The 288,358-nt window shown below is 38.3% G+C and overlaps 1 protein-coding gene across 3 annotated transcripts; it reads left to right on the plus strand.

Moving 5' to 3' along the window:
* The first annotated feature begins 9,924 nt into the window (after positions 1–9,924).
* negr1 (neuronal growth regulator 1) lies at positions 9,925–237,939 on the plus strand. Of its 3 annotated transcripts, none has more exons than XM_061239970.1 (8): positions 9,925–10,261; positions 86,174–86,412; positions 130,284–130,409; positions 140,141–140,272; positions 177,161–177,281; positions 184,806–184,954; positions 191,877–191,918; positions 234,493–237,939. In XM_061239970.1, exons 1-8 carry the CDS (start codon positions 10,086–10,088, stop codon positions 234,588–234,590), a joined length of 1,083 nt encoding a protein of 360 aa, XP_061095954.1. In that variant the 5' UTR covers positions 9,925–10,085; the 3' UTR covers positions 234,591–237,939. The 3 variants fall into 3 exon arrangements, with proteins under 3 accessions (XP_061095954.1, XP_061095956.1, XP_061095955.1); XM_061239972.1 differs by lacking the exon at positions 234,493–237,939 and adding an exon at positions 192,409–193,207; XM_061239971.1 differs by lacking the exon at positions 191,877–191,918.
* The last annotated feature ends 50,419 nt before the right edge of the window (positions 237,940–288,358 follow it).

Consider the following 288,358-nt stretch of genomic DNA (forward strand, 5'->3'; position numbering starts at 1 on the left):
GGCTGAGAAATAAACAGTCAGAGGAAGGCAAAATTTCTCAAGAATAATGGAAGAAAGCCCCCCATGAAGAAACTCCCCCAATCCCCTGTGTGCCAATCAGAAACACTCTTCAGGAGGCAGGCATGGACGCAGATTTACAAAGAGAAGTACAGAGTTCTGCAAAATAGCTTATTTGATTGGAAATCTCATGCTATGGAGTACAGAGACAAATCAGTAAAATATTTGTCCAAAACACGATAGACGCCTTTTTAAATGGTTAGCATTTATATGGCATTTATATTTATCCAAAGCGCTGTACAATTGATGCTTCTCATTCACCCATTCATACACACACTCACACACCAACGGCGATTGGCTGCCATGCAAGGCACCAACCAGCTCGTCAGGAGCATTTGGGGGTTAGGTGTCTTGCTCAGGGACACTTCGACACAGCCCGGGCGGGGGATCGAACCGGCAACCTGAGCCATTTCGCCCTGTCATATAGATGCCAGTGTGCTCACCACACATCAGCTGAGGAGGAGAGGGAGAGATTATTTTTTTTTGCCAATTAAATCATGGGAGGCAGGTTGAAAGAGCCAGGTTGGAAATTTAGCCAGGACACCAGGGAACCCCTTACTCTTTGAAAAGAGTGCCATGGGATTCATTAATGACCACAGTGAGTCAGGGCTTCAGTTTAATGTCTTATCCGAAAGACAGTGTCTCCTACAGCACAGTATCCCCATCACTGCCCTGGGGCATTGGCATTTATTTGACCGGAGGGAAGATTGGCGCCATTGATTGATGCAATTCTTAACACATCCTAATAGCTAAAACAACGATGAATGACAAAGAACGGAAACGTGCTGTATGTTTGGAAAATGTCATTGATTTTGAGGTATGCTTTAGATTTTTTTGCCAGACATATCTTGGTCTTTGCTGGAATTATTCATTTGTGAGTAAGTCAATTTAGAGAAATAAAATGTCCAGTAGACTACACTATACTTACACTATATACTGTATATACGCATGAATGCACGCCCACACACAATACAGTATGTATATAATGTGAAAATGATCACATTATGTGATATTATGTGATTGATATTAAGTGTGCGGTTAATATAATGTAACTAACATGAAGTAGTTATATAATCTGGTATTATTAGTCATGATATTAGAAATAAATGTAGGTCCTTAAGTCTTGTTATACATTTCTGTCTATTCCAGAAAGAGGAAAACGACAGAACGTAAAAACGCAATATCCAACAACAGCTATTAATTCTTGTCTTTGTTTTTGCTTCAGTACTAAAGAACGATAAAGGAAACACCAGCTGGATGCTTCACTCATTCATCATGTTTTCTGCCTTATCTCTTCCTGCAATTCCTTTACAAAGTTTAAATTAACTGCAGTCATTGTGTGTGTGCTGGGTTCACTCCAAATAGCCAACAAGCATCACACAAAAGTGAATGTTTAATTAAATGTAAGCACCTCTGTCTGTGTTATGGATAGGATGTTTTAACACTAAACCAAGTCTATATCTACAATGCAGGGAAATTAGTTTCAACATTTTTCTTCAACCATTCATTGTAAGTTAATGCCATTGAATGTAGCACATTTCCTTGAATATGATAATAAAATGAAGACGCAGCTTTTGGACAGACACAGATGTTGTACTCTTATTACAAACTGCAACGTTGGAATTAAACCATATATAAGTAGTAAAAAAAATGACGGAAATTATTACATTTTTGATGTTTTAAAATATCTAAGCAATCACAAATGTGAAAAATTCAATTGAATTTTGGGAACATATGACTTGTGTCCTGAACAGAATAAAAAGGATGTTCAGCTTCTCAAGATCACAACATGTATGTTGTTAGCCTCCTAACAATCCTATCTTGCACTTAAAAATTTTTTACCTTTACCATTTTGCAAAGCACTACATGGCTAAATTGTGATCTTAGGCCTGTGTGTGACTGCTCAGCCATGGAAATCCATCTCATGAAGCTCCTGACAAACAGTTCTGCTGCTGAAATTAGGCAGTTTGGAGCTCAGTAGCGAGGGTTGCAACTGCTGCTTGTGTGACCTAACACTTAGTGACTGAACATTTCAATTTCAATATATATGCACCAACAATTTGAAACATTTGAAAGCTTAGGGTCCTATCTGATTTTAACATTTTACTTTACATGTCATTCAAAAAGTAGTATCGGAGTGATGTAACTTTTTTCATCCACTTTTGTCCAAAACACATCCCTTACTGAATCTGCCCTGCTACTATTGGTCAGTCTGACACTAGCACCGCCAGCCTGACAGTAGTACAAGTTACGTTAAGGTATCCACTAGAAGCCTGAAGGTTTCAATGAATGAAAGGTGCTTAATAACCTCCTTAAAAGAGCTTTTGGGTTGAATTTTAAGCCTGTGTCAGCGACCAGAGAGGACACAATATAATCTTGTTTTCCCCCTTTAACACCATCCTGCTGATCAGCAGGGGCATTTCAGGCCTCATCTGCACTGCAGGCCTAGCGTATGTAATGCTGCTTTGCATGTACTCTGCCAATCAGTGAAGCATAAAGTAATGACAGTGGAAAATATAATCTACCTCCTAATTGAATGCAACCTGGTGCAGATTTGCCACGACACAGTGTTACAGTTCAGATCTGTTCTACATTTTTAGTTTCCTGGGTAATACAGAGACGTTTATAGAGGTTTTATGCACATAAATTATGCTGGATACAAAATGGAATTGGTGTCATTATCAGAAGAGCACTGGATAACTTCAAAATACATAACCAAAATGACCAAATGACAGCCTAGAAGTAAAGGTGAGAAGAGCCATCATGCATCGCTTATGAGAATGAAATACAGGAAGGCTAATTGATCATTTAACTTTTGTCTCCAACCTGTTTATTTTCTCAAGTGTTTCCATTCTCAGTGTTTGCAACATGAGCTTTTGGACATATTGTGCACAGAATTAACTCTCTGAGACTAGAGAATGCACTCATATAATTCTACTTATCAAACATTAATAAAAACTTCATGTCATAATGAAGCGGAGCAGATGGTTACACTTTTTTCACGTTTTTTCCTGTAAAGCATGCCAGTCCTTTAGGCATGTAAATGGGGGTGAGGTTTAACATACCGTCAATCTACCGATGCAATGTAAAGCTGCATCCATCTATAACTTTGATGGACAACATTGTAGAGCCAAACAGGGGGTTCAATTGAAAAATTAATCCTCGTAGCTTTCCGTAGATGCTCGTTCCGCAAGCAGGGTTCTAAACCAACCGGAGCTGGAGAATATAGGCAGTCCAGCTGCAAAGAGTATCCCATTTTGCCTCTGTCAAGAAAGGAGTTAACAGAGTGAGCGATGTCCTAGCAGTATATATTGCGTGTATAGTTCTATTGTGCATATATACGTAGTTACGCTAGTTGTATATAGTTTAATACTTGGCACAGTTTCATTTTCAACTTTTGCTTATGATTATATCAATGTGATGCTTTCTGTGATGTGTGATATTGTTTTTGGTTGGTTTCTCACACCAAGACCTTGGAGTGACAGAAATATGAATAAAAACCCTTGGAACAAACTATGTGTTGGCTGTGTGTTATAAAATACAAGACATTGACTTATGTTTTTTTCTTTTGTTTTTCTTTTTTTATTGCAGTTCACACACATAATACAATAAAACAAATGTGTTATGGTTTGTTCATGTAGGTGAGCCTGTTCTTAATGAAATTAACAATGGCTTGATGGTCAAGGTAAAGGCAGACTAAAGTTATGAGTTAAAAACTAAGAGTTGGGGGGGCGGGGATCAGCCAAAATATGCGTAGGACTCTGGCGGTTAAAACGATTTTGACTGCCAATGAAATTTTGACTGATTTTGTTAATTAAGTTGACAACTTGCCAAGATTGCTGTTCAAGCTTAGGTCATGTGTGAGGTTTGTTGAGGTTTGTTTTTCCTTTTTTTGTTGCCTTTCCTGGTTTGTTTTGCTTTGTGTGCTGCTGCATTTGTTTCTGTCTCCCCTACAGGTGTAGATAATTAAGTCTGGGTCCTGTTGTGGAGATTCTTGTCGGAAGATGCGCTGGAGAGTGGGTAAAAACTGAAAGTCTAATACCTATTAATAGCTCACTCTCCAGCATTGCATTTGAAAATATGCCATTCAAATTTATGCCATTTGATGAATACTTTTATTCAAAGCATCTTACAATACCATGAGCTCATACATTTTTCAGAATGGCTGGCACCAGTGGGAATTGAATGGGAATAGTGTTAGTGCCGTGTGTTACTAGTTGAGCTACAGGACTACAATATAGGCCCTTACTCTGTTTCAGCACATATAAACTATGAAACCAAGCCTTGGTATAATCGGTGCACTTAAAGAGAAATCTCCATAACTGAACCATCAGTAAGCACAACTACACATAGGCTAACGCATGCTATATCTGTTATCTCAGTTTGCATAGCCACAAATGTTGCCTTCAATATTCATCAGGCAGTTTGTTTCCATAAACAGTGAACATACAGTCAAGCAGCTCATTTTGACTTGTCTCTGATGTGTCCCTTAGTATGTTAAAGAAGTGATCAGCTAACTGGCGAATATAAAAAAAGAAAACTGGTCAAGAAAGTCTAGAAACATGTTGCTTGCTAGATCATCTGCTGTACATGCTACTTCTGATTACAGTACCATGAAAAATGATTTGCCCCCTTCCTAATTTCTTCTATTATTGCATAATTATCATGCTGAATGGTTTTAGATCTTTAGACAAAATGTAATATTTGACAAATGGAAAAGTAAACACATTTAGCATATCAAATGTCAAATGCTCTGCATTTATATAGCACCTTTATCAAAAGCACTGTACAATTAATGCTTCTCATATACCCATTCACACACAACAATGGCGATTGGCTGCCATGCAAGGCACCAACCAGCCTTGGGAGCAATTGCAGGTTAGGTGTCTTGCTCAGAGACACTACATACCCAGGGCGGGATCGAACCAACAACCCTGTGTACCAGACAACTGCTCTTACCTCCTTGCCTTGTTGAATCTAAACCTCATTCATATTAACACCATCAGAGTGGAGGAGTCACGATAAAGTTTCTTCAAGCACACTCTGTCACGATCAAAGCAAATTCCAGAAGAGAATAGAATGTAGTTGAATAAATATTTGGCATCAGCCCACAGTCAATGGAATATCTCCAATATTTTCAATCTCTATATCTTGGCCAGATCTCTCGGCTCTGCAACCTTGGAACAACTGGTTTTTTTTTTTGCATTAGTGTGTATACTCACTGATGTAGGGATGTTGTTAGCTGGGTCTGGCTAACAACATCCCTACCCTAACAGGCACGGACATTCTCCTACATTCTTCTACATTGCAAGTTGGTTTGACCATGAGCATCTACTAAACAAAAGTTTTGTAATGTATATTTTAAAATCTGATGTCAGTATTATTTTTCTTCTGAAGAATGAAAAGGAGTTACATATGCTAATAGGCAATGCCTCGAATGCTTCTGTCTAAAGCCCATGCTGTAATTTATAGGTTGGAAGAGACTGGCTGATAGATAGATTGAAAATAAATATAGCAATCTGAATGACCTGCAATATATAGACCAACATTATAATGCATTCTATGAGAGTCTTATGTACATCCACAGATTCAATGATTTTTTGTCGGAAACAAAATGCTGGTCCTATGCTGCTGTTGTTCTCACTTTTATAAACTTAAATGGATGCCAAGATATAGTGATATATTTATTTCATGTAAATATTCCTCAATAGGCAACATGTGTGTGAGCAAATAGAAGGTTGCTCAGGGCTGAGTAGGAAAATTCAAGAAGCTTGAGGGGATGGTAAAACACATTTTTACATTATGGTGAGAAAGTATGGCAAATAAAAATGATTACGGTTTTGTCAGTGATTTCAGTTTTTTATGGAAGACTACACACCCCCTCAATCGCCTTCTCTGAAAAAATACATGTTTTTACTCTAGAAAATACAAGCATATTTATTCAGACTACTGGAAAACACACCCTGAAGACAAAAGGTTCTTGAGAACAACAAAAAGCCATCTGCACAGTGAAGGTATCTCTTAATCCATTCCCTCTTGCAATGTTTGAAATTATATTTGACCAGTTACCAGACGTCAGTTTTTCTACACCAAGATGTTCCACACACTTTGTGTTTATTCAAGTAAGAAACTATAAAAGGAAACTCTTTGATTGGACCAGCATATTCAGTTAATATAAAGCCATTAGTTTGTCTCTGTAACTACAGTTTCAACATCATGAAAATAAACAGAGCGATTAGCTGCAAAGCAAAAGACAATGGTCTGGCCTTTAGTATACAATTTAACTCACCTGCAAGCTGTAAAAATAGCAGTATATGACTATGTAATGATGCTATATGCTTGTAACTTAATGGTGGCTCCTGATATAAAATTAAGTGAATTCAGTGATGTACACTCAGTAAGCACTTTATTGGGTATTTATTAGACTTATTTTTTAGTTTTATTATAGTCTTCTGCTGCTGTAGACTATCCACTTAGAGGTTTGATGCATTGTGTGTTCAGAGATGCTCTTATACATACCACTGTTTTAATGTGTGGTTGTTTGTGTTACTGTCACCTTCATGTCAGCTCTGACCAGTCTGCCCATTCTTCTTGGTCGTCTCTGATTAACTAGGCATTTCTGCCCACAGAACTTCTGTTCACTGGACGGTTTTTGTTTTTCATTCAACAATCATTCCACGGTCAAAGTTACTAAGATGAAAAAAATTCCCCATTCTGATGGTGGTTGATGTGAGCATTAACTGAAGCTCCTGACCCGTATCGGCATGATTTTATGCATTGCACTGCTGCCACATGATTGGCTGATTAGATAAACACACGAATAAGTAGGTGTCCAGGTGTTCCTAATAAAGTAGTTTTTTTTCAATGTTTGTAATGATTATGTAAACATTGACTTTCATCTCATTGAATATTATTCTACACACCTACAAAAGTAAGGAACTGCTAAAGAGTCATAATAATTATAGCTTTGCTATGCATGGGAATGTGGTGTTGGTCCTGTAATTTAAAGAGCTTATGAAGTCTAGCCTACTGCTTATTTCCCAGTATGAATGACATTTTTAAGGAATCAAAATATAATTTAAGCCTTAAACAATATATCTATAAGGACCTGTCCCCATGCCTACAAAGAAAGCACAGAAATTAAGCCTGCATGTAACGCCTTGTAGAAATGTTCTATTTCTGTATTTATTTATTTATACAATAGCAGGTGGGCTTAGTGATCACTTGTTGATATGTATCTTTTCCTAACTTTATACACTGTCATGTTACATAGTAATTCACAAATTACAATTAACGTACATGTGTCAGCACTTCATATCTAATAAACATGTTTTTCAATGTATTTGCTCTGCAGTTACTGTATAAACCAATCTTTAGATGATAGATTGACAAATATAATGTTTTGAAGGTGCAATTATAGAGGCAATCAGAAAAATATTACGAATAGCTTACTAACATGCAATTCTGTGCCTCTGAAGTAACCTGCATCTTGTAATGACTTCAAAAGCCTTTCAGGTTTGGTTGTTCATGATTTTCCAGTGATGTAGATAAAACATCTTCTACTATCAAGGCCCACAGTGAACCAGGAGTGTCTTCTTTGGAGCACTCAGTTGTCAGTAATCAGTATACACTCAGAACTGACATTTTCAAAAATGTGCTGCTATTTTACAGTCTCTGAAGACCTTCCTCTTTCCCCCTTTCTTTCTCACTTTGGTTTTAGATTTGTATCTTTACTTTTTACTGTATTATTCAATCATAATGCTCTTGCAAGTTTGCATCAGTAGAAATGTGAGTGTGTGTATATGTGTGTGTGTGTTGTTTTGTTATTTGTGCAGTGGAGCTTCCTGGCCCATAACAAAAACTAAAAGGCCCAAATAAATATAACATTGGTGTACATTGGTACAAAAATCATTGAGGAGACTTTTGATGTCTATTATAAAATTTGCATTATTGGTGTAATTACATTACTTTACTCATCACAATGTCATTTCATACCATTTATTATTCATCATCTAATGAGAAAAAGTATGTCATCACCAGGGTTACCACTGTGCCGACTCATGTGCCTAGTATGTTTATGTAATACAATGGGCCCCAAGGAAAACCTGTGACCTCATGCTGCACAAAGTTGCAGAGTACACACTTTAGTAAAGCTCTGTTGTGTTTTTTTGTTATATGTTCGGGGAATGGCACTGGGCTGATAAGTGGTACAAATGCAGGTACATTTATGGAATATTATAAAGCTGTGAAGGTGATTCTTCTGCCAGCTTTAAATAGCGTTTTAAACACAGTAGATGAGACTTGGAGTTATGCTGCAAAATCAGGACATGATGGGTGGGATGGGAGGACAGGGGGCGCCACAGTTTTGAACACCCCTACAGTGGGACATACCATTTCTTATCCATTGAGATTGCCGGAGCGAGCTTGGCTCACTCATTACATTACCACATTAATTGTTAAGAGAGAATGCAGCATGAGGTATATTATACATTCCTGTAAAATCCCAGGATTTAACTGTATACTGTTACACATACATTTGAGCAACATTTTTAAAAAATGCTGCGGAGATCTCTGTAGAATTGTCCTCTTCCACATTTAAGTGGATTTAAATACCATTTCTAGCATAGCAGTATCTATGCAGTCAGTACACATTTTGCTTTATACTGTAGATGTGAAAGCACATCACACTCATTATGTTACTGTAAGCTGTGTATTTCCTGGTTTCAGAATATGCCACTTACACTAACACTTTGACAAGCAGTGTAAGAGCAGATTTTGTAGTTCAGAAACATTCACAAGCATGCGCAATGTCTGAGACTCATGAATGAAGGACCAGTCTCTTGCTCATGTGTTCAGCCCACATATGTCACATGTCAATGAGATCCACTGTATTGGCAATGCCATACCTATGCCAATACCTAACTAGACACATCTTTTAACCCTTGAGTAGTCTTAACATTCCGTATACTCCCCTTGTCATAAGGGTAAAAAATTACCCGCCTTCACTAACCCCTAAAATAAAGCAGGTTAATTGAATTTTAAACCTCAAATCTATTTTGCATGAAGCAACAACCAGTCACTCATCATAAACTTTGTTATGAAATTTCAAGTTCAAAAAATCTCATTTAGAGGATTTTATCTGCTGTTAAACATAGCGGCGGGTCATTTTTGACCCTTAAGACAACACACAGGTTAAATGTGGTCACATATAGTACTACTAATTTTCAGTTGTTAAACATCTTTTCTAAGCAGGTAAGTTGGCATGTTACGTTCAATACAGCTAATCAATAGCCACCAAAATTCGACAAATTTGAATTGAGAAGTAGCTAGTTATGTATTTTTAAAACAGGGATCTGAGCTACTGTCACTTTCTAACTTTTTTCTGAGAGCTAAAATTGTGTATAAACAGTTGTTTTCCAAATAGACTAACATATACCAAGTACAGTTTACTATTCATTTAAGTACATTAAGTCACCCATGTTTTCATTAGAATGAATTCGTTTCAACTCTGTTTTATTTGGAATAAATAAGGTTGAATAATTTGTTTTGGTTTTGAAAATATCATTTTATGAGCATGTATGTGCTTTCACCAATCTGGCACAAATAGAGTTAATATTTGTCATTTTTCAGCCATGATGCCTGGTCCATAGGATAGGGTTAGGATCACTCTTTAATCGATTTTTTTAATTGCTCTTGTGTTGTATTGTTGTATCAATGCCTACCAGCTTCAACTGCTCCAACACCAGCTACTGGGAACAGGTTGCCTGGGAAACGGCCGCATGGCAACAGGATCAGAGCCTGGGGGTTGTCTGCTGCTCGGTCTGCTCTCATTTTACATCACATTTCCTCACTAGATGGTGTGCAAGCCACTGGAGAGTAGAGTTCTTCATACAGTGCTGCTCTGACAAAACAAACCTGGAAAACTCTCTGGAACGCCATTTATTGAGGTTTTCAGGGAGGCAAGAGCTGGAATAAGAGCTTCGCTGAAGGTGTTTGTTGTCGAAAGCGAGGGAAATATTGTAGCTGTGATGGACACAATGATTGCGGTGCAGGATGCGTCTGTCTCCGGTCAGTGGTTTACCGCTATAATTCTCAGTCTCTTCTGCTTTCTGCCGTCCTGTTTGCCTGCTGGACAAACTGTGGACTACCCCTGGCTGGGGATGGAAAATGTGGTCAGCAGACAAGGGGACACCGCTCTGCTCAGGTAGGAAAAACAAACCAAACTACAGCTAACTAGTTAACGTTAACGTCGTCTTCAGTCTCACGCGAAAAAAGTAGCCGATACATCACATACGTACATATACCTATAAAAAAATGCAGTTTGAAGTGCTGGTCCAATGCTAGCATATGAAAGTGATGATATGTGATAACGGTATTCTATTATATGTAACATATTTTGTTACATCTTTTGAACAGCTTCCCCGCTCTATGCTAGCTACTCTTAACTGGGTCATCTTATGCACGGTCCAGTCCAACGCTGCATTCTGACAGCCAGCTGAATACTTTTGTACTTTAGCTTTCTCAATCCTACTGTATCTCGGTTTAAAAGCTGCGTATGTAAGTTGCGCAGTGAATTGAAATTGCCATTATATCGCTTTAGGTTTCTGCATTTTCTCAAATTAGCAGATATACACATCGTTTATTGAAGTAGTTCAGCTATTCCAGTGGCGGGTTTGTTTTCTTCTGATGCCACACTCGTCATCGATATGGAAATTTTTTGAGAGGGTAAAATGTCCAAACAGGCCTATAGTTCAGTTACACATTTCCTTCTGCAACGTAGATTAGGTACTGTCCTCCAAGCGGGGAAAATATTTTTAAATGATAAATAAAGTTGTCTCCTAAGAAGTTGACGTTGCCTATTTCAATTTGTTCAGGCCAGCGGGACTAAAGAAACGTGACGTGGTGAAGAAACTAGCTATTCCTCTTTGCACCTTCCATACTTTTCAGTGAGATTTCTGTGTTTAAATATTGATTTAAAGCTGCAGAGGATCAACATTGCAGGCATAAACGGCAGGTCATTCTCCTTAATTTTGGCAGTGGCATGACCAGAATGCAGACTCTTCAAATAGAGTGCCAGAACTTGTACTTTTTTATTTGCACTTTCTTTTCAATTAGAAAAGGTGATTTTTAAGGACTGGTTTGATCATATTTTTATGTATTTTATTGCACTGTTATGTCATCCCCAAAATGTTTAGGACATTAGGAACAGCAATTGTATGTAGGTATGATTTAATGAGGTAGCCAACTGTACATTACCTTAATTCTTTCTTTATTTTTTTTTAACACATATTCAGCTGTCCTTAGACAAGGTGGTTCTACAGTAATTGGTAGAGGGGGGAAATGGTCAGTACTGGGATCGATCAGTTGTATATAAAGCTACCATGCAGTGTGGTAAAGGGAGGAGGCTTTAAAAAAAAACCTGAATTTCCTCGGATTCTCATTTTCATCCTGCTGGTTGCAGTGACGAGTTCTGTTTTATTGTGTCATTAATAGTTTATGGGGCTCCTCGAAATTACCTTAGCAACAGTGATGAGGAACATACTCTTATTTGCCATATTGCTTGTATGCCTGAAGGCAGTTTTGTCACACAGCCTTATGTTTCATATCATGTCTGAAAAGTTCCTTGGTATGATCCTTGGTTGTGTCTTATTACTGTTTCCGACAGCAGTGGTTCATTGGGATTATGCTTGACCTGAGACCTGCGATATCAAGCATCTGGATCTATAAATAAACTTAGAAAGGGCACCACCCCATGTTATGGTCTCAATTCATTCCTTTAGTACAGGGAATCAAGTAGCCTATAGGGGCAGCATGTACCATTTTAGTGTGTTACTTTAGTAATTGCTAGACCTCCAGATTATTGTATGATTCTGCAGTGGACATTTTTCATTTCTATGCTGTACCCTGTTTTATACTGAACAAAAATATTTTGAGCTGCATTGCATTGGATGACAATCTTTGTTTCTAACTGCTAGGCTGAAGAAGATTAATCTTACACATTTCTATTCATTTTATTTGATTTTATTTCTTAAAGAAAAAAAAAATCCATCACAATGAAGCCAACTCTTTAGTATCTGCCTTGTGCAGGGCACATAGTTGTCAAAATGTTGATTTCACTGGAGTGTATTGCAATTTTATAAATAAAGATTGATGAATGGAGTGCAGCATTTGCCATGAAATTAATGCCATTTCTCATTTTCCCTGGCATTTTCCTTTGGCAGTGCTGGTGAGGTTAAAGTCAATTTAAAGCCTTGAAAAGATGATTTGCAGACTATAGCCAACATATGTGCCACCTTGGTCGTGGTTTTCAACCTTTGTTTTTCAAATCCGTCATTGTTTTGAAATAAAAAATGCTAAAAAAAAGAGATGACAAGTACCAATACAGTGTAGTTTCCACAGTGATGATGAAACACAAACCTCAAATTTTGATGACTCCAGAAGCATGCAATTATCAACACCTGCCATGTAGATTACGAAGATCCTGATATGAAAAGTCACCCTGCCCTGTGCTAATTTTTTTTCACCCCTTTCTCCAAGTCTGTAATGTGCCATTGCTGTGGATTTGTTATCTCCAATCCAGAAGATTTATGCTCTACAACAGGTCAGAATCAATTAGACGGCTAATGGAAAACAAACGGAATTGTTAACATGTGCATCATCTTCATTTTAATCTTGTTTAATGATCTTAAGGCTTTCTCTTTTTTAATGGGGTCATTGTATTGCTAAAAACAAATTGCTTTCAATTTGAACGAGTGATGTTTACATACAGTATGAACAGCATGTTCAATGATAATTCTGGTTCATGACCTGTTTGGTATATAGGCTACAGAGGGTGATTGAACAATTAATAACGCTATAGCGGTAATAATAGATATATAACCCAGGACATCCCAGGCTTAAGAACATATTGGGTGTTTCGTTTTGGAATTTCATCCTTTTTCATACATAGCCAATTTTAGGAGACCAAACTTAATTGGACAGTTGGCTTCTTAGCTGTTTTTGATTTGTCACGTATATCAATCGCTTCCTGAGTGCCGGTTTAAGAATATGGTCATTTACGTAATTAGTCACAATTGTGAAGAGTGTAGACAAAAAAATTAAGGACAAAAGTCCCAAAACACCTAAATAATGAAGGATGAGTGAGCGAGAAAGCCTTTTTGACAATACGCTTTGATGTTGCAAGCAAGATGCCATCCTCCTTGCATTTTTCCATGCCTAACTTAGCTAGTATAGCCCAAGTTTGTTCAACTTGAACAGGACATTGCAACATAATGCATTGTAATGGATTTTCTTGGCCCTCAGCTATGCATTCTGCTATGCACAGCTCTGCTCTTTGAAGGTGTAATGCCTGTAGGTGAAAGTAGAATAAGCAATGTAGACAGCGTCTGACTAAATAATGGCACCCAGCTCCCATTATGATAGCTGTTAATCATCGTCGATGTCTTACACTATCGCTATATTGCCCAGCGCTAATGCACTTTGACTTGACTTGGGCCACAGGGAACAAGTCTCTTTCATATATTGCCTGTTAAGCTCATGGCCATACAGATATGGGAAATTGTATTTAGACCGTCCTGGGGTTTTAAAAGGCTTACAATTGCTGAATTGTTGTATCTGTTGCGAAACTTGCATTGCTCTAAGCCCACGCTACTGAACTCCACATCCTGCGGGCCACAGTGTAGGGATGGTATTTGCTCCTACCATGCGCTACAACATCTGATTCCGCTAATCAGCTTATTATCTGAACCAAGCAGGTAAAATAATTAGTGAAATCAGGTGGTGTAGCCCATGGTAGGAGCAAGTACCTGCAGACACTGCGGCCCGCAGGACGTGGAGTTGAGTAGCGCTGCTCTATGCCATGCAAACATATTTGAATCGGTATTGTTTTGTCTCACTGCAGGCTTTGAAGAAATTGTGCTCTTCCTAAATTAAAATGATTCATAGTTTTCTTAAAAGGTCACAAATTGGAGGTTAGGGAGCTTGTGTTAACAGTACACAGTAGCTAGCTTGCTCTCTGCTCTGTTCATCAGCGGTGTGCTCTGTCAGTGTATTGTGTTGTTCTTGTAGACCGGGGGGATCTGTAAGGCTGAGCCCCATGCTCTGCTGGTTTTCATTATTACTCTGCACTTAATTAATCTATTAGAGTAGTTGACCACGCAGTTAACTCGCTTCACCTGGTTACTTGGGTCTGAATTGGGTGCTGATTTTACAGTGAAATCCAGCAGAGCTGAGGGCTCTCCAGGGCCAGGTTTGCAGACAGTATTCATCTGTCTGGACTGCCCGCTGCATGTGAGAATTTTAGTCACACCCTGGCTGTTTCTTCCCTGATTGGTGACACTACTTAATACACTATGGTTCATTGATCATATTTGGATATCCTAAATTAATATGACTACTAAACCTACTAACAAGCTTTTGCTGTCTGATATAATTTTAGATTAATCAAATCTAGAAATAATACTTGATAATTGATAATTGATCAAACCTGCAAGCTAACTAACAAGTGATTGCTAGTTTGCTATCTACCCAGCTTGCTTGTTTGTTTGTTCTTTCTTTCTTTTTTCCCATAAAAGTAGGTACATCCCAGTTTGTACATTTGTCCAGATTCCTGGATGTTCATTGACCATTATTTTTTTTGTCCGGACAAAACAGGAATGGCTTTAATCCATTGGTTTTGAATTTTTTTTTTGTTTTGTTATTTTTTAAGTCTGTTATAATTTTTAACTGGACGACCATTTCAGCAGCACTCCATCAATCAGGCCTTTATGGTAGAATGGCTAGATGGAAGCCACTCTTGAGTAAAAGGTATATGACAGCCCGTTTGGAGTTAAACAGCATTTAAAGGACTCTGAGAGCATTAGGAAAAAGATTTTCTGGTCTGATGAGACAAAAATGTAACTCTCTGGGCAGAGCTCCAAGCACTATGTCTGGCAAACACCAGGCACTGCTCATTACCTAGCTAATACCATCCCTATGGTGAAGAATGGTGATGGCAGCATCATGCTATGGGGGTGCCTTTCAGTGGCAGGGACAGGGAGACTGATCAGAATTGAGGGAAGGATGAACGCAGCCAAAAACAGAGGTCATTTAAGAAAATCTGCTCCAGAGTGCAAGCAAAGTTGTACCTAGCAAACTATTTTAGGTTCTTGGAATGTTTTCTGAAGGTTCCTAGTTTTGGTTCCTTGAATGTTCAGTCTGTCAAGTTTTCTGGGAGTTCTTATGATGTTTTTGTGTAATGTTTCTTAACATTCTCACATCATTGCAGTAATATACCAAGGACCTTATTATAGGTTATCTGGATGTTTTCTGAATGTTATTTATTCATTCATAGAACATTCTCTGAATGTTATGTATATGAGTTACTTGAATATCAAACCAACATAATATTTCTAACTGTAATCTCAGGAGAGTAGATCCTCCTATGTGGTCTTGTAGAGAGTCACATATGCCAAGTCTTTTCTTTATTTTTTATTTTTTTTTAGCTCACCAATATTTAGTCCTGATTGCATCCTAAACAAAAAGCAAACCCTTCACCCAAGCACCCTAGGGGCCGTTCTGCCATTGTCCTAATATTTTTCAACTCAGACATTTGGTGCTCCTACAACCAAACTATGAGAGGAAGCTACAAACACTGTGTTCTAGCTTTATTAGGAGACAAATGTGTCATATATGTTTCACCACTGTTGTGTAGTTTGTCCGGTTAACAAGAACACCCTGCCCAGTCTCATCTGCAACAAGCATGACAAATTGGACAATAGTGTCTATCTGGGATTAATAAAAATATTATTTCACCACCACAGAAAAAAATATTCCATCATAGGAACTAGATACAGTCAACAATAGTTTGTTGGTTCCAGTACAGTGGTGAAAAATGCTGCTCATTGAATAGCAAAATAAACAGCATTCTTGTGTAATTCTTGTGTAATTATACCTTGTCGTTCTACTATCAATGTCTGATGAAAAATAAATTCTCACCATGCTGACATGGATTTAGAAAGTGAAGTCTAGGACACAGGAGCATGACAAAGATGTGTCTTATTTTTGATACTGTTATCCTGTATTCACATTGGCCATAATAGAAAGCCATTAGCACTTGCTAAGGTAGTTAGCTCTTAGTAGGCGTATAGGAGCACTGTCAGTGTACCCTGGGCAGTGTTAGCGTACTGGCTAATAATGGACTGATTTGTTAGAGTTCATACCTCTCACAGTGAAATTGAGTGGCTTTTAAGAGGTTTACGCTAGTAATGGTGTAGTCTAAGCATTCGCTCTGGTTTACCGAGAAGCTATAACATCGGCAACATTTTTCTGATGGTGGATTATTATTATTTTTAAATCCTATTATACATAATGTGGGGTATACTTGTATATATAATATGCAATACCATGAACACTTGATTACTAGCAGGGTAAGGCTTATTTTATGATTTACAGCAATGCACAATTCAGTCATTTGGATAGATTTGGGGACACTAAGGTAAACTGCTTACAGTTTGCTTCATGTATCCTTAGTAGTTCTTCGTATCACCCTGATATTTTGCACTGTTGTGGTTAAGGAGATGATCCAGAACATGTTGTCTTACTTTTTTTATATTTGCAATGCTCACAGTATTTCATCACAAACTAAAGCAGAAGAACTTCAGTTTTGCATTTTTTTTTCATAAGTGGCACTTATACATAAATAACAAAATAAACTGAAGAAGGTAGTATTGTATTGTAAATATGAAAGAGTGTCTTTGTTCATTTAACCCATTTTCCATTGGCCAGATTTGGCATCTGCACAAAGGGGTCGATATGATATTCAAAATTCTAGTTTAGATGATAAATGTTGTAAGTGGTACAACTGTTGACAGCAAAACTGTACATCAGGTCCAAGTGTGGTATTTACAATGTGAATTGTCTCCATAATGTTTGATAGTGTGAAATTTGAAGGAAATATGAAGTGTAACTATCTTGTAGTATCCTCTTGAACTGTATATCATGCATTTTTTCTAGAAGAGTTGATAGTTGTTATGACTTTCCACTTCATCAGTAAACATACTCTAGTGCAGAAAAGATGACATCAGTGCTGGCACGGGTGGTTGTTCCCCACAATGGCATCCAAACTGCTTGACAGCCAGAATAATGCCCGACTGTAGCTGTATCATATAAATACCAGCTGTTCCATGCAATTGCCTCACATTCACTTTGCATCTGCAATAATTCTAATGCAGTCTCAGTTCCACTATTATGGTATCTTCATTTAAAATGAGAGCGATGGAATTTGATACTTTGGCAAGGGCCTTTGGAGGTTTCCGCATGGCCAGTCTATGGGTAAGTGTATTAAACTGACACGTTTGCCACTATCATCAGCCCTGGAGGTCAAATATAGCTCAAAACCACATAATATTTCTCACGGTAATCTCAGGAGAGTAGATCCTCGACTTGGTGGTCTTGTAGAAAATCACATAACTCTTTTTTTCTTTCTTTCGTTTTTTTAGCTCACCAATATTTAGTCCTGATTGTACTGGTCATATATTTTTAGTATTGTTTAGCTTTCTGTAGGAAAAATGCCTTGGACCCCAGCATTCACCTGAAGTGTTTCAAATGATTGCATCTTTGTGCTATTTCAGCCAAAACCCAACAAGACACACCCACAGTAGAAGTTCTTTTTGATGTCTAAATTCTCTGACTTCCAAATTATATTACATTTATGTATTATGTCTATCTTCACTGCCTCTTATTTGTCAAGATGAAAACCATTTCTTTTTTAGCATGTTTTTTTCTCAATGCTGTACTCAGGAGAAGAAACCCATACATATTATGCATGTATACTATACTCCTTATATGCGGTATGTATATTGCTGGTTAAACAGACAGATGGGATTGTAACCGGATTTTTATTATTAGGGGAACATTTAAATTTAAGTAATTGACTCATTAACTGTATTAAGTTTGCTTTGTATTGTACCCGTTGCATTGGGAAAAGCCTGGCTTACAATCATAAATCACTGGCTTGAACCTAATAACTATGTTGTCTTGTTTTCTATTTTGCTCTAGTCTGACATTTCTTTTGGTTTAACTTTCATTCAAATTGTACAAACCTATATTTTCTTGACTTGATACTGATATCTGAAGGAAATATGGGTTTATTTATTTGGGAATCTGGTAGGATTTTATCTTCCATTTTCGGTAGCTGAGCGTGGCTCTCAGGGTACAGTATGTCCTGTGACCTGCCCTTGTGTGACACCTGGGAACTATCAGGATCCAGACATTGCTAGGAGGGAACCTGCTTTCTTTTAGCCAAAAGTCACACCTCATTCTGTCACTACTGATTAATTGGTGCAGTCCTCCTGCATGCTGTTGCCACTGGAGGATTAATGAGATTAGTATCTCTGTCAAAACATTGTACCCGTATTTAGAGATCTATTCTCCATATTGCATACCTTTGGACAGATTACAGAAAAGAGTATAGATATGTTGACTTGGCTTATGATGAATTTCATCCAATTTGTATTACCCTAAATTAGTCTGGGCTTCCAGGAAATCCACAAAGGAATAGACGGGGGCTGGAATTTGAAAAAGATAGTTTACTTTCTTAAAGCTTTGACAATATGAAATAAATGTGAATATCTGTACAGTTTAAACAGATTTTTTGGCATGAATACACTCACATTGCAACTGTAGCTGCTCTGCTGAAGAACACAGTACAGAGAAAGCCGAATGAACCCAATGTGGTTACAGTGCATGAAGTTGAGGTAGCAGCACTGCGTGTGAGTGTAGAAGGAACATCTGGGACCAGGGATGCATATACAGACCTAGAGTCCCAGAAGGGAAATATATCTTCACATACTGTGAATTGTGGCATTCTTCCAAATGAAACAAGCACATTGCGCAATTATTTACTCTCAGTTCAGTGTTATCCCATCAGATGTTTAAATTGACAATCAGATTATTTTATCAGCTTTCCAAATACATTTAACATAATGGTGTAGACAGTCATGAATATGCACTGCATATGTGCAGTTACTATGAAACAATACTGTTGACACTGTAGCAAAAATGACACTTACAAGGAAAATAAATCATCATGCAAGAATTACTTGTGATGTTGTAATAATCCTCATTCTCGTTTTTCTAACCCTTACCACTGTAATTTCATAGATACACATGAGAAACAACTCCCCTACTCCCTATATTTTTTTTCATTAAAATGATATGCATACAATACTGTGCAAAAGTCTTGTAAAATAATGTAAAATGATGCTTTCAAAAATAATGAAATACATAGTTTCTAAATCTAAAACAAAAATACTATTAAGTTCAGTGAGCTAAATTGAAGCAATATTTGTTGACCACACTTTAAAAGTCCACAAATTCCACAGGTACACTGTCCTGCAGTTTCATAAGAAAATCAGTTCTTCCAGGTATTTTGGAAACACTTCTGCCACCTTTGGCTGTTATGATCGCTTCTGGCTCTCCAGGTAATCCCAGACAGCCCTCCATAATGTTTGGGACCATATGTCTTGATTTGCCTCTGATTTGCCACAATTTTAGATTTCGAATCACACAATCAACATTCTCAGATTTTATTAAAGGGTATTTTTATAATTTCATTTATTTAATTGCAACTGTTCTCAAAAATGTACAGTGAGGTCTGTAATTATTTTTCCAATGGTACAAGTGTTGGCTCTGTACTCCTGCACATTGGATTTGAAATGAAATAATGAATATGAGGTTAAAGTGCTCACTGTCAGCTTTTATTTGTGTATTTACATCCATATTGGGTGATCCGTGTTGGAATTTCATCCCTTTTTGTACATAGACGTATACAAGTATCTAGTCTTTATTCTACACTTTTGGAGTCTGTTATTGCAGTTTGTCAACATGAGGATCAGAGCCATTGTGCCAATGACAATCAAGGAAGCCATTATGAGGCAGAGAAATAAGAGAAGAATTCTGTCGGTGACATAGCCCATACAATCGGCTTACTGTTTGTTATAAAATGTACTAGCGAGTACATTTTGATGGGTGCCATATTAACTGGGCTTGCTCTAACTCTGAACCTCTACAAACCTGCCAGGTTTGGTGAGTTTTTGTCAATTACTGTTGATATTGTAGCTCTTGGTGTCCAAAACTGTCAGTTTTATTCCTGTGAGTTACTGCTTACGGAAGGAATTGTTGACCATTCAGTAGCAAGTGACATACAGTAACATAACTCTGAAGTGAGACCCAATTCATTATTCTAAAAAATATGCATTGCTAAAATGTAATGCTATACAATAAGTATGTGAATTTGAAGTAATATGAAGCTTTGTGTGTATTATGCATTGGTATGTCCATGGTACATTCAATGAAACTGCACAAGAAAACAGGATTATCCACAAATATTTCACATGGAACAGTCTACCATTTTGATCCTTCTAACAATTAACATTTCAGCAAGAGCCTATTACTGATGTTACATTATCCCGAAATATCCTCCTTCATGGTTCTGTCCTAACAGGCAGTTAATGGTAAAAACAAAAATGTTTAAATTACAATGGACTAATCTGAAAAGTAGAAGCCTTAGTGGATTAGCAGAACCAATCTCAGTTGCATTTACTGCAATGCAGTTACAGTACTTAACTAAATATGCAAACCCTAGTCAATCCCAATAATGGCTGCACGTAAAACAGTTAGATTTAATTAATTCTCCATTAATGGACTTCCATTCCAAAGTCAGACAATAATAACAAACTCTCTACTACTAATGCTTAAATGCTGGCACAGAGAAATGATGAAATGGAACAATGCAATCCAAACTCATACTGGTGATCAAAATACTTTGTTATACAAAGTCCTAATGTTGTGTATTATATGTATTTGTCAGTAGCTGCAACTATAATCAAATATTAAACAAAAATAAAATATTTCCATACCTGCAGCCCTCCCAATTTAGCATTACTTACATGTGACTGCATGCAGGCAAGCTGAGAGAAATAAGGAAAGCCACTTCAGTGTATATATATATATAATATATTTTTTTTTTCCCCCATTTTGATTTTGGTCTATACACACATGGAGATACAGTGCTCCTGCTTAATTGCATGTGTAAAGGATCCCAGGCCGGTTACTGTTATCATGCTATATTGAGTCGGATCAATAGACCTGTAAATAGACTCCTTGAGTAAAAGTCTCTGTATATTTTGAAGCAGAAGAGTCTGCATTATCAGCAGCACCAGTGGCCATGTAAAGATCAAGACCAGGAAGATCATTACACAGACGGCAGAGAGGTGTGGAATGTGAATGAGACCCAAACAGCCCTTGTGATTTTGGTGGAAGATAATGTACATTAGGAATTGGAATGAAGACATAAATATACACATTTTGTTGGTTAATGTATGCATCCAAGGAGTTAGGACATTAATGATACCCCATCCGACAATTTAGCTTGCCAGTTTTAGTAAACACACACACCATCGTCGGTTTTTATGTACTGTAAGTGTATGTCACACAGTAAAATAGCTTTGGATCTGTTATTCTTATTGAAATAGACATGCTACTCAATGGTAATGTTTTTTTTTTCAACTCATGAATATTGTGAGGTGGGAATTCACACCTTAGCTTCACTTCAGAATATGACACTTCAAAATGGAACACATGGCTTTTCTCACCACCTTTTTTACAGGGTTTTCCTCGGGAAAGGAGTTTATCTTGGTGGTGGCTCACTCTTGCTGATTGTGTGTATGTGCCTGATGTTGCTACTGCATTTCTTATTTCCATTTAAATGTTAACATTCTGCTATAATTTTGACACATTGGCTACCGCACCGGAATTATATTTAAACCCCAATTGCCATATAATAATGGGAGAAGAATATAGTGAGCACACTTTGTGATTAGTTTAGTAAAATGAATAATATTCAGTGATGACAAGAAAACTTTACTTGGATGCCCAGTATAAGATGATCATGTTAACAGGTGTACATTATAAAACAAATACCCTTGATAGAACTTAGCATCTGGTCAGCCGTGGTTTTGACTGGAGGGGAATTTTAATTCATTTTGGTGGAAATTCTTGCTCTTGGCTTCAAAGCTATTTTCACTTGGTTATACCTTTCTGGAAAATCACCTTAAAACACCAGTATGGAATTGCAGATTGCAGCTTTTCAACTTTTACAGCTAAATTCCCATTACTAAGTCCCCCTGCATTCCATGAATGATGTAATCAGTACAGTGAATATCAACAGTGTCATTTTACACTGTCCTCATATTTTTTGACATAATGTGAGTCTGCATGGGAAAATGACAGGAAATCACAACTACCATATTTCAGGTCAGTTGACAATGCTCCCCTGAATTAGACTACTGTTAAATGTCATGCTGTGAGATTTGTAGTAGTACCTACTGATCAACCTACTGACCGGGGGCAACAGCACTATGGTAAATGGTTGGCATTAATATAACGCCTTTATTCAAAACGCTGCACAACTGATGCTTCTCATACACCCATTCTTACATAAACTCACGCACCAACGGCGATTGGCTGCCGTGCAAGGCACGAAACCAGCTCATCAGGAGGTTAGGTGTCTTGCTCAGGGACACTTTGACACACCCAGGACGGGATCGAACCGGTAACCCTCCGACTGCCAGACGACTGCTCTTACCGCCTGAGCCAATTTCGCCCACTACCTACTGATCGGTTGTGACATTGTGCAATGTCAAATCAGTCAGTGACATCACAATGATTTGGGTTTTTTTCTTCACAGCTATTCCAATGCTTCTGCTATCAACTGCTGTTGTTTTCCTTGGTCTACCTGTTTGACGTCTGTTGCTCAGTACACCAGCAGTTTCTTTCTTTTTCAGGACATTCCAAGTTGTTGTACAAGCTATCCCCAATGCTTGTGAAATAGCTCTGATCGATTTCCCCTCTTTTCTAAGCTGGAAAATGGCTTGCTTTTCTACCAAAGACAGCTCTTTGGTCTTTGGTGTATATTTTCCAACACAAATGCAGTCTTCACAGGCAAAACCCAAGGCTAAAATCAAGAGTCGACATTTAGAACTATTTATTGTTTAATCAATCAATCTAACAGGACACATCTGGGCAACAAGAAACATCTGTGAGTCACATGTTCCAATACTTTTGCTCACCTAAAAATTTGGTGGTATGATACAAAAGGTGATATGTTCTGTGATACAAGGTGAAACAAAAGTTGTTAAGAAATCTATTTAAAAATACCTGGAACGATGAAATTCGGATCTGTCATCTCGTATTTTCACCTCAAACTCAATTTTCTTCAGTGTATAGCAAAAAAGTTATTGACCTTGCTGTTCCAATACTTTTGGAGGGGACTGTATTATTAAATGCAAAAAACGATATTTGGTGCCAGGTTTCATATGTAGCCCTCATATGCAGCGATGCATAATTAGAGTATTAGTCATAGAGAAAGGGAGTCAATCATCAGGATATCTCTTGCATCATTACTCATGAGCTGCTCATGTTAATCTAGTGGAAACTGTATAATGTATGCAGTGGTCAACTGGTAGAATGCTGAATGGCAAAACTGCTGGCTGAAGGATGCAAGACACTTCAGAAATCAGAAACACTTGTTATTTTGCAGTCTAAATTGGGTAAAAATGAATAAATATATATGTATGTAATTTTTGTATTTACCTTGCCATTTTCAAAATTAAATATTTTTTTCCACTGGAAAAATGTATTTCATATTTACTCAAAAGTTGCAAGTCTATGAGCGAATGGCAACTTTGCCACCCATAGAGCAATAATGAATAATGACCTTTGGTAGGTAATAGTAAAGCCAGCATCTTGACGATTAACTGCTTCTTAGCTGAAAATGTACAGTCAGTGAGCACTTTATTAGGTAGACCTGTACACCAGCTTGTTAATGCAAATATTTAATCAGCCAATGATGTGCATAAAAGCATACAGAAATGGTCAAGAGATTGAGCTCTTTTCAGACCAAATGTCAGAATGTGGAAGAATGGTGCGAAAAAAAAAGCAAACACAAACATCTGATGGGCAGAAGTTCTCTGGGCAAAAATGCATTGTTAATGAGAGAGGTCAGAGGAGAAGGGCCAGACTGGTCAAAGCTGACAGGAAGGTGACAGTAATGCAAATAACCACACATTACAACAGTGGTATGCAGAAGAGCAGAAGTGGATAGGCTACAGCAGCAGAAGACCAACAAGGAAAAATACCTAATACCTAATAATGTGCTCAATGAGTTTATATCTTTTTCAATAATTGGAGTTGAAAGCATAATTTCTATGTTATAAACAGACCTGCCTTGGCTTTAGTGCCTTTCAAAAGAAATTATTTATTATTTCACCAAAATGCTTAGATGTACTGTTCTCTGGAATATTGACGTGCTCCAAAGCCCCTAAGACTGAGGGACTGTCTGGGAAGTTTTCTGTTGTTTTTCTGATGTCTTCACCACAAATCTGTAATTAAAGCAGAACAAAGTAGAAAAGGGGCATTTGCATTGAGTGACAGGATTCTGGAATCAATGCAACAGGAAAGAGGGAAATGGGGTGTGGGGGTGGCCCTCAACACCACAGCTAAACTTGACTTTTTAATATTTGTCGTTCTTTTCCCTTAAGGGCTGACACAGCTCCTGAGTCTCTCTCATGAAATATGTGATAGCCTTGTGTTTGCTCTTATCAAGAAAATCTCTTAACTAAAGGCTTACAAGACTTAAAAACTGATTTTTAAAGTGCTTTACTCTTGCTTCTGAGATAAAGATTCCTGGTTCATATCAGTGTGAGCCAGAATGAGTTCTGTTATCTTCTTCCCCATATGGAGCAATTCTTAGGTCAAATGTCTGTCCATAGGAAGAAGAAAAAAACCTCTTTATGGACATTCTGCACCACAGAATTAGATTATTCGCTGTTTGATTTAAACATCCTTTTTTCTATTTTTGGATATTTTATACCAACACTGAATGCAGTGAATGTGAATGTAATTAATATTGTAATAGCCTACACTGCTTACATAGAATACATACTTAATATTGATACACAAACCTGAATTGTACAGTGTTTGTGAATACTCTTTGAGTCTCCAAATACACAAACATTTGCATTTGCTGCAGTTTGATACAGTTTACCTTTCAGTGCCACCATTGGGAAATATCTGTGTCCTTGTACCATATTGGTTTGATTGGCACTCACCTGAAACCCATTAGATGTACCCTGCACCTTCATTATTAATTTGACAAGTTGTTGCAAAATCAAATTAACCAGCAACGATCAATGAGTCACTCTTAGCATAGACCTGAGCATGGACTGAAACAAGTCCTATCTTTATTTATTTTATTTTCTCGCAACAATCACTGTAGTGAGGCTTGTCAGCACTTGTCTTGCATGGCACAATTATCATCAGCATTATTTTATCACATAGGGACAAACAAGCCTTGACAGAGCTTATAATTGGATATTTCCTTGGTAGAGTGTAAATCAACAGGATGTTTACAGCAAGTGCACAACAGGATTATATCTGTGTAGGGTTTGTACTTTATGTCCCCAAATCCTGACCAGAAATACCCACAGGCATTAAAAACATCCCAAACTAAATCATGTACCAACCTCTCTGATCCAGGAGGCTGCCCAAGCTGGCAGTTAGTCTGAAGGCCACAAATTGTAATGGTGCTTTGTACTCACAACATGAGGGTCAATGACAAGATGTGTACCTTGTGTGTCCACATGCATTATTTTCCACAATGAACAAAACAAACACAAAATAATGTCCACTAAAACTTGTGGCTTCCACAATGTATGTTTTTTTTCCAGTTGATTTAGTGTCATATGTGGTCAGTAGTCACAAAAGCTTGTTTTCACATTCCATATACCATAGTTCCATTCCAAACAAAGATATTCGATTTTTCTTAGTTGATAATCTAGCGGTAGCGTATTTGGAGAAAGAAAACTGCCTAGAGACAACCAACAATGTCCTCTCATATGGTAATATTGAGCAACAAACTGAATCAAACCTTTTAGATGCTTTAGATGCTGTTCCACAACGTTCTGTGTGTGCGTCGGACCTCTGGCAAATCTCTTGCTCCCTGCTGTAGCTTGTTGCACATTATCAAAGTGCAATATGAGGCATGTCACACCTGACATGAACTAAATTAACGCAAACACATTTGAATCGAGATTGCCGCAAAAGGTTTCAAATATGTAGCAGTCTGGAAATGGGGCAGTCCCTAAATATCAATATTTGGACATGTGCAAAACAATTTAATTATAGTACCACAAGTAATTTTATGAATTTTACAAGATGTCTCTTATTTTTTAATGATCTTCACTTAAAAAAGTCTGTAGGGAAATGTAATAACCTTGAAAATAAGAGAACATGTTTTGTCTCTTGCATACAGACATTATTTTTGTACATCTCGGTCACTATTGTACTTTATAATTTAATATATTTGTTATTTGATGCTGTTAATTAAACAGCCTCTGCAACCTCTATCCAGGGAACTTCCTGCCATAACATTTAATTTGTATGACACCTGAAAAGCACTTGTTAGTTAACTCTGTTAGCTCTGTTAACTATACCCTGTTGAGAGCTTGGGGTGGGGTGAGGGATATTATGACTCCCACATGGACTTTCAAACTTGAAAACAAGAACAACAGACAAGTGACATACTCTGAGAGTGCTGTGGCTTTAGACCATGCCAGTGCCAGCTGTGACTGGCAGCCCCACAGGGTACTGCATAATTGCCTGTAACACCGTTGGGGACAGAAGGATCTTGGTTGCCAGGATACCCATGACTCATAATGAACCTCAGCCTCCAGCCAGATCAGCAGCAGTCACAGCCCAGAGCAGTGGCAGCATAATCATCACTGGATGGCTGGAAAAAACTTCACCTGGCCTGACGGGTCTTGATTTCTGCAGTAACATGCAAATGGAAGGGTCAGAATTTGGCATTAATGGCATGAATCCATGGATCTATCCTGCCTTGTGTCAATAGTGCAGGCTGCTCATGCTGGGGTGATGGCGTGGAGAATGTGAACTCATATTAGGCCCCTAAATACCAGTTCAGCAAGATCTGAATGCCACAGCATGCCTAAGCATTGTTGCCTTCCCTTTCTCAAATATATACTTCCAGTAGGATAATGTGCCAAGTGACAAAGCACACATCATCTCAAGCTGGTTCCACGGACATGTCAGTGACTTCAGATTACTCCACTGACCTACATAATCCCAAGATTATCAAAATAGATCACCTTTTGGAAGAGGTAGGGCAGGAGGTTTGCAGCATGAATGTTCGGCCAAAAGACCTGCAGGAAATTAGTGATGCTATCAAGTCGGACCAGACTCCCTAAGAAATGTTCTGACCCCTTGTTGAATCCATGCTGTGAAGAATTCAGGCTGTTCTGGTGGAAATAATGGCATCCTACCTGGTACTCGATAGGTACCGAACAAAGTAGATACACCTATCTAGTACACAGCTATTTGGAGAGATACTATACACTGATAATTACATCTTGTGACACATGTTTAGCTTCGCTTAGCACATGAATTGTCTTGTTGTCCCCGTCGTTTTTGCTTTTTACCTCCACAGGTAGTACATTCCATAGTAACTTGTATCATTGGCTTTTAAAAATGTTCTTTTATTTATAATTGGCACCCAACGTGGGGCTGATCATACCCAGTTCCCACCCTCATTTGGAAAAATCCAACCGACTATTCCTAGCTGCATTCGTGCGCGATCTTCACTTCCAGTTCAGAAGAGTGAAGATGTCCATGGTTCTCGGATGAAACACGTGGTGCCACCAGCCTGCTTCTTTTCACACCACAGCCCACAGCTAAGCTCGCACAGAGCTGGGTTGGAGGCAGACATTTCATATGCGGATTTGGCATGCCGTCCATGGGCACCCACTCGAGAGCTCAAACAATGTTGAAACAATGTTTTAAAACAATGGTGATACTGCAAACTGGCATGCTCTGGTTGAGACTTTGTGTCGATAGACAGAGTCAGTGTACTTTGGTAGAAAGTTGTTTTTCGATGAAACCGTGCATAACTAGATCTGGCTGTTTGTGAGACTCCATGGCATTATATTTGGAAAGATATGTTGCTGTTTTTTTAATATGGATTCAATGCCTCAAATGTTTGCCCATTGAGGTCCCTTGTATCAGGCTGAGCTGCAGTGGATGTTAAAAATGCGTCAAATCTCAGCAAAACTATCTGGATGGATATAGATAGCATTCTGGGTAGGTGCAAACATAGCTTTATTTTATTTATGAACTGCCTTTTGAATAGTATCGAGAATATGGGCTGGATACATTCAACCTTTTATTTTTCATTTTGACTTGTAAATAACTGGTGGTGTTACATATCAACAAGGCTGTAGGTCAGAAACACGTGGGTATCAATATTATGCATTCAGATACACTAAAAAAAACAGGAAATATTTGTGTGATCTTTATGAACATACATTTTTTTACGTTTATGCGATAATAGACATCTGTATTTGCAGATATTTAGACATATATCTAATGCCTGCGGCCACTCATGATTTCATTTTAATCAAGGCCAGGACACTTACTTATAATTGCATGCGATGCAGAATCCTTCAAGAAATGACTACATCAGTCAGTGAATTAAATCAATCCTATTTTGAGGATCGATGATGTTGAATCGCTTGTTTTTATTTCCCCAAATACATTTTAGCACAGATCTGTTCCTATCATTCAGCAGCTAGCATCTGGAGAGGCGTATTGATTTCTGATTCCTCTCATATGTAGCCCTTAATCAATGAGTGAGCCTTAATAATTGTTAATGCCAATGTATAATTACATCTAACAGAGGTGACTTCTTGCATGCTCAGCATGTTCTGAAACCCCAGTTACTGGCAAACCTTTCTGTCAGACATGCATAAATACAATTAGCAATGTCTGAAATCGGGGCTTTAATTGGCAAGTACATGCAAGTCCATACTGAGTGATATATAAAGTGGGCAGCCTGACCATTTCCGCCTCTTTGTCCATATTATTATAAAATCTGTTTTAAAATAGTTTAGCAGCAATCACCTTGAATAAAAAATGCCGAATCAATAATGTAACAAAACAGCCTGGTAGGACATAATCCATCTGAAAAGCCATCAGCTTACAGCACAAAACTTTAAATTGAATCTGAATTATATATTTCACCATAGCAACCATTGCTGTAGGTTTTTAAAACGAAATATACGTTGGACCAAATGTTTTATGAAATAAGAACAGATACATACTAGGTGATGGGATATATCTATAGCATTATTTGTAATGAACACATCATTCATGCACATTTGACAACAATTCCGTTCAGTTCAGTCCACAGAAGCAGAAATTCAGAAAAAGAAAATCTGGTCCTTGTCAGAGAGGCTATGATTTTATGATTTTAACGTTTAATGGTTGTTATTCCGGCTTTACTATTTCATTTTACAGCGACTATATTATTCAGAGATGATTAATGGCTTAAAATAAATTATGTGTAGATAAATAAAACTGGTGAACAAAACACTTCAAAGAAAATTGGAAAACCATATTGGAGTCACAGTGTATAATAAAGCAAGAGAAGAAACCCCTAAATTGAGTCTATCAAAACATAAATAAATAAATACATAAATAAATAAAAGAAAAAAGAGAAAAGAAGAAGATTGAATATCATAAATGATCAAGCTGAAGGAATTCTCTACATTATATTATCAACTGTTCTCTGGCACATTTGAAATGGGTAAATACATAAAGTTATTTTTATTACATTTTATAAATGATGCATAAATAAATACATAATACATAAATGTACGTGTATATGCCATAGTGCCAGAACACTTTGTAGACAAGTGAATGTGTATGTCTCCTCATACACATGCTGGAGGACAGCTGAAGCAGTCAGCTTGTTACGTATTAGTTTAGTTTAGTGTTAGTTTTCTTTTTTCAAGTTCAATGAGTACCTGAAGTCTGCAACCCATATATATATATATATCTTCTCTGCTGATGCCAGGACTGTACTAAAGCCATTTTCAGTTCTTGTTTGTCTCTGGGACATTTTGCCTTCAGTCCTGTCTTCAGCAAGTGAAGCAACAGCTCAGTTGGATGTAGGACTGCTGATTGACTTGGGCAGTCAAGAACTTTCCAAGAACTTTTCCCAGAAAAAAGCAGTAAGACTATTCTCATTGTTCTATTGCAAAGTGAAGCACCGGCAAATTAATTTTGAGGTATCTGAGCAGATAAGATGTTTCTGTACACTTCAGAAATCATGCTACTGCTATCATCAGCTGTCATAAGTATGTTACAGAGGAGGGGGGGTTGCCTGGTATCATTAGCAGTTCTTGTCTTGTTATTTTTCTTGCCATAAAAACACCACTGTGAATTTTAAGGTTTATTCAATACATGAATAGTATCAGTCTTCTACCAAAAAATGTTTTTGCTTCACTAGAACTATATACTTCAGTGAGAGACCTTAGGCATAAAATATGTTGATTGGAACCTATTGCTGCTGCAGAAAAATGTGTGTATTTTCAGGTTTGGGAAATAAAGGCAATGCCAATTCTGGTCAAAAATTTGTCTTTGTTCTATAAAATACAATTAAAAAGAATCAATGAAATATCTAATCTATAAGCAGAATCAATAATGGCATATACATAATGCATAAAGTTGTAATGCTCTCCATCCCTACAGGTCAGTGGTGAGTCAGATGTTACCATTTGTAACAGGATGACACCATACGTCTCCTTATAATCCTTATAATACAGGTAGGAACAGGTTAGATAAGCAATCCCAGGGACTTTATTTTATAGGAACATCAATACATTGCTAATTGATGCCAACCAAATTTGCCATGTTCATTGAGTAGGATTCAGATAAAATTCTGTCAATATTGTTTCCAATATCCGATGTGTAGAACATTTCCCAGGTCATCCAAAAAAATGACCTTACTATGTAATTTGGATGCAGACATTTTACCTCAATATCCATGCGTTCTTCATCTGTTGTATTAGCCAATCCAAAATAGAAAAAATCATCAGCAGCTAACTAAGAAATTTGATGGTTTAACGTGTTCATGTAACAACATGCCCAAGAAAGATGACATATATCTGGTACTTCATATCAGTAGTCTCTGTACCATTAAAGTACCAAGAACTTTAAGCATAAAAATCTGTGACGTATGGTGTCATGCTGTTACAAATGGTAAGAAGTCCATCTCAACCATCTTCTCTCAATTGTATCACACAATTATGTGCAATATGCACCCCCTCAGTTGTGTTTGTCTTTTACAATATAACACCTGTTTACAATGTTACATTATTGTGTTTATCTATTGAATATTCATATGTAATGTATAGTGAGATGATGATATCTGTCTGTGTGATGTGGTCAGTGTGTATCACCTCAAAATGGCCACGGTAAAACATGGCACTAACGGGTTTGATTTTCACCAGGGGTGATGGTGGGTTTTCTTCACCAAAAAATCTGGCCAACAGCCGCCACTGATTGACACATACTTGTCTTCATATATTTCGTATTTATATTCTGTAAACAGGTGGTTCAATTCCGGGTGTAGCCACGATAATCTATTAGGTGTTGGGCCCTTGAGCAAGGCCCTTAATCCTGCTTTGCTCCAGGGGGGATTGTACCCTGCTTAGTCTAATCAACTGGAAGTCACTTTGGATAAAAGTGTCAGCTAAATAACATGTAATACTAACATCCCTCCCCATACCTTTCCTTGGCAGGTTAGGAAATAGGAAGCCTAATATTGTCCTTGAATAGGCTGTTTAGGACCTATTGGTGACTGGCTTATTTGAAAGGGAAGACAGATGTGTTGCCTCTTGCCTTTTCTGTTGTAATTGATTTACACATAAGTTAGCCTATTAGTATTTGCATCTGTGGAATTAAATCGGACTACATTAGTAAGCTGCCTGACCCGCACTGGCGCTGTTCCTTTCAGTAACATGGACAGACTGGGCTACTTTATGTATAAAACCAAGAGTATTGTTTTGAATTAATGTACAAACTGCGAACAATGTATATATCCAATGAATATTAATGAGTGTATTTTATTACTGAAATGATGTCGACATGCTCCTCGCATATTATGCGCATACACATGTGTGAGCCTGGTCCTCAGCAAGTTCTTCTGTAGCATATAGAAGATATGATTACTTTCCCGGATAATTGTGTTTATAATTAAGGTTTGGGTTTTGAATAAACCTGAATTTCATATGAACCGGTGCCTACCCTGCCACTGCTCTGTGGGTGTGGTGATCAGGATAATCAGGAGAGACACAGTCTCTGAAAAGGTGTGCTGAAGATTATTGTCCATGGATAACTAGAAGAGGGCCACAGCATGATGGCAAGCTTTGAAATCATCATTGCTGTAGATGAGATTGAGCTCTGTCCTTGCTTTTGTTAAGCACTGGGTGCTTTTGACTCCATGCATATGCTTGGTCTCTTCGGAAAGGAAATCCTTGGGAGTTTGCATTACAAGAGCTAGAATTACTCTTAATATTACTGTAATAAAGAAGATATGAGAAACAGTGGAAGTGGACGTTTTTTCTCACCGGTGATTTTGGCTGTGCCTAGTGGGCTTAGAAACTCAATGGAGCCACAGGCCATGCTGTAGCCACAGCCACAACAAATGTTGTTCCAAACTGCATGACAATAGTTGACAATAGATAAGGTGGTTTTCCGAAAAGACACTTAGTTCAGAATGGCTGACTCATTCACTCTCTCCCTATACACTACACAGGGAAATCTGAGCAGGTTACTTAGCAATGTGCAATGCTTGGGTGTGGCTTGGTGAGCAAGTAAGAAACGGTCATGTTCTTTTTGTTTAGTTTCAAGGGTTTTACAAAAAATCTCTCTGGTGATAAAGTAGTGTACATCATTTGTACCCTACATTTTGCAGTGCATTATGGGGAATGTTGAGTGAACAATTTAGGGTGTCAAATTTAATACCAAAAATGATACCAAAAATAATGATACCAAAAATCTGGTCATGATACGAAATGATCGATCCTCTAAATAGTGCCCTCTATAGTGTATAGGGAGAACACAGCCCAGGTAACCAAATGATATAAAGGATCTTATGAGGTGTAAAATACTATGCACTCAGTGATCACTTTATTAGGTAGGCAAGCTTGTTCATGCAAATATCAGCCAATCATGTGGTAGCAAGTAAATGTATAAAAGAATGCAGATGTGGTCAAGAGGGTCAGCTGTTTTTCAGACCAAATGTCAGAATGGGGAAGAAATATCATCTAGGTGACTTGAAGCGTGGAATCATTGTTGGTACCAGACGGTTGAGTATCTCAGAAACAGCTCATATCCTGGGATTTTCCCACACAACAGTCTCAAGGGTTTGCCGAGATGAGAGAGGTCAGAGGAGAAGGGCCAGACTGGTCAAAGCTGACAGGGAGGTGACAGTCATGTAAATAAGCACACAGTGGTATGAAGAAGAGCATCTCTGAACACACAACACATCAAACCACAAAGTGGATAGGCTACAGCAGCAGAAAACCTAATAAGTCTAAGTAAGTAATACATACATAATACAGTGTGCACTGAGTGTATATTGTATAGTAAATGTGCCAGGAAGAAGAATGCTGATATTCCCATGAAAAAAATTCTCACTTCCCCCCTGCCTGTCACACTCCCCTTCCCTCTTCCTCTCTACCTTCCTCTCCCTACTCTTCCTTTGCCTCTGGCAGCTGCAGGGAGAGGGAAGTGGACGGCTAACAAACTATACACCGCTAAAAACATTATTTAGACACAATACTCCTTAGTCGTCACTATAATAGCATCTTACTGGCCAGCTGTATACTGAGCAGATGTTTTACTGTAGCAGCTTGCACACAGTGGGGGGCAGTGCCTATACTGAGGGAATGCTTCTACAGTACTGGTCAGAGAACGTGTGGCGGTCACATCTTGTGCAAGAGAGCCTGTCGATAATAGTAAACTGCAGATAATGACTAGGAGCGAGGATCACGGGTGTTAAACTACTAAGTATGTTTAATTGCTCTTCAGAAAATTGGTTTTTGATGTAGTATAATGTATAATTTTTAGTGAATCAGCCTACATATGTAGAAGCATGCAGCACATTTACTGTGCCCTACAGTGGGGAGCAACAATTTGGGGGACCCCAGGTTTAAATGAATCTGTGTGTGATCAAAAGCAAACCTGAACTCTAAATGGTACAGAGTTAAGGCACATCACTGCAAAAGAGCTGCAGAAAAGAGTAGCAAACACAGGTCTAGCTGTTCAGAGGACAACGATAAAACATACTTTAAACAACAAAGACCTACATGGCCGAGTTGCCAGAAAGAACAATCTCAACAAAAAATGTAGTGTCTGAATTATACAAAAGAAAACATTGAGAAGCCTGAAGGAACAATCTGCTTTGGACTGACAAAATCAAAATGGCACTTTATAGCCACCACCAAAGAAGGTCTTTTTGGGGAAAAGAGGGTGAAGTCTTTGTAGAGAAGAACACCTTCCCAACTGTGAGGCATTGTGTGCTTTGTGGTTGTATGGCAGCTGGAGGTACAGGAAGTGTTGTGTGAGTGGAAGGAAGAATGGATTCCACCAAATATCAAAAAATTTAAAGAGGCTAATGTTCAAAGGTCAGTCCAGACGTTGAAGTTGAAGAGATGTTACAGGAAGCATGTACAAGGTAGTACAAAGTACTAACTGACAGGGTTCCCAAACTTTAGCACAGGGCCTTTTTCCTTTTTGTATTATTTTGAAACTGTAATCTTTAAAATTTGAAGAAATGTGTCATGTTTAACGCTGTACCATTTAGAGGTCAGGTGCGCTTGTGTTCACTTAGATATTCATTGTAAAAGGCTTTTTGACCAGGGCTGCCCAAATATTTGCACACAACTGTATATGCCATCTTGAAGTAACAACAATTTACGTGGAAATGACAAGATTGAAATACCCCTATTTACGAAATGTATTGATTAAACTGCCAGACATGCAACAATAACAACAATAGCTGTTGTTGTTATAAAAAAAGTAATGATGGCAATTTTGCTGTGTTAAGCCTAGAACTGAAGTCAACAATTCAGTTTATTTATTTTTTCAATGTTCAAGTCTCCAAATCTACGACATGCAATTTGCATGGCCACTTCTGGACACTTGTTTGTCTGCCTCTGAAAGATGAAGTATATTTATTATTTTTGTGTCAATGACATCACACCAAGCCTTCACATCAGTGCTACTGGCTTGCTATTTTAACACGCATGTTCTAACTTTAACCCTTTCACAGAAGGTTTGCCTGTTCTGCCTTGCATATTTCCAAGTGGGTTTCTTTTTGTCTCTCTCCAGAGAAACCACGAAAGAAGCGTCATAATTCTTTCTTTTTTTTTGCTGTCTAGTCCTTGGCCAAAAGATTTTAATTGGAGCCAGTGTATTCAAGTCTTGAAATGGTCTATCATCTGCATAATGAATGTGAGTCCTGTAGTCTGCTGGTAGTGTTTAGGCGGGTTGAGTAATTGGAGGGACCCCACATTGGTAATTATTAGTAAGTAGAGGAAGAAGCAATGGAGTGAATCAGTATTGTGGAGCAGAGGCAGGTTTTTCCAGTGGGAACAGAGGTGTAATGCAGCAAAGAGATTAGTGACTGCTTGATTTGCAGTGGCAATTTATCATGTTGATAATGCATAATGAAACAAACTATATAGTGTGCCCTCCAAAAAGATTGTTATTTTTTCTGTATTAAAGACATTTAAATTTGAGAGCAGCTTTTAAACATGTGTATATGTTTCACAGAAGCATTTTACAGAAAACAGCTGTTCTTGTGTTGTATGAAATGCCTTTCCAGGCCTCTTTCAGTTGATATTTGTTTTAGAGGCCCCTCCTTTTTTCAAATTACATGTTGCAATCATTAATCCATTGATGAAGTTGGTCAAGATTTAGTGTGGGATGGGTAACTGTGGACGCTGTACTTGAAGTGACAGGTTTACTCTGCAGAGATAGCGGAGATATATTTTCAGGTTTTTAAACTGAAATGGAGACTTTGAGTAAACTGAATAGACTATGACATGACAACTGCATGAAATGTAGCTGATTTCAGAGTGGTCTCTGCTCACACATACAATTGGAGCTGTGCATTCCCTGTGGAATTGATATTCAAGAGCAGATAGAGACAGTGCATGTGGAAAAGCTCACTGCTGAATGGAGAAGCATGAGGAATGGAGAATGGCTGAATTCATTGTGAGTGAAGAAGAAGATCACTTTCTGTTTCTTTTAACTGCATTCTTCATTTTGTGTTTTCTATTGTTTTGCTTATTGTTGCACTTTTCTCAGTGTGCCTGTAGTTGATTATGCCTTGACACACCCTTAGCCAATATGACAATACAAAACAATATAATTTAGAAATACAATTGTTGCAATTGATTTAGTTGTGTCCTGTGACCAGCGTTTCTGAAACAGTCTGCCGTGACACACTGGTGTGTCGTAAGGCAAGCACAGCTGTGCAGTGTGAAAAATCCCTCTTAAAAAGTTCACATGAAAGAATAAAAACTTAATGAACAAATCCCAGTGTTTCCCATTAATTAACTCAATTGTGGCAGCCCACCAGTTTAATTTGTCCTGCGACAGTTTCAGAATGAAGGCAAAATATTTTCTCCTCTCATAATAAACATAAAATATTACTATGTGCTTTGCATCGTCCCTCGTGCTGTACGTGCAGATGAGATGAGAGTGGGCCTTCGACACTGACTGGAGTCTATTTTGAATGCTCAAGTGCTGCATCTCAACTCCGGCAAGCCATCGGACCAGAACTTATTTCGAGGAGACAAAATAGTCTGAGTTAATTATCCATTCTCTGGCTACATTGTCTTGAATGTGGTTACAATGGCTTAAACATTAGTTCCAGCAATAAGTTAATGAAGATGCCTGTATCCCGAATGTGAGGCCTACTATTATGTCAATTACGCGAAGGAGTGATAATGTGGATATTGGCACTGTATTATGAATTATTAGTTGCTGGCCAAGATGGATACAGTAGCCTATTTCCTGAGGTAGGTCTATATCTACTTGCTACATTTATGTGTATATGAAGCACATGGTTACAATGCTCTACCAAGTTAAGACAGCTAACCCTTCCTTGGTGACCCCAAGACACAACCGATTTTCTACAACTTGGTTAGACTAAGCAGGAGACAGTGTGGGGTTAAGGGCCTAGCTCAAAGGGCCCAAAGCTGTGCGGATCTTATCGTGGCTACACCGGAGATTGAACCACTGACCTTGCGGGTCATGTACCTTACCTACTAGGCTACAGGTTGCCCAAGGGATAATATGCACTTCCATCTTCTTCCTGGCAAGTTTGCAACCATTCCATATGTTTTACGCCATTTTATTATTGCACTTACAGTGCTACGTGGTATGTTTAAAGTTTATGCCTGTTTTTGTACCCATTGTTAGGGGTGCCAATAATTTTGGCACCTGTGGTGTTCATAAAATAGGAGATTACTAAAGAAAACATTGAAACTTGACAGTAAATTAAATTATTGAAATAAAAATATAGTTTACCTGTATGTTTGAACAGAAAAGATACATCATTGTCCATGTTGTTTATTATATGCAGCCTTTTTATCCATTTTTATTAAGTGTGCCAGTAATTCTGGAGCAGTATATCCTGATATTTAACGTCAAATTAAATCTTGTCATGCCCCTGGACCCTTTTATATAGTTCAGAGTCCCGACAGCATAGTTTCCTGAAAGTTCTGTGGGAAACACTGAATCCAAAATAATTGTAACTAAAATGCATTATTGCTGAACTAATCCCCCAAAGAGCATTCAGGCCTACTGTTCACATGTTACATCAATGTATTTCACTAGGTTTGAATAGTGGTTTGCCCTGAAATTCTGTAAACTTGGAAAGTGGGCCACGGAAAGAAAAGGGTTCGGAAACGCTTCGGAAAGATTTCATGAAAATGATTTCGCAAAATTTGTTTTAATAATTTCATGTATGGAATTAGGCTGGTGTGGGTGCAGAAATTGATGCTGTAGGTAAAACAAAATGCCAGCCTTTCTAGTGAGAAGTCAGGTGACTGACTTGCTAGTCAAAAATGTTCCACTTTTTCTTCATTGATGAATTCTTTGGTTTTCATCAACAATAAAGATGAGTGAGCCTGCTCCAGAAGCAACCAAACATACCCAAGCCATGACACCACTCCTTCATATTTCACATTCTTTGGATCGTGGGCTGTTTCTCCCTTTCTCCACATGCTCTTCTTTCCATCACTTTGGTAAAGGTTTACTTTGTTCCAGATCTCTCCTGGCTCTCATCTCTGTATTTCTGGTGAATTCTCATCTGGCCATTCTCCTCTGATCTCTCTCATTAACAACGCATTTACACCCACATAACTGCTCCATGTGAAAATCCCTGGAGATAAGCAGTTTCTGAGATACTCCACCACTTCTGGCACGAACAATCTAAAACATGGACACAACCATGTGATTTTGTCAAAACAAAGATAATAATGTGAGTAAGATGACTTGTTTCTTTTGGCCAATCTTCCTGGAAGACTTGATGGGGAATTGAGTGAGGTTGTGTTGGGAGCAAATGAAGCATCTCTATTATGCATTATTTTTAGTTGAATGTGGAAAAACAAGATGGCAGCGCCCATTGTAGTAAGTAGTTGTAACCACCCTCAGAATATTTTCAATGTTCGTAGAGTCTTTAGTGAATTGTTTTGATCACCGTTGGGTTTACCATGATATGACACATTTCAACTTGTTACTGCCATTATATTGTTTACATTCTGCTTTCTGTCACTGCTTAGTTAGGTCATTATGACAACCAGCAGTCTAAAGTTATTTGGACTAGTTAGTATATTTTTTTCCTGTTGAGCAAGTGTGAACAGCCACATAAACAAATTTGTGCTCACATCAAGGACATAAATACCAGCCTTGTAAAGAGTTTATTCGGTGCACTGTTTTTTGAAAAATGTCAAACAGTAAATTTGCAAATATAGTTTTGCACTATAGCTACTTCATTGTCACTTCTCAATAGCCTGTCTGGGAAGAGCAAGTGATGGCAAAAGCAAACCAGTCGCTAGGTACCTACAAGGTTACCTGACCAGTACCGGGAAAACAGTCGCTCAGTCTAGGCAATGCCCCCCTCTGTGTTCAAGCAGCTGCAGTATAGTAACTTCTGCTCAGCGTATATTTTGCAAGTGTCGACTGTACAGCCTTTTAGATAATGCAATTATGTTTCCAATGGGGTCAAGTTTGTTAGGCTTGCATAAAACAACACACATTTTTTTCACCAGCATAAATAAAGTAACCTTTTCAGTACACATGCTGAGGCTGTTATGCACTGGCAAAAACAGTTCTTGTGACTTTATACCTAAAAAGACCAATGTTTTACAACAGAAAATGTATTGAGTGAATATGCCTGCTGCTACCAGATGGGAGATCAATGAGAGAGAGGTTGACAAGGAGAGGTATTGTTTTCAGCACTGCTTTCAGCAGCATTTCAGTACATAGTATTTTACACCTCGTAAGACCCATAATAACATTTGGTTACCATGTGTCCTTTTGGAATCTCCAAATGGCCTTTTTGGAAACCCGCCTAGACATAGCTAAGAAAAAGCAAGAGTGTTAATTTCTGATGATATTGTCATCAAATTTGAAAATTGATTTATCCGGTCTCGCAGCTGCAGCCCCATTGCTTTTCTACTTCCGCCAGAAGCATCTATATTCACTCAAGGACAAAAAAATATTTTTTTGGTGTGATATTTAGAGTAATTCTGACTGTTGGAAAACGTACTAAGGGGGTGATTCTTAAGGGGTTAAACCCCAAACCAAAAAAAATAGTATGTATAGTGCATTATACAGTTGTTCTTTAAGTGTATTAACACCAGAAAGCAGAGTCTTTTACTACGTAGAACTGCCAAGCCTGACATCCAGAGGCCTCAGGCTTGTCCAGCATTACAGCATTGATTTCTGCACCCACAGCAAACTCATTTCATAGATTCTAAAACCACATTTTGCAACACTATTTTCATGAAAGAAAGGACACAACTGACTTGATTTCTACATTGTATGACACAATTATAGGGGAAAATATGTCAAGTCATATTGCAGCATGCTTCTTCCTTCCCATGCTGTGCTTTTACATTCAAACTCCTTTTACTCATCAATTCCACAGAGAACACAGATTCTAACTTGCTGCATGTCTTTATGTAATGCCGCCATATAGTCTATTCAGCGTATATTCAATCTCCGTTTCACTGAAAAACGTAAAGTATGTTGGAGGCATTATATCTGTGGGGTTTTTCTTTTCTAGTTTCTATAACTACAGTGCCCGCAAATTTTCTATCCCACCTACAATCTTTATCATGTTCATAAAATTATTAAACGGAATTAATCTTGTTTCATTCTATGTACAAGATTTGCCTGACTCTATTGGGCAATTTTCATCAAAGCATCAGTCATTCAGTTTCTGAATAGCATATTTCAGAAGTGTGACCCATTCACACCTAGGTATCAGTAGGCTTACCTTCTTCCTACTGGCTGGCAATTTTGTGATGAATAATGACACAGACTGCCTGTATTTCTTTACTGGGTTGATTTCCAAAACACAATTGCTTCAAGCCTAAACATGAAAAGTCATGGAAGGAGGAGAGCATTGCAGTTACAGTGTTGGAATAATTTAAAGTCCAAACGCCTGGTAACATTGGCTTTGGCCTTTCTAGTGTTAATTAGTAGTTACATTTTAAATGATAGCATGGCACTTTGACGTGTGCCAAGTGGCTAGTCCTGCTAAGGCACCTGGTCAGTGTAGAGATGTGCCCTTGAATCTGAGCTTACGCTGCCAGCACCTCCCCAGGGCAGCACTTAAACAACAGATGTGTTTTCAGTTGGTGGAATTGTACCTCTCCTAGTAAACAAGCGCTGCTCTATTCAATTGGCAAAAACATTGTTCTCTCCCTCTCCACCTCAGCTGGCGTGTGGTGAGAGTTCTGGTGCAAAATGGCCGCCGTGCACCATCCAGGTGGGTGCTACACATTGGTGGCGGTTGAGGCGAGTTTGAGCAGTGATTGAGAGGAGAAGGAGTAGCAAGAGACTGTGTCTGAAGTGGACGAGGCTTCATATACTGCTGTAAACACTTTGATTGTCTAGAAAAGTGCTATATAAATGTAATGATCTATCTCTATCCGATTGGTTGGCTGTAGTTTTCCTGTGCCAGCTGTGATGGACAGACAGCCCTACCTGCTGAACCGCAGTATGAAATGACACACCTGACAGCATGTGCTTTGCAGTATATTGTGTTCACACATATGATTGGATGAGACGGGTTTCAAATATTATTGAGAATTTCATATTAGGAGAAATTATAATTGTGGATTAGAATGGTTGACAAAATATAGTGTCAACACATAGTCTATATGCTGTATAAACATTGGTTTATGTGATCGAAGTTGTTATTGGAGTTGTAATTTCATTGAAGTTAAAACTGTCTACACATAAGCCTACACATAAACGTACTTATTATCTTTCCCAGTTTGAGAGCTTTACAATGCTGCTGCTTGGAAGAAAATGCCAGTTGACTACTACTAATGTAAGAATAGTAAGTAAAGCTTCAGCAATAAATCATTGTACTTGGCCATTTGTCTCTACCATGTAGCTGTATGGTTTCTGTGCCCACAACTTTGAAAATACTGTATGTTCTGCGGATATTCTTTTTGTCTCCAGAGAAGAAATCTGCAGTTGAGAAATATTACTTTTCAAGTGAAGCTGCTACTGAAAAGTTCTGGAAAACTTTATTTTGTGATCTTATAGATATTTTTTTGTATATATATTTTTGAGAATAATGGAAAATATTTTCTGAAATAACATTTCCATTAACCACAATAACAAATGAATGATTTGCACAACATACCTAAACCTGAAACCTAGACTCAGTGAGCACTTTATTAGGTATTTCTGACTTATTTTTTAGACTTATTATGCCATATGCAGCTGTAGCCTATCCACTTAAAGGTTTGACGCGTTATGTGCTCAGAGATGTTCTTCTGCATACGACTGTTGTAATGTGTGGTTATTTGCGTTACTGTCACCTTCCTGTCAGCTTTGACCAGTCTGACCAGTCTCCTCTGATCTCTCTCATTAACAACGCATCGCTGCATACTGGATGTTTTCCAAGATATCAGCAATTTCTGAGATACTCAAACCACACTGTTTGGCACCAACAGTTATTCCAAGATCACATTTCTTCCCAATTCTGACATTTAGTCTGAAAAACAGCCAAATCTCTTGTCCACATCTGCATGCTTTTATGCATTTAGTTGGTGCCACATGATTGGCTGATTAAATATTTGCATTAGCAAGCTGGTTGGTGTACAGTCTGCCTAATAAAGTGCTCACTGAGTGTATGTATGTAAAGGGAAAAAAACGTATGCAATCAGGCTATGCTGTTTCAAACCTTTCACATATACGCTGTGTTTCAGCTGAAAATCTCAATAAGACCAGAGTGACATGAGGCCTGAAGGCCTTTACTGTAGCAGATGGCATAATACGCATAAGCTAAGCATGCCGAAGAAATAAAACTTCAGGACACATAGATCTAAAATTGATTTATTTGAATGCATAAACTGTAAAACCAAAAATTGATACATATGAGGTTCAGCTGCTTAGAATCTGTCCTTTACTCTCAACTAGTAAAGCTTGCATTTACAAATAATTGTTGCAGAATGCTGAGGGTAAACCTGACAACAGGTGCTGTTCAATGTTACTTAATTGGCATGTGCTGTCTCATTTTGGGGGAACATTTGCAGCAGCTGTTTCATTATGTTGTACTAATGGTAATAGCAGCACAGTACGTTGCAAAAAGTAAATAATCTGACTACCCTCTGTGTCGTTTCTCTAAGTGAGTGTCTTCATAACCAAAATGGCCGATGCCCAAATAACACACATACAGTAAGGAGCATCCAGTTGTAAACGAAACACTGATTTGGACCAGTATATATTTGTATGTGTCAATTAGATTGTGGAAAGGAGGCCATAAATGAAAACAATATGTTGCTCTCTCATTCTGTCCTCACAGAATTGCTCAGCTGCAAGAAACAGTGGACTCACAGTGCAATTAAATGCAATATTTTGTGAAGCAATGAACGATAGTTGCAATCTAAACAGTAAATATAATTTTTATTGATACTACCAGCTGCAAAGTGAATGAAAAGCTGCCACTGCTGCCTTTGCTGTATTGTTTTTTGGGCGGACAAGCACAGAAAACTGATACTACCTGCAACCTAAGAATTATTGGCACTCCAAAAATGAAGAAAAAAGGCTACATATGATAAACAACACAGATAATAATGTATAGTTTATAGCACTTTATTAGGTAGACCTTTACAACAGGTAATTAATGCAAATATTGAATCAGCTAGTCATGTGGCAGCAACTGACAGGAAGGTGACAGTAACACAAATAATCACACATTACAACATGGTATGCAGAAGAGCATCTCTGAACTCAACGTAGCAGAAGACCAATAAGTCTAAAAAATAAGTCTAATAAATACATAATAAAGTGCTTACTGAGTGTAGCTACTTTTATTTCAATGTATTTACTCTCATAATTCAATGTTTTTTATCAGGTGATATTTTTTAAAATGAAAAACACAACTACGGAAAAAAAGGAGAGTAAAAAAAAAGGAACTATACGGTGTCATTTATTTGCTTCTTGTTGCATGCAAACTGCCTTTGTCATCCATCAGCTAGGGAAAAGCCAAAGAATAAGGAATCAGAAGAGAGGTAATTAACCATCACAAGTCTGTTAATGGTACAACCAATACATTAAAAACGGTTAATTATACCACTTAACACTCTAAGGCCAATGATACAACAAATAAAAGATAGGGAATGGTTACAAACTTGCCAGGAGCAAGTGCATGTTGCCCACATGGACGGTGAGGAAGATGGTGAGGGAGGCCAGAAAGAACGGTGGTGGAATTGCAGATAAATAGTGTTTGGACAAACTATTAAACCTGGGGTGCCAATAATTGTGAAACCAGATTTTGGGGAATGTTTTTATGTATTTGAAAAATATAAGACTTTGGCTGAATCTATTGAAGCATTAATAAAGCACATTACACATGTAAGTTTATTTCAATAATGGTATTATTTATTTCTTATTTATTGTGCATTTTTATCAAGGGTGCCATTCTGGACTGTACTCTCATACTTATTTTCACTATTCCAACAGTTACTTCCAATATCCATTTAGATTAGGTCAGGCTGAAGTTAGTTTTAGTAGCAGGTTTATTTGGAAAAGAGTGCATTGAGGGCAAATGTTTAAATGCAGTGTGCTTATTTTCAGCAAGGACAATGGTCTTGCTGCTTGGACCCCCTGCTGAATTTGTATTATTCTTGAAAGTTGCAGTTAATCACTGATACAATGTACGCTAATGAAATCAAGTAATCATTGTTTACAACAATTACATTCTCAAAGTTGCATGCTGTTCTAAAATGTTTTTAATGTTGGCATGCCAGCATGGATGACATTGCTTTTATGATTTTGCGGGTCAAAGCTTGATTTTGCTTTAATATCCTGACTGATACATTGAATTTGAAAAACACAGTTCTTTTAAACCCAACTATTTAGGAAAGGTTATGACAGGAGGAGTGTATTGCATTTACAGTGTTGGAGTAATTTGCATTTAAAAGTCCAAACGCCCGGTGGAATCGGCTCTGACCTTTCTAGTGTTAAAATATTCTCCGCAGAAATCATCAGTTTAGGATAATGCATAAATGTCAGCTTGCGCTTTGCAGCCAGTCATTGTTTTATTCCATTTGATTTGACAGTGAAAAATATTAACAGATACTCTGAGCATAATTGTCTAGGTTATTACATTACCAGTGATTTAAAAAAAACAGTTTATTCTCAGAATGCCAGGGCCAGATGGGAGCTATTGCTACTTTTCATAATTCACCAGCATTTTCTTCCTATACTCATTATTTCAGAGGATGATAGAAATGAGGGTAGCGCAGTCATCAGGTGTTAACAATTGGAAGCAATCAGTCTCCAGCTGATCTCAGCTGGAAAACCACCATGCAGAGGTCTAACACTCTTCATACTTAATGCAGAAAAACTCACAATTTGGCAAATCCCCCTTTCTTTCCAGCTCAGGCATGGCATTTTATCAATGCTGCTGTTTGCCAGCAGTATGTCACATGATAGCCTTGCAATTGCTCTGCCATTTTGGTTCACAGGAGCCATTATTTAAATACTTAAACCGCTGAAAATTCACTAAAAGGCATTTGAACCAACAATTCATCAGAAGAGTTTGTAATATGTGGTCAATTGTACTTATTTAATTCTTGAATTGATATTTTGGGATTTTGGATTCATGTTCATATTCTTTTTTTAGAGCACATCCGCAGTTTATCTGAAATTCCACCAATATGAGATTGTTTGCAAAAATGAATATGATTGAATAAAATAAGATGACTGTGTGCAGTGTGCCCAAAGCTAACTTGGAAGGCTTGGATTGATTTACATTCAACTTTATGTGATTTCTTCTGGCAACAAGCCTGAGAAGTTCATTGACTGATGTCCTTGTGCTTGAAAAGCTTGAATGTTTCCTATGATACTGGTACCATAATATACAGTAGAGAAAAAATATGTCACAGTGCACATCCTGAGTAAAATTGTCTTGGAAAGCAAAGACTTTACTGACAATCTAAAATGTAAAACATACGTTTTGATATCCCAGTTCAATATCTTTACGAAGGGGGGGAAATGACACATGCAGATGTAATTATTATTATTTTTAATCTGATGATGGCAGAATAACCAACAAAATGTGAATCCACAATGGCTTTTCAGAGGAATACAATGTGGAAATGATCGGGTTTTCTATTCCATATGACTTTGTCAAAGATAAGTTCGGATAAAAAGAGATAAGGAAAAATAAATGGTGATATTCTGTTTTTATCAGCCATTTTTCTTCCATCCTCTTGGACAGTTTAGAATATCCAATGTTCTCTGTCAGTTTACGGGGGTGAACTCTACCGTACGTTCTCTTCTTAAAACACATTCTTTTTCTCTGCAGTCCACCCCCTAAACTGTGAGAGGAAAATAAATCTGTGACATATGATGATACTTAGAGACTGTTATCTGAAGGAGGATCATATCCCGTCATAACAGCACCAGCACCTTCTTTATACTTGCTGCAGACCTAGTTCCCTGTGAGTAAGTAGTGATTAAATGCCCTCCCCCACTTTGCTCTCATTTGAGTACAACCATTTCTGTATTCAGCACTTCATTCTTCACCATATTATGTGATTTCACAAAACATGAGGAAAACATTAGAACAGATCATGCGGTGATTTGGTTGCTATGTGAAGTACAGTGGTTTAGCATTTCATTTGGCGGTTTGCTTCTGCGGGAAGAATTTTGCCGACCGGGAAAAAATGATTGCGAGGTTCCGACAGTAGGGGGAGTCACGTTGCATTTCGGCCTGTAACAGGCAGATAAGTCATTTGTAGCAAGATTACCCATAATCCATATAGGGTTAGGGTCTGCTTTTCACACAAGCACCAGGTGACAAATGTGGGTGTATAGGGTTTATCTGCTGTTTATTCCGCTGCAGCACTTAACCTTGTTAGGCATCTCGTTTAGAACTTTTCAAGATTTGAAGATAAGAGGTAGCAAGCAGCACGGTGGTTAGCCAAGGGGTGTGTCTAAAAGGCAGCTGTTTACACCAATCCGAGGTATTTATTCGGCCTTACTCCATTTCATGAATGTAAACTCGGAACCTACAAGTACGTCAGACTGCTGTGGATTACTGTACTAAGATATGCCACCTGGTGGTGGTTGTGTGAACAGCAAGTAATTACTATGGGAAAAAAAACTGAAAATCTCCCGCTGCCTGGCAGATATCGAAAAGCAGAAGCAAAAATGAAACACAAAACCACTGTAGCTGTACTGTACCAGTTAGTCAGTAAGAAATATATGCCCTCACATTAAAGATGGCAGTCTGCACTTGATATTAATTGTTTCATTTCAAATCCACCCAATGTCATGGAGTACAGAGCAATAAAAATTGTGTCACTGTTCAAATACATAAGCACTGCTTTTTCGGTGCCAATCAGTGCATAGTGTGGCACAGTAAATTGACCAGGGATTATGCATTTCCTCAATGATTATGTTTAAACTGTACATAATGGAAGAAAAGAAATTAGACATAAATTAATTGCCATAATTAGCTAATCTAAATTGGCTCAATGTATACAGTTGGAAAATAAATTGACATAATCAATGATATGTCATGGCAAGAGAAGCCTTTTTCGTATCCAGCAGTTAAAGTCTGAAAATTTATTTAACATATTCCAAATAAACATTGATTTACCTCCAGGGGCTGTTGTTCTTTTTCAAGCTTTCTTGCACATTTCAATAACAGACTATATGTATGCAACAGTGATTTATCTCCATCAACATGTAAGGTGAATTAAGTAAGTAAAGAAATAAATATTCACTTACACAGGATAATTTGTAGAAATTAAAACAGGATATATTCAATTTAACAATTAATGAAATGTACAATTTGAATTACAATTTTAAACCATTAAAGATGCAATGGATACAAATTCAGCCTTGAAGGTATAGTATTAGGGATCAGGATATAGGAGTGGAAGTGGTTTTCCTTTTAAATGCATTTACAAAGTAGTACCCCCGCCCACCCACCCACCCAATGCTAATGATTAGGTAACTGATATGCTGTGCTACACCCTTAGATTTAACTGCACCAATAGATTCCATCTATCCATCCATTATCTTAACCCGCTTATCCTGAACAGGGTCGCAGGGGGGCTGGAGCCTATCCCAGCATACATTGAGCGAAAGGCAGGAATACACCCTGGACAGGTCGCCAGTCCATTGCAGGGCACACACACCATTCACTCACACACTCATACCCACGGGCAGTTTAGACTCTCCAATCAGCCTAACATGCATGTCTTTGGACTGTGGGAGGAAACCGGAGAACCCACGCAAACACAGGGAGAACATGCAAACTCCACACAGAGAGGCCCCAGCCAACCGGGATTCGAACCCAGGACCTCCTTGCTGTGAGGCAGCAGTGCTACCCACTGCAACATCTGATTCCCGCGACATGGCTCAGGCAGTAAGAGCAGTTGTCTGGCAGTCGGAGGGTTGCCGGTTCGATCCCCCGCCCGGGCTGTTTCGAAGTGTCCCTGAGCAAGACACCTAACCCCCATTTGCTCCTGACGAGCTGGTCGGTGCCTTGCATGGCAGCCAATCGCCGTTGGTGTGTGAGTGTGTGTATGAATGGGTGAATGAGAAGCATCAATTGTACAGTGCTTTGGACAAAGGCGCTATATAAATGCCAACCATTTACCATTTTCCCCCAATGTCAAATGTAGGGAATATACATGCGCTCACTGAGTACTTTATTAAGTAGACCTGTACACCAGCTTTTAATGGAAATATTTAAACAGCCAATCATGTGGCAGCAACTAAATGCATAAAAGCATGCAGACATGGTCAAGAGGTTCAGCTGTTTTTCAGACTTAGTGCTGCACAATGTTACCCCCTTTCCCTCATGGCGTCAGAGTGTGGGAGTAACTGTGATCTAAGTGACTTTGACCAGATTGTTGGTGCCAGATAGGGTGGTTTAAATATCTCAGAAACTGCTGATCTCCTGGGATATTCATGCCAAACAGTCTCTAGAGTTTGCAGAAAATGGAGCGAAAAACAAAAAACACCATCCATTGAGCAGCAGTTTGGCGGGCAAAAACGCCTTATGTATGTCATGTTAAATTCAAAAAGTTACATTTCAGCAGAAAAAAAGCAGAGCAGAGTGTGCTGCAAATGGATTTGCAGTTACAGCAGTCTTTTTTTTTTTCACAAAAAGACTAAAGTATCATGACATACAGTTCTGATTCCCAAAAGAAAAAAGAACGGCACTATAATTTCAAAATGGATATGAAATTATATGAAAGGGAAAGCAGAAATTCAGCTAGATAATTGGAAGTGTAAGTACCGACTGCATTCTTGTGGCTGTACCATTATGGACCTAACACCTCACCTGGCAAATGTAATCATGTGCAGAACTCAATCTCACAGAAAATGAGAATGCTTTGAGACAATGTAATTATCATCAGGAGATGTAGAAAATACAAAAGGCATAAAAAAGAAAACTGTCATTCAGGGCCCACCCAACAGCTGTCTCAGCTAGTGTGGCAGTCACTGTAGGCAGAACAGACAGCGGATGGGAGGGGATGATATAGGCACAGAAGATAATATTTCATAATTTCTTATTCAGAACCATGGAAAGGCAAAGCTGTTTTCAAACACATCCTTTATTCTTCGCATGATTTGTTTATCATTTCTGTCAACTGCTTGCAGCCATATGAAGAACCCTGACTTCCCTCCATTTTCAATGTTAGATAGACTGAGCCACTACCTCGGCAAAGAATTAATGGCGGCTTTTTTCCTCCCCTTTTTGTCCATATTCTTTTCTCATAAGTAACACATTGAAGTTTGTTTTGGCCGTAGAATATGAAGTAAACCTTTTTCACAGTTTTCTTGGAATTCAGAGACATATGGAACAATACACATGTGCTGTTACCGAGAAAAATGAAAATAAAAAAAACTCTGAGACGGAGCTATCGGGAGGGCTGTGAATCCCACCAACCCATTGTGTGGTTGCAAAGCAATTGTTTGATAGAATTATTTAAGATGGTGGGCAGGGCAGAGCTGAATCTTGGAGTTAGGATTGTTGTATCAGTCTCTCTCAGGGGCCATGGCCCCATTACTTCTCATGGCTGGCAGTGGTCACCTTTACTAAGTTAATGGGAATATTGAACATTTACACATTTATGTATTGCATGGTATTTATTACATGCAATTGCTGAATCGACATTGAACATGTTTATTACATTCACTGAATTCATGGCTGCGAGGATGTCGTAAGTTTTCAGTTGGCAGTCACAACTGCATTTACATTGCCACTGTATACTTGAGCCACATGCGACATGGCTCAGGCAGCAGGAGCAGTTGTCTGGAGCAGTTGTCTGGCAGTCGGAGGGTTGCCGGTTCGATCCCCCGCCCGGGCTGTGTCGAGGTGTCCCTGAGCAAGACACCTAACCCCCAGATGCTCCTGACGAGCTGGTCGGGGCCTTGCATGGCAGCCAATCGCCTGCCATTTACCATTTTATCTAGTTAACTCCAGAAAACTCTGATGCATTCCTTATACTGTAGCACAATTATTTCTCAGTGTATATGTAAATATTTTCAGGTAAGCTGATTTGGTTTTCAGCATAATAATGCAACATGTCTTTAAAATGCTACAAAACACATGTTTGATGAAAATGTAAGCAGTTGTATAAAGATTGAAGATCTCAAATTGGGCTCAAATACTGCTTCATGGTCTCAAAAGGCTTTGCCACATTTGACTAACCAAAGCCCAGACCCATTCTTTCCATGCACTGCCACCCAAAAACCTGCTGTTATAAACAACTGTAATTGGATGCTCTCAAATTGCCAATTAAACACAGATTCCCTTTATAAATCTAACAGTGAAAGCATTTCACTGGTGAAATATACATGGAACTTTAGAGAATACTTTTAGTCAGTTTGGAGCTTGATTGTACCCAGTGGAGGTATAGATTTATGTCCACATTCCATCATACAGCCTTAGTCCTTAATTATAAGACAGCAGTGTACACCACAAGTCCTAATGATACACTTTGTACATGAGCATTTTTTCAATTTCAGAAAGCACTGCTGACAACCAATAAATATGCATGCAATATTTTATAATAGCTCACTCAAATGTGGTCATCTACAGTAAAACATATTGGCGTAGTGACACACTTTTATTGCTTTGGCTCTCTACTCTAGCACATTGGATTTGAAATAAAACAATGAATATTAGGTTAAAATGCAGATCAGTTTTACGTTGAGGGTATTGCTTGCCACTTATGTATGCTAATAGCCAAATAAAAAATCATAAAGAGTGACTGAATTTATCTTACAGCCAAGCTTTTTGTTTTGTAATGCGCTTATCACTGGCGGTGCTAAAATAATGACACGACTGTGTAGCGGCGCCAAGCCAGTTCATTTTAGACGTTTGTTTTTTTGATGTGCCCCTGACCAGGCTACATCCTAGTCGGCTAAAAGACTATCATTCTTCAACCAAATGTAGCTGGGTTTTCACCTGAATCACCAGTGGTCCCACGTAGCTACACATGGCTGTGTGTATGCAGGTATTCATTCAAATCAATTAACGTTGCCTTAATTGATTCTAATTACTCATTCATCAATATATATTAAACTGCATTAAATCACAGAGTATACACGTATTGTTGTTGTTTAGACAGCACAAATAACACGTGTTACTTTATATACATTATTGGCAAACCTACAGCCCTAGTTCAGCAAATAATTGAAGAAATTATATAATCAAGACCTTTGACTGGAGTAAAACCAGCATGTACTAGGCACTAAGTTTGAGACTGCTACAGACTGTGTTTCACTGTCTTTTCACAGTCACTGATATATGAAAATACATTTTACAGCATTTCTAACATTGAAATGTTACAAGGGCTGGTGTAACATTCACATGTGAAAATAAATAAATATTAAAACTGTTTAGCTATAATAACCTGCTGCATATCCACAATAAATGTGCTAAGTGAAGTTAATCTCTTGCACTTGATGGTGATAAGCTGACAGTCTGCACTTGAACCTCATATTCATCATTTCAAATCCAGTGCAGAGGCAAAACAACAACAATTGTGTCTCTGTCCCAATATGTTTGCATTTTCATTTACATTTAACTGCGTTAGCAGGTGTAATTGCCTGCAAAAGTGAGCATGAGGCTTCTGTGTCATGATTTATTCATTGGAAATCACTATATTTCCTTCTCAAACATATATAAATTGCTGGCTCACGACAACAGCCCTAGAACAAAAGTGCACTGTCTCCATTGCATACATTGGGAAGTGAAAATGCTATTTATCACATACAATTGCATAACTATTTTAGAAACAACCGATCGATATCAAAAACATATCGATGGCTTCTTCTCTCTGCTTTTGTAATGTGCTTAAGTTTGAAGGCGTAGAATGTATTTTAAAGCGGTTGTAGGGGCAGTCTTCCCCATTTGTATTCCGGTGATGCTCTCCTGGAAGTGCGACACGCTGAATCTCCTCACACTGTTCCCTCTGTCAGTGAATAAGCGACAGCACCCAATTATACAATCTTAAGGCTGCGAGGCTCTTCAGCATTAGGAATTACTTAAAAGGAAAGACGAAAGATAGGGTGAAGGCAGGAAAGGACAGAAGAATAGGCCCAGGTACAATGGGCTGCAAAAGACTGTACAGTGCATACAGTCAGGAAAGCAAGGATTAAAAAATAAAGACTGGTAAAGGTTTAGGGAAGGGATTATCTGTGTTGCATTAAAAAATATGCAAATGATCAATCTGCATGGTTGTCTGTTGTAATGGGTGTTGGCTGAGGCTTTGGTTACATTGAACAGAATTCCTATTTCTATTTGAAATTAAATTTGAAATGCTGAACACTATCTGCATGATTGTATGCATTGCACTGCTGCCAAACAAATGGCTGATTAGATAATCACATGAATAAGTAGGTGTACAGGTGTTCCTAATAAAGTGTTCAGTGAGTGTATTTTGAGTAAACACATAAAAAAGTTCCACCCCAGCTGACCGTTTACCTGCAAGATGAAGCAGAATTACCTGGTGAGTCACTCATTTACCAATAATTTACTAGTTATCCTAGATATTTTTCCGACTCTGACGCTTTATAAAATGACTAGCTAACTTGTATTAATTAATTTATGTGAGAAAACAGACTATTTTACATAACAGAGGTCTTTGATTAATACGAATGTAGTTCCTGTGCGTGGACCAACAACGTGGTACAAATCCAGGCAATGCCTCAGAAAGACAAGTCTTGTCTATTAACAATGTCATTACTTTTGTTTTGTATATTGTTTCCCCAAATGTCTGCAATATGACTTCAGTTACAAAGCTGACTTATTTGTCTAACCTTGTTTGGCATTGATTTTTTTTATTATTCCCATCCCTATGTGTCAGAGGTAGTGAATCATTCAAATGTATCTAAGAACCTGGAAGCCAATTTATCTTTCTTACGTAAGTTTTAGATTGTTAACCAACGCAGGAAAAAGGATTGGAACCCTGTCGCAGATATCTTACCGTCACATGTTGGCCCTTATTTGTTCTGTGCCGTCGGTGCAAATGAGCAGGGTAACAAGCAGATTCCTCCCTTGATGAATGGGCTGCATGGATGATACAGACACAGCATGACTGGCTTCAAATGTCATGTTTTGAAATATACTGGGTGCAACTTATCACTTTCTAAATTATGAAAACTTGAAAAAGCAGCCTTTTCTTTGCCATTAATTTTTTAGGCATTTTAAAAGTGGGGTGCACAGCGGAAGCTAACGTAGCACCTCATGAGCAAATCTGTTCAATAAGATAGGATTCCATTGTTACAGGAAATGCAAGACCCATTTGTTTGCAAGAAGTTTCTGCTTTAAAAAATGAGATTGAAAAAGGAGCCAAAAACAGCTGTTTTAAAGTGTTGTTCCATATTTTTGCTGTTAGTATATGCACTTTAAATAAACTCTAAATAGAACAATGTCAATCCTCTTAATAGCTGAGCAAAATTTAGAGTTAGATACAAATTATTATATATTCGACATGTTTTCAATTAAAGTGTTTGCCACGATGTATGTCCACATCAAATAACTGCATATATTTTTAGTCTTTAATTGATTTCTACTGCACTTGGTGCATATAATGAGTATCTGTGATTTGTAGTGTATTTTCTGTTCACCATGAAAAAGGTCTCTCATTAATGTTCACTTGTGCTTTAGGTTCTCGCCGCCATTCAGAGGTGTTATTCTTATCATCAATCACTTATGTATTTTCCAAATAATGATTTCCCCTGAGAGATTTTGATGGGCATAATTAAATTTTAACAGGTAAAAAAGGCTGTGCACAGGTGATGCCAGAAAGAATTAAGCTATGCAGTTTGATTTTGGAGGAGTGAGGGGGTAGAGTGATAGGACAGTCCTTTGTTGATACAAAGTGTAAAGGTATGGCAACCAAATGTTGTCTTTTCTGCATGCCACCAACCAGTTGGTGTAGTGTATATACTGTATATCATTTAATCTTACATTTGGCAGACATTTTAAACATGTTCTCATATCTGCTTATGGTCCCTGGATTTTGAACACTTGTAGTTCATAGATGTACATAAAGTACTGTAGATGTGTACAAACAGTAGTTCCTAGTCCACACACAGTAAGGGCATGCACATACTTTTGATAAATTATACCAGTAACATCTTAACTAAAAGACCTAACACAGTAATTGATCCAAGAGATGTCCAGCCTCAAATATTGGGATGCTAGTGTCTCATTTTAGGCAAGGGTTGCCTACCTTAGTCTTTTTTGGAAGACTGCGCTATATACCATTGAAGGTCCCAACAGCATGACAGCCTGCAGGCATTCTTAATCACTGCAAATAACCTGTTCATATCAGCCTCCCAGGCTCCATCGGGGAACTTGTAGGGCTGTCCAATTAGCAGTGGAAAGTGTGTGTCTGTGAGCGTTAGTCAGCAGGGAAGTCCGAGCCAGTGGAGGCGTGTCATCAATCATCACCAAGGCACTGGTTCTGGCTGCTTCTTGGCTGAGCGGTGAGCCTTCCTGTCTGTCCAAATGGCACTGGCCAGATTAGCAGTGTGATCACGAAGCATCAGTAAGGCAGGTGTTTGCAATAGGGCATGTGCGCAATGAATTTATAACAAATCGGCATCAGCTCTTATTAGGGTTCCTGACATGAAAGGTCTCCAGGAAGAATGTTTTGTCTTTGTGGTTTAATGTCTTCCTTTTATTATCATTATTATCATTATTATTATTTCAATTGTTTTCATTCTGTGCTGTTCTGTGCTGTGCTTTAATGGAATGTTCAGTGCATATAATTTACGCTTAGTTTTGTGGAACTTTACAATAGAGAGCGGTTCATAAACACTATGATGATCATTTCACCAATATGAGCATTTATGTGGTATTGTAAATATTCAAAATGTTTTGTTAAATATTTTTATTGTACACTATTTGAGCACTTTATTAGGAACACTATACTCATACTGGGTAGGTCCTCCCTTTGCTCTCAAAACAGCCTGAAGATGCTAAAAACATTCCTTTGATATTCTGTTCCATGTTGACATGATTGCATCATGAAATTTCTGCAGATTTGTAAGCTGCACATTCATGCTGTGAATCTCCTGTTCTACCACATCCCAAAGGTGTTCTATTGGATTCAGATCTGGTGACTGGGAAGGCCACTGAAGAACATTGAACTCTTGTCATGTTCATGAAACCAGTTTGAGACGACTTTTGCTTTGTGACATGGTGCATTATCATACTGGAAGTAGCCATTAGAAGATGGGTACATTGTGGCCATGAAGGGATGTACATGTTCAGCAACAATACTCATATAGGCTGTGGCATTCAAGCGATGATTGATTGGTATTAATGTGCCCAAAGTATGCCAAGAAAACATTCCCCACACCATTACACCACTGCTACCAGCCTGAATTATTGACACAGAGCAGGTTGGGTCCATGGATTCATGCTGTTGGCACCAAATTCTAGCCATAGCATCTGTATGCCTCAGTAGGAATCGAGATTCATAAGACCAGGCTACGTTTTCAACTGTCCGACGTGGTCTTCTGCTGTCGTATCCCATCCGCCTCAAGGTTAGACGTGTTGTGCATTCTGAAATGCTTTTCTGCTCACCACAATTGTGCAGAGTAGTGCAGAGCAGAGTTCCCGTAGCCTTGTTGTCAGCTCAAACCAGTCTGGCCATTCTCCGTTGACCTCTCCCATCAACAAAGTGTTTCCATCTGCCAACTGCCAGATCAGCAGTTACAGAAGACTCTAACCATCACAGAGATCACATCACTCCTCATTCTAATGCTTGATGTTAACATTAACTGAAGCTACTGACCCATATCTGCATGATTTTATGCATTGCACTGCTGCCACATGATTGGCTGATTAGATAATCACATGAATAAGTAGGTGTACAGGACTTCCTAATAAAGTGCTCAGTGAGTGTATATACTGTATGCAAGTTATCAATATACATTCATGTCATGTAAATTGTCAAAATATATAATTATAAAATATAATAAAATATTTCATTGTTATGACATAAAAAGAAGGCATAGATAGAAAGCAGAACCATGAATGAAGGAAAGCAAAGAAGGAGAATGTGTTTGATGTAAGAATATGTATAATTAATGCAAAATTACAGATTGGAAGACATGTTGTACCTCTGCCTCTAAAAATTATTGGCATAATTTGTGGATGCCAATTTTAAGTTAATTAAAAACAATGAATAACTACTCACTATTATATATAGAGTAATCGTAATGAGGAAGAACACACAATTTATTAGTTAATAATTTTAATAGAAAGTGTGACTGGATGTTCCAAGCAATTGTGTTTATTATTCGGACACATCATAATGTTATTAGATAACAGAAACGAGTTAAAACTACCAATGATGAAACTACAAATGAAATGCGTACATGGTTGAATCTGATTTGCTTAAAGTTGTTTGTGCACACTTTTTATAGAGTACACATGATTAGGCATAACAGGTGTACAAGACAAACGGGCCATCAGGGAAAAGAATGTGAAGTTCAGTCGTCACATAAAGCTGGGATGACCTACATACTGTAGCTGTTTTCCTCTTGGGAGCGTGTCCTGGTAGGAATTGAAGGCCTTTCTGCTGAGGCGTGATTTGCAGAATCTCTGAAAGCCCTGTGAAATATCGAGCACCTCAAAGAAGAGCCCAGGTGGCTTCAGCTAACATTACCGGGAGAAAAATATCTCATGCTGTATAAATGGTTGGATATTTCGGTGAATAATGCACTGCTTAACGAAATAAAGGGATATTGTGTACAAGTGAAGTACTGGGATTTACTGAATATATTGTTCATCATGTCATCATATTTTTCAGCCGTTGTTTTTTCCATCCTTCAATTATTTAAGGAGATTTGATTGTTCATATCTGCATTTTGTTGGGTAAAGTATGTCATTTTGAGGTTGCAATACATCTGAATTGTTATTGATAGATGTAAGTAATGCATCAACATTCATGGATATAAAAGAATACATGGGCAATTGCTCATAATTGATGGATTTGTAACCTCTGGGAGAAGTAAAACATTTTTTCTGAATCTAAGGAGGATAATTACTATCTCTGTTTCAAGTACCTTGTTGGGGTTTTATTTAATTTAGTTGAAATGGTTTTATTTCATTCGTATTCAGGATTTTGATTGGAATTTCAGTGTTAATAATATACAGTATATGACATATTCAGCATCACGTTATTTGAACACTTAGCTAGCACTACTGTAAATGTTTATTCTGAGGGTGTTGCCATGGAAACATTGTGGTAATATGATACTGTGTTATAAGGTACTGTACAAATAAAAAATAAAAATGAAATAAAAAACACAACAAGCCATGCAGTTTTCCAGATATGTGTCATGTTGTCCATAGTATACATTCTTGAAGATGTGTCAGTGGTTGTTATTGATCTTCATAATACTATTAGTCTATGTGATTGATTAGAATGTTTTATTGTTCTGAATTAAGTGTGACTTTATGGCAAAGCAGCAGTGGTACACTGGACAGTGGAGATGCAGGGGATGCAGTGGAGATGAGAGTCAAATGAATGTTTGAATGGTCCTGCCACTAGTGAGCCACTTGGCGATTCTGCAAAACACTGGCATGCTAACATTAGTCAACGAAAATATTATGTCCTGGCCTTCTGGCAATCTATCAGTGCACACTGATCTTTACAAGTTGTAGGGACAGTTTTCCTCTATTATTAAAAAATAATGCAATATTATCAATATGATGAAAAATGTAAACAAAATTATATTGTGGTTCCCTTGATCATTTATAATAGAATAACTATTCTCGTGCTAAAAATTGAGGTCCCAGGTTCAGTTCCAATTCATATCGCTATACTTTAGATTTTGAAGGGAAGCCAAATGAGCTCACAATTAATAGCTGGCCAACTCTTAAATTTGTCATGTAATAGACTCCACAGTGTGTAGTAATTACTTCAAATGTGTATCAGAAACCACTGCCTATTGCATGGATTGGGACTTGTCCTATCACCAGTGTGTTTGTTTCAAGTACATGATAATGACTTTCATTATCTTCTTTTGATAAAATTGTCCTCACAATGGCATCAGGATGCCTGGTGCAATTCATCAGTTAAATAATGAAACAGAAACTATTACATAAAAAAATGCAGCCAGGACCAATTTATTTGCACTGAATAATATTCAGATTTTTTTGTACTTTAGAACTGAATGAGGACTTGGCATGACCATATAAAACTGCAATGAAAATGATTGAAAGTAATCTAAATTAGTGCATATTTTTTTGCCTTATTTCCAACTTGTTTCTTAGTAGAATGGTCTCGCTCTTCAGTAATTTGTACGGTTCTTAAAACATTTTATGAAGTGTTAAGAAAATGGTAAGAATAAAACAAAAAATTAGATCATGAAGAATAGCAGTGGGACTAACACGTTTTTATTGGTTCATGCAAGTTATTGAAGACATACTGTATTCATCCCATAATTGGATTTAGGAGGCCTTGCTGATTTCATTCCCAGCAGCATACATTTTTGTAGTTGTTTTGTATTTTTATTCAGTCTGAAATACTGAAAAGAAAATGTCACAGTCATGCTTGCTGGCTTAGAAATGTGTATTTGCGACTAATTTGGCAGGTTGTGACTAAATGGCCGGGTTGGTCTTTATCAGAAAACCAGAGTTTTGCATTAGCTTACCATTTTAAATGCACTTTTATAAGTCACTTTGGCTAAAAATGTCTTGCAAATGACTCAATTGTACATTCTGTACTAAGGAGAACAAAGATCCATTTTACATGCTTTTGAATGCACTAGGTTCTTTAATGGAGCCAAAGATGTTACACAATTGTGGGAATTTGAGTCTATTAAAACATAAAGATTGTTTTTGACATCTGATGTAGTAGTCCTTGGACTGAAATTATTGCAATTGCAATGACAGGAGAGAGATTATGTTTCAGCTGTGCCCATAAACACCATCTGGGTGAATTATAAACAGTGGCCATAGAATCCCTGCATCTCAAAAAGTCACTTTTTATTTACTTGTTTATTTATTTATTTATTTATTATTTTTTTAACACATTCAGAAAGGTATCACCAAAAGATACAGAAACCAGGGAAACAATATATATGTTCATTCGAATGTTGTACTATGACTGTACATGAATACTACATGATAAGATACTGAACTGTTTCTGATCATCACAAAAGGAATGAATTTTATCATACGTATCCATATCTGAACCAAGCCAAACTGAAACAATAAGCAGTTCATGTGGCCAATGGCTCAAGGTCAGGAATGTGGTATGACCATAAGCAGCACTACTGGCCCAGATTGGCCTCTGATTTACTCATCCAAGTGAATGGACACTAAGTAATGTCCAAAGTAAACCATCAGTTTTTATCTGACAACATGTGGGCCAAATTATTCTAACCTCATTATCATTGGCTGTGTATCTCCTGTATAAAACCAATAAAGCCAAGCGTTGGAGTGAAGCACACATTTGAAATAATTGAAATTATTTAATTTGTTATTTTTTGAGGAGACAAGACAAGATTACCAATATGTGGCGAGTGTCCATATGTGGTATAGCTTACCTTCAGCTTACCTTCTTTAGTAAAGGAAAAATGTTCCCTATAATGCATGAACAAAATGAATATCTTCTTTACTGACTACATTAAATATTATACAAGCATCATTTTTTTGTTTTTAGGTGATGCAAATATTGGCACCAACAATTGGACAAACAAAGGGTCGTGACGGGAAACATTTTATTATCCACATGCGGAAAAAGTATGCATTTCACTGCATTTATTATTAGGCATCAGTATTGAAATTAGGGGTCCAATCAGCAAAGCTGCTAGGTCCCAATTGCAATTTATTGTATTTTATTATTTGTCTTATTATTCTGCCTATTGAAAAATGGCTATAAAATGAACAAAATTAACTGCTAATGTGGCCCAAATTGGTCACATAATGGCCTCTTAAACTTAGAACTTAGAACACAAAATGCGGTCCATAGACATATAACATATAACATTTTTAACAAAAAAAAAAAGTTAGTGTCATAAATATGTTGACCCATCTCCATATTTGACAGTATGAGGTGATTCTCCTTGTAAGTATTCATTTTTTGCCACCGAACTTGTCAATTGTGTGTATGTACTGTATAGCCTAATTGTTCAGTTTGGTGCTCAGTAAGGGCTGTCTTTGTGCCACCCTTCCAAAGTTTGTCTCTGCATTTCCTAAATTCTTCAACTTTTTAATTTAATTAATTTAAATCTTAAGTTTTTTATTTGTTATTGTTTATCCAGAAAGACTTCTTTATGTTAATGATGACCATTTTAGAGGAAAACAGAAAGCTGGCAGTTGATCGATTTTGTTTACCAATGATTTCCCCACTAAGTTGATATTGGCCTTTGGGGGCAGTTAAAAGGTGCAATCTAGAGCTTCACAGGAAGGTATTTTAATGACCACTTGTCTCCAGGGTATTTTTTAGTGCGCAAATAATGGCATTCAACTCAGGAAGCCAGCCTGGCCACTGACACAGAACAAGCCTTTTCAGATGTTAAATATAAACCCAGCCTTTTTGACAGTGTTCTGGCAAGCCCTTGGCTCCGGGTTTCGGCTTCCAGTGGTACAACACTGAAGGGTGTTTATTTTGTCTTACCATAGTCTTTTTCATTATGTTACATTAAACTGTGTTTGTTTTCAAGCCTGCTTTCTCTTTCTTCATCCTGCAACCCTCAACTTTGGCACCAAAACATTTGTATGTGTAGGAAATGGGATAATTAAGATCTAAGTTTCAATAATTGAGCATGAACTGGTTTCCTGTTATTTTAAAACTTTAATTAATTTACAAATGATGGTACAGTCTTCTTCTAAAGGAAGGTTCTAGATGTTGTACTTTCTGATCATTTTTAAATGTAAGACATACACTCATTGAGCACATTATTAGGAACACTATACTATACTGCTCTCAAAACAGCTCAAGCCACTCTGGCCATTGAACAAGGCGCTTCAGTCCGCTGAACTTTTCACACCATTCCAAGTAAACTTTAGGGAATGCTATGCGTGAAAACCCCAGGAGATCAGCAGTTACAGAAATACTCCAGCCCGTCTGGCACCAACAATCATGCCACAGTCGAAATCACTGAGACCACATTTGTTCCCCATTCTGGTGGTTGATGTGAACATTAACTGAAGCCCCTGACCCATGGCTGCATGATTTTATGCATTGCACTGCTGCCACACAATTGGCTGATTAGATAACCGCATGGAAAAATAGGTATACATGTGTTCCTAATAAAGTGAGTGTATATGTAATTTGAAGGGCAGTTCTGAAGTTCCACTTTAAATTTTCCCAGGTCCATTATTCTAAGAGTAGCAGTTTACCTGAGCCACACAGTAAAGTGTTTTGTAAGGAAAAGGAATTGACAGGGATGTAAATTGGATTTTCACTTTGCAGGCCAGAACAGACATGAACCATAGCATAGGATCTCCAGATCGGATAGTTCCCTCACAAGCATTTCCACTGTATTTCCACTCGCAAAAGCATAACTTTAAGCCGTGATGTCACACGAGAACCCTCGTACAAATAGTATGGATGTAGAACCTTGTTGTAATGATAAGCTAGTAGCAGACACTGAACTGCTTAATAGTTAACATAGTAAACATCTTTAACATTTTTACGGCTAGAATGCACTATCCCTATGGGTCTCAGTACGGTACCTACTGTAGTTATAAGGGGAAAAACTCAAACAATATTAATTCCTTGATGCCAGTCCAGTATTGAGTGCATGAATGTTTCTGCTTTGTTACTTTTTTAATGACCCCCCCCCCATTTTTCCCTCTATCTCAATTTCAACACTCAGAGGGACAATACTTATATAGGAATACAGTATATAGAAAATGATAGCGCCTTATTTGTTTCCAAGCAAACACATTTCTCACCTAACAAGGTGGGAGGTGCATTAGCGTTACCAGATGCGTCTGTTTTCAGACAGTAGACGGACATGGAGCAGTTGTATGTACCGATTGTAAACAATCAAGGGTGATTTATTTCTGATGCTCTGCTACTTCCATTGTGCTATTGTATTATAAAATTGCTTTTGGAGCAAACCGCTCTTAGCAGTGAACATGCGACATAAAATTCCTGATATACGGTACTTACGATCACTGAAATGGTCATTTAAAAGTTATCTCTGTATAGATGCCTATTTCTCAATTAATTTTTATTTTAACATTAGTCTGAAAACATCACTGTTTCTTAATTTGAGAGAAGTCCCTCAACCATTTGTACACACTCTGCAAGGCCAATTTTAATATTTATCTATGCCAAGCAAACATACTTTAAATCACATTGTAACATAATTGATAGCCTCTTCTATCCTTGTGCTTCTGATTGTATATCTATCATTTTATTTCACTCAGGTATTAAGACATGCATAACCAAAGCCACATTTATGTATCAACATTATTTGCTGTACTACTGTCTATGGGTATGCCTGATACAAAACCTGATGGCATGAATATTTATTTTCAATTATTACAAGTAGCATGGTAAAGGGGCTGTTGGGCCCTATCAGTTGTCTAAACTGGGCCTTCCCTCACATCCTGTACCTACATTTGCTATTGTACCCAACAGTAGTGTACATTGAAACGCACCATGCAGCGCTTGACTCCCCATCCCTTCTTATATAGCACACAGAGTCATTAGGTGTGTTGCCATGACTACCGTTGGTGGACTGGAGTATCTGTCCCTGAGGAACAAGACAGCATGTTTACAGAGAGAGAGAAGCAGGGGCACTACTAGTTCCACTGATAAAAACCAGTGCACAACTTACTGCTTACCAAATGTGTTTATAACTGAAGTAGTACGTTCTCAGCCGTACTTCTCAGAGGAGATCAGAGTTAGCATGCACTGTTTTATTAGCATGTGTGCTTCATATTCAAAGACATGTTGGATGGTGTAACTCTGAAAATAGAGAAAAAGGAAGAGAAAATATATACAACACTTAGCACAAGATATAGCTCAGCTGAACTTAGAATGCAAATGAGGAGGGACATTTTAAAACATGAAATGAATTCTCACCAGCTGTCATTCCATTTTGAGCTGAAAATAAATCAAATCCTGGAAAGATGTAAAATGCCATGACCCTTACACAGAGAAAAAAAATGCTGTGGTCACATACACTCGAACCTCTGCTTGGTGCAGAAATGCAATTAACCTTAAACCTGCTGGTAATGTGCTTAGTGTTTTATTGCATCACAGATTTTAATGAATTCTGGTGTCATTTTTTATGGATTTTTTGGCAAATGACCCAGTATCAGTAGAAGTCTCTTTCAGTCAATCTTTGCATGGTCTAAAGTTACACAATGACTAGAACATGAATGGTAGACTTCACCATTGAGGAATGCGTCCGACTTATTATTAAATCCTTAATATATTCATAAAATGAAAATTATATTAAAAGGAAGGTAATCCCTTCCCAACCACTGGGGACAATAGTGTTTTCCCTAAGCATTATACAAGGTGTCCATGCATTGATCTGACGTGTGAGAATTAAGTTGCAAAAATCAAACCAACGTCTAGCTGTATGTGCTTCATGTATTTATGCCATGAAAAGAATGCATGTACCATTCTTCTATGTACGTTCTTATTGCTTTACTGCTTCCAGACCTTGAGTAATAGCCTGTTTAAATCCTGCAGTATCAACCCCCAACACTCAATACCCAGGGGAATAGTGATACCCTGTCGTCAATTTAGTTTTTCTGAAACGTAACACTAAACTGTTTGGATGGCCTATCCCTCCACTGTCCCTCACTGGGTAAAGTGTGTGGTGCTGAGGCAGAAGATATCCATACTGATATTTGTAGTGGATGTGCTCTGACATATATCCAGAAGTTCCATATTTCCCGGTCGGAGCAGAACCTACTGTAGATATGTGCAGGAAGGCTTTCAGCCTGCCATTTACATTTCCCATGTCTTCTATGAGGAGCATTGCATTATTTTCATATAGATTTTTTCTCTCCGCATTATTGTCCCTCCTGTTGGTTTTCATCAGGAAAGTGAATTCCTGGTTCTTGCCGGCCTCCATTTGAATCCCAGCGTGACAGACATGTAAGAGCTCCCTTGCCGCAGTATTGTACACCACTCCTGGGACCTTCTGTCAGACTGTCCCTGCATTTTAATGTATTAATCATTCTAATCACTTTAATTACATTTTAGCATTGCTAATTTCTGCCTGTACAGTCCCCAGTGATTAAGGCAATCTCAGACGGAGTGCATGCTCCATCAATAAAATCACTTATTGAAATCACTGTTATGATTCCAAGGCCACCTTCATGGAACAAACCCTGTTCTGAGCATTGTTGTGCAGATTAGCTTAACTGAGCGGGTTTTACTCCCTGCCTCTGCTCAGGATGCATTTGGAATGGAAGGGATTTTTGCTGAGTTTCCCTCATGCACCCCTACTCTGTCTCACTCATACTGCTGATAAAAGCCTTCAAACAAGCCGGATTTCAATACAGTGCAATGTGTTCATCACACTGCATTTAGAAAAAGGGATTTACACTTTGCCTAATAATAATAATAATAATAATAATAATAATAATAATAATAATAATAATAATAATAATGGCGGCACGGATGGTGCAGTGGGTAGCACTGCCGCCTCACAGCAAGGAGGTCCTGGGTTCGAATCCCCGTCAGCCGGGGCCTCTCTGTGCGGAGTTTGCATGTTCTCCCCGTGTCTGCGTGGGTTTCCTCCGGGTACTCCGGTTTCCTCCCACAGTCCAAAGACATGCGCGTTAGGCTGATTGGAGAGTCTAGACTGGCGACCTGTCCAGGGTGTATTCCTGCCTTTCGCCCAATGTATGCTGGGATAGGCTCCAGCACCCTGCGACCCTGATCAGGATAAGCGGGTTCAGATAATGGATGGATGGATGGATAATAATAATACTAATAATAATAGGCGGCACGGATGATGCTGGGTTCGAATGCGGATCGGCCGGGGCCTCCCTGTGTTGAGTTTGCATGTTCTCCCCGTGTCTGCGTGGGTTTCCTCTGGGTACTCCGGTTTCCTCCCACAGTCCAAAGACATGCAGGTTAGGCTGATTGGAGAGTCTAAATTGCCCATAGGTATGAGTGTATGAGTGTGTGAGTGAATGGTGTGTGTGCCCTGCAATGGACTGGCGACCTGTCCAGGGTGTATTCCTGCCTTTCACCCAATGTATGCTGGGATAGGCTCATTATAATGATTATGATTATTCATTCATTCATTCATTATCCTAACCCGCTTATCCTGAACAGGGTCGCAGGGGGGCTGGAGCCTATCCCAGCATACATTGGGCGAAAGGCAGGAATACACCCTGGACAGGTCACCAGTCCATCGCAGGGCACACACACCATTCACTCACACACTCATACCTATGGGCAATTTAGACTCTCCAATCAGCCTAACCTGCATGTCTTTGGACTGTGGGAGGAAACCGGAGTACCCGGAGGAAACCCACGCAGACACGGGGAGAACATGCAAACTCTGCACAGAGAGGCCCCGGCCGACAGGGATTTGATCCCAGGACCTCCTTGCCGTGCCACCATTATGATTATTATTATTAATTCTAATCATAATTCTGACCAATTCCCCAAAATATGAGCTGTCGACAGAATGACATTCACATTTTACTTTGTTCTCAGAATTAATGCTGCTGTGAACATTAGTCTGCAAAATGCTTGAAAGACATGGGGCAATGCAACACTGTTCATTTGGGAAATATGTTTTACTTCCATGTAGTTAGATCCTGGAGAACACATTCTGCTGACAGACATTTCCCTTCCGCAATCAGTTTTGCCAAGTATAGAATAGGTTGGAGTAATAATACTGACACAAATATTACATTATGTAAATCCATGGCATTGTCCTGTAAATATCAACGGGTCACCATGGCAATGCCACAGTAGCCAAAGCTAAGTCTTTCACAGTTTCAGATAAAATATTCTGTACAGAATATCCCCAGTCACGCAAAGTTATACACACACTCTTTGGTGGTTACTGAAAAGGCAGTTGCTTCTTCAGCCACACAAAATGCATACTTCATTTAATTCATTCGATAAATAAAGCATTCAAGCAAGAGACTGAAAATCTGTATGGTTTGTTTTAGTAACAGCAACCACATAAATTCTCCATAACATTTACACCTCATCAAAAATAAAGTAGATTCACCCAATGCTTTATTTATTTAAACCTTAGCTATCAAATTGTACTTGGAATACTATGCCAAAATGTTCTGAGGGGATTTTACAGGATTTTTGAAAGCAAGGAGAAAGATGGGCAAGCACTTAGAATTATAATGAGGCTATGTGCTATAACTTGGAAAGGTTTAAATAATCATAAAATGGAGAAAATGCATAAAAGCAGAATGTCATGGCAAAGAAAATGGTTTTCATGCAAAATTGCCGGGCTAGTTAAAGGGTGTTCCTCAGTCTAATGCTGTGTAAAGTCATATTGTGTGACACTTTAGTTGTGGGCATACTAATGTAAACGATTGTAGACCTAGGAAGCAGGTGTATCAGTGTCTACAAAAATGCAGCTGGAATGACTGCTCCCAAAGACAACGATGGGAAACAACAAGTGGGAGAAACTTTTCATAAATTGTAAAGCCCTTATTATTTATCTAGTTAATAAAACGTGATAAAACACTATAACGGCTAGCTTGGCTCACTATAAGACTCTATAAGCAATGGTTCAGCTGCTCTCCTGCCTAGTTCCCAGAGTTGGTGGTAGTCGATGCAGAAAAATAATTGGTTTGGACTCATACTTGAGCTGGATTTTTGTAACCTGGGTCAAGCAGTCTTGAGTGAAACGAGGTAAAGCTTGCTTCTATAATTGCAGCCTTCAGCTTGCACAAACTGTAGCATGGGGTTTGAATTTATTGGAAAATAATGATATGTGACTGTTTCCTATTGCAGGTACAGAGCTTTACCAGTGAAATGTGTGGCAGGCAATCTTTTAGCATGTTCTAGTTAAAACATTTTTTTAACTAATTTCAAATTAATATTATCCCTTTTGTTTTATGTTGGCGCAGCCTGATGTGGGAAACTCAGGGTTATATTGCATGGGTTTATAAAATACCATACCCTCATTGCTTTATTGTTAGCCAAAGCTAACATAATTACAAACAAGAGTTTGTTTCCAGAATTAGTTTCCAGAATTTTCCAAGGTTACCATTTGAAATGTAGTTCATTGTTCTTTTATCTCAAAATACTGATTTAGCAGTGTCAGAAAGTGTTTTGCTGCTTTGACTTAATCCATATCTATGCCTTCTTAATCCATATCTATGCTATTTATTCTATTAAGTTCAGTATTAAACATTTCCAGAAGAACACTAGGCCTCAGTCTCTTGCTTTTGTTAATGTTCAGCCTTAACAATGTTTTTTTATTTATTTTTATTATAGATGTATTTTAAGTAAAAAGCGTGGATTTATCAGTATTTGTACACTAATTGCTATAATAATCGCTTTTTGATTACTTAAATATGGATCCAGATGGTTGAGAGAAATACATCCCTGATGTGTTCAGGTTACTCAAGCTGAAATTTATTTTCAGGTGAAAATACCATGTAAGGCCTCTTCTTTATCTGTGAATGTCCTGTACATTTGAAATACCCCAAATTTGTGCTGTGTGTTCAGGCATACATATTCAAAGCCAACCTGTATGAAGCAAATAATGAAATATTTCAGTATCACATTTCTATTTGCAAATTGCAGCCCAGGGGAAATCAAACAAAGCTTAAATAATGGCCTCCCAGGGTTTATGATGCAGTGCTGTGCCCTGTCGCTCTCTGGAGTCTATCAACACCAAAGACAGTCCAGCCCCACTGTCTGCCCACCTCCCTAGGCCACTGCAAGGGGCTAAACTGCAATAATCTCAGGCCATTTCCTCCACACACCCTCACATGTCCACACCTGCATCCATGTGGAACAGGAGTGCCCGTATTGCAGCCTCACTTTCACACAACAGGTAGATAAATCATTCAATCCGCAGCTCTTGACTCCTATCCCTTTTAATCTGTGAACACATCCCATTAGACTCATTTTAAACCCACAGGGTCAGGGGCAGGAGGTTTACATCTAGGAAGAGCTTACATCTGTTTTTTAGAGTTTCAATTCATATTATAGCAATTGGGGCCACATCTTACACATAGAGCGTGTTCACAGGCATTAACAGGCCTGGTTAAGTGGAGGCTGTTTTCCATCGACGGTATATTTTGAGATTCTAAAACTAAAAATGGAGATAAGTGGGGGAGTGGTGGCAAGATTTTTTTTTAAATGCTGAGAAAGGCTTTTTTACCAGTTTATTAAAAGCTTGCTCACCTTATGAGTTATAAGTAGGGTCACCAGCAATTCCAAAGTAATTTTCTCACCTGCATTTTAGTAATTCATCAGCATGTGTTCTTTGATCATAGAAACAGTATTACATTACACCAGGCATCCGTGTTGAAGTCAATTGCTGCTTAATGATGATTGACAGGGATGTTCTCCTGTAGTCACATACTGCATTCAAGTGTGCATATTAGAAATACAGATATGTGGCAGTAGCATATTTCTTTCTGTGGTAATATATATACATTTTAACCTGTGGGGAGTAACACATAAAAGTATTGTTTTATTGCTTACACAAAAAACACAGTGAACCATTATTTGTATGATTAGCCAGGTGATTATGCTAAACCACTGATTAAGGGGGTCCAAAAAAAGCATCTAGATGTACTGTGGGTTCAAATGTGTAGCTTTTCCACAGACGTTCAGCCATTTTGTGCAAAAACTCTTGCCAACAAGAGCTGCGCTGTAGACGCAAAGATTTGTATAATCCGATTAGGGCATGGAATGAGAAGATCACCCGATTGATAGAAAGTGATTGGAAATTTGGCCATGACACTGAAACGAAAACACCTTTACTCTTTGAGACAGATCATATGCCATCTGATATTCACTGACCTTATCTTGATCAGGGCCCAGGTTTAAGGTCACACCAGGAAGACAGCATCACTGCTACCCCTGAGTCTGGACACGTGCATTGGCTCCTACTTCTTAAACCAAAGAATGACAATTTTGAGGAATAAGACTTTGCCGAGCTATATCATGTTCAACATCCAGGGAAAAAGAACTTGGATACTCACAAAGACTACTGAATGAAAACAATGTCAGTGAACTTCCGAATAACAAATGAGACAGTGCTATACAAATGTTCCCTTTTCAAGTGTAAATTTCAAGCTGCCTTATATGCATTTACAATTTTAATGAGCTCTCCAGTCATGCCATTTGAAGTGATAGTTCATAGCACTGTTCACTGGCAGCAACTGGACAATTCAGTTTTCAAAATGAACATTCACAGACCAGACAGGAAAAAAGGCAGTCGTTCCTACAACTTCAGCAAGATAGCATGCTACGGTACAGCAGTATATTGCAATCACATAAAATGAACACAAGCTGGAACACAAAATGATAAAACAAAGTACAATATGGCAAGATCTTGCCTTGAGCCAAATGACAGCTACATAGAGATTAAAAAAGAATAAAGATTGCATCACAATTGACCAAGTCAATAGTGCAGAGAAAAGCTTTTGGACTAAATTAGGTCAGACTGGGTGATTTTAAAACCAGCACTTTCAATTAAAATCAGTATATCCTAACAATTTTAGGGAGACATTTGGTTGGTGTCCATCCAAACTTGCACTGTCTGCGGTGTTACACATGGCTGCATGAATGCATTTCTGGAATTAGACCACACACCATTCAAAACATTCAAACCCAATGCATTACTGAAGAGACTCTCATACCTTTTCTCACTGTTGCCCCTTCAGCATTTGTTTGGGAAGTAATATTCAAATGAAACTATTATCACAGTTGAAATGACGTAGTATTGTTATTATTGTTTTTATGAGTGTTGCTGTTATTTTATATTTATTTTTAAGTTGTCAGTCTGCATAAGAGATAGTAATTTTACATAACTGAGCCCACTGTTGTCTTTGTACTAGTGTCCACCTCTTCTGCAAGGCCATTGATCCTTCCCTGCAGAGGACCCTGAATTTCTCAGGTCATATACTCTATCTGAATACAAACCAGCAGTAGCCATTCTTGGTTTCACACATTTGGGAAGAGGAGGGATAACAGGGTGCTATAGCTGTTGAATGACATGCAGTGGGCTCCAGAATTATTGGCACCCTTGATAAAAATGAAAAAAGGCTGCATATGAATAAAACAAAGATGATGATGATAATAATAATGCTGGCTATTATTATTATTATTATTATTATTATTACTACGGGTTTTTGCAATAATATACATGATACATATTTCAATATGGTTATTCTTATGGTTCTAATAGTGGAATCAGTAGAATGTATATAGTTTTTATAATTTTTATAAGAACAAGCATTTAACTTTTTAAGAACTTTTCACACAGTTAGCAGAAGAGCACTGTACTTGGACCATACTGTGAATTATTTTTTCATGTTAAAAAAAGCAAAAAATGAATTTCTCGGTCAGGCTGACCCACCGAAAACAATGCATTTCTACAGTCCAATTTGCAAATGACTGACATAAAATGGTGCATCTACTGCAATGCGACTGGTGTTCTATGACTGACAAAAAATTCTAGTGCTGGTGCTTTGATGGAAGGATTTTATTTGGGATTTTATTATGTTTGCCTGTGTTTTGGTACTTTTGTTGTATTTTGTGCATGAAATGAATTGTTCTACCAAACTGCAGGTTGGTGCAGAAGAGTATGAAGGGTTGTGAAAAAGTGCATTTTTAGCAATTGTAAGAAACTGTTATCATAGCAACAAAATTATAGGTACAAAGTGGGAAAAAACTCAACTGCTGTGAAAGACACTGTCCTCTACCATGTATCCCCCCCTTCCCCCAGCGCCTCTTCCTCCTACTCTCACTACTTGATCTCTATTCTAACATGGATCATCTGCCAACTCCATGTTGTCACTATGTTGTTGGAGGTGGATACACATCCTTACTCCTACTCTACCACGATGTGTCAGTGATATTTATCCTGAAACATTCATGATCTAAACATGGAATGGTGTTACAATGAATGAGTTTCCATAAAACTTAAACATAAAACATTTGGAGTGAGGTTACAGTTACTTATCATTTTGAGTAGTTGGATTAATTGATAGTTAGATGCATCGTAATGAATGAAAAGAGTCGTATCAAATGTAATGTGTGTATTTAATTTTGAAAGGCTAATACTTTGAAAGTGAACTTATGTCATTGTGAACAAGTGATTTGGTTCAGCTAATAAATTATTTTTGGTTTATGTGTATTGTATTCAAGCAATTGAAAAATTGTTGAATAAATAACCTCAAGGTTCTGAAATGAGTGTCGAAGTGATTGTAAAAAACAGATTATTAAGTAATCCATTTTTTTTCTGAAAACCATTGGTGTCAAAATTATTGGCACCCCTAAAAATGACTGTAAAAAAAAAAATTTTTACCCTGAAGTCACACTAGGCCACTGCGTTTTTTATTTATTTTATTCATTACTTTGCAATTTTCAGGCACTTTGGCAACAGACTATACAGCTTGAAAGCATTAAAACTCTTGGTTCTATCTCTATAAACTATTTTACGATGCCGTTGCTTTAGGGACAGCAGTTCCTTATTTTGTAACTTATGAAGTGGGTGGAAAAGAAGCATGGGGAGACCTTACCTTCTCTGGATTGTGGGCATCCACAGACTGAATGAATCAAGGTAATATCAGTGTCCTGTTCACAGCAATGGTCCAGCAAAATATATACATAATAGTTTTTCATTCTAAAAACATGCTAACTCGGACAAGCGTTGACAGAATGTCTATTGCTGAATTAGCTTTTCTCAGGAGTAATTATCATTGTTGCCATTGCACATTTCTACAAAAGTACTTGTACATATATATGCTATTTAGTTTTGTATAGGCTCTCAGGAAGATGGTGAGCTCAAGTACGAGGTTCTCTGATCAGTAACCGTAATGCAGTTGCTAAATATAGGTGTTCCTCCCATCCGTGAGCAAAGAAATACAGTATGATTTCTGCTCATCATACAGCCAGCTAGGAATATGGTATTGAAGTGACAACCCGGAAGCATTTTCGTGAATGTATTTCCAACGGCGTGTAGTTTGTTAGGCTTGCCTAAAACAACACAGCATTTCTTTGCCTGCATTACGAAATTGTAGTATGTTCAATGTGCACATGTTTTTTAGATTTTATCCCAAAAAAGTTTGACGTTTTACACAAAAAACAGTTTGGGAAACCTATGTCTAAATAATGAACTTCCATTGGGGGATTTCCAAGGAATCTCTCATCTGGGTGAATATTTCTGAAGCCTTTCATCTGAATGCATTCTCAAAATAGTATTATTCAGTACGCTTATAAATACAGAGCAAGCCTACTTTTAAATAATAAATTGCATGTGAAATTGTGGAATGGGTATTTGACAAAAAGTTCAATCAATAATGGCTCAGGTGGTAAGAACTGTCGTCTGGCAGTTGGAGGGTTGCTGGTATGAATCCCACCCTGGGTGTGTCAAAGTGTTCTTGAGCAAGATACCTAACCCCCAAATGCTCCTGACGAGCTGGTTGGTACCTCACATGGCAGCCAATTGCCGTTGGTGTATGAATGGGTGAATGAGAAGCATCAATTGTACAGCGCTTTGAATAAAGACGCAATATAAATGCCAACCATTTACCATGAGGTGAGTGCAAGGAGAGGGAGGTTGGGAGACAAAAGAATGCAGAATGCTCATTTTTTGTGATATTGTCAAATTTGAAAGGGGATTCGTCCAGCATTGTGGCTGTGGCTCCATTGTGCAGCAGATACAGCCACAATAATCTGTATCCCCTGAAAAACTGAAAATATTTTCAATGAGAAAAGAAACTTCCACTTCCTCTGTGGAAAACACACCCCAAAGGGTTACCTTTCAAGAGGCCAGAATTATGCCTGTAGTCAAACGGGTTCAAAGGGGGCGATACTTAAGGGGTTAAATGGGTAATAGAATGTGACTTAATTTAGTTAATCTCAGTCTAAAGGAAATTGATTGTGTCATTCCATCACTTTCTGTTTCACTAGAGTATAAAAATGAGGTAATAGGCATGCAAAATCCCTTCGTCATTCATAAGCATGGGAAAAGCCAAAGAACTGTCAATTCAAAAGAGACAGAGGGTAATTGACTGTCAAGTGTGGTAATCAGAACAAAAAGTTTGCCAAACGTTTTGAAATTATGACTGGAAGGGAATGCTTTGGCATTATGAGAACGAAATGAAAAAATGTCCAAGCTCATCATCAACATTGCTGGTGGCAAAAGAGGAATGCATACAAGGATATCAAGAAGCACCTCATACTGACTGTCAAATATGGAGGTGGGTCATTGATGTTTTGGGGATGTTTGGGGATGGCCATACATTCTGAGCATTCTGACACAGAGCAGCACGGATGGTGCAGTGGGTAGCACTGCCGCCTCACAGCAAGGAGGTCCTGGGTTCGAATCCCTGTCGGCCGGGGCCTCTCTGTGCGGAGTTTGCATGTTCTTCCCGTGTCTGTGTGGGTTTCCTCCGGGTACTCCGGTTTCCTCCCACAGTCCAAAGACATGCATGTTAGGCTGATTGGAGAGTCTAAATTGCCCATAGGTATGAGTGTGTGAGTGAATGGTGTGTGTGCCCTGCGTTGGACTGGCGACCTGTCCAGGGTGTATTCCTGCCTTTCGCCCAATGTATGCTAGGACAGGCTCCAGCCCCCCTGCGACCCTGTTCAGGATAAGCGGGTTAGGATAATGAATGAATGAATGAACATTGACACAGTCACCTGGCGAGGGCGTGGTTACTGCATCTTGCCATTTTCCAAAATGAAGCGAGGGCCACACCCAGCACGCCACACACCTCGCCAGGTGACTGCACCAATGAGCCGTGGAAATGGGCTGGATTATGCCTCATTATATTATCAGTGAGTGTAGTGAGGAATGGTGAATATGGAGGCAGAAATAACACTGAAAATGTTGGGTGGTCAGTGAGCCAGGCATGAACAAGCACACTGGAAGCAGACGCTGTCCCAAAAGACAAGATAGCGGGACTGCTCTGGCCGCCCTGGCTCCCCATCTTCCTGTTGATGTAAATTGTTTTCCATGTTATATAGGAATGCAATTAGTTGTACCATGTTGTAAGGCGGAGGACACCTCACTGGCTGATGGAGGCAAATTGGCTCACATCGGCTCCTCGTTGTTCTGGCACCTCAACAATGGCATGCTGGTCAATGATATTGCTTCGACTTTTCTGCCTTTCCGTCCTGATGGTGACTGATGTGTTAACAATTTTGCTGCCAAGCGTTTGTATCTGGAGAAAGGTCTGTTACCTGAGTTTAGGTTGTGATGACTTGAGTTAACTGTTTTGACTGTTAGTGTTTGTTGTATGAGCGCAGCGTGTACTGATTCACTACACAGAACATCATTTGTAGAGATTTGCATAAAACGTTTGACCATTTGTAGCATGTGTTAAAACAAGGGAAAAGTGTTTTTAGTTTTGAGAGATGTGTTGGTCCTCTGAGAGCTGAAGTAATTACTTTTGCTAAAAGAACCAGTTTTAGTGTGTTAGCAAAGACAAACTGAACAGCATACTATCAACGGAAACTGTTAATTACTGAAACTTGTGCCTTAGACCTGGGAAATGTGGACCTGTGTGACCAGAAAATTGCTACATCAAAAAAATAAAAATTAAAAAAAATCATGCAAGACGCTGGCTGGAAAATATGGCCCAATGAATTCAACCAGGTACCAGAACATTTTGGTTGTCTCTGGTAGGAAGCTGAGACTTAAGGCGGGTCTTCCAGCAGGACAATGACTCCATACAGATCTTCACAGAAATGAATAAGTGAAAAAATAAGTTCAGCGATGGTCATCTGACTTGGACTTAAATCCCATCCAAAACCTGTGGTGTGAACTAAAGAGGACAGCTCAAAAGCGCAAACCCAAGGATATCAATGATTCTGAAAAATTCCTCCAAATGTGCTCTTTAACCTTATCAGAAATTATTGAATTTTTTCAAATAAATGTACAGTTGAGACACACCTTGCCTTTTTTTGCTTTTTCCCATGAATGTTCTATTTTCACTGTTTCTAATCAAACATCATACTTGGTCAAAGTGCAGATTCTCAGCTTTTTTTAAAGGGTATTTTTGTACATATTGGTTTTTCGCCATGTATTAATTGCAGTAATTTTTATACATAGCCCAGCATTTCAATTTCTGAGACAAATGAGCATAATGTCAAATACAATAGTCATGTTTTGTGAGTGGTTGCATATTGTTTGCATGCCATGACAATAAGTCTGTGACCTATCAACATCACCAGAGTCTGGATATCATATTTTCAGGTTGTCGTACAACTAATAGAAAAATCTTTTGCATTTGAATGGCTCTCTATGGGAACTGGGGAGTGGGACTAGATTCAGCTGTAAATTACGGCAAAATAGTACAGTTGTTGGCTAAATGGCTTTATGTCATCAAGGGTCCAAGGTATTAGATGAGCCTCAAACCATCATGCTGCTGCCAGATATGCTGTAGATACTACAAGGGACATTTCTCCTGACTCATTTCCCTGTTGAACTCTATTTAAGAATTATTCAGGAGAATCCATTTTTTGCTGCCACATGATTGGCTGATTAAATATTTGCATTAACAACCTATTGTACAGGTCCTAATACCTAATAAATTGCTCACTGAGTGTATATTATAGTGTATCTCCAGTTCAACAGAGTGTCATTGACAGATAATCGTATGCCACACTTGATACAGTATTATGGATCTAGTGGCTGCTTTTATTTGTGACATTTACACAGCGAATCTCTGCAGAGTTGAAATAAGCTAAGCGGAGATGAGGGGTCTGTTGGTTGTTATGGCAATAGTCCTCTGATTTATGAAAGGCATGTCTGTGTGCATAATAAATAGAACTGTATAACATATTAACAATATTTCCACTAAGCATTCCAGCATTAAAGCTATTTCTTAGCCATATCAGCACACTTGATGTTGAGAGAAACCTTCGTATGTGATTTGATCTATTCTTTATTGAAGTTACTACAGGTCCAGCCATGGTACACTGATAAGCCTGATCCCAGGTTAAATACCTTCTTAAAGCTATTAGTGCAGTTATAAAATTAACATTAGCCTATGCTCTAAAATGTTACAGCAGATGTTTCAAAATGAATGGTTTGGCATGATACAATTTCAAGAGAGTTCTTTTGATGACCACAATTCATCTCACACAAACAGCAAGGGCAACATTTTCAATCCAAGGATTTTTTTCTTACCGTAAACTGCTACTCAAGAGGGTAGAAGGGGGAAATGGAAGTTAAGAGGTCGTTGGCAATCTGATTTGAACCCCACGTGACCCTTTCCAAGCTTTCTTCGTGATTTAGAAATGCATTAAGAGAAAAGTTTCTGCATATCACATTTCGGAGCTCGACTCAGCACAACAATCAAGCAAATAGAATTATGCTGTTTTTCCCCCTTATTTTTAATAATCTTTTATTGGTTTCTTCACGGCTCATCAGTAAGGATGGTGCTAGAGGATACTCATCAGGTAAAAAAAAATTCCCCCTAAAGATTGCAGGTTTGATTCTAGTTGGTTCTGTTTACTGTGTGGATTATGGCTGTGAAGCTGCTGATATCGCCCACATGCCTCAGCAGACAGGATTACTGGGAGATTATGTTCCTTGTGTTCCACACCTGCACTGTAAGGCGTCATGTCCTCCACCTTTCTGTTTCTGCTTTCTGTTGTTGCAGGAACACACACACGCACACGCACATACACACTCGCACGAGCACAGGCACACGCACTCATAAACACATACACACACAAATTAGGTGTATATTTTGGAAGGCCAGTAATGATACGATTCTTCAAGTTTGTGTGCTAAAGAGAAACAAGTAATTATTTCACTGAAAAAAACATTACAGCCTTGGTTCTATGGAAATCAGAATGACCGTGCAAGATAAGGCGATTTCCAAAAGTATGTAAATTAGGCAGACTTCAATAGACTATGTGCAGGTCCAACTTTTAAGTGTAGTCTTTTCAAATATTTCACTGTGGCTTATTTCTGAATGCAGGGCAGTTTAGCACAACTTTGGTGCAGTGTGCAAAAAGTGTAATGTGCAAAATATTTTGTGGTTGTAGCCGTTACATAAGTACTTTTTAAGTACAGTCACCTCCAGGAACTACCTATTACTTTTGGCCCTAAAATGGCCCTTTTGGCCCTAATTTTTTTTCCAGGCTCCTTTGACCAAATACCGCCTCCTCTCTCTTTCCCTCTAACCCTGATTTGTGAGATGCACACTGTTCCACCATGGTCAGCTGCTAATTGCCATATATTGCTAGTGCTCCCCACTAACTGGGGTGAGTTTCTTGCAGCATGTTGTTGTAACAGTAAGAATGTCTGAAAGTATCTCTTCAAGAGATTTGCTCCCGAAACATGTTGCTACTCAAGTAGTGAGTGAAATTTATATTCCCACAACATCCTGGGACTAGTCATGAGATTGCAAGTATTGCATATGCCATGCCCTTTGTCCTGACAGGTAGCAAATCAGTTACCTATAAAACCCTATCTAAACATACCTAATTTCCTACACAATATAACATAATACCTAATTTCCTAAACATACCTAAACATACAAGCCAATTTCTGCTACCTAAATCTTCAGACATGACTAGTTTTGGGAAATTAATCTTACTAATAGCCTATTGTCTCGTTACAATAATGTTTGCACTAACTTCTAAATGTCATTTTTATTCTGTATTGCAAACACACCTGAATTGAAGTGAAGACTGTCTTCAAGTAACACTTAGACTTATTGTTGAAAAATTATCCTCACGGTATCCGTGGGAAACACGTGAAATTTTCAAGATCTTGAAATTGTGCAAGTATGCCATGCATTTTCAAGTCGGAAACTCACCCCTGTATTGTGGTTCTCCCCATGCGCAAAAGGCATTGCTCACATGCATGTCTGGGGAGCATAATTATCTTTTAAAACAGTTTTTACATAGTGTAGATAGTCATTGAACTAAATTTCTCATTAGAGTGGCTTTGCTGTAGTTCAGATACTTGTCTGAAATAGTTGGTAGTTTATAATTAGTATTACCTTGCAGATTAATTTCCTCAACACTGTTCTATTTCATTGCCATTAGTTATGTGTTTATATGGAATAGTGTGATATTTATTTATTTATTTATTTATTTTATGTTCTGCATGTTTGCATGCATCACTGTGTAATCATGTTAAATGCCCTGTTAGGAGATCTTTTCAGATAAAATTGGGTGCTACTGAAAATCTGAACTGACTAGAAGAAAATCAAACATTACACAGACATTTCCAAAGTGTCTCTGAAAAGGACAATGAAGTTATGTTTTGAAAGCATACAATATGTTGAAAACATTTGCACTGGTTTCTGCTGTTCATTTCAATAAAGGTTTATGGCCGGACAATGAGAGGCAAAAATATGTGAATACAGTCACATCCACCAACCAGTCCTGTGTGCCCTTATGTTATATAACAATCAAATGCCATACAGTAGTAAAGCCACCAACATAGCACAAACAGCCTGCATTTCAAAGCTGGTCTGGGTGGTTTAACATGCAAAACACAATGAAACCAGGCAGAGGTTAAAAAAATCTATTTGAAAAATAGCATTTCCACTAACATTCAGGCAGTTTTACACTGCTGTTTTCAGATATATAAAGTCCATTGGAATATTTGACTCCAAAAAAAAGCTAAAAGTATATGCTAAAAGTGAATCATTAAACTTGTGTGATCAAAACACCATTTTCTGCTCATTCTAGATTTTAAAGTTAAAGTTAAATTACACTGAAGGAAAATGACATTAAATAAACAGTGTATTATGTAAATGATATTGTAATGTGCTCTCAATATAATGGCAAACACTGCTGTTCTTGTCCATCAGGAGTATGCTCAATTCCTATTTTCTAACTGCTCATTAATACTGCAGTTGCCTCCTTTACTGAAGATTGCATCATTACAAACTTCCTAGAATGTCTAAACATTGCATATTGGTCAAATGGTTCAATGAAAAAAATATTCCACTAAAAACTTTAATGGGGGATTTTTTTAAGCAGATGTAAATGGCAAATGGTAAATGGTTTAGATTAGTGAATTTAAAGGTTATCTTTGACCCTAGAATGATAAGCTCAGGGGTACGGATGTATTCACTCTCACCACTATAGTGTTGGGGATTTTTACTTACATTTGAGGCTCTATATTCCAGAATTGATGTCACACAGTGCATGTGGCAGTCAATGGCGAACTGCATGGATATGGGTAGTGAATGTTGGTATTTTCATGACCACTAGCATGGAGTGGACAACTCACACCATGTGATTATGCTGAATTATCAGTGGGTCTGCTGCAGATGGATTTATTCATAGCCAATCAAATTGCATATTTTCATTCCCTTTAAAGGTACAATAGGTAATTTTGGACTCCTAACGGTCAACAAACACCCTCAAGCCACAGCACTGTTTATCCTTTCCACAGTCTATCAATGTAACGCGTAATATAAAGTGTAATATGAACTGTATAAGGGAAATTATACAGTTCAGTGTTCTTATGTACTGTTTTGGAAAGTTGACTGTGACAAATGCAACAGAGCCTTCTGTCTTTTCTTAGAGTTCTCGTAAGAAAATGTTCGCCGAACAGTTGACTTCATGAAATGTTGACTTCAGTGTGCTACACAACACTATTTCTATTTTTAGTCTTTTTGAAGTTTTCGCATTAGCTAACCAACTATATTATGAGCAAGCAACTTATTTGGCTATGTAACTAGCTGGCGATATAGCTAAAATATGATAGTCTACCACAAACAATGCAACTGTAACTTACACTCAACTGAACTTTGGCTGAACATGCATGATTGAACATGTAAAGAGATGAAAGGTACGTGTTGCTGCCCAAATTGCACTTCAGACAAGCGATCACTGATCCAAGCGAAGAATACATATCTAGTTTTAAAATGATACCAGTGCGTTTTTTGTCAACCTAACTATGGCTAATTTGCTTATTGCTACCGATAGCAAACTGGTATTGTTTTATAACTAGATATGTAGTCTTTGCTTGGATAATAAGCAATAGTATACAGAGTTTCAGAGATCGCTTGTCTGGAGTGCAATTTGGGCAGCTACCCACGAACAATCAGAATAAGCCCCCCAATTTTCAACCAATGAGCTTGAATTATTGTACAGCTGTGCAATGTTTGACAGTCCATCAACTGTATATTTTGAAACCCGAATTTAAGGAGTATAAGCGAAGGCAGAGGGTCAACATGTCAGTGAGCCTTTTTCAACAATAGGAAGGGATTTACAATGGTCTTGTAACAGTGTTTTAACACGAAAATCTTACCAATTGTACCTTTAAAGGCACTATTCTATGACTAAAACATAATGACACCCTATTAAAGATGCAATAGGTAAGATTTTTGTGTTAAAACATTGTTACAAGACCATTGTAAATCCCTTCCTAGTTTGTTGTTGCAATTCCTCTCTTGGCCGTTAGGAGTCCAAAATTACCTATTGTACCTTTAAAGAAAATAAAACCAGGTCATACATGCCAGTGATCCCGTTCACACCAGTAAAATAACTTGGAGTTGCTCAAACAAAATAAAAAAGTATATAATGCTTGCAAGGCTCACAACTCGCCATGTGCCGGCCAGAAAATAGAGCCCTTCATCTCATTTTGTGGTATTTAAGTACTTCACATCATTACTTGATTTGCAATCTCAGAGATAATTAAAAGGAATATGAAAAGTCAAGAGTGTCATGCTTACTTAAATTCATTACAGCAACATAAGTAATGTAGAATGATGAGACTGACTGTTGTGTCAGCAACAGCAAAGTTTCAGCAACATTGTAATATAATGCAATTTGGAGTCATTAAAATCCCATTATACATAAAGTGCAGTCTGTAAGTATTTGGACAGTAGCAAACAACCAGTTGAAATAAAACAATCACATACCATATTAGGTGAACCGTCTTGGAATTATAGCCCTTCTTATACATGGGATGAAATGTAACAAATTAACTGATATCAAGTTATCATATTCCATATTTTGCTGCAAATCCTTACATCGCCACATGTTGGATATGTTCAGCTCCTGCTTATTTCAGAACTTATTTGCCTTCAGTCTGGTTTTCAGCAAGTGAAATGCATGCTCAATTGGATTGAGTGCAGGTGACTTGGCCAGTCAAGAACATTGACTTGGCCAGTCAAGAAAATCCCACTTTTTGGCCCAAAAAAGTCCTTGGTTGCTTTGGCTGTTTGTTTTGGATCATTGTCCTGCTGCATGATGAAGCGTTGTTCAATCAGTTTGCTTGCTTGGATCTGAGCTGACAAGATGTTTCTGTTTACTTCATCTTGCTGCTGCAGTGGCATCATCAGTGAACACAAGTGAGCCAGTTCCAGTGGTAGCCATACACGCCCAAGCCATAACACTATCTCCACAATGTTTGACAGATGAGGTGGTATGGTTTGGATCATGAGCTGTTCCTTTTTTTTTCTCTACACTTTTCTCTTTCCATCACTCTGGTACAGGTTCATCTTTGTCTTATCTGTTCATTATACGTTCTTCCAGAACACTACAGGTTTTTTAATGTATGTTTTTGCAAACTGTAACTGAAATAGGCCATTCTATTCTTGAGGCTTGCCAAGGGTTCGCATCTCTGGCATAGTCTTCTCTTTATGGTTATCTTTGACACATCTGGGCTTGTTCGAACTGCACTTCGTTGTATGTCACTCTGGATAAGTGTTGATCATCCTGGAGTGTTCTTGTTCTTGTCCTGTTGACATTTTACTGTGTAGTGTGGAACACTGTATTTTACAATGTGTTTTCAATGTACTGTACTGTACTGTACTGTACAGTATATGACACTGTTCCAGTTTGTTAAAAAACTTATGAATTTTGCATTTCTGGACAGATATCCATGGATTGACTTTATATTATGTGTTTCATGGTTTGTTTCTCCATTTTGTTGTTTCAGGAGTCTGAACCTATTTGAGTGTGAAATAAAGTCACAAATTTCAAAGGATTTTGCAAATATTAAAAATGTATGTATCCTCTACAGAGGGTTTTAATTTATCAAGGGTCTTAATGTAGTGTCAAGTATATGCAAATCTCATTTGCCCTTAATCTCCAACAGTATAGAATTTCTTCTCAATCTGAATTTTAATACACACTCAATTTATAATCTGAAAGCATCTGTTCTTCTCTCCATGAGGACTCTTCTACACTACAAAATCCTACAGTTGACCCAGCTTTGTTAATTTGAACTTCAAATTATGTTGACTCTGTGATGCAAAAATGCACTAGATTAATGTTGAGCACATCCAATGAAAGATGTAAAACATTGTGCATAACTAAGTCAGGTGAAATATGCAACTTAGGCCTTGCAATAAATACATGTTTTAGAAATATAATATAAGGTGACATTTGTTTTAAAATTCCATATTTTATCATGAAATTAGCTCTGTTACTGAAGTATTGTCTAAGGCAAATGTCTAATAGCATATCTGCTTCAGAAGGTAAAGTGTCCCATTTGATGGTGGAATACTTTAAGCCCATTAGCAGGAATTCCTGGTACAAGTTCATGCCATTACTTAATATATTAATCTCTGCCTCTGCCTCTTGTAGACGAGTGAGTGGAACTCTAAACCATGTTTCTGGGATAAAATATTTCAAATACCTATGCCAGGAAACATTTGGTTTGTATGAACCATTCAACCGAAAATATGTTTTCAAAAGAAAATACAAATCTGGGTCAAACCCGTGCTCCAACTATAATTATGGTTCACTCATGTAGTGCCTAAATGAGTTTGGATAAAAGGATTAGAGCCTGCTTTGCTTAATGACTGTCATACTGTAATTAACGGTGGCATTTAATCATTTTTGATTCATAAGAAGGTGCTCAGCAAGCTCACACTTTTTTGTTTAAAAATTATTATATCTAAAATGAATAAAAAATATTAAATGATCACACCACTGACATTTTGAAGAAATGAAAATAAATGGATGGAAACAAATGGAAAAAAACTGAATATAAAATGAATACATCAGATTCAATAAGAGAAGTGGACTACAAGTTGCAGGCAGTAAAATACTTAATTATATTCCTAATGGTACAACAGGAAGCATAATATTCAGGGAATATCAAATAAGAAGCAAAGCTGAACATAGTGATTATTTTTGGATGCACATACTGGGGATCTCTTTTGAATCAATGCTACAAAGATGAACTTGAAATTGACCTGCATACCCTTCTAAATGTTATAAATTAAAGCAAAGCGTAGAAGTCATCTTTGTTAGTTATGGGTACATATGTGAAATTATTCCAGAAGTGCATTGTAACTAAACATTGATCGTAACCTCATGGAGATTTTGAATTGCTTGTTCAATTGCAATGAGTAAAAAAGAAACCTGTTCTATTTTTCAGTTTTTTGGAGGGAGAAGTTCTTGCAGTAACTATCGCTACACATTTTATGTTGACAATACATTCTCTGATCCTTTGTGGAGCTACAGACTATGGAACACTTTGGTAATGTTGTGGGATGGTCTGTTCTTCCTTTGTGTTGCGGTTTGCACTGTATGAGTAGTAGTTCACTTTGTAAGAGCCTAGTAATTGTCCATTTTCTTCTATTGATAAAGGTGTTCATATTGTGCCTAAAGCCACGTGTGTCCACTGAAACGGTGAATTTTACAGAGGCCTTTGTGCTCTGTATGTCTGATAGCAATTTTCTTGGCAAGAACAGAGCTTGGCAGATGCTGCCAAACTGATTTCCTATGTGGCAGCATTGCTTGAGCTGGCACCATGTATGATGTAGTCACAATTATTAGACAATGACTGGATTGCACTTTTAGCCCTTCTCAATAGTATTTTTTATTTTCTTTGGGGGGGGGGGGGGGGGGGTTGGACATACTGTGCTGTAACTTGCAGCTTCCTCTGAAAATTCTAGTTTTCAAGTTTTCCATCAGGCATTCTAATAGAAGTAGAATTGCGGATGGGAACAGTCCAGGTTGTGCTGGAAAAGTTAAGTTAAACATGTTTCTAGTTTATCTCTTAACAACAGATTTATGTATGTAAGTATTAACAATGGTGGCAAGTGAAATATGGGAGAAACATTTGAGTCACTAATAAATGAGAGGCCACAGCAGCAGTAAAAATAAGAATGTGGTGCTTTCTGAAAGGTGGAAATTTTTTTTCAAATTATGAACCGATAAACTTATGAGGAGTGACGAGAATCTTATGATTACCTAAGTTCCCCAATGTATAACTATTTCAGCATTTTTTAAAATCATAGTTATAATATAGTTAAGCAGTATCACACTTGAGGTTATGCTGTTACTGTATATCAGCACAAATATGATTATCTATGACCCATTATCAATGGCTATCTATTGATATACAAAATAACAGCACTCCCTCTTGTGTGAATTGCTTAAATATATTATAATTTATTTAGAAAAATATATGAATGCAACAAGCAAGCTGGGGCAAGGAAGCCTGAGTGTGCTTATCTGTTTGTAAGACTCATTCAAATACCTCAGATTTAAATGTATTCATTTTATTGTATAAAAGTGGAATTATACCATGTTAAAAGGGAACCTAATAATAAGATCTTAACGAAAATGCTCTAAAAGTACCCAAAAGAAGATTTTTTGCATAGAAAAATGTCATTTTGCCCAAGTTGTTTTCGCCTACAAGACGGGTTCAAACTTACCACATCCGCCATTTTGATCGGCACACAAGGCTCTCTGGGGTAAGTAAGATGGTTGCTCACTTTGGTTGCCAGGACGTATTTCTGGTAATTTTCTGACCTGAAGCGATAACTATTGAGCCATATCAGCTTGAACCTGAATATTCTTCCAGTGAAGAAGGTGAAGAAAACTAATTGATTCCGGGGAGGAAGAAGTGGCTTCTTTAGAGTAGAGCTCATGGATTAAATGGGAGCGCATTCTGGCTTACTGCTCCAGCACTGTTGCATCCACCGTCATGTGTAACACCTCGCTGTACTCAGGGCAGGCCCAGGCAGATAGCTGGGTAGTTGTTGGAGCTCCGCAACACGTGCTGGCCGGCGGAATGTGAAATGCCCGTTTCCCATTGGTTTCAATGGGAGCAGAGAGGCTGAAGCACTCTTTCGCTTACTGCTCCAGCACTGTTGCACCCACCGTCATGTGTCACACCTCGCTATACTCAGGGCAGGCCCAGGCAGATAGCTGGGTAGTTGGTCTGCAGAGGTCTGCAACACTCGCTGGTCGCGGGAGTGCGAAATGCACATTTCCAATTGGTTTCAATGCTCTTTGAAATGCTTTGAACACAGACACCGATCTTCGGACAAGGATGTCTTTCCAATAGCATGGACCCAAGCCCGTTGTCTTTTCTCATCATCCAGAAACTTATGAAAGCAAATTCTGGGATCTTTTTTCTTGTTTTTAGACTGAGTAATACACTCGGAAGCAAAGCAATGCAGCATTTTGCTGCAAATATACAGAGAGCATGGGAATCGAGCAACTGTCTCACTTCATCACCGCAGAGAGCCTTGCACGCCGATCAAAATGGCAGACACGGGAATTTCGAACCCATCTTGTAGACCTCTTTTGAGTGGCGGGAAAAAAAACTAACTTGGGTGAAATAAAAGTTTTCTAGGCAAACAAAATCTTCTATTGGGTACTTTTAGAGCATTAATTAGAGCAATATTTTCTTTAAGAGTGGAGGTTCCCTTTAACACCAGTGTAATACATTATTTTAGCAGTTTGAGAGAATGGAACTTCACTTTTGTGGCTATGAAATTTGTGCAATAATTATTTTTTACAAGTGTTACATGGAATTGTATTCTTTCTTCTTTCAGGTGTTATCTGTTGGATGGTTTCTCAAAAGGAGCATGGTTGAACCGCTCAAGCATCATTTTTGCCGGGGATGATAAATGGTCAGTGGACCCTCGAGTTTCCATTGTATCAGGCGTTGGAGATAAACACGAATACAGCCTGCAAATACAGAAAGTGGATGTTACTGATGATGGCCAATACACCTGTTCTGTACAAAGTGAACACAATCCACGATCCAAGCATATTCACTTAACAGTAAAAGGTATGTGCATCTTCTCTGAAATATGTGATGTGGTCTCAGAGTTTGTGTGCATTTGAATCAGGACTATTACAATTTAAGAAGGGTATGTATATTTGTATTTATTTATTCATTTCTAAAATATATTTATTCCCCAGGGATAATACACATTGATCAACATCACTGTTCTGTGAAGTAAATGTGTCAAATGGCCGATTTCCATCTGCTATTCTTGGGCAGGCTGTTGTTAACGCATTGATAACACAGGCCAGACACGATGCCACAATGTAACATTAAAAGCACATAAAAACAAGCACAGATAGCTTGTAAGCAGGCATGTGCAATACAAAATCAGGCACAGGTAAAACAAATGGAGCACGTAAGGTAAGCATAAGGCACACAAGCAGGAATATGTAGAAGGCATTACAGCATGAAACTTTAAAGCAGTACGAGACTATGCATCACACAGTTTAGCATAATACATGCACAATTTAATCCTGACTTAACGGGATAAGACATAAAGGGCAATTCTGACAGCAAATGTAGATGTCATGTTTACATTGTTGATTATCCTATCGCCTATACATACAGCAGTGCTACCTCTAGATATGTTGCGCACTTTCTGGAAGTACAGTAGCTGTCGCTGTGCGGATACTTTCATTATCAGTAAAAGATGATGATTTCTTTATCCACACTTTTCTCTTTCCATTACTTTGGTACATGTTAACACTCACCTCATGTTTCCATAACAGTTTGTTCCAGAGCTCTACAGTTTTTAAATGTACTCTAACCTGGCCATTCTGTTCTTGAGGCATACTAGTGGATTTCATCCTGCTGTGAAACCTCTGGTGTATGCAGGTGTAGTCTTCTCTTAATGGTAGCCAATTGCACATCTATCCCTACATCCTGGAGAGTGTTCTTGATCTATTTAACAGTGGAAGGGGTGGTCTTCTTCACAATTGAAATAATTCATTCGTTACTCACTTCAGTGGTCTGCTGTAGTCTACTCAGTTGTTAACAGACAACGAAAACAGATTCTAAATGCAAGTTCCATGCCTAGAATCAACTCTAGACATTTTGTTAGCTTTCTTGTGCATGAACTAATGATGCAGCAAGACACAGCTAGCCAAGAAACAGCTGAGCAGTCAATTGTCCAATTACATTTGGTCCCCTGAATTGTATGTAATTCCAAATTCAATGTGCTGGACTACAGAGTCAGTACAGCAAAAACTGTGTCAATGTCCCAAGACTTCTGCATTTAACTGTACATAGCACATAAGTGCTCAGTTACTCCAATCCCCATAATAATCAGCATCTTAGTACTGCTAGGGAGAGTGCAGACAAGCAAGTCAGCACTGCAGTGTGCAAGTAGGCCTTGCACAGATACTGTATTTCATCTGCAATTCAATGTGTGGACCTGTGGGGGCCCCGTCAACCAACTGGGATTGCTAGGGAGTGATGAGATGCTCAAACCGTCCCAGGGTGATGTTAGAACCAATTTTATATCGCCCTGCATGGCTGCCGGCCCCATACGGCACTGGCATGGCCCAGACAGAACATTGAACGGACCGAGAAGAGCCACCCGCATCCCTAGTGCTCTTGCATACTGTTTTCAAGACCAATTTGAAAATAAAAACAACAAGCATGTTTAACCAATAACTATAGCAAAGGCCCAGAAACTGATTTAAAAAATTGTTTTATAAGATCCAAAATTTGACTTTGTGTATTGCAATTGTCTGTGATTGCTGGTTTATAATTATGGACCAGGCATAGTAACAAAAAGCAGGGCGACATCAATTAATTCTCACGCCCAGGACAAAATATTTAATGTGTTATAACAAATTAAAAATAGTTACACATAGATGCACATAAAAAAACCCAGTTATGCATAGTTTCACCAAAAGCAGATATATTTTTAAAAAATAAAAATAAAATGTTTTAGCTTGTCTCTTTGAGGGTGAGCTCATCGGTGTTCATTGTCAGGTATTGTTTTCTTCTTTCAGGACATGTTGTAGGGCAAGGTCTTTCATTCAAGGTAAATTGATTTACCAAGCACTTACGGTGCCGGATAAAGGTTAATACTGTTTGGCCAATTAGTGCTGAAATGGTGCCCCGGCCCCCAGTGATCTTGATTTGATGTAAAGTATTTTAAACAACATTTCAGGTGGTGAAGCTCACTGATGAATAGATTTGAGCCATTTGTTATGTCCTAAGCACGCATCACATTCCCTAACACTTCTGTTACTAAGCTGTGAATTGGGATCGTGCTGTAGTCATTCCCCTCAGGTATTTCAGCTCTACAGACCAGAATATGTATATTTCCCTGTGGTGCAGTCGATGCACTCATGGGGCTGATATTCTGCTATTGCCATTACTAAGCGATTCAAGTTATCTGAGCACATTCTACAGTTCAGTGTGACAGGAAGAGAAAGCTTATTCACCCAGCTGTGTCAATGAATTAAACAACTCGCAAACTGTGCTGTCAATTAAGTTTGGCCCTGTCATTCTAGTCATGTGAAATTGGAATATGCACATGTGAAAAGGACACTTCACAATATTAAAATGTGACATGAAATCTCATGAAACTCCACATTTTCACCTGTGACTGACTTTTTCACATGTGAACTGTAATTTGAATTGCAGACAGCAGACTGGGCAATGGCTGGGGAAAGGGGTTATTTTCTCGTTAAGGAATAATAGCGAATGTGGAAGTGCTAGAAAACAATGATAAAGAGAGAAGAGTGGGCAAACTAAACCCCCATTAGGAGTGTCCATAGGACAGAGACAAAGAACCCACACACGAACGAGAAAAACAAGAAACCCCAAGAGCCTGCTTTTGAAAATAGGGTCACAGCTGTTGAGAGGTGTAAGTCACGTTGGTCACTCCATGATACGATATCCCTGCTCACGTCTCCAGTGCTGTGTCAAGATTATAACTGATGCTTCACTGTAAAAGTACATTTTTAATCGCGACTTAAATATTGAGACTGAAAAAGGCTGTGCTACCTGTCAAATTCTTTGAAAATCTTAGGGCAATTAGATAATCTTGAGAACAAAGCAACCATGTCGGCTTGTAAGGTAGAAACATATCTGACAAATATTCCTGTCCATGTAACACTTTAAAAGCAGGAAGCAGAACCTCAAAGTCAGCGCAGTACTTAATTGGTAGCCAGTGCAATGATGTTACCAATTAAGTATATGAAGCTGTTTTTTGTTCTAGTAAAAACACAAGCTGCTGAATTTTGAACCAGCTGGAGGTTCAGAATAATGTAATAATAAAGTATTCGAGCAGCCAGATAGCAGGGCATTGCATCAATAGAGCCTGGACATGACAAAAGTATGCATATATTTCTCTGCATAGTCCTGGACTTCAGCAATGTCCCACATGTGAAAGAAAGCCACTCTAAATGTTCTTCATATGACAATCAAAAGTGAGACCAGGGTCAATGGATAAACAGAGATCTTTCTTGGGCACATTTGGCACGATGGAAAATGTATTTTGTATTTTTTGGTGTGTGTGTGGGGGGGGGTGGGGTGTACCTAAAACCAACATGTACTTTTTTCTGACCCTATGGATTTCACTTTTGGGAAATCAGAAAATCCTTAATATAGTTGAACAAACTAGGTCCTACTGCATAAATATGATTTTAAAAAAGGAGAGTGCCTTTCCAAGAAGTCAAATACAGCTCTGGAGTCCAATAGAATCTCTTGTTCAGCTTTATGAAAAGCTGCACTTTGGTCAAGAAGCACTTGTATACTGTACGGAGTTTCAGTCTGATGACACTAGTAGATGAATTAGAACCTTGTAATGTAGAGTTTCAGTATTACGGTTTATCAAAATCCAGAATGGAATATTTCAAGGATATCGTTTGACCTAAGATTCAACTCAGTAGTATTTTTGAAACTAGATAGAGGTTTGAGATAGATATTTATTTATCTATTTTAGATTTCTCTTAGGTTCACTGGCCTAATAACACCCTCTTTCAAAGACTCTAGCACACACCCAGTTAAAAATAGAAAGATTTCAGTCATGTCCAGCATTACCGCATTGATTTCTGCACGCAGTGACCTATCACGAATGAATGTTCTCAGTATTTATTTATCTATTTATTTGTTTGCTGTTTGTTTGTTCCTCAATGTAATAACACTGGAAATGCTCATCATTAATGTATTAACCCTAGGAATTTGTCAGATGAAGTGTACTTTTGAGCTTTCTTATAATTGCTCAGTTTTTGTTTTTCTTTCTGTGTTTCGAAGCGCTCTTTACACAGTCAGTTAATGCCATGCATTTGTGTACAAGGACACACTTTATGTTGTGTAGACAACCGAGAAGTATAGACCATGCAGTTCTAACTAAACTAAAAAGCACACTGGAGACATGCAAGATACTACATATTTTCTGGCCAAACATTACCTGAAAAAAAACTCAAAACAGATCATCTTTGACAATCTGAAATCACCTTTCTCAGCAAGCTTTTTATGCCTTCATGGCAGTGTAGGCAGTGTCAAAGCACTTACACTGTAAGACAGGCATTTGGCATGATACTAACAAAAGAAACACATTTCTCTCAGAATACAAAAATATGAAATGGCCAACAGTTATAATGCTGTAAAGTTTATACCAGTGTTTTGTTTATGTGCACATTGTAATACTAAAAACTGCACTTCAGATTTACTAGTGTGAAATACCATTCACAACCATTGCCTCAATGACAATGGCCAATGCAGTAGTACTGAGTTGTCTGTGTTATTTTAGAAGTCCTGCAATTGGTGACATATTAAATATGTGCCACCCCCCACACCACTATGTTGGCATAGGACTGCTTCAGCTGTCTGTTTTCTGTTAGGCAAACGCAATGGTACAAGCACATACTCTTTAGAAATAATATGTAGACATATTATATGTACATTTTTATATCTCACACATTCAACATTGCCCCCTTTCTCTGCTGTGCACCCCCTGCTGTGAAATCCAGCTATGCCAGCTTGACCATCTTCAAAATTGAGCTGGTCTAGCTGGGTATGAGCTAAAATGCTCAACCAGCTAAACTATGTTGAGCTGGGAGCTAGTCTGAACTGGTCAACCAGCTACCAGCTGATTCAAAACCTAGCTTGAGCTGTTTTTTTCAGCAGGGCCTGCAGCTGCTTGCCCCAGCTATGCGTAAGCTAATGCAAATGAGTGAGAGTAGCTCCAGCAATATCAGTGTCATATTGCTGAGGACATTAGAAGACACTGTAAAAGAGATTGAATGTTAACCCATATTTGGATAACCAAGCTCAATAACTATTTTTATTTTCTTAGTGTCATCCCCTTCAAAACTGCAAAGATTTGCTTTGACAGGCTTTTCCAGTACTAATTGACAAGGTAGAGCACATTATCATTGTTTGTTGTGAAGGTAATTGGCCAGTGGCTGAATAAGAATGTAAATGCATGAATGCCTCCTCATTTTGTGCTTCAATTCTAGGTAGTGACCTTCATGCAAATGCCCCTTCCAAATGCCATCTCTCTCTCTCTCTTTCTCTTTCTCTCTCTCTCTTTCTCTTTCTCTCTCTATATCTCCTTCTCTCTCTCCCCCTCACTTATGGAAAATGCTGAATCTGATCAATTTGAACCACAATATTGGTTAAAGACAACCTGTAAACAACAGAATTTTATGAAATGGTGCGAATGGATTAAAATAATACAAAACTATGCAGTATAGCATGCTTCCTGTTTACCTATTTGTGTGTAAGCAACAGACCTCTACCTAAATATACCTAGACCCAAGCTAAACATTCTATATACTTTTAATTTATTATATAGTTCACTAGTAGTTTTGATGTATTAGAAACATCCATGTAAAAGGAACATTAGCAAATGACTCTTGCATCAAACATGCATTATTTCTCACTAGTATATTTTATATGCCACAGCAGGAAACAAGTTCTCTGCAAGATTAATTTTCAAGACTCAGTCCATAACATCCATCCATCCATCCATCCATTATCTGAACCCACTTATCCTGAACAGGGTCGCAGGGGGGCTGGAGCCTATCCCAGCATACATTGGGCGAAAGGCAGGAATACACCCTGGACAGGTCGCCAGTCCATCGCAGGGCACACACACCATTCACTCACACACTCATACCTACGGGCAATTTAGACTCTCCAATCAGCCTAACCTGCATGTCTTTGGACTGTGGGAGGAAACCGGAGTACCCGGAGGAAACCCACGCAGACACGGGGAGAACATGCAAACTCCACACAGAGAGGCCCTGGTCGACGGGGATTCGAACCCAGGACCTCCTTGCTGTGAGGCGGCAGTGCTACCCACTGCGCCATCCGTGCCGCCCAGTCCATAACATTATGAGCTAAATTAGATGAAGCAATATTTTAGCACAAGCAATAATGTCACAAGCATTAGTTTCACTATCTGGTCAAAATTCCAAAATCCCATTAATAGCAAAGAATTTCATATTTAATTTATTTATTCAGTTTATTTTTTATTTAACAGACACATTCCAATTTGCATAAACTATCCAGAGAAGATACACCTTAATATTTGTATTTGCCATTGGAACTCATAGGAACTTAAGGAAGGAAGGAAGGAAATTCATCTTCACAGCATTGCTGAATGAATAAAGATGTAAAAGTTGAAAGTGACATTTCTTGTTGCTATGGTAGGCTCCGTTTTGTCTTGCCATTTCTGGAAGGTTCCAGGTAGGGTAAAAATACATATTCTAAGTTCTTATACAAAGGTAAGTCCAGGCCTTTGTGTGTGTGGAGAGGGTTTCAGATGCATCATAAGATGACTTATGATCTGGAGAAGATTCATTTCAGTTGATAAATGTCTATGGTCAAATCAGTGACAAGCTGTTCAGGGTGGTAAAGAAAATTGTTCATTATAATGGCAGCCACTTGTTCATGTCTGTCTGTAAGTGGGTCTACAAAACAGGCTTTACCACCTCCTCAACTTTTTGCCGAGTTAGTTTTTTTCTTTGTTCCTGGAAGGCTTTGTCAAACAATTTCATTATGAATTATTGCTTGCCATGATCCATCACTCCGTAAATGCAACGTTCACTTGGCAAGCAATGTTTTTTCACTCAGACTGTCATTGAATGTAGGGAACATTTTTTTTCTGTCTGTTTTTCTTTTTTTCTATCTTTTTTCTTTTTTTGCTACCAGGTTTATTCATATCGCCAGCTTGTAAGGAGGCCTATAATATAGAATGCAAATAGTAAATAGCTTTTATTATGATGCATGCAATATGAATACAGTATGAGATGTACGGATGAGATACAGTGGGCTCCAGAATTATTGGTATCTTTACAAAAAGTGCTTTAAACTAAGGGAGAATACAATTATTGACTTTATTTAATACTTTATTTTCCAACATGTGTAAAGTAGTGCGCTTTATTAATGATTCAATCAAATCCCAACCACCTTCTTATGACATGCATATGATGACATGGCCTTTGGTTTAGCTTATCAAAAATTTAGATTTGCATCCATAAACTGATAAATAACATAATGTAGAAAAATACAGGTATTTCCTACTTACTATACTATACTATTACTGAGATACATTTTCAGCATGCAAATTGAAATGTCAATGGATGAAATCAGCAGAGATATTTCAGCAGTTAATTTGTTTTGTTATCACTCTCTGGTTTATGCAGATGAATGAACACCATTTACATTGATTGCTCTCATTCTTATTTTTTACATAGACCACCACCATTATAGCCTAATATAATTGCAGTAATATGTTTAGTTGATTATTCAATTCATATTAATACAATACAAGAGGAGGGGCATTAAAGCACGTGCACACACAAACATGCATGCACACACACACACACACACACACACACACACAAACACACACTCACACACATACACACACACAGAAATGCCTATAAGGCCTCCTTGCCCTTTCAAAATCCTTTAATCCCAGTGTGACATTTATCTTCCTTAGGCACCCTATGCCACCTCAACAAATTATAGTTTTGCATCTGCGCTTTTCTCCTTAAGGTTTATTGCCATGAAGTGGTACCCATGAGACTGCGAAAATTATTTAATTTGAGAAGCTTTACCACTCATGCATTGCAGCTCAGAGGGCTGCCTTGGCTTAAAGGGCACATCTGACTGCCTCATTTTCCATAGTCTCATGACTGTCAGAGAAAGTGATCCATCACACTGAGTTTTCCATCATAATTTGTGAACTGTTTTCAGGTGAGGTTTGACATGTAGTGTCTTATACTGTTTTTGCCTGGATATCTGCCATTTTCCAGATATCATGCTTTTCACTAAACAGATTCAGCTAATAAGCATACATTCTAATGGTAAACAGAAGAACGCATACAATTAGTGGTTGAGAATCATACTATGGGCATACTACTAATATTGTATATACATCTGTATTGCTTAGTAAAGGCCTATGACTCAATTGTATGATGTATTTTCACACAGTTAGGTGATATACCATATGTACATTCCACATAAAATGCCTTACCTTGCTTAGTTGCATGGGGAAATTAAGAATTACAAAAGATACCTTTTAGTGGTGTCATAATGCTGTTCCTCTTTCAACTCACATAAACAATAGCAGTAATGCTTATATTATCAATGTCAAATCTGAATTAAATCAGTGTGCATTGTATATTAAATTCAATACATACTTTTAAATATGGGGGACAAAGAACAGGATGTTTCTATTTGGACATGGGAGTGGACAAAATAAAATGTTCACTGTTGCTAAAATAAGAAAACATATTTCATTATTGCTTTGCTTGTGCTGTATAGGCTCTGGGGGAATTATTTGTTTGCCATAAAATGGCTCTAAATGGTGAGGCAAGGTCAATTTTGTTGCAAGACAGAAAGCAAACTTCCAAGTTTAGCAATGTATAGGGGTAGAATTCCAGCTGATCCATATACTTCATACTATATTTCAGAGATTCAGAGATTCTCAGTTTCTCTTTTATCAGTAGAGTAATGTTCAAAAATGTGAATCAGATGCACCCTTGTTTGCATTATTTGCCAAATCAGGGAATAAACATCTTGTAAATTCCAGTGACTTACCATTGTAGATATTGCTAACAGTATAGTCTCCCAGCTTTCTTTTGAATGAATTGCAAACTAGATTATAATGCCTTGCATTGGCAGAATGCAAAGTGCAAAAACCTGACAGCTGTATTGGGTAGACCTATCTTCTGTATTGCAATAAATCTTCATCAGTTCTGGAAAATGAAATGAGTCTTGGGTTAACAACCTTTGAATAGTGAAAGTATACAGTCATTCTGGCAGGTACGATAGGAAGTATGAGTTCTCTTTGTATACAGGTCATACTGGCAAATTGACTTATGCAAATGGACTGTGTCTATAATTGCATTGTATTGTTTAGCTGATTGAAATGTATCATGTGCACTTGAAGCATGAGCATTTAATTTTTCCTACTACAAAATAGTTCATATTAGCAGACAAAAAAATCTTGTCTACTCATCAAGCAGAGGAAAATGCTGTTTTCGTATTACTGTACCTAACGAGCTGTGTGGCTGAAATGGATGAGCAAATACTCTGCATAGAATCCCCCTACCTCTACCGAGAGAGCCACCAATTTAAAAAGTGTGTTCAACAGTGACCATATAATGGAATTACATTTGAATATGTTCATGTTTTAATATTTTAATACCATTCTAAATGTCAGTATGATGAGCATTCGGATAATGAATCTGTGGGGACACAGGAGCAACCCTCGTGAATTGTTCCATTATTCCAGTTAGAGTAGAGTTTCCACTGAAAATATGTTTCAATTCTGAATAAAGTGTATGTTTGCTGGTGCCACCACACACCCAACATAAGCTTTTTAAAGGATAGTTCAGTGGTATATGGGTATGTGTGCTGCTAAAGGCATACTGTTGCTATTGTGGATTTCATGTATTATGCTTTACCAGAAGTTTGAATTCTGTCTGCTTTAAACTATTTGAATATGCTTCGGAATTCAGTGGCTATACACGTACAGGGGGTATTAATATTTTGGGAAGGTCTGGCTGAGGCTTAAGGTCTATTTTTGTACTGCAGTAAATATACTGTATGAAAAAGGCTGTGTTTTAGTTTGTTAATCCTATTTTGGCTAGATTGCTCTGGGGCAAGAACATTCTAAGCTGTTGGGTATAAAAACACAATATGAATAATGTACAGCACGTACTAATGCTGAGTATACTTTGAATCATTTCCGCTTTTTGTCTCTATTGCCTTTAAGGCTAAACGCCATTTTTTCCCTGTTAGGTTTGGGTTGGTGGTCATTAGGAGGGCACATACATTGTGGATTTACTTTATAAAACTAGTGTTGAATTAAGAAGGATCTAAAAATGTATCTTCTGGTTAGATATAAGCTTTGAAGCTGATAGTGGCAGAAATGTCAGTGTTGCCCCAATTAAAGCAAGCCTGAACAATTTTCATAATTTACAGCAATTCACAATAGTGTGCCTTCAAGCAGCTCTGCAGCATGTACATTACTGGTCTTGTTTTCTTCCCTTCTAATGCCGTTTAGCTGGGATTACTCTATACCACTAATTCACAATAACTTCCTTCAGCTTTCCAGGCTAAGCTCTCCGTGTCCTGTATGTCCTTCTGTGCATTAAATATGTAGGACTGTGAGGGATGGCGACTCCTGGCAGCAGAAAATATGTTATAAAATTATCACTCTTTTGTAAGATGGCTACCCATCTCAAAGAGCCATCATTCCTAATTAGGCAGAGAAGAATATCACAGGAACCACCACAGGCCCCACGGCCCGATATATCACACTTAATGCAGACAGGCAGGAGCAGCAGGACAGTGCCTTGAAACCTCCTCTGTGAAATCCTTCTGCACGGCTCGGAAAATAAATGAAAGGATGCAACACAGAGAACTATTTCCCACTCGTTAAGAGTTTTCCACCCATAATCATCAGAATACATCACATTCAATTATTCAGCTTTGGTTTTTAGTTTCTGGGTAGGGGTTGCCTCCTCAACAGGGAATGTACAGGTCTAGGTAAATAAGGCACGTGCAAATTGCCTTTGAATTTGACATTGATCAAGAATTGATGTGATTTGGAATTAGCATGCGCATGAACTGAAATTAATTATTAAATTAAATGTGTAGTTATTTCATAAAAGTATTACAGCATACCTCTTTTACAATGCAAAATAAAGAAAAAGGAGGTGATAGTAGTATAGTTTATTTTACTTCATTTTATAGAAATGGAGGCCCTTGGGGGTACTGTAGGACAGGGCTGCACAATATAGGTTGTCTTTAAAAAAAATTGGTTTCAGATTTTCCCCATTTTCTCCAAATTTACTAGCCAATTGTACCCTATCTATTCCAATTGCCCGTTTGTTAGCTACGGATACACCGCCTATACCCTGTCCCTCAGCGGCCCGGATGGATCAGGTGATCCTGAGAAGGAAACACCATCTCTGAGCCGCATCGTCCCGCCCGCGACCGCAATTCCGAGGCACCCTCTTGGCCGACCCGCTGGTTTTCATTTAAACCTTAATGCGGCACACCTGATTCCAGTAATTAGCAGCTGGATGAGATCTCTAGCTGCTGAATGAGGGGTGCCTTGTTGGGGTTGGAATGAAAACCTACAGGATGGGAGATCTCCAGGAGCAGGGTTGGATAGTCCCTGGCCAACTGGCACAGATAGTACCTCACTACCCCCCCACCAACAATGTTGCTTATTTTCATTACACTTGAGAACCACGTTAGGGTTTATAACGTATGGTGCTATATTGCCTGTCCAACATTTCGCTCCTTGGGCCATTCCTTATCTGGCATCTAATCAATGGTGGGGATTATCAGAGAATGAGTGTGCTTGCTTTGCTGCGTTCTGTCCTGACCAGCCCACACAGTTTTTTTCTGAGAATAATCGCCCATCCAACCTCTGAAATCCCTCTTTGTTTGGAGGGCAGTGCCAGTTATCATTGTTGTGGGTGAATCACCAGTAAAGGGAACAGACTGAGGAACAAAACTACAGAACCTACTTTGGACTGTGAGTCATGCTGTGAATAATGAACCCACCTTTCCAAAACAATTTTTCACCAAAAGGGAAAGGTGATATCTTTATTTTTTTTAAATTGCTGTTTTATCGCAGATTAATAAACTCCCTTGCAGTATAATAGAATGTTTCATCTTGTTTGGCTTCTCATTCATGTTTTTTGCATGCATACACATACAGTATATTACATATTTGTACAAATCTGCATTGTATAGTACATACTGTATACTGCGTGTTTTATTTTACTTCATGGAGTGTTATAGTTACTTTTAAAGATGCATGTACAAAAATGAGAACTAATGAGAAAGGACAGAGTTAAAAATAGAGTAAAAGATAGAGTTAAAAATGGCAAAACTCTTTTGGCAACACTATAACTTAATCCATTGTCTGCAGAAGCCTTAAGCAAAATGAAGTGTCAAATGTTTTTTAAAGCAAGATCAGATTAAATTGGATGTTTTCCAGATCATAATTTTTTTTAATGGTCTCTCAGTTATTGTGCGCTTACATGTAAAACCTGCAATATGTAATTCAGGTACTTTTTTAATTATACCTCAAGGTTTGTAATTACACTTCACTTTGAAAACGAAAAATCTCAAAAAATGATTTAGAAACCATGCATATGAACCAAACGTCAGTGTGGTCTCAAGTGGTACAATGTAGCTAACATCTGCCTCCAACAGTGTGTCCCATTAAACATAATCTTGCTGCGCTGACCTCTGATGCTCCACTCAGCTATGTCATAAGGCAATGCGACAGATGGTGACATAATGCAAAGCTGAATCCCTCTACATGAACATTTTCCAAGGGTTCAGAGCCAGAGCCAGTCACTCTTACTCCCAGGTTCCAAGCTAGGCTTCCCCACATTATCTAAATCCCTTTCTGCAAAATCTGATCTGAAGTGCTGTGCACTGTATTTTACAGCTTTCTTAACACTTTTATTGTTATTAGTACTACTGGTATGTCTGCACAACAGCACAATCAGTGTCCTTTTATTATGTATATAATGCCTTTCAGCTCTGAATTGCTTGTAGTTGCAGTAAATTGATCTTGGTGAATAATTGTGCTAATACATTATCAGAAGTGCATGCAATGTCATCTTTTACTGTTGATATACATTGTCTATTTGTCTGTTTGGTGTTTGGGTGTGGCTATTTGGTCTCATTTTGGGGAAATTATAAAATTTGCCTCAAAAATGGATTGTTTTTGGCATTCCTGAGTAAACAGGGGAAGAATCTGATACATATTTTCAAACACTGACCGATCAATTGTGCTTCTTCACTCCAATGGCAAAAGTCTTAAGATAAACGTAAGTTGCTCATCCACATGGTTCAAAACCTTTAATTCTACTTCCTGGGGTATAGGAAGAGATGCTAGGTTAGAGTTATTAATTAACTTATTTTTGCATTTTCTCTCATTTTCCATATTTTGTTTATTTATTTTTTTATTGTATTTTTTTACAAATGAAAATGCCTTTGGCTTAGCCTGCTGGCAACATTGGTGCCGGCTGTGTTCAACCACTTTTCTTCTGTGAAAGAAGCTTTGTTGCCTAGTCAGTGTTGAAACTTAGGAGATGTTTATTGCCGTCATGGGTACAGTTGATAAGAGGTTGTTTATCGAAATATGAATAAAATAAGAAAAATAAGATATGTATGGAGTCTGTTGTTTCAGGAAATGTTTTGCCTTGGGCTGCACAGGCAGTTGTGTTGATCTGGGCAGCTGCCAGCATTCAATAACAGTTAGAATAAAATCTGTCTAATGAGCACATGGAGGACTGACTTAATTTCTAAAAATATACAAGCATTGTTAAAGAAGTAACCAATAGATTTAAAGGCACCAGCTGTTTCAGTTAAGCTATTTGAGACTTGGGCTTGAGAGCAAGGTGTGTGGATTATTTAGCCAATCATCAATTTGAATGAATCACTGGTATTGAAACACACTGAAAATGAGCAGACACTGCAGCCCTCTGGGACTGGAATCTGACATCTGTGCAGAGGATTCATTTTCATCCAAAGTTGTTCGTTTATCCACTGCCTGAAATATGATATTCAGTGGTGACTTAGGATAATTTAAAAACTGTTTAATGATCACAAATGTTGCTTGCTGGAACAATTATCGGTGCTTGTCTTCACTTGTTTTCGCTGTAATTCATCTCTGTACTAACAAGAAGTTGATAACATTTTTGTCAAGCCATACATCAAAATATTATGATGGCACCACATCAATCCTCTACCTTGATAATCGAATTACCACTAATTAAGCACAGATGATTATTGACCCTCACTTGTTAAATTCAGTCTGATTATCTAAGATTCTGGATATGTTGCAGTTTTTTAATGTTGGTCAGATGCACATTGCTTGTTTCATTGTTGATAGTTCAAGCTAAGGTCAAAGTTATAAAGGGCTGGACTTAATTAATGGCTTAGTGGCTTAATTAGGAGTGTCTTGGGCATAACATCTGATAAAAAAATCTGAATGTCATCTTCCATTCTGTTAAAAGCCAGGCCATGGATATAATACTGACCCCTTGACATGTATATGCACAGCGAACTGTATTTGAAATCATTTCAATGTATTAAGTTTTAATATCCAAATAAAAAAATATTTGCTGGAGCTTTGGCCTTTTATTCAATTAAATAAGCAATTCCATCTACTTACCTGGCAAAAGATGCAGACCTCTTTTGCCAGTATTTCAGTTCATTAGCCTCCTTGTGTAACCCCCCCCCCCAGTGGCAGGTGGCAGTGCCGGTCTCATCTGCAATCAGCAAGGCACATTGAACAATAGCATGTCTGGAAATTTGTATTCCATCATGGCCACATGTAAAGCCGAAAATAGCCTGAAGGTATTCCAATACAGAGGTGAAAAGCACTGTCCACTGAATTACAGAATAAGATCAATTCTTGTGTAATTATGCCACGCCATCCTACTATCAATATCTGTGACTAAATATTGAATCTACAGTTGGTACAATTTCTGTTCTTTTGGCAGCTCGGTAGTCCAGCACATAGGATTTGAAATAAAACAATGAATGTGAGGTTAAAGTGCAGACTGTGCCCTTTAATTTGAGGCTATTTACATCCGTATCGGATGGTGCATGTAGGAATCACATCCCTTTTCACGCATAGGCCCTGCATTTTAGGGGACCAAAAGTAATTGGATGATTGGCTTCTCAGCTACTTCTGAATAGTCAGGTGTATTCAATCACTTCCTATCAGAAAGTGTTCAGTATCTAGTCTTGATTCTAGGCTTTTGATTGCCTTTGGAATCTCTTATTGGCATCTGTCAACATGAGGCCCAGAGTTGTGCCAATGACAGTCAAGGAAGACATTATGAGGCTGAGAAAAAAGATTGTTTTGCCTTTCGAGTAATATTTGGAAATATTCCCTTTGCGGTATCCCAGAATTAACCTGGTAACATTGCAATCAAATTTTCTTGAGCAAATTAGTTATAATTGTCCGGCATGAATAGTTGACAAATACTTTTGGTGAAAACTTGGATTGTGTCTGCACAAATGCTGGGGATCAAATATCTTGACAGCCTGGAGAAACTCTGGTCTACAGAAATGTGACTTCTTTTTTACATGATCGGGTTGTAATATGTCAACAGGTATTTCACTGCAGTCGATCAACAAGGAAAACATTTAAATCAGTAGTGATGGATTTTCTCTGATAAACAAATGAAATATGTAAAACATAATTGTCAACTCCTTTTGTATATGACCACAGATGCAGTATGTTTGATCAGTGTTTGTCTGAAGGAATTGCCCTGCCATTTAGGCGTGCTTGTTTGTAATGCAATTTTAGAATTAAAAAGTAAGAAAAGTTTAATTTGCACTTTAGAATGCATTTGTTAAATCTTGAATGACATCCAGCTGCTGCTCAAGGCAGTCTTTTCCCCCACTGACAGATGATTCCCCCCTCAGTGCTTATCAGACCTTGAATTGATGTTTGTTTGCTTTTTAATTGTCGGTCTGTTGTTATCTTCATTGCTTGATTTATTCTTAGATTGCAAGTTGTGCAAAATACATTAAATCGGAGTGCACTTCCAGGTGGAACCTCCTCAATTAAAGACGCGCTTTTTCTGGTATGCACATTTGACACTCCATCCATGTTCACTTTCCTTCCCTTCTATGAGGGTCAAATAGTTGGTTGAATAATGTTTTTTAGAAAAATCACAATTAGCTACTATTAGCTATTATATATATTATGAGTTGTAAAATGAGCCACTTGACTGTACTGTACAGTCAAGTGACTGCAGGCTGAGTGACTGTAGTACCTGGCAGAAATAGGTTTGAATCCTTGCGGCTCAATCCATGAGCCAAAATAACTGGTGGCCCGACTAATGAGGTAGGGAACGCAGCAAAACGTCATAATTTGGCACACTTTCAGCAAACATGCATGGAGATATATAAAGAGTGTTGTGTCAAATTCCAGAGAGTAACTAAAACACTGGAATGATACAGTGCATCATGTGCACTTGGTAACTAATGCTTCTTATCCTCACAACACACCCGTGCCTTGTTAAGGCACAGTTCTAGTGGATGGGCCTCACAGTTGAGTATCATGTCTGAAGTGTGCCAGTGCTGACTGTGGCTGGCAGCCCCACAGGGCGACACACAGTGTATTGTCGCCCAAGAGACAGGGAGGGTTTCTCGGCTGAGACGACACCACACACCAGTGACCCATGCTGGCTGATCAGATGGCCAAAGTTCAGCCTGTTAAACAACACATTATGCGCCATTGTGTGGGAATTGCATGGGCTTGATTACTCCAGGGTAATAAGATGCAGTGATTGCCATTGTGTTTTACAGCGTAGAGAACATTCTTGTTTGCTAGTGGTGATTGTGGCAATAAGCTAAATATACAGTGGTCTCCAGAATTATTGGCAACCTTGATAAATATGTGCAAAGAATGCTGTATACTAAAAAAATAATACAGTAATTGAAATAAGTTTTATTTTCATTTGTAAAGCAATGTGCTTTGTTAATGATCCAATGGAATCAAACAAAAGTTAAATAAAAATAATAATATTTCCCATAAATACATTGTTACGTCCCTCAGGTGTCTAGGGGTAGGAGGGAGTGCGTAACATATATTTTGATGGGTTCCATAATTATTGGCACCCCTGTTTTAATACTGATTTATCACCCTTGCCAAATATGACAGCCATGAGTCTTTTCTAATAATTTGTGATAAGTTTAGATAAAACATTTGGAAGGATGACCATTTCTCCATACAGAACGTTTCCTTCAGATATCCCCCTCATCTGTTCAAACCTCAGGTTTTTCATGGGATCTAAGTCTGGAGACTGAGATGGCCATTGCAGAACATGGTGGTTGTTTTTGCTTAACCTCCTAGTAAACCAACTTAAGATGCTTGGTTTTGTTTTTTATGCTCATGAAGGGCTGTCTTTTTGCCACCCTACCAAAGAGTTTGTGGGTATGGAGGTGTAATTTCATGCCATTTTAGATTTGGAGACACAACCAATCTCTAGAATTCTTAAACTGTGATTCTTGAGTTACTTGTGGCCTCCCTCATCATCATCTTCCATGGGTATAATATGCACTCGGGTCCTCTTCCCGTCTAGTTTCTGACAATTCCATATCTTTTTTTTAAGCCTTTTTATTATTGCCCTTACAGTGCTAAGTGGTATGTTTAACCCTTTCTACTTGCCCCCCCTCCCGCCCCAGAGGGCAATTTCCACCTATTTTGTACTTGCCCTATAAAAGTGTCAATATCTCAATATTTACTGTACACACACATGGCTGAAGACTGAAATTAAATAAGTGGCTTGTACCATTCAGAAATTTGAGACAGAACAAATGTGTGTTAGATCATGCACATATAGTGTAGACATGAAAATTACAAAACACCTTATGCTTTTGTAGTTTAGCACTGAACATCTCAATTTCTGAATGAAGGATCAACCCAAAATGACTTTATATCTCTGCACAAACTTGATGTGAACTTGTGTACAACATATGGTAAAGCTATCGACAAGCATTCAAATTGAACATGAGTTTTCCTAAAACAGCACCTCCAAATGTCTCCAAATCTCCTCAAATACAGAACATCTGCATATCTTTTTGTCCAGATACATGAATGATCAGAAGCTTATTTTTCTATTAAAGCAGATTTTGAATTTAGAAAGATTAGAATACATTTAATACAAAAAATTTTATATCTCATCTGACCAATTTTTATATATCTTTTATTCACATTTATGTATGTTTTTATAAAGCATGCCCAAAGTGTCCAAAAAGCTCTCAAAAAAGGATTACTCACCCTAATGCTTTCTAAACAACCTACATCACATCAATTTTACTTTCTTTCAAAATTATGTTTACCAGAGCCTCTTTAGGCCTATTAGCCAGTACAATTACAGGTTTACCTATGGCAAATCCAAATCCTGTAATTATACACGTCTGTATATTCATTCTGCTATACAAACGCAGCGATATTTATAAACTGTCCATCATGTGAATATGACACATGCTAGAAAGGGTAGGAAACCCCATACAAGATGCTTGCCATGTTTTAATTAGTTTGGTACTGAAGTGACCTAGTATTTAAGCAATAAGGAGTAGTTCACACCAACATTCACTTGGGTATAGTCCCGCCAAAAATATTGTTCTCAAAACTTCCAATGTTAGTCAACGTTAATTGTGGTTAAGGTACGTGACTGGGACACACAAGGCGGTTCGATCGCCGGTGTAGCCACAATAAGATCCACACAGCCGTTGGGCCCTTGAGCAAAGCCCTTAACCCTGCATTGATCCAGGGGAGGATTGTCTCCTGCTTAGTCTAATCAACTGTTCATCGCTCTGGATAAGAGCGTCTGCCAAATACCATTAATGTAATGTATCAAATAATTTGTAAAACAAACTTCTATATTCATATTTCTACCAAACTGGAAATATGTCAGCCGGACATGGAATAAAAGTGAGCTAAGACACTTCTGTGGCGAAGTGAGGTTTTGCGGCCTTTTCATAGTTTTTGTATGATATAAATATGAATGCAACAATAATTTCAGATGTCTATGACTCAACCACAAAGGGGAAAAGTGGATAGGTTTTTTTTGTACCTCATTTTTGCAATCTAGTGAAGCAGGAAGTGAAGGAATCTCAGACTGAGATTAATTGAATGAAGTAAAATGGTATTACAAATTTCACTTAGTTAGATTTTTTACAATAATTGTTAGGGGTCCCATTAATTTTGGTATTTGTGGTTTTCAGAAAAAAATATATTACTAAATAAAAGCAATTGAAACATGAAAGTAATTGTATTGGGATAAAAGTTTCAATTTTAAATTATGTTTGAACATAATATAGATCATTATGCATGTTGTTTATTACATACAGCCTTTTTTAATCCATTTTTAGAAAGGGTGCCAATAATTCTGATGCCCACTATATATCCTAAACTTCTTCTTCTTCTTCTTCTTCTTCCCCAGATTGCATTAAATGATTGTGTGCATTTGAGGAGGAAACCTGATTATCGTAATAAATTGGAACTCATTTCATAAGAGGATGATAGATTGTATACTTTATGCAGTGCTCTGTGTTCATGTAATTTATGAATCAGGCTTTCCCTTCTGCATATAATGGTGTTGAAAATGGATATAATCATGTGCATAGCATGGAGACTGCTTCTATTTCATTGAATGATTATATCCTAACACTGAATAGGATGTGAGGACTAGCAGGATGACATGATTTCAAATGCAAAAGTGATATTTTCAGTCATTGTTGTCTCTTTAGCCGGTGACTTTCAGGAATTTCAGAAGATGTACACTTTATACCATAGCTCTTCTTGGTTATTGAGGGTTAAGGAAAAACATATTTCATAATTAATAGAATGAGGAAACAAGTATGAAAGAAAAATATTTGCCACAATTCTGCTTCTGGGCTTGGGCTTTCTGTGTCTTTGAGGAGATAATGTCAGACAGCAAAAAAATGAGAAGATCTATACAGATCTTTAAAGGCTTTCAAAGGATTGTTCTTTAACACACTTTCAGCTTGATCAAGCAAGTTTTCTGAAAAGGGGTGCTTGCTGCCCTAATGGATAACATGTTATAGGATTGTTGCACCTTAATAGAAAGGCTTTTTCTTGCCCCTAAGCTTATTTTTGAAACCCAGCCTCATCTTTTTGTTGGAATTCTGACCATGAAGAAAATAAATTACATTACATTACGTTGCATTATTGGCATTTGGCAGATGCTCTTATCCAGAGCAACGTACAACAAAGTGCATACCCATCACCAGGAACAAGTGCGCATATTGACAAATTGGAGGCTCTTACCCTAAAGACTTTAATTGTCAATAGTTTGTTTCATGCTATTATCATCTTTCTATTAGGATTTAAAAATATATATATACTCAGGATTATTTATTGTACACTAAAAAGTGAGGGACTTACAATCTGTATATTCTGATACTGTCGAAAAACAAACGTGAAAGAAAAGCCTTTTGTAAACTGTGTGTCAGAATGGTAGTAAAGGTTCATCTCTCATACGATGTGTAATATTTTTCAAAGCTGAAACTGCAGGCATTTTTCTGCTTTCACATGGGGAACTTGCAACAGGATTTGAAGTCTTTGTGACCTTAAGTAAGTACCCTTAACATGACAGATCTTCAGAACAGTACAATGAAGTGGAGGTCAAAACACAATAGTGAGGGGAATCGAACACCTTTCTATACATGTTTTTAATTCATGTCTGTTGGTTTGTGCGTCGGTACACAGGAAAAAAAACAAGAACTTAAGGATACATTCTTTTGGTAACAATTAATTAGACAATGAATACTAAAAATACTGAAATAGCTAACTTTCAGATTTTTTATTAGCAGTAATCTGCTAATAATAATTTTAAATGCCTTGGTAATGACCCCTTATTTAAAGGGGGGTAATAAAACTACTTAATGGGGTGTACGCATGAAAGTTTAATGCGACACTAAACCCAGTGGAAATTCAGATACCATTTTTAGCTGTGCGGATTTCCTTCTTTTTAGCAGGCCCCATCAAAGACAGCAGGAACAACATTGTGCTGATTGCCATGTCCTGACCAGAGCCTTTTTATTTTGCTGCCAAACATGTGTATAGCTGGAGTGTATAGCCAAAACATTACATTTTGGTCTCATCTGACCATAGCACTCTCTTCCAATGACATTTGGCAAATTCCTGATGCTTGGTTTTGTTTATGTATTGTGCTCAGTAAGGGCTGCCTTTGTGCAACCCTTCCAGAGTTTGTTGGTGTGGAAGTGGCATTTTATGGTTATTTTTGAGACTTTGTGACCCTAACTACAACACCAACCCTCACCATCTTCCTCACCATCTGTGTTGAAAATGTGCACTTGTATCCTCTTCCAGGCAAGTTTGCAACATTCCATACTGTATGTTTTACATTTATTTATTATTGCCAAATCCAGAATTTTACATCCATATTGTGTGATTCATGTAGAAATTGCTGCCCTTTTTATGCATAGTACCCCCATTTTAGGGGAGCAAAAGTAATTGGACAATTGGCTGCTCAACTGTTTTTTTGGCCAGCTGTGTGTTTTTGCCTCAGTTGTTCATGCACAAAAGAGCTAACAAAAGGTGTGGGATTTACACCCTCTAATTATATTTGACAGTCTGCACTTTAACCTCATATTCATTGTTTTATTTCGCATTGTGCTGGAGTACACAGGCAAAACAACAAAAATTGTGCCAATGCCCCAATTCTTTTCACTTAACTGCATTTCACTGGGTGTGTGTGTGTGTGTGTGTGTGTGTGTGTGCCTTTTCTAGATAATCGGTCATTTGAAATAGCATTATGAAAAAACTGCAAATAAACACAGAAAGGATGTTGCTGTTGCTGAGTTCTGCTGTGGTAACGGCTCGCATTTCCACTGTAGCAGCCCAGGGAGCTCCAGTGGCCCAGTGAGCTGCATTGTTCTTCTAGTTACTTCCCTTACAGCCAATTTTGGCATTTTCACACTCCATCTCATTGCATGAAATGCCCATATCTTTTATTGTTTCTGCTGTAATGCTCTTCTGTTCATAGAGTAATATACTTTTACATTGAAATGATTCAATTATTCAAGGCTGTCTACATTGGTGCTCATTATTATCAATGTGCACGTCATTGAATATACTAACACTGCATTTCTGAAGACTCAGACAAGCTCTAAATGGTTATGATATGAATGAAGGGAATGATATCACAATGTGCTTTTCACCCATAATAGTGTTATCAATAGCCTACCCCATTAGCTCTGTGGCCAATGCATGCATATATTCAATATCAGAATCAAAATAAATATTCTCTTTATTTAAGTTAGAAAAAGTTAGAAAATGAATATTATGTGAGACAACTTTGAAAGAACAAACAGTACTAAAGAAAAATCTTACAGTACATTGAACTTTTTCAAATAAGCGAATTGTGGCACCATTTTGGTGTGTCTGCTGTTGTGGTTAACCCCCCAGTCATGCCCAAACTTGGTTAATATGCTCAGAAAACAGGAAGTTTGCATATCATTTCAGAGCCTGACCTAATTTCACACATTTCGCCTTGTGCATAGTGTCAAATTGTGGATAGCATTTTTCATTGCCTTTGGTCATAAGCCCCAATCAGCATGCAGGCCAAATGCATGTCCCATCCCTGCAAATGTGTATCACTGATTTGCTGTGTCAAAGGTTTGCCTGAAGTTGACTACTTTTCCTTGTTTTATTTTGTTGGGTTTTAATAGTATATCTCTGTTTTTAAACACTGTATAATGGTTCATATATTTAGATACAGCACAAGGCATCTCCTATGTTGAAGTTTCAACCTCCTGCTTCCTCTGTCTATGAGAGTCATGCAGAATCATTGTTTCCTTGCTGAAGAGCTCTTATTTGTGTCATGCCTTGTCAGTTGTTGGGGAGGGGGACGTTTCTCTTAAAATCATGGGAGGGAGGTTCCCCATTGTAATGTTTGACAACCCCTGCTCTAGACTATACAATAGCTCCTACTCACCAGACTTTCCGCATGGAAACTTACGTTCAAAATTGTGTAACTTGTACAGCATAGTTACAAAATAAAAGTTCAGTTCAGTTAACATGACAGCACTTCTCTCACTTCCTATGGCTACCTGGATATACTGTACACTCAGTGACAACTTTATTAGGTAGACCTGTACACCAGCTTGTTGATCAAAATATATAATCAGTCAATCAAGTTGCAGCAAAATCAATGCATAAAAGCTTGCAGACATCGTCAAGAGGTTCAATTGTTGTTCAGACCAAACAACAGAATGGGTAGAAAATGAGGTCTAAGTGACTTTGAACGTGGAATGCTTGTTGGTGCCAGATGGTGTGGTTTGAGTATCTCAGAGACAGCTGATCTCAAGGAATTTTCATGTGCAACATTCTCTAGAGTTTACAGTGAATGGTGCAAAAAAACAAAAAAAACATCCAGTGAGAGGCAGTTGTGTGAGTGAAAATGCCTTGTTCATGAGAGAGATCAAAGGAGAATGATCATACTTGTTGAAGCTAATAGTAACTAAGATAACCATGCATTACAGCAGTGGTATGCAGAAGACCATCTCTGAACACACAACACGTCGAACCTTAAAGTGGATGGGTTTCAGCAGCAGAAGATCAATACAACCAAAGAAATACGTCTAATAAATACCTAATAAAGTGGTGACTGACTGTATAAACCAGTTGAAAGATAATTGGCTGTAGCATCACTCAACCTGCACTGGTTTATCAGCTGCCTGAAAGTCCACCAGCCAACCCAGTGGGACCTACTGGTGCTTTGTATATGGGGCTTTGCCATCTTGAAAGACACTCTTCTCTGCAGGAAAGAAAAGTTTTAACATGCAATTTGTATAAACTGCTCCGGATAAATGTCAATGCAATATAGTGTAACATGGAGATCCTTGCCATTAAAATTGACATCGACCGTGCCTTCTAAGCGTACAAATGCACACAAATCATACTCGGTAATTGTGCCCCACACCACTATAGAAGCACTTCTTCTCTATTGAAACTGTTGTTTCTATGGTTTTGCTCACAACATGGTCTGCATTATAGGGGGAAACATACAACTGCACTTCAACAAAGTGAACTGAATGTAATGACATGTTTATCCTCTTGCTGGCAGAATACATTGGCTCTAAAGGTGTGGCCACCTCCTGCGAAACGACTTGCAAGATATAATCCAGTTACCAAAGTGGCAGAGCTGGCAGAGAGTTAAAATGTCTAAATGTTTTAGTTCATTAATATTAAGTTGACTCTGCTATTCAAAGTCTTATATCCTAAGATATTTGGGGAATTTTGAGGGATGGAAATTTGTTCATAAATGATGCAAGTAAAAGCTTTAATTTGCAAATAAAATGTCAAATAGAAGCCTTCTGGCAGTAGGCAGTTTTCTTCGAAGGGATGGAAATTACAGTGGTGCAAAAACATATCATTTAATAACATGTGCACATTACTTTAAACCATTTGCAACTGCAAAGAATGATAAGTGTGTACCAGTGTTAGTGCAGGGAAGCCTTTGGCTCACACTGGCCTCTTGTGAGGGACATGCTCTTTCACAGTGCAGTATAGCTGGTTTGAAAATGTCACACCTGTCTAAGTGTATTAAATTAATTCAGAACACTGGATTATCACCATTTATCACTTTAAAAACGAGAGCAAGTATAGCAGCACACCAGTATTTCTTACAACTTGCTTCAAAGGCTTTCATTTAAGACTAGAAAGCATGGACAGTAAAATTGAATGAATGCATTGAATCACATTACTTTATTCATTAGCATATGAACAGTAGATGGTCAGCATAAATAAGTCCAGGGTGATAGAGTTGTGAGTTACCCATACGACATCCAACCATAAGTATCCATCATGATTATGATTGATCTCTAAATAGAAACCCATCTGAAATACAAGAAGGCAAATTCCCATTTGGCAAGCAGAAGTGGGTCAAAAGAGAGGGAAGTGGCACATGCACATAATTGAAGGGCCTTGCTCAGAGACAAAAGTGTGGCACAGTGCTCACCAGAGATTAATGATGAGAGCTGATTATTACCTGATAGCGAAAAATACAGTTACAGAAAAGCAATGGTAAATTGGAAAAAGGAATCTTTCTTTTGGTTGTTCATGTAAATCCCCGAGGCTGAATGATCTGACTGAATGAACATGTTAATAACTTGAGATGATTAGGTAAAAGACCCTGTAATTCATCCAGATCAGAGGAGAAATATGAACAAACCACATCTGACAAGATGAAGCGGTGAATATATTTACTGAAAGAGTGAGCATTGTCTCAATGGAGTGAGTACATGTTAGCCAGATTGACAGATATTATTACACATGTAATTTACCCTGGTGCTGTAGCAATCATTGCTATTGTGGTTTCCCACCATTAAAATGGGATCTTCAGGCTTTCTTATTCACTCGCTCTTGAATCTGATTTGGAGCAAAGGATATAAATATGCAACGACTGTTCTGTGCCTGATAGCTGAAATATTTGTCTTGATGTGTGTTTGTACTGATTTGTGTAAATTGTCCAACTATTCCAGCAGTTTACACAATTCTGCTGTGGAACATAATATCAAATTGTCCGGTCGCGGTAAACAATGCAATATTGGAAATATTGCCATACCAAATGGGGTATAAAAATACCCATAGCCTCTTATTTGCTTGCACTGCCCACTTTCTGAAGCAGACGGACATTGTCTCTGAGATGGAAATTGGCTATATGCCATAGAAGTATTGAATAAAAATCTATTCAATGAGCACTTTATTAGGCAGACCTGTACATCAGCTTGTTAATGCATATATTTAATAAGCCAGTTATGTGGCAGCAAATAAATGCATAAAAGCATGCATGGTCAAGAGGTTCAGCAGTTTTTCAGACCAAATGTCAGAATGGAAGAAATGTGATCAAAGTGACATTTACCGTGGAATGATTGTTGGTGCCAGACACCCTGTCTGGTTTGAGTATCTCAGAAACTGCTGATCTCATGGGATTTTCAACAGTCTCTAGAGTTTGCAGAGAATAGTGCGACAAAAAAAATCCAGTGTGCAGCAGTTCTGTGGGGAAAACCGTCTTAATTAATGAGAGAGGTCAGAGGAGAAGGGACAGACTGGTCAAAGCTGACAGGAAGGTGACAGTAATGCAAATAACCACACATTACAACAGTGGTATGCAGAAGAGCATCTCTGAACACACAGTGTGTCAAACCTCTAAGTGGATAGGCCACAGCAGTAGAAGACCAATAAGTGAAGTCTAATAAATTCCTAATAAACTGCTCAGTGAGTGTAATAAAGTGCTCAGTGAGTGTATGTGTACAGACGTTGTGTATTAAATGTCAGCTGCGGAAACGGTTTTGTAAAGCCGCGTCGTTGCTTTGCCTCCGATGGTTCCGTGGGTCCCCTGGAGGTGGGGATATTCCTGAAAGTGATATGAACTGATGGGATTGTCTGACGCAATGTGTTGCAAAGCTTGTTTCAGAAAGGTTGATGATGTTGCCTTTTAACTGTGTGGCCCTGCCTTTCATGTCTCTACCATTTACAAAAAGAGCTTGTAAGAAAAATCTATATTGTGGCATGACCCTCACATCATACAGCCTATACTCAGTAAAATAAATGGCTCCTTCGTAAACAGCGTATCCATTTGCTGCAGAACAGATTATACAGCATTCATTTATCATACCCGCAGTGTGCACTCATAAGTGAAGAATGATCTTGCTTTCAGACAGTAATTAACAGCAAACTAAATTGGAAAGTATATGCATGTTGCATGTTATAAGAATCCCTCCTAATTTGCAAACAAGTTGAGATTTATTTTGAAACAGAAATCTCCTCACTGGTGCTAATGCAAGATAAAATGATGAATTGTCCCTTTCATTATGGTACTACAGCAGAATGGCAATTACTCCGTATTTCTGTCATTCATCCCCAAGAGTAAAGTGATGCCAAACTTCAGTCATAGGTATGAGAACACAGCGATCATTTATAAGTGCTGAAATATTTAAACTATATTTTAACATCTCAATAATTTGAGGTAGAAATGAAGGGTCTGATGAGGAACAGAAAATTATAGGTTGTATATTTTGTATGCAGTGCTCTTTTCACAATTTTCTTTATTATTGCAGATTTGTCACACTGAATGGTTTCAGATCTTTAGACAAAATGTAATATTAGACAAAGGGAACCTGAGAAACACAAAACACATATTTTTTCAATTACTATTTCATTTAGTGAATGGGAAAAGTATCAGAAACCAAAAACCACCTCTGTGCCAAATTAACGGGGCCCCTCACATTTAATAACTGGTTGCACCACCTTTAGCTGCAATAAATGCAAGACCCTTCCTATAATTTGATTTCAGTCTTATATATCATAATTCAGAGAACTTGGTAGGTTTTAAAGCATCAACTGCTGGTTACAGTCCTGTCACAATGTATCTATTGGGTTCAAGTAAAGACATTCACAAGGCCACTCCAAAGAGTTTTCTAAGACTCTGGGACCACAGTGAGAGACATTTTTTCCAAATGGAGAACGTACAGTAGTGAATCTTCCTAGAGTGGCTGGCCTGCCAAAATGTCTCCAAGGGAACATTGACAACCCATCCAGGAAGTCATAAAAGATCCCAGAAGAACATCCAAATAACTGCAGGGGCCTCTCTAGCCTTAGCAAAGGTTAGTCTCCAAAGGTTTGACTCCACAATACGACAGAGGTTGGGCAAACCTTACTGGAGTGTAGCTAGGCAAAAACCGCTGCTTGCCAAGAGAAACATCAGTGCTCATCTCAAATCGGCAAAAACACACTTGGATGATCCCCAAGCCTTTTGGGATAACAGGCTTGGGGATCAAACGGACCCATCACACGGACCATTTTGGGCAACACGGGTCCCATCATGTCTGGCGTAAAGCAAATATAACATATGACATTAAGAACATCATAAGTGCCTCGGGACCTGGACGACATGCCAGTACTGAAGGAACCATGAACTCTGCTCTGCACCAGAAGATTCTTAAGGAGAATGTCCAATCATCTGTCTGTGAGCCGAAGCATAATTGGTTCATGACAAAGATCCATAACACAATTGGATGACCAAGTCCACATCTGAATCGTTAAAAATAAATAAATTAAATGGTTGGAGAGCCCCTGTCAAATTCCTGGCTTGAACCCAATAGATATCTGTGGCAGGATCTGAAACCTGCTTGAAATTCGACTAATTTGTCTGAATTAAATCAGTTCTGCAAAGAAGAGTGGGTTAAAATTCCTCCACAGCAATGGGAAGCACTGATATGACATTATAGGAAGTGTTTGGTTACCATTATTGCTGCTAAAGATGGTGCAACTAATTATTCAATTTAAGGGGGGCAATTGCTTTTTCAGAGTGATTTTGGTGGTTTTTCATGACTCAACATGCATATCAATGGATTCAGCCTAGTCAACTTTTTTACTAGCGGCAAACCATTTTTTGAAACTTCAAACACTTGTTACTGTCATTGTGGTTGAGCATGTTATTTCAATCACTTCCCACAGCTTTGCATGAGGCTGCAATCATTAATTAATATGTAATATATCTGTTTGATGATTTATTGGAGTTGAAATAGAATAATCTTTGCAACAAATATCACACTAAGTTATTTCTAGATTCTGAGCCTGTGCCTCAATTTATGCCTGCTATTTAGAGGCGGATATATTTCACACACAAATCGACCCTTGTTAATCATGTGAAATTTAGTCAATTCAACGGAATACATAATAAGCCATATTTATAATATCTCTGACCTTTATTTGCACGATCCACCCTTAAATACATATGCATTAAGGAGAGGAGAGCAGCTTGCCTAGCTCACACGCACACTGTGGTTCCAGCCGCGTGAGCCAGTTTGATTAATAGGAAACTGAATGTGTCATATGTGTGCCTGAAAATCATCACAAAAGCCTGAGTAAATCTAAATCTAAAAAGTTTTCCCTCTAACTTTCAACTGCATAAAAATGATCTTGATTAATAAAATTGGCATTATATCTGTCGTTCAAACTTATTGGTTGAATTACTCTGTTACGCTGTTTGCTAACTTCCTTCACTTCAATTGCCCTCTGGGAGTGATACCACAAAATTCAAATAAATATAAAGCATTTTAAATGCAGTGGTTTCTAGTTAATGTATCAGCTCACAGATTATTCAGATTCATGACATTGGGCTAACCATAATGCCTGCTTGACAAGTGCACTCACCACTGACAAATTATCGCAGGTGATGATAGGCAAAAATGTATTCATTTGTACCATAGTCATGTCTCTTCTTCTCTGCGCCCACAAGATTGCCTGTCAGTCCAAGAATGCCACAATTGAATTGAAATGTGGGTAATGCATTTTATCTGAATGGAGTATACATTATTTAGAAAGGCAATGGTTAAATATGAAGGAACTGGTCACTTCAGATAAATTCCTAAAAAAATATGTATTTTGTCTGGGGCTTTCAGGGTCTTTCTGTAATGGAGTTTTAATTGCTTCCTCACATTTGTGGAAAGGCAGGGCAGCTTAATAATGGCCATGGTTAATTGGATAATACAGGGCTTCGGAGGGGGAAAAAACATCCAGCACTTAAATGATACCTTTCAGCCTCAAATCCATTTTCAGATGCTATTTATTTTTCTATTATTTATTTATTTATTTATTTATTACGCCGCAATCATTCTCCACCATTGTATAACGCAGCGCGCCTAAGCCCTTTAAAATGCTGTACGTGAGTATGTATGTATGTGCTTCAGTAGTGCCCATCTGCATTTAGTATTTTATCTAAATGAGAAAAGAATTGTAAAGAATGTGTTCCTTGCCTTCCTCAGCCCTCTGCCCAAGGCTGTCTGCATTATGACAGGAAAGCGCGCTACTCCGGGTCTGTAATTGGAATGTGGGCTGGCAGTAGGTGTAAAGTAATAGGGTCCTGCAATTTGGTGGCAGCAGTCAGCCCCGGAGAACCTGTCAGAATTTATATAAAGGCAAGCCATGTATTACACTGTATGTGGAGACCCCCTGCATTTTAATAGTGCAGCTGTAAGCGTTTCTGTAATTCAAGGTGGCGTCATTAGAGGTTTATTTATGCGTTCTGGGACCGGGAAGAAGATAATGCCTCCCGGATCAGCTGTGCCGGCTCCATCTCACTGGCTCCTGCAGTGTGAGGGAAGGGAAATTAGTGTAAAATGGGTAAACATGACAATCATACCGCAGTTAACGAATCAGCACGTGAGGAAAACACAAGCAACCTTGGAGGAGGCTGGGGAAAAGGGTTACAGTGCTGCCGGGGTGGTGTCTGTCATTAATATTTCCTGTCGTTGTACAACTGAACAAAAGGGTCAACTTGCATGAGCTGGAAGATGCGAGCACATCCGTTTCATGTGTTTGACGGAATCAAGACACTGTTTAATTAACAAAATACATTTCGCCTTGATTTGTGTTTCTGGCATATGGTTGGATTTGGAAGAAATCAAAGCAATTCTAGTAGCAACCAAATAAGTGGATAATGGCGAATCAGGTGGGTTAGAGATTAAATAGCGTTTGCTATCAGTATGTGCTCAATAGACGGTAAAGTGGTGGGCTCTGCATCAGCATTGACCTTTCCTGCTGTTCACCGATGTCTGCTGAGCAGAGAGGCCCTCCCAGCCATGGTGTTTTCACTCCCACAGACCGGCCTCCATTTTAGTGTGGATGGGCTGTCTGCTAGCTCCTTCCCCGCACATTTTACACAGCACCATGTCAAGGGAATGAAAACTGCGTTTGCAGCACTTTATAGTGGCATATTATTTCAGAATAATGCAAATAGCATATTGTGGAAAACTTTCATCTATTTTTAGAGCCGTCAAACAGTTTTGTAATGTGCAGAATCATTACACAGGCAGAAATAGTTGCTGAAGATGGCTGATCCCTGCCTTTCATTGTGCATGCTCAGTTTTTTCAAGGCTGTATGCATATGATGTTTGCACTTATATTTGCATTAGTGCTTTCTCATTAACCACCATATGGTTAGGAACTTCCCATTTACACCGATGGAGTCTCCGAAATGTGTGGATTATGCATGTATTATTATGGCACATGTTTGGATGTAGAGTTTATTAAAGCTTAATATGGAATTATTGATTAAAAAATATATTAAAATGGGATTGACTGTATTATTCCTACCTTTCTCTCCCCAGTGGTGCACTATTACAATTTCCTGTTATATTCTGTTTGACCTATATCCGTCCAGCAGTTGTCACACTCGTAGTTTTTTTTATCATTTAAAACAGACAGTCCATGTGCTTAAAGTGAATAGGCAATTAATGGTATAACATTGTATTGAATGGTAGATGTCATAGTATCTGGCATGTACTATTACCTTCAGTTGAGACAGGGTCCAATGACCCATTCACTACTTTTTTAGCAATCATATTCCAACATAGAAGATTTCTTCCCCAGCGTGAGGAAAATCAAAATGACTATTAATGGCTTAATGTGTGCTTTAATTCATTTAAAATGTATATTATATACACCCTTGTATTAGAAAGGGTGATATGGCCCTAGATATTATGATAAATTCTATGACAGCCTTGGAATATTTCCATGTTAGCAGAGAGCTGTAATGTGAGGTTCCTGCAGCTGCAGTCTGTCTGCCAACCCTCACCCAGATCCGTTTCCAAGGTAATATACCACCTTTGCCCAAATACTTAGAAAAGGTAACCATCCCTTTCAAAAAGTAGACATTTTAATTGACTGTACCACCTTTTTGTGAAATCTTTCTGTACATGGAATTGGAATATTTGAAATTATCATCCTGTGTCCTGGTGTTAATTATAACTAAATGGTAAGTGGTAAATGGAATTTTTCACTTAAGATTCACAATGGAAGATGTACAAATTGTGCTCAGATACATTGTACTGTAAATAAACATAGACTATAAACTGCACCACTCTCTGTGTGGCACTGTAAATATTCAGAAGCATAATTTGGATCCAGTATCATATTGGAATGAGAGTATAGCAGTTGGAAGTCAAAAATCTCAAAAATGAGATTACAGAGTTCAGTACCCGGTCAGTCTAAAGAACATGGTGTATAATGCATGGCTATGCAGTAGTCCCATGTGTCCTTATCACCAATCCTAATTAAAACACAAGCAGCCACACATTCTGAACATTCTGTTTACAACTGACTATAATGCCAAATGGTGTAGGCAAGCAGCCAAGAGAAGTAGATATCGGTTCTGTCTCACAACTGTTTATAGCTGTTTAAAGTTTTTTCCGTACATTGCAAACAAAATCTCTGAGATATGAATGTGGTTTTATGGAATGCCCTAATTATCACTGTTGAGAAACTTGTTTTTAAGAGCAGCAAACAAACTTGAACTTAGGGGGGGAAACATATGCAGAAAAGTGAAGAAAGCCCAGAAGGTCTTGTACAAGATACTTTCCCGTAAAAAACATTACTTATATTGCAATTTTCACATACATAACGACAGAAGAAAACATAACTAAGAAAAGAAAAGTAAACAAGAGATCAGTATATAGTAATTATGGTCATTGTATAGTAAAACGTATTTAAAGAAGGAAAGACGTAGATTGAATTTGGTCAGTTGTGACAGGAATCTTGTTACTCAAACTTTTATGTAACAAGCTTCCATACTTTCACTAAAAATATGTATCTTGAGGATGTACTGCAGACATTTACAGTTCTTTCCGACACCTTCCTGACACACTCTCTATGTGGTGGTGCAGCATTCAATCTGTTATTTTTATTAGGTTGAACAATAGAGACATGAGCTTCGGCATTCTGATCACGTGACTTAAAGGCTACATACCAATGCAAATCTAAGACCCAATCAGCCTCTTTGGCACTATAATTAAAGAACCAAATGTTTTTAAGCAAATGTTTGACCTAGGAATACCTCCCACGTAGTATGTCAACCTTTGTGATGTTTAGCCATTAGCCAGGTGACATTGTGGGTTATGTCACATTTTGCATAACATGTTGCATAACAAAGAGTTATGTCACCCTTTCGGAAGCATGACAATGGCTTTAGTGTGCTTTGTGAAGCCATTGTGTTATGTTTATGGAGGCAGTACTGTATACGTATACTGCTTGCTTTATAATGTATGAATGAAGTTTGAAATCGTATAGTATGTTTCAACACCCTTTCCTTTATCATTATCATCATGTGAAATTATTATTTTCAGAAAAAGCATTTCAGTTTTGTTTCTTTTGAACACAGCCTTGATTGTCAATAAATGAGTGCAGTGGTGCTTAGATATTGATCCATCCAGTTTGACCCATGAAGGGTAGGATTAATTAGCATTGTGTTTGTTTTAAACTTTTAAGCATTTTATAAATCAAAAGAAATCAATAAAAAGATGTCAGATGCTGTGCCTATTGAAGCAATGCAATTAATTAAAAAGATAAATGTCTATTAACTATTTTACTTTGTTATTCAAAGAAAAAACATTTAATCCAACCTTCTGCTTTTCCACACCGTACACATTTGAATTCTGTGTTGACAGATTGTGTCCTGGAACTAAAATAGCGTGTTTCATTTATCAAATATCACATATTCTCATGCTTAACACAGCAGCAATAACCAATGCAGGGCATTGCAATCCAATCAGCTTCAACTTTGAAATGTCAGTGAAAAAAGTAGCATGTCAGGGGATCCACAAGGATGTATCTGAATTTCACTGGAAATAAAACTTTTACTTCAAGTCAAATGGCTGTTTGTATTATGCAGAGGGCTTGACAATTGGTGAAATCAATGAAAAATATACTCAAACATCCCCTGCAGAAATGTCCGTGATGATTCATGTGTTTTCAACTGCAATTTTAAGTGAGGAAGCAAAGTAAAGATCAGTGTTTGATGAGCTCAAAAAGAAAAGACGCTGGCATTCCTAGAGTGTCTATGTTGCCATACATTTACAGTTTACAAGTTCATTAGTTGAACAGACATTATGATTGTTCTTATTTTGCTTGTGAAAAAAAACTCTAAAATCTCCAGACACTGATCCAGGAGACACATTGTGTATTTCATTTGATGTTCCAGACATTGTATTGTGCTTGCTCTTCCAGCCATTCTCTTGAAGAATTAGTCCTGAGTGAATTGTAAACTGCATAATGCATTTCCAGCTGCTTCAGTTACTGAAGTTATCAAAGGGACAAAACTTATTTTGCAGGGCTGTCTGATTTTCTAAAAAGATACATTCTCATGTAGCTTTAATTAGCCTCCCCCCCCCACTAAGTTCTGGAATTGGCAAACCCCATCATATTTCTGCAATGTCCTCAATTCATAGGACTGCAGACTAGCGCACACGCTCACTGAAGCAAGCTCTGCCTACTGCTGTTCTTCTGACTTTGTACATCAGCAGCTGTGCCATGCAGTCATTGACCACACCCCATATACTGGCTGCACACCCTAGGCAGTGGAGTTGTGTTCCACTGAGGGTCAGTACGCACCTGATGTGTCACGTAACAGCCCCTTGTTTTGTTTGTATGGGCAATAGGAGAATATTGATCTCTGGAATTAGGGAGTTTCCTTTGGAACATTGCATTTATCGTGAGTTTACGATATACTTTTCTGAACAATATGTTTGTGCCATTTTTAATTTATTTTGATGAAAACTAGTCATATCTACAAACCTACTATATTATCCGTTCCATTCATGTATTGTTAATTTTGCTTACTGATACATGTCAAGGCGTCTGAATGATAAGACCTCTTGTATGCAATCAGTACTGAAAGACATGGGTTGGATATTTACCTATGTCTCTCCATGAAATGTTTTCATTGTGTCGAAGGAAGGGGACATGTTCCCTATGTATTTGTTCTGCTCAGAAGATGGGTCGTTCATGTTAGTTTGGAGTTTGTTCTCGGGTTTAGTATGTGTACAAGGCTGCCCATTATCTTGTTAATAATGGAATCTCTACTCTTCTGTGCTATGACTAAAGTGTCCCTGGGAGCACTATGTGTGTGCACCATAGGACAAAGACTGAGTATGTGAATGGAAATGTTTTGTTTTTTTGCTGTCTTGTTTTGCTGTGATTACGTATGGGTACTTGTCAAATCGCCAAGCCTTCTTGGCAGTCTTGATGGCCAAGTCTTGAAGCTTGTCTGAACACAGCAAAGCTGTATCTCAAAATACTGATTGACATGCTTAAATGGAAACAATGCAGCAGAAATAAAGAGGAAAGAGAACACACTGTACATCTGTAATAAGACCATGGCCAATCTGTGATAAGTATGAAACATGTTTGTCAGAAAGGTCTATTTACATGTCTTAAAATGTCTTTGCTCGGTTACTTCTTGTTTTACTGCTCTCAAGTGGGCAGGGGATTTATTATGTTGCCATCTGTGTCCAGCCAAACCAATTGTTTCCCTGCTTGATTCACATGCACGGACATTAATAAAGTTACACCTATTTCAATTCATAAGTAGCTTACGAGCCCATTATTGAGAGATTGCGCATTTGGTGTAGGCCCCTAGCTGCTGGCCAAACTGTTATGACTTTTGAGGAACTGCAAATTGGAATTATTGGATCATAATTATCCTTATTTAAACATAAAGTAACAGCCACCTGTATGTTCATATATTTTGTATCTACTGGTACAGTGGAAATGGCACAAATATTATTCAGTTCTACTGAAATACAGCAACCATATCATTGAGCTATGAGTCCATTTGCTGTTATCCGGCATGGCTTTATTATGTACTTGTATACATGCACGACTCGCATATTACAATTTGCTCATTATTCATAATTATTCAAGAATACATTCTTGAATAATTTATTCACAACTGTAATCACTGCAGAATCTCATGAATATTCAATGTGCTGATGTACAGTACTGCTATACAATTTAAAGGAATATTTTTAAATTCTACCCATCTGTGGATAGCTCATTTCTCACCTGAGAATTTAGTTTTCATTCATGTATACACTCAGTGAGTACTGTATTAGGTATTTTTTAGACTTATTAAGTCTTCTGCTGCTGTAGCCTATCCACTTAGAGGTTTGACATGTTGTGTGTTCAGAAATGCTCTTCTGCATACCACTGTTGCAATGTGTATTTGCGTTACTTTCACCTTCCTGTCAGCTTCAACCAGTCTGGCCCTTCTCCACTGACCTCTCTCATTAACAACGCATTTCCGCCCGCAGAACTGCTGCTCATTTGATCCATTCTGACATTTGGTCTGAAAACCAGCTGAATCTAATTGAGCATGTCTGCATGCTTTTATTAATTTAGTTTCTGCAACATAATTGCCTGATAAAATGTTTGCATTAACAAGCTGGTGTACAGGTCTACCTAATAAAGTGTTCACTGAGTGTATATAATGAGAAAATTATGGTATTTCTAAATTGTATTCAACTATTGTATTCAATTAGTCTAGAAACAAATAATATTTTTGACTGATTTGATTTACCTGTACTAGCAAGTGATTGTGTAATATATTGACTCTGTGATCTTCAGTGGCCAGTAACAGTGTTCATATTGAGACATTTTTAGCTTCTTATCAGGTTGTGTTTTATTTTAAATGTGAATATCAACAGCAGAGAAGTTCAGCATTTTCCATTTTTGCTATCAGACACTAAGAAGATTTGCCAGCAGCGAGAGCAAGCACAAGTAAACAATGGAAGGCAGACAAGCAAGAAATTCAGCATGGCTTCTGCGGCTAATGAAAGACAGGAACACTTACTTTATTTCCATTAAGATGAGAATCTGTTTGACTTACTGAAATAAAAAAGCTATTTCATAGAACAGTCAGAGTAGGAGAGATTAAAGCAAAGTAAGAAGTAGGCCAACATTTTAATGGATGTTGGAAAACATTTTTTTTTCTGTGTACAGAAGCTTAAATATGCTTAAAGTGGTACCAATATACAGTCAGGTCCAGAATTACCAGGTCAACATATCTTTTTGGGATAGAAAATTATTGCATGTTAAAAACTTCACGTTTTAAAGAAAGTCATTTTCCATTTCTACAGAATAAAATATAGCTTGTTAGCCATTTTATTAAGCCTTTTCTGACCATCTTTATCAAGGTTACCATTAAGTCAGTATACAATATATCAGAGTGGCGGCACGGATGGTGCAGTGGGTAGCACTGCTGCCTCACAGCAAGGAGGTGCTGGGTTCGAATCCCCGTCGGCCGGGGCCTCTCTGTGTGGAGTTTGCATGTTCTCCCTGTGTCTGAGTGGGTTTTCTCTGGGTACTCCGGTTTCCTCCCACAGTCCAAAGACATGCATGTTAGGCTGATTGGAGAGTCTAAATTGCCCGTAGGTATGAGTGTGTGAGTGAATGGTGTGTGCCCTGTCATGGACTGGCGACCTGTCCAGGGTGTATTCCTGCCTTTCGCCCAGTGTATGCTGGGATAGGCTCCAGCCCCCTGCGACCCTGTTCAGGATAAGCGGGTTCAGATAATGGATGGATGGATGGACAATATATCAGTAAGAAAATCAAAATAAGAGACATATCTGCTATGATAAGGTGTTACCTTTATGAACAGTACTTGAATGTTTCTGTCCTACTTTGATCATTTCATACATACAGTTAATGCCATTGGTAAGTTTTTCAACAGTGCTAAACTTAACTATGAAAGCAGCTGTCTTTCAAAGGTAGAGCTGTCATTAAAAAGTCATTGGGCTACCTTAATAATTCTATTTCCATTTCAAATGTGTAATTATGTGCTGCCCACACAATGTTGTGACTTATACTGGTCTGTGGGTGGGTTACTGAGGCTCTATTTGGGTCAGGTAATGCACCCATGTCAAATTATTTCCTTCTACTAAATAATGTCCAAAACACATCAAAATAACACAATATTACATCGGTTTCATAGATGATGCTACAAGTTAAATTTTCAGCATGAACCCCTATTCCTGCTCCCTGCTCATTCCCAGAGCGTAGTAAATTTGTCACACAGTTGCAACAATTGGGCTGGCTCCTTTGGGACCCCAGGCTACCAGTCCCACTGCAAATTGAAGGCTCCATTACTGCTGCTGTATTTCACATTCTTTGAATGAAAATCAACCAAAAAGGCAGTGAAGTGACTTGAATTACATTTTAAAAGCACACTGCCTGACACATATCCATTTTGCACGTGCAATATTATTTGTACATGGTAGCACGAGAGCTTATTTCGGTACCTGACTAAGAGCTGTGCTGCTATGGAAGTGGATATGAGTAGCTTTTCTTTCTTAGAAAGGGTACACTAGTAATTATTTGTCCTATGAAGCAGACCTGGGTTAAATACATGATTATTTTGGATTCAAATACTTTTTAATTGTTTTGGTGCAAATGAGGCGACCATGAAAGGATTTACTGGAACACTTAGTTCAATATCATACATACATTATCTGTCAGTTTACTGGCAAAATATATATTTCAAACTGTGGGTGCAAGACCAGGTTATGGTTTTCATAGCCTACATAATAAATTGTCAGTTGTATGGTATGCTTCGCCATGCATTTATCACATTGTTCTCACACCCATAGGGGGGAAATATCACTTGTCAGGTGTCATTCACAATTAAGGGGAAAAGGCAGGGTTTTCCAAAAGGCAGGGTTTGCACTTTCTGAAAATATCCCATTGATTCCACTGCACCAGACAAGTTCAGTAAAGTGCAGAAAAGTATTTGATTCCAAAACAATTACATTTTGTACCCAGATCTGTTACCAAAATCAGAAAAATGTACAAAAAGATACACATTCTTGCATAGAGCAGTCTTTTCCCCCAGTAACAGGTTGTGATTCCTCTACAGTTACATGTCCAGTAAAAAGAAAATGTGAAATATCATTGCAGTTTTATATGCGATCAATCTTGAGGACAGACTATGCATAGTCTCTAAAATGTGCTTAAACCCCGTACTGAAATATGCATTGAAATGCTTTGTGGTGGAACCATTATCCCCAAACCCCATAGAGTGATCACACAGATAAGACTTGAACCCTTGAAGAGTACATCAACTCTCAAAGTAGCATTCCCCCCCAAATACTAAAATAATTATACACAAGTGCCGCACCCAATGCCCCCATACGTGAGGGAAAGATCAGAAATCAGCCTACCTACTGCTTGTCATTTCCTGCCTCTTTAACACCAACAGGAAGCGTGACAAGAGAAAATGCACCACAGCAACTCACAATTACTAATTAACTGCCAATTTCCAAGACACCGACAGCTGACCCACATGGGCCTATAATCAAGTGCTGAGCCAAAGGAATCTTGAATTAAGTGAGTTACAGAATTAACATTATAAAATCAAGAAGAAATAATTGAACGCAGCGAAAACAAAAAGATGCATTGAACGAAACCAGCAAGCATCAGGGTACTCAATCTAACCAGAGAGGGCCAGTATGGGTGCAGGGCTTTGTTCCAACCAGGTAGTTACACACCTGATTCTACTTATCAACCATTAAAGTATTTGCTAAGGATGGTGATTAGTAGAATCAGGTGTGTAACTGCTGGGTTGGACTGCTACAGCTTGGCACTGCGAAGTCAATATATCCCATCAGACGAGGTAATTTGAACAGAAGTTGAATGAATCCAAGAAGAAAGCATTCTCAACAAAATTAGGAAGCCTCAGCCCCTTTAATTATCTCTTGGATCAGAATCCAAGAGCTATGGTGGAATCCAGTTCTGTGCCTCCCACAGTGATCAAAACAAAGTGAATTCTTAACATAAATAACACTTATCTCCTACTCCTCAAACTCCTTCCTTTCCTCGTTGTCTGAGGGAGCAGCTCTTAAAAAGGCCCTGGTGTAGACAGCGATGATTTGATGACTGTCAACTTTGCCTCAGTGTTGAGTTAGATTGAAGAGCCCTGGAGACTGTGGTTTTCACTGTGTGGGGACTTATCTGAATACAGTGTCGTAGAAAAGGATATTCAGTGAAGTACACTGGTCCTCGCGTACAACTCCAGAATGTTAGCCCACATACATTGTTAAAATTTTAACATTCATGAGATTGTGTTAGATCATGAGATCTGTTTTTATTCTGATGTAAATACATTTATTTAAATCACCTGTATAGAGATTCACAGTAAGTTAATTGCCATGGCCTGTTATAGTTAGTAGTATAGTTATACTTTCCTTAACATGCTGTTGGATGACGGTTACTTAATTTATCTATCTTCATGCCTATAATTATTTTCAACATATGTTCACTCTTGGACATGTTTTATATGTGAATTGCCAGTATCCCATAATCCCTTCTCTGTGCTCTCCATCCTTGTTGTTTGCATTGGACTTTCTCACCAGGCAGTTGGCCAAAAATAGAATAGATGAGTCACTCATTTTTCTGCATGCATTTTCACAATATGCTTATTGAAAGTTGTAAACTTTATAAAGCAGATTTATTTGTGTGCTCAATTCTAAGACATAATATTTAACATTACTAAACTAAGCCATGCTCGGATTTAGTGGAATACTTCATTGGATGGAAAAAAAATTGTTTTTTCGTTTTGATTTTGGACACATGGACACATGTGTCTTACTTACCTACATACCTACTCCAAAACCACCAGGTTCAGGGATAATGTCATCCTCCAGGGACCTATATCACATACTTAGTGAAGCAAAATCCAAGACTGCTGAGATAACAGGTATTACCATTCTGATTAGAAATTTGCTATGCCAACCCTGTTCACATAAAATCACTGCAATTGTGAAATGGAGAGAGTACCATAGGCCCACGTATACATTTGCTTTTGTTGTTTTGAGTTTTGTAAATTGATAAGCACATTTTGAGTGATGGAAGGGGGATTAAGAATTGATCATTTAACTGTCATATCCTTTAGCCTATACATTTTCATGTTTTTGAGTGATATTCTCATAAGAAAATCCTCACGAGGCACCAGCGACAGTATTGTTATAAGATTGTCTGATGTATTTTCATTACTCAAGATAAGTTAGTAAGGTTGTTATTCATGAACCTGATCCTTCGAAAATCTGTAAAATCCATTTTACTACATCAATGGTTAAGGAATACTTATCCGATCGTATTTAAAAATTGTATGCAATTGCATTTTGTTTTGGTTTCTTTATATGGGTCTGAACATAGCCCGAACAGTTGAGCTGTGTAGCAAAAGTAAAGTTCATCATTGTCAGTTTTAACCGATTACCCCCTGAAAAAGTCCCAATTTGTTTCAAAAGGGCTGTTCGGGTAAAAACCAAATTTCACCCAGATTTTTTGTTTTTCTTATTGATGTTTATTCATATTTTGAATGTTTTTGGAATTAAAATGTATGATGGATTTGGTTGTCTGGACCCTTTCCGTGAAAACAATACCGATTTTAGCTTGATTTGTGTTGTCTTTGAAGTTCTAAAATGCATAAAGTAGACTCACCATATTCCGAACACCAAGTTAGCTCCGTACAGTGTAACTTCTGTACGAATAAATAAATGGTAAATGGTTGGTATTTATATAGCGCCTTTATCCAAAGCACTGTACAATTGATGCTTCTCATTCACCCATTCATATACACACTCACACTCACACTCACACACCAACGGCGATTGGCTGCCATGCAAGGCGCCGACCAGCTCGTTAGGAGCATTTGGGGGTTAGGTGTCTTGCACAGGGACACTTCGACACAGACGGTTGAAGGGGGGGGGATCGAACCGGCAACCCTCCAACTGCCAGACGACTGCTCCTGCTGCCTCAGCCATGTCGCCTTAAATCTAAATAATAAATTACTTCCAGATCAGTTTAGATTTTTGTGAGTGTGTAAAGTCTAATTCCTTCCGTTTTCAGAAAAACTTGGTAGCCTACGAGTCAAGTAGCTAGACGATCCATTTCAACATACAATGACAAGGTCTTGGTGTGGTGGGGAAGCTGTTACTAGCGAGAGACTACGAACCTTGCAGGCTCATGTAGCTCAGCCAAAATTATTCTATCATGTAAAACTGTTCACGCATGTACATGCATCGATTTATGTAGATGGTATCACTTGATGTAAAGATTAACCAGAAAAAGATTTTATAGAGATTTGCCTGCATAGCAGAGTGCAAAACTGTTGTAGTTGTGCTATATCCTATATCCTGTGACCTGATTGATTGAACATTTCACTGTGAACAAAGGATTAAATACAAATAAACCCACTCTGGCCGTGCGACTTAAAAGAGTAACATGGTGGTTGAATGTGACGGAATGTGAAAAACAAAACAAATGTGCATATTTTTTTTATTATTCAGTCATTTAAATGTATTTTAAAACTTTTTCTAAGCCTAAATTTCCCACAATAAAAGTAAAACTGTCTGGGCGTGGTAATGAGAACTGTCAATTACCTATGATTGACAGACCGTGCTCCCACTTTCTTCACATTGCTGTTACCATAGTTACCTTCATGATATGCACTCGAGCATAAGTCACCATGGTGGCTTAGTCTGATCAAAAAAGTGTGACTTTCGTAATACCAGAAACTCTGCACGAAGCACAAAGTTAGCTGGCTACCCTACTTAGTCTGTTTGGCATATAGGCCCCAGGCCATAAGGCTGTTAAATGCATAACTCCTATACCACTCCCCTCTATTACCTGCACTAGAGTTTTTTTTTTACTGCTTGCACTGTCTGGTGCTGTTTTATGTTTCATTCTGTCTGCAAAGCACTGACACAATTGTCTGGAGTTATTTGGTATGATTTGCATTGTTCTTTCCATTGCCTTGTACTGTCATATATGGTCTGCTCTGTCTTTTGTGTCAGATGGTATAATATTTACATTTACAGTATGTAAGTTGCTGTAGAGTTCTCTGATTAATCTACTTTGTACTGTTCTTGTGCATATGACAAAGAAAGTTGCTACTTGGAACCCTTACTTTTCTGAAAATAAATATGTGTGACAGGGAAAAGATGAGGACACATAGAAAGTACAGTGTGTACTCTTCATTTCATTGTTCCTTTGGAAAGTGCAGTGTGACATATTCAACCTGTTTGAAATATAATTAAAGTAATATGGTGTGGTCAATTGAAAAAAATGCAATGTACAATATGGCTACCACATGACCAAGCCTGTGGCTTAGATAATTGCACTGTTATTTATACAGCAAATAAATGTGATATTAATGTGGTCTGGGCTTTATCCAAAGCTTTTCAATATCAGTTTGGCTGGCTGTGCACCAGGCATCTGTGTTGACATAATGGTTCAATTAATTTAATTATTGGTTGCATTTGTTATACTAATGATACAAAATGTACATACAGTATACTAAGGAATACACTTGTTAATTTAGACTAAATCAACCTTTTCCCCTAACTTGCAAATTAATATACACTCAATGAGTAGTGGTTAAGGTACATGATTGGGACCCGCAAGGTTGGTGGTTCGATTCCCCGTATAGCCACAATAAGATCCGCACAGCCATTGGGCCCTTGAGCAAGGCCCTTAACCCTGCATTTCTCCAGGGGAGGATTGTCTCCTGCTTAGCCTATCCACTTAGAGGTTTGGCACATTGTGTATTCAGAGATGCTCTTCTGCATACCACTGTAATGTGTGGTTATTTGCATTACTGTCACCTTCCTGCCAGCTTCAACCAGTCTGGCCATTCTCCTCTGACCTCTCAAACCACTCTTTCTGGTACCAACAATCATTCCATAGTCAAAGTCACACATTTCTTCCCCATTCTGACATTTGGTCTGAAAAACAGCTGAACCTCTTCAACATGTCTGCATGCTTTTACGTATTTAGTTGCTGCCACACGTTTGGCTGATTAAATATTTGCATAGACAAGCTGGTGTATAGGTCTACCTAATAAAGTACTCACTGAGTGTATATGTAATCATCTTTTACAAGTACAAGAATAAGGATTATCTAGTTTGGCATGTATTTCTAAACTGTAAAAACGATGCATTGTTTGAAATGTATCATAACTCTATTCTTGTATTTCTCCTAACAGTTCCTCCTAAGATATATGACATTTCATCTGACACCACTGTAAATGAAGGCAGCAATGTCTCACTGATCTGCATGGCCAGCGGGAAGCCAGAGCCCACAATCTCTTGGAGGCATATAACCCCATTAGGTGAGTATGAAGTTCACCGTAAGCTATCCAGGCACACCATATTGCATGTATGAAGGAATGTACATGCCTCACATTTCCTATAGTGTGTACATGTCTGCATTTCATGAACTCTTGAGTGCATTTATAATTCCATCGTAATGACATTGACCTCTTAAGGGTTTTATTAATGTTAATTAAGGATACCGAAAAGGAAATTGCTTGTCTGAAAACAATGAAAATGTTTGGATTTCTTACAGAAATCCTCTGCTCTGGTGTTTTATCCCCATTTCACTGATCAAAAGAAGCAGAGCACTTACAATTAACCATACTTTTATGTCATTAATATGACATGATGAAGCCCTTAAGCAGTCTACACAATTTCACATCAAAACCGTCACATATGCCGTGTCAGAAAATCTATGTTTATGGTGTCCCTGTATTTAACTGGCATTCTGAATTCTTTGTCAAATAATCATGGATATGCACATACTAGAAGAATTGTATGAAAGTTGATGTTAATAATTGGCCATTCAGATGCTTTGTTCAAGTCCAAGCAACAACCATCTGGCAAAAAATGTCATTATTAATCAAATTAGCTGTTACAGAAGCATTGTTCTAATTGTATGCAAAACCTTACCATTCATGACAGTTTTAGACAAACTATAAAACATATAAAGGTTGTGTAAAGAATCCAGTGTGCTAATTACATATGTAGATTCAGTTCTCTTTCAACTTCTTATTTACATAGAATTAAATCAAATATGATATGCACGGTACGTGCTAGTGCCTCAATATGGTTCAGCATACTAAGGAAAGTCCCAGGTACACACATCAAGATTACTGTTCATTAAACTTGAGTGATAGATTATGTTGAGCTAATATTAATAATGCTGCTGTGTTTTATGAGGTCATTCTATCTACCTCTAAAAAATGTAAGCCAGGAAATAAACTGAGCAAAAGCAACAAACAAGACTGCTTGTGGGACAAGATCATTCAAATGTGTTTACCGTTTTAAACAAGAGCAGAACAATAGAAAAAGCACAGCAAATCTGACTAAGTTTTTGTCACAAACAACTAGATTAAATGCACTCAAATATCATTTCTGTTTGCAGTACATTGGGGTAGTATAATTGTTCATTTGTTTCTGAAGGTGAAATAAACTCTTTTTTTTCCTCAAATTCATGATTGTTACTTAGCATTTAAAATACACATGCATGTATTCCAGGGAATGTGTACAAATGAATTTGACCACAGTAATAGGAATAATCTCAAATGTTGTGCAGATACAGTTATGTAATATTTTGCTTTGAGTCTACCGGTTTCTTTTGAGTAGTGCATAAATCAGTTAAGTAACATGAATACATGTTAATCCAGAGACATGTGACAGTCTTTAAAATAAAGGCATAGTCCCAGTTGAACAGAAAACGTTTTAATAAGCTTTTCTTCCAGATATGCAATTGGGCTTTGAAATACCTGACTAAAATACCTCATATTTGATTGTTACATGTTGTATATTAATGGAAGTGTGCTAGAACCTATGGCTTTCTTATCAAAGAAGCCTCATTCAGCTCATTCAGAATGTAATTATATGCTAAGCTGCTAGAATTCAAGTGTATAGAGCAGACATTTTAACAAGGTATTTTCAGGACTCTGAAGTCAATTGTCATCAGTTGTAATTACAATGCATTTTCAAAGTAGACCATTCGATAAAGGTCTCTACTGAATGTAGGTGTAGCAATTCAGGTGAAGCAGTCAGTCTGAAACAGTTTTGCAAATCAAATAGGAAGATAAGTGAAGACAAGTGATTTTTGATTTACAGGTTTTATTTCACTCCCAAAGTGAAAGGAAAAGCTCAAAGTCCAAGTTTCAAAAGGTGAAGAATGTCATTGGTATAACAGAATGATTGCTCTGTTATCGTATAATGCATGAAGGTCTTCCATTTTCATATTTGATCTGTTCACATTTAAATGTTACCCATTAGCATACTAACAATATGCCACTTGTCTACTTATGAGTGTATCAGTACGTTACATCAGCAGAATTCACTATAATACCATTAGATCACAGTATGAGTTGAATTTTACAGAAGTGAAGGGTCAATGGAACCATAAAATAAAGTGCCAGTATGTATATTCTGGCTGTTCCTTTAGAAGTCCTAGGGAAACTTGGGGTTTGGTATGTGCATCATGTTCCAATCTTACAGCCTTTATGATAACTTAAATGAATACTGTCTTTTAAAAATGGTACATTATACTGTGTCAAATTAGTTCAGTGTCAGCCTGGGTATATTTGAACCTTTTTTGATTCTTAAACACTAAAACATTCACTGTGTAAACAGATTATCTCAACAGAGCAATATTCACATTCACATTAATGTGTACAAAATGTGAACACACAATGTGTTTCAATGTGAATAGTTATTATATACCCAGTTATTGATATCAAAATAGCATGAATTTATAATAAAGGTTTCACAAATATGTACACACATACATCACCAAGCATGACTACGGACACTCACCAATCATGGAGCTAAAAAAGAACTGGGTGAAAACCTGGCTCACACTCTCTTCTAAAAGTCTTCAGTAAGGCTCATCCTATCTCTGAATGACAGCCCTGAAGGAAATGTATTCTGTCCATAACCATATGGGAAATTGCTTACTGTGACTTCACTTAGCAGAAACTAAGGCTAACAGAATACTAAATGAACCTTGCTGTGATTTCCCTCTCTCTTTGTTGTTTTGGAGAGACTTGTCTCTTCAAAGTGCAGAGCACTGGCTTTGCTTTAACTTCCCACATCAACAAAATCACATGTGAAATTTGCCTTATCACAATGTGAATTTAAAATGTATATATGTGAATTCAATATTTTCACATGCACATGGGTATTTTCACATGATTTGAATTGACACACAGAAATGATACGGTGCAGCAAAATTAATTTTAGACCATACCATATCCGCCATCGAGTGTTTTGCCAATAATCTAAAATTCTAGAAAGGAAAATGCGATCGTTTCTTTCTTATTTGCCATCAACTTTAAGCATCTGTGAATGCCTGGAATCTTTGTCAGATGCTTGTTTACTTCATAAATGTAATGGCCTATTTCATCCCCTCCTTAGTGTTTGAAAAGGTGTCCATTTCAGGGACATTCTCTGTTAATGCTGGTAGCTACGGGGTGTCACAATGCATCAAATCAAATCAATGCAACTCACTAAGGTATCTTCTAGTACTCCCATTCACCTTTTTATTGTTATCATTTGGATTTCCTTGTTACCTGTACACTGTACAAATCAATTGAAAAGATTATCATTGAACATATTTTAAATTATTAAAGCTGGAGTTGACAATTTTCTTTTGGTTATATTTGGTGAAATCCTCTTCACATTCCAACAGCTGGCAATAAGCCAACTGTTCTGGGAAAAAAATCTGATATGTGTAAGTGCCTCAGGACAGTTTTTCAGGGACTTCAATTTTTCATCGCTCCCAGTAGCTAACATCCAATGAGGGCAGCTCTCATCCAGGAGGCGGGCTTGCCTGCCTATCAAAATTGTGGCGCACATCCCTGAGAGGCTGACTGGAGAGAAGGGGGTGGGTTTTTTCACTGCTGCATTCAAAAACATGTTTTGTACATTCAGAATCTTTTATCTTTTGCCCAGATTCTGATAACGCCCAAAGATCACCTACCCCGGCTTTAATCTAGCATCAAATTTCATGTCCATAGATGAAAGTTCTGTGTGAAAATATGGAAAGAAATTATGCTATGACCTTGCAACAATTCTGAAATATACATTGGTCTTGTATTAAACAAGAGAACGATTTTGTGCCATCAGTACTACATACCACAAATCCTCATAAACAATTCGGAGACCACTGAATAAATGTGGCTGATGCGAACTGCGCACATCACTTAAGACAACGCGCAACATAAATTATAGATGGCCACACTGAAGCATAGCTGGAAGAAATGTGCCACATCTGTGACAAATGTGGGGTCCTGAAGACACTATAATATACTTTAGTTCAAGTAGTTTAAAAGTTCCCATTTGTACAAAAGGCATTGGAATTCTTAGCTGCAGTGCAGGCCCCTTATCATTTCAAAGACAGTAGACACATTGAGAACACATGAACAACATACACAACCGTGATATTGTGATCAACTGCATAACGGAGAATGAGAAGAGGGACCAAAGGTAAAAATAATACCAAACAAGTACACCCCCATAAGTGTTTGTCATGTCATCCAGCGAACACAACAAAAAAGCCTCAAAAACGCTCATCCTAAAAATAGGAGATCTCCGTTCTTTATCTGCTGTATATTCAAATTTTATGAGGCTTTTCAAAATGAGGAGCTTGAAGGCCTTTGATATTACTGCAAGCATGTATGTTTTTGCACTTCTATTAAATACTCACCCCTCCCACCATTTCGCCATAATTCAGTGTCAGGGCTGTTATATATCTGGACTGAAGATGCCACCAGAAAGCATAATGGTTCCTCAAAGTTAAATGTTTCATCTGGGAGTTTGACACGTTTAGAAGATTGAGGAGGCAAGCTGGCATTTCCTCAGAGGGAAGCAAAAAGATTTTTTGCAAAATGTTCAAATTGTGTCACTTTACTTTCCAACTGGGCTTTCTTGTGGTCTATTCATCACATAACAAACATCATGTACATACTGCACTCATTATTTATGACACTGTTTTAGCTGACTCAATATATAGATGGGCATATTCTTGGGTGTACCTGAACAGACACTTTATTTGCTGTGACATGCTACTTCTTTGAAATTCTATATAAATACTTGCCAAAGAGCAATAATGTTGACTATTAATTCTAATCTAGATACTGGGTGGTGTTGCATTAATGCAACTGTCTGAAGGGAAATGTGCTATGCCTCTGCTTATTGTATGAGGCCTTTTTACTGTTTATATGTATATAATCTAATTTTTGATGCATGGCATATTTGCGGTAACCATTAATGATAATGAGTTCAGCCTATAGTGGACTGTTCTGTGTGTTTGTTTTTATTTAATAGGCAAATAAATGTTGCCCCATTGGACATGCTAATTTAGAAACTCATAGAAATAAAAATACTCCTTCCTAATGCTCCAATAATAATATTTTTTATAGAAAGTGGTATTGGACAGATGCAATTTGAAAATATTCTTCCACAGTGAAGGAATATATGAAATGAAAAATGGAATACACTCCTGCTCCTGATTTACCCAAATGATGACTTCAAAGCATGGTATTTCATTTGGTGTGCAGATTGTTCTTCACAACATGTACTAAAATAGAAAATTGCCTTTATTTAAATCATGACAAGAATGATAAGACTGAGGATACAATTGTTGGATCAATGCATACCCAATATCTGTGAATATTTTACAGGGACTGTTATATCAGTGGCTTATAAAGAAAATCAGTCCATAGTGTCATACAATCCCACATTGGTAACCAGGCATCTAAATTATTTGACAGGATCCTTTCTTCTTAACCCTTTAAGTATCACCCATTTTCTTAACACAAGCTTCAAAATGACATACCCAAAATAGAATGCATACTATTCTTCAACCCTTTTGACTACAGGCATAATCCTGGTGTCTTCTGAAAGGGAACCCTTTGGGGTTTGTTTTCCAAGAGTCAGAATTACTCAATCAAAGTATTACTAAATCAAAGTTACAGAAGCTGAAACACCGGCTGTCACCCTCCCCCTACCTCTCCCTCTCCTTCTGCTCTCCTCAGATTGCAACAGGTCGGGAAGATTGTAAGAAATAAGTACAATAATCACAATAACAATGTCTTGTATGCTAATATATTCATTGAGGTCCACTGAATGAAAATCTCAGTTTTTGCCAAAGCGTATCACTCTCAGTGTGCATATTGAAAATACTCCTGTTTCGTTGCGCAGGCAACAGAAATTCTGTTGTTTTATGAAAGCCTAACAAACTATACACCCTTGGAAACGTAATGTCATCAACTAAAATGCTCCTCAGTCATTACTTCAATACCATACCACTAGCCGGTTCTGGGTTCAGCTGAAGTTATGCTGTATTTTTTGCTCACGGATGGGGAGCAAACCTTTACTGTGCAAGAGGATTACCAATACTGGTCCTAGAAGTTTGTACGTGGGCTCTTCTTGTTCCAGAGAGCCTATACAAAACGTCAGTAATAGGATTCATATGTATAAGTACTTTTGTAGAAGGATACGATGGCCAAACTGAGACGGTTGCGTGGGGATTGGACCCAAAATGCACGACTCAGAAACAATGGGTAGATAAAGTCCCGTCAGGGCTTTATTCGGGACGAATCCCAGGAGAGTGGTCAAAACAAGCAAAGTCCATACATGTAGATCCAGCCAAACAAACAGTAAACAAAAAAAAAGCACGGTGCCGAGGGAAGAGGCAAACTCGTAGTCGGTAGACATGCAGGGAGGTCCAGTAGCAGGAGAGCTGTCAGCGAGGCAGAAGTACAGGCGGACGGCAGGCAGGGTCGTAGTCGAAGGCGAAGCAGAAGTCGAAACCATAAAACAAACAGTGAGGCAAAGGTACAAAATCGGTTGGCGAGGACGTGGTCGAAAACAAACGATGGTCAACAAAACAGAAATCAATAATCAATGGTCGGTAAAACAGGCTTGGATCGTAACGTGTAATCAATAACAGTAAATGCTCAAGAGTTGCGTTGATGAACAAGAGGCAGACAATTTCGCGAAGAACCATAGTGTGACTGGGCTATAAATGCGGGTGTAGACAGGTGTAGACAATTAGTTTAGAGAGCAGAAAGGAAATGAAAAACAGGTGTGATGGAAGACGAGTTTAACAAGGTAATTAGTAATTGTTAGTAATAAACCTATCCTGCCCTAGCATTAGTAAATTAGTAAATGACATGCACGAGAAACGTAAGGTAACATGAACACATAATTAGTTTGTTAGTTCTACCCAATCCTGATCTAGCGTTAGTAGTTTTAGTAAATAGACAAATGGAAACAATTAGGGTGTGAATGACAGAAAGAGAGAGAGAGAAAAGGCGGAACGCAAGGTTTGCGGAAAGACATGTAAAAGTGTATGTTTAAACAGTAACCAGTCTACGTAACAATAAACATAAATCAAAACATAACACAAAACGAAACTAAGACGATAACCACTCAACATAACAAGGTAATATAATCGTAACGAAACATAACTAGACATGACGAGAAAATAAATCGTAACAAGAAATAAACTAAACAACATGACGAACCTAGACTAACATAATACATGATAAGACAATACGTGATTAAGACAAAATGAATGAATAAACATAAAACATGGCAAGACAGACCTGAAACGTGCCACAAACGGACAACAATCATAATTCCTCCCCAGAAACTTTAAGTTAACAATGGACATTCTATCAAGGTTTTTTTGAGTTGTCACATAGAGTTGCATTCTTATGCATTTGGTTTGCTGGACTGTTGCCGTGAAAAGGACACTGACACTTATTTTTTGTCATATGTGGATTTACAAAATGCAGAAAAGACAAGGTCCTCCCATGCTTGTTCTGCCACCACCATGTCACAAAATAAGGAACTGTTGTCGCTAAAGGTATGGCATCTCAAAATAGGTTATACAGATAGAACCGTGAGTTTTAACGCTTTCTATACACAACTATACCCTGTTACCATAGTGATTGAAAATTGCACTGTCAAAAAAGGAATGAAAAACCCACAAGTTAGACTTAAGGTGTCAATAGGCCAAAATAACTATGTGGGATTTGTTAATTGTGAATAACTTTGATTTAGAAATAAATATTTAAAGTGGAAACAACAGTTTGTATTATCACCAATGTTTGATAACAATAAATATTTAAGAATGATATCAAGGCAATTCATCATTGGAGTTTAGCAAGCAGCAATTAAACATTCAACATATCAACACTGAAAATAAGTATTTCTCTCCAGATTTTGTTTTTGACATTTGTAAGCACCTTAACAAACTTTGCAGCAATATATTGCTTACTGTATGTCTTCAAACAATACATTTTCATTTACCATCGTAAACCTTTACACATCTTAATGCATGAACTCATTTTACATTTACTATCGTAAACCATTACACATCTCAATGCATGAACACATTGTCCAGGCTCATGCCAGATCTACATATTCATCTTTTTATAACATGAAATGTCATTTGGGAGACAATCTTCCCCTGGAGCAATGCAGACCGCCCTGTATAGTTATAAAAACTACTAAATAAGTGTTGGCCATCAGCCAAGCAGAAAAACAAGGCAAATAAAAACAGCTGTTCAATCGGCACTCAGTAGAACTTGCATCTTTGGACTGATCCAGAAAAGATGAACCAACTGCTGTGTGAGAAAGTCCGTTTTCAGAAGGCAGAATTAATGAGTGTACAGCCCCAGTCAGAAAAGTTCAGACCCAGGCTGAAAAAGACACGGTTCTCATTTAGGCAACCATTTAGTATGGCGACAGACCCATGGCCAATGGTGCAGAGGTGCAGCCATAGTTTTTATTGCTAGATAGATACTGTCTGTACTTTAGTATCTCAGGATTAATTAGTTGGCCCAAGTGGAGATGGGGAGAGAAGATGACTGAAGCTGCAAATGTCTGGATGAATTCAAGTGGTCAGATGGAACTGGGAGGTAGGCCAGATGGCAGGGATTTGCTGTAGACCAGGGAACACTGAGCTGTGTTTAGTATGTGCAGAGAAATTAGCACATTCTTCTCATCTTGTGCATGAAGACGTCACAATATTTAGAGATGATATCTGGGGCTATTGGATAGCTTATTAAGGTAAAGCATGTCTAAATAGGGTTCCATTTTATTTTATGAGTGATCGTCTGTAGGACACTTAGGTGTTGGTGGAGATTGGTGATTCAAAGGGAGAAAAGTTATGAGTTCCATCTGCCCTGAAAGTTATGAACCCATCTCTTAAGAAACCTAAATATCCTCCAGACTATGTATGGTATAATGGAAAAAAAAGCATTAGCAAAAAGGATGATGTGAAAATGTATAGTTTCTTGTATATATGTTTTGTTAAAGCTAGTGTTACCTATTTTGTTACTATATTGTCAGTTCATATATAATGTCAGGCTACTTCAATACATACAAAGAAAAGAGATAACACGGTAAGATTTTAAAATCTTAGACATTAAGTAATTTTTTAAGATAATGTCCCTGCTAAAAAACACCTTATCTTCTTTTGAGGCAAAATGGTGGTCGTGAAAGTGCTTACAGAAAATGTATTAAACTGGGCTGATTATAGTGTTGAAAGATAATGTACTATTAAAGTCAAGAAGAAGAAATTAGATGATTAATTTATGGATGTATTGATTTAAATTGCCTATGTGAATGGCATGTTCTTCAGACTGTGTATTCAGACATCCCTCAAATGAAATATGATGCAATTTATTGAATTATATATTGCTCATTTAATATAACGTTACTATTTTAAACTCTGCCTTTTCAATATCTTATTCATTATGTAAATGTGCAGTTGGTTTCTCTTGCAACAAGGCCTTTGGAAGAAAGTGGCATTTCAAAATGTCTTTTAACATGATAGGTTTTCTTGACTTGCAACATTTTTTTTGCGTTAATTAAACCTGCAGTTGGGTAGCTCTGGAAAAAAAAATCAGTATTAATGTCTATAAATATTCTGCCTTCCCTTGACTTTTCTCACAGGTAAGAAGATGAGATTTTGTGATGAAAGACTGCTGTGAAATCCACCACAATGATTTTTTTTCCCCCTTACTTGCAGCCAAGAAGTACGAAAGTGGAGAGTATTTAATGATCAATGGAATCAACAGGGATCAAGCGGGGGACTACGAATGCAGCGCCCAGAATGACATCTCCTACCCCGACACGAAGACAGTCAAAGTCACAGTCAACTGTAAGTACCACACTGTCCCTTTGTGTTACACTGGCAGGGCTTCAGAACAGTGCAACGTCCAGCAAGGACACTGTCACTTCCATCTCATTAGTAATCTGCCTTAATTCACAGGCAACTTGCCCACAGGACAAAAGTTTTTAATATAACTTCTTGATTGAAGTTTCTGAATATTTTACAGGAGAATTCCCTTTTTGTCTGTGCAGAGATGATTAATTTTCAGTAAGGAAAGTTTTCTATGTTATATGGAGTCTTCCATTATGCAGGTAATGAGTCTTTCAAAAGTGTGAAAAGGCAGTAATGAGCACTCAAAGCATTAATGAATTATACTGGCTTTGCTCACCATGGTCACAAGAAGAGCTGCCTTTTTAGGGATGACGGGGATGGGTACTTGGCAGGTTTTTTTTCTCCCCCGCTTGTTACACAGCATTGGCATTTATGTCATTTCTAAAAGTGTATATAATTTGTTTGTCTTTATTAATACCCTATGCTAAACGGTATCACTGCAGACGCCCATCAGTCAGGTGTTTTAGCTTTGTGAGCGTTGGTACTGTAAGCTGAGGCTGTTCGCGGATGCTTAATTTATTTCACGCACAAGTTCACTGAACATATGGAAAAGCCTGGTACAAACTTCTTCAATGTCTAGGAGAAGATTTGAGTCCCGAAGTAAACAACTTTGTGATTTCTGCAGTATCCCACAGATGTACGGCATTGATATGAGCAAAAGCATTATGGCATTCTCCCCTTTACAATGTTATTTATAGAACATAGGTTTTTTTTTTATAGTGAGTGCTTGAATTCATTGTTGTGTCTCAGTAATAAACAAACCAATGACCAAAGGTAAATATGTGTTTATTAGAATAAACCTACATTCACTTAAGCATTAATCGTACAGTACAGTACAGTGTGTTGGAATCTAGTAATTTTCTGTTCTGTTCCTCCTCATTGTGATGCTTTGTATGTGTGTTGCTTATAATAATGAAATCTTTTATTTTCTTGAAAATTTTTATTTGTTTTGACTTTTAGTTTCTGAAATTCAAAAAGAGCTTTTGAATTAATGGCTCCTAGTGTAAATGGGAAAAGTAGCCTTTTGTCAAACATTGAAAGAGGCAATAATTAATGCTCCTCACAACTAAAAAATCTCATTTTTGCAAGGTAATCACACTGGCCATGTGTGCAGTTCTGAAGTTGTGAATTCTTTATTTGAATTAGAAGCCATGAAGTCTACATAATGCTCTTTTAACCATGATAAAACATCTGTCATTATCAGCCATAACATAGTAATACAGCGTATTATAATTGTAGCACCGCCATGATATATGCAGTAAACTTAGCAAATTGACAGTTAGAAAATCATGACTGCATACATTACGACAGTGCTGTGACAATTATCACAAGCTTTAATGCACTGTCACGATTGGTTATGGTAGATATTATTCCATTCTTCTGACAAAGTAATGTATGCTTTATAGCATCTAGTTTAGTTTTACCCTGAAATGCATATTATTTTGTGAAATGTATAGACATAATGTTGATTTATGGAGGAGGATATAAGGATAACATGAGCTATAAAGGATGCCAACAGCTTGGAACATTCTGAGGTATTCAAATAGAAAGAATATAACCACGACAAGCTCTATCAAAATTCTCCATGTTATGGTAATATGGTGCTATTTGTTTAGACTTTCAGTGTGGAAATTTGTCTAAATCAAGTGGTGTTAATTTGTTTTTCACTTTGCTGTCATATACATTATTGACGAGGTTTGAGTCAGCATCATCAGTCCGTTAATGCTCCGGTTCACCTAGCCTATTTCATGTTGACATGCACTTATATAAATTCCATCTACTATAATTAGTTCAAGCAGGATGGATGAGCGTGCTGTGTCTAAATGAAGTGTAAATCCTGGGGCAGCGATGAGCTTTGGCGAAGAAAAAAAATTATTCCTTTCGCTTAAGCTGTGTTATTGAAGGAATCGTAAATGTTTGAAAAGTTCTAAATCTTGATTTCCCCTTGGAATCGCGCCAGGCACGCGGCTCACTGGAGTCAAAAAGATGAAATGTAATGCGTCTTCAAAATGAGCAACCACAAGGCCTTAACACACTTTCATCTTTTGTATGTTATTACTGCCACTAAGGGACATACATTTTGTGGCCAATGAATCCAACTTAAAAAACCAAATCCAGAGAATAGCAGAGAGGGGGGAGAAAGGCTCATCGCGTCTCAACAGATAGAATGGATGTGTCAATTTTACTTCCCTGTCAAGGGTGAGGATGTGCGGTCCCATTACTCAACGCCTTTTTGTGTCGACCTAAATTCGGTAAAGGAATGAATGTCATCCTTCCACATCAGTGCCGTTCTGTCTGTACTGCCATAAAGATAGTTAAAGATAGAACAAAATAACTCTAATCCCAGGACACAAGTAAAAGAGAAATGCTTTGAATGTGTCAGGCCTGAGCATGGGGCTGACTGTGAGCTCATGCTGCCCCTGGGCTCCTCGCTCTCATCACTCCGAGACAGACAACTCGACACTCGTGGCAATCTTACTGACAGCCGGGCTGGGTGAGTATACAGTAGACTGCTTTATTCAGGCAAGGACACCCACATACTGCGAGAACAGTAGGGCTTAGCCAACAGACTGGCAAAAGAATCAATGTGCACATCAGTGCTGGATATCTTGAGTGTTCGTGGGGTGTGCTTGTGTGTTTGTGTGTGTGTGTGTGTGTGTGGGGGGTTTATTTATCCACCTTTCTTCCCTCAGTTTAAAAACACTTGAGAGACAGTCTGGCCAATTTGTCACCAATCATAAGCCCTTGATCAGCAACCTCCAACATAATGTTTCATATTCAGTTGTCACTTTCACAGTAAACATTACAGACAAATCCACAATAATGAATTATGAGATTATTTGACTCTGGGTATTCCTGAATGCTCAATCCAATCCTCTGCATTAATACAACCAGAGTGTAATTAGAAATAAGCATAGTGGTTACAATTTATTGTTCAATTTGGCATTGTCTCCAGTGAATTATGAAGGGAAGAGATGCCAAGTTTGGGACGTACAACCTGAGAATTTGGTCAAGAAATGAAGAAAAAGGAAGAGGAAAGCAGAAGGGAAATCCTGCTATACCAGAGGAAATGTCTCTACCCGTGTTTGGCTGTCAGCAATTTTGGATGTCGATGTTTTATTCCAGCAATTCTTTTGCGGGAAGAAAACATCCACATCACTTAGCCTCATAAGAGTCCTCAGGGGAATGAAGAGACATATCAGCTGCTTTCAGCCCTAGAAGAACACAGTTCAGATTCAATTAGGAATTAGAAAATATTTGTGGTTTAAGTCTTTGAGTTAATTTTTAATCTTCCTCAGGCTTTTTCTAAGCATACAGTGAGCTCCATAATGCATGGGGCATGGGATATTGTATATTTGGCTCTGTACTCTAGATTTGTAATGTGGTTAAGTGCACGTTCTGAGCTTTTATGTAACGACCCCCTAGTAAAATAAAAAAATAACCCAATTTTTTGGGTTAGACAAGATGGATATCGGAGGGGGGGGGGATCAGGAGGGAGAACTGAGGTACATTTTGAAAAGGTGTGTTTTTAGTCTGCGTCGAAATAGGGGGAGGGATTCTGCTGTCCTGACAGTGGTAGGCAAGTCATTCCACCACTGAGGAACCAGAACGGAAAACAGGTGTGAACGTGCAGGTCGACCACCAGGTGCTAGTGAGGGAACCATAAGGCGACCAGAGCTGGCAGACTGGAGTGGTCTAGCTGGGGAGTAGGGAGTAATTAAGGATTGGATGTAAGGTGGGGCCGTCCCCTTAGCAGCCTTAAATGCCAACACTAGGGCCTTGAAGCGGATGCATGCGGCAACAGGAAGCCAGTGGAGGCCAATGAGGAGTGGGGTGACATGAGCCGACCTGGACTGACTGGTGATCAGGCGGGCTGCAGCATTCTGGACCAGCTGGAGGGGCTTGATGGCACAAGCTGGGAGACTGGCTAGGAGGGAGTTGCAGTAATCCATTTGAGACAAATGGCTTCAAATGTGTTTCTGATTAGTCAGGTGTGACTGAGGCTGAGAAATACAAAGAAAACAGTCAGAGACATAGGCCAAAGCTAAAATCAACTGTTTGGAACCTCATTAGGAAGAAAGAGAGCTCAGTAATCACAAAGTGCCTTTTAGGCCAAGGAAGTTGATGATGAGCCAAGTCATTTAGCCAATCTGAATTCAACTGATAATGCATTTCCTCCAATGGAAGGAAAGCTTAAGGCAACTTGCCCCCAATACAAGCTGAAGATGGTTGCTGTACAGGCCAGGCAGAGCCTCACCAGTGAATATATTGTGGTAATGTCTATGTGTCACTGACTTAAAGCAGTTATTGCATGTAAATGCTACGAGCATACTAAACATGGCTACTTTCATTTACATAACATTAATATGTCCCAAATATTATGGTGCCCTGAAATGGGGGGCTATGTATAAAATGTGCCTCTCTGTGTGGAGTTTCCATGTTCTCCCCGTGTGTGTGCCCTGCGATGGACTGGCGACCTGTCCAGGGTGTATTCCTGCCTTTTGCCCAATGTATGCTGGGATAGGCTCCAGCCACCCTGTAACCCTGTTCAGGATAAGCGAGTTAAGTTAATGGATGGATGGATGTGCATGTGAATTGATTACAAATCTAAAATTGTGGAGTACAGAGCCACATAAAGAAGAAATGTGTCTTTGTCCCAAATGTAGCTCACTGTAAGCCCATCCGCATGTAGGAGAAAGAGAATAAGACTCCTCAGACCATATTATATTTCTCAGGGGCCCAGGTTTTGCGCTCTTCACACAGGTTATCTGTCTTTCTGCTTTAGCCTTTGAATGCAGCTGGTTCCAGAATGGTGGATCTGCCATGAACACCCACACAGAGGCCACAGAGGTGTTGATTCAAATCTGTTGTAATTTTTCAGGCCATAGTTTTGAGGGGTTTAGCAGATATTTTGTTAAATATCCATCTGTCCCTATTGATGTGCTTTGACTTGCAACTACTGTTGCTTTGCAAACTCACATATCAAAGTGCTTACTGGTTGTCAGCACTCTTTTATAGCTCACACATCACCTTTTTCCAGTGAATGTTGTGGAAAGTATTATGTATGGAAATGAATGGTAATTTGTGTTCATGGACATGTAATGACTACTCCCACCGAGGCTCATCTTGCATACTGTCTGCTGTACAGTGAATCAAGCTCCTGTCTCAACATGAGAGTTTATGTAGTGTTTATGTCTTGGGGGCAGTTCATAATGAAACCAATATGGTGTCCAGTCCACCGTAACTCTCAATTTCCCCATAGGCTATGATGGATTCTACCAAACTAAGGGGGTTACAGTCACGTTTCTGACCCACTTATACCCAAAATACATATAAGAATCAAGATGCATTGTACTGTTTGGAATATCATTTACAATGTGCATTCCCTATACATATCTATGGGTTTTGAACGAGGTAGCAAACGTCTGTAAACCTCATAATCGATCCAACTCCTTCTACAAGCCAGCTAGCATTAGCTGGATTAATAAATACTGGTGGCAAATTAGCTAATGCTATTCCCCTGTACATTACACCATTTGTATACGGTCCCCCCATTTTAAGGTACTACAAGTATTTGCTGAATTGGTTTCACAGATGAGTTCCGTTAGGCAGGTGTATTCATTTGTGTCATTAGTGAATGCAGAAGAGAACCGTTGATGTCTAGTCTTGATTGTACACTCTGCCATTGCCTTTGGAGATTGTTGTTGGGGTGTGACAACATGGGGAAGACAGCGGTGTCCATGCAAATTAAGCTGTCCGACACAAGGCTCAGAAATGAAACAAATGGACGAGTGGAGTCCCTCAGCATGCTGCTGTTTCGTCACATGTGGGCTTTTTAGGTGACGTAGTTAATGATATATTCCAAATAAACCTCCAGCGTGGAATTACTGACCTCTGTAAAGAAATGTGTGGTTATATTCTGAGCCTATTATAGTAGTTATATTTAACATGCTTGGTCAGAACTCCTTTGGGCTTCTTTCTCTGGGCTTCTTTCAGTACAAACAACTCTCCAGTCCCCAAAAAACTACAAAATCTATTGTGTCTGTTAATTGTGCAGCAGCCAATCAGTGTGGCACGAATACGTCACCCGAATGAGAAAACGCCCCTCCATTTCAACACCCATACGGGCACAGAGCCAGTGCACCCCAGGGCCAGAAGCAAGAGGCATTGACTTTAAATATCATGTATTTACACCATTTTATGTCTGGTAAATCGAAATTTAGCAGACAGAAAAGCCAGTGTTAGATATTACAAATATTACAAATATTTTAGATAAAAAAATATATATTGTTATGATATATTTTTTTGTACTGACAGATCGGGGGTGGGGCGGCACCCTATGCACCCCTATTGACCGCCGCCTCTGGTTTAAAGACTGCTGAAGGGCCAAAAGTCAAAATAAAAAAGCGGTTCTGACCCAGCCAATTTTAAGTTTTACAAACTTAGGGAAACGCATTGGAGGTTGTGGTGAAGCGGCTCTTGCGCTGGCCTTCTCTCGTTCAGTTGAAAGATAATAATATTCAGCTGACGCTGCTGCCTGAAAAGAGACAGCAGAAATGCAATTATTGTACCTAATACACAACGCTTATTTGTAGATGTATGAGAAACGTGTATTGTGTAGCTGCACAAGATCATTCTGTGCATGTCAAAATGTCTTATTCTGATTAAATGCTTGGCATGTAAACACACTCCTTAATCGGATCAAATTTATTCATTGTGCATGTAAACGGTTCATTTGGAATCTTCAATCGGAACAAATTATTAGGAATGAATAAATATTCTGCATGTAAACACGGCTAATGTGCTTTCACCGATGATACATCCAATGCAGGCCATAACAAACAATTGATATAAAACGATCGCAATGACTTCAGGCAGCCATTGATTGCAAGCGATTTGCAATGGAATATTGAATATGATGACTGAATTTTTTTTTACTTTGTGTGAATTTGTCCGATTACTTTTGGTCCCCTGCAATTGTCTACAATTCTTACACTATTCACCCAATATGAATAGTGAAAAGTTTAGAAAAAATATTTCTTTCAAATTCAATGCACTAGAGAACAGAGCCAAAACAATGTGTCACTGTCAAATATTCACAAACTGCACTATATGTACATTTCTATATTCGTGTGAATTTAGGGATGTTTGCACAAAATGAAGAGAATGTGAAATTGGGGTTCATTATGTATTGAGATAAATCCACAGTTGTCTGCTAATTACGCAGAACTACAAAACAAAGAAGAAAAAAGGCTCGCCAGAACTTCAGTACAATGTTGGTGAGAGTAATGCGATGCAATGTCTTACACCATTGACTGTGGCAGCTGTAATTTCTGCAAAACAAAGTCATTATCAGTAAATCAGGCCAAGAAGGAATATAGCTTCACTTCCAACTGACTGAAGAGCAGATTAGTAAACATTGCAGGCTCGCCCCATTGTTTGCCAGCCACTGCTCTGACTGTGGCCTTCCCTCTGGTGTTGCCCTCCCAGTTTGTGATATTTACATGCCATTGACAGTTTGTTTAGATATTGGCGTCATATAATTATTTTTATCTGGTCATACATGTAACGTATATTTTCAAAGCTTATTCATTGAAGTTTAGCATTCGCTTCTGTGCACTGTCTTCAGTTCAAATTTTCCTTGTCAGGTAGTTTCTGTTTGACATTGGACTGTGGGGAAATGATGCTTTGATTACGTTTTTATGAAGTAGTCTCTTCACTCATTTTTACCTGCACTAAAAACCTTTGGCTCCTTCAAAGGTTATAACATAACATTTGTGAATTGGACACGCACACAGATAAGCCACAATAAGTCAAGCCAATAATGGGATTTTGATCATCTGTCGTCCCACAGTGACACATAACAAGATCACAATGATCATATACAATTGCTATATTTTTGGCATTATTAAAATGATAGTAGCAAATAATATTGGTAGATACTATTTAGTTCTCCTTAGCAAATACAGTGAATGGGTGTAAATCAGGCTGTGGTGTCTGTACCAGTATTTTATTTGCTTCAGTTTTATTTTAATGATTTTAATATATCGGGAAAGGGTGGAGTCATGGCAAATGCAATGTAATACCAGACCACTTTTTATGAGAAAGGTTTAAACACTAGTGCTACATTGCTGCATTTAAAGAATGAAAAAACTACATGGTGCAGGTTGTGTGTGTGTGTGTATGTGTGTACTATCTTGATTGTACTGTCCATAGAGTCGATGTGCCTCACAGACTAGACTTTTTTCCATCAGAAAACATCTGTAAAGGGAAAGTTCCATTACATTTTACGATGTCTCTACCAGTAGGTTATGGTTAGTGTTGTGTTTGGTGAGCCTGTGTGCTGGGGAGAAAATGTCATAAAGGGAGACATTAACAAAATCAACAAATTAATTAAGAAGGCTGACTCCACAGTATGCAGGCAACCTACAGTCTCTTGGGGGAAATGTTGAATGGTGTACAGCAATGAGAATGTGCCATTATGCAGAACAAGCTGTATCCACTCCATTCAACACTGACACAGGAACAGTTTTTCCACTGGACATTTTATAATACCCAAATGCTCCACCGCACAATTTAGGTACTCGATCCGGCCTGCGGCAACTACAGATTTTAATGACTTGATGTCAAGTTAGATTTTTAATCATTCTGGTGTGTTAAGGTTGTTCTTGCCAAAGAAGCTGCTGATTGCAGTCATCCAGTGTATTGTGTTGAATCTGTGGTTGGATTTTACTTGTGTATGGTACAAAATCTGCTCATATTAATCTGCTTTAAAAATGACTCAGTGTGTGTGCTTATGCTCATGACTGTTTTCTCCTTAATAAAGTTTAAAAGTATATTATCTTATATATCTTATATATCTTAAAGATCCTATTCTTGTATATCTTATATATACAGTGGGCTCCTGAATTATTGGCACCTTTAATAAAAACGGAGTAAATAAACAACTTGGATAATGATCTAATGTATATTTTATGTTCAAACCTATGGGAAAACCGTATTATTAAAAAATATATATATTTCAGTGTTTTTTATTTAGTAATCTATTTCTTTCTGAAAACCACGGGTGCCCAAATGATTGGCACCTCTAGAAATTATTGTAAATAAAATGAAAAAAAGTGAAATTGGCAATTAAATTAACTTTAATTGAGTTAATCTCAGTCGAAAGGAACTGCATATACTGTAGGGTGCAAAAATGTGGGCACCCATGGTTTAAATGTCTGTTACAATGAATCTGTATGTGATCAAAAGCAAACCTGAACTGTCAATTCAGACATAGATGGTAATTGAACATCAAGTCGGGTGAAGGGTACAAAAGAATACATAAACGTCCAAATATACCACTATACGTGTAATAAGAAAAAGGCATAAAACATATGGAATTGTTGCAAACTTGCCAGGAAGAGGATGCAAGTGCATATTATCCCCACGGACGGTGGATGGTGAAGGAGGCCATACATAACCCAACGATCACAGTTAAAAAATTGGAGAGATTGGCTCATGTGGTCACCAAGTAAAAAACATAAAATGGCACCTACATACCAGCAAACTCTTTGGAAGGGTAGCAAAAAGACAGCTCTTGCTGAGAACAATAAACAAAGCCAACCATCTTGTGTTTACCAAATTATGACTGGAAGAGAGTGCTATGGTGAGAAGAAATATTTAACATTGTGGCTATACACACCATCAACATGTTTGGCAGCAAAATGGAATGCATACAAGAAGAACCTCATACCTACTGTCAAATATGGTGTGGATCATTGGAGATGTTTTGCTGCCAATTGTCTAGGGGATCAATGGCACAATTAATTCATTTCCAGGAAGTACCAGGAAATCTTGGCAGAAAATCTGGTTGCTATGCTAGGAAGCTGAGTCTTGGTCGAAGGTAGATTGTCCAGCAGGACAATTACTCCAAGCATACATCAAAATCCACACAGAAATGATTAAGTTAGAACAACGACCATGTTCTACAATGGCCATCTCTTGTAATAAATCCCTTGAAAAACATATGGCCTGAATTGAAGAAGGGGGTATCCCAAGGATATCAATGATTCTGAAAAGTTCTGCATGGTGAAATGGTCAAAAAGCCCTCCACATGTGTTCTCTAACCTTATTAGTATTAAACCTACTAAGTAATACTACTAAGTATTAAATTAGTATTAGGGGTGCCAATAATTGTGGAACCTATTTTTGGGGGACATTTTTAAAATGTAAGACTTTAGTTGATTCCATTGAATCATTAATCAAGGTGTTTTTAGTTTACAGCACTTGTGCATATTTATCAAATATTTAATTATATCTTATGCTCTCTTTGGGTGCAAAATGATGTCTTTACAAGTGGCATTCTATCTTATCTAGCCTCCAAAATGAGTTTATGAAGTGCAGCATTGTTTTGGTATTTTTCTGTTTTTCCCATACATACAGGCAGTAGCACTGCATCACAACTGCTGAATTTCTGCTAAGAGGCAAATGGGTCCATTGGCTCAGAATAACTTTGTTGAAACAAACTAGTATAGCTTTGGCCTATATTATCTTGCAAAACATTTTTTTCCACAACAGTATCAGTCAGGAGAACATTCATATTTTATGATCTTGTTCATATTTAGCCATGAGACCTCAGCAAATGGTTGCACACACTTACACTGGATTTTGAGTCAACGTTTAATATTTAACTTGTTAATTGTTTCAGGGATCATTACGGGACTCTCTTGTTGTTTGTTATTACAACTCGTATGTACCAAGTGGTAAACCAACATGAATCACTTTATATGAATGGAGATACCCTCAGATTATAGCTGATAGTCTATACTCATATTCATTGTTTTATTTCAAATCCACTGTGCTGCAGTGCACGGCCAAAACAACAATTGTGTGTCCCAATACTTTTTAATTTAACTGTATAATAGCCTTAGTTTATACTTTTCCCTCTCACTATGACCTTCATTAAGACCACAGATAAAACAACTGACACTTCAATTTCATGGGTAAACAGAGCAATTAAAGGACCCCAAAATAATCATCTTCCCCTCTAAAAAAATAATTACAGCTTTTAGGTAAGGGCACAGTTGACCTACAGGGTAATTGCAGATTAGGAATGCAAATTAAAATAAGCAATAGAAAGTAATGAAAACAAAATAAAGCTTATGCATGTTTAGATTTTTTTTAATAGTTTTGGATGCAATTTAGTTTTACATTTTTCATTGTTATCAAAGTTTTGCCCGGTCAACAAAATACTCCAGAAAATACATTCTTAATCTCGTGACCATAATCGTTAAAACTCCCTTTGCTTTAAATCCTCAGAAAACCAAATGTTTCCCCTGTGATGTGTGTGTGTGTGTGTGTGTGTGTGTGTGTTTATCTGTACAGTATAGTGCATTTTTACTCATTTGGGGAAAAATGTCTACGGTCACTGTATTGTGTATGTTCTCAGTGTGTGAATGGTTGAACGTGACCAAAACAGAGTTGTACTCGTTCCTCTATCCCTCCACTTGCTATCAGAGTCCCCTCTCTCGTTGGCTGTGTAGTCGTTGTAGAAGGGGAGGAAGTCCCCCACCAATTTGAAAGATCTTTTGGATAGCAAACACTATCACAGTGGAGACCCAACTCAATGTATCAATTTCATTCTTATGTGTCATCCCAATTATAGTACCAAGGAGCTGTTGCAAACTATATATTAACCATATTACCTGCATTTCCTAGAGCTGCAAGCAGATAAGACGCCCATTGTTATGTTATACCTTTGAATGATACTCTAAAATATATTTTTTTCATGTTAGGTTGAGCTGAATTATTGAGCTATTGAGCTGAACACGAAGGGGAAATACACTCGCTGAGTACTTTATTAGGAACACCTGTACACCTGCTTATTCATGTGATTATCTAATCAGCCAATAGTGTGGCAGCAGTGCAATGCATACAATCATGTAGATACGGGTCAGGAGCTTCAGTTAGTGTTCACATCAACGATCAGAATGGGGAAAAAATGTGATTTAAGTGAATATTTAACCGTGGAATGATTGTTGGTGCCAGATAGGGTGGTTTGAGTATTTCAGAAACTGCTGATCTCCTGGGATTTTCACGCAAAACCGTCTCTAGAGTTTGCAGAGAATAGTGTGAAAAACAAAAGAAACATCCATTGAGCAGCAGTTCTGCAGGCAGAAACGCGTTGTTAATGAGAGAGGTCCGAGGAGAATGGGCAGACTGGTCAAAGCTGACAGGAGGGAGACAGTAATGCAAATAACCACACATTACAACAGTGGTATGCAGAAGAGCATCTCTGAACACACAGTGTGTCAAATATCTAAGTGGATAGGCTACACCAGCAGAAGATTTATAAGTCTAAAAAATCCCAAATAAAGTGCTCACTGAGTGTATATGGCTTGATTTTGGCTTGAGGAATTTAAGCACAGGTATGCTTGACTTAAGCACATCAGATATATAAATATTTGACCTATACATCTGAAATATCATCTGCACTTTCCTGGCTTCCACTGAATATAATTAACTAGCTGGATGCATGCCCACAGATATTAAAACATGTTTTGTCTGGACTTCTTATTGAAGGAAGGGACTTATGAAGCATGCAAGGTATAAATGCGAATGCGTACCAGAACGTGCAGCTCATAAAACGCTGAATCCATGCACACACGAACGCACACGCACACACGCACACACGCACACACGCACACACGCACACACACACACTCATGCGATATGTCTAAAATCAGCAGAAACTTGTTATTTAAAAAGAGAGTCTGGGTCCACTATTGTGCTTCAAGCTCCAAGTGTGTAATTAGCCATGAGTTTAACCTCTAAGTTCAAAGTGGTGGCTGTGTTATAATTACATTGATTTTACGGAATTCAAGTGAAAAGGTTTTGTATGACTGAACAAGAGAACACAGGAGCCAGAAATTAATTTTCTTGTGTGCCAATGGGCACCAACTTTCCAAAAGTCCATTTGCTAATCAAGGATTAGATGCATAAATGGATACATAAGGATTAGGTACATAAATAGAACCAAAGCCAAGTAGATACAGTGCATCCTGATAATATTTTACTCAGACTTTTTTACAAATTTTCAGGCCATACTATTTAATTATTTGCAAATCAAAATGTTCAAGAAGCGTCAATACAGCATATTTACTTCATTAATTGAAGTTGTTTGAACAAGTAATTAAGAGTCTTTCATCATTGCTGACAGTATATGCAGTGCACGCTGAATGCTCCATGAATACCCATCGTAGGAAATGGTGAGTATGGCTTCATTCTAGGAATAGTGCTGGTTTGTGTTTCTTTTCACCAGAAGGCAAGAAGACAAAATATATGGCTCAAGCTATTTATAATGAAATAAAGCACATCGTGTGAAAATGTTCAAATGTGCATTTACCCCGTTCACTCGCCCTTTTATTTAAATGCTGGTGGTATGTTCATATTAAGTACTTTGATTGGCACTAATAGAAATATTTAATTTTGCATGCTAATTCAGGGTGTGCAGTATAAGTTTAAAGTTACAAAATATATAGCCTTTTTGTAGCTCTGGCTATACATTTTATTAATATTCATATGAATAACTTTTTATTGATTAGATGTTTCTAAGCAACATTGTGTTGGCATATGTCATAACCATTGAAATGGCAAATGGACTGCATTTATATAGCGCTTTTATCCAAAGTGCTTTACCATTTATCCCTCTCATTCACCCATTCACACACACACACTCACAAAAATAAATATGCAAAGACAAAGTTGCACATGCTGATGTTTAACAAGATTTTCCAAAGGGTTTTTTCCCCTGTTGGAGTGTCACAACATGTTGAAAATCATGTTTGGTTTAGTGGTAAAACTGACAGAGCACCTCCCGTGCATTTTCTTCAAACTGAATTACATTTGCCAGTGAGATCAGCATAATTAGCATTCGTTGTGTATCTGCTGTCTTTGAAAGGTCAACCACAAAGCTTAAAAGCTGTGGGAGAAATAAAGCCTACTTATTAATTTATTTTATGTGTGAAGGCAAATGTGTCATTGGAGGTCTCGTGGTGTTACATTTTCCCTGCGCGATTCAATCCATATGCTTCACTGGAGACAGTTATAGCATGCAACGTAACAACATCTCATACAGTAAATAGGGATACTGGAATATGAAATAACATTATGGAGTTCTATAAAGCTGGTATGTGATTATATTTGCCGGTTTAGTCTCAATTCTATGCTGTCATACTAAGTAACACAGCCAAATGAAATGACCTCCTGGACAGTGCAGAGAACTGGAGTAAGCTATGGCTATAAAGCTAATAGTCGAAAACGGAAAAACATGATGAAACTGGAACCTCATATCAGAGAACAGCTGCTATCTCCAATTGCCCTTTTCAGTGGCATTCTTGCTCCATGAATCAGCAGGATCAAACTGCAGGGATGAAGAGAATTCATAATCTTCCATTGAATTAATTATAAGTTCAATTTTATATATAGAGGAGGAGGAGAGCTCTGGTATGTTCCTTTATACTGGCTCCGTTTCCGGGCTGACTGGAGCCACACCGCATTTTGCAGCCTGTCATTTCTCACCAAAAGGCAATGATTCAATCACAGCCCTGTTTAACGGACACCAGCTCCACAGCTGATTGGGAAGTAGGCCTACCATTGCTGGAGAGTGAACTTACAGTAGCAAAGCTTGGATTGAAAGGCATGCACATTTTTTATGTTTTATGCTTTTCTTGCTTTATTTCTAATGTTTTTGAAAAATGTAATATGCTACATAAGCTACAGTTTACAGATTTCATTGAACTACTGAATTTCACACCATTGATAAAGATGAGCAAAGATGGCTGTATAAAATAAGCAATGCATAATGCACTATATGCTCAAAAAAACATATCCCATATTTTTAGGTCCCATATTTATGGAAGCATATTCAAATTCAAATTAATTTGGCATGGATATGAAAATTGGCAATTACATTTTGTTTTCATTATATGTGCGTTAAAACCATGTCATAATTAAAATCATAATTCAAAAGCCTGCTTTTGTCCCAAAAATCCAAGGGCCACAATTACAAATTTTCTTTTTTGCATTTTAGGGGTACAAAATCTCCAAACCCACCTTTGAGTTACACCTCCATGGCAGTCTTTTTGGAAGATTTCCTGGAAAAAAATCCTCTTTCGAGGGTATTAAATAACACAAATCTCTGGAGTTTGTTCAATGGCATTGCATGGACATTAGATTGGGACCGGATTTATGGTTAGATGACACACAGAATTAATGTAATGCTCACCAGCGGAATGCTTGTGTTGAATAAAATGTCAAACCTACAGTGCAAAATGTTGGTGAGTCTTAGATGTATTTATTTTATTTTTTTTGGATGACTTTCAGTCAGTGAAGTTCTGTGTAAATTTATTTGTTTCTGTCTAAACAGGCTTCACATGGGGCACTGTATTGTAATATTAAACTATTAAATATTGTTCCACCCTTCTCCGTTATATAACTCATATGTTTATGACCAGTAGAACCCACTTATTAGAATAATGGGACAACATAGTATGTGACATGCAACATTTATGCTTACAAACATGAACATGTTCTTCATAAACATTTTGCCATTCATATTTCTTATCTTTTTTTATCTGAATGTGTTATTTCGTATGATGGAATGTGATGATGTGGGTTTTGAAACTTGTGTAAAGGCATAAGCAGATGTTTCTATTCAGAATGCTATATTGTTTATGCAAAGTCAATGAAAGTAGTTATAACAACAAAAGTGGGTAAATGTTTTTTTCAGTAAACATGGTAAAAACAAAAACGTGTTTTTCAAACCTAGTTTTCATCTTTAGTTTATGATAATAATATTGTTGAGAACACAATTTAATTCATTTTCTCTTTAATGATGATGATCGACAGTGATATATAAAGACATACAAGCGCACAGCCAAAACCCATGCTTAGCAATGGCATACTTGCTGCTTTGGATTACTTGGCTAATTGTGCCTTTTGGGACTGTGGTGATGCATTTGCGGAGGGCGTTGAATTGCCGATGGCTGCACATGACCCGGAAGTCAGCATGCTTTTTAAGGGGTTGCTATGGTGTTTCTTTATTCAGATAAACATGAACAGGAGCACCCAACCAATTTACAAACAAACTGCCATTCGTCCTCTTGACACATCTGAATGCCTGAAATCTAAATTCTGTGCATGCTTCACGAATCCCACATTGGTTTTTCAAGATACATTTTATTAAGAACAGAGATAAGACACATTTAAGGACAGCTTTGTGAATGATGTTATGTGGTGAAAAGGTGATTAACCTTTCCTCTCAAATTTTCCTGAGGATGCTTGCTACAGTATACTCAATACACTGGCCGCTGGGTCCCTCTGGTCCACTGTGAGTGCAGCATCCCCAGTCCTATGTGGAATAGCTGGCCACTTGCCGAGGTGTTGTTTTGTTTGCTGTGAGCTGACATTGAGGGAACTCTGGTCATTCTTTCTGGCAGATGCTGGCTGCTTTAGATTTTTCACTAAAACCAATGTCTTGACCTCAGACAATGTATTGACCTCACTTGAAATTTTCCCATCGTGAGTAATGGAGTGAAGGGAAGCTTGCCTTGTTGCAAAGGTGAGTGCCAGTCTGCTGGATTAAGACTCTTATGTTGCTAGGTTCATCACAAGGGCAAGCCCTGGCCTTTTCTGGGGCCTAGTCTGTTATTGTCAGGGACGGACAATCTCACAGCTATCTCACACAACATACACGCACCCACCCACTAGCACACACACACACACACACACACACACACCCACAAGCACCCACCCACAAGCACACACACACACACACAGAAGCACACACACACACACACCCACCCACAAGCACACACACACACACACACATCCACCCACCCACAAGCACCCACACGCACACACACACATACACACACACACACACACACACGCACACACACACACGCACATACAATACACGCAGGGTACAGGTTCTCATTGGCTTTGTGTGAACAGGACATGTTGTTGTGAACAGCACAGAGCTGTTGTCTGTCTATTAGCCTATATTATCCTGTAGATTACTAATAGAACATATTCCCTTTAAACTGGAGATAGATATCTAACAAAACATTTATTCTATTTAAGCAGTTCAAATATCTTAAATTGTCAAAAGTACTTTAGCTGCTGTACATTTTAGTTTGTATATATTTCTGATTCAAGGCACAGTTATCCACTGAATAATGCAAAGTTACACTGCCACTCTCCAGCATTCTAAAAACAATGCATCACATAATTTGACCTGCTTTTTCAATTCAAGCACAAAATTAGATATCATCAATCCCAAGGATATGCACGAATGTGGCATGTACGGATGGCCTTTGTCATTTCGGGACAGTAAGAACCTGGAGAAGTGATAAGTATGGGGTAGCTTGACGTGCCGGCCATCCTTCTCCGGAGCATTCTGAGGGCGTTCTGCGTGACGTTCCCTGGTAGCTCTGCTTAAAACGGTTACGGAGCCCGAGGCTCTGCTGGCCCACCAGTGCTCACATTCTGCTGAATTTATATCAATTACATTTATGCAAATGTGCTGCGTTGAGGCTACAGATCAGCCTCTCTTTCCGTGAGCATCGGTGTTGCCCCAGAGCATCGACACAGTGTGATCATGAGATGCCTGGTTGTGATAGCGCTGCCACACACACACACACACACACACACACACACATGCACACACTCGCACACAGGCACACATACATACAGAGAGAGAGAGAGAGAGAGAGAGAGAGAGAGAGAGAGAGAGAGACATACTTGCACAGTCAATTAAGCTTAGATAGCTGTCTAGGTCCTTATGGTATTTTTATGTATCTTTTTGCAGGGCTGTGGGTAATGAGATTAGGAGCTCCTTTTTAGTATTCACTGTGTGTAGATTAATGCTGAATCTAGTTTCATTTTATTCTGTTATATTGCTCTTCACAACTGAGTGTAAATGCAGAAAACATGCAAAATCAAGAAATTAGCAGATACCACAAAAATCTAACTCCGACTAGATCACTGTTTAGAGCAGAATCCTGGTTAGACGACTCTGGCAGCGGCCCTGTGCTCTGGCTCTCATGACCTTTGAGCTGCGTGGGAGGATCTGTCATTCTTCTGCAGGATGAAACCACAAGGAAACAAGGAACAGCATTTTGGGACAGTAATAACTGACAGGCAAGGAAGACGAGGGCAAACAGTTAGACTATTCCGCTTTTTATTTTTTATTTTTTTCCACCCGACATGGGACTGTTTACACTCAGGGATCACTATATTAGGTATTTTTTTGAATGATTTTTTAGACTTATTAAGTCTTCTGCTGCTGTATCTACTTAGAGGTTTGATGAGTTGTGTGTTCAGAGATGCTGTTCTGTATACCACTGTTGTACTGTGTGGTTATTTGTGTCCGCTTTGACCAGTCTGGCCCTTCTCCTCTGACCTCTCTCATTAACAACGCATTTCTGCCTGCAGAACTGCTGCTCACTTGATGTTTTTCGTACCATTGTCTGCAAACTCTACTGTTCTGCATGAAAATCCCAGGAGATCAGCAGTTTCTGAGATACTCAAACCACCTTGTCTGGCACCAACAATCATTCCACGGTCACTTAAATCACATTTCTTCCCCACATGTCTTTACTTGTTGAGTGTTGTTGCGTTTTCTGTATAGTTTTGCATATATTTGTCATTACCCCTTGCATCACTGCACATGAGGCATTTAGACGACGTGCATATAATGTGTTAGCCATTCCTATATGCGGTTATGAAGAGTGAAGTACCGTTAGTCTCTAAATCTAGAGAATGGTGCGTAATACTCCATTGCACAAAATGCAGTCATATAAGTTATGGGGCTATCGACCACAGTCAGCACTGGCAAGGTCAAGACTCACCCACGGACCACAGTGTGGTGTCTCAACCGAATGAGCCGTTCAGCAGCCAACAATATTCGCTTTTAGATTCATTATTATGGTGGTTCAGAACTATCACAGTAGTTTTCATGAAAGCGAACACCACTTGTGTCAAGCGAAGATGCCAAATTGCTAAGTTGACTCTGGTTTAGTATGCCGTGTGATCTTGAAATGAAATATGTGGTATGAATAATAATAAGGATATTCTGAAGCTGAAAATGTGGGAATAAATATTTGCAGTTACACATTTTGAAAAGTTTTTTTTTTAAATGTGTGTTTCTAAATATCGCAGGGTGCCTACCTAAATTATTTAGAGCAGATTTCCTGATATGTTAGTTCTCTTTCTTCCTTCTAAGCGTCAATTTTGCCAGGGAAAACTGACACCTCTGAGTCTCTGTGACATCTGTGAGAGGTATACAGTGGGGAAAGTCTGGCTCTGAAGTGTACAGTAAAAGCCTGCAATGTCAGGAAGCATGTATTATCCAACGTGTCTTCCCATATCTCCACTCTGAGATCCATCTTCCAGAGCTGAGAACTCCCTTTACAGCCAGATGATAGGACCAGAAAACACATCGCCTCCTAAAGGAATAAGAGCCCTCCATTAACTGGGGGCTTTATCTGTTCGCACGCATTAACAATGCCACCGGTGGGAAAACAAAGGCTTTACGTGCTGCTGTTGTGATCTGTCTTGACCATCAAATATCATGACTCCTCCATAAAACAAAATCAGGGGTAATTTCAGAACCTTGGCATTCCTGCCCCATTGAAAGGGACACAAATGTAATGTCAATAACTCATTTGCAAGATTATTTTGACCTGCCTTTAAAAACAAATTGAAGTCGGTGGCAATATAATATGCACGCAAAATCTGTACTCATATTCATACAAATTGTTTTTAGCACATAATCATATTATTTCATAAAAACATACTGTCAAAATTATTATCACTGCTGCTTTCAGGACTCCCTCTGCAGAGATAATAGAACTGATTAGTCTAGTATACTGTATTATGGGATTATGGAGTAATTATTGATCTTTGACCATTCTTCCATTCATAATCTTTCAAAATCCTTCAGATAATTCCATGGGTAGGCAAGTCTTTTGACCAAAATGTTCCAAGATTCCATAGTCGTGATTCCATTGCACTTAACAAGGGTCACAGGACTCCTAGAGGCAAAACTGTCAGATAATATCAAAGATCCACCACCATTCACAGTAGGCATGAAGTTCTTTTCAACTACAGTATGTGTCCTTCTAAGACTAGTTCCTTATTCTGTGTTACTTTCTTACTCCAGCTATGATTGACCAAGTGGGAAAGTGGCATGCATTTTAATAGAACAATTTATGCTTGTGGTAGTAATCATCATCATAGTAATCATAGAAGTAGTACAGTGTATGATATATAGCGAGTAAGCAATCAGCGAAACATGAGATACATGAACTATGAAAGGAAGAGACAAGCAATACTTACTTAGGAGGTATGGAAATGTCGCGATATGAGCATATAGCCAAATGATTATTTAGCCATTATTATACCATGGCAAGGTGGATTCTGAGATTAATCGATGAGACAAGCAGTACAAGAATAGGTACAGTCATAGTACATACAAATAGCTAAATGATTATTAATCCATTATTATACTCTATAAGGATGTGAGTTTGAAGGCAAGATTGGAATGTTTCAGCAGAGGAACAGAATGCCCAGGAATTGCGAACGGACTCCACAGCTGTAGGCCAGCACTGAAAGGAGTTTGTTCACCATGTAATCCTCCGAATTCCTTTTGTAGTTTTACTTTGTGTTCTCTTCAGGTCAAAATGTCCAAATTTGTGTTTGCAGCTTGTAAGGTCCACTTTTGATTGATCTAACGATTACGGCTTAAATTCCACCGCTGGAAACTGGCGGAGGCATAAATTCCACAGGTTGTAAACTGCACCGGGAAAGACAATATAGCAGCAGCCCTGAGGCCAGTCTCAGAACCTTTGTACCCCTACAACCGCTTGGATGGCACACAAGCTAGAACCCAGGACATGTCATGGGATAAACAGATGGCCAGGGCATGGACTTTTCTCTTGTTGTAAAAAGCTCTCACTGGCACCCCAGGCCTCACAGCTAAAACCTGCCTACGCTCTAGACTGAAAGAAAGCATTATATCTATGCACATGTAAATAACTTGGGATGATATGATACATGTGGTGGACTGTGAATAATATTTACTGAAATGCAGAAGACATGGTTTGTTATACAAAGACAAGTATGAGATGGTAACAGATCACAGGTTATGATCACAAGTACTGTATGCATGGGTTGGAAAGCAATCTAGAGATGCCTATAGCCTACATAAATATTTGGATTATAGCTGACCACCATATTGAATCCCCAAAAGTATCTGGAGAATGGATAGGTACAATCATAACATTGTGCGCTGTCGTACAAGGCATGTTATTACTATCTGGGCGGCCTGTAGCGTATTGGTTAAGGTATATGACTGGGACACTCAAGGTCAGTGGTTTGATCCCCCGTGTAACCACAATAAGATGCACACAGCCGTTGGGCCCTTGAGCAAGGCCCTTAACCCTGCATTGCTCCAGGGGAGGATTGTCTCCTGCTTAGTCTAATCAACTGTACGTCTCTCTGGATAAGAGCGTCTGCCCAATGCCATGAATGTAATGTAATGTATCAGTAGTTATGGGGGAGTTTACTATGCAGCTTCTCTCCTCCTGGATGAGTCGGTGATATTTTGGTGGTAAGGCAGGGTGTTACAGACCTGTTCCTGTCCACACCTTAGTTGGGCAAACAAAGGGAACTGTGAGTGTGGAGGGTTTTTTTCAGGATGGCATTTAAGGGAAGTCAAAAGAAACATTCAGTGAAAACCTGCTTAACAGGGCTCCAGGTACCCTAGTCATATCTGGACTTAATCATTTGGTTATCTACTTTGTTAAGCACATTCACGTTTATTTGCCTCAACCAGCATGTTATCCTGTGTCCAGCTGTAGGTATTGAATGTGTTCGTATTTACTCTCCCACTGGTGACCCATGCCTATTAATAAGACATCATATTTTCATCTGCATTTCCTATGCAACTGTTTTGCAGCTTAAAAAAAGACTTGTTACCCGGCTTATAGGAACTCATTACAACCAGTGGTCCTGGGCTCTGTGGTGTGTAGAGAACTGTGTACTTAAAACTCAGAGTGAGTACAGAACCCATCTAGAACCCCCCCCCACACACACACACACACACACAGACACACACACAAAGTCATTAGTCTTTGACATGCAAATTCATTACAAACCACCAGTAAATGTATCCCATCAATTACTCAGACCAGAAATTATAAACCCAGTTTGCTCACTAAACTTGCATAGATAAAAAGCAAACTGAACGTAGCTTTTCAGCGTAGGGATTATTTCCACGGGGATGTGTCCCTCAGTAACTGAGAGAGCCATATCCTTCCTCTGCATGCCTGGCCCCTGCATTAAAACTAGGTGTACAGCACCCTGCCCCTTCTCCCCCAATCTACAGAAATATTAGTATAAGTATAAGGCATTTTACTTGGGCCCACTGCCGCTGTGTGTGTGGTGTGTTAGATTTGGGCAGCAAAACCACCACGCTAAAAAGTAATCCCTGTCGAATACATTTTGATTTAAGATAACATAATCCACATCCAGTTAAAGAACCAGATAATGTTCAAGCTTCATGATTGGCCTATGAATAAGATGGGTGAGGGTGTGTAGCATAAATCTTTCTGATCTTGAAAATTGCTGTGGCCTACTACCGAAATGGGAAGAAAACATATTTTTATGATCCCCTCATTATAGCAAGCTTGGGGATTATAGTGTCATATATTTTGAGTGTTTTTGGCTGTAGCAATAGGGTACTTGATACCTAGCTACCCAGCTGATGAACTCTGTAGCCCAGTATTAGAGTTGGGAAATATGTAAATTATACACATTGTATAAACTATAATACATTGATTTTCCATAAGATTGTTATTGCCTAGTTTACCTCTAAGAAATCACCACAGTGCTGTTGCATATACAATAAAACACATTTCCATGCCCTAGCAATCGCTAACATATATTAGTTTTATGTATAATAAAATTAAGGCTGTAATTCCTACACGTATTACCCAATATACTGTAGATGTCAATACCCTCAAATAAGAGCTAACAGCCTGCGCTGTAACCTTGTATTCATTGCTTTGTTTCAAATCCAATGTGCTGGAGTACAGAGCCAAAGCGCACAGTGCCCTGCAAGAGTTGCCCCCCTAAAATCTGTGACTGCCAGAGCAGTCTAGAACCAGGGCTGACAGGACCCAGTAACAAGTCGCAAGATTGAGTTTCAGGTAACAGATTCCAAGTCTTAAAGGGACCTCTGAGTACTGAATTAGGTAACAAGTCTCAGGATTAAGTTTCTGAAAACAGATTCCAAATCTTAAGGGACCTCTGAGTTTCTAGCAGCAGATGCCGGGGCCAGGTGTGGGCTCTGAGATTCAGGTATGCTGCGTAGCACCAAAGCGTACAGCACGCCCTTGGTTATCTCTGGGCATCTCCTGTTTCCACCGCACCATTTCCTAAACATTCCAGTTACAGCTTTTGAAAATCAATGAGTCAGATAAATTAGTCTTTTTCTTCCTTTGACAAAATCTTAATCCTTATAAGTTCAAGTCATGCAAAGTTAAGGAAATATATCTTAATTGTATACATTCTAATATTAATTGACATCCAAAGCTCTTTAATAATTTTCAATTAATGAAATAAAAAGAAAAGTATGTTGTAATTTTTAGAAGTAATGAGACCCATCATACTGATATGCTTTAAACTCCCTTGACTAATTAAATATTGAATGGGGAAATGGTTGCTCTGACCTGTGTGACATTTTCTTACAAAAATGAAATGAAATGAGTTTCCTCCTGAATGTGTTTTTTATCATAAAAAAAAGAAATTTCTATCAGTTTAACTTTATCTGTCCTAGATTAAATGTATTTCTTAAGAAATAAGTGTAGCTTAATAACCATCTGAATTACTGTCAGTGATATTTCTTTTGGAAATTAAACTGCAGGAAAATATAATAATGAAATAATAAAATAAAAACTGTGTGCTTGTAGTCATGGTAACACCAGCATTCATTAATATTTCTTCACTAAAATAACGTATAATTACATAGAAGATTTTGGACGATAACTCATTTTCTACATCTTTATTAACCTTCCTTTTACACAAGGATCATAAGAAAAGATTGCAAAATAAGTGGAAAATTCTAAAATTTAAATATCAAAATATTTGGCAGAAATCATCTGAATCGACAGTTAAACACAATTTAATATAATTCATAATTCAGAGTGATGTCTGATCACATTCTTCTTACATTTAGTGTGATCATACCATGTGTTGACCATAGCATCACATACTGTAATGTTCTTTATGCCATTATTTATACAAATAATGCCACATAGGTATTATTCAGCATAATGGTGAATAATACCTACACTATAGCAGCCTACATCCTTTGTCAGATCATCTAGGATGTCTCGTTATTGTGCGTGCTGGAGCTGTAAGTCAAATGTGACACCACAGTTTATAAAGCATGCACTAAAAAATGAATATTTGCAGTAACATACTTGTATTGATGGAACATTCTATGCCAACCTTAATAATTTTGCATTCTGTACATGATTTAAGTTATGGTCATTAATCCACTATTTGTGTTTTATGAAGAATTCATGACAGCAACCTAAAGAATTACCCCAATTTAACAACATCTTCTTGATTGAATGGACTTTGCTAAGCCTGTCACAAGGATATTTTGAGGGAATCATGAAGTTTCCTCCACCGTGTTTAGAAATACCCACATTTATGAATTTTACAATCTCCTAACTGTCCTCTTTATTCATATGCACTCATCAAGGTGAAAATCAACCCTCCAGTTAATGGACATGGATTTCAAACCAAACAGAGTAAATCCCAAACACTAATATTTGTTTGTTGGCTTAAACATTTGCTACCCAAAACTATGTTTCCACACTAATTGAGTGAATCTCCATCAAGCCAAATAAATAATATTTTGGTCCCTTTCAGAAATTAATTATTTTCTGTGACCTATTTTCTGGAGGCTGCATTTTTGTTTTAACATTGCATTAAAGACTGCCCGGTAATATTGCAATAATGCTGAAAATCCAACTTTTATTATTAAACTGTAGGCAGACTTAGCATAATAGCCAGAAGAGAATAAAGTCAAGCTCTTAACAATCTCAGGATTTTCTCCAGGCAATGGTACAGATATTGCACAGGTGTGAGTGTTGTACAAATGCTATTTAATTACTGTGCTGGCATTGCTAGGTCCGCCTGGTAAATAAATGACTTGGTCATACAGTATATCCTTGAGCCTGGGTGTTGTAAAATGGTTTATTTTCTCAGATAATTCTGTTTACTGGGGAATGGCAATGCAGTCAATGACTTTATTCAGTGTTACTATGCTTTGTATTTACATTTATGTATTTCCCTATTTTACAGTTTTATTGATAGGACAGGCAGTCCCAAAATTTCTATAGAAAAACTGTTATATATTATAAGGATCACGTTAAAGGGAGAAATGTTATGCTTGAAATTTTAAGTAGAAATGTAATGAATGAATAAATCTTGGCTGAAAACCTGCTACTGAAGGACAGAAAAGACAATGAACCCCAGCGAGCGTTTTGAACAGCCTTTCTGTTTATAAACTGATAAGTCATGGACTGATGAGTCCACTTCTTAATTGCAGAGAACTAATTTTAAAATGTGGCTGAAGAGGTAGATTATTCATTGATCTTTTAATTAAAAGATCTCCAGCGCCAGTAGTTGTGAACTAAATAAATCAACCAAATTAGTTAAATATATTATATCGATATTTTCTGTATGATCTATATGCCATCAATTATTATATATTATTATTACATGGGTGGAACATACAGTACCTGTTCTACCTTTACTTAACAGTCCTCCCTATGCAATGTGTCTGATGCTATGCCTTCATTGCATATCTGTAGGACAAGAATAGAGGGCTAATTTAAAATCTTATGAACTCACTGAAATCTGGGACTGATTTACAATTGTAATATATCATTATACAGCCTGCAAATTACAAGCCTCATTGTGTTTCCTCATCTTTTTTGTGGACTGTACATTACTTGCTGTGTTGACATTATATTGCACCAGCCCAGACAGACCTAAATTGCAAGTAATAGATTTTGTGACAGGAAATATTGTGTTTCAAAGATGTATAAAGAGATAATTTTTTTGAGTGCCAAAAATAATTTAGCCTGACGGGGTTTTTTCTTTATTTTTAAAATACTGCTTAGCCTTATTTCAATCAACAATTAATTGCTGTAGAGGAACAAGGTAAGATCCTCTCACTGAAACCATTTTTGAATCATGCAAGTATAGTTTGTTAATGTAGAAATGTCAAATGAAATTTCAGTTCTATGTCATAGGTAAAATAATGGCCTGTAGTAATTAAAGGTTCTAGGCTGTCTTGAACTACATATCTTCAAAATATAAAGATATGCATAGTTAAATTATTATTTATTGCCTATTGAGACTGTGCACTCACACTTTACCAACTCCTGGTAATTTGTCCGTAAGTAAGGCACACTATTATCTATTAGGGATACATTGTAGCTAAGAAAGCCACTATACGCTTGGTAGAGAGGCAAACTGGGTTTGTGGAATAAATATAAGAGTGAATGAACATATTGAGTCTTAGACCTCAAGAAAAAATGAAGACAAGGTAGGATGTGCTAGACGCATGAGTCTATTATGATTACTACATTACATTACGTTACATTACGTGGCATTTAGCAGACGCTTTTATCCAGAGCGACGTACAACAAAGTGCAAATAAAACACAAGAACAAGTGCAAAAGTGGACCTGAGAGGACAGTACAGTTCCGAGTCCTAGTGTAAACATACAGAAATGCAGAACCCTTGAAGAGTACAATCAACTTTCAAACTAGCATACCACAGTTGGCAGCTAGAATACAACAATACACCAGCATACAATACTACATGAGCATATACATACCTGTCAATAGAAAAGACTTCATGCCATCAAACAACAGTGAGACTGATTTTCTAAAAACTGGATACAATAAAAGTATGCCTAAACTTTGACTCACACTTGCTTGCACTTCTTTTATTCACAAATACATTACATTACTGGCATTTGGCAGACGCTCTTATCCAGAGTGATGTACAGTTGATTAGACTAAGCAGGAGACAATCCTCCCCAGCTGTGCGGATCTTACTGTGGCTACACTGGGATTACAACCAGCGACCTTGCGTGTCCCAGTCATTTACCTTAACCACTATGCTACATTGTATTCTTAGCTAGTCTATTAATAGAATATGTATTAATATTAGATTTAATATGTGATTTGAGAGGCATACTTTTAACAAAGCTGCTTGCACCTGTTTGTAATTAGTGAGGTGATTAGTAGCTGAAATGTGTGTTGTTTGGGGATGTAAAGACAGTCACATGATACTTTCGAGAATAAAGCAAAGAAGTGTGAAATGCCTGTATCTCCTAGTCTGAAGTTCCTATCCCTGGTGAGCGAGCCATAGGCAACAGTGAGAGAAGCATTCCCTTTAGGAGAGAGAGAGAGCCTCAGGGGGATACACACATCCATAAGGCCAGGAGCTGATCCAGTCTGGTCTGTCCTTCATGGGAGGTCAGCTGAGTGCTGGCTTTTGCAGATTCAGAGTTAAGCAGGTCCTTTGTGCTGACTGCTTTTTGAAGTTGAGATGGTATATTGATGGCATGGGACCGTGAGAGACTTTGGAAAGAAGAATTGAGAAAAAGGGCCTCCCCCCAAGCTGTAGGTGTCTGAAAATAAAGACTTTTGTGTTCTGAATCCGATTTTATTTTTCAGCCCCACATATAACTGACTGTAGTTGCCTTGGCAGCAGCTGAACTATGTCTGCATAGCTATAGGTGAGTAGAGTGTACTCCATGGGGAAGAGAGGTTATGAACGGCAAGAATGCTTTTTTATCGGTCTGGATTTGAATAAATGAGACTCTGATTTGGATAAATGGTGATGTCAAATGATAAAATTGTTGTAACCAAAAGCCCTGCCACCTATTTTAACTTTGACATTTTTTGGACGGACAAAGTGGCCAGCTGCCTGAAACCTTAAGAGACCAACAGGATTATATGAAATAATGAGCTCTTTCAGGTACAAGCCAGCACATACAGGACTTCTTCTGTTCCGTAGGTAGGATTTTCACTGGATGTGTGGCATGGGATACGTTCATGTTATTGTTTGTTTTGCTTTAATTAAAATACTTGAGCCAGTAGGGTTGTGGAGAATAAATAAAAAATGTTTGGACTGCCAATAAGTAAGGTTTTCCTTTAATCTGCACTTGAGGAATCAGAAACACCAATTAGTTTTTTATGCATCCTTGAGCATTTGAGATTTCACTGATAGTATCTCTACTTCAGCAAAGATAAAGTGAGTGTCTACCACTCAAGACATACTGCAGAGAAACCAGACCATACCCTCTGGATGCAGATATGGAGTATTTTGGTTAGAAGTATTATTTTTATTTATCTATTTAAAAAGTAGGCGGCACGGATGGTGCAGTGGGTAGCACTGCCGCCTCACAGCAAGGAGGTCCCGTGTCTGCGTGGGTTTCCTCCGGGTACTCCGGTTTCCTCCCACAGTCCAAAGACATGCAGGTTAGGCCGATTGGAGAGTCTAAATTGCCCGTAGGCATGAGTGTGTGTGTGTGCCCTGCGATGGACTGGCGACCTGTCCAGGGTGTATTCCTGCCTTTCGCCCAATGTATGCTGGGATAGGCTCCAGCCCCCCTGCGACCCTGATCAGGATAAGCGGGTTCAGATAATGGATGGATGGATGGATATTTATAAAGTATAACTTTATCAAGTATTTTATGATATTTATACACTGTATGAGCCCCATTGTTTGCTTTTGTTACTTTTTGCTTTGCTGAGTTGTGTAGGGTGGTGTAAGGGGACTATTTTTAAAACACTGACAATTGTTTTTACATGCAAATGTATACATTTGGCTTCTTTTTTAAATTACCTTTTTTGATGCAGATCCATCTGCAGAAATATGATTGTGCAGTTAATGGCATATACAGTAGGCTAATGGAGTTAGAGTAAACTTGTACCGCAGTGTCAACAAATGTTAGTAGCAGCACGCTTGTAATTGCTGGTTCAAGTGGTCATTGAAGGTACAATAGGTATGTTTTTTGTGTTTAAACATTGTTACAAAACCATTGTAAATCCCTTCCTATCATTTACTGGCTATTCAACTGCTGGTTAGCAGTCATGTGTACCCTGAGCTGCAGGGTTCACATCTGTAACTCTGTTCACAATGAGGCAAGCCTCTCCACTTTCACCAAGACTTTTACCACCCACCAGTGGCCAAGCAGACCATGGCAGTGGTAGGAAGCAACAAAGAGCCAGTCTAGGAACGGCCAGGTCACTCAATCTATTACCGAAAACCTACCCTACAGAATATCAGGTCCACTGTGCTGTGACAGTATTGACCTCAGTGTGGAAACAGTCACAGGCCAGTTGTCAGTGATGTGATGATGCCATTGATGACTTGTCAGCTGGACAGTAAAGCATGAGTTTTGTTCAGGCCAACATACAAGACCACTGCATCATGGCCCTTCATGGCGTCTGCCACAGGGGCCTGCATCAATGCCATGTCATACGCATTACTAATCAGGTCCAGAAAAATGGAACCTAACTCCCATCATTAAGAGTCCTTGGCACTTGGTAAATGCTTAGTACCTTCAGTATCTATAGTATCACACGTTCCCTGTATTTAGCTATTCCAATGAGCAACCCTCGCCCTTGAACAGTGAAAGAATTACCAGATTACCTAGAAGCTCTGTAATCAGATACTTGAAATACTCAACTGTAAACAACATTTCAAGGAATGAAAGATTGTGCTAAGTTGACACTCTAGCAGTCTATAAAGACCTAGGTAATGCAGAAATGTCCATGGAAGGAGAATATACAGCTGCTGTGCTACCCCGGGGTATGCATTGCTGTAAAGCAGCTTATTAATGCACATGCCTGAACCCTTCACAGGCAGGAGAACCGTGTTGGGTAAATGATCAAACATGCACTACTCTGCCATCCTAATCTATTTACCGCAGTAAACAGCAGGCTCTAATGCACAGAGGACCGTGTGTGACCATGATTGCTGCAAAGCTGAATTCCCTGACATGAGTGTGAACAGTAATCATCTCAACCTAGGGCCCCAACATCTCACCTGACAAGGATACAACAAGAATTATATTCTTTTTGTTTTTTCATTTGTTTTGCTTAGAAGGGTAGAAGCAACATAAGGAAAAGCAACATGCATTGTTCTCAGAATGGTACAATGGCGAATGATTCCTGATATGTTGCCTGTGAATGATGAATTATGTATTTGTAAATGAAGAATAGTGCATTTGTGTTATAATCACATCTCAATAAAATTTCTGAATTAAACTAAACTAAAATACAAGACACAATTGCAATTGAAATCAAGGGTGTTCTGCATTTTAAGATTTGTTAAGGAATGTACTTTGTTTCTTGTTGAATACCTTGTTTTTTACAATATGGCATATGAATGAGAGGGGGTGGATGTAGACCTACAGGTTAATTAACTTGGTCTGCATTGCCGACTACCCTTGTCACGTGGTAGTGATATACTGTGGCTAAGAAAGGAGTATTCACTAGGGGGACTTCATTATTTCCAAACATCGACTCATCAAAAGCAGGACATTTTCCACCGTTTGAGCAGTATTCAGGCGCTAACCTGAAACCCCTTCTACAAACTATAAATGCACAATCTCCTGAAAGCAAGAACAACACATTGTTATAACAAATCCCTGATAATAATATCATAGTGCTTTAATAAATGTCTTTTTTTTTAGTTCTTAAAACGTTGCTTCAATTCACCATCATTCAGCATCATCCGTTTACAATAAGCATCTCCCATCCCCGCTGGCTGAGGTTTTTATGACTTCTGATGGGACATTTATATTTTTCATTTGTTTTTTAGTTTATGGTTTTCAGTTACATTTTGAAGCAGAGAAAGCAATATCTTTTTTTTCATTTTGTGGAGGCTCCTTAGATGTGCTTTTGTCTCATTATTCCTGTCTACATTATTTTCTTTTGTTTGTTCTTGCTGCGCTGAAGTTGGAAGGGTAATTGTGGAGCAAGGCAAGGCATGAAGTCACTCTAAATTATGACTAGATCCTACTTGCTTGCAATCTGTACTCAGTAAATATACTGATTTCAAACAATGGTTTCTTTCCAACACTGTTCATAAGCACAGTGTCTACTGAACTAGGTAATTATTAAAACAATTCAGTAATTAAAGGTGCCTGTTAAAGGGCTCCAGATATAGCTGTGTGATGGACATAGGGAGTTAGCGCTATGGAAATCCATCACAGTCAGCTTCAGACCCAAGCAGGCTGCCTGCCAAGGACTGCCAATACCATACAAGGCAGCACATATCCAAGTGATAAATGGCCAGGGAATGGCCTTGCCACACATGTAGTTGGGTTTGTTACATTTCTTCCTTTCCTGTGCACAGTATGTGACCTTCCCTTCCCTTCCTCTAATGTGGACATGTGATGTGTGTTATAGATAGGGACTGAGATATTGTGCATAGGACTGAAGGTAACCTCAATGTAACATTCTAGATCAATTAATAAATTGTACTTTGGTCTTGGGGCTATCATTACCTTAATAGAAGCCTTTAATCAGGTGGAAATAGATGAATTTTCTTTAAGGACAGTGGACATTTTTCAGATTAATTTTCTTTAAGGACAATTTTGGTTTGGAGTCAATAAACATGTTTCATGAATTTTATTTTATTCTTATTATTATTGCTATTCGTATTATACCTCATATTTTTCTCCTCATAGATTCCAATTAATACCACATCACTGTACGTCTAGAACTTATCTCAATGACACTCCAATACGACATTGCAACATTAGCTTTACGTTTAACTAAATCAGGTGATTATTTTCCAACATTCCCCCATATATCTTCTTCATATTCCCACCCACCATTTCCCCCATGCCACTTTTGTGTTGATGTCGCATACCTCAACACAAATACAATACAGGCGTATGACAAAAACATGTTGCAATGAAAATATTTTCAAATACAGAAATGTATTTTTATTGACTGTCATTCGTAGTGTAGTTGTCAGCATAGCATAGAATATGTGGTTCTTGCGATTAAGACTCGTGTCCCCTACAAGGCACAGAAATGCATTGTATTACAACACTATATATCCAATATATTTGAGAATAATTGAAAGTAGTAGTCATCATCGTAGTAGTATTAGCAGCAGCAGAATAGGCTGTAAATATTTGACTGTAAATAGTTGATGGTTCTTTGGCTGTGTTTGGCCACTTGATCTTAAGACCTGTCCTAATTCTTGAAATCATAAACCCGCATCACGCAGATGCTCAAGGGATTGAATCACATGGTGACTTTAAGGATTATATTAAAGCTAAGCAGTACAAGAGATTGTTGATGTTCCACCGTCCTCATGAAAACAAAGATTGCTAACATGGCTGAATTTTAATATTGACTCAGTAAGTGTATTCATGCACATACATTTATTCAAAGTTCTATCTAATTGATTAACCTGGGGTAGTGTATAGCAATGATGTTTACAGAGGTGCTTTAAGAATTAATAAAACTTGCTTCAAATGTACAAATTCAAAGTCATTTCTTTTCTTTTTAGAGGAAGAGATATTGTTGTCAGAAGAGGATGAATGAATATTCCTTCTCATTTTTCACATAGCATGTGACACTCCAGTCCTGGGAGCAGGCAGTGTGATAAGGCAGTCCCCTGTTTGTGAGAGCTTGTGCTGGCTCCTCATAGAGGCAATTGGATTAGTTCTCAGGGCACCTTGCCCAATTTCTTCTGAATCCAAACATGCAATGACTCATTGCAAAATAAAACTAATATAGAATTCATTCATATGCAGACAATGCAGGTAGCCACTAATTCCCAATGTCGCTTAAATTTGTAAGAATTTTTACTTTTCAATTTCTAATAATGTATTTGTCCTCATGCCCAGCTCATAATAGTGGGTATAAAAGGAGTTCATATGTATGTGTGTGTGTAATTCTATTCTCTGAAGCACTACCACAGGAAAGACTCCCTGCCATAACTGCTGTTTTCATATTTTTACTGTTTACATTACTGGGGCGACATTAGCTCAGGAGGTAAGAGCAGTTGTCTGGCAGTCGGAGGGTCACTGATTTGATTCCCGCCATTTGCTGTTGGTGTGTGAAAGGGTGAATGAGAAGCATCAATTATACAGCACTTTGGATAAAGGTGCTATATGAATGCCAGTCATTTACTGTTTTTGACAATCTCAGGCCTATATCTTTGATGTTTTTAAAGGGATTTGGTTCAATCCACGTACAGTGGCTTCAGAAAGTATTCAGACCCCTTCACTTTTTGCACACTGTAGATTGCATTTTAAATTTTTACAATTTTTGCATATCAATCTACATCCAGTAACCTATAATGACAAAGTGAAAACATGTTTTTAGATATTTTTGCTAATTTATTGACAATCAAAAACTCTTATTTACGTGCTCCAAATTGTGGTCAGGTGCATTCTGTTTGCTTTAATTGAACTTCATAAGAGTCCACCTGTGGCAAATTGATAGGACATTAGAAATGCACACACCTGTGTATATAAGGTCCCAGAATTCAAACAGCATGTCTGGACAAAAACCAAGCCTTGAAGTCCAAGGAACTCTCTGTAGTCCTCTGTGATAAAATTGTGGCGAGACATAGATGGGGGCAAGGGTATAAAATCATTTCTAAAGCTTTGAGTGTTCCCAGGAGCACAATGGCCTCAATAATTGGGAAATGGAAGAAGTTTGGAACCACCAGGACTCCTCCTAGAGTTGGCCTTCCGGCCTGATCAAGGGAGGTGACCAAGAACCCAACGGTCATTCTAACAGAGCTTTCTAAGTCCTCTGCAGAGATGGGAGAACCTACCGGAAGGATGGCCATCTCAACAGGACTCCATATATAAGGGCTTTATGGTAGAGTGGCTGGATGGAAGCCACTCTTAAGTAAAAGGCATATGACAGCCCGCTTGGAGTTTGAGAGCATAAGGAAAAATATTCTCTGGTCTGATTGAATTCTTTTCACAGAACTCCAAGTGCTATGTTTGTCGAACACCAGGCACTGCTCATCACCTGTCTAATACCATCCCTACAGTGAAGCATGGTTGGTGGCAGCTTCACAGCGGCAGGGGTAGGAAGACTGGTCAGAATTGAGGGAAGGATGAATGCAGCCAAATATGGAGAGATCCTTGAAGAAAACCTGCTGAGTGTATGCAACCTCTGACTGGGGCGATGGTTCACCTTTTAGCACGACAAGGACCTGAAGCATACAGCCAAGACAACACTGGAGTGGCAGCGCTCTGACTGCTCTTGAGTGGCCCAGCCAAAGCCCAGACTTAAGCCCCATAGAGCATCTGTGGAAAGGCCTGAAGATGACACTTCCCATCCAATCTGGTGGATCTTGAGAGGGTCTGCCATGAAGAATGGGATAAACTGCCCAAATCCAGGTGTGCAAAGCTTGGATACTTACTCAAGAAGACTCAAAGCCCTAATTACTGCCAAAGTACTGAATTAAGGGTCTGAATGAAAATGACAGATTTGAGTTTGTGATTTTTAATACATTTCTAAAAACATCTTTCACAATGTCAATGTTAAATCTCCAACTCAATAAAGTGTGCAAAAAGAGAAGGAGTCTGAATACTTTCTGAAGCCACTGTACTGTATATCTGGGATAAGGTATCTAATATCTCATTCAGTGTATGAAAGATCACATTGACCTCAAAAAGGGACGTGATAGTCAGTTCTACACCTTCTATTAACTTCTGGAGGCTAAACTCTTCCACCAGCATATTCATAGTGCCACTCGAATGAATTTGTTTTAATTTTATAGACATTTCCTGTGATAGCTACTTGTTTTTGGATACATATTACTGACTTTCTGAATAGCACATATTCGCCAGCTCTGACCACAAATGCCAGGTAGCCCATTATTTAGGCTGCTACATTACTGTACTTTAAACGGATGGAGCAGTGAGTAGCACCGCCGCCTCACAGCAGGGAGGTCCAGGGTTACAATCCTGGTCGGCCGGGGCCTCTCTGTGTGGAGTTTGCATGTTCTCCCCGTGTTCGCGTGGGTTCTCCAGTTTCCTCCCACAGTCCAAAGACATGCAGGTTACGCTGATTGGAGAGTGGGCATGCCGGTGGGTATGAGTGTGTGAGTGAATGGTGTGTGTGCCCTGCGATGGACTGGTGACCTGTCCAGGGTATATTCCTGCCTTTCACCCAATGTATGCTGGGATAGGCTCCAGCCCCCTTGCGACCCTGTTCAGGATAAGCGGGTTAACATAATGGATGGATGGATGGGATATATAGAAAATGAATGTGGAAATACAGCAAAAGCATTAGGTCACAGGAAATAAACATAGCTTTACCTAGTGTATTGGGAAGAAGGTAGATGCAGCATAAATTTTTATGTATTTCGATGGGAACTAAAACATTTAAAATACTATATCAGCATACTATTGAATAAAAACTAGGCATGTTTCAATATGAAATTACACGCAAACATTCCATGTACTGCATGTTTGGTTTATTCCAAATTATAACAGCAGGTATTTAGTTTGTCTGCTTGACATGTGAGATCTATACATAATTACACAATTTTGAAAAGCTGAAATCCAAATCAATCTAAATTTGACACAGCTATTGAATTTTGACAATTTCACAAAATGTGACTTCACGGCATAAACACAAACCATATTGAGGGAATGTAATATATTGAATATTCCAATGCCCTGTCTAGTTCTGTTTTGGTTGGCCATTTTATTCATGTAATTTATTTCCTTTCACTCTGTAAACAGCGTATATACAAAAGAGCCTCACTGACACAGAAATGGCCTGGGCTTCATAACTTCCTTTATAAATGGGAAAGAGATTCGCACAATGCCTCAAAACATGAAAGGCTTTGCTTCTCATTTAAAATTTTCAGAACCTGCCTGGGCCATTTAGTCTTTGAACTTCTGTTAAGCAATTTATGACTGTGTGCTTTCATTTCACTTTTCTAACCATTGGGTTGGTGCCTTTTTCTCTCTACATGAGCATGCACTATGAAATCACATGTAATTTGCACACAAGTCACAATCTATAGCCAGTGATGTGTGTTAATGCCTGTTTTTCCTGGTCAGTATATACATGCACTGAGCATGAGCACTTTATTAGCAACATTTTTACTTTATTACACCTACTTATTCATGTGATTATCTAATCAGCCAATTGTGTGGCAGCAGTGCAATGCCTACAATCACATAGATACGGGTCAGGAGCTTGAGATAATGTTCATATCAACCATCGGAATGGGGAAAAAATTAGATTTTAACCGTGGAATGATTGTTGGTGGCAGACAGGGTGGTTTGAGTATCTCAGAAACTGCTGATCTCCTGGGATTTTCACGCACACTAGTCTCTAGAGTTTGCGAAGAATGGTTTTTAAAAATAAATCCAGTGAGTAGCAGTTTTGCAGACAGAAACCCCTTTCTTAATGAGAGACATCAGAGGAGAATGGCCGGACTGGTCAAAGCTGACAGGAAGGTGACAGTAACGCAAATAACCACATATTACAGTGGTATGCAAAAGAGCATCAGCGCATCATAAGTGGATAGGCTACAGCAGTTAAAAAATAAGTCTAATAAATACCTGATAAAGTGTTTGGTGAGTGTATATAATAATTGTACTCACACCCTTGTATGTGTATTTCTTGCCCTTAAAATGACTTAAAATGTTGCTGTTTGCCGTGGCAGTTGCACCAGAAATCCGGGAGATAAAGTCTGCAGCCGTGGGCCGGGGACGCACGGCCCTGCTGCGATGCGAGGCTGCAGCTGTACCCACGCCGGTGTTCGAGTGGTACAAAGGCGATAAAAAGTAAGTCCTCTTTGATTTACTGCACGCTTAGTTTACCATGTGCTTCTGCAGGTGCAGCGGAGTTTCAGCCAAGTTTGAGTTGGTAAAGCAAACTGTGTCTAAATCAGCAGACTGGGAAAAGTCATCAAATCTTAATGTGGTATTTGAAATGTGAAGTGTGCGGAGGTGCATTTCTGATTGCTGTTCTGTCCTTGATTTTATATTTAACTGAGCGCCAGCACGAAGCTATTTTATCAGATCTATCACATCACTGTAACTCAGTTTCCAGATTTAGAAAATTAGAAATCTACAAAAATACAAACATGGAGCCGCCATTGCTTTGGACTGGTCAGAACTATTAGCATTAGCTTCCTTCTAAAGCCCTGTCTCTCAGTGTAGTCTTACCGTTTAACCCATGACGTTGGGTCCAACTCTTGCCAGCAGTGCCACTGATTGCCTCCTCTAGTCAACTGGGGCGTCTGAACATGAATGGTACTCAATGCAATGGCACTCAGTGCAGCTTGCCAATGGGCTCGGTAGTGAAATGAAGTAGCAGTTGGCAGAGGATTCTATGGAGACCCAAGCTTGTACTGTACTGTGCTAAAAAAAATCTGTACCCATCAAAAGCTGGGGTACCACGATTACCTGGTTGTCTGCAATATCACAGCTTCATCTGGCAGCATGTGCTAAGAAGAACTCAACTAGCAACTCAGTTTGCTTTTGAAAATTGTATTTTTAAAATAATTTGCAGTAGTAAGCTGTGATATCCAGTGTAAAACATGTCGTGCTTTATAAAAGCAAAGTCATGTTCCCTCTTACCATACTTTCCAGATAAGCAAGGATAACTATATAAAATAAAAAATGCAGGCAATGAGCGATATTTTACACTCAAGAATTTGAAATTATATTGTCATAATTACTTGTATAAATCTGCATTAAAAAGCTACCCTTTTATAGGAACTGTGTTGTGGCCTCCCATGGCTCCAGAATAGGGTATAAAATGAGGTAACACATAAAACACTGTATAACAGGGCTCAGCATTGTTATTTAGGCAAAATTGTTTGCAATGTACTGAAAACAATGCTGTGAGTATTCAAAACATATTATGTTATTTGGGTTGATTCCATCATTATTGTAGTGTATATAAATACAATAAAATATTTATATTATTAGATTTTTATTTTATCTTTTTTGTTCATCAAGGGTGTGAATTATTTTAGATGACACTGTAAATACACAATTAATTTGCTTACTTAAAATAAAAACTGTTATTATCAGTTAATCTCTCTCTCTCTCTCTCTCTCTCTCAATCATCTTAATTTCATGGTATTTACATGTGCATATGTTTTACCATTTTACAGAAACAGCTTTTTGTGTTGAGTCCCCCCATTTTCCATTCTGCAAAAGCAAGTTCACAGAAGACTGACAGGTGTTGCTTGGGTGTTCCCTTTTTCATGGGCATTTCACACATAATAGAGCAGTGAGTCAGTGTCTATTTAAAGTGTCAAAATATTATAAACCACCATACACAAAAGACTTCAACAGCAGAGCAGAGGCCACACTGCAAGGTGCAAACCTCTCATCAGCAGCAAGAAATGAAAGAATTTGCCCAAAATTTCAAACAAGCCAGAAAGATTTTTATGGACAGATGAGACCAAAATAAACCTTTACCAAAATGACAGAAAGTGTGCCCAAGGAAGGAAAAGCAGCTCTGGTCCAAAGCAGCCCCATCATCCTTGAAATATGGAGGAGGCAGTGTCATGGCTTTGGGCATGTATGGCTGCTTCTGGAACAGCTCACTTGTCTTTATTAATGATGTAACGGAGGATAGCAGCAGTAGGATAGCCAGCTCCTCATCCTGCAGCAAGACATTGGCCAAACCCCAAACACGTTGCCACGTATTTATCAGTTAGAGAAAGTGGAAAGTTTTGGACTGGCCAAGTCAGTCACCCGATTTAAATCCAATCAACCATACTTCACTTCCTGAAGGGGAGACTGAAGACAGAAACCCCTCCAAAACAATGATCAACTGAAGGTGGCAGTGAAGGCCTGGAAAGGCAATTTGAGAGATGATACCAAATTATTGGTGATGTCAATGGGTCATAAACCTGATGCAGGTTTTGCATTTTGCATTTGCTACCAAATATTAAACTTTTTTTCCTTTGATTTAGTTCATACTTACTTTTTCGTAGTTGAAATGGGGGACTGTACACAAAAATATGTGTTTCTGTAAAACTCATATACATGTAAATGAAATAAAATCTGATTATCTATGGTTTTCTGTGACATTCATCTCTTGATCACAAATCCAAATGCCTTAAGTATGTAAAATAACTCATTTCACTCTGTTTTCCTACTTTTGCAGGGAACTCAATTTGACCAATTATGCCACCATGTACTGTATATAGTAATCAGGTACTGTATGGCAAAAGAGTAATAAGGGACATTACTTTATTTTTTTACAACTTCTTTTAAATGTCCAGTGTTAACAATAACTACAGTAATGTATAGGTTTTGCTATGAATTAGATATAAAAAGGGACAACCATCATTTTAGCACTTTACCCTTTACTGACCGTTTGCTAACAAGAGACCAGCACAGTGGAAAGGGCCCAGGGACCCTTGAATTAAGTTCAGGCAGTATAGTTGGCCCACAGTGGAAAGGGGGCTAATGACAGAGTTTTGTGGATGGCTGGGGAATTAATTTTTTGGCATTTTTACCTCCACCATAAAGTGGAAGTTCATAAATAACATATAGTCTTGCTACATTTGTAGGTAGTATGTCTTAAGGACATACAGGCAGTCAACAACACTAATACTGTGCTGTAGATGTACAACAGTGTTTTAATGGTGAAGGGCCCAGCTGTTTCTCTGATGGTGGTGGGTGTATTTTCCTGGCATAAAGTGTTTCTTTCCTCCAGGGAGAGTGGCTTGCAAGATGCCAATTTCCTTGTCCACAGAGTACAAGCTAGTGCCCAGTGGTTTGAGGAGTGTGACATTGACGTTTCATAGCCTTCTCAGTCACCAGATATCATTTGTCATTATTCTCCTGTGAGAAATGTCCATGTTTTGCTGTAGAGTGCCAATCAGAGTTGTTCAATTTGTTGAAAGCAAAAGCAAGGCCTCATATCAAAACACGCAGCATTTGATGTTAAAATGTTGGAACTTTCCCAGAGATAATCAGCAAAGGACAGTCTAAAAGGAAGACTTTGTTGTTACATTCCCCAGTAGGGCAGAGAGAACCACACTTGATAAAGAATTAAACACTTTGTATATATAAAGTATAGCAAGTACAGCATTCGTAAGTGAACTAATGTTAATGAATGCTGTAATTATTAAAATTTACCTTAATACTGCCAAGTTACGCACAAATGAGCTATTTGCAAATTTACCTGGTTATGGCTGAGGACTTTAGCACATATGTTAGCATAAACCAATCCCACCATGTTCATCGTACCATTGTAGTATTACAATGAGTATTTATTTTGGTGAGTTTATCCTTGGATATGTTTCTGAGTGATTCAATAAGTAATGGTACCATCTAAGTACATCAAAAACATCTGGCAGTTAATACATTTTTCTCCAGTAAAAATATGCTGGTTCAGCTTTAATACCATGGTGCCATTAAAATGATACCCTCAAGGTTTGCAACAATATTTTTTTGAATGATTTCTAATTACATTATTAGTTTCTAAATGTAAAAGTTTATCACTTTCAAACCTGTTTTGAAAGGAAAATATTGTGGCACTTCAAAGAGATGCCTAGGAGGCAATGGCAGATGAGGAAGACTAAAATTAGACATTCATTCTGTTCACTTTAGATAACTTTGTTTGGGTGCTACTTTACCTGACTTCAAGCATGTATTGATTTGATTTGCTGTTAAATGTGACAGCTACTGTAACTTCCACAGATTGAATGTGATGATATTTAGCTCAAGTCATGCAGACACCACTTGGAAATCATTTGAATACTTTGATAAATGTGCTGTGCGTTAGTCTACAATGGAATAAAACATATAGACAAATTGTTTTAAGCATCATATACTGTGCTTAAAAAAGGATATTTTTAGAATTACCCTGGGACAGAAATTGATGGTACAAAATCCACATAAAGGTGTACAAATAATATGTTACAGTAAGTGGCATACATTTCTTAAAGTAAAATAGAAAGCAAACTTTGTATATGTACATCAACTTCAGGCAGGCCTTGGATTTATGTAAACACATTAGAATCATGGTGATGTGCCACCTTAACAATAAAAAAAGAAAAAAAAGAATGCACCCTATAATTACAATTAGCGCTATATGAACTGATGATTCAAATTGCGCTCTCTAGGAGTGGGTAAATTATGGTTAATGGCAGTAATTTGGTATTTAAATTCAAGAACCAGCACTTGAATCTACACTGATTGCCTTATATTCTAAGAATGTTCTTACCAGGTTGAAGAAGTTACACAAACATTTAATTAAAATGCAAGGTAAGAATAAAAATATAGAAAACTTTTCCATTTTTATTGAATTACTTAAGTTGTATTGCTTCATCTTGAACATTATCCTTCACAACCTGACTTCACCATTTGCCTTATAAGATGCAATGATTTAGAACATGTATAAAAGCATTTATTCCATAAACATTTGACCATACTAGCACCTTTAGTCCATGTCCCATTATTTGATTGTTCAGGGTGAATTGTGCTAACTGGCGGAGTTAGGCTACCCATGAGGAGCTAGGTTTGCATGCTTTGCAGGTGTCAATGTGGGAGGGAGGAGGCAATCCGTGGTCATACGTGCTTTGTTAGCAAGCCTGCTACATGTCCAGAAATATGGCATTCAGCTTACATCATGGCAGGCTTCTACACTGCTTCCCCTGCTCAGCTCTTGCTATTTCATTTAACATTGTTTGAGATATATTTAGAATTCCTCACTGCCATATGACTGGACAGTATCAAAAAATCTGCTTCAGTTGAGCTCACCTGCTTCTCCCTCGCTTACATGGGGCACACTCAATGACTCAGCTGGCTACAGTAGCCAATATTTCAATCTGAAACTGAATTTTGCCTTTCAACACATGCTATCATACCTCATCCTGTGATTCACTGACTTTCTCTCTTCCCTTAGGTCCCAGTCAGTAGTCTGGTAACAACTGAATTAATTGTAGCTAACCTTGCTTTGATAAATGCATACCCTATCTCTATCACTCCATTACATGTGTCCAAAACATTTTTAGTCTAATTTTACTATGTGATACATCAGTTTTATTTCCCTCAATTAGCCGTGGTTATTTCAGGTGCAATAATAGCTATAATATTCATGCTCTGATATAATATTCATGCTAATAAGGAAAAACTCTTTGTACACACAAAAACACAAATAAGAAAATGAAACTTAATACTCGAGCATCAAAGGCTTTGAGTTGTACAGTTGTATCTCCTTGCAGTAAATAATGTTCTTTGATATACAGTATATGTTGCTGCAGCTTGACTGTGAGTTGTTATATGACATTTAGCTTCAATTACCGAGTCTCCCAGTCCTCCCAGTGAAATCGCCTTGACATTTTCTATGCCTTTTGCTTCCACGCTTTTACCATTGTCAACCTTTCATGTTTTTGGGGCATGCTGTGAGCCACAGTGGCTATATTATCTTTAGTCCAACTCCTTTCCTGAAAAACACAAAAACATGCGGTCCTCTGAGAGCACCCCCAGGTACTGCGTATTAGAAGTAAATACGCTTCAAAAGAAAAATTAGCACACAGCCAAGCTGTTGAAATAATCCCAAGTGAGTGGAAAAATATGAAAAAATGTAAAAAAAATATACGAATAAATGAATACATTTTCATCATGATGGTCTTCTGGTGATAGTTTGCTTGACCTATAACACGGGTTTGTTGTGCTTTTGTCTTAATATATGTACATATAGATTGTGTTGGGCCACCACATCTAGGCAGTGCCACCTGTACACTGTGTACATGTAAACAGTCTGCCAACATTTAGAATTCTGCAGGAAGGGTAAAGCATATGACACCACTGGAACTGCTAGCTGTGAGTGGAAAATGATGTATCAGATGTCGTTCCAGAATATTCCGTGAATGCATAGTTGGGTTCAGATATGAGAAGGTACTATACTGAGAAGGCCATGCATGCCATATGGATAATAAAAACGGATACTGTGGGCTGGTTTGACTGGGGCATTGTGATCTTAAAAAGCATCTTGGTCTGCATGAATGGCCCGAGATTCTACTGTATACAGAAATACAGAAAAAGAAATAACATTCAGAAAAAAGCATTCACATGGAAATACCTCCAACCACTGGGGTTATCCTTTTTCTTTCTTATCCAGCCACCCTACAAATGTATCACTGAAGGGAGTCACTGTCTTTCAATTTGCTGTAAGTTACTGTGTGTGGCGAATCACTGATACCAAGATACTGACAGAGAATGCTTCACTTAGCCACCTGGAGGGAGAACACAGAAAACAGCTGTGGCTGCTGACTTATTGTTTTAGTGGGAAAAGGCAAATGTATGTTTAATGGTGGTAGGGCGCACCGTGACTCCAAACTGAAGCGAGCCTCTGATATCTCACTAGGTTCACATTTCTGCATCACAGCATACTGTAAATCACTTCAGGAAACTTTATTGGAAAGGTATGTGGTTTCATATTGTCTGAATTTTCTCAATATATGTGTATTTTAGTATACTGGATTACACTCCAACTTGCAACTCCATGGACCGGGGCAGATGTAGACTGTTGTTTAGACTCATATGAATCTACTAGCATAAATTTGGAGGCACATTTTATGGGGTGAGAGTAGGCACTCATGGTTTTATAACTCAATGTAAAAATTGTTTACTCTGCTAATTGTTAGTGGTGTGCTGGAGACCAATGTGAGGCCATTATCAGTGGACTGCTGATAGAGGGTTGTGGAGAGCCATGATAAAGGTGGAGAAATGTGATGGATGTTCTTTCATAATTATGTCAGAATTATGTTTGAATAAATATTTTTTAATGTGAAAGCAGCATACAATTTACATCATATGCTTAAACTTCATATAAAAGATTATTGAATCCTGCCATGCAGCTTGTGGAGTTATCTTCACCTTTGTCTTCATTTGACTTGTATATGTGGGATATGTATTTGTTATATTCTTTGTTTGAATGGGGTTTTCCCATGCTGCATCCATTCTTTAAATGTGAGGTCGCCTGAATTAATTATTTAAATTGGTGTATAATGTTTGCTGTATCCATCCATTAAATGAGAGATATTACAGGTACTATCCACTATTTAAATGGAAGGTCTGCTGGATCATTTTAAAATAGAGGTGTGCTCACACATCATGTATCCCTTGTGCACCTGTGCGCATACATTGTACACATGCCCAAACACACTGACATGCATGCATGCACAGACACACATACACATACACACCCCTGTACATGCTCTGCTCTCACATACAGTGGACAACTGACCAAATTATTTCATTACATACACAAAAACCAAACGGCTGACCAAAATTGTACAATGAACATGCTTTATTTTTGTTCCATCTCAGGCTTACGAAGGGTCAAGGAATCGATATCAAGAACCTGAGTTCCAGATCAGTCCTCTCCATGACCAACATGACAGAGGACGGTTATGGTAACTACACGTGCGTGGCGGCCAACGAGTTAGGAAAGGCCAACGCTAGCCTGCCACTGATCCGTAAGTAACAAGGAAATTACTTTAATGCTGATTCGCTTCCATGGTGATAGTGTGTTTCTTTTTAAGCAATGTATTTTTTTATGGAATAGCATCAGTCACATGTATCAGATATTCATCACCAAAATTTTGAGCATGTATTGTCACCCTAGTTGTATTTTCTCGTCATTTATATTAGTATACACTGTGTGCAGGTTATTTTGATGGATTGATGGTCCTCTGGAATCTTGAAAGGCATATATAAACTTTGGAGCAGGATACTGCAGTGATTATCCACAAGCGTCTGCTCTTCATCATTGACTGAGATGAACAGGTGAAACAATTAGTATTATGTGGATCTCCTGGGGGCAAGGCCAAACACTAGTGCTACTGTAGCTGCATTTAAGGCTGAAAGAACTACATTGTGCATTGTGTGTGCCCTCCCGTTTGAGTGTTTACTTTTGTGCCCTGTTCCAGCATAAAACATACATACTGTGTTTTGACACATTCATGAGATGAATTTAAGAACTTGATTATAGAGAATTGTGTGGTAATTATGTATTTACTGTGTTAATAAATAAATAACATAACATAACATAGCATAACATGCAGAGAGGTGGGCTCTCCTGCTTTTAGATGCACAAACAGCAACATCATGGAATGAATTCTGTGATTTTAAAAACCAGGGTCTTAGTGCACTTATAATCCTGTGCAGCGGAGAATAGCCCCAATTCCATTCAATACCTCTCACAAGATGCTCTCTCTGTTCCTGTAGAGATACAGCATCTCACTTCATGATGAACGCTAATGAAAAAGAAACTTTTTTTTTTCCGGTGTCCTTTAATCACAAAGGGCAAGCCATTTCTGCAGAACAGACACTTGAGCATTCGCACAGAAAACAGCAATCATTGTGGATGAGTACAGTGTATGTATATATGCTATATATACGCTATCAACTATGTGAAACTGGATTTACTGAGACATGAATTTGTTGTATTTGTTATATTTGTCAAATGTATTAATTACAACTCCGTATAAGGGATTTTATATACTAATGTTGTGGAGTGTGCATTATTTACTTTGCTTCTCCTCTAGCAACTGATAAAATACTGCATAATATTACTAAGATATTGGTATGTTTGTGTTAGAGTTTATAATAATTGGTTCTAGGATGGAAAGTAAGTCTGTGTTTATCATCTCTTGAAGTGAAAAGCCTTCTTGTTTTTCCAAGGGCTGCGTTTTATTTAAATTTGTCTTGTGAGGATTAGCTGCATTTCAGCTCTATTCTGTGAAATACTATGGAAATAATTTGTTTGTGTGTCTGTGTGTGCATGTGTGTATTTTCCAATGGTTCTTCTCAGTTGAAATTCATTAATGTCTGTGCAATTGTAAACGCTGAGTCATTGTAGGACATGACTAGTTGATAAATTATTTGTTGTTGCAGAAGAAGCTCTGCAGCATCATTAATTAAATTTAACTGAACCTCTTCACTTTTCTCTCAGGCAATATAGAATATAGACATGACAAGCACCTTGTCGTTGTATCTCTTTCTGAGATACTCCGTGTACAATGACTATTTTAGGATGTCTCGCATATTGTGGTCCTTTCTGTGTGTGTCCGATGGCTTGCTTGAACATTTTAAGTGAAGTCAGCGCTCAAAAACGTAGCTTAACTTTGAACTAACTGTATGACAAATCCTGTTTCATCTCAACACTTTCACTGACTTTCCCTTGGCAACCAAAGCTGCAGCCAGATTAAACACTTTCCTGTCTCATAGCTGTGTGACCTTACCTCAGTGCACATCTTTGCACTACAGTGAAATGAAATGAGAAGAGACATGTTGACAGCAGAGAGTAGCCATTTCAGAACTTCCTCAACAGCTAAGGCTCCACTGGTCGATGGCTAATGAGTGACTTGTTCGTTTGTCATGCTTATCAAACAGCTGTGTTGTACATGTCATCTCCTCACGTCTCCCCATCTGACACTGTCTCGGCTGCCTCACTGTGACCACCCCTGTGTCTTGGTGCATAGATCTAAAAACAGCTTAAGATGTACAAGATACAAGACAGTATTCTCATGACATTTGATGGCTAACAGTATATATTCCTGAATGTAAAAATCGGGTTGTTGCATTGTTCTTACCATGCAGGAAATGCTACCACTGATACTGTCTCCAATGATTATCATGTTAATCTGTTACTGAAAAAACCAAGGGGCAGTTTTCAAAAGGCATTTGCCCAGGCTCAGAATATATCATTGTTTCATATAGTAAAAACAACCTCCGACAATTTAACATTGCGATAACATGACACACTTTGTAGTTTGACCAGGCATGCAGTAAACAAACTGAGGACTCTGTTTCATTTTATTTTTGCATCCTTTGAATTTGTGATGAGAAAAAATTAGAATGACTGCTGCATCACCCTGCTTCTGACCACAATACATTTTTAAACTAATCTTTTATATCACCAATTTGTCCACAAGTGGATGAATGTGTGCTATTTATACAGTAGCTGTCTATAAGGACAGTGTTGGATATGTATTTTTTTATGTCCTTTGGATTTTTGATGGTGAGAGCTGTGAAGCTATCTGTTGACAACATGCTCCCTGTGGAGCTACATTTGTCGTAGGAAGTGTTGCTGAAATGCAAATGAAGGCGTTTAGGTGAATCAGCTTTATAGAAGCCTAGGGGATAATGGGAAAGAAAACCAGGCAATGCAACAGAGGAAAATAACAAATTATGTCAAGCACATGTACACACATGCACACACACACACACACACACACATACGTACGCACACATGTGCACAGTACTAAGATAATATTTGTATAGCAGCATAATATTGCATTACTAGTGAAGTTAATTAAACCCAATTGTGTTCTGACAAACAACATTAACTCATTTTGACATCCATTCAGTGAAAGACATTCTATATTCAATATACACTCCCAGAAAAAAAGGCTTATTTGGCTTGTCTCCATAGAGGAACCGTTTTCAGTTCTTTATAGATGTGAAGTGTGAAAGCGCCCATAAAAATAATTTTGCCTGACAAAGAACCCTGGAACTAGACAGTGTTCTTCTATTAAATTAAAGGGTTCCTTTTGGAACCATTCTTTTTCTGTGAGTGTAGTGCAAATTAACATTTGCATTCCAGTATTTATGTATAACAATATTCATCTAGCATTGTCACTCATGCTTCGTAATAAACCTCATGTTCAAGTACAGTAGCTTTTTAACTACATATGCATTGCTTATTTTTAACAGAAGCACATTAACCAAGTTGAATCAATGCAATCATACATGTTGAAGTTGCTCAATTTGTGTGTGGTTTTCTCTATATGAAGATAAATTAGAGGTTATTATGATACATAATGAAATTCCTGGCTACATATTGCATTTTGTCTCCCCAAGTGGGGGCAGAGGACAATTATAAAATCCAGTGCAATATGATAGAATGCACTGCACAATCTGCTCAAAATGCATTGACTCAAATGTTACTGTATGCCCTAAACCAAACGAGGGAAGGTATATGTGCATGGCATGTGAGATCCGAAGTCAGTTACAAATATAACATTACTCCTAGTGGCGTATTAAGCAGGTAGTACCAATTCCCAGGATAACCCCAGGCTGTCTTTTTCAGTAAGAAAACTGAAGGACCATTAGCTGTAATAGGGTTATTCATGGACCCATTAATATTCAGCATGCTTATAATTTAAAAGGTGGTTAATGACATTAATTTCTACAAATAATTGCATTTCTCGCAGTTGGCGGTCCATCCACATGACTTGCAACTTTTTCTCTGGCTTGAGTGCATATGTTTGGAAAATATCTGGCAAATCTCATATAAAATGTATTATCTATGGAGTAGACAAAGCTTGTGGCATTTTAAAAATAAACAGTCGGGGATTTTTACTATGTTTAATTAGATATTCCATATTCATAATTTTGTTTATTTTCTTTTATGAACGACTAAGTCAATGAAATGTGTTTGATTTTTGGCTCTTATGATATTAATAGCATGCTGTTGGTGAGAAGTATATACAGTATCTGGCATGTGGTCTTCAACTCAATATTTTAAAATATTGAATATTTTCAAGTCAATATTTTAAGTTTACTTCGTAGAAACTTAAAAAAGAGAAATGTGGTCAAAATTTAGAATTTGTATGGTTTGTGAACTTTATAAAATATATTTGTACATTTTGTAGTCGATAAGAGAATGTTGTTGAAGAATTTAAGGCCATGAGTCATATGTTTTGGCCATCTACAAAAACATCACAATTACAAAATAACACATACTGTATCTACCTCTTTTGAGCTATGTTTATCCCTTTGAAAAACTGTTAACAAGCTTCCAAACATAATTAGCAGGTTTGTTACATAAAATGCTTCAGAACTGGTCTCTCAGTCATGCATGAGATTGTACTATAGCTTATTGTACAAAACATGTAATTGTACCAAACTATATAGTTGTAAATAGTTTATATATATATTCATGTTTCGGAATGCATTTTGCTCTTGTTCATTACTCGATGGAAGCTTCAATTGCAATGTTGAGGGTGCTGGAATTTTCCATTTCAACATACCTCCGTATGCTTAGTTTAGTATGAAATTCATTCATAAGTTAAAGTACTGAGACAGAGACTTCTCCGTCACAAGGATAAAACTCTTCTAGACCTATGATTTTGATTTCTTAAAACATTTCCCTTTGTAGCCCTGACCATAAAAAGGCATGCGGAAATGAAAAATGTCATGATATCTACACTGAAAATGTAATTATTTGAATGTGATTAAAGGGCCCTGGGGGTGGAAATGTAGCCACGTGTGCTAATTGAGGAGAGCTTTATTCCTCACCATTGAACTGAGAGAATGCTGGTCATCACTAATCTTGAGTATTGAAAACCTGTAATTTGCATGCCTTGGAAATTGACCCGCGTGAAAACCAGAAGATAACAAGGTAAAAGCCATTAAGCTGTGTCTTAAGTCAGGTCATTAACATGTTGAAGTCAGGTGATTATTAGGGCATATCAATATATAAGTAACTTGCCTGCTGTACTATACATTGTCACATAAACTGGCTGGTACAAAAAACAAAATGGTTTAGATCCTTACACAGTCAAATGAGAGTGAAGCTGTGGACACTGATGAATGGAGAAGCACCTCATGATTAATCATTGTGCACTGTGGCCCACTGTCAATACATAATGAATTGCGATTCGGTATCTTAAAAACAAACACTGGACTAACAGCAAAAATCAGGCCCTGCCGAGACTGATCAGCACCTATAATGATGTGTGCACACTGAATGGGATAGTCTGAAGTAAATAGCAATAGTTCACAAATGCAACAACTAATCAATTTAGTAATACAAAATAGCTAATAAATAAATGTATAAATAATTCACAATGCCAAATGAAGCACGAAAACCAACCATAATTACTGAAATGAAATTTTAAATAATGAACTGATGAAGGAGCCTTCATTGTATGCTACTAAAATATACACAAAGCAGCATGCTTTTAAATGTATAATTTATTTTTTATTTTTACATGAAGCCTTACGTCAAGGGTTCTCAAACTCAGTCCTGGAGACCCACTGTGTATGCTGCTTTTTGTTCCAATCATAATTGCAACCCCTAATTTGTACCAAGCTGTTAATTGTTCTTAAGTAGACACTTATAGCTACAGGATTTCCCCTCTAAAGGCCACATTATGGCAGAAATGGCTATGGATACCATGAAGTATAAACTGTAAGATCAACTAATACATTTCATTTTAATAATGTATGACATGGAAACTTATTCCTTCAGAAAAATGTTGACTGACTGAATAGATATTATATTTCTCTAGAAGTACCGATATGAATGATTGAAGTCTGACAAAGGACAGAACTGTCCAAAATGTAAGTCATTTGAATCAATAAAGTTGCAAACAAAGCAAGAGACACAGTGGCTGCATCTGAAATGTCAAAAATGCTTTATTCTTCGGCAGTATTTTAAGGCAGGAAGGCATGGAGTGCCATACCCTTTGAAAGTTTGCAAAAAATGATGGTGCCTAAGGTGCCTTCTTTTGGACGATTTTGAAGGCAGCATACATGTATCCTTAGGCAAGTAGGATATCCCATGAGTCTTTGCAATTAACCTCAGGCTTCTTACTTCGATTTAAATAATGGTGGCTGTAAACAGCAGTGGAGTTCACACAGAACTGTAAAAGTGCTTGTTCACAAGTGCAATTATACATTGAGCTCGATATTTTGTTTATTTATTTACAAGTACAAGTTAATTGCTTAACACACTAAATAGCTTACTTAATGTTTTTAAGCCTCCGTGAGCTTTTCATGAACTAGGCAGCTAAGTTGCTTGTAATCATGCATCACGTAGTCATGTGTGACGTCTTCCTGCTTTCAAAGTCCGTCTCATTATGTGCTGCCTAAGCACTCCGAAGACGCCTTTGAAGGACAGTGTCTAATCGAGCCGCGAGGCAACGAGGCATCAAGGCATCAAGACAAATTACTTTGGGTTTCAAATGCAGCCTTTTCTTTTTTTTTGGCTCCTGTGCATCTCCAGCCACAGGTGTGCAAACAATCATTCCTAATGAGTCAAACCTGCAGTACATTAAAACATATTTTCCATTGTCTTAATTTAATGAGAGATTGACTGTCAAAAAATAGCTTAACCATTAGGTCCTCGGAATCAAGTTTGAGAGCCCCTGACCTTAGTGTCCTAGAAAGTATTTTTAGAGTCGCAACACAAAACAATAAAAAACATTTTTATTCCAAATAGAGCATAACTTGCAAGATATGACAGGATAGCCACCAGACACAATATTGTATTTATGTTCTCATTCCCCGTCTTCTGTCTTTGCATGTTAAATTTTCTTTTGCGTCTCCATTATGTTAATAATACATGAATGTCCTCTTCTTTTTCCTTCTCCCCCTTTTTCCCTGTAGCAATTATTGAACCTACCACAACTAGTCCTGTTTCAAGCCCAGGTCAGTATATGGTATTGTGCTGTACGCAAACCAGCATCTTGGGGGTCCTCTGTACACTAACCTGACAATCTTCCATTCCAATTCTTTCCTCTTGACTGGCTGGGGATGCCTGCTGGTGTACAGCTTTCTGTGTCTTTTTGGTTTCTTTACTTCTTCTTTTTGAGTTTTATTCAATGTGGGCAGCCGTTTCATCGCACACATCACCACCAGCACCCTCCCACAGAGCAGTGTTATGTCATTGGCGTGACTGTCATTTGTGGCTCCGAGACCAGTGCTTTCTAAACGCTGACAGCTTCTCTCTGCCTCTGTCATTCCTTCTATGCTAAGTGCAATCTGCATGAAGGGCAGAATATTGATACGCGGCTATTGTAATTCTGTTTGCTCTGTTCAGTGGCTCTCCTTGCAATTTTATATTCTCAGGGAAGCGGCCTTTGCTGCCGATAAATACTTTTGCTTTTTTTTTTTCTTCCACTGTTATGCTGCATTTCAGCTGTACTGTACAGATCTACAAATCAGGAAATGTAACTGCCGGCCCGGTTACATTCTTCTGCTTAAGCACTCGCACACAGGCGAACATGGACACTGAGACTGAGTGAAAAACCTCCATCCCGCTTCATAGGATCGCCGATCTCTCCGGTCTTCCATTACATCAATACATGGCTCTGTGTGAGCATGTCCTCTGCTGCATCCCTTACCTATCTATCTCAAATGAATATAATTAGCAGTGGGGGTTCCATCAAAGTGCAAGCAAAAATCAGCTCCCTGACAGTGTGCAACCCTTTATTTTATTCGCTGAAATGCTTGCAGAACAAATGACAATTTCACGGTCCAAGGCGATGGTGCAATATCAATCAATAAGATACACTAAGTCGACTTCCCACTGTTCTTGTTTTGTTGTGTTCAGAATTGTCTTTATGGTTAATTTTGCAATGCTTTAGTTCAGTTCCTTGCTATGGGATTTGTAATGCGTACTGACAGCTGGAATTCCCAGCATATCCTATACTGTGTTCTTAAACAGATAATGTGTTGTAAAGATAATGGTAAATACCCAGCATGTTAATTCTTTCTTTTTTGTGTATTTAATTATTTATTTTGCACCAGTGTGATTAATTGATCATTCCTGACTGACCATGATATGCTTGAGCAACTTGCACTGTGGTATGAGTGCTGCACAACCTAATTAATCAGAGAACAGATTAGGTTGGTGAGATGATTTCATCTGTTGAATATTAAGCTTTGGGGAAATATTTAAAGAAAGGGACCAAAGAACTGATTACTAAGAAAGTATAATCTGCAGTGTTATTTGTAAGGACAAACTGTCTGTGGTCATTGGTACTATTTCCGTGGAAAACCATTGAAAGCGCCTGTTTTCATCATGCATTGTATGGGGTATGATCTGCAAATACTTTACCTTAAATCTGAAATAAAGTCTCCTAATCCATTCATTGTCATAGATGGAATCCATCATCTTCAATAATTCCAGCATTTTATTTCTTTATTTATGTATTCATTCATCAGAACCAGGATGCTGGCCTTATAGGCTTTATACTGTCCGATAGTTGTGTTCTTTTGTCCATTTGAACCTTTTCTTCTCGTTTGCCAGTTTCAGAAGTGGCTTTTTCTTTGAAACTCTGCCTTTAAGGCCAGCATCTTCACTGTTGGAGATGAAACTGATGTTTGGCGGGTACTGTTTCAGGAAGCTGCCAGCAGAGGACTTGTGAAGCATCCGTTTCTCAAACTAGAGACTCTGATGTACCTGTCCTCTTGCGCAGTTGTGTATCTGGGCCTTCCGCCTCCTTTTCTATCCTGGTTAGATCCAGTTTCTTCCCTTCTTTAAAGACAGTAGAACACACCTACGTTGGTATGAAATCCTGGCAATCTCTCTGGTAAAAAAAAATCTTTGCCTCTCAAAATATCAATTGACTGATGAGTTTCTCTCGAAAGCAGTTTATTTTTAGCCATTTTTAAACCAAAGAGAATTTTAGGGTACTAGATGGTTTTGCAACTAAAATAAATATATTTTTAGCTGCATTCAACAACACAATTGTTTTTAACTGTGCTTAATGAAATGGGAGTGGTTTCCCCCAAATTTGCTCATTAGCATGATTAATTAAGGATGAGGTATCTTTAGGAGTTCACAAACCACTTTTTCTTCTAATATACTCAGTGCCCCTCCTCATACAGGTGTTGTGTCTGTGAATGTACTCATTAAAAGCGCCATTTTACATCTGGGTACATGCATTGACTTCCAGAATTTCAAATAAAAAGAACCCAAAAAGTTCATGATCATTCTATAGCACTTTCAAAATAAATGAAGCGCTGTAACTGATCTATGAGCTAAACAGGTTGTAGGCCAATAATTACAAAGCCAACATTAACCAAAAAAAATCTAGGTATATTAAATTGATTTGGAACAGTTTAGTATGGTCAGTGGTATTTCTGAAATATTATTTCAGTGGGTTTTTGAACTCTGAATTAATAAAACTGCAGCAATACCATGTTCTTTGACCAGACTGAGCAAAATATGAGTCTTTTGTGCTTTAAAATTCACACTACCTACTTGAAATAGTCACAAGTGTATCGCTACACATATTGACTGTAATGTGCTACAGAGCAAGTGTGCCCTTTAGAAAGTGGCTATTTTTTTAATTGACCATGACTAGCTGAGCTTCCAGTAATTTATTCAAGATCCTTTTGCTTGCAGTAGGAAGCTATGTGTCAATGTATTTTGGTTTTGTGCATGAATTATAGAATGTGGAAAATTATAGAACTTATTTTTATCATACTATGGTTACTAATTAAGTAATGCAGTCCCACCCCAAAGATATGAAATACATGAAGGGAGATATCATGTTGTCATGCAATGCCAGGAGAGTTAACATGGGCCAGGATGAACTGTTCCTGAGCCCTAATCAAACATAAGGCACTTTTCAGTTATGGTCAAGCAAAAGTTGTTTCAAACATTTACAAGTCCAATGTTCCAACGCTGCTTTAGCAGAGTCTGAGTATAGCTCTTACACCAACTGCCTAACAAGAAAAACAATACAACCAGAACAGTACAGACTGATACTGTGTCCAACTGTGTAGGTCCTCAGGTATGACATGTAGTTTATACCTGATTGAATTGGTAGTTTAAGGCATGAGACTGCATCACACTCACATATTCCCAACACCAGCCTTTTATTATTAAGAAATGTCTTTATAAGTAGTTTGTTCATATTTTGGAATATCCACATTACTGTGAGAACCTCATTGCCCATTCGGGAGAGTGTAGACTATCAGCTGATTCTTTACATTACAGTAAAGCTAGCGTAGAGTGGAGTCAGAGGAAGACCTTTGATATGCAGCTTTGACAAACAGTCCATGGCTGCTTGATCAACCAGTGGGGGTCATGTATAAGCAGTGAAATGCAAATCCCTAACCGAGTGATCAGTCAGTTCCCTGGATGATGCAATCACAATCTGCCACAGTCAGCACTGGCATGGTCTGGATTTGAGCCATGGATCTGAGACCATGGGGCCCATCCTTCCACCACAGCATGGTACCTTATCCGAATGAGCCACCTAGCAGCCCCTATATTGAATATTCTCTCCTCAGTAAATTGATATTCACATTTAAGATCTGATTTAAGATGAAACTGTTCTGTAATTGTCCCATGTCTTGTTCTGTAATTGTCCCATGTCTCCTGTCCCCTGTTTTCTTTCATTAAACGAAACCAAATTTACCATTATCCAAACCTCGATACATATTACCATATGTCATATTACAACAGTGTTACCAATTTCAGAGTTAGAGACGGTCAACAGGACAAGCACGAAACCAGACATAGCATAGCAATGTGGCTTGAAAGTGAAATGATTGTTCACCAAATCTTGTTCAAAAACACATTATTGTGTGAATGAGTCAGATCTGAATGCATAACAGTGAACGTAAATTTGTTTTCACATTTTACATTTCCACTCGAAAATACAATTAGTCATGGGCCTGTTTTGTTTGTGTGCGTGCATGCATGTGTGTGTGCATGTGTGTGTGTGTGCGTGTGTGTGTGCACGCAGGCTGCATGAACTAGAAACCCTTCTGAAAAATAGCTAATAGTCTACATGTTCCATGAACGATCAATACACATTCTTTTGGTAATTAGAATGGAGCACTCAAGTGAAATATGCTTTACAAAACCATTACTTTGGTGTGGTCATTATGCTGTGGCAGCCATGGCAACTTGACTCAAAGATCAGAAATGTTAATGCAATGACAGTGAGTCTCAGCCAACCACTTTACCTACTGGCTTAATTCATGGATGAAATTAAAATAATTACTGCTTTAGGTGAGGATGTTGGTGGTAATGGAGTTCACTTAGTCATAAAAAAAAAAAAACAATAAGAAAAAACAGTAAATTCAAAATATGGCACCATAGTGGTTTATACGGTAGTTGCCAATCTATTTGAAAAATAGGCATTTTAGCCAAATATCATCTTTTAGATATGTAATATTTCATTGGAAATATTTTCTTCCTTTCTTTGTTAGTGATAGCATATTCAGTCAGAACGCTTTATGCAATTTTATGCCAGTTTTATTCCAAGAGCACTTAATGCTATTTCTTTTATGATTTAATCTATCTTGAATGACTAGAAAGCTTCTAATGGATTCCCTTTCAACATAATAATCTTATATCTTAAACCGTAAAGTTTTATTTGTTTTCTGCATTCATTATGTTTTAAGCAGAATTTCATTTCCCCCTGTGGTTAAATCCAATAGTGGGATCACAACAAAACAACATGCTTGGTATGGGTTTGAAACAATAATAATATGAGGATAACTTTTTTCATTGTTTTATAGACATTTTTGCTCAATTTCAGAAGCACCATAACAGTTTGAATATCAAGGCAAATTGGACCTTGCTTTCAAAAAGCAATTCAAATGGCCCTCTACACAGAAACAATTGCCTGCATGTACACACATGCACATGCATGTATGCACACATACGTACACGTACTCTCAGAACAATATTGTTTTGCCATTTTTGTCAGCAAAACTTACTGGCCGGATGATGGTGCTATAAAGAACCCAGGTTTTTTTTTTGGTTTTTTTTTTACTAGTTGGCCTAACACAAAAGACAACACACATCAAAAATCTAAACAACCAAACTCAAAGATTCAACAGCAGCAGCTGCCGAATGCCAGGCATCCAACTTTCTGTAATTAGCTCCATGAATCCGAGCAAGCAATGTCTCCAATGAGACCAGAACAGAAAGTGTGACGGCTTCCATCTTTATGCACGCATTTTCTGTAGCTGCAGTGCAGTCCAGCCAGCCATACAATCTTTTTATATTGGATAAAGTTTCAGCCACTTGGCTCCAAAACTGATTTGCAGCAGGGCAATCCAAAAATATATGCATGAAGGTGCAAACAGCCCCAGAGGGCACAACTCACAGATCGGAGAATGAGAGAGCTTCATGATGTGACGTTTTATAGGTGTTATAAGTCGTAGTGTATGAGCTGATGGTCAGGGTTGTTAGATACACATGAAAGATTGCTCCACAATGTGGATAGTCCACAATTCCTTTTTTTCGTCAATCATTTGTTTACCCTAATGTATTACCAAGGCAAATACACTTCCAACTGTGGCAGCACATAATCTAAAATAAATATTTAAAAAACATATTGGGCTAAATGGTGTTGCTGTAAATCTATCAGGACAGCAGTGATTTAGCGCAGCCAAGGGAAGAGTAAATGGATCTGTGCTGCACACTCAGCATCTCAACCCCATACTTTATTTCAAGGCGATGAGGAGTCTATGATGAGAAAGAAAGAGAGAGAGAGAGAGAGAGAGAGAGAGAGAGAGATATCAGTGACAAACAAAAGTGTAGGTCTTTGGTGCCTACCTTAACATCTGCATCGCTCACTCTCTCAGTGTTCTCTGCCTCAATTGCAATAACCATCATACCAGAAAGAAATGCCAAGCATTGCATCCCTTCAGCTTGGTTCCAGTCCTGTTTTAAGCTGGCCCAGCTGGATTGAAGCTGGTTTAGTGATGGTCAAACTGCCAACAAGCTGATTCACGTAGCAAGAGCAGCTGGTGGGCCAGCTTGGTACAATAAACAGAACATCACCAAATTCCAGTATCTAGCTGGAGCATTCCACCTTAGATTCCATCTTAGGCTGGTAGCTGGACCTGGTGCTCACCACGTTCTCTGCTTGTTTTCAGGGGTGGTTTTCGCCTCACCATATGAAACGCATGTTCAATTGGATTGAGATCTGGTGAATAACTTGGCCGGAATTTTCCAGGTTTTGACTTTGAAAAACTAATTTGTTGCTTTAGCAGGATGTTTGGGATCTTTGGGAATATAACATATTGGTATTCTTATCATAACTTTCTCTTACTTTTTTCATAAGAAGGGTCTCTATGAGTGTGCCTCGTTGGATTCAACAAACGTACCTAACTTCATAAAACTGTCCTAAATGAAGAGGTCCAGTATAAGAGTATGTACGGTACTGTAGGTGGGTTCCATTGGATAGATGGCCAATGGGATTAACAAGAACAAGGGACAATTGATATGATTGGGTAGACTGCGGTTCATTCATTTTTGGAACAATAATATGGCCAAAAAAATAATATGGCCAGCCGTTGATAAATCTTTTTTCTCCAAAACAGCCTACTAAAATATGTTTCTGAAAACATTTCAGGCAAGAAATAAGCAATGCAGTTGTTGAATCTTGATTCATATCCATAATACCTAAAACAATATAATTCATTGTTCTCTTAGTTTTAAGAGATATAAGTGATGTAAGAACAAATCTGTTTGTACAAGTCATTCTTGCATGAGGCCCAATGTCTTGCTGTAGGATGCGGTGTTGTCCAATGAGGGCATTTGGTTGAGCAGATAAGATGCTTCTGTACACTTTCTTTTTTTTTTATTTGTATCAATTTGTATCAATTTGTATTAATTAATCATTTTAGTTATGGAAAATATGTATCTTTGTAATTTCAGTTACCAGACATGATACATTGGCTTTGAACCCAAACTATGCCTATTTTGAAATCATGCACTGAATGGAGCTTAGTGGCCTATCTTGAGTATAATAAGTCTAGGCTGCATCAAAGGCTTGCTTTTCAGATGTATGTCATATCAAGAAGAGCAAGATCAAGAGTAAGGGACTATACCTGTAAGCATGGGCATGCATACAGCCTGACCTTCATTTTGCTCTACATTTAAGGCAAAGTCCCTGACAGAGTCCGATAAGGTATATGGCATGCCATATATCATACTTGACCTCCGGATCCTATTGCAGGCATAAATAGGCCACTGTTGCTTACATTTACCCCAGTGAACTACTGTTGTCTGCGACACTCTAGAGAAATAGTTTAAGGTGCACTTATGTGGTTAATGGTCAAGTGCTTGAGTAAAACAGCCATTTTAAATTAATTCAGTGTTGCATTTGTTATTCAGAATAATAAGTATGTATTTATCCCTAATTTAAAGTTATTTCTCAGCTCTAGGCAGTCCTTTGAATATATAACCTTAGACTGAAATATTTCAGCACATAATATTCAGTCTCCATGGTGTAAAGTATTTTTTTATGAATCATTGAAATTGAGAGAATGTGGCAAAAAGGCAGTTGATGAGTCTGTGTTGCACATTTACAAGATGGATCCTCATAATACTGTATAAATTGGAAGCAAAATGATAGCAACTCCTTGTTGCATCTTTTAGTCGATTATATAGTCTATTGATGGATGATGCAAACAATTTAAATAATCGTACTGAAGAGTTATTTTATTTCAAGAATCTTGCTATGCATGAAAAATACTGAAAAATGCATTATGATTTGGAAGGGTCCTGAGTATACAGCAATGCAGCCATACTCAACTCCCTATCCTGCGGGCCCCTGATGCTACAGGCATTTGCTCCTACCTGAGGAAGCCCTATCTGATCTGTCCCCCGATCTTCTCTTTCACTTCTTGACTCTCAATAAAATGCATCCTCCATCATCTTGCATAGGTTTCGCCCCTCCGCCGTGCACCTGTTGCACCTATTGCTTTGTTCTGCCCTGCGTCCCCCCCCCAATGTTGAATTGAACAGAATGTTGAACAGGCGCTCCTGGTGTGATGTCAGGAGTCATGGAATTCCCCTCGCAATCAATGATGAAGGAGCTACTTCTCCACTACTACTTCAACTGACTGATAAAATATGTCTTTTGAAAGTGAAAACACAACATTAGCAAGTCTGATTCAAATTTCAATTTAATAACATTGTTTAATAGCATCTTAGATAATATCAAGAATGATGTCGAATGTAAAATATGTAATTGTCACTGATCTTTACTACATGATGGCTTACGTCTTTAGACTGAGCCTTGTAGACAGACAAAGCCTTGTCTCACTGGGGTGTACAAATCAGTAGTCTATGGTAAATGGTTGGCATTTATATAGCGCCTTTATCCAAAGCGCTGTACAATTGATGCGTCTCATTCACCCATTCATACACACGCTCACACACCGATGGCGATTGGCCATGCAAGGTGCCGACCAGCTCATCAGGAGCATTTGGGGGTTAGGTGTCTTGCTCAGGGACACTTCGACACAGCCCGGGCGGGGGATCGAACTGGCAACCCTCCGACTACCAGACGACTGCTCTTACTGCCTGAGCCATGTCGCCCATAGTCTAGACACCAGGGATTAACGTTCTTCTGTCCTGGTTGAGCAAACAGTGATACGTCAAACCCAGTAAATTCATTTGAATGAACACAATATGAAAAGAAAATGATTGGCCAAGATTACCATTCATTTCTGTTAGGTGACCTTCAGTTTGTTCCCCCTTGATTAGATAAGTAGGCAGGAGTTCCCAACTGCGTGAAGCACTGATTAGCATTTTGACAGGACAGCAGACCTTCTTAACTAACATTAGCTGAGGCCTGCAAGCACTGTCTTGTCCCTGCTACTCAACCGCCTCTCTTTAATTAGCCTACAGAATTATTGTTATAGCAATAAGCAATAAGCCAATTAAATTATATTACAGACATACCTCACTACAAACATTTTTTAAATGTGCCATTCACCAAGAATAATACCTTAGTTAATGTGTTGTTCACTCAGATAATATGAAGCTAAACACACAATGGGTGCTTTTCATAATAATAACAGCTTATTGCAGCGTGTTTATTTAAACCAAATGAAATATTCCATAGCTAGTTCTCTTAACATTTACTGTCACAGATAATATTATAGCCAACTTACAGTCTAGCGTACACTATACGTCCACTCTGCCAATGGCTGCTGAAGTTCCTCTGATGATAACAAACAGCTTAGCAAGCTGCCTTGCCATGTATATTAAATGAAGTTGTTGCCAATTATTTCAGAGATATGTTACCCACATTCTGCTTTGTGAACACTCTCAAGCTGCTAGAGCAGCAGGAAAGTTAATTAGAATTGCTTTTTGTTCAGTGTTCAAAAATGAAAGTGTGTTTGTGAAGCAGAAAGTAAGATCTAAGTTTGTGAGCTCAATTCTTTGACAAAGTGAATTTCTTTTAACTTTAAACTCACCACATTTCTGATTCTTTTAAAAATTACAAACTGCTGTAATTATTTTTAACAGTACAATGCTTAGCAAATAAGCAATAACAAAGAATGTTTGTAAATTAAATTATTGGTGCAGATAGTATATGGATGTTTCAGTTTACCAGTATATACCTGGGTCAGGGGTTCCAGATGTCCGATGTGGATTTAGGATTTGTCCAACCCTGCATTACATGTGTTATTCAGACAAAAGATACATATACAGCATTAAACTTTGAATTCAAAACACTTTGCTGATTATCTATCTCCATCATCATGTATCACAGCACACATCTTTCCCTTTCCATTTCCATCAAGTGTCATTGTGACGTTGTATCTCTAAAAAACTGGATTTTGTATGGGTGAAAAAATGCACTTTCTACTTGGTGCATATTAGATATTGTGCTTACTCCTTCACCATTACTACTACTTTTGATCCTCACTTTTCCACCAACATTTGGATCTGTGCATAACCCTGGAAAAGGTAGAAGATACATGTTTTCAATGTTTTGCCATGTCTCTATGTGCACTGGTAAAAGTCAGCTCTTTCATGAATGACATTAGTTCTTGGTATAAAACAATGTTTTGTTTTATCCATTACTGTCTCGTAAGTGTTATCATGTTCCTCAGAATTAAAGTTAATGGCCCCAATTATTTTCCTAAAGCATATGCAAAGTTCTAACCAGTGGTGTTCCCACCCCCCATCCACCTGAGTCACGTCCCCGATCCTAAACTATGCATCTCCATATTCTAGGATTAGCTTCGTAGTCATCCAACCGCTGCCACTATTCTGACCTTTGCTCTGTCCGGAGTAAAAGCTTCAGGTGGAATAAGCTCTTCCATATCTCTGGTGAACTCTGACACTCTGACTGTGTAGGGTTTTGTCAATATAACTCAGGAGAAATAGCTGAAGTTAGTGCTGAAATAACTTTTCATTGCTGTTAACATTAAACAAGCTCTAGCTCATTGCCCTTTGTCACAAAACATTAATGGTACTTCACTCTTTATAACTGCATATAAGAATGGCTAACACATTATACACACGTCATCTAAATGCATCATGTGCAGTGATGCAAGGGGCAATTACAATATATGCAAAACTATATACAAAACTCAACAAATATTCAAAGAAGAGATTTACACTTAGTGAGCACTTTATTAGATAGACCTGTACACCAGCTTGTTAATGCAAATATCTATCAGCAAATCATGTGGCAGCAACTAAATGCATAAAAGCATGCAGACGTGGTTCAGCTGTTTTTCAGACCAAAAGGTGCCAGACAGGGTGGTTTGAGTATTGCAGAAACTACTGATCTCATTGGATTTTCATGCATAACAGTCTCTAGAGTTTGCAGAGAATGGTGCTAAAAACAAAACCCTTGTTGTTAATGAGAGACTGGCCAGACTGGTCAGAATGGATAGGAAGGTGACAGTAATGCAAATAACCACACATTATAACAGTGGCAGTCAAATCTCTAAGTGGATAGGCTACAGCAGAAAAAGTCCAAAAAGCCCAATAAATACCTATTAAATTGCTCAATGAGGGTATATATATACACATGCAAATCAATACAAAATGAATGTGATGCAAAAATAAGCCCAACAACTTGATTGCTCTGCCAGTTAATATCCTAGGTCAGAATCAACTAACTAGCCAGATTAAGTTAGCCTCCTGGGACCATTGTGGCTAGTTTCCTGCATACCCAGGCTATCTACACGGTGGTTGTGATTAATAAGGCTCAGCGGCTAAGTTTTTAGGAAACCAAACCACTCAAACTGATAAGTATTCTCAGTTATTGTCTATGTACTGCATATGCTACGTTCCTTTAAGTGAAGTTAGCACAGCCGAATGCAGCCTGTACCTATTTAGTTGATTTTACTGTGATTTTAGGCAGCTCAGACATGTACCATGTATGGAATTCTACATGTACAGTATAGTACATTGTGTGTGTGTGTGTGTGTGTGTGTGTGCATTCATACTTGTACATATGATGTGCTCATTTTGGTAGTGGCAGGGGTATTGGTAGCCTGCAGGACCCCACCACTCTTCAAATCAATGCCATGTGTGTAGGCACTGTATACACTACGTGACTCCTGATAGTGATGCGGTATGCTGTACAGCTGAGGTTGTCAAAGACAATGTTTTAGTGTATTTCCTTGAAATAAAATATACAATGTTGGTGTCCCTGTATCAGGATTTGTAAAATGTAAAATCATGCTACAAGGACATAACAGTAGCACTAGATGGACCTGGAAACTGAAGAAGAAGAAAAAGCGAGACAATGCTGCATTAAAAAGTCATATTCAAAGGCTTAGGGTCTGAGAATGAATAGAATCTGATGCCTGCTCAAAACATAACCCGTTGCCTACATTCGATGTACATATGCTAATACATATTTCATGGGTGGAAATCTCTTATTCATGATCCCTGTGAAGATTCATTTTCTGCCTGGAGACTTTCTCCACTTGCTGAAATGTCAGGCACTGGTACAAATGGGCTTGCCACAGGATCATCATTCTGAGCAGAGCCATTCTCTGGCTCTCCCACTCCCTCTATTATCTGTCCTCTCCCACACGCACACTCAGTCTGATTATCTCTCCCACTCTGGCCCTCCTCTTGTGCGGCGGCCATTAAATATAAGCTACTACACCCCCACCCACCTATTCCCAAGCTCCCTAAACCAGGCAAATACTTAGCAAACCGTCAAAAAAAGCACACAAAAAAATGTCAAATGAATGCCTGCCTCTCCCCTCAGATCCATCACTGTGGTTATTCCTGAGTTAAAGTGAGTCTAATTAATGTGGGCAGGGCCCTCTCCTCTCAGCTTATACAAAGAGCACGCTCACCGTCTATCTATCCTTCACTCCCTCTCATTGTGTACTTGATCCTGCTAATGCTTTTATCGTGTTTATACCACTTATGTAATCTCAAACTGTACTTTCCTTTTTCTGCTTGTCTGGTCTTTTTAAGGCCCTGGAATTGTATTGTCTTAGGCATGATCAAACTGTATCATGTCTTAAAAGTTCCTTTCACCTCTTTGAATAATGACATGCACAGGTGCTGGTATACTTTGAAAATAAGAAAATTCTGTATTTTTGCTAGATGTGAACCTGTGGTATTTTTACATGCATCCAAATAGCTGTTCATGTCATTCCATCCTGTTTCAGAAGGGTTCCATGTTAATCCACCACTAGCCCTGTGCTACAGTACTTCTCAGCCTGGTACCTGAGGCTTGTGTCACTAGTACTTTGTGTCAATTTTAATAAAATGTAAATAAAAAGTGGTTCCGCATTAGTGGCACAAAAGCTCTGAAGACATTTGATGATTACAATATCAATGGAATTTGAAAAACATCAACATTAGCATTTGACACAAATTAATATACCGTACATATTGGGGCCATTCGTCCATTTGATGAATGCTAGATGCATAGATAACATATAGCAGTTGATGGGTTGAAGACAGCATCTCTGATTTCCCAAAACACATAATGTTTTCATAAGCTCTCTGACCACTGCAGACTTATTCTGAACTTTCTCGAAAGGTGAGGGACCACCGACCCCTACAGCACTCATTCTTGTGATTGCTGCTGCAGCTTGTGTAAACTCATTAGCCCCAGCTCTGCCCTGCTGAAACAATGGCATGGTGGGATGGAAGTGGCAAACAATTCGGATTAGCTGACCTTTGTCTTTACGGGTCTCAACTATGGTTGGGTACCATTCAAACACAGCACTGTAAAGTTGTAGTTGAGTAGTACCACACTGTTGTGTTTTGCCCTCACCTGTTACAGAACAGAAAATGATATATTTGAGTCTACTTGCACCAGGACTTGTTCACAGGAGATGCCTGTTCATTCTATGTCTTCTTTTAGGCTTAAATTTCTATCATTGAGATGAGTAATATATTTTCTATTTAAATTTATAAGGAAAGCATGGTGTTTAGAGTTTAATATGACAGTTGGCAGCAGATTAGTAGGAGCTTTCATGCTGTCGTGCCAGGGGAAGTGTTCCCATTGGCCTTTTAGCCCCAGGGAATTCATTCATTCTTTCCAGGCTCACATCACATGACATGCGTGTACGTTCAAGTGACCAACACCCTCCGTGTTACTTGCTATGATAATATGTGCACATTTACTGTAGGTTAGATTTGAGAAATTCTTGACATAGATCTTTGATATAAACCTGGAAAATTAAGGCAAGTAACAGCACTCATTTCTGGGATGGTGGCACCTGTGGGTGTGGGCTGTATTTACAGGTTTATTGAAATTATATATACTCAGTGGCCTCTTTATTAGGTTCAGCTGCTCCTTCACACAAATAACCTGCTCCTCCAAACAGTAAATCATCTTTAAAGCCTGCAGAAATGGTAACGAGGTGGTTGTTCAACCGAAAGTTGGAAATTGCTGTTCTGTTGCCGAAAAACACATTGTTAATGGAAGAGGTCAGGGGAGAATGAGTAGACTCATGGGATTGGAAAAATCACGTCTGGTCTGATGCATCTTGATTGCTGCAGCAATATGTAGACGGTACATAATGTCAGAATGTGTCGTAAACAGCATGAATCCATGGTCCATGGCTCCAGCCTGCCTCGTGTCAATGGTGCAGGCTGCTGGTGGTGTAATGGCGTGGAGAAGGTTTTCTTGGCACACATTAGGACCCTGTAAACTGTATATATAGCTGGAGTCAATTCGCTCCAGTCTATTCATTTTCAGTAAAACAACATCCCAGCATAAATAATTGCGAAGCTTTCAACTCTCATGCATCAGGCATGAGATGCACACTGAGGAGCTATCTCACACTCACAAGGCCGCATTCTAAACTCACTCACTCATTTCAATGGCAGCTGTCATATAATAGTTATGGATGGATGTACATAAATATATACATACATGTATGGCTGGGTTTTATGGGCTTTTGAACAACAGGGCATAATTACTACAATCCTTTGGTGAAACTCAGTTAAAATGCCGTATTTCTGATTTAATTGTGTTGTCTGACCTTGACGGCATGGAATTAATAATGCGGTGGGATTTCCAACCTTGAAAATGATTAATCTTATTTCATTTTTCAACCTCTGCAGAACTAGTACATAATATACTTATACTTATACTTATACTTACTAATATACTTTTATTTATATTATCACTTTCTGTGAAGTTTTCTGGCAGAATTATTTCTTCCCTGTTACTTTTCTTATGAAGTGTTTTTTTCCTGCATTGTCAAGCTGAAGGCCTTTGCTTTCCACTGTCCATCAACAGAATTCTATACTCTGTACTCTGAGGGCAATGTCATAAAGCTTGACAGTTTTGTTTTCCAGCACCCCAATTATCCCTAAAACCCATGGTAGAAAGCACGGTTCCCTCCAATACAATATGCCCTTAATCCCTCAGCTGTTCCCAATGCACTTCATCCACATCAGTCTGAAGTATAACCATTACCTGAATTTTTGTTTCGAGATGTGTAATTGAAGGCCAAAAATACATAAACCGAGATATACCATAAAACAATTGTGTTTTCAATTTCACATTTTGTGAAACAAAAACATTCGACCTGGCCAAAAGCTTCCTGGCAATAAAGGTGTTATTTTGTTCACAGAAGCCAGGCTCCTTATGCTACCCTGTATCCATTGCTATTCCGGCAGTCAGTCATATAAACCAACCGTACTCATCTCATACATTCAAATGCTTCTTGTGAATTCCAATCTGTTCAATGAACCTTCAGTCAAACTGCCACATCTGCTCTTTCAGTCCCAGAGTTCATTATGTCTCTCCATCAGCGCAAAAATGCACACACGTGCAAATCGTTTTGAGTCTGCAGACCCTATACTGCATGTATCTGGCAAAATTGTTTTATGTATCTCACCCTGAATTGTATCCTGTATCCTTGGGAGACGTGCTTTATAATTAACCCTTTGGATCTTTCAGTGCCTGTGCCCTGACATGTACTGTAAGATATCCTGTGGATCCTGTGGCAGCTTTTATGTGCTTTCTCAGTGTGTGATAATGATCAAGGAGATCAACCTGTGGAGCAATGCCATTGGCAAAAGCTCATAGAAATCTTAAGGCTTTGTCTCAACGCCCTATGGCCTTTTTCAATTACAGATGCACATTTCTCTAGCCTTTTTAAATTGTAGATGCACATTTATGATTCACGGTTTGATTATTATTTATTATTTCTTAGTAGTAGTATTATTGTTGTTGTTATTGTTGATGTCATTATTATTATTCCTGTTGATGTGTAAAAACTACCAATTAATGAAATCTTATTTTATGGCCTGTCAACACTGATGTTATTCAATTGCGTATATTCTGAGGAATGGCAGACATCTTGGATAGGATTATTTTTCCATGTTTCTGAGTTTTTTATATAATTAATGGATGCTAAACCCCTCTAATATGTGCTTCCAAGCCTTTGCATCCTAAATGAAATGGAATAATATTAATAAATAAATCAACATGAAACTGGCGTTTTGGAGGAAAGATATTCAAACCGCAGGTTGTTTTTTTTATTTTTTATGGGTTGTACATGTCTTCCTTAAGATGACATTTTGATAGTCTGTCCTTTGCTTTGTTTGTTGACATTTCAGTGATTTATCAAGCAAGCAAGGAAAACTTTATTTGAATAGCACATTTCATACAGAACTGCAACACAATGTGCTGTTCATGGAGATGAAAAAATACAGAAAATTAAAAAGACAATAATTTTTCTACAGAATTATTAAAATGTAAATAAAAGTTATGTATTTTGGATCCAATGCTCATTGATAGCAGTAATGAGGCCCAACTGCAAACACAGGTCCAACCTTCCCTTTTGTAAGGCACCTGAGGCAGGTCGAACCCCTGAGAAGTTAATGCTGAAAAGATGTGTCTTAGGGGCAGCTCACACCAAACGCTTTATTGGCTGGGGGCCTGTTTTATAATTATGCTCGATGGGTTTGAAGAGTTTTCCTTGTCTTGTGTTGATCAGCCCCAAGCCCCTCTGTTTTTATGGTGCGCGTCCAGCTGCAAATGATCCAATTTTGATGCTCCCACGTCACTGTCATTTTTTTTCTCTGCTGTCCAATCGCATGGAAATGGAGGCAAGGTTTTGTTTTGTTTAGGTTCTATTGGAGGGCAGATGGAGGACAAATTGGTTACCAACCACATTTTGGCCCAACCACACACGATTTCACAAAAGTTGTTTGTGTTTTACTAGTTTTGTCTCTCACTCTCCAAAATAGCACCCCTGTCTATCCATTCTTTAAAAAAAATAACATATTAAACTTTCTGGTGAAATCAGTTCCCTAATTGCCATTAATATCATTAAGCGATTGTTGGCGAAGCGATTGACAGGTGCAGCCGCAAAAACGACGTGTCTGATTGGACCCTTATGATTTCAATGGATTTAGAATTGCAATGACCCATCTGCAGGTTATTCCATTGGCTCGGGCCATAATAACCAGAGCTGCCTCACCATGCTTTTTACTTCTAGCCTCTGGGATAGTTAAAATACCAGCACCAGAGGACAGGTGCTTTGCCATTTAATGATTTAAAAACCAGTAAACGTGTCTTAAAATCAATTTTAGGGATTTTAAGATGGCTGTAATACGAGTTCTCCATCTGGTGTTTGTCAAGATACAAGCTGCTGCATTCTGTTGTGACTGACAAATATATTTTTTCTGTAGACCAGATAGGAGAGCATTACAATTAACAATCCTGCTAGTGATAAAAGTGTGTATTCAAGTTTCAGTATCAACCTGAGAGAGAAATGGTGGAACTTTATGTTTCCCAAGCTATCAAAGGACAGTTTAGTCACATTTCTAATGTGGGCCTCAAAGTTGAGGTCACAGTCAATGATGACACCAAAGTGCAGACAGCTTCTCTCTCTGGGCATTTGCCCTAACAATTAGAATCTCAATGTTATCTTGATTCAACTGTAAGAGGTTGTGTGACATCCCTAGGTTTTTGGCATGAATACAGCTCAATAAAGTTTTAACAGGGCTAAAATCTGGAGATACAGAAATGTACAACTTGGTGTCATATGCGTAACTATGAAAATTGATGTTGTGCTTTCTGATGACAATGCCAAGTGGTAACATGTACAAACTAAAAAGAATGGGGCTTAAAATAGAGCTTTGAGGGACACCACATGACTGAGGAATGGTTGCGGAATGGTTGCCCATGAACACAGATGACTTTCGACCAGTCAGATCTGAACCACTACAGAACCATGCCAGAGAGGCCAACCCAATTTTCTAATCTGCCCAGTAGGATATTATGATGAACTGCAGCACTGAGATCTTGGAGAACAAGAACAGGGAGTATTTTGGCGTTAAAGTGCATTCCTCCACTACTTTGACTAATGCTGCCTCAGTGCTGTGGTGGGCTATAAAACAGGACTGGAAAGTCTCAAACACATTATTGTTAGAGAGATTGTCATTTAGCTGTTTAAAGACCAGTTTTTGTAATATCTTACTGAAAGTACTGCAGGTTGGGTATGGGCCTGTGATTGCTAATAACAGAAAAGTGCATTTTTGAATAGAGATTTAACCATTGCAGTTTTAAGTGCAACAGGAAATGTGCGCTGTAAACAATATTCCTCTGACAAACAGTCCGAAACAGTTTTGAAAAATGTAGTGGGGATGGCATCGAGGGAAGAAGTAGTGGATTTCAACTCACTTTTCTTACAGTTTCCACATCAACCAAAGTAAAAGAGTGCATAGTGCATTACAGTGTGCAGTCTGGCATTTCTCATCACCTTGTTGTAAACAGCAAAATTTGCCCATAGGATATCTTAGTGGACCTGTACTTTTGTCTTTCTCCATCTACGTTCAGCTTTACAACAATTTATATTGACAATTTACATCTCATTCCTCCATGGAAGCTTTGGTTTTGAAGAAACCTTTTAAAATTTGACTGCTGCAACAAAATCAATGGTAGTTCATAATTTCATAGTAAAATATTCCACTAGATCATCAGCGGATGAAGGGAGAGTCGGTAAATACAGATTACTTCTATGAGTCATAACATTTTCAGCTACTTCAGATGTAAGATAGCGTTTCTTTACAGTGCACTCGGGATTTTTCTGGGGTCTGGGTATAGACACAGTAAATTCAAGACAGAAGTGATCAGACGAGGCAGCATCCTCAACTGACAATTTGACAAGTTAATAACCGTGTAATAATCAGGTCACTGGTATGTCCACAGTTAGGGCTTGGTCCAGTGAAACCCAAATCTTCCATTAGACAAACAAAATCAATGGCCCTCTTTTCAATCCGTTAAGAAATGGGGGCATTGTTTTTGTGGTCTATACACAGTTACTGCAAGCATAGATATCTGACATTTCAATATAACAGCATGATGACTAAAAACATCAAGGGAAATGTACCTGCGATGTAGAGCATGAGTGGATATAGTGGCTAATGGAATGGGAGAAGGAATAATTTGGAGGGGATGATTCAATATGGGCATAAGTATTTAGCCAGGTTCTAGTTAAAAACAGACAGTGTAGGTGGCGCACTGTAATAAGGTCAAAAGTTTTATTTGAGAGGGTCCTGATGTTCTAAAATGGTCCTAAAAACTGGCTTCTACAGCCATTAGTGGAGGGCTGATGTGGAACAGCTGTTGGATGGGCTTTATTTATAGTACATGTTGAAGATGTACAGTTTAATCAGAAAGTTGTCCTAACAGGGATAGAAGCCAGTGGGAAGTCATATGGTGCAGCCGGAGCAGACGTGAGACCTCCAGGCCTATAGGAGGAGCCAGTGAGATTCTCAATAGGTCTCAGATCAGTATTTGGCAGGCCGGTTGTTGTGCCTGTTCTTGATCTGGATTTAGAAATACAGTATAACTTCTGCGTTAGGGGAATGCAAGCCCTTTTTTTCAGGATAAACAGTGTTGTATACCTTAGTCAGCAAAAAACTGTATTTTACACATCATAAAATCCACAATATCATTTAGTTTCCATGTGTCCTTTTGAAGTCTCCAAACGTCCTTTTTAGAAAACCTTGACATAGCTTAGAAAAAATTATGTAAAACCTCACTTTTTGAGTTATTGTCATCAGATTTGAAAGGGAATTTGTCCAGTGTTTTGGTTGTGGTTCCATTGTATTTCTAAGCACTCCAGGTACCGCCACTATAATCTGTATCTACTCATAAAAAACTCTTGAAAAACAAACCCCAAAGGGTTACCTTTCAGACGACACCAGGTTTATGCATATTGTCAAAAGGGTTCAAGAATAGTAACCATTTTATTGTAGGTATGTAGTTTTCAAGCTTGTGCCAAGAAAATGGGTGATACTTAAGGGGTTAACTAATTTTTAAAAATTTAAATATTGCTTAAGTTAAAAATTAAATTAAGTGGAAGCTGTTTGACTTAATATGGGGCTTAACTGGACATACTGACAACAACTGGGATGGTAAACCAAATGCAAATGAAGTAGACATAATAGGCAGCTGCAAAATAACCACTTCGTCACATTAATTTGTTCATGAACATATCAGTTCATACTAAGGCATACAGTAACACTAATTGGAAGATGCCATGGGAAATGTGCTGTGGGGTGCAGTCATAGAACCAGTCAGGTTTTATTTGAAACAAGCACTCTGGAAAGCCTGACACTTTGACAAAACATTATTGGCAATCAATGTACTTGAAGCTTGAGTCTTGTCTGAGGTTACAGGGATGACAAAAAATGGCTTTGTTTGGTGAAGGCATCTCTGAATCCCTGAACACGTTGTCAACTGAATCACATAATTATTACCTTTCCCAAACGGGTGTATTTGCTGCCATGAAGTAAAAATCTGCTCGGAATTAACCTGTCAATATGAAAATAGAAAATGTAAATAGGCTGTACAATTTAATTATCAGTTAAATTGGTTTAATTTTTTATTTCTTTCAAAGTTTCAAGCAAAAATCTTTAGGGCAGAGCTGGCTTTTGTAGACTTAACTTCAACAATGGCATCAAATTATCATGACAAGGCTGTGAAATGACAGGAAAGATAAATTATTTTTCACTGTAGTCATTTTCTGATAAAGACATGGCACTTAGCTGCAAATGGACAAATGTGGACTTCAAAATGACAAATTGTTTAATTAAAATGTACAAGTAGCTAAATACTCTCTGACTGAAATACAGGTGGTGATCATGAATCAATTTTAGAGAACATGGTCTGCTCGGACAAATCAATAGCTATGAGCTACAGTACTTGCCGATAAGTGTATCTTCTGAGCCAGTCTTTGTTATATAGCATGTGTAAATTTAATTTCAATGTACAAGAGAAAAAAGTGGGTTGAGGAGAGAGGGAAAGGGAAAGGGAGAGAGAGGGGGAGGGGGGAGGGAAAGAGAGATTTCAATCAAATTGAAAAGGGAAAGCAATTTTCATCAAGACATTTCTGTACTCCCTCCAAAGTCATGAATAGTCAATCATGTCTGAAGATCTGAAAATACTTGTGAGAGACTAAGTTGCCAATGGCGAAATCATTGAGAAAACCGAGTTTTTTTATTGCCCATGAAGACGTCAAAACTCTTGCAACCTTTGTCACACATCTAATCATGAAAAGAACCTGTGGTGTTGAGTATTAGTATTTTTGTTATCACCTCAATTAGAATGTGCATGGAATGCGTGTTTATGCATTTCATTTACTCATATTGCTCATGATTATAACCTAATACAGTAGTATTCAATGACATATATTTTCTTGGAATTTCTCTATTTTTCTGCAATTCTGTTTAGCATTTATCCCTTTCATATTTGACAGTGGAAATATATTTATTAATTTTTTATTTTTTTTTCTCATTTGACTTCTTTAATTCTCATTGGAATTCAAATCACTGACAGCCGTGAGCATATAGGGTTTATTTTGTTCTGAAGTACAGAGGCTAAGAACATTTATAGTTATTCTGCAAAGCCAAGTGAAAAAAAAAAGAAGAATTTACCTGTTCTTTCTGCTTACTATTCTCTCCACATTAAAGGCTTCCACGCTGTCTCTAAGTCTTAAGTACACATTCATATGCACTGAAGAACTAAATATAATGGGTTTCTATTATAATATTACACCTTAAACAGGAAAGACTGAAGCTGCCAATGGAAGCTTTTATCATTAGCCACTTGGTGGGTGGCCATTTTTGGAGGAAGGAAGAGGATCAGTGAGGGAGAACTAAAAACAATGTAAATGCACTATGTAAATGCACTGCTGAATTTCAAAACCATTAGTTCAGGAAACAGGCTACTTCAGAACTAGAGTTGACAGAATATTAAGACATTTGTGGTCAACCAGAATGGCATTAAATATAAAGTCTTTGGTAATTGCACTCAACATCTATAAATGTACAGATGTTAAACAAAAGCTGAACAAGTTACTTTATTGATATGGAAACACAATGTAGCAAATTTATTGTATTTATTATTATTTAATTCTTCACAAATTCACAGTGAAAACAAATAAATTAGACTGATGGTGTTGGGCTGTTAACAAGGTTATGTCTTTCCTTTACCTACACTATCCCTGTGGTCTCACGGGCAAATCAGCTCCGCAATCGTTCCTATTAAAAAATAACTAAATTAATTAGCTGGTTCTTGAAAGCTACCGGACATTTACTTTGAATTTGCTAAAGCTAATTTATTAAGCAAGAGATTGAGTGCCTATGAATAAACTGATGTCAGCCTCTGAAGAGCTTTAAGGGAACAGGCTCACAGCCTGCCATCTGTGAACATCCTCTGTTTCAACAGCTTCATTTTCCAGCTCAAATAGAGTCGTTCTGACCTCAAAACTTTCAAACTCTGGTGAAAAAAGAGTGTTGAAGTTGAGCGTGTGAAGCACTTCCTGCCCTGTAGCCAGGAGGCTCGACAACACTGATATGAAGGTAAAGTGCATGTGTCACCGGCAGGGATGTGGTATTTATGCAGCAGTGTAAGTCACACACAGATAGTGTCAGTGTGCCTGAGAGGATAAGTCCCACAAAGGACAGAGTGGATTTGGAGGTGATAGCATTCAAAGGCTTTTTTTCTCTGTGCATACTGACTCTTTTCAACCGTCTTTATATTATCACTTAAAATAGGCCTTTGAATCTTGCTTCGTGAAATCTTGTTGCAATACCACTTTGTATGTGTAAAGAGAGAGGAAAAACACATCTGTGCCGAACATCCTTATCCCATGCAACAGCCATGTCTGGAATTTGTAAGATCTGCAAGAAGGTGAGATATTGTGCAGCCAAATCTTGCATGGCAGTGGTTTGAGATATTGTAACATGATCAGTGCTCCGTGTCTCAGGTCAGAGGTCATGTCTGTGTATTGATCAGCTTTTTTAGTCTAATTTCAATAGTTCAACCAGTTAAAAGAGTTATCACTTTTTTACATGGTGCTGCCTTATATTATATTACATCACATTAATTTGGCAGACTTTGTCAGAGTAATTTACTGTCAGAGAAGCATAATTGCATTCAACTGATGAATATGACCAATAGGGCTAGAGTCAGCTAATGACATTCCTATGTCAGTGAGTATAGATGCAACATGACTGTAGCACTAATGTAGGTTAACTACATATTCTGAATACATGCAGATTACATCCATAACAAGCTGAAAACAAAACCATAAAAATATCATTGCTACAGCCTACTGTGTGACAATATGCCCACTCTCTCCTAAATGAAAGCATGAATTACTTCTACAGATTTTTAATGTTATATGCCAGTGTGGCAAATAGTTTTCTGAAACATTATTGTAGTTTATTCCATTCCATTCCATTCTGCTAATCCCGCGGTACAATTTGTGCGTGTTATGACTCTAGCAATACCTGCTGCCAACACTCTCAACAAAAGGGTTCCAATAAGAACCCTGTAATTCTTTGTCAGGCAAAAGGCCTCTTTGCCTGGTAGCTTTCAGACTTCTCACCTGAGATATAGAGTTCCATAAAGAACTAAAAAAGGGTTCCTCTAAGGAATCACACCAAAGAACCTTTCAGAACCATTTTTTCTCAGAGGGTAGCTAGCTGGCAGGCAATCCAGCCCAGAGATGAGTTGGAAAATCTGTAAATGAATAACATACGCAATGTAAGCCTATACATAGGCTAGCCTACTACACTCTGAGCCGTTGTGCCAAACTTTTGCTTCTTTTTTGTACTTTTTGTTCTGATGTATTGCGTTGTGCAGGCCTAAGCAAGCTATCAGCCTAGCTTGTTGTGATTCTTGTTCTGGTGACCGTTTGTTAACGTTTCCTCCAGCCTGCAGCTGTGCACTGTCTGGGCTGAGCTGTACTCATGGCTCTTAGTATGTCTACATTGACCTACTTTCCCGGTAGCCTAACTCGCACAACCCAACATATTGTCTACTGTATAATATGTCTCGGCCTAATGGTGCAGTGCATACAGGCATTCTGAGGGTGAGAGGGAGTCCAGAAAGAACATAATGCACAGGGGCCCACCACTAACTAGATAACTTGCACCACTGTCTCCAACCAATGTCTCAAGCTGGGAAATATGTTTATGGATCTCAGAACTCTCTTGTCATATCAAAATAATGGTAAAAAAACACTCTTTTGCGTCTCCTCTCCTCGGGTCAATTTGAGATCAAAATATAACAATAACGTCATCATGTCAAGCATGAGTGAACGTTTTTAATGGCTGGAAAAGGCAATCCGGTTTGATGTCCTTTTTAAAGCGCAATAGAGAGATGTAAGAAGACAGTCAAGTGGAGCCTAATCTACCGCAGGTACTCCAAGAGGGAAGTCAGTTGGCAACTCTGATGCTTTTGGCGTGAAACACATTTTCAGGCTCTGCCTCGTGCTCTCGGGCTACACAAACACATCTCCCGCCAAATAAAAAGGCAAGTCCCTGATTAAACTAATTATGTATCAGCTTTCAGGACAAACTGAGATTAAAGATTCAATAGAGTCTGTGAACTGGCCATCTTTGACAACCTTTGATAAACTTTGCATTATGTGTTGTCATATAGGCAGACATTTTGTTGTGTTCCAGCACCACTTGGTCACCCCCTCTCATGTGGCAACATTCTGTTCCACAGCTGCTGATTTAACTGGACATAACTCTGGCCTATTGAAGGCCAAGGGTACACTGCTTGTGTACTGTTACAACTTTTTCATGACAAAGATGAATGGGAGTGTACTGGAATGACATATCTATAGGTTAAAAATGTAGAGGTTTTATAAAACTGTCAGTTGTATAACTGATAGATTGCTGTTGTGTAAAATAATATTTTTGATAATATGTCAGCATTGAACTAGAAAAACCTTGCTATATTTTTAATTTAATTACTTCAGGCCATATGGTTTCTTAACAACTGGTAATGGTTTTCAAAAAACAACAAAAAGACATTGGGTCAGAGGAAGGCCTTTAAGATTCCCAGTCCAACTACAGCATATTGCAAATGCTGCATGCTAAAAATATGTAGCTATTATTGTGTCTGGCTCAAAGGGCTGTTTGCTTATACTCCCCTGAAAACACATAAACATGTTGAAGTACACAAGCCATTATAAAGCACTCCAGTAGTCCATTGATTAATTATTTCTTCCTTCTTCTTCTTCTTCTTCTTCTTCTTATTATTATTATTATTATTATTATTATTATTGAATAAGACCTTGCTACTCCCAGTGGTGCATTACTCCAAGACACTGTGACTTTAATCTACTTATCCTTTAACAGTGAACATCTAGGAGAAGAGCATAAAAGCCAAGGGATTGGGGGCTCTGGGTCTTTTCTCTGTACAATACAGAATAGTTAATGTGGAGTGTTGACAACCTGCAGGGGAAACAAACAGAACCAGAGTACAGCTGCCACAATTCATGTAAACATGTATGTGTACGCATATTGAATATACAGTAACCTACCATGGTCTTCACAGCTGAATTATAGGGCATGTGTGAGACACTGAACTAGCTTATGGCCATAGTAAAGGTTCAGGTGATGTCACATTCGAAATGGCAAGTGTCCAGTCATTCATTTTTCCATGATGCCAGACAAACATCCATCCATCCCATCCATCATCACCCGCTTATCCGGAGTCGGGTCGCGGGGGCAGTAGGCAAAGCCGGGTATTCCAGGCGTCCCTCTCCCCAGCAACGCATTCTAGCTCCTCCTGGGGGATCCCGAGGCGTTCCCTGGCCAGGAGAGATATATAATCTCTCCAGCGGGCTCTGGGTCTCCCTCGGGGTCTCCGCCCAGTTGGACGAGCCTGGAAAACCTCCAAAGGGAGGCGCCCGGGAGGCATCCTGATCAGATGCCCGAACCACCTCAATTGGCTCCTTTCGACGCGAAGGAGCAGCGGCTCTACTCCGAGCTCCCTCCGGATGTCCGAGCTCCTCACCCTATCTCTAAGGCTGAGCCCAGCCACCCTACGGAGGAAGCTCATTTCGGCCGCTTGTATACGCGATCTTGTTCTTTCGGTCACTACCCAAAGCTTGTGACCATAGGTGAGGGTTGGGACGTAGATCGACCAGTAAATTGAGAGCTTCGCCTTCCGGCTCAGCTCCTTCTTCACCACAACGGTCCGGTGCAACGCCCGCATTACTGCTGACGCTGCACCGATCCGCCTGTCGATCTCACGCTCCCTTCTACCCTCACTCGTGAACAAGACCCCGAGATACTTGAACTCCTTCACTTGGGGCAAAGACTCGTTCCCAACCCGGAGGGAGCAATCCACCGTTTTCCGGCAGAGAACCATGGCCTCGGACTTGGAGGTGCTGACTCTCATCCCGGCCGCTTCACACTCGGCTGCAATCCGCTCCAGTGCGTGCTGAAGGTCACGGTCCGATGAAGCCAGCAGAACCACATCATCCGCAAAAAGCAGAGATGCGATTCTGAGGTCACCAAACCGGACACTCTCCTCACCTCGGCTACGCCTTGAGATCCTGTCCATGAATACCACAAACAGGACCGGTGACAAGGGGCAACCTTGGCGGAGTCCAACACCCACCGGAAACGTGCTTGACTTTGTGCCGAGAATGCGGACACAGCTCTCACTTTGGTTATACAGGGACCTGATGGCTCGTAACAACGGCCCCAGTACCCCATACTCCCGCAGTACACCCCACAGGGTTCCCCGGGGGACACGGTCGAAAGCCTTCTCCAAGTCCACAAAGCACATGTGGACTGGATGGGCAAACTCCCATGACCCCGCCAGCAACCCTGCCAAGGTAAAGAGCTGGTCCACTGTTCCACGGCCAGGACGGAAGCCACATTGCTCCTCCTGAATCAGAGGTTCGACCGTCGGTCGGAGCCTCCTTTCCAGTACCCTAGAGTAAGCTTTCCCAGGGAGGCTGAGGAGTGTGATACCCCGGTAATTGGAGCACACCCTCCGGTCCCCCTTCTTGAAAATGGGGACCACCACCCCGGTCTGCTACTCTACAGGTACTGTCCCCGATCTCCACGCGACACTGAAGAGGCGTGTCAGCCAAGACAGCGCAACAATTTCCAGAGCCTTCAGCATCTCAGGGCGAATCTCATCTACACCCGGCGACTTGCCACTGAGGAGCTTTTTGACTACCTCAGCAACTTCCGCCAGGGATATAGGTGCAGATTCCCCCGAGTCTTCAGGCTCTGCCTCTTCCACAGAGGACGTGTTGTTCGGGTTCAGGAGCTCCTCGAAGTGCTCTTTCCACCGCCCGACAATATCCCCGGTCCGGGTCAGCAGTTCTCCTCCCCTGCTGAAAACAGCCTGAGACAAGCCCTGCTTTCCCTTTCTGAGTCGTCGGATGGTTTGCCAGAACTTCCTCGAGGCCAACCGAAAGTCCTTCTCCATAGCCTCCCCGAACTCCTCCCATACCCGGGTTTTTGCTTCAGCGACTGCCGAAGCTGCAGCCCTTCTGGCCACCCGGTACCTGTCTGCTGCTTCAGGGGACCCCCGGGCCAGCCAAGCCCGAAAGGCCTCCTTCTTCAGCTTGACGGCCTCCCTCACCGCTGGTGTCCACCAGCGGGTTCTTGGGTTGCCGCCCCGACAGGCACCGATGACCTTCTGGCCACAGCTCCTGCTTGCCGCCTCTGCAATGGAGGCTTTGAACATGGCCCACTCGGACTCCATGTCCCCAGCTTCCCCCGGGATGCGTGAGAAGTTCTTCCGGAGGTGGGAGTTGAAGACCTCGCGAACAGGGGCCTCCGCCAGACGTTCCCAGTTCACCCTCACTACACGTTTGGGATTACCGGGTCTGTCAGGCAGCCTCCCCGGGCACTTGATCCAACTCACCACCAGGTGGTGATCAGTTGACAGCTGACATACGGCCGCAGGTCTGATGATACGACCACAAAGTCGATCATCGATCTTTGGCCTAAGGTGCTCTGGTACCAAGTACACTTATGAGCTACCCTATGCTCGAACATGGTGTTTGTTATCGACAATCCATGACCAGCACAGAAGTCTAATAACAAAACACCGCTTGGGTTCAGATCAGGCAGGCCGTTCCTCCCAATCACCCCCCTCCAGGTTTCTCCGTCATTGCCCACGTAAGTGTTGAAGTCGCCCAGCAGAACTATGGAGTCTCCGGGTGGCACCCTTTCCAGGATGCCACCCAGTGACTCCAAGAAGGCCGGATACTCTGAACTGCCATTTGGTGCATACACACAAATGACAGTCAGAGCCTTCCCCCCAGCGACACGTAGTCGCAGAGAGGCGACCCTCTCGTTCCCCGGGTGGAACTCCAACACAGTGGCGCTCAGCCGGTGGCTTGTGAGTATCCCCACACCCGCCCGGCGCCTCTCACCTTGAGCAACTCCAGAAAAGAACAGAGTCCAGCCCCTCTCCAGGAGTTTGGTTCCGGAACCAGTACTGTGCGTGGAGGTGAGCCCAACTATATCTAGTTGGTACCGCTCCGCCTCCTGCACTAGCTCCGGTTCCTTCCCCACCAGAGAGGTGATGTTCCACGTCCCCAGAACCAGTCTGCGTCGCCGAGGATCAGCACGCCCGGATCCCCGCCTTTACCTACTGCCCGTTGGGCAAAGCACCCGACTCCGATGCCGACCCCTGCAGGTGGTGAGCCCACAGGGCGGCCAGACAAACATGTCCAGTTTTATTTATTACTATTATTTTATCACTGCTGAGAGATAATGCACCCTACACAAGCTATAAATCAATAGCTGCATTTAGCCAGATGCTTGTCTTCCACAATAGTACAGGCAGTGACAGGGGTGGGCGTTGCCCACCCTAGCCTCAGTCTTGCCCAACCAATCAGAGTGAACATTAAGAACAGTGGACACTGTGATTACAGCCCTGCACAGATTCCACAGCCAGATGCATATGCTGCAAGAAATGCTAATGACTCAGTATAGAAATTCAGTTACAGCATGTGCTTTATTACCCATGAGTTAATCAAATATATATAAAATATAAAAATATATGCCAAGCTTCAGATAGATGTCTAGCACTTGACCAGTGTTTTTCCTCCCTTCTATGGAAGTGTCTAATGTTTCCTCAAACAGTTTTAAGGTGGGCTACCTTCATACCTAGAATGATAACTTTTACAGTATAGCCAACCATTGTGCATATACACATTACAACAATTACTATAAATGCAACATAAACACTAACAATACATTTGGATAGCCCCCAGAGCAATGTCTTTATCATGCAAGCAAGAATGCTAAACGTATCTTTCACCAGCGTCTTGATTTCTATGATGCACTATGATGCACAGTAGCTACCTAATCATTATCTTAAATACAGCGGAAAAACCTTAAATACAACCTGAACTGTACAATCAATGCTTCCCGTTCACCCATTCATACACTCACTCACACACCAACAGGGATTGGCTGCCATGCAAGCCACCAGCCAGCTCGTCAGGAGCAATTGGGGGTTAGGTGACTTGCTCAGTGATACTTTGACACACCCAGGGCGAGATTGAACCAGCAACCTTCCAACTGCCAGATGGCTGCTCTTATCAAAATTAGTTGGCACTCTTTGAAGTATTATTGTTAGATCTCAATAGGGAGAGAGAGCAGTTATCAGTGTTTTGAAGTTACATGATAATGGGGGGAGTCATGACAAAATAATAAGGGTAGTGGAAGAATGAAAAAGGTTCAGGGTTTAAAGCTAAGTTAGATTAAACTTTAGATATGCATTCTTTCATATCTTCAAAACATTATGGTATAAAAAAACAATTAAAATTCATAGCAAGCCCTGGGTTAAAGACTACACAAATACAGTATAATAATTTCATACAGGTTCCTGGTTTGTGAGTGTATTTTTGATGAAAAAACATTAATATCTCAAGAAATAAGATATGAACACCACATAATACCTCATTTTGTAGCTCTCATTCTGCACTTTAACATGCAACAATAAACTAAAGTCAAACTTTGAAACATGTATCTGAAGCATGGAGCCAGTCACAGTCACCATCAGCTACATGGTTACTCGCTTTTTTTAGATTTATAATAGCCTCTGAGCATGTCAAACTTACATAGAGAATGCTGCCACTTACAAACATAATTTATTTCATTATGTGTGCTACATTCTTTGGCAGGAAGCCTAGTATTTTCTTCTCTTCTGATATGCAAAGATTGCAGGGAAATATGCCTGGGTATGTTGTTGTCCAATTGTTTATTTTTTAAAAACGAATCTTAAAAAACCAAAAACAGATGGCTTAAAAAGCAGTCACTGACTCAACCATGGCAAAATTAAAAAAATGAATCAAGACCTCAGGAACTGTCTTGAGGGAGATATCTCACGATTTTGTACAATGCATGGCTGGTTTCAGTGACCATCAGTATAAATCAGCTTACCTTGATGTACATTCCCAATAGACTAACTTGTACTACCATTAGTGTCTGTCTACTGTAAGGAATGGTGCCCTCCCAATCATTCCACCAACACCAGCACACCCCCAAAAATATTCTTAGCTACTCATTGAACATTTGTATGAATTGAAAATGTGTTTGAGTTCAATATGATGTCTCTTCTTTGATTAGTTTCATTGTCTGCTTACAACAATGTTGAAACTGAAATTGCGCTCATTACATTTTAAACTGACATTTAAAAATGCCTACCCTGTCAGTGCATTCTTCTGCCCCTGCACTACAACAAGCCTAAAAAGCAATATATTAAAAGGCAAACTTAAGAGGAAACATTAAAGTTATATAAAGTGTTCATCCAAATCTTATGTGACTTTTAGGAGCAGCAATTTTTGTAAACGAAAGAAAAGGGTCAAGAGAAATCAGCCGAGTGCAACTAAATATGAACTTTTAATTATGGGCGCACTGCCACACAAATGTTTGTTTCTGGTGTTCAGAATGTTCTGAATGACCCTACCCCTGGGACTGCTTATGGAATTATTGTTAGAGTTGTTAGAGTATTAGTTTATATATTAAAATATATATCCTAAGATTACAAACTTAAATTTTACACTGGGTCTTTCGCAGTTGCACCCAGATGCACACACATTTGCCATCCTTTATTTTACATGTTTCACAAAATAGGAGGGGGGGAGCATGAACATGCTATCGATAAGGTTGACCTTATCGACAGCATGCTTTATTCTGAAAAGCAGTTGTTCAACTTGCAGTTCATCCACATCAACATCAACCAAAATGTGTGTATGTTTTTCCTAATAAATTGCTTTTACACCCTTTCCGCCTTGGTCTGTTAAGATGGTTATTTTTAGACACTGGTGTCTAATTCGCTGTCTAATGATGGCCAATGGGGGTGATAAGAACTTTTAAGTATAAAATCTTGTTGAGTCTCTGCGCTGGAAAGCAAATACTTGTGACAGAATCCAATGGAAGGAACAATTAATTAGGATTTTCTGTCCTCGGAGACTTGTAAAACTGTCCTCATTTCCTTTTTGTCATTTTTGCCTGTTTGTAATATGTCAAAATATTTAGTATAATTAAGGGTCCCTCACTAGGCATTATATACAATCATAACTCCCCATTGCATTGCAGAAGTGGGTTACCACAATCTACTGTTCTAAGCAGCTAACATCCTCTTTTTATGAAAGTACATGCCTTTTTCTACATTTATGCTCCTAGTCATTTTGGTGGCAAAAACATACTCAATAGCAGATGCAGGAAATGCTATATTGACTACTCGGTATAGTTACACAGCTAACTCAGTAATCCTCTTTCATGTTACAGGCCCCAGGGGTCCGTTTGAGGAGGTGGGATCAAGAAATGTTAAAGGGGCAGTTCAGCCAAGAGTAATATAAAGCTGTATTTTCTGTTACCTGGAGTGCTATCTGCCCATCCACATTTGACAGGTTTTCTAGATATCTGCTGCTGCTCATGATTCAACAGACCTCAATGGGACCAATGTTTGTGGCACAAAGCGCCAAGAATTTACATTCAACCACGACGTCTTACAGCAACTGTGTATATCTGCGTATAGTCTCATCCAAAGCACACTGGTAGTCACGGGCACACTGTGGAAACAAGGTTTTAAACAATGTAAAATTACATGCTTTTGTAAATTTATTTATAGGAAATGCAAAGGAAATAATGGAGAAAAACACAATTTTGTCTTTATTAAAAACATATTTGTCACGAGGAGGGAGGGAATTGTGGTGATAATGTTGAGCTGTCAGTGAAAGTGATCCAAGCCTGCCGTCTGTGTGATTGAGAATGTTCTGGATGGGATTATCACGCCGGCACTGAGGCCTGGCTGATGTCGTGCGGTGGGCCCAGTGGGCTTGTGGTCCAGTCTCAGGGGCAGGGTAGGCGGTCATCAGAAAGGACAGGCAGGGCTAAAACGTATACTTTGTAAAAGACTTGTATGTGTTGTAAGGAACTTAAATTATTAATGAATGATGCACAGTCCAAATAATGTATACTATATACTATAACAATATATATAGAAATGGTTGCTTAATTTTTTTTTGTTGCCTTGACTATGTGTCAGCATACTTTCATGCTGAGGTTTAAATGGCTGAAAGTAGCAACTCAACAATGTAAATCACATATTTTTTTAATTCAGCAGGGGGAGGCTCTCCGCATACAACAGCAGGGCCCTGAGCACCCCGGTTGCCTGTGAGTCACAGTCGCGGTTGGAGACGATGTGGCTTGGAGAAGGCGTGTCGCTCTCCGGATCGTTAGATCCATTCGTGCTGCCGGGGGATATGGTCTATGCATGCGCTGTATCCTAGATAACATGGGTAATTGGTATAGATAGGGTACAATTTGCAAATTGGGAAAAAATCTGAAATAGATTCAAGAAATATATATATATATTCTATATTTTAATACAAATGGTTTGTATGACTATGTACTTCTTTACTGGGTGCATTCCTGAAAACCCACATGTTTTTAAATATGAAATATACACTCCGTGAGCACTTCATTAGGTATTGACTTTTTTGTGGGATTTATTGGCCTTCTGCTGCTGTAGCCTATCCACTTTGGGGTTTGGCGCATTGTGTGTTCAGAGATGCTCTTCAACATACCACTGTTGTAATTTGTGGTTATCTGCATTACTGTCACCTTCCTGTCAGTTTTGACTAGTCTGGCCCTTCTTCTCTGACCTCCCTCATTAACGTGTTCTCATGTGCTAAACACGAAACCAATGAAACATAGATGTTTTTGTGAATTTCCTCATTATAAACTCTTATAAAGTGCTGGTATAATGTGCCAAGCCAACCTTCAAAGTCCTACAAACTGCTAAAAATAGAGATTGTGGCATTTGGCTGTCCTATTGCAGTATTCTTTGTAGTTCTTCACTGTGAAAGGCTTCTGTGTCCCAGGAACGTGGATAACATTTGAGCCATCTGGATATACTGTAGGAGCACATAGGCCCCTTCATCCATGTCTTTGTTGAAGTCACTCATTTTTCTTCAGCCAAAGTCAATAGAACATCTCTTGTAGTTTCAGGGTCAGTGACCAAAGAAAGGGGTTTTCCCTCATCATTCTTTTAACCCTTTCCACTTTGGCCCCCTAGAAGGCAATTTCAACCTATAAAAGTGTCAATATCTCAAAGACTATTTACTGCACACACATGGTTGAAGGCTTACATTAAAGACAAGACAGAACAAATGTCTGAGTATGTACATACAATGTACACAAAAGTTACAGAAAAATACAAAACAGTCGGAAAGAGCCTTGTTTAAAAAAAGGTGAGCTGCTGTGAGTGGGAGCGCGCTGGAGGGAGCACGCACTGGCGTGAGAAAAAAACTGTGTGTGTGTAAAAGGTGTGATTTCACCAGGTTTTACACAGGTCAGTGGTCTCCAACCCTGCTCCCGGAGAGCTACAGGGTCTGCTGGTTTTCCTTGTTCCTCAGCTTTTTATGAATCCATTTAGAGCAGGTGATTACACAGTTAAATCACCGGATACCTGGGTCTCAACAGGTGAAAACAAAAACCAGCAGACCCAGTAGTTCTCCAGTTGGCTACCAAGGTTGGAGACCACTGATATAGGCTATGTGCATGTTATCCTGTTAACCGCAATTTACCATTAACCTAGGGGTTTGCAGGTTTGGGTTTAAGCCCCAGTAACAAGTCTGCCTAAACTGTGAGCTGGCTTTGTAAAACCCAAAATCATGACCTTACCCCAAATTGTCAGCAAACTAATCTGGTTAACAGAGTTGGTCTCATACATGGGGCACAGCCCTGGGCTATTCGTATAACATATTTGAATATATCCTTTCAGCTGAAGCACAAACATTGGTTGAAATGTCTTAATGGTATTTGCCCCCCTCAAATTTTCCACTCAGCTCACCCTGACTGGAGCCAGGCCTGCTCAGCACTGTAAGGGCAAAAATAAAAAGGGGTGGTCCAGGGTACCAGGAAATCTGGTTGCCTCTGCTAGGAAGCTGAGACTTTCCAGCAGGACAATGATTCCAAACATGCTTCAGAATCCACACAGAAATTGTTCAGTAAAAACAACAGCAAAAACAACAACCATTTTGTGCAATAGCCAGTCTCCAGACTTAAATCCCATTAAAAACCTGTGGTCTGAAGAGGTGGGTACCCCAAGGATATCAATGATTCTGAAATGTCCTGCATGGAGGAGTGGTGAAAAAATCCCTCTAAATTGGTTCTCTAACCTTATCACAAATTATAGGAAAAGACTCATGACTGTCATCTTTGCCAGGGGTGTTTGCACAAAATATTAAGCCAGGGGTGCCAATAATTGCCGAACCTGTTTTATGTGGAAATATTTTTGTTACTTGAAAAATGTAGACTTTGGTTGAGATTTTTTGTGCATACTTATCAAGGGTGCCAATCATTCTGGAGCCAAGATAGACATTAGACATTCACATGCTGTGAATGCCAAAGTCAGTTCACCTGAACTCTCTTTTCTTCCTGTATCATACCATTGCTCCCTTTTTACCGAAAGCAGTTTTATGTTTCTTCTGATTTAATATTGCCCTCCAGTATTCCGTGGGATACGAACTGTTTGAATGGTATCTTTTAACGTTTCAAGTGCTTATCGTACAAACTGCAAAAGTTCAACACGACATCAAAATATTTACACAATAGGGACAATACTATTTTAGCTTCTTCATATTCCTTTTTTAAAGCACATTGAGTTTTACGTGCTTGACATCTGCTTTATTAAAGCACAGATTGATACGCTTCCAATCAGTGGTGAGGATTCATTATAAAAAACTATGTACCTACCTTTTAGAATTTCAGTCGGGTTTTGTTGTGGCTTGTTTTCCGGTTTGTTGCATTTAGTTTTCTGATTTCTTCTTTTATTTTGCTCTGCAGGGCCACCATAAGTATCCCTCAAAATATAATATGCAATCAAAACACTGCATGAAAGGCTGTAAGTTGCTTTATTATAGTACAAAATGTGGAGACGAGGTTGCCTTGTTATGGAAATGAAATTCATTTGAAAGTCTCTATTGGCAACCATAGAAACAAGAAAGCACTTTTTCCATAAAAACTCTCTCTATCCCACAGTTCTTCCCTTGTGGCAGGGAGGAAGCTCTTGTATTAGAGCTAAATAAGAATTTTATATTCTCTTTGAATCTGTCACTAATAAAAAATCGGATTCACAGTGGAGTCAATGTTTTAAAATTTACTTTGAGGCAGGTTATGAAAAAGAGGGCAGAAATGTGTCATACACTGGATGAAAACGTCATTAAGTAGGCAAAATTTTCTCAAAATAATTTGGACTTAATATTGCTGGATGATATACACTCAGTGACCACTTTATTAGGTCAACATGTACACTAGCTTGTTAATGCAAATATTCACCCAATTCACCCATAATCACCCAATTATTGAATCATCTGGCAGCAACTAAGTGCATAAAAGCATGCAGATGTGGTTAAGAGGTTCTGCTGTTCAGACCTAATGTCAGAATGGGGAAGAAATGTTCCACAGTCAAAGTTAAACAGAGTGGTTTGAGTATCTCAGAAACTGCTGATCTCCTGGGATTTTCACACAAAATAGTCTTAGTGAATTGCAGAGAATGGTGTGAAAAACAAAATGCATTGTTAATGGGAGAGGTCAGAGAAGAAGGGCCAGACTGGTCGAAGCTGACAGGAAGATGACAGTAATGCAAATAACCACACATTACAACAGTGCTATGCAGAAGAGCATCTCTGAACACACAACATGTCAAACCTCTAAGTGGATAGGCTACAGGCACAGAAGACCAATAAGCCTATAAAATAAGTCTACTACATACCTAATAAAGTGCTCACTGAGTGTATTTGTTTCCAGGGTTTCGCTGAGTGTGGCCATGCCCAAAACAGCCTCCAAGCTACTGTGTCCTCAAAATACCTATGTCTGTTTACTAAACATACTGCTGACTATCCAACATATCCTCCATATTATTTCCCAATGGTGGTGCGGAAGTGTCGTAAGACATCCGCCCCTTGTAATAAAAAGCCTTCACCTCTTTCTGTCTGATTTATTGGACTGCGATTGGACCAAAAGATGGCTCCGCCTCTTCCTCTTGGTCCCCCTAAAAACTATGATTTACTTCCTGAAAAATGTATACATCTGGGGATTTAGTGCATACATTTAGAGAAAATTTGACCTACTTAACAAGTATACTCATGGTCTGCATTTGGGAGCAGATTGCATACTAAAACCAGTTGCTGGTATGTTTAGTAGACAGTAAATATTTTGAGGGTATTTTTCAGACACTGCCTTTAACTGCTGGTTCACTTTCTTGTCCACTGTCGAGCCTTGGAGGTGCCAGCTTCACTTTTAACCTCCTCTTGGTGTTAATATCATGCTCCAATTGAAAGTTGACCGCTAACTTTTATATTTGAATAATGAGCTACCTGTAACAGCCCTACCTCCTGACTTTGCCCCTTTACCCTGATAAGGACCGAGGGAATTAGAAAGGGAAAAAGCATGGGATTGAGGTGCTGTGAAGCAGATGCAAGCTTGGGCAGCACTGCTGCAGCTGTGGAAGTGTAATTAACGTCACATCAAGTACCAGGAAAAACGCTTCCAAAAGGAACCTTTTGACTCCATAGAAGAACCCTGTCTAGTTCAAGGGTTCTTTGTTGGCAAAATGGTCTGGGATCTTTCACACCTATGATATAGGTTTCCATAATGAACCGAAAAGGGTTCCTCTGTGGATACAGCCAAAGAGCCAGGTCCCCTCCAGTACTGAATTGAATGTGCCTCTTTGCCACACTCCAGACCAAAGTGGACTTGTAATGGTTACTGTTTTTGCATTCTTAACAGAGTTCATAACAAACAAGGAATTTGTATTTAAAAACTGTGCCCCACATTTTACTGTATTGGTCTTGGTTTACATTTCCATTTTGTAGCATAACTCTCAAAACTGACAGGCATGACTATTGTGTTTCCTGTATTTGCCTCCCTCTTTTCATTCGTTAAAAGGAAAGGGGTACCATTTTATGGTTTAATGCACTTAAACAAAGGCAATATATATATATATATATATATATATATATATATATATCTTTAAAAAATTATATATAGATATAGTTGTAATAGATTGTCATATCTCAGTCAAGCACGTCCACAGTTGGTGAACCAACAATACAGTATACTGGTTTCAGTGTGCCAGGGATGATTATTACAGGCTATAGATCCGAGCCCTTCTTCAAAGTATTGTGGAACATGTTAATTATACATGCAATTGCTACAGATCACACCTTCAATTCAGTTCAAGAGTAGTCTGTTTCATGCTGTAAGAAGGGGGGGGGGGGGGTAACTGATGTGAGATTTGGGAGGGCTTTTAATACCCATGGAGAGCTTTGTATTTGATAGGAATGATTTAACACTGAATGGTTCCACAGGCTTGCTTGGATCAGGCCAGCATGCTAAGATGCTAAGACGTTGGTTTATCTAGGAGATGTGTATTACGTCTGGGCATCTCTGCGGGCAGCTAGGGGACAGGGGGCCACTGATTGATGGTCAAGGACGTTGAACTTGTCGCTCAAGGCAAGCGAGGAACATCCCTCCGGGGGTTAGGGGAAGCCATACTGACAGCAGATTGCATGTTCTGGGCACAATGTCTGGAAACAAGAACAGCTCTCAAGAACCCCCGATACCTATCTGAAACAACAGGCCTCAACACTCAGTAGATCGCAGGAGGAAGAATTAACATTTTTGTGTGCTTCATCTAGTTTTATCTTTTTTGGTTTCTAGTTTTGTTACATTTTGTGTACGTACATATATTAAAAAGTAGAGATAATTGGGTTCAGATGTAGCTGTTCCACTAGGGCACAGGAATACATGAGCAATATTATCTGACAAGTTGTCCACATTCTGTCAGTTTCACTGTATAATAGTTTGTTTTTTGGCTTCTAAAAATGTAAAATCAATAACACATGCAAGAAAATCAATGCCAAAACATCCAAGGCGGATATGAAGCAAAGTGTAGTGAGGAAAGCAGATGGCTGCATTTGAGCGGATCTTGAATGCCTATCAAGAAGATTTTCATATATTAAGGGGTTTTTGGACTTGATGAATCCTCCACCCTATTGTTAAACAGAAATGTGAAACAGAGATTAGTATCAGTGGTATCGTGGTGGTGGTCCATTTCTGTTTGAGAACACATTTGGTGAAGTAACCTGGGCAAATTGTACGTGCTCTCATTTCATTTGGGTTTAATAATGTAGCTGTCCTTTAATTTTTAATTTATTTGTAATAATTGAGATAAGCCGTTCCACCTCAGGAGGAACATCAAGGCTAATGGCTCACAATCCATGTGATGTATTTTAATGTGGAGACGATTCTGTTTTTAACAAAATAGTGGAAGAATTGAAATAGTTTTTTTTCTGTTGCATAAAATAATATTGTCTGTCCTCGGTGATTGCCATTGTCCATGGACATGGTTATTTCCTGGTGTGGGTGTGGGTGCAAGTTTTTGACTTAGCTTGACCAACACTACAACATGTGAAAACACGAATGTACTAACCAGTGCTAAAAGAAAAATATGCATCCACACCAGCCATTCTCAGATGGGATTGGACACCACTGATCAGGAGATTGTTTCATAGGAGGAGAGGAAGTGGAGAGAGGGAGAGAGAAAGAGAGATTGCAGTGGTTATTATTTTGTTGTCTTTTAAAATCTGCTGAACAAAAACACAATGTACTGTAATTATTTTTAATAATCTATTTTCAATCATTTTGCATAGAAATTGAAGCCAATGGTTTTTTGGTTTTTAATGTAATGAAAGCCTATATTAGTACAGATATATACGTCTTATCCAACTGTAATATCCCTGCCCCCAGTTTTCTGTCATGTTAAACCCTAAGCAATCATGTCACAGTCAATTTCTGCTGCTGGAGTTAATTAAAATGGCAAGTTGCAGCCTACACAGTCACAAATACACAGGCTAATTTGAAAAAGACGCAGTGGGACATTAAACCAGCTCAAAATGAAGTGTTGTAAAGAACTAGGCAATATAAGCTCATTTCTTAATTACCTCTAGTATAGGCTGAAATCATCTTGTTGGTAGACTTAGCAGAAACAGCTAATTTTGCAAGATGTAGATCTGGTGTTTATGCAGTTGACTTTGTACTCATCAGGAAAGGAGAACATTCCTTTCCCTTCACTTTCAGTTCACATGAATGTTATGTTTCAGTCAAAGAAATAGGAATTATCTGGTATATAATACTGATTATACAGTGGTTTTGTGTTTCATTTGACGCAAGAATGCTGCCAGCCGGAAAATAATATTTGTGAGGTTCCGACAGTAGGGGGCAGCCGCGTTGCTCTTTGGCAGGTAACTGGTTTTTGTAGTAAGATTACCCATAATCTATAGTGGTTTATTGTTTTGTTTTTTTGCACAACCACAGTTGACAAATGTGCCCATAGGTATGAGTGTGTGAGTGAATGGTGTGTGTACCCTGCGATGGACTGGTGACCTGTCCAGGGTGTATTACTGCCTTTTGCCCAATGTATGCTGGGATAGGCTCCAGCACCCCTGCGACCCTGTTCAGGATAAGCGGGTTAGGATAATGAATGAATGAATGAATGTTATTGATCCCACACGCCCTTTTTTTTGTTGTTTAGTTGCCAACCATTAACCCTTTAAGTCACATTGGACGGTCACATTTAGCTTTCATTCCTTTTTTCATGGTGCAATTTTCAATCACTATGGTAACAGGGTATACCGTTTGAAAGCGTTAAAAGTTACGGTTCTATCTGTATAACTCATTTTAAGATGCCATGGCTTTTGTGACAACAGTTCCCTATGTTGTAACATGTGGATGGCAAAACAAGCACGGGGGGACCTTGCCTTCTCTGAATTTAGAAAATCCATATACTACTCGAAATAAGGTAATGCAGTGTCTTTGTCACGGCAAGGGTCCAGCGAACCAAATGCAAAATAATACAAATATAATAAAATGTGCTCACACTATGAAACATCGATAGAATGGCCATTGTTTACTTATAATTTTGCTGGAGGAATTATCATCGTTTGTCTGTTTCGCCGTTGCATACTTCTTTATCTTTAGATAGTAGACTAGTCCATGGACTGTTCTTGAAACCTAGGCCTATATTAGAAATACAGCACTCTGCTGCCTCTACTGTCGGAACATTGCAAGTTCAGGCAGCAATGGATTAGAGTGCTCACATTTGCCACCTAGCTGTGGTTGGGCAAACAACAAATAGTTACTTCGAAAAAACAAAGCAATATATGCAAATTTGCCACTGCCCGGCAGATCTCCCGAGGCTGGTGTGCCAAATGAAACACGAAACTACTGTATATAAGACCTAAAGCCTGAATTATTTTGTTACAGTTATTATGCAGTATATCCTCGAATTGCAGTAAAAAGACAGGATTTGAACTGTCTCCATGGTTACCATCTCCACTCCCCCAGAACAGCAGCACTGTGTCATTATCTGCTGCTATGGATGGAAGCGAAATGAGGGAGGAAGTGGTCTGCAGCTCTCTGTTCTCTCTCAGATCCTGCCCCTGTATTTTCATACACCATCACAATATGAAATGTCTTCCTTCTTTTCTCTATTTCTCATTTTTCCCCCTCCATTTGATTTCCAACTGACAAGTCAGACAACACTGTCCAAGCATACTTTCAATTTTCTGTTTTCCCTAGAGAGCATTTATGCCATTGTTCACACCACAGATGGAGCCATAATAAATCACACAAAAAAAAAGCAAAATAGCCCTTAAATGTCGATAACAACGGGTATGAACACATTCATTTGTGCTTTTTCAAATGAGTTTTTGGCAAAGTACATCATCAGTTGTGCAGCAGTTATTAAAAGTACAACCAATATAATTGAAAAAATGACTTGGGATACATAATAATTTTGTTTATGCATGATGTTTCAGCGGCAAAACACATATAAATACAATTCTAAACACAAAAACACATATCAAATACACATCTAAAAATGTATCATTACTTTGTTTAGTTATGTTTATCTAACTACCTAATAGCATATAACCTGTAGTACGTTCATAATTTGGTATGACTGACACAGATTAAGCTTGATTAAATCCTGGATTAAACTAAATTTTGTATGGGGAATCTCCATTCAAGATTAAATTTAGTCTCGGATTAGGCCTAATCTGTATCTGTCATTCTGTCGGTCCTTTGTTTTTTCTGATATTTAGAACATATCAAGACCAAAGAAAAACTTTTCATTATTATTTAACATATCAAATTAATAATGATCAAGCTATTGATCATTAAGCAAAAATGTTTACATACTTTACAAAGAGGTATTCAGTTGTACCATATGTTCAGGTGAAAGGGAGCATTCAAGTGAATAGAATTGAAAATGTGTTAAATTGTGCAGTTTTACATGAAACCATATAACACATTTCACCTGGAATGTCTAATTAGGACCCCTCGAACCACCATGAGGGTCCTCAGCCCCATTTTGGCAACCCAAGTGCTTGTATGTATTAAAAAAGTGTTAGTACAAACCAAAAGAAGAAAAAATTATAAACAATGGCACCGTTGTCCATTACCGCCCAGGATATAACCTGGTGATCGGTATCTTGTCTGTTTTACAGCTGATTGAAAACTACTATTTTTCCCTCTCCAGCTATTCCGCTGGTAAATACAGTATATCCACGTAATTTGGCTTTGAGTTAATTACATACTACTTTTTAACAGGAGCACTGGTAAGCCAGACGGAAGGCTTTCTATTAATGCATGATTTCCCCTGGTGCAGCTGAGTCTGGCATGTATTGTGCGTGGTTTTCTCTCAGGATGAATGTGTATGCTTACACCTGCATTGGAGCCCTTCTCCCCAGCATTGGGGATTACTTTGTGGATCAAAACTCTTGTTTGTGGTGTTTGGTGATACGGCCAATGCACCCTGGGACATTTTATGCATGGCAGAGACAGCTAGGGTTCAGCTGAATAGTATGTACTTTCTATAGTGGAGGGCATGAGTTGCATCCTTGAAAACTGTCCCGAAAGCGAATTTCATTCACTTCAATTACAAATATATACAGTTTGTAGAGAGAAGTGCGTAATGAACCTGAATGAACTTTTCTCTGTTTAATCTGGCTGTGTGTGTATTTGTATTAACTTTTTTTTCCTTCTGGAAAAAAAAACACTACACTTTGTGATTATAGGTTTTTGATGGACCGTACCCCCCTGATAAAGGGAGGAAATTGAGCTAATGTGGGAAATTGTTGTAATTTTAAGATTAATCAGTGCCTTTCTTGTTTCTTGCAGCTCCCAACACAGCACCATATGGTACAGCAAAAGCAGAAGTGCTGTCATCCTGCCAGTACCTGGTCCTGGCTCTCTCCTCCTTCATCAGTGTATACTAGCTGAGGATGGCCATACACAATGACTGTAAAAAACCCTTGAAAGCATTTATCAATCCTTTGACATTGCTGACATCTGGATACAATCTGGTACTGTTTGTTAAAAGCAGCGTGGGATATAATCAGAATTACTTATGTGGGGATGGTTATTTTCTGTGGAATTTATCATTATGTAAATACTTGAATATTATTTTTTTTTGGTTGTTTATTTTGTTTTGTTTGTTTGTTTGTTTTATTATCCACTTTGAAAATGATTACACATTGTGCTGTTACATGCACACAACTGCTCCAAAATTATTTCCTTTCTGGGGTTTAAGATCCATTCATTGGCATTTAGATTTTTGCTTGCAGAGATGGCTTAAAACATAATATCCAAGGTTTGTCAAATCTCTCAATATACAAGTACATCATTTGCATAAGAATGCTGTAGTCGGTTAAAAGTCCTCGAAGCAAAAAATAATATTCATTTAGATCCTACTGAATAATCTTCAGGAATAGAACAGCTCAGAGAGATGGTTAAAAACCTGTAAAGATGCAAACATTTGACTGACAATATAAATAATGACAGATAAAAAACCTATATAGTCTGAGAGACACTACAAAGTAAAACAGATATTTCCCACACCTGATAAGCCCTTATCTATATTGAAGATGTCATTCTAACATTTTTTTTCATAACAAGACTTTTCGGAAGATCATCCCGTCATTCAGTATGAAATACTCATGTCTCTTTCTTTAGGCCCAGCATGAGAGCGTTCTTACATTATTACAGCCTGTCTTTTCACCTTTGAGCTGTAGCATTCCAAATAATTACTACAGTGTTTACTCCATGCTGTTAAAGTATGGAATAAGCTGTTTTAAGTCGGGATTTAATGCTTTGCATTTTTAAAAAGTCAACTGTTAGATTTCCCATGGGACATATGTCATTCTAGAATTAAAACAGGAAGTACAGATGTTAGATAATGCTAATTTGGAAGCACCTGCCGATTTACAAAGGTAAAATGTTATCGCAAAATGTGCTGTCATGCAGTCATTTACAGTACCTGTAAACTGTTGTTACAAAGTCTTTTGCCTTTCCAACAATGACCTTTGAGAAATTTAAAGTGTGGTGATAAATATAAGCACACTTTTATGAACAACATTATGAAAATTAACCAAATTAGTGCCTCCATCACTTCAAACCCACAATCAAATCATGGAAAGACAATAAGATATCTGTTTTATATTAGCTCTTGTAGAACACTGTTGTACACTTCTCCAAAAGTGCCCAAAATCATTTAAACTGCTGGAAATCCATTTGACCTTTTCTTTACGGTTTTATAAAATAATTATGTAAAGCCATGAAGAATGTCTCAGAATTGTTCTCAAGAGTGCATGCATATGACATATTTCATTGCAACTTCTACATGGTTCATCAAAGTGCAAGAAGCCATTGTGGTAGCAGGGAAATCTTTGCTGAAAGGCTCATAATTCATTTGAAGCTAAGTACTGTAGTATCCACAAGATCATTGGGCAAATGTGTCAAATGTGAAGCACAGATTATGGCTAATCAGGGTATGGGAAATACCTATGTGAATATTTAATGTATGTTTCTTGGTGTAACCCAATGAAAATCGGTTAAATTATTTTTGAACTCTGAAAAAGAGAATTGTGGTGATTTTGAAAAAAAAAAAATCATGATGTGGAATAGAAATTAAAAGGCAACAGAGGTGGACGCACCATATATGGTATGACACAGGATGTACCACATTTTATGATTGGTTTTTTTATTATTTTAGCTTACAATCTTACATGTATTTTGATGGCAGCACAAACGGTAATCTGTGTTTATTCTGTACAACTTCAATTCGTAAAACTATGAAACGCCAATGGTATGCAAATATGGTAAACAAGATTTAAATATTTGTCAGGATTTACAGTTGTTTAATTACATGCTAACACAGTTTACATATTTCGCTTTCTGTTCATTATATGTTGTTTTGGACTTTATGTTTTACATTTGACATGTTGTATTAACATTTATATATATTCTCCAAAGTTGTATTTCTCCGACACAAGTGGGATATTTGCCACTGAAAAACACACTGAAATTCAGCTGCGCCCGGCTGTCCTATTATAAATGTTTTAAACATCATCATTCCAGCTCTGGGGTGAGTTTCCCAAGCCATGATGTAGCAGAGTTTTTCCTGAAACATGTCGCTACTCAATACGTGAAATTTAAATTTTTTCCACAACATCCTGGAAAAGCTATTTCATTTTTCAGACATGAGCAGTTTTTGGAAAGCATTCTTATGTATTGCTTCTGGAAGTTAAATTTTTGTTGAAGAAAGTGCAATTTGTTAGCAAACTTCGTCATTTCATTTTGATTCCACATTGCAAACACCTGAAACCTGAGTTAGTTAAAGTTAATTAGTTATCTTTAGGTAACTCTGCACATTATCTTTTGGGGAAGGCACGTGAAGTTTTTAGGAGCTGTGTTGAAAGTTTGATGCATTTTCAAGACACGTCACTATCGTGAAACTCACCCCAGGAAAGTGAAATAAGACATTCCACCTTAAATTGTTCCATTGAATTCCAGTAAATGTAAAACAGTAGATTAAATATACAAATATATATATTTTATATATTTTAAATCGCAATTTTAGACAGCTGGTTTGGGGAAAAAGATACGTTTAATTTATTAATTTGGCTTCTGTTAATCTCCTAGTGTCCAACAAAAGAACCAAGGGATTATGTTTGCTAACCCCAGAACACTCACGCTGTTGAATGAAAACAGTGGCAGCATACCCTTCCATAGATTGAAAGCACAAGTATTTGTCATTATTGTAGTGGTGGTTCAATTTATGTTTTATGTGAATTTGCTATGGTGCAAGAAAAATATAATGGATTTTTGTATGTGACTTGCTAATATCAACTTGTCTGATGGATTATAAAGTACAGCACCATAAAATCGTTGTCCTTATTTTACTTTAAATGGGGCAAAGAAAAGGCAGGATGTTCCTTGGTTTCAAGGAAACTGAACATGGTTCTGAATACATGTCACAACAACATGAAACAATACTACTGTTTACAATATTGCCAGTTATTTTAGATACTATATGTGCTGTTTATCCTTAATGGTTCAGATGAAAAGAAAGTTTCCAATGTTCCCAAGGGTGAATAATGTGATCAGTGTGAGTATTTCTTTGAAAGAACCCATTTATAGGGACCTTACCGTTTATGGGTAAATTCAGTATTTATTCTGCCTTAGTACACCTGTTGTGTACTATGATGTGCTGGAATTCATGACCATAGTGCATGCTGAATTAACCTGTATATTAATGTGAACACTTTACTAAAAAACTTCCTAAAATAGTTTGTCCGTTTCACAAATGTGCTTGCTCTATTATATATTTACTGTTACACTGATTTTAGGGAAGAGCAGTTGTGGCACACTGGTGGCAGCACTGGGCACATTGGTTCATTGTGGTTTAAGGAGGAAAAATATATATTTTTCTGCCTATAGGAAGGTAAATTATGTCAAGGGTCAGATTTTAATGTAAGTTGGTATTTCTCAATTTATTCTGTGGGGAAAAGTAACTATATAATGTGACACAGCAGCAGCTGTGAGAATTAGGTAACCGGCTAATTTCATTTACACATCAGTATAGTATGATACCACTACTAATTAAAAGGCAATGCTAGGAGTTACTCAACTAATCAGTTTATATGTGCTTACATGTTCTCACTCAAGTTAGAAACTATGGATAAAATACTTTGCTAAACTTTATATCTGACGTGAATGTAATCAAATATCCATTGCTCAGTTTGTTGTTTACAAATGTGTGTTTATGAAAGCTATACCAGTACATTTTTCTCACTACAAAAAGTTTGTTTTCCCCACTACTTTACTGATACATACATTCTTTGTTATGTAAGCCAGTAAACAGCCAACGAGTTTCACATAGCACAGCAACATAAATACCTCATTGTTACTTACCAAGCTATGTTGCTATCTATGGTTACCTAAGGGATTTACACTCTCTCTGGCTCTTTGTGTCTGCCATCTAATTGTCTCAATACGTTCTTGCCTATAATAAAGATGTTCACAAAGCAGTGACATCTGGTTCCACACACTGCACTTAGGTTTATAAAAGCTAGGTTCTTGTTTGCTTTTTTGGCAAAACAAAAGTCTGTTTATTTAAACCACGAAGACAATGGCTGTGGCTACTACTGCAACCTTTAGCTAGCTTTGCGTCATTCCAGTAAGCATTCAGGGTACTCATGGAAATGCTTCCTCCATCACTGCCCTCCTCCCCCTCTCTGTTAGCGTGGTGATGCCAATTGATTTGTTCTTATGGGTCCTGAGCCCTCAAGCAGTGTGCACATCAGACACCAGTGTGCTACCAAACGCATTGCAATCCAATGTGCAGGTGGCTGAGAAGTATGCGCCATTTTAATACGGTTTGAAATAAATAAGTGGACAAGGCCAAGAGATTGGTGAAAGATTGAAGTAATTGGAATCATGAAGTTGGAGCAATAGCATAATTGTGAACAATCAGGCAAGCAGTGGATCGGCAGGCAGACCTGCTCAGTACTGTTGGACTGAGGGAACAAATGCAGAAAGGGAAAATTGAGTGGAGAGGAGCACATGCCCTGAATGATAGGATTTAAACCATGAGATTTTGATATGCGCTTTTGAAGATGTGAGTGGGTTGTGGCCTTTCTTGAAGTGAAGTCATATTCATTTTTTTTCCTTTCTCTTCTTTCTGTCAGAAATAGGCCTTTTCACATTTCTGCAGTGGTTATCCCCCAAGGAAATAGTGTCACGTGTCTCTGTGCTTGCTGAATGTCAAGTTTATAACCTTCAAATTTTAGATAATAGGATGTTTAAATATTTGTTTATTTGTGGACAGACATTTCCTTTTTTTTCCTTCTATTGTAATACAGGAAGTAGCATCAAAGCACCCACCTGGAATCACAATAATTACAAACTTTCAAAATGTTTTCTATTATAAATATAAAGCATTGTTTTGAATAATTAATAAACAGCAGTTAATGAATATATATGGGGAACAAGTACTGTATTTAATGTGCCTTTAAAGTATTTAATTAAGAAGTTAAATACCATATCCAAGCCTCATTTAAAACAATTATTCCAGCTATAGATAAGGCCATTATTACACTTAAGGGTAATTTATATAAGGGTTCTAAATGTCCAAAAGCACCTCTTTTGCTAATTCCTTGCATATCACAAATATTGTAGATATTGAATAATAAAACCAGACCTTAAAATGTTGTTTCACAAGAATGCTTATGTTGCTGTCAAGCATATAACACTTTCCCTTCACTTTGTTTGCAGTTGATCTATTTTTGTTATAAAATATTGTCTTTTAATATCTTTCCAGCAATTATCACATTTGTGTGATATATACATCACTCAATAAAATAATTAATTTTGTTAACGCCACCACTGTGCAGAATAGTAATTTTACTTTGGATATTCAAGGCCAATATATAAACCCTTACCTTTTTTCCCAGTATTGCATATACAGTATGTTTGTCTTTTTTTGCATTATGCATTTTGGTCTGATTTCATCTATTGGTGCATTCAGTTACAACACATCTTTATCTCAGACCTGAGACAAACGCTAAAATAAGACCCTACCATAATCACACAAGTAGAACAGTACAGTGCATGGCTATTGTGTAATATATCTTGTCATATACCTCTTCAGTGGCACAAAGTGATGAAAGTACATTACAATTTCAGTTACAAAGATAACCGTACAGTAGTGTGCAGAAATGTAGGCACCCCTGGTCAAAAAGCATTTACAATTAGTATCTAAGTGAACAGAAGCGAACCTGACCTCTAAATGGCACAACGTTAAACGTGACCCATTTATTCAAATTTTCAAACAATTAAAAAAATGTTTTACAGTTTCAAAATTGGAAAGAAAAGGAAAATGGCCATGTGCAAAAGTTTGGGAACCCTGTCAGTTAGTACTTTGTAACTCCTCCTTGGGCAGCTATCAGCTAACAGCTTGAAAACACTTCCTGTAGAGCTAAGAGTCAGTCATTTCTCGCTTTTGGACTTTTTCCCCATTCTTCCTGGCAGAGCACCTCTAGCTCAGAAATATTCTTCAGCCTCCTATGGCATGTTTGAGATCTCGCCACAGAGGTTCAATAATATTCAAGTCTGGGGACTGTGATGGCCATTCCATTTCTGTCTTTCCAGGAGGTAGTTTATGGTTAATTTAGAGATACACTTTAGATAATTTTCTTGCTGGAATACCCAACCTCTCTTCAACTTCAATGTCTGGACTGACCTTTGAATATTAGCCTCTGGAATGTTTTGATATTTGGTGGAATCCATTCTTCCTTCCACTCGCTCAATATTTCCTGTGCCCCCAGCTGCCACACAGCTCCAAAGCATAATTGATCCACCTCCATGCTTCACAGTTGGCAAGGTGTTCTTCTCTACAATGGCTTCACCCTTTTTTCCCCAAACATATCTTCATTGGTGGTGACCAAAGGTCCATTTTGGATTTGTCAGTCCAAAGCACATTGTTCCAAAAGGCTTCAGGCTTCTCAATGTTTTCTTTTGTATACTATTTTGTGTTGAGGACGTTCCTTCTGGCATTGTTGTCCTGTGAACAGCTAGACCTGTGTTTGCTGCTCTTTTTTGCAGCTCGTTTGCAGGGATATGTGGGTTTTTCTGAGCATTTCTCATCAGGTCTCCAGCCGTTCTATCGAAAATCAGTCTTGGTCTTCCAGACTTTGCCTTGACTTCAACTGTTCCATTTATCTTCCATTTTATTATAATGTCTCTGACAGTGGAAATATGTAGTTTGAGGCATTGAGAGAGTTTTTGTAGCCTCTTCCTTCTTAATGTAGATTAACCATCTTCATTCTGAAATCCTTGGACAATTGTTTAGAGAAACCCATAGTTGCTAACACCAGACAGAACAGCCACTGCAGTTGGATACTTTAGAAGGCATTGAGTTTAAAACTTCAGCCCTGGAATTATACTCACCTGACTCATTAATGCCCTAATGAGTAAATCACCTGGGTCTGGTCATCTTTTTGAAGAGTAAAAAATAATCAACGAATAATCGAAGAGGATTCCCAAACTTTTGCACAGGAGCCTTTTCCTTTTTTATCATTTTTAAACAGTGAAAAATGAAAATAAAATGCTATCTTGCTTTAAAATTTGCAGAAAGGTCTCATGTTTAACACCATTTAGAGTTTGGCTTTCGATCACGAACAGATTCATTGTAACAGACATTTAAACCCAGGTTGCCCAAATTTTTGCACTCCACTATATATAACCATGATATGACCTGTATCGACAATGTGCTGAAAAAAGAAGAGAAAAGAGGTTTAGGTGTACTTTGCACAAACAGGGCATTGTTTAGTATGTGCACTCTGTAATATGAAATGTCTTACTGTGCTGCCATTTATTATTTTTTGCTTCTTTATTTTCTGAAAGCAGGTGTGTCACTTTAAGGATCTGTGATAATTTTAGCTGGCATATAAAAACATTTGTGTCATGGCTCCATGATGGGTTCACAAAGCAGTGTGCAGCTTTGTTACTGCGGGTGAGACGCATTGCTTTTCAGGACAGAGGGGAGGAGGCAGGCAAGAGTTTGTCACAATGATTAAAACGCTGTCAGGCTTCTGTTCCACTTCTTTTCCTTGTCCCTTACAGAAGTATTTCTCGGAGAGTCAAAGGGAGAGTTCTGAGGTGTGGCGACTATTCTGACCCTGCAGTTAATGAAATCCTTCCTGTGCCTTTTTGTCAGATTTTAGTGGAGGATTTGGTCAGATGCTGCCAACCTTTTCCGTTGCAAATCTACAGTAAATGCAACACACTTAACTCCATTACAAATAATTGTGGAGCACCCACATTTAATCTTTATATTTGCAACCTATAGTAAAGGTTTTTTTTTCTGTAAAGCCACTACAGTCCCCAACATTGGATGGTACATTAATACAGTATACAGAAATAGTATACAAAAAAGTTTTTTTTCCCATCCAAGACTGTATGTGTCAGTCATAGCCACTCTCTTGTCTGCATCTGTCATAAGTCCTCAGTTTTCAAGTACTAAAGTTGTTTTATGAGTCTCCTGAAAAAAATATATTTAGTTGTTGATTATGTTATAAAAGTAATACCCCTCTCGATAATACAATAGCTGCTGGAAAATAAGAATGTGTGGCTTAAAAAGCATTCCATGAAGTATTTGTCAACCTGTTTCTCATTATTTTCAGTGAGCTGGAAAATAAGTTTGCTAGGCAATGATGCAGAGTTCTAGATAATTCAACATTTTAACAGAGCTATCTAATCCCAGACTCTGTGAGAAGCTGATGACTGGGTTACAATGCAAGAAATGTCTTGTGAGCAGTGGTTAGCTTTTTTAAAAGGAACTCTTTTAAAAGAGTGTTACAAATATGAACTGTTTCCAGTAGATAGCACCATTCTTTCTAGTTATCTTCCACGTAAGCAAGCCTGTTTTATTGGTTTGAATTACATGAATATTTTGAGTTGCTGTAAAACCAAGCATTGAAATATCACTTTCTAATAAAAAAGCAAGCTTTTTTATTTTGGGTACACAAATTACATTTTCAAGGAAACCCTGGACTTACACTGCAGGATGAGCATTTTACAGTGATATATACTCTTGTTTTCATCAAATTCTACAGAATTCTTCGAAATAATCAAGTACTGTATTTCATCTTCTGTTTTTCATTTTCTGTATATATGCTAAAAGTATATCATTTTTAAAATATTTTATAAGTTAATGATGATGTGGAATGGATGGTACACCTAAACTAAGTCATATTTGTGGGAAGTTTTATCATTTGGTTATTCAAAGCATTATTCAAACAAATTTGTGATGAGAAATTTGAAATGGTTATCTTTACTCAAATGTGTATGGAGGTCCTTTAGCCACCAGGGATATAGTTGTATATTTATAGGCTCTAGATCACTGGAATGACATATATGGCTTTAAGTGGCATTGATATATATATTGATATTTGTTGAAAAAAGAAATTGAAATTCATGTATTTGAATTACTTTAAAGCTTACATTGTGTATAGCACGTATGCAAGTACATTTCCATCCTGTTTGATGTAATTTTGTAGCAGTGGTTTGATACTAATAAATGGCAGTTGATGATTGAACTGTAGAATGTTGTGTGTGGAATCATTTGCACTATAACTGGGAGGCAAGCAATAGTGAGGCACAAGCTGCCGTTTTACAGAGCAGTGAGAATTACTCCTTTTCTATATGCTTATCTAAAAAAGAAAGGAAAACTCATTTTGGGTTTCCAAAAGGTGGAGTCTGATAGCTCCGCTCTACGTTTCATCTTTTTCACTACGTCTTTACAGTGGTGGATTTGGTTTTGGTTCCAGGCTGAAGTGAGGTCGTTTTCATCTGGCACTGGAAATCCCTTATTTAATGTGGCATATGTATGGTGCTCTCTTCCCGAAAGCAAAGCCTGCGTGCAGTTTGTTGGTTGAAGAATTTGCTCAGTCTGTGCCTCTTTCCTTTCAGCAGTCAAGCAGGGACTGGGGCTTCCCTTCAACACGTAGAGCAAATTGGCTTTCATATTAATTCAGCGCTGTCCACAACTCCACAACTCATCTTTCATGATCCCAAGTGCACATCTTCTCACAGGCCTTTTATTACTTCCAGGCGTTTTTCTCTTTCTGCAGCTAAAAGCTGAAAAGTTTTTTACCTGAATTTACAAAGGACAACAGTATACAGTGAAGCATGGTGTGTGCTATAGGGTTCAACATCAAATCCTTGAGCAAAGCATATGTCCAAATCAGAAAAAGTCCTCATTTGTGTTACAGCTACAAAGCTCCTGTACTAGAATAGTCAATGCACTACAAATATGTATTTCATGAGCAAATTGCCCAAAATATAGAAAATACTGAAAAAAGATTTGCAGTTTGCAAATTTGCAGCAGGAAAACAAATCTTACGATAACCTGCAGCAAAACAAAAATATCTGATGTACCTTCAAATAAACAACAAGCTCAGTAAGTGCTCTTCCACAGGCTCAGTAACTGCTCTCACTAACTGTTACCTGAAAGAAGACCTCTGCTGTCTGTTTATCTATGAATACGGGAAAAGAAAAACTGAAGTGATTGTCCTGGATCAGACTGTAAAATATGAGTGGAGAGAGCCAATGCAGCCACAGTCTGGCAGCAGTTGTGCAGGAAGCCATGCTGGGGTGCGTTTCCCATACAATGACGAAGTCACCGCGTAACCCGCATGATGCATCGTTAGAGAAACAATCAACCTAGTCACGACTGCTCCCCAAAACCGTGGTGTCTAGGTCGCAAATCAGCACCACTGCAGTTCTCACCACTATAGCTCAAACAATGTTAATCACATTAAGCAGCATGCGGAGTGTTAAAACTTCTCCCAAGACTGCCATGTGCAGACAGAGCATTCCTAAGCTTGTTCAGTGCCGTGAAAACATTAGAAGAATTTTGTTTGATAATTCAGGATAAAACATTTGTGAGTAGGCTATGTGTTAAAGTTCCTCGAAACACGGGATGATCCAGAGCCTCTGTACACTGAGGGGCATGTCCGATGCTTGTGCTATGTCACAGGTTCAAGTCCAGTCAGGCGTTTGATACATATCAACTTTACATTTATTGTCCTTTATTTTCTGCCACATATTAAAGCAGAATGAAAATAATGCCAATATTTCCTTTTTCGGGCAGGATTATCTATCTATCTGTCACGGTCAGCCTATACGTTTAGAATGAGGAAGGAAATGTAGATTCATCCCAGCTCAGGGTAATTCATTCCTGAAGGATAGGCCTACAGGAATTTCTAACTACCTGTAAGTTCAGTAACTAACTTTCCATCTTAAACTGTATTTCCAAATCATTTCAGGGAGATTATAAAACAGAGTAGGGGGGCATAATAATAAGCTTCCCGTTTACAAAGTTTTGATGCTCAAGCTCTTAAATTAGGTACCTGACATTCATCCTTTATTAAGCCACAAGAATGCAGTAACTGCCGGTGCGAAATGAGCATAAGGCTTCCACTCCCAGAAATACAAGATCTAGAAACACAAAAATGCTTCAACAACAAAATATTTTTCTAACAAACATTAACAGATGCAGGCGGCATGGATGGTGCAGTGGGTAGCACTGCCGCCTCACAGCAAGGAGGTCCTGGGTTCGAATCCCCGTCGGCCGGGGCCTCTCTGTGTGGAGTTTGCATGTTCTCCCCATGTTTGCGTGGGTTTCCTCACACTGTCCAAAGACATGCAGGTTAGGCTTATTGGAGAGTCTAAATTGCCCATAGGTATGACTGTGTGAGTGAATGGTGTGTGTGCCCTGCGATGGACTGGCGACCTGTCCAGGGTGTATTCCTGCCTTTCGCCCAATGTATGCTGGGATAGGCTCCAGCCCCCTGCGACCCTGTTCAGGATAAGCAGGTTAGGATAATGAATTAATTAATTAACAGATGCACCAAAAAAAGAGATGTAGTTCCAACCACACAAATTTGCAACGGTGTCTGTAAATGTTTGCCCGAACAACAGTTTTCAGGAATGCCAAATTGTCCAATGATGGTTCTTCCAATGGAAGTAAGGTCCATTGTTAGACAATGATGGGTTTAGGAAACGCATACCTGGTGAATTGAAAAGTCAATGAGTGCACCAAGTACAGGGTTTTTGATAGGACATTTCAAGAGACAGTGACAAGAGTCATGTCACCCATAGATCCTGAGGACATCTGAATTATGGTCTCGTCAGGCTTCATACTGCGCAATGGCAACTGCAGTACACAGTCATTCAATTCAGCTTTACTCAATATACCATGACAGGATCTTATCTGAGAAAAGGCTAGACGGAACACCTCTCATCACTGATGTTTTCACAATGCATTCTTGATTATCATCTTTGTCTTCTCCCCAGTGGTCACTACTGCCTATAATTACAAATGGTTGAGCAACATATTGAAGCATATTTTACCCAGATTCATAAAACATAATCTGTTTCCATAGATTTGATTGCAATCCCAATGTGCTTTTGTTGCACCAAAATGATTTTGTTCACAATATGTAGATTAGTTGATTATTTTATTAAATGTAATACATTTTAAAAAAGATATATATATATAAATAAATATGTGGAACGCTCTTCAGAAATACTCTATAAAGCTTGATTTCATGAATAGTGTCTAACATCTTTATGGCCCTTCAGCTCTGTGATATGGTTTCATTGCCTGAAATTTAGTCCTCAACCTGTAACCTCATGTGAAAACATGTTGAGCAATAACGTGTGATCATCATCCCCCATGAGCACACTTTATAAACGTGATTAATTGCCTCGTGTGGGTGGTAGGGTTGGCTTGACTTTGGTGGATAGTTTCAATCAGCGAATGTTTAGTCAGCTAAACTATAATAACCACACCCACATGTCAGTACTATTGATATACAAACCTCAGAATTACAGACTCCAGTCAGCCTATCAAGGAATGATCCCAGAATCGGCATATGCAATTATGTCTTTTAGAGTTTTTGTATTATAAAACTCACAAATTGTCGTTACTGGCAGTTTAAGTTGAGCTGGGAAGTCAGAAGCCAGTGCACTTGCAGACCACGATTCCCCTTCCAATGTTCCCTCACTGATATTTTGTCTTGTGCCACAGCAAAATTACTTTGAATTCACTGTTAGTTTTGCGTGAGTATCCCCTTTGCTAAATGAAATGGTTTAGAAAATCCTAGATCTGCCCCTGTTGGTTCTGACAGAGAGATCTATGTCGGTGAATGTCTTTTTTTGTGATCAATTGTGTGATTAAACCCATTGTATAGCAAGTTTCATGAGGGTGCTGCTCACACTAATGCCGTTTTTCTGTGCTGAGAGAAATTCTGTGGCCTGGTAAAAATTTCCAATCCAAATTATTTGCCAGGTATGTATGCCTGTATGCCTGCTCCTACATTGCTGTTTCTGCTTGGAGGGCACACTTTGCTCTTATCCCTATCTTGCAAATAAGAAAATTCAGTTTTGCCATTGGTGGTATACTGTAGAAGTGTAAAATTGATGACAATATGGAGAGACAGAACTCAGATCACTTGAGTGATACTAAGGAAACTGTCAGAATGAGGAAGCACTTTGAAAATGTCATATTCAGTGCTGAAGCATCAGTCTCTTTGGAGATAAATGTGAATCTAATAAATAAGTAATGCTTGTGACATAGTCAGTAACACTTTACAATAAGGTCACATGAATTGGCATGAACTAAGGTAGTTATTAACTGTCTAACTACTGAAGCTACTACTTTAAGCTGTTCAGCTTTGTTTGTGTATAAATACATCATGAACACATGCTAACAACTACATTAGTTCATGTTAATTCATATTAGAATGAGAAAACCTATCTGTTAATGGTTAACTAATTATACATTTATCCTACGGTTTGCTAATGTATAAATATTCATGCAACTAATACATTAGTTACAAGTTAAGAAATAGATGAACTAATGAAAAGTTGATTTCATGCTTAATTAATCCATTTGTTAATCATTCATTCATGTTAGCAACTGCATTTGTCAATGCCAATTCATGTGAACTTATTGTAATGTTTTACCACAGAATGTTGTCCAATTTTTCTTTTTTATAAGAAGGAGGTTGGTAAAAACAAACACCTTACATATTTCACTTATCACTCAGTCATAGATGGTCATATTCAAAATCAGCTCAATCAATCTCCAAACCTCCATCCAGTGAAAAATATGGTGTAGTTTTATACCAATCAATCAATCAATCAGTTAATGTGTCCTATATAAATAAATAATCATTTTTGGTTATTTTTGGTTTGAAGTCTGCATTTCATATTTTACTAACCCCTCAAGTGGAATATGAGACTCAGTTCATAGTCAATATACAGGAGCTGATGGTAATCTGTTCCTGCTAGTGTTAGCAGCTTCAGGCAGATCACTACCAGGGTTGGGCTCAACATGTGGGAGCAGGTGATGTTAATGTTCATGTCATAATTTTAATAAATTAAAAAATAAAAATAGGATCCACCATCCACCTGAGGACACTGGTAAGGCACAGTTTGGGATATTCGATTGTGCAAGATGGATGAGACATCTTTAATACAACATACAGTGCTGCACAGAAGTCTTAGGCACCCTAGACTTTATTATATATATATGTTTATTTTTTGGTGTGTGTTAGTATAAAAGAACACATTTGAGATTTCCAAATATTTATTCTCCAAAAGATTTAATTTTTGAGACATTTTTGTTTTTAATTTAAAAAAAGGAACATATTGGGCGGCACGGATGGTGCAGTGGTTAGCACTGCCGCCTCACAGCAAGGAGGTCCTGGGTTCGAATCCCCGTCGGCCGGGGCCTCTCTGTGCGGAGTTTGCATGTTCTCCCCGTGTCTGCGTGGGTTTCCTCCGGGTACTCTGGTTTCCTCCCACAGTCCAAAGACATGCACGTTAGGCTGATTGGAGAGTCTAAATTGCCCGTAGGTATGAGTGTGTGAGTGAATGGTGTGTGTGCCCTGAGATAGACTGGCGACCTGTCCAGGGTGTATTCCTGCCTTTCGCCCAATGTATGCTGGGATAGGCTCCAGCCCCCCTGCGACCCTGATCAGGATAAGCAGGTTCAGATAATGGATGAATGGATGAATGGATGAATGGATGGATGGATGGATGGATGGAACATATTACTGACTACTTTTTACATAAAAATTTGATCAAACCAAAGTCTGCAGAAGAACTGTGGCAAGTTCTCCAACTGCTGTCCAGCAGTTCTATATCTCAGAGAAGTGATGCAGTTTTAACGCCGAAGGGTGGTCACAAAAAATATTGATTTGATTCAGTTTTTAACTATTCTGCCAAATTACTAAAATGGAATGTAAAATGTATAGTACGTTTATTTAGGACCTTTCATTTAATTACTTTTGAAAGAATCTTATCTGTACAGAATGTTATGCAGGTGTAAAATACTTTTTGCACAGTACTGTATATGTGCCTATGAGTGCCTAGCACTACAATATCTATGTGTACATAAAATTATATTTATGGACATGTGAAATGAGATGAGATTCCCATCTCATCTCAGTGAATAGAATGCATTTTGAATAGAATTTACTTCGCATACTTTAAAAGCCATCCGACCTTCAAAACTGAAATTGTGACATTTGGAATGACTCATGGAAACCATTCATGTCTTGGACTATTACCTTTTTTAATGTCAAAGAAATGGCTTGGCTGTTTATGGATTCCTGTACTGTAAGTACCATGTGTAGATCCTCATAGGGATTTCTTTGTTTCTCAATCATTAATTAATCATTGTCACACAGTATAGCTCTCCAAATGAGGATCCACAGAAATGATGTCCTCATGATTTTACTCTTCCCACCATTGTAGAACATTTTGAAGGAACTCAAAGTACAGTACAACTGACGTTGCCTATGAATATGGTTAATCTAAAATGTATTATTAAAATATTCCTAATTTCACAGAAAATGCTAGAAAGAAAAGCATTGAAACGTTTACTCAAGTCGTCCATCCCCATATCACTCATGATGGTTGTGATATCATAATATATATTAGTAGGATTTCAAAAATAAAAAAAAAATAAAAAAATACAATTTACACCCTGCTATAACATGTGCGGCCCAAAACATTTTATTGTGTAAAATTTATTGTGAGTTAACCTTATTGGGGGTGGCCTGTAGCATAGTGGTTAAGGTATAGGACTGGGATACACAAGGTCGGTGGTTCGAAACCTGGTGTAACCACAATAAGATCCGCACAGCAGTTGGGCCCTTGAGCAAGGCGCTTAACCCTGCATTGCTCCAGGGGAGGATTGTCTCCTGCTTTGTCTAATCAACTGTATGTCACTCTGGATAAGAGCGTCTGCCAAATTCCAATAATGTAATGTAATGATTAGGCTTGTATTGAAAAGGGTTCAAGGCAATACTTAACGGTAAATGGAAAACATTTTCAGTTGGCCTTCTAGTTATTGTGTGAAAGGATGGGGGAAATGCTTTCATAATTTTCACCTGCTTTATAAGGCCAAATACAAAATCTCAAAATACATGTACACATGAGATAAATGAAGGCGGCACGGATGGTGCAGTGGGTAGCACTGCTGCCTCACAGCAAGGAGGTCCTTGGTTTGAATCCCCGTCGGCCGGGGCCTCTCTGTGCAGAGTTTGCATGTTCTCCCCGTGTTTGCGTGGGTTTCCTCCGGGTACTCCAGTTTCCTCCGACAGTCCAAAGACATGAAGATTAGGCTGATTGGAGAGTCTAAATTTCCCATAGGTATGAGTGTATGAGTGTATGAGTGTGTGAGTGAATGGTGTGTGTGCCCTGTGATGGACTGGCGACCTGTCCAGGGTGTATTCCTGCCTTTCGCCCAATGTATGCTGGGATAGGCTCCAGCCCCCCTGCGACCCTGTTCAGGATAAGCTGGTTAGGATAATGAATGAATGAGATAAATGTTCCTTATTAAATTTTGAATCCAAAAAACATGAAGTGTATGACTGATGTTTAAATGTGTACACACAGACTCACACACAGACAAGAAAATTGAGTTAATAATGTTAATCCACTTGTGTTAGGCCACTTGTGTAGTTAAGCCTTGTAAATAAAGCAAATCGCCTGGATTATTATTATTATTATTATTATTATTATTATTATTATTATTGGTTCCTAAGAGAATGCAGCTGAAATTACCTTCACTGGAGCAACAGTTACCAAAGTTTGGAATTTTGGAATATATGTTGTTACATTATAACCATTTCTACTTATTAAGGCTTTTTTCACTCCTACACATTTTTGAAAAATACTCATATTTCTGAAAAACTGAGGTATATGTGATGTTCATATGCATGGAAAATCTCATAGTTCATACTTTATGACTTGTTTTTCAGCCAAGGTGCAGTTCCTAAGAAAGAAACACAGCCTATCATTAGCACTAATATAGCTGTCAGGCTGACTGTGTAATGGGCCTCTTAGAGAAAGCTGGTCACGTGATTCCTGCTAGTTGTGCCAGTCCTGTTTTTTTCCTCCAGGCTTCAAATTATACCTAGGTGTGCTTCAAGAAAGCATACAGTTTTGAACAGCCTAGTGCTTTTGTATTTTCATCTTCAGAAAAAAGTACTAATCAACTGTGTTTTACGATTTGAACTGACTGTCAGACTGCAGTACTAAGTTTCATTTTGAGGGATGTTTGACATGTTTATGGAAGGTAAACCACTGATGGTCTTGGAGGCATGGCCACACGCCTAAAAGTAATTCTCCAATTTCAAAAGTTAATTTGTGTTTTTATTAATAATTTATATATTCTCTGCAACTGACACAAATACATTTCCCTTTTTACCACTTACCATTCAATTTTCACTGAGGAATAGGTTGTAAATTCTATTTGATGTGAAGCTACTTGAACTCAGCTTGAAATAACCACTCATATTTCACAGCCCAGCCATGCCATACCTGCCAGTAACAAACATAATTTTCTCAAATCATGCAAATTCATACAGCTACAAAATAAAGTTTGAAAATGGGGCAACTTATTGATTTTAATAAAGGAAGCAAATACGTTTAAAGAATGGATCCTGAAGATGTGCTGACATAAGAAAGAGTGTAAAATCGTGTGTCTTATGTGCATGTAATGAGAAAAGGCAAAAAGTAAGAATGTTTTAGGACAGAAAGATAAATAAACCATGAAAGAAATAAATCAATGATCAAATGCAAATGTCCATGAACTATTGTAAGTACCCATTGTTGCTTTTTTTTACTTTGACTTTGAATTGCACTAATGCCACAGACACTGCCTTTTTCATCAGTGATGACTGAAATACAGACAGATCAAACTAACCAAGGCATGAATTATGTCTAAAGCCTTTGTGGCATCAGAAATATAGATCAGCATAGATTTCCACTTGCCTCAGGTATATGAGGGGAGGAAGCAGGGCTGCTGTACTCAAGTCCAATTTGTGATGGTCTTCTTGGACCTGGGGTGAATTTCACCTGGTTTTGAATCGGTCTGAGAGAAATTGATCCCATTACGAGAGGAGTCTAGATAGCATATAGCTAACAGTTACATATTTTTGTTGCATGACATTTATCATTTTAATCTTTTCTTAAAGGTGTCCAGTTGCGAATGCTGACATTTTTTACAGAAGATGATAACATGGCATCTCGGCAACATTACGTTGGCTTCTTCAGAAAATGCATATTTCCTTAGTGATTGCTGTTTAGTGAAATGCCATCAGCATAACTAGTAGTGACTTCATGAAATAATCAGTTTGATGCATGAGGTGTGCTCATTACACTCGAAGCCTAACTATTATATTAAAAAATGCCCACCCTGTCAATGCATTCTAGAACTGCCCCAGTGTAGAAAGGTACATATAAAATAGGCTGTCCAGATGCATGGCTTACTGAGAATAGTATAACATTATACTAAAATGAAAAACATTTTTATGCTCATTATTATATGTTCGACATTACATTTTCATGCAAGTCACTCTTCATTTCAATAAACATTAGCAGTTAGCTAATTACAGGTACTGCTAGCTGTCAGACACACACATAAGAAAGCATGTCAAGCAAACAGTACAATTTCAGCTAAATTATGGTGCTTGAAGGCCTATTTCTAAGGTGTTTTCAGTATTTACCCCATAATTCCAACATATGGTGCATTTAATTATAGGTAAACAGAAAGGAACCAAATTCTGTATAATGGCTTAAGTTGCGAAAAAATATATACATATGTAAATCCGTGTTAACAGACATACAGCAGTTGATAAAATACTATTACCAGTGACATAGTGTTGAATAGACCATTGCTCGATAGGTATTCATTGTAGCCATTATTTTATTGACAGAAAGGCAATCCCTGCGACTACTATACAGTGTCCAGTTCAGTTAGGAAAAGCACAAGCCTAATTATTATCTACATATTATGCAGGGAAAAAGACCATTTCAAATTAACATGGTCAACGTGTTTCCCAACATTTCGGGCTTGTGTTGGAAATTTGGCAGTTATTAAAATGACTGCATTTTGGTCAGTGGCCTGAAAGAGCTGATCCCAATTCTCCTTGAGGGAAAAAAAGACTATGGTAATTTGTTAGAGGTATCACGGGGGAGAAATGAATACTTTCTCTCTATGTCACCAAGGCCTCTTCCTGATTAGAAAGCTATCTATTTTAATGGCTTCTTTTTACTTAGCTAACTAGGGGAATCATTGAATTTAAATAAATAAGTCAATGAAACGTCACCTTTGAAATCAGTGTCACGCTATTAAAAAGAGAGAAAGTCTGAAACTAGTGAAACAATGCAAGTTAGATAAATCTTCATGACAGATGAGTTAGTGAGATTTACAGTCGGCTTAGGGTAGTGCAGGGAAAGATTCATGTGGTGTGGGAATAGTATCTACATGCTATTTTACTAAATATGGTAATGCAATTGCTCTAATTACACTCGTTGTCCTTTTATTCCTCAACATATATCTCAGTCCTGGCCCTGGTAGATTGTGCCTGGGCTTGGTATGTGAAATCCAACAGGCAGTCCACAAACAGCCAAAGATGAATCCGTGAGCTCAGTTCTCCATAATATCATTTTGTGCATAAAACTGCTCTAAAAAAATAACTAATGCTGATCTGGATAAGAAATTCAGCTTTCATAAATGGATATAGATTTCCCAAGGTCACATTGTCTGACAGACACTAGATATTTACTTTGCAAGGAATACACTCCCCAGGAAATATTAATGCGTCCCCACTAACATAAAGGCATATCGAAATCAATTTGTTGGCAAACTGCCTCTCGATGAAAAGTAATGGATTTGACCTGTCATAAAGGGGGGCTATGCCTGCACGAAGTAGAGCCATCTCTGGGAATTCCTGACAGAAACCATTACCAGTTTTATTATTTATTTCTCTTGTTGGAGAGGGAGCCCAATTGATTTGCTCCCTCCCTGTAGATCTGCCCAAGCAACATCCAACATGAGACAAAACCGATCCTCAAAAGATTAGAAAATTGAGCAATTTGTGAAACAGAAATGTTTTTACTGTATATCAGAAAGACAACTTGTGTAACGGCAGATATGATTATTCAATTAATGTATTTCATACAGGAGTCAGTACTTGAATGCTTTATACTTGTCTTGTTGTTGGTTATTCAGCACAGTATTTGAAAAAAAGACTAGATTCTCTCAAACAGACATGGTTCACTACATACAGTACATTAAACTACACTATTTTATATCAGGACACTAATTAGCAACACATATTGTAATGCTTATTTAATACCTATAATAAATTGTTTTACATGTCTGCACAAAAATTTTCTACAGTAATTATCATTCCCGGAAGCATTACTGGACATGGCTACCATTATTTTTCTGAAGAATTATAATAAATTAGAAAACCTAAATCAGGCAGAAGAAATCATCAGAAAATCGAATTAATATTTTGCAGAAATATTTATTTTAAAATAATTTATTGTTAATGGAAATATTTAATCAGCCAATCTTTTGGCAACAACTAAATGCATGAAAGCATGTTGATGTTGTCAAGAGGTTCAGCTGTTGTTCAGAGCAAATGTCAGAATGAGGTAGAAATGTGATTTTGAGAGAAGTGACTTTGACCGTGGAATGATTGTTGGTGCCAGACAGAGTGGTTTGAGTATCTGATAACAGCTGATATCTTGTGATTTTAACACACAACAGTCTTCAGAGTTTGCAGAGAATAAAGCAAAAAACAAGTGAGCAGCAGTTCTGCAGGCAGAAATGCGTTGTTAATGAGAGAGGTCAGAAGAGAATGGCCAGACTGGTCGAAGCTGACAGGAAGGTGACTTCATGAGGTATTTATTAGACTTGTTTTTTAGACATATTTCATATTGAATCCTAAAATATTGATGGGAGAGAGAAGGGATCTTGAAAACAAATATTTTGCAGAGCGATCATACAGTGTCAGTGACTTACTGGTGTTAATCAGTCCTTGTGTTTTACTCTGGTGAGCAAAACCTTGGCTCATCGACAGCTCATTGTAGATGTATCCATTACAAGGCTTGTGTAACACTTCACCATCATTACCCTAAACCCCTTTGGCATGACACTGGGCCCACACCATCCAGACACAAGCCTTGGAAAATAGATGGTAAAAAATGATACTTTATTCACCCAAGCTTAGCATACCTCCTTATCAAAGCATCTACTTTATAGGACTTGACATTTGCACAGGTAATATAATTAGAGCTGTTCCCATCATTGAGAAACTAATATATTTTGAGCTTGGGCTATTTTCACTTGACATTTACATACATTAATAGCAGATCAGCTATAATGCAATCATTTTCATAGGCAGTTTTAATTTGTGCGTGTAAGGACCGACACATTTATTTTTGCATCAGTGGCAGTTATTCAGCTGAAAATAGGGCCAGAAAAGTTCCCTTTAAACTGATCTCAAGCAATTTTCATTAATATTTCTTCATGAACAAGTGTGCCAAAAATCTTATGAATAATCAATTGCCTAAACACAAGGTTTATTTCTTTATGTCAGGGAGATTAAACAATACATTCAACATAGAAAAAAATACTTTTAAGGATACACATAACAAAAAAGATACATCACTGTTAAGTACCATGTTTTCCCATGAATTTTTGCCATGAATATTCTCAGTGTGGGTTTGGAGATAGCGGAGTGCTTATAGCCGCAATTTTAAATAATATATAACTTGCCTAAGTACCGTATTTGTGAACAACTGACTACATCTGATGATTTTCAGTATTTGCTGAATTAATTCATTAATTGCTACGTTATCAATCTTGTAAAATGAATGAAAATGGATTGAGACCAATGATCAGTTTAAAGGAAAGTTTTCCACCCCATCCATTTTCTGCTCAACAAACGCAACTGATTTGCACCTCAGCATACCGTATGCATTACTTAGACCTAATAAAGAACACAATTAAGCACACCTTCGAGAAAACAGTTCCTACTTTTTGTTTTTTTATAAAAAAATAAAAATAAAATCAAAACATTTTGAATGAGCTAGAAAGGTGTGACTATTTAAAAATGCAACCTCGGGTAAACTGTATGTCTTAATCAGGGCTCCGATCTTTATTTGATAAGCTTTTTACCTTTTATCTGCCTTCTGAAGATGGTGATTGATAACAGTGAAGACTGTGATAGTGTGGGTGAAACCTGCACTTCTAGCTGTGAAGTCCATATCTCCAAAATCATAGCACTTCTCATATCAGATTTTGAAATGGCCCAGATATGACAACTGGTAATTTAAGAGATTAGCTGGAAGTGGTTATGGATGCAAGCTTATCCCATAACATCTGTGCATCACATAATGAAATAGATAAAAAGCGAGGAGGTTTACTTTTAGCGCTTCTTCTGCACATAAGATTCCCCACAGTCTTTATGCCATTTGATCAGTTGGTTAGATGGTACTGATAGGTGTAATTTCCTTTAATAGCATCCTAAAAAATGCCTGAGGCAAAAGCAAATTACTGTGTCTACATGACATGACCAGACTTTAAAGTGATGGATGTACCACAAATATCTATTGATAATGCATGCATTGCTTTATACTGTAGCTGTTTAACAAAAATCCTAATGACATAAACACCCTAAGAAGCCTACTGAGACCATCAAATATAAACCTACGTATATATATTTCTCATTCCAAGACCCCCACACATCAAGAAAAAAAGCACAATGATGCATTACAATGTTAACATTTCACTGAATGACATTTAATGCATGCTGTTGCCCAAATTGTGCATAAATTGGAACCCATGGAATCAGCCATTTATTTGTTTTGACAGAGGGACTAGATCTGTCTGTTGTTTTTTGTTTAACCGATGCCTGCGACAATTCGTTCCCATTCATATCTCTCTTCAATATGTCACATTATTCAACTGCAATTTCTGATACCAGATTTATTTACAGCAGACTACTTCTCCAGTCATTTGTAAAATTGTGTGTATTATATGGGTACTAAATGCAGTATCTTGTACACATATCACATTAAATAGATTACATTTAAGCCACAGCCATTATGTTTCCAGTGTACCGTTTATTTCTGCGAATGGTACATGTGGAGTGTGAGATGTTTAATGGGCCAAAAAAGTTATTTTTTTAACCAATGCAATGTTTCAGGCTGTTGCTAGCCACCTAGCAGGTCACTGTTGGGTAGTTGTCCCAGCAAGCAAGCTATTTACTAGACTACTACTCGTCTATCAAATACATCCACAAAGAATGTAGCCTATGTGTGTTCAGTACAGAGAAAATGGAACCAAGAACAACAAGTCCTAGAAGGATATAAGGCAAACTCACATTCCATTGAAAGTTAAGGATGGCAATAACACAGGGCATCAGTGAGGGGACAGTGAGTTGTAAGAAATAGCTAACTGGTCAGATACCAAGGCAGCTTCTGATAACAAACAGCTTCTAAAATGGATGTATTTGCATCTGTCTCTGTCTCTAAAAGAATGAAAAACCTACTATTGTCTTCTTTTAATTTTTCCATTGTTTTGATGACCCAAACATGCAGTTAGTGAGAGCCATGGATCCTGTTTGGAACCCACAGTGTGTCAGCTTCACAGAATGTTTAGGGTTTTTGTGAAATCTACACACTTTTACATTGTACCTGGAAATGCTGGATATCCCTGCTTTAAAATGCTGATCAGTGTTCATGTTGCATCATGCTGCTCTTGAAAACAAAGGTGAGGTTAAGGCGATATTATTTGTTAAAAAGCTTCTTTAAGCTAGTTGAGCTTCTGCATACATCATCCGGGCATCACTACGTCAAGTGTGACGCAAACAACAAAGTGTGGGATCTCTAGGACTTGCCAGTGATTTAAATTTTTGAATTTTATGTTGGAAGCGGTTTATTATATTTGCTTTTGCAGTCTAAGGAAAATGTCATTTAAAAAAAACCTTTCCGGTTGTGTGTGTAATGTTATTTACTGTATATGCTCTGGTTGGTTAGTGCCAAACCTGAAGGGCTCCTCACGTAATGACTGTGGCAAAGTCACCGAGGTCTCCTAATGATCCCGCCAGGATATGAGGATAATGAAGGCCTTTGCCCCTCAGTCTGACTCCTCCAGAATGTCTCGCCATAATAAGCAGCTAATCTGTGTTTGCAGACTTTTTTCTACACATCCTTTCTTTCACTTGTCGTAGATGACCCAGTGATGAGAACACAGATATAGCCAAACAATGTTAACACTTCAAAACCACTGAGTGACAATAGATGTCATTGTTTCCTAAGCTAATTGCTTTAAGCGCCTGTCAGTGTGTATAATGAAAATGAAATATTTGACAAGGGCCCTCTGCCTGCTGCTACTAAAGTGAATACATCATAGCACTTATGATTGCAGGAGAGTAATACTTGCTTTAAGGCAGTTAAATGAAATACCACTTATAAATTACTGTAGTCACCTTGTGCATGGTACAGAGGGCAGGGCAAGGGTTGCATGAAATCCCAATTGCAAAAGATTTATTCATATCTTAATGAACTTTGCACCAGTTGGCTGCTCTGCTGCTACCAAAAATAACAAAATACCTCCATTTGGATTTTCCAGAAAAATTATAGAAGCAATAAAAACTTATAATTACTATTCCAGTTGGAACTGGTCATCAGCGATATGCATTCATTTTATACTTAGAAACCAACAATATACTAGAGTATAATTGACTTTATTGTGTCTATAATAAACAGGATGTTGCTGAATGAAAAGACATTTTTATCTGCAATGTCCTATTCACATTTACTGAAACTGCAGTCTGTGAAATAGCAAGATGAGGCTCCAGGCTTTGGCAATGAGTCACACATAGCCGGTCACTGGGTAAGATTAAAAAAGTACAATAAGGTACTCACACTCAAACCATCAAAAATAAAATACAAAGAGGCAAAGACCTTACTTGAAAACCTGTCTGTTGCTTAAAATGCAAAAGTGTACAAAAAACAAATGTGTCTGCTTTGGCATTCAGTACAGCATTGAGGAAGGCATCTATACGCTTTCACTCTTTAGTTTGAAAGTAAACTGACTTTTTTGTCCCTATTCCAAGCTATGATATGCAAAAATGCTAATGTTTTATGGTGTATTTTGTCACATGCTGCATATTAGTGAATGTTATGTTCTGTGAATCAGAAAATAGCAGTGTGAATACATGTGATAACAAGGTGATTATCTGTTATGGTGCTGTACAAATTAAGAATGGTGCTGTACAAATTAAGATTATAAAGAGACAGTAACCATAACAAGATGTATACCAGAAATATTGTTACTAATTATACTAAGGACTTCATTACAAGGTTTGTTTCACTGCTACATTTGTATACATTAGCTCCCACAGAAAACCAAACCTGGATGTAAGCACTTAACTTGTGTGTTGTCTTAAGGGTCCCCCTAAATTATCTTTTATCAACTTGAAATTTGATGACAGGTTGTTTCTTCATGCAAAATAGAATTGGTGTTTAAAATTAAATGAAGTTGCTTTATTTTAGGGGTTTAGCGAAGGCGGGTAATTTTTACCCTTGTAAAGGGAGTATACAGAATGTTTTGACTACATTTAGACCCAATGACAATGTGGTTATTTGTGTGTCAACAACAAAAAAAATCTATAGTCTAAATTGAATAAAATTAACATACATTCTAAGGTATTCACATTCAGAGAGCACTATTAGGTAGACCTGTGCACCAGGTCATAAAAGCATGCAAATGTTGTCAAGAGGTTCAGCTGTTTTTTAGACCAAATGTCTGAATGGGGAATAAATGTGATCTAAGTGACTCTCTAGAGTTTGCAGAGAATAGTGCAAAAACCAAAATCCAGTGAGCAGCAGTTCTGTGGGCAGAAATGCATTGTGAATGAGAGAAGTCAGAGGAGAAGGGCCTGACTATTCAAAGCTGACAGGAAAGTGACAGTAACGCAAATAATCACACATTACAACAGTGGTATGCAGAAGAGCATCTAGAACACACAACAAACACATCAAACCTCTAAGTGGATAAGCTACAGCATCAGAAGACTTAGTAAGTCTAAAAAATAAGTCTAATAAATGCCTAATAATGTGCTCTGAGTACACTGAGTGTATATACTTTTTTAATAGAAGTATTTATTCTTAAATGCACTCATAAACCAATATTTTGTGGAAATATATATTCGCAAAAACATACAGCACACTGAACGGATTGCCTGTCATACAATATATTCTATATTCTATTGCCTGAGTTGAATATTTCTGCATTTTTGAGTGCAGATTGTGTTGATCATTGTGGAAATGTTAGGCACTGTCATGCAGAGCTCCCTCATGTTTCTTTGTGACAGCCATGCTCTTTTTTCACAGGAATAATTCATGTAAGTACTCATCTTCCTTTGTACCAGAAGTCAGAGGTGCAGGAAATTGTGACACTCACCACAGTGAAATCCACATTGGTATAACTGAAAAGCATTGTAGACCTATATGATGTGGATTGAATGCATACTGTATGTGACTTATCTTATGAATGTTTTTCATTTAGTAATTTTTGAATGACTATCACTGTATTTTACATCCATGAACTGGTGGCTATAACAAAATTATAATGGTGGATTGTTCTGTCTATTACAATCCCCTAGTTTAGATGTTCTCTTCAGATCTGCCTGGCACAATGGGGTGGAGGGGTTGAGTTCTACTGTTCACATACGCTTACTAGAAAGGCCACTATGACATGTGATTTATAAAATTATTATTATCTTGTACCTTTTCCCAGTTGTGATGAAAGTAGGAATGTCAGGAATCATCAGTGAGGGCTTTTGATCATTTTGCATTTCCGTATGATGTGTTGACTGGTGGGAAATGAAAGGTCGCAGCAGAAAACCCTCTGAAGATCTGATAAAAAAAGAGGAGGAAAGCTCTGGCACATCAGCACTGTTGTCATAAATGTGAATTATAAGGCCTTTTATGAAATGGAAATAAGATGCAGGTAATACTCATTACATTTGCACTGCTAAATCTTCTTATGTTATCTCTCGCATAAAGACAATGGCCTGGAACCTTAACTCCCAATTAAATGTGTTACTTTTTCTGCCACACAAACAGATTTGAAAGTTCAGGGTGTACTACCTTTGTGTTTAATTAAAAATCTATAGGTATCTGCACAAAATTTAATTAAATTACATTTATTAAGTCATGATTAAGGACAGAGGTTGATTAATTCTAGCCGAGTCTCTTAAAATGACCACAGTCGCGAAAAGGCAATGCCTTTCATGAAACCTTTAAACGGTAAATGGTTTGTATTTATATAGCGCCTTTATCCAAAGCACTGTAGAATGAATGCTTCTTATTCACCCATTGACACACACTCACACACCAATGGTGATGGCAGCCATGCAAGGCACCAGCCAGCTCATCAGGACCATTTGGGGGTTAGGTGTCTAATCATTGTCTGTTCATTTTGAGTGGTTTTATTAGCCAGTTTCTATATTTGATATATTTTAATTAATTCATGCCTGCTGTTCTTTTTTGTCTACCTCTGAGACTACTTTCCTCTGTGTAAATTGTGTGGTGTGTGGTATAGTCTTATTGTGTTTTGTTTTTGATTCCCTTTTGATAATGTAGGAATGATATGGAAAAAGGACACATAATTCCATGAATAATAATAATATTATTACCAATGCTTTATTTGCCAAATGTATTGCCTTCACTGTCAGCACCAGCAACTCCAGACATATAGCGCAGGTTGGCCTATTCACGTGGCGTGCTTGAGAATTGATTCATCTCAAGTTCATTAAGGCTTTGACTAACAGAAATTCTTCCCTACACCTGTGTGCAGGATAATGTTTATAACTCAGGTATGCTGCATTTGTCAATACCCCACAACATGAGGACAATGTTGTTTAATCACTAATACCTTGTATCACTGAGAGAATTAAGAATGTATTAGCCAACAATGCCGTTAAAAAGGGAAAAGCCAGAACGCTCACTTTTGACCACCACATTACATGACAAAAAGCTAATATAAAAATGAGAATTTTTATGTGTGGGTCATGTCAAACTATGTGCAATCAGTGGGAAGGGAGCAACCCTAAGCATATTTGTAAGAGCTGGACATTGGCAAGAGTGTATAGACAGACTGCATGATATTTGAATAAAGAATCACATAATTCTTAAGTTTACAAGTTCATTCACTTGAAAGGAGGATACTGGGAATTGCTTTATAACTTGCTTTATCCCCTTGACAGATGCCAGTGTCTTCTGCTAGGCTAGGCTAGGTCAAGTAACAACACTGTGCCACCAATTTTAAATATTGGAACATAAAAAACATCTTGGATCTGGAGATGAGAAAAGCAGGCCAGCAAGAACAATTACAGTTATTAGAAAGCATAATGTTCTATTCATGATTATTTTTACAGTATTTTTTCAATGCACTGATTTAAAAAAAATAATAGTAATCTAAAAATCAAATCTTTTTTCTGGCAACCTGAAACCTTGCAGTAATGGGGCATAGTTGATTTAAAAGTCATTGGATAGCTCCCTTTAATGATGCCTGAAAAGTGGCAATGGAATTCTCCAAGGTGCTAAATCAGATTTGGACTCAGTTTTGCAATTGGAAATTAAAGTACATAATTAAACATACCCATAAAACGCGTGCAGTAAACAAAAACAAATTACAATGTTTGAAACATGACATAATTTAACTGCTCTACCTTCAGCCTCCACCTCAGCAGTGTCAATACCATACAGTCCAAATGCTCGCCCTGGTTGAATACTTAGTTGGACAGTTCCTTCCAGATCATAGATTGCATTATCAATTGCTCTGTTGGAGGCCTCCGACCCATTCCTGATCCCTGACTTGAATTTAATCTTTGGTCTTCTTTTTAATACCAGTCAATCCTTTTCTGTATACTTGCTCCATCATATTGTGCAACATGTACAGTACTGAGTTTATCTGAGATTGTCTTCTCTATCTGAGACAGGTTCCAGCTGAAGTGATGTTTCTCACATTTATCCATAGCAAATTCCTAAACCAGCAAGACCTCATTCTCCCTGGCATTGTTTCATTCACTTCCTGGTGTTTTTTTCTTGTGCCTTTGCACCAACACTAATTGCACTTGCTAACTGTTTAAGCATGATTTCCATCAATACATATTGGGGTTTTTTTCTGGGCAATATATTAGCAGTATTTTCTTTACAAAATACAAAATATTGTGTACCTATGCTGTTGTCCTTGTTTACTCAGTTGTGTGGCATCCATACTTAAAATGACCCTTTTGTTGGTTCCCCTAGAACTCTCTTCTACTGGATGCTACATGCTAAACCATACTTTTATGCTAGAGTGTATACTATAATAATACTGAGCCTAGAGTGAAAAGGCATGGGAAACATTTTTATCTAGCAGAAGGAACAGCTACTGTATGTGCATTCAACCATAACCATAGCAGTATATGCTGTAAATGAAATGGCAGAGCAGTGCATTGGCATAGCAATGCATTAACAACCAGCATAAATTTGAATATCACTCTACTGCCTGATTTATATTCTGCAAGACTTTGAAGTGTCTGTGGCTGCTTCTGTTGTACACAGAGGAGTTTGAGCATAAATGAAAAAATAGTAAAGTTACAAATACAAGCCACAATTCACTTTTTTTTTTTTTTGTACACAGTATTTTCTGTCAGTAATCACTGAACTCATCACTTACATATTAATTATTTGTTACTTAGAATTATGGACAATTTGCCATCTATATTGCTTCCCCCCTCAGTGCTATGATATGAAGGCATTAGAGTTGTATTTATTTATTTATTTATTTATTTATTTATTTGTATTCATGCTCGACATCTATTGTGGAGGGAGAATATAATACTCAATTAGATTTTGTTATGGGGATGAAAAGCATTAATATCCCATGAAATGTGTTTTCCATGATATTAAAGGATGTCTCCACTGGGGAAAAATGAACTGAAAATGTAGAGAATGGGAAATTAAGAATGTCTCTCATTTGGTTCCTGTTTCAAAATTGCTTATAAGATTGTTGACTTTGTTCATAAGCACAATTGAGCAGTGCATTATGGGGCATCTTCATTTCTGGTTCCAAAGTGTGCATTTCTGAAGGACTAGTGAATTGTTCTTGGTATTTAGAGGCGTGGTTTTAACAGTCTTGGATTTAACATAATGTAGATCAAAAGACACCCAGAGTGTATCAAAAAGTGTAATTTTATAAGCTACCACATGATATTGAGATTTATGTTGAGCTAATCATGGATATGCAAGACATACAGCGGCAACAAGTAAGTGAACCCTTTAGAATTACTTGCATCTATGTATACATGTGTCTTAAAGTATGGTCTGATCTTCCAATAATGAACAAACACAATCTGTTTTAACAAATAACACAGAAATAGATGTATTGCTCTTTTCCATATTGAATACATCAAACATTCACAATGTAGGTTGGAGAAAGTATCTGAACTACTAGGCTAATAACTTCAACATGAATGAATAATTAATTCAGGAGTCAGGAGTTGCAAACCTGGAGTCCAATCAATGAAACAAGCTTGGAGGTGTGAGTCAGCATGACTTTCACAGTCATTTGTGTTTGCTATATGTACTGATGTGAACCAAGCCTCACAAAAAATAAATCTCAGAAGACCTACAATCAAGAATTGTTGATTTGCATGAAGGTGGAAAGGGTTACAAAGCAATCTCAAAGAGTTTTGATATTCATCAGTCTACAGTTAAACAAATTGTCCATAAATTGAGTTGATTTAGTACTCTGGCTACTCTCCCTAGAAGTGGGCGCCCAGCCAAGATGACTCAAAAGCCACAACACAGAATGCTCAATGAGGCAAAAAAAGAACCCAAGAATAACAGCCAAAGGCTTGAAGGAATCATTGGAACCAGTGAACATCTCTTTTCATGAGTCTATCATACGCAAAACATTGAACAGGTGTGGTGTCCATGGCAGAACGCCACGGAGGAAGCTGCTACACTCCACAAATGCATCACTGCACGCCGAAGTTTGTCAAAGAGCACCGTGACACTCCACACCGCTCCTGGCGAAAATGTTTTGTGGACTGATGAAACTAAGGTTGAATTGTACGGGAAGAACATGCAGCACTACGTATGGCGCAAAAAGGAATCGCATACCAACATGAAAACATCCCAATGGTGAAGTATGGTGGAGGGAGCATCATTCTTTATTGCTGCTTTGCTGCCTTGGGACCTGGGCAGCTTCAGCTTCATAAATTCTGTCATAAATTAATTCTGAAAAGCAGGAAATTGTAATGGGTTCACATACTTTTTTCTTGCCATTGTAAACCTAATTCTTTGTTTTATTATTATTATTATTATTATTATTATTATTATTAGCTTTTTTTGTGTCGTTTCTCATTTCAAACAGAAAAATGAAAAACGTATAAGAAAACATGAGTACAGGTAATGAAAGACAAAATAATTAAACTAATTGTGTGGTTGGATTCAGGAGGTCATGTGAATAAATGTTTACCATCTAACCTCAATATACAGAGAGCCCCAAAATATATTTTTTTGCCATGAGCTTTTCATTTTTCTCTCAAAAATATATATCTAAGTACATATAAAGGGATTTTGCCAAATTACCTGAATTTAGAGTTCAGTATTTTAGTGACTTGATGGTGATGTCACACAGATGGATAATTCTTATTTCTTAGAGCTTCTTGTTTTTTATTTTTATTTATACATTTTGTACATGCAGTTGACTGTACTTAACAACAGTCTCATTATTTCCTCAATTTGCTTTTCTGTCTGATAATTCATTTTCTTGCCGAGATTTGGGATCTCAACTGAGACTGTCCCTAACATGGCTTCTCTCCTTTTCCAAAGTCTATTCAGTCCTATTTGTATGATATAATATAATAGCAATTATTGATGTTTCCCTATTTCCTGCACTGCCTTCATCCTAGGACAACACCATATATACAACATACAACATTTTCAAACCTCAACAAACTAGGGTTTTGAGCAAAGGGCTGGGTCACATCACATGTCATAGACTTCTGTGGGAAGGGCCTGGATAAGCTGCTCACTCTGACAGACTATCAAAGGCTACACATGAGTGAATGATTTTAGATATTTTTGAGAATAGCAATGGCAACTCCATTGTCCTCTTCTTAGTGGTGAACAGACATATCCAACTTTAAGTAAAGAGCAATATGAAAAAAATCCAGGACATCCTTCACATAGGTAAAAATTTGAACCCTTATATATAAATAGCAGTAGCAATAAAACAGTTGCCAACTATAACACTAAGAATAGTAAAACAATTGTACATAAGTGTGATAATATGCATGACCAATTAAGAATTACAAGGTGGTACAGAGGGGAAGCACCTTGACTTGCTTTTCACAACTCAACATCCATCCATAGTGAGCCCTGCCTGCTGACTTTTAGACCCTATCTAAACTTTCAGCAATAAATCCCATCTCACTGTTATTAGGCTGGCTTTAGCAAACATCATAAATATTTGCACTAGCACTGTATCACTGTATCAAAAAATGACTTTCTGTTTCTGTTTCTCCTATCTTAGGTTTAGACTCTGATATCAACAGCAATTGAAGACTCACTTCCAATCTGCCTTTAATAGGGCATTTGCCTACTGTTATACAGTGCAGTCCGTAAGTATTTTTACAGTAGTACAATTCCTGTTCTTTTGCCTCTGTATCCCAGCAATGATTGATGAAGCAATGAATGATGTGGTTAAAGTGCAAGAATGTGAGCTTTAATTTGAGGGTATTTACATCCATATTGGGTGGTGTGTGTCAGAATTATATCCATTTTTATACTTAGTCCCTCCATTTTAGCAGACCAAAAGTAATCAGACAGTTGGCTTCTTGGCTGTTTCTGATTAGTCAGGTGTATTCAATTGCTTCCCAAGTACATGTAGGTATAAGAAGGCTTTCAGAATTGAGCTTTCATTCTAGGGTTTTGATTGTCTTTGGAGTCTGTTATTGGTGTTTGTAAACATGAGAAGCTGTGCCAATAAATCTGAAAAAACAGCCAGAGACATAGGCCAAACAATATGATTACCAAAATAAACTATTTGGAACAGTAAAGTTGAAGCTAAACTTGAACAAACTTGTAAATAAACTTAATCGTCATTGGTTGAGAATAATATTTTTTATTTTTTTATAAAATAAATAGCAGGTAAACAGTTGATTCCCTGTTGTTTGTATTAAACTTCAAAAAGTGGAAGGTTACCATTTGACTACTCCCCCAGGTTCCATATGCCATGTAATGGGATTTAAAGTGGTAGAAAGATTATTTTGACCTGGCCTTGTTATACCTAAACAGCAATCATGCAATAGCTGTTATAATGTAGAAAAAGATGCTTGGGGTTATATCCTTTGAATGCTTTTCCATTTCTGGCCTTTGAGTCATTTCTTTTTAAATCTTTTTTTTTTTTTTGTTGGTTTATTTTGACATGAAACGTCTTTCAATATGTCCTGAATATTTTTTTTCAAACATCTGCCCAGATCTGACAGGGTCATGTCCCCGCTGACTCATGCCTTTCCAGAGCCTATACCAGGCTCAGATGGTGAGCTTTATAACATCCATCACTGGCCACTGCTCCAAACAGTCTCATCCCACAGCCCGAGGCATTTCAGGATACAGCTGTTATAGTCATCTCCTGTAAATCTATCAAGGATTACTTTTAAACCACCATTACCTATCCATAAAGTCTAGAACTGAAATTAAGGCATTCCTTCTCATGTAAAACCTCTTAACGGGCCCTGTCTCATTACTATATCTCAGGCCACCCCTTACTGTCCTCTGACTACCATCTTCCTGCAACTGTATGCTGTCTATTCATCTGCACACCAGGAGTCCCGCAACTGGACCTTCCTAGCTTCCCAAATTAGGTCTGCTGTTGAGACATCAATTAATCTTAACTGTTCCTGAGGCCTCGTTAGAACACACAGTAAAATATGTAAAGGATAATACCCTTTCAACAAGTCAGTTATTTGGAAATAACTACAGGCAATTGCAATTTAAGGTCAATTATTTACTCATAACTGACTCGTTCATAGGGTATTATCCCGCTTATAGCACGGCAAACTTGCAACTGAAAGCCAACTGCATCATCGCCGAAATAAGTTCACAAGCTCACCATCGCCGAAAGGAAATAAAACGTTTGGCTATTAACTAATATTTTCTCGCAAAATAATAGTAAGCAATCTATAGAAAGTTGACGCTGTTTTCCAGACTTCAGTGCCATGCAACTGAACAGAACCCTTCCCATTTTTAATTGAAGCATAGAAAGACCTAAATATTTAGTTGAGTTGTTTAGCACAACTGTCAAAATCAGTTGGCGTGTCTTGTTCTTGTCACGGCGGGGAGGACAGAGGAACCAGAAGCAGACACAGGGGTGTGGAAAATGACAGGTTTACTAGCAGATGGAGGGGCAGACAGAGCGTAGTCAAAAAACAGGCCAGGGTCAAAAACCAGGGGGTCAGTCCAACCAAGCAGAGGTACAGATATGCACAACAAGCAAAGAAGAGTCCAGGGAAGCAGGCAGGGGTCAAAACCAGGAAATCCAAAAAAAACAAGGGCAAGGACTCAGGAACAAGGGCAAGGACTCAGGAACAAGGGCTCGGGAACAAGGGGGCTAGAACTAGGGGAAGGAATAAAGGGATCTGGAACAAAAACAGGACAAGACGAACTAGCAGCGTGCAACTGAAAAGGACAGGTATAAATACACAGGGGAATGAGACAAACTAGGCGGGGCATGGGAGTGAGGGCGGTCTAACAAATAAATTCACAAAGACACACATGTAATACAAATGGCTCCGGACTAGAGAGTAGATAATTGCACAGAATCAGGAGATGCAGTGATACGGAGAGACAGAACAGAATTGAAACTGGAGATGCGTTAGTAAGTTAGTTAAGTGATTTAAATTACAAATACCCAAAACTAGTGAATGTTAGTTTGTTAGTTTGACAAACATATTAGTGTGTTAGTATAATTATTACTGTACAAATTCTATGTTAGTTGGGATTAGTATATTAGTGCTATGTACAAACATGAAATGGAGAGAAAGCAGGAAGTAAGGAATGCAAGATTGGAAGGAAGGTTGAACCCCGGAACTACTGTAAACACCCGAATAGTGGGGCACGCAGACAAGGGAGTGACTGGGCTAGTAAACATTCAGACTCAGACATCACAGGAGAAGACGAGTGCAAAGACTAATGACTATAAACAGAACACCAGACATGAATATGAAAAATAATAAATAACAAGAATAACAATAATAAAATATGATAAACTAACAGACAGAACACAGGAACACAGCAGTTCTTGCAGCCAGTCCTGCAAAAAGACATATTAGATTATTACAGACTTTGAATATGTCATTTACAGAAAATATCAGTATACGGAATATATTTTAGTCTCTTGGGGTGTTTCGTGTATATTCCTCTTACAGACGTTTGATCATTCTCTCCTCACTTGTGTGTTGTACGTTATGTTATAATTACTGCTGAATGTAACTGAATGTACATTATGTTTGAAACATCTCCCATGTTTATCTTTCTGACAATGCAAAGTGTAACCTACCTCAATGCAATGTAGCCTACAGTAACATATTTTTGTCACCAGGTCGGCTATAAACGGACTACTTGCATGAATTCTAAATGCATTGCATAGTGTATGTTGTGCCCCTTGATATTTGTTTGGATTTTTTAGCTGTGAAAAAATTGCACACACCTGTTTGATCAGTTCTTGTTATACGAAGGTTATACAAAGATATTGCGCACCCACGTAACACATCAATCCAATCAGAATTCCATATTTGCCCTAGGTGGTCAGTTAGTTTTTCAGTGCCGTGGTATAAGCAGTGTTAATTAAACTCTAAAAGAGTATATATGTAGGCATCCATCTCTTGCAAAAATGATTTCCGTTAGACTGACCACAGGGCGGATGTCCCCTGCACAGTACATAACGAGGGGGGTGGGGGTTTCCCTGGAAACTGTTCTTTAATTTGCGACGGGATAATTCAAATTGCTAAACTTCACTTCCACCTGTGGTGCAGATTGCTGATCTGTGGGATATTTATAACCACACACAGGTATCACAGAGCGGGTGACAAATTCCTGGAGAGGCGGGATTCCTGACATAGTCCCCATGGCAAGCAATTGTACTCTATTTTAAGCGTTGATTTAACACATTTTTATACAGCACAGATATATAGTGAGACCTGCCTCACTATATATTGATGCATTCTTTAGCACTTGTTAACACTTTTTCCAACTGTTAATATTGTTCATCACATGCCAGGAATTATGTATCTACAAATATGAATGCGGTTATAAAAAAAGTAGAAGAACAATCCATGACATAACTAAATAACAGCCAACCATCAGCGAGGTTGCTAGATTGCAAACTTTTGTAAAGTTTGTTTAGAAGCCAAGCTACTTAACTAGCTGGCCTTAACACCATCTCACCTATGTGTTGGTGCTTATGACTTAGGTAGTAAACTATCTGGTGATGCTGTATAGTTATCACCAGCTTGGTATGAAAATGGGCAGCTAAGATGGTAGCTAGCTTTGGAAGTTGAATAAATGTCAAAACGGCTTGCCATACTTATCTGCTCACGTTCAAGCAAATTCAAGCCTCAAAACTCATTGGATGGTGCTTCATCCTACAGCAAGACAGCAATCCAAGCATTCTGCTGAAGCAACAAAGATTCTTAAATCCAATTATTGACTGGCAGTCTTCTGAATCCAATTGAGCATTTGTTTCGTATGCTGAAAAGTTAAGGCACCTAGCAACTAGCCTACCAAATGAAGAATAATAAATTTTTCTACAAAAACTGCAGAATTGCTTTCTTAGGGGATGCATATTAATAAATATCACTGATTACCTGCTTTCTTCTCAACTTCACATTTTTATTTCATGGACATATGCTGTTTTTCTGATGCTTAGATTAAGTAACAGCCTTACAGATTATTTGTGTCTACATCTTCCAAAGCCTCAAGGCTTCAAACTTGATTGAGGATGATATTAAACGAGGACAGAGATCAAATTAAAATCTCACCTCATAGTCACCCATCAATAACATGCCATCATGGTGATTGTGAAACTCTGTATGTCACAAATTGATGGAACGTAATAAAATGGTTTTGTTTAGCGTGACAGGATAAAAAATTGCATTCTCCTCCAAGTCAGTTCAGAGGCTTGTAATCCTCCGGTGGATAATTAAAAAGTGTGTGCTACAGTCACACAAATTAAAATAAATAAATAAGTGGGGGAAGATGCTTCGTGCAGGTCCCCAGGGTATCCATTAAAGAATGTTTTCTTGAATTGAGGTTAGGTGCATTGATCTCTGTCGAGGCTGGCAGAGCCGTGAGTTAACATTCCCCACTGCAACTGTGACTCATTTCATACATTATTCCAATTAAAGCAGTGAGATTCATGCCACTGCCTGCAAACCACAGGCACTCACAACAATACCTTCAGTGCCACCACACCACCAAATTAAGCTTTAAAGACAGATGTGACACTAAAGAAAGAAATAAGAAAGTGTCAACCTTTTCTTTTCACCCAAGACTTCTAATGATTTGCATATTTCCTCTTCATAAGTATCCAGCATTGCCACAGCAAAAAGAAAGAATCTGAGATATAAATGAATATTGAAATGTGCAATACTTCAATTCCCCTCACCAAATGTGCAGGTTCTTTCCAGTATTTGAAATTGTTTTAATTGTGTTTATGTGAATACTGCTGATGGTTTCATGTGACAGAAATCAGATTTTACTATAGACAAAAACACATCTTTAAAACCATGAGTTGGTTTTAGACCTGGAAAAGTATTGTTCCTTACTGCAAATGAGAGTAGTACCATAACATGTCAAAAACATACCCTTTATTTGTGCCTGATATGTATACATATATTCACAGTAATGTAGAGAGAGAAAAACAACAACACTATATATGTATCTTTGTGAAGTTATTTAGCCTGACATACTGTAGGTTAATCTCCATGATCATCATATATTTATCTTTCAGTTCACAGTCACTGGATATAATGCAAAATAAGTCTAATTTGCAAAGTTAATTAACTGCACCTGGAGTCTGCAGTAAGTTTTTTGTTTACTGAAGCTCCCTGAAAAAGAAGCCATCCCTCATATATAGACTTGTAGAGATTTAGAGATTAGCATTTTCCACTTGATCAAGGGTTCATAAGCTTTCTCCAGTGTGGTATAGATCATTCATCTAAGAATAGAGTGGGCCTAACCTGCCAAGTTAAGATGAAATAAAAGTCATTAAAATGTACTAAATGAGTTTGAAAGAATGTGTTTATGCATGTGTGTGTGTGTGTGTGTATGTGTGTGTGTGTGTGTGTGTGTGTGTGTGTGTGTGTGTGTGGTGGAGGCTACAGGCTGTGTGGAACATTTCTCCTAAAAAGGTGTTTTTGAGTTCTCTCTGCTATTGTCTCAATGGAAATGAGCGTGCCTTTCAAGTCCTTCTCTTCCATACATCTATCGATCGTCTGACTGATGGAGACATCAAGCGCAGAGGGAAAGAGACGTCCTCTCTTTCTGTCGACATCAGCAGGTCTCCTCGCTGTGAGCCGCCGGAGTGGCCCATGCAAGAATCACTCCCTAATGAAGCTTCAAGCCTGTCACACAAACATTTAAACTGGCCTCAATGAAATGGTAACCCGCAGAGTGCAGCTGAGCCGACCAGGAGCCCTCATGTCATAGACTGGTCTGCCTTTTATTTCGGAGTCAAACAAAATGCCATACAGAAGGTCAGATTTTTTTTTTTTAACTATATTCTATTTTTAAAATGTGTACACAATTGGATTGAAAAAATAAGTTGGTGATGGGCCATCTGCTAGATCATTGACCTAATGTCATTTGTTTGCCTGCTATGCAGTATATGGGATGTTTTTACTCTGAGAAAACTTGATGAACTTGAATTGGCACAAAGATGAGATGAGCTTGATCAGCAAATTATTGTTTTGTTTTCTTGTTGTTAAATGCATTGTTCTGCACTGCAGGCCAATTAATGCGTCATTTACTATCCAAATAGGCCTATTCAGTGTCATGAATAAGGAAAACTGCATTAGGCAAAGATTTTATATTTTTTTATATTCATTCAGTAAGATATTTTTTTAAGAGAAATGTGTTTCATTAAATAACTAATGATGCAACATCATGACAGTGTCTTTTGTTGACAAAATGGTTATGCACGCACACACACACACACACACATAGAAAGAGAAAAAAAATGCAAGAGAGAGACGAATGACCTCAGATACTCATTTCATTTTCTTTTACCTAATTAATTCTGTAGTGAATTTTTGGCTTATATTTGGATATCTCATCTTTATGATAATTGTTGTTTTCAAATAGCAACTTCCAAAAATCCAAACATACCCACCTATGGTGCACACATTAAAAATAGTTATGGCCAGAAATGTAACAATTTGCCCTACGAACTGAAATCCTACCAGAGACATTTGCTGGCAGAAAAATTTGAGCATGAACTATGATATACTGTACTGCACAAGCTGCTTTTTAGGTACTTCCAAGCATTTTCTTGTTTCATACCACAAACCCCTGAATGTCCTGATACCCAGCACTGTAAAGCTGGCAGGTTATCAGATACCACTGTCAAAAGGTAACATATTGGTAAAATATCCTACATCACAGACAAAAAACTCTCAGGGACGATGAAAACCATACCCTAAAACTGAACAGAAGCAATATGAAAAACTCCAGAAAGGTATCGATTTGAGGCCTGAAACAGACCATACATACTGCATGAACGGTAAGTACCTGGACACAGATGCTTTGAGCTACACAAAGTCGCCGTTGCCTTTTAAAATGTGCTACCAGAATTTTTTAACACAATGCAAATGCAGAGAGAGAGAGAAGGGTGATCTAGCAAGCAACAACAGGAGGAAGCCGTCTATTCCATTTCAACTGCCCTGGACCCCCCCATTGAGGACTCCACAGGGACATAAGGACGTATGTTGAACATGTACAACTGAGTCATGCATTTACAGTGCCTTGGCCCATTGTTCTCATTTGTGTTTGTGCACTTATGTAAGGTATGTTTCAGGTTAGCCAACCCAGGATGCATGCAGGGAAAAAGCGATTATCTTTCCATTTAATTTGCATTATGCAGCATTGCTGCGTGATGTAGCAACATAATATTTAATACAATGTGATGTAAAAGCTTTTCATAGTTGCCAATGCTTTATCTAGCAATCTGTCAAGTTCAAAATTGACTCATGGAGATAAGATTTAGTGAAAAAATGTGCTTCACTTAGTGGACAGTGTAAGACAGAAAATAGCAGTTTTTGCAGAAATTACATGCAATAACCATTTTTCCTGCACAGTTGCACCAGTCTATATATTTTGAACTGCCACATCTGCATTTAACATAAAAATCTAATGGTAGAAGAGGGGGCTGCTCAATTGTGTTTTTCAGTATTAATTGATATATATTTATGGGAGTGAAAATTTGAGACTACAAAGGTTGAGAGGAGAGAATTCAGATAGAGCAATCTATATCTGACAAGTCTAAGTCTGACTAAAGTAATCTTTAACTTTGAATTAAGGCATTTGTAATTGTAGAGTGAAAAAAGTTAAAAGAGGAAATCTCATCAGCATCAGTGGATAGTGGATACAAAACAAACAGTAGCAAGAATCATACACAAGAATATCCCCCAAAGGCGTAAAAACATCAAAACATTTGAGCTCCAAAGTTAGCAATGCTAATGGCGTTGGCTGAGATAAAAGATCTGGAAATGCTCGATCATATCCTTGCTATTTCTTCAGTTCAGAAGCTCTGACACAACATAACCTTTCTTCTGGCATGCAAGGAGTGATAAAACCTCACAGTATACAGCACATTTACCCATTTGCTGTCATTTTACTGAAATGAATCGGCCATTTTTATCTATGCTATTTGTAGTTAATGTCACCATTTGTGCAAGACCAGTTTTTAATAGCAGTAGCAATGCTCAAACCTACATTTTCCATCTGTGTTCATTTACATAATTACTTGTTGTAATTTGCAACAGTTTTAGATTCTCCTCATAATGCTCATCAGGTGAAGAGATGAATACAGTTGGCAGGAGATAAAACTGTATAACCTATACACACCACATAGGCAAGCCTCTACCTCAATATAAGATGTAATCGGCTTGTTTGGAGAAATGAGAAATTGCATTACATTACACTTTATTTAGCAGATCAAGGTCATATAACAAACTACTAAACATGCCAGATAAGGTACAATTCATATATGATTTGTTGTAAGGGCATGAACATATGCCCAATACATAACTAGAAGACAAGTAGGGTGGTCTGCAGTGTAGTTGTTAAGGTACATGACTGGGACCCGCAAGGTCAGTGGTTCAATCCCTGGTGTAGCCACAATGATATCCGCACAGCCGTTGGGCCCTTGAGCAAGGCGCTTAACCCTGTATTGCTCCAGGGAAGGATTGTCTCCTGCTTAGTCTAACCAACTGTACGTCGCTCCGGGTAAGAGCATCTGCCAAATGCCATTAATGTTATGTAATGTAATGTAGTTAGTGAGGTTTCAATCCAAGTTTTGTATTGTAACCCTTGTATTGATGTAGTACAGCAATGAACATAGAGCAGACAACATTAGGTCTGAAGGTAAAAGCGGTTGTCTGGCAGTTGGTTGCCGATTCAATCCCCAACCCTGGGTGTGTCGACGTGTCCCTGAGCAAGACACCTAATAGCCCCCAATTTCTCCCAATGAGCTGGTCAGTGCCTTGCATGGCAGCCTATCACTAGTGGTGTGTGTGAGTGTGTGTGTGAATGGGTGGAGGGGAAGTCATTGTTAAGCACTATATCAAAGCAGTCAATTTACCATTTACATAGCAGATATAGCCATCCATCTGTTTGCATACATACACATCTTTATTACAGACTGTAGAACTGTGGTTTTTACGGTGGAATCAAATAATTACACCAAGACTTTGGACCCATGTGGATTTATCAGTTAATCCAGCTCCAAAATAAACAAGTCCAGAGGGGTTTCCTGACATTAATGGAATATAGAAAAGTATTACTATTAAAAGCAAGTCAGTGTGACACTGTGTACATTGGAAACCCAACCGAAACAGGGGTGCCTGACCCCAGCTTGCTAAAGTTGGCATCATTCCATTTATAGTATCACCTGTAGCAACTGCCTCAGTCAGCTCTACCCCTGCCTGTCTGCAAGCATTGAATTATATCATTGTTGACTGTTACATTGTGTATACTGAACAAAGGCTAGCAAAAACATAAAAAGTTTTCAAAAAAGGATAATATAATCTAAATGGTAATCAGGGTCATATAGGCCAGTGTATGTAGTCATGCTAGGCTTTGTATACTGGGTTATATTAACATGATGGTGAGGTGATATCCCCTTTGCCAAACATCAAGATTATTATAATAAAATGCTTAATACAACAACATGCTGGAAATTGCTTTCAACATGTAACCCAAATGAAAAGATGTCATTATATTGCCGTCATAAATGGTAATAAATGGCATATACAGTACTGTGAAAAAGCACCTCCTTCCCAATGTCCTCTTTTATTGCATATTTGTCACACTGAATTGTTTCCAATCTTGAGACATAATGTAAACTTAGAGAAAGGTCTGAGAGCACAAAACACATTTTCTTTTAATACTGCTTCATTTATTTAATGAATGAAGTTATCAAACACCAACATCACTACTGTGAAGAAGTTATTGCACCCTTAAACTTAACTGGTTGCATCACCTTCAGCAGAAATAATTGCAAACGCTTCCTATAATTTGATATCAGTCTTTCACAACACTGTGGAGAAAATTGAGCCCACTCTCCTCTGCAGATCTTACTTAATTCAGACCAATTGGTAGGTATTTTAAGAGATTATCATCTACAGCCTTGGCTAGGCCATTCCAAAGTCATTTATAAGGCTTTGGGACTCCACCAAACCACAGTGGGAGCCATTCTTTCCCAATGGAGAACACCTGTGGCCAGTTGCACAAAGCATCTAAGTTTTTTTTAATTATGATTTCTCTTAAAGTCTCATTTTTTCCTAACCTTCATATTTCCTTTAGGGTTGTTGCCTGCTTAGATTAGAAAAAATGCTAAGCCATTTCCCACATTCGCGATCTGGATATGTCACAGTTGTCATGGTGATCATAAGCAGCCTGAACAGCCTGCCTGTGTATTGCCCCAGTAAACGATGAATGACTAAAAAATCAAATACATTTAAAGTACGCAATGGCCGGCAAAGAACAAAGAAAACAAAGACTCAATTGGACAGAGGAGGAGAAGCTTTTGAAACGCGGTGAACCGCTTGGCACACAGTTAACTTGTTGACTCAAAACACATCACTTGTTACAGACTGAAATGATGCAGTGTCAAAAAACGTCAAAACAATCATGAGTTGGATCACTGCCGGGAGAGAAAAACTCTGTTAGGTTCGGTGGTCCAGTGCTAGCCGGTCAGCTAAATGTTACAGTAACTGTCGTTCAAAATGATAATACATCATTAACTGTTCATCAGTTTAAGTGACCAAAGGATTTTCTCTGTCATGGAACTGTTGTTCAAAATGATAATACATCATTAACTGTTCATCAGTTTAAGTGACCAAAGGATTTTCTCTGTCATGGAACACTTTTTATTTGAAGGAAATCTTAAGTTAACTTTTAAGGAAAATCTCAACTTAAGATGCTTTGTGAAACTGGCTACTGCAACATTGGTGAATCTTCCCAGGAGTGGCCAGCCTACCAACATTCCTCCAAAGTTGCAGCAACAACTCGTCCGGGAAGCCATAAATGACCCCAGAAGGACATCCAAAGAACTGTAGACATCTTTAGCCTCAGCTAAGGTCAGTGTTCAAGACTCCACAATAAGAAAGGGACTGCTCGTTTCACATTTGAAAGAAAACACTTGGATGATCCTCAAGCTTTTTGTGATAAAGTTCAATTTTTTTTGGACGACATGCCATCATGTCTAGCATTAAGCAAATCCAGCATGTCAGCAGTCTTAATGTGATGGTGTGGGGATGCTTTGCTGCCTCAGGACCTGGATGAATACTGAAGGAACCCTGAAAACTGCTCTACACCAGAACCTTCATATAGAGACTGTAAAGTGGCTGGAAAATGTTGAAATAACCATAAACTATCTCAGAGGGATGTATCCACTACACATCCACCAAATATCTATTCATGTAAATGTATGTAATAGCACACATGTATGTCAGGATTGTATGGGTGTGGTCTGGACTGCCTCACTACCCCACCTCCATCCTCAACTCTTCACAAAATATAGCACCTACAAGTAAATTGTATTGGAGAAGGAGGGAGACTGAGAGATGGATAAGGTCGGTAGAGGAAAATAGCAAGATGCAAACTCCATGCAGAAAGACCCCCAGTTGGGATTCAAACTCTTGATGTTGTTGTTACCAGGTGACTTGTTATCCACTGCACCACCAAGCCGCCACAAAGCTTATGCTACAAATCTTGCTACAAAAAACCTCTACATGCAAATCTTATGAAACTATGGGTGGAGACATGCAGTGAGACTAAAACATTTAGTGGCCATTACTTCTTGATGTTACTAAGATACCTGATGCAATATCTCAGAGTCTGGTAATTAATTGTTCTCCCCACATAGGAAGAGATGGAAATGTTTACACTGATATAGTAAGTTGATACTGCAATGCATTTGATATCTAAAATTTATCTGGTTCTTAATACATACCATAATAATGCCATTCAATGTACTTTGAAGCCATTCACGGATTTACAGTCACTTGCTGAAGTTGAAGCGTAATTGGATTATGCAGCAAGACAAGGCCTACCAATTTGTGATAATTAAAGTAGCTCTGCAAAGAAGAGTGGGCTAAAATTCCTCCACAGCTACAGAATCTAAAATATTGATATCAAATTTTAGGAAGTGTTTGCTTGCAATTGTTGCTGGTAAAGGTGGTGCAACCAGTTATTAAGTTGATAGGGGCAGTGACTTTTTCACAAGGGGAAAATGTGTTTTAGTTTACTTTGGTCTTCATATTAGACTTTGTCCGGTATTACATCTTGTCTAAAGATTTGAAACCACACAGTGTGAAAGTATGCAATAATAGAAGAAATCAGGAAGGGGGTAAATATCTTTTCATGGCACTGTATATAGTATACAGTATATAGTGTTGTTGTATAAGTAAGGCAATTGGATTTAAGATTTCAGATTTAAGATGAATATTAGGCAAAAGTACAAAAAAACAGGTTTAACATTTACAGACCCAACAGCATTCATGTGTAGTCCCCCCCCCCCCCCCCCTTTTCCCATTTCATTCTCAGGAATACCTAAGTCAATATTTCTGTCATTGAGTTTCTGTAAACATCTTATTTGAAATAAAATTATAATGATATGCCATACAAACTGGCACATCACAGAAGTAAAACATATGTAGGCTGAAACGGTTCTATGTAAAAGAATGTCCATTCCTTGTGGGAATGTGCTTATTTCATTGTGTATAGTTGCAATTTATTGACAACACTGTTTGCCATTGTGTATGGTTTCACTGCTCTGCCACAGAGGGATATTGCACAAGGTTTTATGAAGTCAGATGAAAGATGGTCTCAAAGCGACAAGTGTAACCCAAAATTCTCAACAAACTGCATAGATTCAAACTTTCTGCAAAAACTGGCATTATGCCAGAAAATATTTCCATGTAGGACACTGCAGTCTGTAGTCAGACTATCCACTAAGGTTATTAGTGTGGTGATACTGTTCCCAATAGGATATCAGAGGTTTGACTATATCGACACTTCTGGGGTGAAATTTAATTACTATAGCATATCTAATTTTCACATAATTTACATAATGTACTGTTTCACCTTAAGCTTATTTTAATGTCTATGGGAGCTGAAGTGTATACAGTATTGCCAGATGATAGAGTGATTCACTCTGAATATATTGTATATCAAATGGAATATTTGACTTCTACTTGATCTTCAGGGTCTGTGCTTTTTAATTGCATTAGCACATTTGATCAGAATAAGAAGAAAGCAGCACTATCAATCCAAGAATTGAAATGATTTAATGTTAATTGATTTTGATGGGATTAATAAGTTTAGATGAAGAAATATATACTATAATGACAGGGAGGTTTATTTTAAATAGGAGATACATTTGAATAAGCTTGTCAGACAAGATTACCACACAATACCATTGTCCTATGCTAGTCATTCATCTAAAGTTTAAAAACTCTATTCATCCATGCTTGCCTTATGCATTGAAATGAATATTATTATTTTTGGCGGGCCTTTTGTGAATGATTATTTCTTTAATCTGCTCCCCTGCTCCAACACTCTTCCAGAGTCAATCAAAAGATGAACATGTTACATTTGACGAAACATTACCCCGAAAAGAATCAAAATTTGTTTTATTTATTCAGCCTTATCATCCCATTATCATCCCATCATTGAATTCTCATCACGTACTTCTATTTTGTTCTTTACAATGCAGTTTCATAAAATAGTTTCTGCACAATTATATTATCATGGTATTGTCATGTATTTGGTCACAGTTTTTCTCCTTGTCTGGTGTATTTTTGTCCGTATGCACCTAGTGGCTACAAAGAGGAAGGCCTTAAAGAATGTCTTTGTGAAGCTTTTTTTACAGATAGACCGATTAAAAATAAAAATACAGTCATTGAAAGGACATTTTTCATCCTTGCAGGCATGCCATTAGGCACTATTTTAAGCGTGGCATGTTGTATTGTATTGCAAATGGGAAAAACACACTGTATCCATATTTTCTTTAACTTACTTTTACAATCAGATAGTTCACATGCATAATTAAACTGTAAATGAGTCTTGAGGCAAAATGTAGAGGCAAAATGGATATAATTAATATTATGTGATGCTTTGAAAACACTTTCACAGGAGTAACCAAACATATATACAGTGCTATTCAAAACCCAAAATAATATTTTTGGACTTTGTGATGGTTCATGAAATATTTTACACCTGCTGTTGTTTTAAAGCATTTGTGGATTCAGAGTAAAGGTTATAATAATATTCTTTCATTACCTTAAACCTCTCTCCATTTTGACCCTCCCTGACTGAACTCCCTGATCCCCAACACTAATGGAAATGCATACAGGATTTCTGTAAGAGGCCCAATCCATTTTAATCCTACAAGTAATTAAGGCTAAGGTCTACTTGGTTTTAGGGCCAGGCTAAGCAGTCATGTTGATTGATGGGGAAGAAAGGTAATCCCAACACAGCAGCATAAACTTCAACCAACAAAGTCCAATCTATCAAACAGCTCAACTGGACAGCATTGGCAGTTATGCATTTGATGCATTAACTTCATTAATTGTAGGGCTGGATAAGTACAAGAAAGGCAAAATTCAGAATATGATGGGGATAAACAAGGAAAAGTTTGAGTTCAAATTGAATGGATTATATTTAGAATTCTCTCTGCGCCAGTGCCGACTCTGGCCAGAAACCCAACAGGGCGACACACAATTGGTTCTATCATCATCCTGGGATGAGAGGGTTTCTGTGCGCCAGGATTAGCGCGTCGTAACTCACTAGCAATCCCTGCTGCTCAGTTGTGTGCCTGCAAGCCTGCCAGTTGACCAGAGCACAAAGTGTCTTCCACGCCGAAAGTGAATGGATCATATTCATAAAAACATCGGTAAAAACACCACATCAGTTTGGACTGTACCGCATTTAGAGCATCCAAAGTTATATTGGACCATTTTCACAATGTCCTCAAAACCAAAAGTGAAAAACTGAAAAATATATATTGATAGTATCGATGTGGATTTCATGCTACAGGCCATAATACAGACACTGATAGGCGTGGGGTAAACAGTGGAGTTTGTATTCTAATCTAATAGATTGAGAAATACATTTGGAATTCTGCAAAAGAACGGTCTCTGTGTTCTATCTCTCTGTGTGGCTCTTTGTGCACTCTCAAATCAGGAAATCAGGAATATGGAAAGGTCATTCAGTTTGTTCCATAAAGAGCTGTACAAATGTCACCCGTCTGTGCCAGCTCAACATTCTATACTTCAATTAGGACATTATTAGAGATGTTAAGGTAATTAAGGATGGTGTGATTAGATGTGTGCTTTAAAATGATTGTCTTCTTCTGTAATGTTAGTAGGACTAATGATTGCTCTGAGGCAATTTAGCAGTGGAATGGTTTCTATGAAAATCATTTAAAATGTCTTTCTGTAACAGAAAAATAATTGTTTATCTTATTCATCAGAAACTAAAGCAATAAACTAAAGCAACTTCCTGCAAAGCAGTTAGATAAAGTGTTACATTTTATGCTATGTCATGTATTGTGAAAGGCATGATTTTTATTCTACTGAAATGGACAAAGTGATAATAGAATGAGGTGGCTTCACATTCAAACTGACCTAAGTCAGTCAATATACTGGTGTGCATCAGCATAAGCTTTTGCTAAGGCAAATTTTCAGTGTGATGTGCCCACCAACCATGATATCATTCAGTCACATGTGATCAGATCTAAGTACAGGTAAAATACAGCTTGCAGCAATTTTAATCAGACTTGCAAATGATCCATTTAGCTTTGGTTAATTAAAATGAGCATTTCACTTCACAAACAAGCTTATGCAGATAATTTGATGAGACATTCTCCAAATCTAAAAGTAAAAGTTTTCTTTTTAATTGTAACACAAACTAGGCAGATAACATGGAAGCATTTTAGTCATTAAACTGCATACATTTAAGCATTAATGACATGCATCCATACGTTAAGAATATACATTAAACCAATTACGTAGATACGCATTGTACATATAGCATGAGCTTGACAAGCACTGGTGCATGTCAATGTAGAATGCATCCAAATGTTTCAGTCTGAACAGTCTTGTAAATTGCTGAAATACTGCAAATAATGTTGCACACATTTATGAATAAAGGAAAATACGCAGTCACATATTACCAAAAATAGAAAATAGTCATATGTCACACAAGCTAAGACCCAATCCCCAATAGAGCATGCTCAAAAATTAATTTAATTTCTTTTTTTGTGATTATGCACATCAGGGCTGCTCTCAGGCAGTTATTCAGAGCTCAATCATGTATGGGCAGGGCTTTCTTGACTGTGGCATGTTAAATCAGTGCTTTAACTGAAATCTTTCCATCATGCTCTTTCTCACATAATTAGTTGGAAACACCATCTACAACACTTTATACTTGGAGCTGTATCAAAATAATTAGAAAATGACATGTGCAATATATTGTATCTCCTGGTATTATTATTAAATCACTATCAAGGAATAAGGAGAAAAATAGGTCTAAAATATTCCGATTATGTAACTTAACATTTCAAAATAGAAATCCACGAATCCATAACTAAGAATATTTTATTATGAGATAAAATGGAATTCCTTCTCAATAGCCTCTGCTGTGGTGCGCCTGCTAGCTCAGAAGCTAACACTGATTTTCTGGCTACAGCTACAGAACTGAGTGTAGCTGCCCAGCCACCTACAGGATCACTAGCCCCAGACAACATTGGCATTGACAAGCCTATCAAGATCATCCTATAATAATATCCAGCATGCATTGTAAATGGGAGAAAGCCTGCATTTGTCTCTTCATGATATCATAAATGAGACTGGTTGGAGTACAGTATCATGGCTGATGGAGCATTCTGTTTGTGCCGTTAGCTATTTAGCACTAGCAACTAACACTGAATGCCTTTGTGACTGTGGGCTACTGTAACTGGAAGAATGCGGTTGTGAAAGACAGTGGATTTCACAAGCACAAACACCCCCTCTCTTGCTAGACAATGTGGAAAGAGTGAGAGGGGCATGCTTACACTGGAAAGGAAATCTAAGCACTAATCAGCACAGACCAACCATGAAAAAATAGGTATTATATTTCCACTGTTGCAGACGTTGTTGGATTTCTAGTGGAAAACCAATTACCTTTAAGAGGGAAGCTGGATGCTTTTGATGACATGTCCAAGGCGGGCTGTGGTGTCTTCCAGACCTGGGTCAAATACGTAATTGTTTTGGGTTCAAATAATCTTATATGCTTTACTGAGCTTGTCTGGTGAATTGGAACCTATGAAAAAATATAAACCCTGCCTTCTGGTCCTCTAGGTTGGCTCAATTATCTCTAGTGCATATGCAGGCCAAAAAGTAGCTAGATCACGTTTCGATATGAAGTCTCTCAGAACAATTGTTTCTCCAACCTAGCAGCGGTTGCTATGTGCATGAGCCCTCTCAGGCCAGCCAATCAAAATGCAAACAAAGGGTCTGTGGGCTATGATGGCTTCTGCTCCTCATTCGGTGAGTGCGTGCATCTCACCAACCATTCTCCTTTTTGTTTTTATATCCTACATTTTTTTTCGCATATTTTCTGAACTTGCACCACTATTCCTTTTTCACATTTGCGGTGGCATTACGGGTACTGCTTAAACAACCAGTCGTATTTAATGGTGATACACACCATGTCCGGGGATCTACTGTCACCATACTGATTTTCTAAATGTGTGCAATGCCCTGTACAAAATCTGTATGAAGCCCACCAAAGCTGTGCGCTGCCGGGGCAAGCAAATGAAAGTCTTCAATTCAAGGATAAGTGGCCATGCGTGGAAACGTATAATGTGCTGTTCCATTGGAGTGAATCACAGTTGGTTTTGCCTTCTGACTTTCAGCAAATGTGGGCCTGTTTTTAAGATAGGCATTACATTTAGGGAGTCCAAGACAGAGCAGATCCGACATTCTCAATGATTTCTGCTAATGAATACAGATTTCCTCTAAAGCCACGTTTTCCCCAAGAGCAGATGAGTGCTATCCTGCCCGGGTTACTCCAAGCTGTGGGTCTCATGATTTTTCAAGATGCGCAGTTGTCACATTATCTTTCAAGCATGTCTCAAGCTGCTGATAACCTACAAAATGACTTATATGTCATTTATATTTAGGCCTTGAATTAGCATTTTCCACACTCAAGGCACTATTTTTTTCTTTATTTTCACATAGAATATAGCTCTCGTTGCTTCAGTGAGAGAACATAATCACCATAAACAACATTAATACTGAGACATACCACTTTCCCTCATTTGCATTTTGTTTTGCTGTGATCACCAGTTAAGATTCTGGTGCATCCACATGCTGTTAAACATTAAAGGAGAAAAATAACATTCATCTGCTGATGGTCGGAGGGGAAAGAAACTTTGACAATGGATTAACATAAAGCCCATTATGGCGTAATGATACAATTTATTTTGTGTATTACCCCTCGCAAAAAGGTAGATTATTGCACAGGTATGTCATATCTTAATTTCAAAGTATTTCAGCAGGCGGGAAGAAATATCTGAATATCACTGAGTAGGGTCTGCACAACAAAAGAATAGAAGCTGAGTGGAGAAGAATAGGAGTTTAATAACAAAGTGCAGACTAAAAGAGAGTAAACAGCCTGAAACAGGTATTAACAAATGGGACAAGTGATAGAAAGCAGAAACACAGCATTTGCCAAAATAGGTTAAGCAAAGTGAGTTGGTGGGTGAAGAGGCCTTTGAATGAAAAATTCAGATACTCCCAGAGACAAAGCCCGAGGCAGCAAAGAAAGAAAGAACGAAAGAAAGAAAGAAAGAAAGAAACTAACCTTGGGGAACTGAATTCAGTGGGATACCCTTCCCCTGGCGACCAGCAGGCAGTCAACACCTCTTTTTGCAGCCGATGATGATAGATTGAAATAATACTCTGATGAGTATGGCCAGGAACCGTTGATGTTAGCTCATGCCTTGATGTCCCACACGGAGGTTTCTGTGCTTGGGTTGGACCTGCAATTTCATTATTGTGGGGCACCATCGTGGCACAGATAAATAAGTATGTGACATAAATTAAGTTGGTTTATGCAAGCAGTATATCCTCCTGAGATGGAAGTGACAGTCCTCTTTACATTTCACATTAACCCAGTTTGTTTAAGCAAAAGTTAAGCCTTCTGGGATGATAAAAAAAAAAAAAAAAACAACACAGGGAGCCCATACCTGGGACTTCCCTGACTCCCTCAGCTATTTATATACATGATGGTGATCGACGGGCCCGGTGTCAGGAGCTGTAGAAGTATTTGTAGTAGTGTGTGTCCTTATACAGGTATTAAGGCAGCTTTCATGCACTACATTACAGTAGAACACATATTAAACACAGCAGCTGGAATGCTAAGAGTTTTGCCAGTGACACCATTATTTGGCTAGCTCAGGCCTACCCAGTGGTCGTTCAGTAGCGCTTGGACAAGGATGTTCTTTTCCCCCACAGGTTAAACATTTTCGTCCTGTGATCCTACCCCACCCCCCCTTTTGATTAAAAACATCAGCCGCGTTGTTGACAGATTGCGAGTCATGTCGTCCCCAGATATTTTCGGTGAGGAAACAGGTGCACTCCACCCGGGAGCCCGGGAGAGCACGCGAGGTACGGGAGAGTGAAGGCTGCTCATCAGAGGCCCCCGGCCACGCCGCTCCGTCACAGCTGGGCCTCGGTCCAAGAGTCGTTAGTGTCAAGAGGAAAGCCGCCTGATTTGCACAACGCGGCTATCAGGGGCCCCTGTCGAACACCGGCCCCGGCTGCTGTCACGCCGCAAATCACTGCGACAGATCTGACGGCGGCGAGAGACGCCCGGAGCTCGCTCTGCATGTCAGGGGAATGGGCAGAGCCCTGAGCGGGGAGAAAAAAAGACAACGTCACTGCTGAAGTTCATTAAGGCCCTCTTAAGAACCAAGTCCATCTGTTCCCACTGCCCAGTGACTCCGACTTCTCATTTCACTGGGCAACAGATCATTCCATGCTAATTTGCCATCATGCCCTATAATGTATTATTACTGACAAGTTTCACCATTTCAGAGTGATGGATGTGCAGTTTACTGTGAGCCCCTGTGTTTGGATAGGGTAAGGACCCTCTGAGTGCCTTGCTCCACACTTCAACTGCTCTCCTAATGGCTTTATTGACCCCCATCATTGACTCCGCTGCTCTAAATTACCACAGTTTTCTGAACTTTGGACAGTCTCTGATTTTAAGTTAAGCCTCGGGGTTGTTGCCCTTTAGGCTCCTGAGTACCTTTATTAGCAAATAATAAATCACGCAATAGCGAATACATCGTCAGAGAGGGCAGGCGGCCATGGATGCATTATGAATTTTGTGTGTCCTACTGGCTACAGATGTGTAAGTCTGTGCAGAAAACAGGATGTCAGAGGTGCTCTGTGCTACTGTGACCATACTACTACTGTGTATTTCCATTGGATGTTGTATTGTCATCAAAAGTGTATTGTCATCAAAAGTCACTGAAAATATTTTGGGTGTTTGACACAGGTGTAAGTGACCCACTAAAAGGCAGCTGCTCGCATGCATTAGTTTAGTTAATTTAGTCTTAATATTTCACATGACTCAACAGAAAATAAGACTTTATCTTTAATTCATTGACCTAATTTGTCTGTCAAGCCTGTTTAACCCTATTTTTAACAAAATGCTAAGCTGAGTGAAAGAGGTAACAGGTGATCCGTTTCCCAGTATGATGATTTTGTGATACACAGGGTGCCCTGGGTAGCCAGACAGAGACCGCAAACTGAGGCTGCATTGATCTAGAGATTCTGCTCCAAATCTCATGCTGATTTTTAATATTTGCTTTAAATTAATTTTTCATCCTGAATCCTCGTGTGTTTCAGCTCAGATCTAACCCCTTGGAGAAGCCCTGCCAGGAAAGTCCTAATATTTCATGCAAACTCAACACAACAGTGTA

The sequence above is a fragment of the Conger conger genome, chromosome 4 (genome assembly GCF_963514075.1).
Source record: "Conger conger chromosome 4, fConCon1.1, whole genome shotgun sequence".
Taxonomy (NCBI): Eukaryota; Metazoa; Chordata; class Actinopteri; order Anguilliformes; family Congridae; genus Conger; species Conger conger.

What these genes read in the sequence shown, in the direction of transcription:
- negr1 (XM_061239970.1), top strand. Translation starts at nt 10,086, where the DNA reads ATGGACACAATGATTGCGGTGCAGGATGCGTCTGTCTCCGGTCAGTGG. An exon ending in GGGGACACCGCTCTGCTCAG is followed by an intron (nt 10,262 to 86,173) that starts GTAGGAAAAACA and finishes TTCTTCTTTCAG; the next exon opens with GTGTTATCTGTTGGATGGTT. An exon ending in TAGTCCTGTTTCAAGCCCAG is followed by an intron (nt 191,919 to 234,492) that starts GTCAGTATATGG and finishes TGTTTCTTGCAG; the next exon opens with CTCCCAACACAGCACCATAT.